At 37.5% G+C, this 274,663-nt stretch overlaps 1 long non-coding RNA gene across 1 annotated transcript; it reads left to right on the forward strand.

The window, feature by feature from the left end:
* Nucleotides 1-87,657: 87,657 nt before the first annotated feature.
* On the forward strand, nt 87,658-225,800 carry LOC150047329 (uncharacterized). Its single transcript, XR_016539389.1, has 3 exons — nt 87,658-87,973; nt 181,007-181,227; nt 225,654-225,800. It is a non-coding gene; the product is annotated as an uncharacterized LOC150047329 (long non-coding RNA).
* Nucleotides 225,801-274,663: the final 48,863 nt, after the last annotated feature.

The raw sequence follows: 274,663 nt of genomic DNA on the forward strand, positions 1-274,663 counted from the left end.
AGAGTACATTTTTTTTTCTGTTTCTCATCATTGCTGCTAGTAATGGCAAGGAGATAGATAGTGTACAAGTTACACTATGTGGCAATGTAGGGATTGGATCTAGAAGTCCCAGGTTTGGATAAGCCTTGCTATTCCTTAGTCATGTAACTCTGAGGAATTCCCATGAGTCAAATGAGAAGGAAGTGATTTGACAGGCTGGTTGTGGGCCTTCTGGGAAAGAATGTGTCTGAATGTTTTTATTTTCCTCATCCTCACTTCTGTGTTCAGTCAGAGCAACTCCCTCATGAACGTCCACTGTGGCTTATGAAGTTTGCTTGGAAGGTAGCTACTTAACTCTTAACTACTGGTGGTAACTCATTGTTGGGTGATTTCATTGTTTCACTACCTTATTTGTGGATTTTTTTTTTACATGCAGGTTTGACCAAACATGGTAAAAATATAGTAAAATCTAAACAAACTACAGAAACAAAACTTCCCTTATTTTCTGAAAGTTGGAGAAGCATTTCAGATGTTTATTGGTCATTTAGAATTTTTTTCTTCAAGGGTCTTTTACAGCCCACCTTTCTATTGAGTTTTCTGCCTTTTTTTTTTACCTAGTTTTTTTTTTTCGATAGTTGTTCTCTATATTCAGTGTGTAATTCTTTTTATTTTCCAGCCAAATAACCAGATTTATTTACTAGGCACTGAAGTGCCCTAGGAGATAAACTGCCAATCAAACAATATTTGCAGCCAGGCCCCGTGGCTCACGCCCATAATCCTAACTGCTCAGGAGGCTGAGATCTGAGGATCAAGGTTCAAAGCCAGTTTAGGTACAAAAGGACCTGAGACTCTTATCTCCAATTAGCCTGAACAACAATAAGAATGAGATGCATTTGGAATGCCGTCTGTTCTTTTGTACACCTCTGTCACTATCATGCTTCCAGTGTTGATTTAAGTAACTCATGAAATATATTTAACTCATTAAAAATCCAATAATCTTTTGATTTTTTTTTTTTTTTTGCCATTCCTGGGGCTTAAACTCAAGGCCTGAGTACTGTCAATGGGCTTTCCTCAAGGCTTACACTCTGTCACTTGAGTCACAGCCCTACTTCCAACTTTTTCTGTGTATGAGGAACAGAGGAATTGAAGCCAGGGCTTTGCTCATGCTCGGCAAACACTCTACCACTAGGCCACACTCCTGGTCCCCCCAAATCCAATAATCTTTAACCCATTATGGCAGATACTAGGGGATATAAATACAACGATTTATAGTATTTTGGAAAAAATTACTTTCAAGAGAAGTTCCAGAAAGGAAATTTCTCCTGAAAGCCGAACTAGGTAAATTTCTACTTAATGAATGTGGGAATACATGAAAAAGCAGCATAGATTTATGGTGAAGTTATTTTGATCTTGTCCGATATGGGTATAGATATTGAATGTTTTTGCAAATTGGCTGAAGTTTTCGTGTTTTTGAAGTTTATTTTCTTTTTTGTTGTTAATTTTAATTGTCCTGCAATAATTTCTGTATTTTTACGTGCAATGTAACAACTGCTGCCATAATTTTATGAAAGCTATGTACAGTGCATACTGAGGGAGTGGAGACTTGAAAGAACTGTGTTCAGAAAAGAGAGGGAGGTCATTATGTTTTGTTTCTATCCCACTAGATTATTTTCCTGGAGAAAAGGATTAAAAATGTGATTCATTAAGATAGTTAGCCAGGAGGTAGAGACCCAATATTTACTCCATATCTAGAAGCAAAATTGTGTAACTATTGATAAGACAACTTTAATCTACAGAAATCATGGCTTAAGGCATAAATAGATTAAAAAGATGTATAAAAAGTTGTGACATTGTAATTTAAAAACATCTGTTGATAACTGACTTTACTGACCATCTAAAGGCATTATTTTTTCAGTATTTATTATTTATAGGAGGAATTCTTTATAACAGGAATTTTATGACTGAGGGGCTAGTGAAAACAGCATAGGTCAAAATGCCTACTTTTGGAGCAGTCATATGAAGACAAATCTATGTGAATAATGGCTCCAGAAAACTTCTGCAGCTCACTCTAAAAAAGAACATCTGCTGAGTGCGGTGGCTCACGCCTGTAATCCCAACTATTCAGGAGGCTGAGATCTGAGGATTGTGGTTCAAAGCCAGCCTGGGCACTAAAGACCCTGAGACTCTTATCTCCAATTAACCACTAGAAAACCAGATGTGGTGCTGTGGCTCAAGGGGTAGGGCAGTAGCCTTGAGGTGAAGGACATCACCCAGGCCCAGAGTTCAAGCCCCAACATTGACAAAAGAAAAAAAAAAGTACATCTGTGTTTCCTATATAATACTCTTATTTTTCTATACTGAAAAGGTTTTGGTGATACTTCCCTCTAAGAAGCTACCATCTTATCTGGAGGTGACTATTTAGTCACTTATTTAGGCTACTTCTGTGTTGGACAACGTCAAATTCCTTATGAAGGATGTTGAGCTGGGAAATTATAAGTATAGTAAGAGTGTGTGTGTGTGTGTGTGTGTGTGTGTGTGTGTCTTTGTGTGTGTGTGTCTTTGTGTTTACATGTTTGCTTGCTTGCACATTTGCCAGTACTGGGGCTGGAAATCAGGGCCTCACACTCTTGATTAGTACTTTTGGTGACACTCTACCACTAGAATCATACCTTTATTTCCATCTTTGCTAGTTAATTGGAGATAAGAATGTCTTAGATTTGTATTTCCAGGCTGGATTAGAGTCCTGATTCTCATATCTCATATCTTATATTCTTAACTAGCTAGGCTTATAAGTGTGAATGAGTGTGAGCCACCAATATCTGTCAGCAAGGATTTTTTCAAACCCTATTTGTGTTCAAGTACAAAAATACAAACTCTCCCAAGAAACAGGGTTTACCATGTGGAGTGGAAGGCAGGAAGTGCCTTTTATAATTATAGAGTTCTGCTCCTTGGTATTTGCTTACTATTTACAGCAAAGGAGAAATGCTTTGCTTACAGATGGAGTCTTCGATTAGGATTTTATAATATACTAGAAGATTCTGATGAACTTTCAAACCCTCAGTAATGAATGGGAACTGAATACAGAACAAAAATACCATCAGTTATGAGATTCTTGAAGTTGTTTGTCATGTCGTGTTCCAACATACTTTAAGCTTGTATGCCTGCAGATATCTTCCAAAACACAAAGCTATCTATAAATGAGCCCCTCCACTCTGGATGACCGATCATGGGAACAATGCATGCCATTTCTATCTTCGCACATGTCTAATTGGGCTGGACTGAAATGATGTTTCTTTTTTTGTGATGTGATCCTAACATGTGGAGACAACCAAACATTTAAGGAGAGGCATTCTTAGCTTCCTGAAGAGTAGAATGCTTTAATTTTGGGGGTGAGTGAGTTATAAAATTGATTTACAGGAAAACAAACATCAGATATAGTTCCATCTCAATTATTATCTGATAGGTAATAAGTTTAAGGTGATTAAAAAGACTGTGTGTGTGCGTGTGTGTGTGTGTGTGTGTGTGTGTGTATTTGTTTATTTAGTTTGGGCTGGTGGCTTATTTAGCTGGTCTTGGTATTTTCTTATCTAAAACAGTCAAGTCCTCTTCATTTGATTTAAGTTCTTTTTCCTTAGTCTTTCCAAAATGCGCTAGTATTTTCTTTGCGTCAACATGCCATCTTTTTAAAGCACATTCAACAAGACAGTCTTGTTTTGAATCTAATCCAAGCCCTGAAGGGAAAATATTTGGTCATTTATGTGGATAATTACAGGTATCCCTCCTATAAGTTATTAAATTATAAATTTTTCTTAGTTATGAGTTTTGGTCAAGGTAGAAAGTTGTCTGTCTAGTTCTGTGCTCTTCTTTAAGAGTTTAGGACAGTGAATTGATGCTAATATTATTCCATTCCCATAATGTGTTTGTGGACTGGAAAAGTTTAAATTTGAGAAAGTAATAGAGATCCTTCCAGTGATGCTTTTAGTCTCATAGAAATTTGTGTTATTTTTCAGACCAGTTTACTTCAGTCTTCAAAATATTTATTATGACAAGAGCTAGCAATGTAGCTCAGTTGTAGAATGCTTGCCTCAAATATGTGAGGCCCTGGCTTTGACCCAGGACCCCACTGAAAATATGAAAATAATGACTAGGCCTTTGCTCCATGTTCCCACTCCTCTCCTCCCCCCCTCCCTGCTCTGGCCAATATGTTAGTTCATAAAAAAAAGTTCTACAGAAACATATTTAAAATAATTAGAAGTGAGCCGTGGTTTATTTAAATCATTCTTTGTTTCAGAAATCAGACTTTTCTTTGATGATACTAACACTGCTTTCCTTCTCTTGATTTCTTAATGAATCCACCCATTTTGTTACTGTTCATACATTTTGTTGTTCTGCATAAAAGAGGTTGTAATAGCCTGGCATGGTAGCTCACTCAGGAGGCTAAGATCTGAGGATCCTGGTTCAAAGCCAGCCCAGGCACTAAAGAATGAGAGACTCTTATCTCCATTTAACCTAGAAAACTGTAAGTGGGGCTGTGGCTCAAGGGATAGGGTGGTAGCCTTGAGCTGAACAGCTCAGGGATAACGCTCAGGCCTAGAGTTCAAGCCCCATGACCGACCAAAAAAAGAAAAGCAGTTGTAATAAATAATTGGATGGTTTTAGAGGAGCAGTGTAAAAATTGTGTTGTTTGAAAGATAGTCTAAATGCACACTTGGTGTGTATGTATGTATTTAAAGGTACAATCAATGTTTATATATCTTGCATATATTTATGCATATATGTATGTAGATATGTATGTATCTGGCTCTTAAATACCACTTAAATGCATCCTTTTGGTTATATGTATCATGTCTACATATGTGTGTCTCTATATATGAGTATATACACACATATATTTATATATTATAGATTAATGCTTGTGGCTACTCAAATTTGTATGTTAAAAATGCTGATCTGAAGGAATTTGGAGATAGGACCTTGGGCCTCATGAAAATGGGACATTCTAGAGTGGTATTAGCGCTCTTATAAAAGAGACAGTAGAGATTTCCATTTTCTCACTCGTTTTCTCATCTCTCTTCTTTTGCTCCCTTCCTCCCATTTCTCTTTGCTCTTTACCATGTGAAGATACAAGAGGGCTATGAAAGTCAAGAGTGAACCTTTACCAAAATCTGATCACATTGCCCTCTTAAATCTGAACTTTCAAAACTTCTAGAACTGTGCTGAATATATCTGTTGATGCTGAAGACATTTAGTCTGTATTACGATTATTATTAACATGGAAGTACAAATTAACAAAATAGAAATTTTTAACAGTATTTTTATGTAAGTGCTCTGGGCTCAGGCATAATCAAACAGAAGCAATTCCATGAGACAATTTCATAGGGCAACTAAGAATGTACTTTAAGATGTTGTTGCAAAATGACATGGCCTGTATCTTAACCTGGGGAAAGAGACACCAGTTTCCTACTCCTATCTATCTATAAATAGTATACAGAATTAACTTGAGGGTATTTCTCGAAGTTATTAGGAGGCTTCCAGAATTGTGAGTTTGATTGACTCTATATTAGTACATCCTATGTATGTGAGGAGTATATATTTTAAGTTATTCAATAGGCAGCAAATGAGAACCACCCCCATAAGATCTAGCTGCAAATGTTAACTTTAGGGCTTGAAATTAATATACTAGATTATAGACCTGGACTCAGAGAGGTATGTTCTAATGCTGGATCTTCTCTTTCTGGCTATGTGATTTACTCAACTTATTTAGACTTTCAAGTTCTTCAAATTATTTAAAATTTTAGAGCCTCAATTTCATCAATGATAATCATGTCTGATTCCCAGGATTCCTTTGAGGATTAAATAAGACAGTGAGTCTGAAGAAATCTAAGGAATTGGCTAGCAACATGAGGTAGCCATTGTCATGATTTCTAGGCAGGCAAATTAATTCTTCCATTTCCCCTGTCAGTGAGGTTTTTAAATTATACTACCAATGCTACAGAGAAATAAAGCTCAAGGTCTTTTTAAAGAATTATTTTTAAAGGAGAAAGAAACAATCTCCTCTTGTTATATCCTTTTTCAATTGTTGATTGACAAAAACAACTTTGTAGAAATACAGAACAAATTAATCCTGAGAGCTAGTTCATCTCATGGAGAATTCTTGTTTTGTATGCAAGATTTTGTTTGTTTGCTTGCTTATTTGCTTGAAGAAAACCAGAGAACTTAGAATTTAAATCACCGAATAGTAAGTATTTATGGCAATAAACTATTATTTGTTTCAATATTTCACTTAATTCATTAAAAAACATTATAAGAGTAATCGGTCTTCCTGGTAGAAAGTTTGGAAACCATAGATAAAATAGAAAGAAGAAAATGAAATTATATATAATCTTACCAGAGATAATAATTCTTTTATGAAATGTATTTATACAATAGATACATATATTTAAAACACAAATTCAATCATGCATTGGTAATTTGCATTTTAAACAAGCAATTCATTTTAAACATTTACTTGTGTTCCATATTGTTAATTCATTTTATTTTTAATATCTACAAACTCCCATTATATGAACCAGAATTTATTCAGCCAATCTACAATCACGAATCTTTTGCTTTTAAGCATTTTTATAACTGAATCTTTGTGTCTGTCTATAATTTTTAAAATTTCAAATGAAATTGTGGACCAACTGTGATAAACAAAAAGTGTGGAAGTGTTTAATACCATTGTAAATTGTCCTCCAAAAGGAAGTCACAACAGGAGGGGTGGGAGCATAGCCTAGTGGTAGAGTTCTCGCCCAGCATGCAGGAAGCCCTGGGTTCGATTCCTCGGTATCATATACCCAGAAAAAGCTGAATGTGGCACTGTGGCTTAGGTTAGGTGGCAGAGCTCTAACCTTGAGCAAAAAGTGTTCAAGGACAGTGCTCAGGGCCCAAGTTCAAGCCCTAGGACTAGCAAAAACAAAAACAAAAATGCACAACATGGTATTTCTTGTAGTGATGCAATGCATATTTTTTCCAATTTCTCAGAACGGATAACTTTTATGTCCTTTCTTTCTCCTCCTTCCTTCCTATTTTTCTTTCTTTCCTATTTTTCTTTCCTTCCTTCCTTTCTGACTCTTTGAGACAGGGTCTTACTCTATAGCTCAAGCTGACCTGGAATTCCTAATCATGCTCTTAAACATGTTTACACTGGGGGGTTCACTACACTTAGTCCATTCCTTTCCAGTCCTGCACTGGGGCACTTCCGTAGCTAACTGGACAGACAGGGCCAGAGTTCTTATCCCCTGATATTTTATTATATCCTGGTTCCCTTCTCATTACATAGGAGGCTAATATCTGGAAGACTGCAGTTTGAAGCTAACCTGGGCAGAAAGTCTCATGATTCCACCTCCAATTAACCAGCAAAAAGTGAGCCTGGAGGCAGGGCTCAAATACCAAGAAAGTTGAGCAAGTTCAAGACTCTGAGTTCTAATGCTGGTACCTGGAAAAACATAACACAAGACAAAACAGAATTTTTTTAAAAAAAAAAAACAGCTATTGTATGGTAAAAATAAAGTGAGGCTGAAACAAAAATTGGGTAAGGAATGGGAGTTATCTGTATAGTCCAGGATATGGAAATATTTGGTATTTTTATAGTAAGATGATGGCAGTCTTGTCAACATCTCATTCATCATGGTTACTGGGTTGGAAATATATTTATGGCCAAGAGAGGGTCCTCAAAGCTTATTTGTAAATACTGTGCTAGTTCTTTGTGTGGGTCAGCTTTCCATCACTGAGACAAAGCACCTGAGAAAATCAACTTAAAGGAGGAACCATTTATTTAGGCTTGTGGTTTTAGAGATTCCAGTCCATAGCTGCATGGCCCTGTTGCAATGAGCCTGTGGTAGCACAGTAGAACATGGTGGGAGAACGTGGGAGAGGAGCCATTCACCTCTTGTTGGCCAGCAAGCAGGAGAACAAGGAAAGGACTAGGGACCTTGAAGGGCAAAACTCAGTAACCAAACTTTCTTATATTATCTCCATTTCCTGAAGGTTCTACTGCTTCTTAACAGCATCTACGTCTTTTGACCAAGCCTTTTGGATGACCTTGAAGATTGTAACTATAATACTCTTCAAAATGTCAAGGCTTAGCTATGGGATCTGGCCAGTGACTGAATGTCAGAAATGACTTCTCTTTTCCTCTTTGTATTTCTCAGCAAGAGTAATGGTAGGGAAAAAATACATTAAGAATTTTTTTTGAGGGGAGAGCTTCTGGATAAAATTTTTATTTATTTTAGATATTAACACCTCTACTGCCTGCTGAATACTCCGACTTCCTTTTTTTTGGGGGGGGGCTCTAATGCTAGAAGCTGCACATGCCTTTTGTCACTGCGAGGACAAATTCAAAGAAATCTCAGTCTCTGGCAGCACTGATTTGCTGAGTTGTTATTGTTAACTCTGAATTTCTCAGTATGTGAGAAAGATACTCTGGAATTATTTTTTAAGTCACTTTAGTTGGTGTTTTCTATTTTCTACCTGTACCTGAAAGCATTCCTAGAACATTAGGCATTCATATTCATTATTTACTAAGCTAAGCACTTTTTTTTGGCAGCTAAATTTTTATGATGGCTCAGAGCATATTCTGTTTGGAGGTAGAGCTTGGTAATTATTCCTCCCCCCCCTTTTTTTTTAAATTAGACTTATGTGAGGTGAATGAATTTCTCTCCTTTCTGCCTCATAAGTTTTGTGATTACTATTTCATTTCCGTGCACTTGCTTCCTTGGATGCAGAAACCTGCATGAAAAAAAGAGAAAGCTTTAGAAGCCTTCTAGATTAAGTTTAGCAGAAAGAAATATGTGTGCAGCTGCTAACCTGATTATTGAAAGGGTGGATGCATCTATACACATAATTTCTGGATAATTGTCATTGTGATGGTTCCTTTCCCCACTGTGATTTGTTAAGCTTCACCATGTATTGATTGGTTTTAATGACGTAAAAAGACATAAAAAACAACTCCTGTCTTCCCGAGGGGATAATTCTCTGCTTACTCATTGCCTCTGTGGTTAGAAGGGCAGATTCTCTAGTACAGAATCAGTGCCCCTCAGAAACTGAGAATGCACTGAGAATGAAGACAATAGATGATTACTCCTTATATTTAGTAATGAAAGCACAGGAACAATAGAAATACAACTCAGAGTCTCAGGCTTGCTAGGCAGGAGTTTTACTGCTGAATAATACCCAAACCTCTTTTGAACATTGATTATTTTTATTATTATTTTAAAAGTATTCCTTAAACTTCTGCATTGATTATTTTTACGATGAGACCCTGCCTCCTCCCTAGGTGCATATATGGACTGTGAGGCTCTTGTTTTGGCTTTCTATCATATAGCAAGAAATAATTTTATAAAGAAGTACTGAAATTCAGCATTGTAGAATGGCTTAATCTGTGCATTAGCATCAGTAAAAATTTATCCCAATATTTCTGTAAACAACAAATTGTTTAGTAGTCCATATACAACATTTATTAACTGTCCACAGTAGTTAATTCGATCTCCAAATTCATAGGCATTTAATAATGAATTTGTAATATGGTATATTCCTCTCTACTTACTATGTTCCAGGACAAGAAATGGACAAGTGTCTCCCATTTGTCAAGAAAAAAATAAATAAAGACCATTTCACAATGTAAATGTAATGTTCCTAAAGTTGAAATGTTCATTTAAAGACAGCTTTTCTTTTTCCCTCCAGTTCCTGGAGGCTGATGAAGTAAGCATATCCAAATGAAGTGATCCATATAAACTTTACCCACTGGTGAGTGGAAATTATGGATATTATATTCCTTCACAGTTTAGTAAATTGCAGTTTTGCTTAATGAGGAACATGCAGAATCCTGATTATGTAGCCATATTAAGAGTAGTTATTGCTATGCAGTCATCTCAGAATTCTTCCACATTCTGTTTTCTCTAGGTGACGTGCTTTTTGAATTGGACTGAGAATCTGTTCTGGCAGTGATTGTAAAAGGGAGCTAGAAGTTTGTTCATTGTTCTTCTTTTGTGACTTCATGTAGTAATACCTGTGTACACAGCTGAGTTTTGGAGAAGCATTTGTTTTGATGAACTCTTTTGAGGATGTGAACAAAATAAAAAGAACTCCTGGGGCTGGGAATGTGGCTTAGCAGTAGAGTGCTTGCCTACCATGCACAAAGGCCTGAGTTCAATTCCTCAACACCACATAAACAGAAAAAGTTGGAAGTGGCACTGTAACTTAAGTAGTAGAGTGCAACTCTTGAGCAAAAAGAAGCTCAGGGATAGTGCTCAGGTCCTGAGTTCAAGAGCCATGACTGACACACACACACACACACACACACACACACACACACACACACACACACACACACACGCACACCAAAGAACTCTTAGCTGGTCACTGCAGGTGGCTCATGCCTGTAATCTTAGCTACTTAGAAGATTGAGATCTGGAGAAGGTAATTGGACACCAGCCCATGAGTCTCTTATCTCCAGTAAACTACTCAGAAAACCTGGAAGTGGACTTATGGTTGAATTGGTAGAGAGCTAGCCTTGAGCAAAAGCAGCTCAGGGATAGTGCCCAGGCCTTGAATTCAAGCCCTAAGATTTGAGAAAAGAGCTCTGAACTTTCCTTTAAAGGAAGTCTTCTAAGGTTTTCTTTCTAAGTCTGTTAAGAACCATAATATATAACAAGGATTAGGAGGCAGAAATTTGCAATTCAGCAAAATAAATATGGATATCTGAGACTGTATAAAGAGAAATAAGGGAGGGAAGGAGATGACAGTTTCTGGGCTGATGTTTGTGGGTTCTCTTAAGAAAGAAGTAGAAATTTCCCAGGTGGAAAAGCACAAGGGAGAATACATATCATGCTATGGTTCTAGCCATGAAATACCATGTACTATCATATATTTACTAAGCATATTATATTAGGAGTCTGACAGCTCTGTGTCTGACAGACATGTGAAGGAATGTTATGGAGGTTGTTTGGAGTTAGATCAGGCAAACATTGCACGATGTATTTAAAGATTTCAAGTGGTGTCTTGTAGTCTCTTTTCCTCTGCTCATTCCTCCATTAAGCCATGCCAGCCTCATTCTGTTTGGAACTCCTGCTGGCTAAGAGAGTGTCTAACACACTGTACCTGCTTTAATGTGCATTTATTAAGTGGATAAATAAGTGACTGTTTTTAATTTTATATTTTTATTTTTATTACTATATTACTTTTTTATAAAAAATAATAACCAATTAAGAGTTAAATTTTGGGACCTTATTGACAGCAATGAGAACAGAGATGAGAAGAGTGCATTAGTTTTGTATTGGTGCTGTAACAAATCACCACAAACGTCATGGCTGAGCACCACAGAAATTTATTGTCTGAAAGGTCAGACATAGGAACACATAGGCATCAATAAATTAAAATCAAAATGTGCTCCTTTCTACAGCCATAGTCATATCTTGGCAATCTTAATTCTGTCTGCAAAAATCCCTCGTCTCTTTCATAGTATTCAATGCAGTGAGTTTGCAGGTTTGGGGAACAGTGTAAGGACAACTCTGGGATGTGAAGGAAGAGGATGAGATATGAATAAAGCTAGTGCATTCCTTCCTCTTGGTTTCCTGTTGGCAGACAGGTGTCTACATTTTGCACTTGCTTTGGGGATTCACTTCTGGACAGTGAGACTTCTGCAGGCCCTATGCAGGATTTGCCCATAAAATACCAATCACATCATTCTCTCTGCTCTTTTCATTCTCTCATCTGCTGGCTGGATATAGGGGTTTGTAGCGTGGTATCTCAAGTCTCTGAGGGATGGTAGCCTTTCCTGCTGGCATCAGCAACATACTGTATGGAACAGAAATGACCACTAGAGCAAGTGGATTATGTAGTTTGCATAGAAACCAGCATGTGTGTGTGTGTGTGTGTGTGTGTGTGTGTGTGTGTGTGTGTGTGTATTTCAAGCCATTGAACTTGGAAAGCATTTGCTATTGCAGAAGTCCTATTTTGATTAATGTAAAATTGCTTTTACCTACAATGGAGTACTAATATTGCAAATAAAAATCAATATTTTTGTTTAAATTCTGGGGACTGAACCCAGTGTATTCAACATATCCTACCACAGAGTAGAGCCCTCGAATCCCTCCTTCCTGCCTGCCTTCCTTCCTTCCTTTCTTCCTTCCTTCCTTCCTTCCTTCTTGCTTGCCTGCTTGTTTTTTTTTTGTTTTGTTTTGTTTTGTTTTTTGACAGTCAGGGGGCATGAACTCTGGGCTTGGGTGCTGTCCCTGAGCTCTTCAGCTCAAGGCTAGCACTCCACCACATTGAGCCACAGATCCACTTCCAGTTTTCTGGTGGTTAACTGGAGATTAGAGTCTCATGGACTTTTGTGCCCGGCCTGGCTGTGATTCGCAATCCTCAGATCTCAGGCTCCCGAAAAGCTAGTCTTACAGGCATGAGGGCTGGGAGTTTGGCCTAGTGGGAGTTTGCCTAGCATACGCAAAGACCAGGGTTCGATTCCTTGGTACCACTTGCATAGAAAAAAAAAAGCTGGAACTGGTGCTGAGGCTCAAGTGGTAGAGCTCTAGCCTTGAGAAAGTCCAAGGAGAGTGCTCAGACCCTGAGCCAAAGCCCAGGACTGGCAAAAAAAAAAAAAAGAAAAGAAAAGAAAAGAAAAGGCTATACAGACAGGCACGAGCCCCTGGCCCTCTGCCATTTAAAAAAATTTTTTTTTTGTTAGTCCTGGGGCTTGAACTCAGGGCTTGAGTACTGTCACTCAAGGTTAACACTCTGCCACTTGAGCCACCGCACCACTACTGGGGCTCCTGGCCCCTATATAATGACTTTTTCTTTTTTGTCAGACGGGCTTGAAATCTGAGCTTAGGCTCAGAGTTGCTCTGAAGCTCTTTGGCTCAAGGCTACTACCCTACCTCTTCAGCCACAGCACCACTCCAGTCATTTGGTTTTGTTTTTGTTACCTTTTGTTTTTGTTTTTGCCAGTCTTAGGACTTGAACTCAGGGCCTAGGCACTGTCCTTGGGCTTTCTCAAGGCTAGAGCTCTACCATTTGAGCCACAGCACCGCTTTCAGCTTTTTTCTGTGTCTGTGGTACCAAGGAATCAAACCTGGAACTTCGTGCATGCTAGGCAAGTACTCTACCACTAGGCCACACTCTTAGCCGTTTATTTCTTAGTATTGCAACATGGAATCTGAAACACAATCTAGGAACATTTGTTGACATCTGCAGTATTCCATTAAAACTAATCAACACATTTACATTTCAATGGATCTTTTACCTATGCATCGTTTTGTGATATCTTGTATTAATTTCTTGTAAAATATTTTTCTACTGAGTTGCCACTACACATTTTATTATATAACATTTTGAAAATTCCTGTTAATATCATCAGTGGTCTTATGAAAAAAAAAGTCTTGCATACTCAGAAGCTGTCAAGCTCAGGGTGGTAGATAGAAGTTCTCCAAAATTTTAATTTTCACTTGAAAGCTCAAATTTTATCATTGGCAACAAATATTGTCAGGTTGTTTGCCTTCAAGTGATGGGCTCAGTTCATTTTATTTTCAAGAAAATGACTGCCAAATACCAAAGTCTGAAAACCATATTTTGTTTATCCTTTCTTCTTTCAAGTAAAAAATGGTGTTCAATGAAAAGGAGTTGAATTCAGTTTGCAACGGAAACAACCATATATTGCTTCTCTTCAAGACAGCTTTTGTATTTGTGGAAGCATCCCAGTGCTTCCTGTGTTATTTGTGTTTGATCCCAGAGACTCCTCAAAAGATCCTCACTCAAGCATTGGGATGAAATGAAACAGAGTGCTTTTTGTTCTCTTATCAGGGATTTCTCCTGTGAAAATAGTGTATAAAACTGTGAGAAGGTGAGGACGAAAGTGATCACGTGCCCAAGGACATAGTTTAATGATGGGACTCACTGACAATAACTTGATGATTGTGCTTCGATTTGTTTTAAACACCAGCAGGTTCCCATACCCCTGTATTTGCACGAGCAGTGTGAATGTGAATATATCCACAAAAGAACCTCTTAGTACTATTATATAATACTAATCTGACCTCATAAACACACCAAAGGGGTTTTTAGAACTCATAAGGGTTTAGCAAACTACATTTGAGAGCCATTATATGAGGAAGTGCTCGTTTCAAACTATACACCACACACACACACACACACACACACACACATATACCACACACACACACACACACACACACACACGTGTATATATGTATATAATTGAGCCAGGGTGTAAACATTCTAGGTTAATCTGGAACTCTGTAATCCAAGCTGTCTCATACTTTGGAAATTTCTTATCTCAACTTCTCAAGTATTGGAATTACAGCTCTGAATCACACACTGAGTTTAGGGGATAGTTTGCTTTGTGTGTGCTTTTTAAAAAAATTTTTATTGTAAAGGTGAGGTTCAGAGGGGTTAGAGTTACATAAGTCAGGCAATGAATCTATTTCTTTTTGAACAATGTCACTCTCTTCCTTATTTTCTCCCACTTTTCACCTTTTTCCCCTCCTGAAGATCCTCCATACCAAGTTGTGTTGTTCTTTTCTAACGTGGTGTTGCGTGGGTATACTTCTGAATTGGTTTACCTTTTGTCCCACTGTTCCTGTGCTAGGAATAGGTTTTTTTTAAAAAAAGAATGAGGATATTGGGGCCGGGAGTTTGGCCTAGTGGTAGAGTGCTTGCCTAGCATGCACGAAGACCCGGGTTCGATTCCTCGGTACCACATACATAGAAAAAAGCCGGAAATGGTGCTGAGGCTCAAGTGGTAGAGCTCTAGCCTTGAGAAAAATCCAAGGACAGTGCTCAGACCCTGAGTTCAAGCCCAGGACTGGCAAAAAAAAAAAAAAAAGAATGAGCATATTATTGTGTGGCCACTGTTGTTGGCTTCCTTGTTTTCTTTTTATTTTATTTTGTTGTTGTTGATATTGTTCTTTTTGAGCCAGAATCTCACTATATAATCTAGGCTAGCCTAGAACTCATGGTCCTTCTCTTTCTGCCTTCCAAGTGCTGGGATTACAGGTATGAGCCAAATACCTGGCATGTGAAGTTCTTTGGGAAAGGTGCTTCAAGGCAAGGAATAAGCTCAGAAATAATTATCTAGTTTTCAAAGAACATAAGAAATAGTGAAGAATCCATAAACTTGTAATAACAAATGGTTGGAAGTACAATAGCTTCTAGATCAATGTGGAGCTCTACAGAATTCTAGGACAATGTTTTAGTTGAAAAAAATTGACTCAATTCTATGGCAAAAATCAGAGGAAGGGGTTGAGAGATAAAGGTAGAAAGAATGAAAGAAGAGAGCAGAAGATCTGAGAATTGTACATACAAGAAAATATAGCACAAGCATGTTATGTTTTTGAGGAACTTGGAAGGCTAATTTAGCAATCCAAAATGATTTGAAATGAACTACATTTATCATATGTATGTATGCAGATAGACAGACAGATAGATAGATAGATAGATAGATAGATAGATAGATAAAAAGAGCATAATAAAACCTAATAAATAAAAAAAAACTATTTGGAAAGAGGATAGGAGAAAAGGGTATGTGAATACATTGGAGGTTTATCCATGAATTGCTGGCTGTTTGACTTTTGGATTTGTGGCTTGGCAGCACAGTGTGGAAGAAGTAAATAATAGATCAAACCACTCCCCTCATGGTTAGGAAGCTAAGTAGAAGAGAGGAATGGGCAGAGGGTCCTACACTCTTTTGGGAGATAGCTTTGTAAAGGCTCCAACTCCATATCCTAGGGAGCTTGTTTTGTGTGTGGTGTGTGTGTGTGTGTGTGTGTGTGTGTGTGTGTGTGTATGTGTGTGTGTGTGTGTGTGTGTGTGTGAGAGAGAGAGAGAGAGAGAGAGAGAGAGAGAGAGAGAGAGAGAGAGAGAGAGAGAGAGAGAGAGAGAATATGAATACAGGGTTTGAACTCAGGGCCAAGGTGCTAGCTTTTAGCATTTTCACTCATGGCTAAAACTCTGTGACCTGAGTCACAGTTCCACTTCTGCTTTTTGGTAGTTCATTGGCGAGAAAACCCTCACAGGCTTTCCTGTCTGAGCTGGCATTGAATGTTGACCCTCAGATCTCTGCCTCCTGATTAGGTAGGATTACAGGCATGAACCAGAGGCATCTGACAGAAGACATTTAAGATCCAAATTATAATTCTTGCTTTCTCTGTTTTTATTCTCTAAAACCAATTTTGTTTATAATACCATCAGCCAGGAGTTAAGTTTTGTAATATAAATGGATCTTTCGGTGTCATACTCTTAAAAACAAGGTTATGTTAGTTTTAGAAGACTGGATGTATCAATCTTGTAAAAATAGCTTTTCTCTAAGACTATAGTCTTTAAGCTGGCTGATAGAATTTTTTTCTCCCTTATAAAACTTAATTGGCAAGATCAAAGTCAACAAGAGTTTAATAATCACCTTTACATTTACCAGATGCCTTTTTAGCAATTCAGCAATTCAAGTGTGATGCCAAACAGCCAGCCTAGAGCCAAATGTTTTAAAGAGATTTTTTATGCAGTGATTTTTCCCCCTTTCATACACAGAGAGGTTTATGTTACCTTAAATGCTGTCATAAAGCAGTATTTCAAAATAAGCTCCTTAGCAAATTATATGTAAGACATGTAGAAGCCTGAAGAAGCAGTTGCTCTTGTGAGTCAATCTAGGTAAGGAATATCTAGGTAAGGAAGTTTAACTTTCTTTCATTTCTTATGATTGATCTATGTCTGTAATCAAGGAAAGTAATTGACATGGTTTATCCATTCTCTGTTATTTTTGTATAAAAGAATATTTTTTGATGCATACATTTTATTAGCATCTTCTAGTTGTACAAGGGGGTTCTATTTCAGCATGACCGTGTGGGCATGCAATGGAACAAGATTAGACTGACTTCATTCCTCTTCCCTCTCCCACATTGATCTCCAGAAGCTTCACGGTTCCATTTCCATTTCCAAATGCACATGAAGCATTTTGACTATGTTCACTACCCTTCCCATCTCTGTTTGTAATCTATTCTTCCACCTCTACTCACAGGCAATCTTTCATGATGTGTACTGACTCTCTGGAATGCCTGGTAACATGCTTGCTTCTGTATGTGTTATTTTTGGTAGTAAAGGATTACTCAATTGGGGACATAGTATCTTCAATTTAGAGAATGAACAGAAGTCATGAATGTATACAGTCAGCTTTATTAAACATGGACCTTGATGCTGCCCCTCTTCCATTGCAATTTCCGTAGCACCCTCAGTGTTGTTGGCCCCCTTTGCATTTCCATAGCAACCGCAGAAGATACATATTCAGTTGTTGAAGTTCTCTAGTAGAATAACAACAAAAAAAGAGAACCATTTGTAATTTTCATTTGGAGACTTGCAGTGATGAATTGAAAATGACTTGTATGTAAAACAATTCTTAAAAAGTTCTATATCCTACTTATATGCACATACATGCTTGCATGTTTAATTTTGTGGATATTCAGTGCCATCCAATTACTTAAAGTAGCTTAAGACTATGCAGCACAATACAACAATGTCCTCTTGAGGTTAATATAGCTCTTACATGCCAGTTATATTTTACAGAAAGGTAGGATAACAGGATAACATGCTGTTTCTCATTTTGAGAGATACTATTTTGCAATAATACTATCATATGAGAAAATTTAAATTAAAAATAAACCACAATTTACATACACAGAAACATAAATAAGCTATCTGCTTTTTTAATCTTTTTTTTTTTTTGCTTGTTCTGTGCTTGAACTCAGCCCAGAGTGGTTGTCTTTAACCTCCTTTTGTTTAAGGATAGCACTCTACCACATTAGCTATAGCACCACTTCTGTTTTTTTCTGTGATTAACTGGAAATGATAGTCTCATGGACTCATGGACTTCCCTGCCTGGCTGGCTTCAAACTGCAAACTCCAATCTTAGTCTCCTAAGTAGCTGGGAATACAGATATAAGCCACCAGGGATGATTTATTTTTGCTTTTAAACCGAGGTTATTTCTTTAGCAATTTGAAAACATTTTGTTTAGCTGTTCTCATCAGGGCTTAACATTTATTTTATTCTCACAAGTCACCTTCAAGATTCCAAAGCTTTCTGTTTACAAAATTTCGTATCTGAAGAAACAGAGATTTCTAATGAATTTTTTTTAGGATCTTTTATGTATTAGCAGTACAGTGTCATCACTTTTGACAATATCTTCTTTAATGTCAAGTCTGTTTAGCATGTTTTACAAAGACAAATAGGAAACATACATATTAAATTGAAGTTATGCATTTCTGAATAGTTTACACAAAACACACATGACAGGTCAAATAACATCTATACACCAAGGTTGTGTTTACATTTCAAGGGAGCAATGTATAAGAGTTTCAAAAATCTTTATGAGACTTGAAAATCTCACTAACATGTAGGCAAATGAAATAAGGTTAAATCTTTGGTTATTAAATATAGAATTATTAATCAATAATAAGCATTATTTTGACCAATTAATTAAAAACAGGAAACTTTAGTCATTCATTGATCAAGCACAATTCATTTTTAGTATTCCCATGAAGGAAGAAAACCATTTTGTGCACATGCTAAGTAAAAGGAAAAACCAAGCAAACAAAGGAAAACTCCAGAAGCCGATGAATTACCAAAGCCACTATTTAACTGAGTCTGCATCAAAGGTTGTTAGAGCTATTGGCCACACATTGCCCCAAATGTCAAACTGACCTCTTAATGTTAATGAGGTGAATACCAAGGTTCAGTGGTTTGCTCTTGATGTACATCCAAACCTGTAGGGAATGGTCCAATATTTGTTGCCGGCGCTCCTTTTGTTTCTTCTTCTATTAATGCAGTTCAGGAGACTACACGCTACAGAAATTCATGGTTTTGTGTTGTTCATCATCTTTAACAAAATGAAGAGTCCATATTTAGAATGCATTTTGTATAGTGGATAAAAGGTTATTATTTATTAATAGTTGCTGAAAAAGCAAGAACTCTGTATGCTCAATTTAGGAATGAAGAGAGAAAAAGAAATATGATTATTATGAGCTGTGAAGCCTTTTGTGAAAGAAAAGCATGGGTGATGTGAATGAGAGTTTCTGGGCCTGGAGGAGTGGAGGGGGGAGGAAAGAGGCCAGGCAAGATAGCAGGAAGTAGCACAAAACATGAAGTCTGAAGGGCCAGACATCAATGGAAGTACCAGGAAAAAGTCTTCTAGATAAAGATAACGGAAAGTATAGATATGTGAGGTGAAAGGAACTTGGTTAGAAAAAAGGAAGGAGGTCATATAAGCCTTTCTTGAAAGGAAATTTTCTGACCTGGACTATTGCATTTCTAATAGAAAACTCTACAATCAATCAGGGTTTTGCTTTGTTCCCTTCCCTCCTGCTGGTTGCCCCCACCCCCACAAGCCTCAGCCCCTGGAAACAAGTGGGCTTGTTTCTAACTCTTCCCATGCAGTTCAGGTTTGGTGTTCTGTTCTATCCAAGACCCGAACAGTTTTGGTAACAGCACAAAAAGGAGAAAACATGACAACTTGCCTACAGGCCCTTAAAATGTGCACACACTTCTGCTCACACAGTTCACTGGCTAAAGCAGTGACTTATTTCAAGTCAACAAGACGTGTCATCCTCGTTGTGTATGTGGAGTGGAACTGGAAACATCGGCCAGTGGTAGTAACAGGGGGTCTGTGAGCAATCTGCAATGGTGGGCCCAAGTCATGCATGCAGGCATAGGTGTGTTGTTCTGTGCATGTCTCCAGAGAGAAGGTCTCAGATTCGCTCAAGGGGTTTGTGACACGACAATGAAAACTGCTGGGGACCAGTTAAAAACTGTTAGGTAAAGAGATAATTACTAAACAGCCTGAGTTGGAAGCTGAAATGAGTAAATAATTGTGTGTGTGTGTGTGTGTGTGTGTGTGTGTGTGTGTGTGTGTAAATGTGTTGGTAAGGTAAAAGATTTTGAGCAAGTATGTAGACCAAAGGGTAGAAGCCAGAACAGAGGATTAAAGACACTGAAGTGTGAGGGGGGAAATGACTGCTGTAATGAGTTTCCAGAAGGTGCTTGAGGAGATGGTGTCTGGTACTCTGTAGAGATGTTAACTTTGAGAATTGGAAGAGATCACTCTTCTCTGCCTTAGGAACCAAGGCGCAAGCAGGCAGGTGTTCTCATGTGTCAGTCTACTGATGGAGGAGAAGGAGGATAGCTCTCCTTGGTGATATATGAGCAAGATCATCTGCTTAGAACAAGGGACTAGATAACACTAATAGTTTTCACCAGTGGTAAGGGGATTCTGAAAAGGACCCCACTGGGGACAAATGAAAGGATGTACTAGTACCTAGGAGAGCTCAGCTGATGGCAGAGCACATAGATTTGTCAGAGAGCTGTAATCAGAGTCAGGTAATATTTCTCTGTCCATGCTAAACTGCTTGCAAAAAGGCCATGGTACAGGACAGGAAAGGTGCAGCAGTGTGTCTTACTGGTAATGGGAAGTTCTAAAGTCCCAGAATGGATCAGACAATTAAATCCCTGAAAAAAAAGTTGGGGATTGAGGGTGTAGCACTTCACTAGTGTATACAGGCTCTGACTCTGATCCCGTGTGCCACAAAACCAACCGGCTAACCAACCAAAATCACAAAAAGTTACTCAGTAAAGGTGAAGAGAAGTTGTAGATGGTGGCAATCCTATAAATACCTTTTTGGGAGTTGTTTGTACATGTTGTCTCTGTTTTGAGCCCATAACCAATATAACCCAATATAATAACTATGGTTTGAGATAAGAGGTTATATCTCCCTTTTTATTACTTAAAGTAAAATTACTCATGCTTTAGTCATGTGAGACTTTATCTGTTATGAATATTCCTTTCTTCCACAAGTGAATCCTAGCAGAAGAAAGGTAAGAGGAAAAAAATTAAAACACTTAAAAATATAATTACATACACAGATATAGAATTGCTTAGCTCGGCCACTTGCTATTAATAAGTACATTGTAAATTTTGCTGTCTTGGCTGATACTAAGATATTTAAAGAGAGCATTAAATAGAGACAAGAGGAAAACATCTCTAGTTTCTCAGCTCCAGTATAGACCCCAGGCTGAAGTAGTATTGTATGGCATTTCTCATTTCTTAATTGCTTGCCCAATTCCTGATTTTTGTTCTTATTTTGGTGAGATTACATTATAAACACTTGATAAAACATGGCATTCTTCCTAAGGGCTGCAGATGCATTCTGAAGGCATCATGATTCTGGTGGGAATTCTGCTGGATCCAATGACAGCTGGATCCCTGAAATCTGTTACTTTTTTTGTTGTTCATTGTGAGGCTTGAACTCTGGGCCTAGGCACTGTCCCTAAGTGCTTCAGCTTAAGGCTAGCACTCTGCCACTTTGAGCCACAGTGCCACTTCTAGTTTTCTGGTGCTTAATTGGAGAGGGGTCCCATGGTCTTTTCTGCTCAGGCTGGCTTTGAACCCCAATCCTCAGATCTCAGCCTCCAGTAGTTAGGATTACAGGCCTGAGGCACCAACACTCACATTTATTTTCTATTTCTTCAGAATAGAGGTTTCCTTTCTCCAGGGCCCACTGCTGTCTAAGTGAGATTTGTACACCACACCTGATCATTTAGAATCACAGCTGAAGCTGAAGCTAAATGTAACTCTTCAAGTCTTTCTTCAACAGAAAGAATCTAGCAGCTAGGGGCTAGTGGCTCATGCCTATAATACTAGTGACTTGAGAGGCTGGGATCTGAGGATCACTATTCTATACTAGTTCAAGCAAAAAAAAAATTCATGAGTCTTTTAGCTCCAATTATCCAGCACAAAGCTGGTAGTCTATCTGTGCTCAAGTGGTAGACAGAGTAGTAGCCTTGAGTGAAAAAGCTAAGGAGACAGCATCCAAGCCCTGAGTTCAAGCCTCAGTACACATACACACAAATTTAGCAGCAGGCAAGCAAGCTCAATTTCATAAGAGATGGCTGTAGCAAATGGTTTTTCCTTAGAAGGCTCCCTTTACAAAATTTCAGTTGATAACTGGCAGGTTTTATCTCCAGGAACTAAGATAAATTTTTTTTTTCTTCGCTTCTGGCCTGCCAACATGTAGACTGACTTCACATGAGGCAGTGCTGCCAGATTGAGTAACTGGAGATTCTACTCAACTCTATTTATTTTAGAGTATGATAATTTGAGGGAAAATTAAAACTGTCAGTTTTCTATTACACCCTAAAGCTCTCAGGGCTGGCTATCTTATCAGATCTAAAAAAATTCTCTGCAGAAAATTATGTAAACAGATAGAGAAGCCAAAAAAAAAAAGGAGGGGGCCGACTCATGGCTCACTAGGGGACACAGAGTATGTTCAGGACAGGCTAATACCTAAGCATCCTGAGTATTTTAATCCTGTGACTTCCAGCTGTAGACACAGGAGAAGGCCATGTGTGGATAGTGAGACAGTGTAGAAAATGTGGAGCAGAAATCCTGGGGTTTTTTTTGCTGCTTAATTGGAGGCAAGAATCTCATTGACTTTCCTACCCCGGCTGGTTTGGAACCATAATTCTCAGCTCTCAGTTTCCTGAGAGGTGTGAGCCAACAGCCCTTGGCAAGGCCCATAGGTTTTAGTGGTCCCTTTGAATAGTTCTACAGGCCCAGAGACCTACTAGTTCGAGGGCAAGGTCTCTGTTCAGTTCATCCTCGCAGACTTGGCCTCAAACTCAGTGTCTGGTACATTACAGAAGCGCTGATCCATGATTAGGATGCTAGGGATAAATTCAGTCCCTTTAAAAGTGCTGCCAGGAAATCTCATTTATCTGCTCCACATGCTTCCATAGTCTCTCATTTCACTTTGAGTTAAAGTCAAAATCTTGAATGATTGGTCCTTTCTAGCTCTCTGCTGGCACTTTTTCTTCCTCCTTCCCTACTCTTTTTCCAGCTTCACACTCATTCCTTTGCCTCATTTGTTTTCCACAGGAGAGTCTTCTCAGCACTGGTAGTTCTCCATACCTGGACTCTCCCTTCCTCCAAGACTTAAATGTCACTGTTCACAAAGTCAAATCCCCATTAGCTCTTTTAATATTCTACTTGTCTGTTCTGCCCATCCATACTCATCCTCTTTGACCATTCCTTTCCTTCCTTCCTTCCTTCCTTCCTTCCTTCCTTCCTTCCTTCCTTCCTTCCTTCCCTCCTCTCTTTTCTTTTTTTTCTCTCTCTCTGCTTTGTGCTCTTATTTAGCTTTTTTTTTTTTTTTTTTTTTTTTTTTTGCTCAAGGCTGGCACTCTGCCACTTGAGCCATACTATCTTAACTTCTGACTTTTTGCTGGGTAGTTAGATATAAAGATCTTTGTGATTTTTCTATCTGGGCTGTCTTCAATCTGTGATCATCACATCACCGCCTCTTGAGAAACTGGGATTACCAATGCCCAACTTAGATTGTTATATTTCTTATATACTGTATCACCTTTCCAATTCTGACTTCATCTATAATGTACTTTGTTGTCTGTCTTCCTTTGGTGGTATGTAAGCCTACAACAATGAGGATTTTTGTTTCTTTACTCATTGATATTTCTAGTGTTTCATCCAGGGAAAGGATGTTATATAAATAACATATAGAAATATGTATCTGCTGAATAAATAAATGAATAAAGGTAGATTAGTGAGTTAAATGAGTGGATGGGTCTGAGCGGCGAAGGGCTGTACCTTTAAACCTGAGAGCAAAGGGGAATGGATCATCAGCTGTGGTAAATTCATGGAAATAAACATATTTCCATATCCCAAAAGCCTTTGTAAATCTTGATGGATTTGGATAACTTCCAGAGGCAAGACTACAGACTTCCAACCTTTTAGCCATCAAGCTTTCTTGTTAACATCATGTAGTTCAAAGCCTGATGAATTTAGACAAAAAGCACGTGTGTGGGTTGGATATCCTCCAACTGGGCTCTGAGCCCCCTGCAGTAGGAGTGTTCATTAAGCATTCTGGTTGCTGAGTACCGTCCAGTTTACTGAGTACTCACACGGATTAGATCCTCAGGCGATTTGAATACATGTTAGAACTGGAGCATTACCAGCAGAAAATGATGGGACTAATGTCAAAAAGATTTTCCTCACAGTACTAGAAATACATGGTAGGGAATTGCTAAGATTGCAATTACAATTATTTGTTTTTAAATTAAAATGGGTGCTGGTAGCTTATGTTTGTAAGCCTAGCTCCTCAGGAGAGATCTGAGGACTGCAGTTCAAAGTTATACCAGACAGAAAAGTCTATAAGACTCTTTCTCTTCCATTAACTAGTTAAAAGCCGGAACTCAAACTGTGGATCAAATGGCAGAGTGTTGTCTTGAATGAAAAAGCCAGGCAAGAGTCCATACCCTGATGCAAGCCCCAAGCATGGCACACACACACACACACACACACACGCACACACACACTAAGGTAATACTGAATTAAATGCATGTTTTTTGGTAATGACAGTTCTCAAAACCTTTCAAAGGCTCACAGCATTGTGAATTCCCTATAGATGTATGTAGTAGGTAATATCTCAATTATTCTGTATTTTCTCAGAGAACTTGAGCTAATATCGAAGGGAGAAGTTTTCTTTTTATCTAAAGAAAAAAAGTCCACACTAGCGAATCCTGATTTTATTACTTGATGATTCTCTATAACTGTGTCTTCTCTTCCTTTAGTTTGCAATCTAACTGAGCTTTTTACACTTCTGAGAAAAAGTATGATATACTGTTCCTGTACTTCATGGCATCTATGAAAGTCTTTTGTATTTGTGTGTGTGTGTGTGATAGAGAGAGAAAGAGCGAGAGACAGATAGACAGACAGACATTGAGACAAATCTAGGAGATTGCCAAAGAAGCCTACATAGAATGTACTTAAATAAGGCTGCTGTAGAACTCCACCATTTTTGGCTAAGGATGGCTATGTGGGAAGCCTGGTAAGCCACTGGGAAACGAAAGTGTAACTATCTCATGGGGTGGACATACACACACACACACACACACACACACACACACACACACACACACACACACACACACACACACATGCAGTGCCTGGTTCTCCCCTATTGACTGCCACTCATCTATTTCTGATGTCACTTTCCATTCCCTGGCATGGCCCCTGGAAATAAGATAAGTATGTGCCTGGAATAAAGAACCTGCTTCCCTGTGAAAGCTGCCTGAGATCTGGAGCACATGACATCCTTCCCAGTAATGGAAGAATCCACGCGTGGGTGATCACTGTCTGTGGACGTAATGAGCCAAGTGGGAGGTAATGAGAAGTGACTGCCACACCATTTCTCGGACCCCGTTTTGCCTACCACACAATTACACTGTGACCCCGGAGAGACATGGAAGAGTGTGATTCTCTTTTTCCAATGTTCTTAAAGTTGGCCTTAACTTGCAGGGGATGCCAAGACACAGAAGTATTCATTGGGCAGTCCGAAGGATGTCTGAGGAAATATATGATTATGCTATACAGTCTTCCCACACAAACATACAGTTCCCTTAGAACTCACTCAGTCCCTGGCTGGGAAGATATTATCAGACTATTCCTTCCTTCTTGCTTCTGCCTACTTCCTTCTTCCCCTCTCTTCTGAGGAGAGTCTAGTGCACAGATCCCTATTTTTTTTTCCTTTTCCTTTCTCTTGGTGACAACACTGGGACTTGAATTTCAGTCCTAAGCACTGTTGCTAAGCATTTGCACTCCAGGCTAGTGCTCTACCACTCTGATCCACAGTGCCTCTTCTCCATCCACATTTCTCCCGAAGGAATACATGCTGAAGCTTTAAACTTTTCTTTTTTTAATGATAATACATCTGGAGAATTATTTCTGAGTTTCACTTCTGGAGAGGCATAGATTATGGGCACTATTTCTATGGACAGTGAGAGGGAGATGCTGGGTGAAGGGAAGGGAGGAGAGAGTGGACTGCCAGAAAGACTTGTGACAGGAACCATGCAGAATGTGGGAAGAAGGTGCAAGGCTTTAAGATTCCTCCTGCGGTCTTGGTTTCGCTCCTGTAGCTAACACTTGCCCATGCTCAGGGGGAAATCTGCCAACTGCTCACTGAATGGTGAATGAGAACAAGCTGGGCTCCTGGGATATTTGGCAAAGGCAAGCATCACAGCGGTAGACTGGCTGCTGGCTGGAGGACACCATTTTCTACTGTCTGCTATCTGTGCCAGCAGGAAGCCCCCAGGTGGCATTAGGGAGAATGAGCGTGCAAATTACAGGGTTTGCTAATTTCTTACCACTTCATTAGTTGACAGTTCAATGAAAGAGTCTAAGGCCATCCACCTCCCATCGGGATGCCGACACCTCCCATCAGGCATATTGTGCTGACATGATTGTGATTGTCTGGCTCCCCTCCCCCTCCCTTCCCAACACGTGCTAACTCATTCTCTGACATTGTTACTGGCAATTACTTCCTTGGGTGTCTTGGTAGCCTCTCCCCACAAATCTTTTGGTTCAGGCTTGCTTTTGCATATTACCAGGAAATGGAGAAATTGCTCCTGACCATGACCACATGGTTTTAGAAACTTGGCTCAAAGCTTTTCTCTGAAGATGGAGAAAAGAAGACAGCATGTTTAAATGGAGTGTCTTCTTACCGCCTATCTCATACTTAATTTTTTGCTGAGAGCTTGTTGTGTGCCCAATCATGTTCAAAACCTCCAGTAATTCATGAAACCCTACGATTTCTATTCTAGAAGGAAGGAAATGGAGAGAGAGAAAAAAGTCAACTTTATGGCCAGGGATATATTGCATTTTCACTCAGGAGGTGGAGTGTAAGTCTACATTCTCAACATTTTATGTTAATAACAGTTAATTCTTGGATTCATTTGGTAAATACTCCTGAATCACCAACTTTGTGACACTTTCCATGCCAGAGGCTTTTTTTTGTTTTTTTGTTTTTTTTTTCTGCCAGTCCTGGGCTTGAGCTCAGGACCTGAGCACTGTCCTTGGACTTTCTCAAGGCTAGAGCTCTACCACCTGAGTCTCAGCACCACTTCTGGCTTTTTTCTATCTATGTGGTACCAAGGAATTGAACCCGGGTCTTCGTGCATGCTAGGCAAGCACTCTACCACTAGGCCAAACTCCCGGCCCTGAGGCATTTATTTGTTCGTTTATTTATTTATTTTTGCTAGTCCTGGGGCTTGAACTCAGAGTCTGAGCACTGTCCTTGGGCTTTCTCAAGGCTATTACTCTACCACTTGTGCCACAGTACCACTTCCAGCCTTTTCTGTGTATGAGTACCAAGGAAACGAACCCAGGGCTTTGTGCATGCTAGGCAAGCACCTTACTACACCCCCAGCCCCTTTTTCAATTCTTTCCTCAGAGCGGGTTTCAGATCAGCTCTCAGCTCTCTAGATCTATGCTTTAGATATATGCAACAGAAATGCAGGGTAGAGCTGTCCTATCAGGAAATTTAAATATATGTGGATTAGGTGTTGACAAAGTTTTCTCTATAAAGGATCAAATAGATAATACTTTTGGTTTTGAGATTCCACAGTCTCTTTTCCAAGAAGCCCTAAAGGAGATATAAAAATACATAAATGAGTGACCATGTCTATGTTTTCTTAAAACTACAAATTTGTTTTTTAAAGGCAGCAAATTGTATTTGGCCCATGAGCTGCTTGTGAGACTATAAATGAAGCACACACACACACACACACACACACACACACACACACACACACACACACAACCAAATGAACAAACAAAAAAACATGCAAGACAGAAAAGACAGTGTGATGAAACTGGCTGTGTGTCTTTGCCCCGCCACCCCTCTGAGGTGTTTTATTGAACCCAAATTTCATGAGATTTCTGTGCACTTAAGATTAGGTGAAGTTTCAGCTGAACAACCTCCTTCCTTCCTTCCTTCCTTCCTTCCTTCCTTCCTTCCTTCCTTCTTTCCTTCCTTCCTTCCTTCCTTTATTCAGTCATTGAAGAATGTGATTATGTGCCTCTTAAGTGGTAGTAGCTATTGTGCATACTAGAGAATAAGGAAGAAGGAAGATTGGAAGATTTCTTCTTATCTGTTTTAACTCTCTTTCCCTTGGAGCTGCTAACTCCTAGCTGTTCTGCAATGCCCAATATAAATGCTGTTTTCTTCACAAAACCAAAAGTCACACTCTTTGAACTATTTACACACTTCTTTGCGTTTCCACATCCTTATTCTTCCTCTCTCTTCTTAGTTATTTTCCCATTTGATGGCATATTATATTTTCTAGACTGTGGTTTATTCTGAAAGCATACTGTGTCATTTGAATCTTTCATTTGTCTTGAGCTGCCTTGAGCTCTGTCTTATTTCTTTATCCATACTACTTATCTGGACTGTGGATCATCCCTCTCAGAGGCCAGCGCTGCTGCTTGTGTTTAGTCTTCTTTTTCTGTGTCTCCTTCAGTTGTGCTTCTTTCTTGTCTTCTTTAGGCCTTCTTAACATAATTCATGGGAGTACTCAGATCTTGGAGAAGAACCTGAGGATGTGCAAAATTTTACCCTTAGCAAAACTCAAATGATTTTCTTGACAAATGATGACTGTTCAGAGGAAACCTGGATTGGGAAACTTAGTCTTTTTATAGTAAGTGTAGAGTAAAGTAAAAAGTGATTTTATTGGCTATCGATAACACTTAATGAAATGTGAGAAGGCACACAGACCTTGGCTTGGAAATGCTGCCATAGCATGTGACGCTATGCTAGCTTCTCTAGGGCCTTCTGCCCTTCTGAATCTCTATTCCTGTGGCATCTGCAGCCGACTTTCAATCCAGTAAGACTAGGAAAGAAACACCTCTTTGGACTCAAGTTAGATCAGGAAGTTGTGGCAGTTTCTGGAATGTAAAAAAAATTTTAAGGAAGAATTAATCCTGCTAGCCCTAAATGAGAAGCTGTCACCACCAAAGCTGTAACTCTAAATGAATTATAACACCTCTGAAAACTCTCACCACTGTGCCAAGTATTTACATGTACTCTCTGAACGTGGCATCTACAGCAAGTGGTTTGGTGGTGATGCTTGCCATCTGCCATCTGCGTGCTTACCCAGCCTCGCCTGGGTTCTCTGAACTCAGCAGTTGTACGGCAGATGCATTTCGTTCAACAGCATTCTTGCTCTCAGAGTTCAGAACGGGTGTTAGAAATGGAGGGAAAACAACCAGCTTCCGTGGAGACTGGCAACTCCATCTGACATCTTTCCAGACACCTTTTGACACCGTATTATGTGCAATTCTGAAAGATAACATTATCATAGTAGATTTACAGCTAGCAGAACAGGTTGGCTTGACCCAGCACATGGGAGCTGCCATTAACATCATTAATGAACCAAGTCCATCTGGAAGGTGAAACGAAATCACTCTGGTTTTCATTCAACTGGAGGCCTCTGTAACCATGGGGATGGGTGTATGTGTGGGGGAAATTGATCTACAACAGTCAGAGGATAAGTATTCCATGTAGAGGATTCAGAGTGGCTTCACTATACCTCAGCCATCCTGTATTAGCAGACATGTCTTTTTTTTTGAGGAGGGGGGGAAGGAATCGCATTAAACTCATGTTTCTGATGAAATTATAAAATCAAGAATGAAAGATTCAATTCTGTCCCCACCCTTTAGATTTTAGTTATTTAAATCTTCCACATGCATCCATAGCAAGGATATTTCTTTGGGGATTAGTTTAGTCTAATTGGTAGAATGAGATATTAAGTTACATAATTTATTTGAGTCTGCCTGCTAGTGTAGGTGGCTAAGTGTTTCTGAATCACAGCCTCTCTGGCCTCCAGTTGATGTGATGACATTGAGTTTTCAACCTCCTGTAAACTACACTTGGAGAAGGGATGGTCCTTTCTTTTAGAAACAGGACAGCTTTTTGTCATTGAGTTTCCAGGTCCCTTTCTGGCTTTTTGCTAGAGATAAGAGTCTCCCAGATTTGTCTGCTTAGGCTGGCTCAAAGCAGTGATCCTCAGATCTCAGCCTCCTAAGTAGTTAGGATTAAAAGCATGAACCATCAGCATCTGTTGGGTCTTTTCTTGCTTAATACATTTTTTTTTTTTTGCCAGTCCTGGGCTTGAGCTCAGGGCCTGAGCACTGTCCTTGGACTTTCTCAAGGCTAGCACTCTACCACTTGAGCCTCAGCACCACTTCCAGCTTTTTGCTATGTATGTGGGGTACCGAGGAATCGAACCCGGGTCTTCATGCATGCTAGGCAAGCACTCTACCACTAGGCCAAACTCCCGGCCCCTGCTTAATACATTTTAAATCAACTAGTATCTGTAGATGGGAGTTCTCCAATAGAATAAAATAAAATAGTTGGCCAGGATTCCCATGAATGAGTGCTGGCCCTCATATAAGAGCCAAACTAAGGATGTTGAACTATTTGGTATTTAATCAATAAATTCTAAAGGAATAGCTAGCATAATGAATGTGGTAAAATGTCATCTCAGAACTATAATTTGCAAATAGCGTGTAAGATGCTTTACTGGATGTAAAAAGAATAGCTAGGAGACTACTGTCCTGTCTTCAGGGCTGTCCAAGGGCACAGGAAGAAACTGAGAGTTCAGACCTGGAGGCAAGGGGGAAGACTTACAGTGAGCCTAACCGTGACATCTGAAAAACAGGAAGGAAAAGACATTGGCAATGTTATGCTTTGGAATGTTTGTTATTTAATTTCAACTTTAAGAATCATGATGCTGGTGGAATGTTTATATTCTGGTTGCAATGCAATCCGAAGGTCCTTTCATTGAAATTGCTCAGAAACCTTATTCAAATCTTGGATTACAGTTTATTTAGACATTTAGCAGATTTTTTTCCCTCCCTCAACATTCAGCCTTTTCAAATCAGTTAAATCAATTTCCTAAAACAAGCAGGAAAGAAATGTTTTAGTTTTCTTCCATGTAGAGCAGCTACCTCTGTCTTTGGGTATACACAGCATAATTTGGGGAACCAACAAGAGATTGGGAAAAATACTCCAAGCAAATTTGATTCTTCTGAGTTGTTTCTGCTGAGGCAAAATATGATTTGGATATTATTTGGACAGCATGGAATGGTATACTTTATTCTCCTACTTTTGGAAAGAAAGCAGGTCTAATTAAATTTACAAAGAAGGTATAGAACAGAACATTGGGGGTGTGTGGATGTGTGTGTGTGTGTGAGTGAGGGAGAAAAAGAGAGACATGGAGAGAGAGAGAGAGAGAGAGAGAGAGAGAGAGAGAGAGAGAGAGAGAGAGAGAGAGAGAAAGCTAGAGAGAGAGAGAAAGCTAGAGAGAGAGCGAGAGAGAAAGCGAGAGAGAGAGAAAGCGAGAGAGAGAGAGAAAGCGAGAGAGAGAGAAAGCGAGAGAGAGAGAGAAAGCGAGAGAGAGAGAAAGCGAGAGAGAGAGAAAGCGAGAGAGAGAGAGAAAGCGAGAGAGAGAAAGCGAGAGAGAGAGAGAAAGCTAGAGAGAGAGCGAGAGAGAAAGCGAGAGAGAGAGAGAAAGCGAGAGAGAGAGAAAGCGAGAGAGAGAAAGCGAGAGAGAGAGAAAGCGAGAGAGAGAGAAAGCGAGAGAGAGAGAAAGCGAGAGAGAGAGAAAGCGAGAGAGAGAGAAAGCGAGAGAGAGAAAGAGAGAGAGAGAGAGAGAGAGAGAGAGAGAGAGAGAGAGAGAGAGAGAGAGAGAGAGAGAGAGAGAGAGAGAGAGTTAGGACAAGGCCTTAGGCATTCCACAAATGCAAAGTGCTCAGGTGGCAAACATATTAATATGAAGTAAAGGCATGAAAGATAAACTAATTATTAGTGGTTTTGAAAATTTCACTAATAGCTGTGCTATTGTCAAAAAGATCTGAGTCAGTCTGGTGACTACAATTTGCATGGAATGCTTGTTTTCTTTCTGTGATGTGGGTTGCCACGTGGGATTTCTGCTTTGGCAGAATTCTGGGAAGCAGTACATGTTGATTAATGTGGCTAAGAGGAAAGAAGTAAAATGATTCAACCCAAGGTGAAAGTGTCATACATAAACTGGTGAGTTATTTGGAGGGGTATCTGTTTGTAAATTTAGTAAGAGCATGCTTTTGTAATGAAATTAAACTGGAAAGTGTTATTTGGGGGAAGAATTGACAATGCTAACAGACTATCTGGGATTTTTTTCTGAAAATCATAAAAATTTTTCTCCAATATGTTCCTTAGTACCCAAGACATGATTAATACATGTAATAGTCTTTTTATGATGAGAAAAATTGAAAGGAGATTTAAAGAAAGTTTCCTAAGTTTAAATTAAATGTAGAAACAAAAATAATCAGGCTCACAGGACTGGGTGGCTCACACCTGTAATCCTAGCAACTCAGGAGGCTGAGATCTGAGGATCAAGGTTCAAAGCCAGCCTGGCACCAAAGGACCTGAGACTCTTATCTCCAATTAACCTCTAGAAAATGAGAAGTAGAGCTTGGCTCAAGGGTAGGATGGTAGCCTTAAGCAGCAGAGCATCTGGACAATAGCCAGGCACAGGGGTAGGGCGGTAGCCTTGAGCTGAGAGCCCAGGGACTGCGCCCAGACAGAGTTCAAGCCCATGACCCTACAATAAATAAATAAATAAATATAAAGAAAGAAAGAAAGAAAGAAAGAAATAACCAAGCTCATTCTACTAGAACCTGTTTCCTAAAATTTCTTATTTGTTCTCAATTCAATTTAAAAATGTATTTGTAGGAAGTTTATTTACCAGAAAAAAACAAAATCAGTTTGGTCTAAATAATAGAAAAATAGATTTAATCATCCCATAGTGTAAATTTTGCAGTTAAGAAGAAAGATTTTTTTATGTTTATATTATTCCCTTTTTGTCCAGAAGGAAACATTCTTTGAGTAGGTTAAATTAAGAACAAACAAATAATTTGAAACTAAACTTGCTATGCTAATGAGTGATAGTTAACTATGTTGTGCTGTGGGAAGATGTGCTCATAAGATATCAGAATTAGATCTAAGTTGTTTTCTTTTCTCATTATTTAGTTAAGGGTTCTTTCGTTATCCTCTCTCTTCCTCTCATTCCATCCTTTCCTTTCATTCCCCCCCCCATCCTCTCCTTTCTTAAGAACCCCACTTTTCTCATCTGAGGAGTGATTGGGGATTGGTAAGGCTTACCTTATCTGGGCACGGGTGGCTTATGCCTGTAATCCTAGCTACTCAGGAAGCTGAGATCTGAGGATCAGGGTTCCAATGAAGCTCAGGCAGGAAAGTCTGTGAGACTCTTACCTCCAATTAACAATCAAAAAACCGGAAGTGGCATTGTAGCTCAAAGTAGTAGAGCACTAACCTACAAAGAAACTCGGGACAGAGTCCAAGATCAAGTCCCACAACTGACAAAAGTAGACTAATGTAAATAAGGTTTGCCACATAGCTACTTCCCCGAGTGAATGATTGAGATGATTGTTTGAGATGTGAATATTTTTTTTTTTTTTGCCAGTCCTGGGCTTGAGCTCAGGGCCTGAGCACTGTCCTTGGACTTTCTCAAGGCTAGAACTCTACCACTTGAGCCTCAGCACCACTTCCGGCTTTTTTTTTCCTATATGTGGTACCGAGGAATCGAACCCGGGTCTTCATGCATGCTAGGCAAGCACTTTAACCACTAGGCCAAACTCCCGGCCGAGATGTGAATAATTTTAACTGTTTCCTTGTCTTAGTGAATACTAACACCTTCCAGTCAGTAAAGTCTTGAACTTACCTTGATTTGCTTTTTTTCCAAATCTCCAGTACTGCTGGGTGTTGGTGGCTCACACTACTGTGATCCTAGCAACACTCTGGAGTCTGAGATCTGAGAACCACGGTTTTGAAGACAGTCTGGGCAGGGGAGTCAGCACTCTAATCTCCAATTAACTAGCAAAAAATCCAAAAGTGGAGCCACGCTTTACTTTGCATGTTAACATCTAATGACCACTTTAGGAGAAAACTAATCTATAATACTTAGGCTACTTACCAGAAGAAGTAACAGAGTGAACAAATTTGTAGGAAGAGGGAGTTAAGAGATGAACATTTGATTTAACTGCGTTTCAATAAATTCATTGGTGTGGTAAGTTATGAGATTGTCAGCAATACCATGTATATTATTATTGTACATATTTTAATATAGTGAGCTAGAGAGAGTCACTGCTTAGCAAGGAACTGAAATGTTAAAATGGAAATCCAGGCTCTGAAATTCCTAGAATCTCAGAAACCATCTTGCCTCTTTTTCTCCATCTGCCTGTCAACTTGACTTTCTGAAATAAGTAATCTCTAAGGAATACTTTAGGGGGAGAAAAAAAATCATGTGGATGTGTTCTATCCCTCTAATAAATGCCAATCTTAGGCAGTGTTTTTGTCAGGAGTCTCTGTTCCAGCTTTAAAAGCCAAAAGAAAGATGAAAATGAATACACCAAAATGTGATTTAAAATGCAAATGCAGATTCTTTAGGAAAGCAGCAAAATCTAATTGTAATTTTCCTTTATGCTTGGCTGTGTAGACAAAGTCTGTTGTTGTTACTTTCCAGCTGGGATTGCCCAGCTTGCAGTTTCAGGGCACTCTCTGACCTCTCTGATGAAATACATTTGCCCTTTCTCTTCCCCTCAGTCCGAGAAATCAATAGGTATTTAACCCACTGTACTGGTAGGCAGAAAGGCCACTGAGTGTGACAGTTGTGTCTGCTAACTCCTGAGAAATCCCCAGAACAGATACAGTAGTTGCATATTGTAAAGAAAGAGCATCTAGTATATATTCTCTGAGAGCTCATAGTAGAGACTTAGATATGTTCAAGGACACCCTCTTTATTTCAACAGAACCAAAGCTACACAAATACTTTGTATTTACTTGGGGACAATTCTAAAATGTGACATGATAGCTTCTTTTTATTTTCATCAGAGTTCCACAATGATGGAGACCATGAGGCTACTATTTTTATGGTAAACTTGAGTAAGTGCGTTTAAGTAATTAATACAGGAGAAGCCTGTTCACTCTAAATCTTAGGACTTACTCATGAAAAAAAAATATATAAAAGTTCCCAGATCCAAATCGTTACTGTGTCCCCTCCCTACCTTTTCTTAAGTGCATTTGTGTTATAAATCCAAAGCCTTTACCACAAATGCTTTTATTTTACCCAAAGGTATGATTGAGTCCCAGAGAAAGAATAGGACTTAGTTAACAAAATAATTGTTAAGGAAAACTTGGGTCAAAAAATTTTAAACGTTGGGTATTTTAAAGTGAGATTCAAGTGGGGGATCCATTTCCCAGAATGTCTATTAGCTAGGACCATAGATTCCATGGACAGAAGAAATTCACATTAATCTTTGACCTACACTATTAAAACCTTATGAACCCCTTTAGCAGAGTCAAACAGATTCTTCACGTGATGTCGCTGTGCTATAAAATAGAAGCAAAGAGGCAATAGAACAAAAGAGTGGGTCACTGCATTAGCCAACTCAGGATATAATATGGTCCAAGATGCATGTTGCCACATTAAGCCCTTGTGGCTACTGGAACCCTCAGTGAGGGAGTGGGGTTAAGTTTTGAATAAATTTGGCATACAGGACTGTCCTGGCATGTGCTGGCTGCAGGGATTGGTTGTTGGGAGAGACTACTCTGGCTATTTTTGTGTTTCCATTCTGAGCAATATAATGGCAATGTATTTTGGGAAAACATTGGTTGGGCTGCCCTCTAATTCTAAAACAATGACAACACAGCAATGGTAGACTCCTGGCAAATTTGGACCTGGCTGCCCTCTAGTGATAAAATGGTGAAAATGACTATAGGCCTGGAGAAAACAAGTAACCTTCCTTTAGGATTTCTGTAAATAGGCATAAATGAAGCCAGATAAGCATATGAAAATAGCTACTGAGCTACTGAGTTCCTTTTCTAGGACTATCATAGACATATAGTAATTATTACAAGTGAGAGAAACCAAGGAGCCTATGTTCCTTTGGATATGGCTTCACTTAATATGACTTTCCATTTCCTTATGAATTTGATAATGTCATTCTTTCTGATGGAAGCATAGAATTCCATTGTGACTATATATCACATTTTCTTGATCCATTCATCTACAGAGGTACATCTGAGTTGGTTCCATATCTTAGCTATGGTAAATAATGCTGCAATGAACATGGTTGTGCTAGTGGCTTTAGTATGGCCTCGTTAGTAGTCATTTGGGTAAATGCCAAGAAGTGAATGGCTGGGTCATAGGAGAGCTCTATGTTTAGTCCTTTGAGGAATCTCCATACTACTTTCCAGAGTGGTTAAACAAATCTACACTCCTACCAACAGTGTAGTAGCATTCTCTTGTGCCATATGTGCGCTAAGTGAAATGAATTCCAAGATATGGAAACAAGGAATTTTTCTTTATTGTTGCTGTTTTTAATGTACTGTGTGAAGTTATTCTTTTTTATTCTTTTTTTTCCTCTGGTTTATCCTCTGTTATCACTGTATTTGATTTGGGGACCTTGTGACATGTATATATGTTTATTGGAATTGGCGAAGGGAAAGAGAACAACAAAATGGTGAGTCAAAAGACAAAGGATGAAGCAGTTCAACAATGATACAAGACAACAGGTTATAAATGATCTTTACAACTTGGGAAGTGGGGGGAGGGAAAGTGGGAGAAAAATGAGGAGGTATGCAGCAATGTTCAACAAGAAAGATGCTCATTATCTTACACATGTAACTGTTAACCCTCTGTACATAACCTTGACAATAAAATCAAACAAAAATGATTATATCTAGAAAAATAAAGTAAAAAGGAGATGGGGGACATGATTCAATTATTAGAGCACCTGTCTAACAAATGGAAGGCTCTCTGAACTCAAACTCCAGTTTTGCCAAATAAACAAAGGACAGAACAAAAACAAAGCCAGATTAGGAAGACTGGAATAAATACTTGATCTTTCAATGCTCAGATGATAAGATACGCAAACAATCTCCAAGACTTTTCAAGAAGCCATGACATCAGCTAGTACTCAAAGCAGTTCAAACTGACCAGGTAGGGGAGAAATCTCAGATAGACACTTATAATTAGTAATTTTAAGGAACCTCATTAAGCTTTGGAAAAAAGAAGCCCGCAGAGACATATTTTAATACTCTCAGACAATGACAAGGGGTACAAACGATTAAAAGATAAAGCAGAAAATGTCGACATAAAAAACACACTCAGGGGCTGGGAGTTTGGCCTAGTGGTACAGTGATTGCCTAGCATGCACAAAGACCCGGGTTCAGTTCCTCGGTACCACATACATAGAAAAAAGCCAGAAGTGGTGCTGAGGCTCAAGTGGTAGAGCTCTAGCCTTGAGAAAGTCCAAGGACAGTGCTTAGGCCCTGAGCACAAGCCAGGACTGGGAAAAAAATACACTCAGTGAGATTAAAACTGCTATATAAGACATTAAAAGTAGGATAGACTAAACAGGAGCAAGACACATTTAGTTGAAGACGGGCCATTTGAAAATATACAATCAGAGGAGAGAAAAGAGAAAGGAATGAAGAATGCTCTGGGAACAAGGGAACAGCATTAATGAAAATATTTGGATTATTGGGGTTCAACAAGGTCTTGAGAATTTTAAAGGATTAGAAAACTTATTGAAAAAATAGCAATAGAAAACTTCTTATCTAAAAGAATGATACAAATATCCAAGGACAAGAAGGCCTAATATCTTTAATGAAATTTAATTCAACCAAATATGACCAAATTTAATTCAGCCAAGATCTGTTATCATGCAAGTCTCCAAGTGAAAGATAGGGAAGAGATTTCTAAAGCTGCAAGAGGAAAGAAATAAAGGACATAGAAAGATGTCTCGGTTCACCTGACAGTGAATTTTTTTTTCGAAAGAAACATTCCAGATTGGAAGAGAATAACATGACATTTCCACCGTACTGGAGGAAGAAAAGTAACTTAACTGAGAACACTGTAGCATAGAAATGCAGGGAAAAAGACACTCCCAGTGGGCAGAATAGAAGCTTTCTCCATGTGACTCCCCGAAGAAGAAGAGTTAGAATCATGAAGAACTGACTATATTTCAAAGAAAGAGAGGAAGACCATCAGGAATCACAAAAGAAATTGCAGGATGTCTCAAAAAGCCACCGTGAAACAAATGACAAGACCGAGAAAAGGAAGAGTGCGTAACTCCACCATGGTTCCGAAGGTGATAAGGAAAGCTGGAGTTACAATCATAGGTAAACCAGGTGAAAACAGGCCAGAGATCTCACAAGCCTTAAGTCTGATGTGGTAGTGAGTTCTCTGCATGGCAGATTAGCATTCAAGAGAACCATTTGTCAATACCCATACCAAGGAGTGCTGTAGCCAAGTACCAGCTTGGGAGAGGAAGTATTGTTTGGCTCCTTAGCTATGTTGGGCATCTTCACAGGGCACAGGAGACAGCCAATTGGCAAACAACCCCTTCCTTTTTTCATATAATTTTTATTGTAATTAATAGAAGGGTTACATTATATTCACCAGATAGAAGGTGCATTACTTCACAAACATTGATACCCTTTCTCATGTCTTGGTTCCCATTTCCCTCCCCTCACCCCTGCCCCTCATCTTGTTTTCCCCCCATTCCCTATCCTATTTCAAATAACCAGATAAACATATATACAATATATCAGATAACAAGGTGAAATACTGTAACAATATGAGATAACCAAGAGATGGCAAAAGAGATAACATAGTATATTAAAGACAACAATCACTCATTATATGGCTTTTGTTTCTATACCCTAGAGGTCCTTTCATTTAGTGTCATACTGTATGGCCTTATGTATCTAGGTTTTGCTCTATTGTAAATCTCTGCTAGGAGAGCCTAGGGTTTCTACTGATTATGACAAATGAGGGAAACCATTGAGCCTAAGTTCCTTTGAGTCTGGCTTACTTCACTTAATATGATTTTTTCTAAGTCAGAGAGCGAGAGAGAGCGAGAGAGAGCGAGAGAGCGAGAGAGAGAGAGAGAGAGAGAGAGAGAGAGAGACAGAGACAGAGAGAGAGACAGAGAGAGAGACAGAGAGAGAGAGACAGAGAGACAGAGAGACAGAGAGAGAGACAGAGAGAGAGACAGAGAGAGACAGACACAGAGACAGAGACAAAGAGAAGGAGAGAGAGAGGAGTTGGACTTCACTGTGCAAGGAGGATGTTAAAATGAATATCTTTAAAAACTATGCTGACTTTATCAGAGATTGCAAAGATGTCTAAAGCATCATCATCATCATCAATGCAGAAGGTAGAATTAAATAGTGCCCTGAAGACTGTGCCTCCTGGAATGAAATCACTATGACCTAGCACGTACACTGCTTGAACATCTTGTAAGCAGGTTCAATGCCAAGGAAATGTATATCCATGAGTACCGAAGTAGAAATAGGACAGAATTGCTGCATCTGCTTCATCTCAGGGCCACAATAATCCATAACTATTACTTCAGAGGACAAGCCCAACATTTTTGTGTATCTGTCCCCTTAGTGAGGTTTGGAAAAATAAACACTTTCTATTGAGTCAGTATACTTTATCAGCCATTTGTTCAGAGAGGAGAGGCAGTGGAAAGTAATTTGAATATCTAGTTAGGCATCGGACATTGATTGCTATTTTTCTGGACAAGTAGGGGGTTTGGCTAATTGTTGGGCTGTCATTTGTGTGTATATATACATATATATGTATTTTATCTATGAAGTCTATGTACCTGCACTGATAATTCTTAAATTGGCTGCTATTATGAAGAGAAAATGGAAATTCTGGGATAAGTCAACTTTATTTCCTATACTCCTTATACTCCTATAAGGTATCCTAACATTGTCTCTAAGGATGTTTTCCTTTAACTTCCTTTTCCTTTTTCAAATGCAGCTTTCTTGAGGTTTCTAAAACATACATTAATACACACATACAGAGAGGATGCAATTGTTAAGTTAATAAATATATATATCTGTGAAATGATCCTTAGAATAAGATGATTAATATGTTTATCACCCTTAAGAGTGTTCTTGAGTGGCTAAATACACGATATTCAGTTCCTTCTCCCCTTCCCAAACAAATCCTGTGCTGTTACTACTACCACTACTATTGGTGCTGGTACTGGGGCTTGAACTCAGGGCCTGAATACTGTCCCTTGGCAATTTTACTCAAGGCCGATGCTTCAACCCTTGAGCCACAGCTTAAGTCTTGGCCCTTTTAAAATGGTTAATTGGAAGTAAAATATAATGGACATTCTTGCTCAGGCTGGCTTTAAGTGTTCAAGTTCAATATCCTGAGAAGCTATGATTATAGGCCTGAACCACCAGTGCTTGTCAACTTGAGCTATGTAAAAAACAAATTATATTTTACTTTGTATTTTGTAGAATTTTATATGATGGGGTTCTAATGTATCTCTCTCTCTCTCTCTCTCTCTCTCTCTCTCTCTCTCTCTCTCTCTCTCTCTCTCTTTCTGTGTGTGTGGTTTCTTTCATTTATTATACTTATTCAGGGATTTGCCTGTATTATCATGGGTTTGTAGTTCATTCTTTCATTTTTCTCTCATGTAGATGATCATTCTAAGAAATGGATAAAGAACCACTTGATTATCTGTATACATATTGATGGCATTGGAGTTTTATTCTAGTTTAAAGAAGTTTAATTGAAAGAAGTATCTGTGAACTCTCATGCAGAAGTCTGTGTGGACAGATTCTTTTATTTCTCTTGAAGTGAGAGTGGAATGGCTGAATCCTACCACAGGTGTATAATTATTAAGAAAAAAAAACCTATCAGGCAGGCACCAGTGGCTCACACCTTTAATCCTAGCTGATCAGGAGGCTGAGATCTGAGATTGTGGTTTGAAGTCAGCCTGGGCAGAAAAGTCCCTGTAAGATTCTTTTTTAAATATATATATATTATTGTAATTAATAAAAGGGTTACATGATATTTGCCAGATAGACAGTGCATTAATTCACATACATTGATACCCTTTCACATGTCTTGGTACCCTCCTCCCCACCGCCCCCCCATCTTGGTTTTCCCCCCTTCCCTATCAAATTTCAAATAACCAAATACAAATAAATTCAATATATCAGATAACAAAGTGAGGTACTGTAACAATATGAGATACCCATGGGACAGCAAAGGAGATGAGAGATAACATAGTACATTAAGGACAACAATCATTCGTTATATGGCTTTTGTTTCAATATCCTGGAGGTCTTTTCAATTAGCTTCATACTATATGGCCTTATATATCAAGGTTTTGCTCTATTGCAGATCTCTGCTAGTAGAGCCCAAGGTTTCTACTGATTATGACAAATGAGGGAAACCATTGAGCCTAAGTTCCTTTGAGTCTGGCTTACTTCACTTAATATGATTTTTTCTAAGTCTTTCCATTTCCTAACAAATGGGGCAATGTCATTTTTTTCTGACAGCAGCATAGAATTCCATTGTGTACAAATACCACAACTTGTTGATTCACTCATCAACTGAGGGACATCTAGGTTGGTTCCATATCTTTGCTATGGTGAATAGTGCTGCAATGAACATTGTTGTGCTAGTGGATTTAGTATGTCTTTGTTTCTGGATGGTTGGGTAAATGCCAAGTAGTGGAATTGCTGGGTCATAGGGGAGCTCTATGTTTAGCCTTTTGAGGCACTGCCACACTGCTTTCCATAGTGGTTGAATGAGTTTACACTCCCACCAACAGTGTAGTAGTGATCCCTCCTGGCCACATCCTGTAAGACTCTTATCTCCAATTAACCACTCAAAATGGGAAGTAGCACTGTGGCTCAAGTGGTGGAGCGCTAGCCTAGAGCACAGAGGCTCAGAGTTATCGCCCAGGCTATGCATTCAAGCCCCACAACAGACCAAAAACAGAAACAAAAGCTATCCAACTGGTTTCCAAGATAGTTACATCATTTTGCATTCTCATTACTAGTCTACCAGCCTTCCAGTTCTTCCACATTTTTACAGATGTTGATATTCTGAGTCTTAAATTTTCCTTTATTTCAATAGATATTCTGTGGTATCTCTTTGTGTTTTAATTTGTGCTGACTTAATGACTAATCTTTCTTTTCCCCCTTCATTATATCTTCTTTGGGTAAAGTATTCCTTTTACCTATTATTATTATTTGTACTCAGTTTTGAGAATTCTTTATGTAGTCTTTAGGTAGTTCATTTGACATTGACATCTTCACTTACATGATAGCATTCTTTCAAGAATGGCAAGATAGCAGCCTTTGTGTAACCGAAGTTCAGAAAATGTTCCTCCTCTCCTCTTTCTTTCTCTCTTCCCATTCTTGGTGCCAGCAATATAAGCTGCAGAGCAGGTTCTTGGGCAGGAAGCAACTTCTCTTTTCTGTATTTAATAGCTCTGTGAAAGCTGGCTACTTGCCATTTAGATGTGTAGCATTAGAAAGACACAAGAATGGGGGACTTAAAACCTTTCTACGAACCTCACATTCAAAGCAAACAGGGAGCGCCACTAATTGCTTTTGGAGAACTTGTCAAGGTTTCAGATGTTCTCCAAGACAAAGCAAAAGCTGCTTTATATAGTATTTTGAAATGTTAACCGGTAACATTTGATATTTAACAAAACTGGGAAATGGGAAGAATTTTTCTTGACATTTGAATCGTAAAGTGTAATTAAAATCATCTTTTTTTTTTCTCGTTTTGTGCTGTTCTCTGAAATTTAGATTGAATATTTCTCGAACATAGTTCAGCTAATGATTTAACCCATCAAGATAGGTCTTGAATGGACAGTTCTAAGGATTTCAAAGTCTTCAATGTTCCATTTGGATCTATTTTGAAAAATATTGCCTTGAATTGTAATTGTGCTATGCACTCTAGCTTTATTTCAAGACAGATTCTATGGTGATCTAGATACTAACATTTTATGTCACCAAATATATAAATGGAGCCTCTCCCTTACGCTGTCTACTTTGAAAGGAAACCCCAAACCTGTGAGAAGAAAAGGATTTGAAAAGGTTTAATGTAATTCAATCAAATTCTTAAGCAGCAGATATTTCAAATCGCAGTTTAGTTGACACTACGATTATGTTCATGCCTATGAGAATAATACTCATTCTCATTTTTTTGCCAGTCCTAGGCTTGAGCTCAGGTCCTGAGCACTGTCCTTGGACTTTCTCAAGGCTAGAGCTCTACCACTTGAGCCTCAGCACCACTTCTGGCTTTTTTCCTATATATGTGGTACCGAGGAATCGAACCCAGGTCTTAGTGCATGATAGGAAAGCACTCTATCACTAGGCCAAACTCCCGGCCCCTCATTCTCATTTATTTATTTTTGAGATATGTATTTTGATTTGTATCCTAGGATAGCTTTGAACTAATGATTCTTCTTCCCCATTTCTCCTGAATTTTAGAGGGCTCCCTCCTTTTCTTGTGGGCCAGTACAAGGGCTTGATCTTGTACCTAGGTGCTCTTCTTTAGCTTTTTGGCTCAAGGCTGGGGTTCTACCCACTGAGCCATGGTTTCACTTCTGGCTCCCTCCCTCCCCAGTCCCCACCTCTTGGTAGTTAAGAGGAGATAAGAGTCTCATGGACTTTCCTACTCTGACTGGCTTTGAAACTTGATCCTCAGATCTCAGCCTCCTCAGTAGCTAGGACTACAGGCATGAGTCACACTCATTTAGCAAGTAAAAGATATAGATGGAACATCTAAGCAAGCTCCTGAAATATGGTTTCCCCCCAACGATAAGCGTTTAAAGCTTATTTGGATTGCTCTGTACTTTGAAGCTTAGATTTACAAAATTATGACAGTGCACTGAGGAGTTTGTTTCCTGTGGCTTAAAATACTTATATATACTCAGAAAGATGTTTTTCATCAGTAGTATAAAAGCTAGGAGAAAGCTCTGGAAAAGTTTATATTAGAGGCAGGGAGAGGAGGGGGAGTTTCTTGCAATTGTCTACCACAAGAACAACTGTTAAAAAATTTGTTTAAAGTAAAATTGTGCAAGTGGGGTTGCTTTATTTTCTTGAGACAGGCAAGGGACATGGCTGAGCTCGTACACTTTAGCAGCTGGCATGTTAATAAGAACATTTTCATTGAAATGAGCTAAATTTCTATTACCCTTTGTGGACTCCCAACTACTTTCCCTGAATTTCCCACAAAAGAATCAATTGAAAATAAAAGTTTAGATTCAACATGCAAATAACCTATGAACACTCAACATTTACAGTTATTGGGGTTGGCTTATACTGTCAGCCAATTTTCTGTAGTTGATGTCTTGATGGCTAAACCATAATAGATATGGAAGTTTTTTTGAAGGAAAAACAACAACCAGACACTGACTGGCCAAGACGCCATTCTTCATTAGGTGTTACCAGGTAGCATGCAAAGCCAAGTGGAATAATGTGTTTGATAACACTGAAAAAATAAAACTTCACACAAATAGGAGGAGGAACAGAACACTCCTCTGGATACTGAGTTTAAGAATAGCATTAGGATTAGCTGATGATTCTATTTTCGGAGTGAAATAGTGAAGATCTGTCAAAGCAGTCTCCTATTTTACATTTGGTTTAAATAGCTTATGTGTACCCTCTTCGGGTCCATGTCACTGTTATGTAATTGGTTGAGTTCTCATAACTGAGCATATTTAAATTCTTTACTCAAGCTATCATAGTTATGAAGCAGAGGAACCACTATAAAACCACTCTCTTTTTGTAAGTTTAATTAAAATTAATTGTAAGTTTAGTTAATAAAAATTAATTTTTGTGAGACTGGGTACTGTCCATGAGCTTCTTTTGTGCAAAGCTTGCACATTCTATCACTGGAGCCACAGATTCATAAGGGCTATTGCTATTGTTGTTTTGAGTAGTTCATTGAAGATAACAGTATTATGGACTTTTCATGCCTTAACTGGCTTGGAATTCAATATCCTCAGATCTCAGACTCTCGATTAGCTAGGATTACAGGTGTGAGCCACTGGCCCCTGGATAACTTCTCTCTCTCTGAAGCAAATTATCACTTTTTTTTTCTTTTTTCACACTAACTGTGAACTACAGAAGTTTCAAACAAAGAAGTAGGGGATGACTGAATGTAATAGAAGGAGGAATTTTTCTCTTTATGGAAAAGATTCAATCATTAGCTTCAGATAATTACACCACATACTTTGTCTTTCTAAACTAAATTGTGGTGAGCTTTCCATTAACCACCAATCAAAGAGGCCACCTAAGTAGTAGCTAGGTTATTATCATGTATTGTAGCTAAAGTAACAATAGAAGAGATTTTTGATGCATTTGAAACTTTTGTTTCTGATTTATATAATAGTTTAAAAAGCCTAAATTATATTTAAAATTTTACATTTTCATACCTTCTCATCATAACTTTGACTCTGTTAGTAGCTGAGTGAGTCCTCTGTCATTATGACTCTAATCCTCTCATCATTGGTCTGTATGGTGTCTTCTAAAGGATATTTTCTCTTATAAACTAACTTTGCAAAATATCTAAAGAATATTTTATGAGAAAAATTTCATAATGGTTTCTTATTGAACAACTAGGGGCAGATTATATCTATAGGGGATAGCAAATGTGAATGAACATGAACATGTAGACCTTCTGCGTAAGATTAGACATAAATTAAAATTTCTTTTGCCAGTCGGAAGCATGTATTTTAAAAGGGCAGGCTAGACTCACACAAATCACTGAACTATATTAGATGTTGTAGAATGACTTAAGTCAGGTAGCATGTTTAGTCAGCTAAGAGTTTTGGACATTTTGATGTGCTATGCATTCTCAACTCTAAATACAATCAGAGTACTGAGTATTCTTATTACCTTAATATACTCAGGGCAAGAAGAAGATTTAAAAGCTCACTGTAGCTGGACTACTTGAGTCACAGAACCACATCTGGCTTTTTCTGTGTATGAAATGAAACCCAGGTCTCTGTGCATGCTAAGCAAGTATTCTATCACTAGGCCATGCTCTAGGCCCTAAGTCTTTTTTTTCCCCTTCACTTTATGTCTATGTTTGAAAGTGAAAGACAGAAAAGTTTAGGACAATATTTAGCTTTGACTTAAAGCTTATTTTCCTAATAATAAGAGCAGTCATTTTCAATTGATGCTTGCTATCATAAATGACTAATTTTGGTGAAAAATTCTTCTAATTATTCTTTTTTAAATGAATGTGAAATGCAATGTCATAGGCAAGAGAATTTTCAAAGCACAGTCTCTGTAACCCATGGTTATCTTAACCTAGACTTCATATTCATATGATCTTTTTGACAAAGAGATTATTTTCTGTCTTTCTGATGTCATTATTTCTAGGAAATCAGGCTATTTTCTATTCTTCTTTTATTAATAAAAGGAATTGCTGCTCATTTTCCAAGTATATCCTTGTCTGTGATTAGCAAAATCTGTAACAATTATCCCTGTACTACTTTTAAAAATTAAGACCACCTTTTTTCCCTCTCACTTAACTCCACATATGATTTTTTTTTTTGGTTCAGATTCAACTATCTTTATAAGTCTTTTTTTTGGGTAATAGGTTCTCTGCCTTGGGATATTTCTTGACTTAAGAAGGTAGTTTTACTTGAGACTTGATATTTATACAATATTCCTTAAAATTCAATCCATGCTATTTGAAAAATCTTTTAGTAAAGTAGTTGTAGACTTAGCCTTGTCCAATCTTTTTATGGCAATATGTGTAGCTATGCTGAGAAAGTGGGTTTAGAGAAATTAGGTAATTTGACTATGGTATTAATTTTGGAACAATGTCAGTAAGGATATAAATTAGGCAAATTAGCATTTTGTCTGTGCCAGTACTGTTCCACAGAGCATCCTGTTCTCACTTGGCTTTCTCACTCAAGGCTGGTGTTCTAACACTTGGGCCACACCTCCACTTGTGGCTTTTTGCTGGTTCATTGGCAAGTCTCAGAGGCTTTTGTGTCCCAGCAGTCTTCAATCTACCACCTACTGGAAATGAGGTAGCTTTTCAGTAGGTAGGAGTGGAGGCGTGAGCCATCAGTGCCCGTCACAGTAAATTACTGTGAGACATATGGCTCATAAATTGCAAGTATTTAATGTGTCACTGTTGTAGGTAAAGCACAGTATTGAGGCAAGGATGAAAAATGAAGTAGTGTTTTCATTAAGCTCACATTCAACCACTGGTGTTTTGACTTATTTTTTTTTCAATACATAAATAAAAACCCATCTTTTGTCTAATCAGCTTCTAAGACTTGCTTATTTTCTCAAAATATGGTGATCCTTTTTAAAAATAAAAAGTAGCTCCTGAACTAGTATAAATACAAAATACTTTTCAAATTTTATATAGAGAGGGTGAAGATGCAGCATGTAACTTGTGCATTTGACTGATAGCGTGTGTGTTCAGAACAGTTGGTTCAGCTGAGGAGTGCCGGGATAGCTATGAATTGTAGCTGGGGTAAATGATCTATGCATAGAGGCCTTCTGGTCTTGGCCCAGTGCTGAATCTCTGGAGAGAACCAGCTAACAGAGTATGCCAAGGGCCACAGCCTACATGTAGCTACAAAGCCTATGCTGATTTTCTGACAGGGATAGAACTGTTCTGTGAGCTTAAATCAAGAAATCCTTCCTCTCTGATCACTGACACAGAGCAAGGATTCCAGTAAGGCCTATATAACTTTTTAATACCTGCCACAAGTCATGTGTGCAATGAGTGAAGTAATTCCTTGTCCTTTAGCAAGCTAGAAACAGGCGGACACACTAAGATATGAGGAAAGATACTTTGCTTGATCATTTTTCTAAGAATTCTTAGAGGGAGAGTAATATTCTCATTAACATTCTAGTATAAGACTATTTAGAATTCTCACTCATATAGAAAGTACATTTAGGACTCTGGGATGATATTCAGATGAAGCAATATGTTTTAAAATATTTAGAGTTTTTCCCAGATTGCAAGTTTCTTTAAAAATAAACTATTTTGGGGTTATTGTGCTTAAGGGAGCCTGTGGAATAATAAAAAGGTCTAAATTTAATGTTAGATGAAAGCTGCCTACAGTTTAAACCAAGATAGCAATTAAAAGACTGTTCAAAGCATTTAAGATTGACCTGTCATTCATTAAATATTTTAAGAAATCTTGGTAATTTGTGAACTATCTCATGATTATCATTCTCTCTCTCTCTGTCTCTCTGTCTCTGTCTCTGCGATACACACACACACACAGACACAGACACAGACACACACACAGACACACACACAGACACACACACACACACACCCCATAGGCTCAGTACATGTAGGGATGTCTTCTCTAGGCAAGTTTTGGATGAGAGGTAAAAAGGCTGCAGTTCGACAAACTTCCAGCAGGGGTCAGTATGTTTTCATCATTCCAGACAATGCAGCGAGCTGGCTAGAGCAGTGTTGATCCTAATTGGAGCAGACGCAAGGATCTTCTATAATCCTCTGACATCCTTTTCAAATAATAATTCTTAGGTGGGCTGGTGGGCTGGTGGCTGCAATGCCAGTGCAGGATTCTCTACAATGAAGCCTAACCATTGTCAATTATTTTTGATGTATGCTAGCTTAACTTAAGTCTCCTTCTTACTGGCATTTCCAGCCCACAGTAGGGTATTCCTCCTCCTAATTATGGAGACTCAGTGCCCAGGATGGTCAGAACAGGCATGCTATTGGGGCGTAATGTGCTCTCCAAAACCTATTCGCTTCCTTTGCGGTCACCTTGTGCTTTCCCCACTCAACACACAGGAAGCATGCACAACCTTGCCCACTCTCTGGTGTGTTTTACCCATCACCTTAATTGCTGAGGTCATGTGATTTTAACTTATTAAATGCCAGTCCCTGGAAATAAGCGAAAGCGTATTGAATCTGTGTAGCTACAGTTGAATGCACATAGCTTCACACAGGACAATAATTGCAACTAGATCTTCGTCTGTCTACATGCTTTCTGATAATTTGTTTAGGGGTCTTCTGGCTTAGTGGTATTCAGGGAACAAATTGCCTGAGTCTCAAACTGTCAAGCAGTAGGAGTTCTAGGAGGAATCAAAGGAAAAAAATATATATGCTGGCTTCACATTTGTAAGCTCATTTTTTTAACTCTCTTTGGCCCTGATGACAGCCCTTTCTGCAGAGCAAGGGAGAGAATGTCTCCATGTAGAGACATTTTCAGAAATCTGATTCTAGAGAGCTGAGGAATTGTTGGGGCAGGAATTGCTACCATGACACTCAGAAGGCATTCACGGCTTCTGGGTAGCTCTCTGTATTGCAGAAGAAAGGAAGGAAGAGTTCGCCTAACAGAGCGCTTGCTCCCCAAAGCTTGGTGGTTTAAATTGATCCACATGTGTATTTCTCTGTGTGGGGGGATGGGGAGGGGAAATATCTCTCGTAAAGGCAAAGCCAAAGAGTGAGAATGGCAAAAGCAAGGAATATTTGGATTTTAAACACTAGGTTTATAGGGCTGGGGAAACATTTCCACTCATATTAAGTGTGTGATTCCTAAAAGTAAATAATTTGATCTCATACCAAAGCTGCATATGACTTTTTTTGATGCATGATACCTCCTCTTCAAAATATGGAGGCCTCTTTTACTTTCAAAGCTTATCAGTACTTTTCAATGAGTCAATATTAAAAGCAAATCGAGTTCTATTATTCTAGGCAAATTTTGTTTTAAAATTCACATCTGCATATTGTAGCAAAGCAGGTGATAGACTTTGATGAAAGAGTGAACTAATTCAGCAGCGATACTCACCAGACACTGTGTTGGAAATGAACCTATACAACTTGGAGGAGGAATGGTCAGGGGGAAAATAACTGGGAGAAAATGAAGAGGGTATGACAGTGTTCAAAAAAACAATGTACTCATGCTGGGTACAGTGGCTCACACCTGTAATCCTAGCTACTCAGGAGGCTGAGATCTGAGTATCTTGGTTCAAAGCCAGCCCAGGCACTAAAGACCACGATACTCTCATCTCCAATTAATCACCAGAAAACTGGAAGTGGGGCTGTGGCTCAAAGGGTAGGGTGGTAGCCTCGAGCTGAAGAGCTCAGGGACAGAGACTAGGCTCAGAGTTCAGGTCCCATGACCGATAAAAAAGAAATATACTCATTGCCTGATTTATGTAACTCTAACACCTCTGCACATCACCTTTACAATAACAATTTCAAGGGCCAGGAGTTTAGCCTAGTGGTACAGTGCTTGCCTAGCATGGATGAAGACCCTGGTTTAATTCCTTGGTACTGCCTACATAGAAAAAAACAGCTGAAAGTCGTGCTGTGGCTCAAGTGGTAGAGCACTAGTCTTGAGGAAAAAACCCAAGGACAGTGCTCAGGCCCTAAGTTCAAGCTCTGGACTGGCAAAAATATAACAATTTGAAAAAGAAAACGAGTCTTTGATGAGAATACTCTTTAGCTCCTTTACTTTAATTCCATGTTAACTCTTAGAAAACTAAGTACTTTCCTGAAATTCAGCATAAGGTAGAAGGCATGAATGCTGTGCATTGAAGAGGATTTCAGTAATTTCCATTTGGGTCTGACAGACATCTGACAGGTGATATTTCTATGATGACAGGTAGCTAGAGGAACTGGGACAAATGCAGAGTGAGTCCTCAGCTACTGCAGCAGATAAATCTAGATCCTTCCTTTCTCCCTTCCCTCCCTCCCTCCCTCCCTCCCTCCCTCCCTTCCTTCCTTCCTCTTTTGATGTTTATTCAAGTTGGCTTAAACTCACATTCCTGCCTCAGCTTCCGATATTCTGGGATTACACCACCACAACTGATCATAATTCTGTGTGTGTGTGTGTTTGTGTGTGTGTGTGTGTGTGTGTGTGTGTGTACCAGGATGGGGACTTGAACTCAAGAGCTTGGGAATTGTCTTTTACTTTATTTGCTTAAGACTGACATGGTACCACATGAACCAAAGCTCCATTTTTAATGTAGGCTTTTTTTTTTTTTTTTTTTTTTTTTTTTGGTGGTGGTGAATTGGAGATAAGAGTCTCAAAGACTTTTCTGTTCAGGCTAGCTTCAAATTGTGATCTCAGCCCCCAGAATAGTTAGGATTATAAGTGTGAGCCACTGGCACCTAAAAGATTATACTTCATTTTTTTCCCCTTGAGATTACAGTTGATGGGATTGTAAAATGGTTTGAGGGCATAACAATACACCTCTTAAAAGATGTACCCTACCCTCTTTCTTCCACTTGTGTACTAATAGAAATAAAAGCTATCTATCCATCTCTACTTATCTAGTTCATACTATAATGCTAGGCACTGATATGTGTTGGGACTATTAATAAATATCGAAGTCAAGGACTTTATTCTCATGAAGGTTACATATTGCTTGTTAAAATGTACATGGTTTAAAAGTATATATGCTCTAAAAAAAATCCTGCTCAGTGTATTTTTGTTTTAGCACTTCACACATTTGCTTCTTCCTATTTAAAATGTAGGTGGAATCATTCCTTATATTCTTTGAAGATTGGAAAAAAAATATATAACCGCAGGGTGAACTACAGAATTTCAATGACTGCAGAATTGCTTAAAAAACTGAATTGGGAAGAGAGTGGAAGTAAAATGTTTTTGTTTTTGCTTTTTTTTTTTTTTTTTTTACAAATAGTTGACAGATTGGGATGCTTTTGAGATAGTGCATTCCTGTTGCATTCATTCACAAAACAGAGCACCGAGCACCGTGTGTGGCAAAGCTGACACTGGAGTTCAGAGTTGTCTATCTCCTCTGCAGGAGGCTGTGATAGCTACACATGACCAGCTCTTGTTCTCACAGCAAGGCTTCGGGAAAGAGGAGCAGTCTCTGCTCTCCACGTCCTGATCTCTTGAATTAGGAGAAGCCAGAGGAGAGAGCTTCCGGGTGGTGTGTGAAGACTTGCCTAGAGTTCATAGCTTCTGTGAAACATGGAAACAATGACACGAAAGAACAATATATTCAGATACGACCATGATGCTTTACAAAGGATCCCTTACATTTGATGAGTTAACAAAAAGTCATAAGTTTGAAATCACAGTCAGAAGGGAGGCTCGATCTTTGCATATTATGAAGGTGGTTCTGTTTTTAAGATGTCTTGGAAACAGGACCTTGAGCCTCTGTCCTTAAATCTGGGTAATGGGCAGTTAGATGCTTTACAATCTCTACTTCAAACTCCTATTCTCCACACAGCTGAACTGAAGGAAAAACCTAGTCCTTTCCCTTCCCCGATGCTTTGACTCGAACCCTCTCTTCCCTCGGCTTTTCTCTAAAGACATGATGTCTAACACGCTTTTGTTCATTTCCACCTGGCATGAACCAATGACCATGAAATAGACTGTCAACAGACTTTCTGAAATAAAGAAATCCCCTCCCCCATTACAATTAAATGAATCTCTTCTGAGCATTCTAAACTCTTTCATTAAAAAAACAAATAGGAAAAAAACAGTTGTTCTGTTTCTAGACTTAGAATTGAGACAGGGTCCCTTCCCCGACCCAGTGTCCAACAGATTGCCTCTGTGTTTGGGAAGTTTTTACACATGAGTCTTTCTCTCTTTCTCTTACATGACTGTTGATTTTCGTAAAGACTGAAAGAGTATTCAAACTGATAGATTTTGAGGCCAAAGGAGTTGGTTATGTTAAGAGTTTTTCAGAAAGCGCTTGGGTTGTAATTTTTCTTAGATGCCAAGAGAAATGTTCAAGGAAATAATCCTTGTAGGAAAAGACAACACTGTTTTCTTGTTTGTTTTTTGTTGTTTTGTTTTTTCTCAGTAGCTATTTCTTTTTTTAAAAAAAATGTTTTATTGTTGGGGTGATGTACAGAGGGGTTACAGTTCCATTTGTCAGATAGTGGGTACATTACTTCTTGAACATTGTTACTCTTTCCCATGTTTTTCTCCCATTTTTCCTCCCCCTCACCCCATCCCACTGGTCTCATTTTTCCCTTATCTTCCCATTTTCAAATACACAAATAAACGTATGTACAATATTGTGGTAGACAACTTTTAAGATGGTGATGTTTGTTTCATTATAAAACAAAAAATCTTACTGGAACAAAAGTGGGATAGGAAATCTGGGGACCCTCTATCAACACCTGTGAACCTCAGCCATGAGTGAGAATTCAGACACTAGACTATATCATGCGAATTAACAATTTTGGTGTCTTTAGTCCTCTCTCATTTTGTTTCTTGATCTTAAAGAATATATCTGTTTATAATTTTGGTTAATATCAGTTGATTTATTTCCTTTTCTCCTTTTATCCACTGCAAAACTCAAGTCAAGCTGGAGACCTTTCCATAACAACTCTATGCACTTTAGGATGTGTTTTATGACTTTAGTAAATCTATCTTACTTTTTTTATAATGTTATGTATGATCTTGTTTTTTTGAAACAAGGTTTTCCTATTTAGTTGTGGGTCTTTACTAAGGATTCCACATTCCCGACCACTGAGATTATAGTCATATACTCTCAGACTTAGTTTTTATTTTATTTTATTTTATTTTATTTTTTTTACCAGTCCTGGGTTTGAGCTCAGGGCCTGAGCACTGTCCTTGGACTTTCTCAAGGCTAGAGCTCTACCACTTGAGCCTCAGCACCACTTCTGGCTTTTTTCTATGTATGTGGTACCTAGGAATCGAATCCGGGTCTTCATGCATGCTAGGCAAGCACTTTAACCACTAGGCCAAATTCCCAGCCCCTCTATTTTATTTTTTAAGCTTTCATGTATTTTTAAAAATTATGACTATATTTCCTTTTGGGACTTTTGAATATTCACAGAAGCCATTGAATATACTTTTAGATGGAAAATATATTGTAAATAAGTAAGAAAAATAAATATATTGATTATATAGGAGTTATTTTATCTAAAAGAGGTTATGTGTCATAGTTCAGGCTCATTAGAAGACATGACTAAGACATTATAGACTATATTTCCTTCCCAACATCTTATGTACATGGATTTAGAAAATAGCAAGGGATTGCAGTTGGAAAACATGCAAGATATAATTTCTATGAGGGAAAGTACATAAAGAAGACTGAAATCAACAGAATATATAACTTGTTGATAGTAATTCCTGGAAAGACCTTGATCATCAGGCTTTTCCTTTATGTTATCTTCCAGTAGTTTTAGTTTTGGGTCTTACATTTAAGATCTGAGGATCACAGTTTGAAGACAGCCTGGGCTGATAAATCCACAGGACTTTTACCTCTAATTAAAAATGCCCCAACTGGATGGGTACTGGTAGCTCATGTCTATAAACCTAGCTAGTCAGGAAGCTGAAATCTGAGGATCATAGTTCAAAGCCAGCACGGACTGGAAAATCCATGAGAATCTTATCTCCAGTTAAGCACTGGAAAACTGGAAGTGGAGCTGTGGCTCAAAGGTAGATCTTTAGCCTTGTGTGAAAGGAGCTCGGGGACAGCCCCAAGACTGGAAAAAAAAAAAAAAGAAGTAAAGAAAAAGCCTGAGCTGAAGGCATGACTCTTACCATTTTCACTGTTTTTCCTTGGGAAGGAAGAAAGCCCTTTACTGTAGTCAGGGCAGCCTATGCCTATTCCATTGTAAAACTATCGCCTTCTTTGTACCATTAACAAGATTAAACAGGTTCTTACTGGCCCATACGTTAAATCCAATGCTTGTGTGTGTTATGTATGTGTATTTACATTGGATAGAATGTAGGGGTAAAATGAGGATATGTAAAGATAAATAAAATATAATTGTTGCCTGAGTCACAAGTGCTTGAGCTTCTGGTAATAGAGTCAAAGAGAGGCAATTGCAGAACGATAACAAAAGATATAACTTATTTACTTCAAGAGAGAAGAAATGATTTTGATAGGTAAAGAAGAAAATTAATTCATGCACATTACTTTCACCTTTGAACAGTATCCATATGTCTGTGAGTCAGGAGCTGGGGGTAGGCATGTGAAAAGGCAGAATGCTCACTGGGGCTGGGGCCTGTACCTTCCCATAATGGGAATGTGATGATAAACGCATGAAGACACAGTAAACAAGGCATTTGTTACATAGTGGTAAGGGCTAGGAACATACAGAAGCACAGAATGCTGGGGGACCATGGAAAGAACACCCTGCAGAGAAGGTACTGGGAGGATGAGATTGTGCTGGCCTCTCCAAGCAAGTTCACCCCATTCGCCTGCCTTTCAGAGATCCTCTTCCAAGAACACGAGGCTCTGTCCATTCAGAGTTGCATCTCTCTCTCTTAACATTCCTCCATTGTCAAGTTTCAACCAAGAATTGCCTCATTAGTCCTAGTGTGGGCCATGTACGCAGCTGCTTGCTAGCCCAGGACCCATTCCTGAACCGTAACAGGAAACACCAGCTGGAATTGTGTCCTTGGTCATCCCCAAAGGGAAATTTAATGTCACATGGTGCAACACACCTCTCACCTTGTGTGTACATCATGTAGTTTTGATTCTTTAAGCCCTATCGCATTGAGTGTCTGGGTAAGGATTCAATTCTGCCTGACTTCTTTCCACTATATTCCACAATCAGTTGTGCAGACACTTGTCTTACATCTTCTAGAGTTGGCCAAAGACTTTGGACTGGTTTTTGCATCCCAAACTTACTCCAGACTGTCTTTGTATCTATATGGAGGCAAAAAAATATTATGTAAGTATTAGTTTTTTACTTTGGAATTCTTAAGTACAGATCCATTCTGCTTAAAATGCTTGATGCAGTGGGTCTTTACCTATGAGAGTCCAACTTCTCAGAGTGGTCTTTGATGAATTGAATGCTCTAACCCTTGTATCTCTTTCCAACTCATTTCTTTTTTCTTTCCTTTTCTCTAGTCCTGAACTTTATGCAGTGCGAATTATAAAAGAACACCCTTCTCTTAGGTCTTGATTTGATTTACACAAGAAAGCAAGTTTTGTTTTTCATGTCTTTTTCTTTGGTCATGGAACTTGAACTCAATGCCTAGGCACTATCCCTGAGCTTTTTCGCTGAAGAGCTGTACCACTTTGAGCCACAGCACCACTTCTGTTTGTTTGTTTGTTTGTTTGTTTTGTGGTTAATTGGGGATAAAAGTCTCATGGATTTTCTTTTCCAGGCTGGCTTTGAACTGTGATCCTCAGATCTCAGCCTCCTGAGTAGCTAGGATTGCAGGTGTGAGCCACTGACACCTGGCTCATTTCTTCCTATCTAGTATGCATATACATAATGAAAGTATACAAGTATAATTTTCCATATATTTTTATTGTAATTAATAGAAGGGTTACATTATATTCACCAGATAGAAGGTGCATTACTTCACAAACATTGATACCCTTTCTCATGTCTTGGTTCCCATTTCCCTCCCCCCACCCCACCTATAAACTTTTAATTTTAAGCTATGATTATTTTGACCCCATATATTGTGATGTGATAGTCATAAAGTAAAATCGTTATACTTTCGAGATTAAAGGAAATTTTAATTATTGGGAAGTCTCATTGTCACTGGGTACATCGAGATGTACAGATAGAATTCTCTCAGTTTGGAAAGTAGATTCCATTGTTTTTATTGGTAAATTTCTACCTGCTTCTATTCTAGTTTGGATATTGTTATGATAAATTTAAATATTTGTAGGACTCACTTCATTTAATCTGCAGGGTGTATTGGATCATACCTTAGTTGGTAGTAATTTTGTCCTATGACTTTTTAAAGACCAAGGTCTCAGGGAGTGTGAATTGTAAGTATGCACACAGTCTCTACTCACAACTTATACATGCATTGATCTTGACTCACTGGCTTTAATTATGTTCTAGTTAAATAATTTACAATGTGTCAAATATTTTCAAGTCATGTTATAAACAAAGACCTCAAGATATAAGAGTTTATAGAAATTGATGAAAAGAAACCAAATGTAATGCTCAAAAAATGAACAAAGCTCTGTGACTGTTATTCTTTATGTATTATGTTTTTCTCTCTTTTCTTGTGTTGCCCTTTGGTTAATCACATATTGTTACAGTATCCCACTTTGTTACCTGGTATATTATATAGATGTTTACTTGTTTATTTGAAATAGGAGGGAAAAAGTGAGAGAAGGGGGTAGGGGGAGGGAAATAAGACTAAAACATAAGAAGGGATACCAATGTGTAAAAAGTAATGCACCCTCTGTCTGGTGAATATAACTGTAACCCCTCTATACATTGAAATAAAAAAATTATAATAAAAATGAACAAAGGAGGGTGAATTTGGTCACAGTATTTCATGTCCTTGTGTACAGATGAAACAATGAAGCTTATATACATACATGGACCTGTCAAAATGCACCCCTTTTTGCAACTTATTAATGTTAATAAAATGTAGGGAAAATGGACAAAGGGCATAAAAATCTATTTATAGATAATTAAGTACAGATGGCTAGATATACATTAAGTCTTGCATGAATCAAAGTACATGGCAGCATTATGCAATTCTTGAACTAAATTTGTAAAATTTCAACTGCTCAGTAACACATTCTGTTGTTGATATTGTGGAACATGGCATTGTTTTGAATTCTCACTTGCATATGACCACATCATTAAGTTATTATCATGTGTAAAATTTACCAGTCTTCTTTGCCATTTTTCTTACTGTCTTTAAGTAGTTGTACAAAAGCTTTTCAATTTAATGTGTTAATTTGGCTACCATTCATTTGTTGCTTTGTTGTTGTGGTGGTTCATGGGATGTAAGTTCAGGACCTGCGTGCTGTTCCTGAGCTTTTTTTTTCATATATTTTTTATTGTAATTAATAGAAGGGTTACATTATATTCACCAGATAGAAAGTGCATTAATTCACATACATTGATACCCTTTCTCATGTCTTGGTCTCCATTTCCCTCCCCCCCACCCCTCAACTTATTTTTCCCCCCTTCCCTATCCAATTTCAATTAACCAAATACAAATATATCCAATATATCAGATCACAAAGTGAGATACTGTAACAATTATGTTCAAGGCTAGCACTCTATCACTTTGAGCCATGGCTCCACTTGTGATTTTTGGATAGTTTATTGGAGATAAGAGTCTCATGGACTTTCCTTTTTGGCCCAACGTTGAACCCCTATACTCAGATCTCAGCCTCCTGAGTAGCCACCAATGCCTAGCTCTAGTGTCAAATTCTTTAACCTTAAAGTCATTCCCGTACGAAATCTTCAGTGGATACTATTTGAAAGTAGGGAAGTCCTGTTGAGCCTTAAACTTTGCCCATTAATTTCATGATCTATTGGTGGATCTTGTCTATAACAATTGTTACTCTAAGACAAACTTTTTTTTTATATTTTTTATTGTAATTAATAAAAGGGTTACATGATATTTGTCAGATAGAAGGTGCATTACTTCACATACATTGATACCCTTTCATAAGACAAACTGTTATTTGTCTAAATTGATACTCAATTTTCTTCTTTTTACTAATTAAGTAGAATTCTATTACAAGAGCCATTTCTTCTCAATTTACTGACTCAATCAGATATATTAATATGTATTTGTTAATACTTTGTTTTATAGGTTAAAATCTAATACCATCACTCACTATGCATTACTTAAATTGATTTTGCTTTGGTCATAAGGACCATTTGGCTATTAGGTCATAGGTCCTATTAGTTTCTATGTTCTTATTAAGAGAGTTCCTCTTTTTTAGAACATTTTCTTATCTTCCTATACCACCCAATTCTACAAAGTTACCTTGTGTTTTCCTTGTAACTATGAAACCAATCATATCATCTGAGATCATATCTTGAAGCATTGTATTTTTTCTATGTTCAGTTTAAATCTGAGAAAATATTAGAAAAAGCTATATCAAGCTGGGGTAGGGGTAGGAGAATCCTGTGTTGCACTTCAAAATCAGGACATTGAATATCAAAGTCTTACAAAATAAGAAAAAATTGAGGAATTGTTAAGGCTAAATGTCTCTATTAATTTTCCATCTTAAACACCGAGACAAAGAACTTGTAAATAGAACAGGGTTGTTTTTACTTCAAAGTTTTAGATACTAAAGTTCTGGTTACTTATCATATGCGAATCACCTGATAGGTAGAACCTGTCATCTCATAGTCTTGGCGAGAGACAGACAGACAGACAGACAGATAGAGATAGAGGTACACAGAAGCACACCACCCCATCCTTTCTGGGTTGCACACCTTCTACTCCAGGCTGAGGATTCAACCTCCCACATAGGAATATGGAGGAACATTTAAGAGCCAACCTAGCAAAGACAGAGAAATAACAACTAAATGCAATATGTAAACCTGTGCTGGCTGCTTGGACAGAGAAAAGATGTGAAAGGAAAATAAGAATGTGTTAACATTAAAATGACATTTTAGTATTGTGGTCATGTTTGTTTTGCTGTTTATGAAAATTATACTAGTTTTGTAAGAGGTTAGCATTATGGAAAATGTGTTAGGAAACAGAAACTCTTATAGTAATTGTACACGTTTTCTCTAAAATGTCTCTAAAAATTCTCTGAAATTTTAAAAAAATTCTAACTTCTCTAAAATTTTCTCTATAATTAATTTAAGTTAAAATTAAAAGATGGTTGTTTCATGTGAATTTCTGGATTGCTTTCCCTAGCTCATTGAAGAATAATGTTGGGATTTAATGGGTAGCTTACTTTGGGTAATATGGCCATTTTCTTGATGTTAATTTTTTGATGTTAGTCCAAGAGCACCTAAGGTCTTTCCATTTCCTTAAGTCTTCATTTTTCTTCTTTAACTTCTAAAAGTTTTTTATTATAAGGTTCCTTCACATCTTTGGTTAAGCTAGGTTAAGTGAAGCAAGTCTGGCCCAGAAATACAAAGGATCCATTTTTTCTCTTCTGTGTGGAAACTAGATGTAGCTCCTGAGTAAATATGTTGAGTAGTGCCCAAGTGTATATGGACATATTAACTGAAACATGGTAATTCTGAGGAGAACTCAATAGGACTCAAATTCCCTAGGAAGGCGAATGCAACGTTCACCAAAATAAAACACCAGGAATCAGGAGTGAAGTGCAGTCAAAGGGAAAGGAATAGATGAGTGAAAAGAAGAGGAGGAAAATGTAGACAAGAATCCAATGTACATACTGCAAAAAACTAAGAAGAGGGAGGGAATGGGTGAAGGGAGAGGGATAGTTAAGCATGTCAAAAGGAGTGACATTCATTCAGATATATTGTATTCATAAACTGTTTTGTTAAATGGAAACTCCTTTGTAGAACTACTTAAAATAATACAAAAATTAAAAAACTAAAATATTGAATTAAATAAACAAAACAATGAAATAATCTAAAAATCTCTGCAAACTATTTTTGAAACTGGGAAAGCAAAGTTCTCCAGTTGTATGTTTTTGAGGAAATGTTTGTGCTTGTGAAGTTGTAAAGAATACTATGAATGTTTGTGATCTCTGTTGTGCTATTGGGAGATAGAGAACAAAATAAAATTCTTATTATCATGAATATATATTACTTATACAAAAAGTTAAAATAGGAAAAATAAACTTGTGATATATTGCTGAAAAATACAATGATTGATAGTGCTAATTCAAAATATTTAGATTATTATTATTTTCTTTTGGTTGGTTGTGGGGCTTGGACTCTTGTCCTGGGCACTGTCCCTGAGCCCTTCAGCTCAAGGGACAGCCTTATGCCTGGGCCTGGACGTTGTCTCTGAGCTCTTCAACTCAAAGTACTACCCTACCCCTTGAGTCACAGCCCCACTTCCCATTTTCTAGTGATTAATGGAGAATAAGAGTCTCACATTCTTTAATGCCTGGGCTGGCTTTGAACCACGGTCCTCAGATCTCAGCCTCCTATGTAGTCAGGATTACTGGCATGAGCCACCTCTCTTGGCTATAGATTAGTGTTTAAATGTATGAGTATATGTACTGATATTTTAGCTTGCTTATTTAATGTGTGTGTGTGTGTGTGTGTGTGTGTGTGTGTGTGTGTGTGTGTGTGTATTCCTGACTAACTTATGAAATGGATGCCTTTGGATCAGGCACATTGTCTGTGTATATATTCTCAATTACAAATGGCACAGAGGTTGGCTGGGGGCCTACTTTGTTTAGAGCCCAGCTTCCTAAAAGTTCTTCTTCAGTATTCTGAAAAAGCAACCAGAAAATGCAGTGGGCAAAATGAAGATTTCTGTTTTTTAGGCATTATTGGTCTAGCAAACACATTGATTGGAAATAAAGATCCAAATATGACAGAAGGCGTTGAAAGCCAGTTGACATAGATGTTGCACTCGTTTATCCATAGGAAAATGAAAATCCTGGGGACTGAGCACTGCTGAGTCTGTGTTAAGTTTAACACCTTATACACTGTGGGCTCCCATCAACACAGAACAAGTGTGGTAACAGCTGGAGATATTTCACAGATGCATTCTAAAATCTTATCATCTTGGTGTTCTGAAGCATTGCTTTGAGTATTTGGGTGAATGTTTTACCCAAAATTTTGAGAACTTGCCAACCATGGACACATTCTGATATTTAAACTTGTGAGCCTAATTATAAATAGTTTTGAACATTCATTACATTTTCTTTTCTGTGAAATAATTTATTATTTTTCAAAGTTATTTGAAGAGTCACATCTAAGTCATAGGAGGAAAGCAAGACATTGGTATTTTCTCTTTGTAATACATATTTCTTTCTATAATTACTTAGTGGATATGATAAATCACTCCTTATACTCCTTTCTTTTTAAATATATTTTTATTGTAATTAATAGAAGGGTTACATTATATTCGCCAGATAGAAGGTGCATTACTTAACACCCCAGTCTTCCCTTTCCTTTTTCTTTTCTCTGTATCAGGGACACAATTCTTTTATAAGGGACAACTAGTTTTATGGCTTTTCTCATTCTCTAATCTTCATTTGGCATAAGAAGTAGAGTATTTTGTTTGGGTTCATGTCCTTAACACAGTACACATAAGATATTACAGAAAAAATTCCATATGGGTAGAATTTGAATATAGGACTTAAAGGTTATGATTTCTTCCATAAATAGAGATATAAAAATGTGTCATTAGTGACTGTACATATAACTAAAAGTATCCATTTAAATTGGTTATTGTTTCAGGTTCCATTTATATGGAATTGATTACCAATCACTATTTTCTATGTATTTTATTTTCCTAAACTTCAGGCCCATATATTGAAATATGTTCTGGAATTTTCATCTGGATATTCTACAAAGAGATTTTCAAAAATGGACCAACAGGGCTGGGAGTGTGGCCTACTGCTAGAGTGCTTGCCTAACATGCATGAAACCCTGATTCCTTGGTACCAAATATACAGAAAAAGCTGGAAGTAGTGCTGTGGCTCAAGTGGTAGAACACTAGCTTTAAGAAAGCTCAAAAACAGTGTCCAGTCCCTAGGCTCAAGCCCCAGGACTGGCAAAAAAAATTGTACCAAATGTACTTATTATTTTGTATATCAATTCACAAGCCGCTTTCAACTGTGTTCCTATTTAATTGATTTATAACAAAACTTACCTAGCCATTCAAGGAAGAACTATACTAATTTTAATTTTTCATAATTATACTGAATATCTTCCTGCTATCAGGAGTATCATACGTATGAACTAAATTTTTTTTCCAAAAGAGGTTTTATTCCTAAGGGAACAGAAAATAACAAAAGGACTATTTATTTTGGTAAAAACACTATCAGTTTCACCTTAACTTACATGTTTTTAACTTAAATTCAGAGGACTCTTCCAATCTTTTTTTAAAATTTTTTATTTATTTATTTTATTCTTTTTTATTGTAATTAATAGAAAGGTTACATTATATTCACCAGATAGTAGGTGCATTACTTCACAAACATTGATACCCATATCCTTTTAGGAAAATCACCAATTTCTTTTTTTGTTTTTGTTTTTGATCATGGGGCTTGAAGTCTGGGCATGGGCGCTGTCCTTGAGCTCTTCAGCTCAAGGCCAGAGCTCTACCACTTTGAGCCATAGCACCACTTCTGTGTTGGGAGCCAGAGTGGAATCAAACTGTACCTTGACTTGCATCAGACGATGGCTATATTGTCTTATTGCTTTCTGGCCCTATTCTATGTAAATGACCTGAGAATTACCATATGAATGTAACACCTGGAGGTTCCCTGGGAGAGGAGGAGGGAAGAAGGGGGAGGGGAAAATAAACGCGGCAGTCTAGTCAGTCTTTGCCTGGACTGCGGACATCCCGGACCTAGTGTGTCTGTCTCTCTTCTTTTTCTTCCTAGTCCTTGTCCCCTATTTCAGGAACCCCAATCTGCGAACCCTGGTTTGCTGCCGGTTGGCCCCGGCACTTCTGGTTTTCTGGTGGTTAATTGGAGATGAGTCTCATGGACTTTCATGCCAGGAAAGCCTCCAGTTTCTTCACTCAAAATATTGTGATTTTATTTTCCCTCCCTCCCTTCCTCCATCCCTTTCTTCCTTTCAACAGTACTGGGATTTGAACTCAGGACCTTGCGTTGGCTATGCAGATCCTGTACCTCTTGGCTGACTATGAGATCAATGAGTAAATAAGAGAAGAGTGAAGAAAATGAAACAATAAAGGCAGTAGATCAGGATGGAAAGCAGTATGGCAGTTCCTCAAAAGACTAAACATAGAACTCCCCTATGACCCAGCAATTCCACTACTTGGCATTTACCCAATCATCCAGAAACAAGGACATACTAAATCCACTAGCACAATGATGTTCATTGCAGCACTATTTACCATAGCAAAGATATGGAACCAACCCAGATGTCCCTCAGTTGATGAGTGGATCAACAAGATGTGGTATTTATACACAATGGAATTCTATGCTGCTATTAGAAAGAACGACATCGCCCCATTTGTAAGGAAACGGAAAGACTTAGAAAAAATCATATTAAGTGAAGTAAGCCAGACTCAAAGGAACATAGGCTCAATGGTTTCCCTCATTTGTCATAATCATTAGAAACCTTGAGCTCTCCTACCACAGATTTACAATAGAACAAAACCTAGATAATATGGCCATACTGAATGACGCTAAATGAAAGGACCTCTAGGATATAGAAACAAAAGCCATATAGTGAGTGATTGTTGTCCTTAATGTACTATGTTATCTCTCAGCTCTTTTGCTGTCCCTTGATTATCTCATATTGTTACAGTATTTCACCTTGTTATCTTATATATTGTATATAGGTGTATTTGGTTATTTGAAATCGGATAGGGAATGGGGAAAAACAAGATGAGGGGCAGGATGGGGGAGGGAAATGGGGACCGAGACATAAGAAAGGGTATTAATGTATGTGAAGTAATGCACTTTTTATCTGGTGAATATAATGTAACCCTTCTATTAATTACAATAAAATATATGAAAAAATAAAGCACTGTATGGAGATGACATATGTAGATAGCACTATTTTCTATGTACTTTGTTATGTTAACATATATTATCTATTATGTTAACATATATGTATCTACCTATCTATATATGCATATATATATATGGAGAAAGAGATAATATAATGAAACCTAGTGAATGTTTTTGAAAACTTTGAAAAGGAAGGATGGGAAGGAACTAAGAGAACATTATATAAAAAGTGAGCTTTTTCGAACTATACTGTATGCATTTGTGAAAATGTCACAGTGAACACTTTCCACCATCTAACTAATGTTGGCTAATAAAAAATAAAAGAGTGAAATATTGCAGCTGTTTTTATTTATACACTGCAGGTAATATCCCTAACTTCACTTCACATGATTCTCTTTCCTTTCTGAGGCAAAACGATTTTTGTAAAATATGAATGTTTTTTTGGTGTGTAGTTGAATGAAGGCTACATATATTTTAGTGGTTGAATGAAGGTCACATACATTTCATTTTTGTGCCCTGTGGTTATTAAGGGAACTGGTCTATAGTTTTCTTCCTCTGTGTTGTATCCTTATCTAGTTCTGATATCAAGCTGTTACAAGTTTTGGAAAATGAGTTTGGAAGTGGTCAAGCATTCTTTCTCATTCTGCATTATGTGTGGGTTTAAAGTACACGGGTGTTAGGTGTGTTTCTGTTGTTGTTTTTGTGTGTCACTAGTTAGGTGTGAATGTAGGACCAGCACTTTTTCCAGCTCAAGGGATGGTCTGCCATTTGAGCCACACTTCTATTTTTGGCTTTTGGCTGGTTAATTGCAGATGAGAATCTCTGGGGATTTTCTGCTCAGGCTGTGCTCATGATCTTCAAATCTCAGCCTTCTGAGTAGCTAGGATTACAGCTGTGAACCACTGGCTGGTATTAGTTTTTGATGTCTGGCAGAATCCAGCAGTGAACCTATCTCGTCATGGACTTCTTCTTTGGGAAACCTCTTATTTTTCACTGTTTTAAGCTCATTTTGTGTTACTGATCTATTTTTTTGCCAGTCTGGAGCTTGAACTCAGAGCCTGAGCACTGTCCTTGGGCTTTTTCCTCAAGGCTCTACCACTTGAGCCACAGCACCACTTCTGGCTTTTCTATGTATGTGTTACCATGGAATCGAACTCAGCTCTTCATACATGCTAGGCTAGCACTCTACCACAAGGCCAAACTCCCGGACCCTCTTTTGTATTGCTTTTTGGGTCTGTACATGATTTCAGAGTATGAATTTTGCTATGTGGTTAAATTTATGATATAGATCTTCCTATTAGAAGGTCTATGATGGTCTAGTTCTAAGCCTGCATATATAGTAGTGTCTGTTGAAATCTGAGTTCACATTTAGGAAACCTGCTTTGCAAGGCAGATTGTTCAATATTAAAGAAATATTTGTACCAAGTCTTGAATTTATTTCCCCTCTCCTTCTTAAAAATGATCCCAGGTGGCAGGGGTGTGGTCTAGTAGAGTGCCTGCCTAGCATGCACAAAGATCTGGGTTTGATTTCTCAGTATCACATACATAGAAAAAGCCAGAAGTGGTAGAATGGTAGCCTTGAGAAAGCTCAAGGACAGTGCTCAGGCCCTGAGTTCAAGCTCCAGGACAGACAAAAAAATGATCCAGGAACAAAATAAACAATAGAAGACTATTTTTACTGGCTTTCATGGGATTTTAACATTGTCACTGCTAAGTTGTAGTATTGTAGACTATTTTTTTCTATCCATTCATTTACCAGTTTAGTTAGCAAATATGTATTAGATATCTACTATCTGAAAGGGAATCTAGGAAAACCATTTCATTTTTTTTTTTTTGTGCTAGTCCTGGAGCTTAAACTCCTGGGTGCTATCCCGAGTTTCTTTTGCCTGAGAAGAACACTCCATCATTTCACTACTTCTGGCTAGTTTTGTTAGATTTAAGAGTCTCAATACGCCTTTCTGCCCATGCTGGCTTTTCACTATAATCATCAATTCTCAGCCCCCTAAATAGGTAGGATTGATTATAAGCATGAGCCAACTGTGTCCAGCTTATTTAATCCATTTTTTTTACCTTTTTGTTTTTGGCTTTCTCAAGGCCAGAGATCTACCACTTGAGACACAGCACCACTTCCAGCTTTTTCTATGTATGTGGTATGGAGGACTTAAATCCCAGTCTTCGTGCATGCTAGGCAAGCACTCTACAACTAGGCCAAACTCCTGGCACTTTAATTCATTTTTAAAAAATACTGAACATCAATGAGTCTGTATCTTCTGGTTGAAGTTCAGTTTGCTAGAATTTGAGATGATATGATTTTAAATGCATTTCAAAGAAGAACAGTTTGGTTTGAATATATTATAGATATATTATTTCTTTTAATAGATGATAGTCTTCATTTTACTATCATTCTCCTTAATTCCTCTATGTAAATAGACATAATTGATCTAATAGTTACATCATATCCCTGCAGTTGATTAGATATTTTGTATTTAAAGAATATCTGAAGAACATTTAAGCAAAAATAGTTTCTATGGTAACATCATAGACTTTCTAAATTCAGGCTATGATGTAATCAACCAAAATGATGATTTATTCCAATTCTTGTTTATTTCTTTTTTTACTGTTAGGATAATGTATAGAGGGGTTACAGTCACATTTGTCAGGTAGTAGGTGCATTTCTTCTCACATAATTCTTGTTTATTTCATCTGTGGAAGTCCTTCTTTAAGCCTATTGAATGATACATTTTCCACATCTGCACTTATCTTTGAGCTGTAAAGCCATTATTTCTACTTTAGAGATTTATGTTTGAATTCACAGTGTTATATATCACAATATGTATCAATTACAGTATAAATTACAAATATATATTATATAACATGTTATATATATTTATTATATACCATGCAATACATAACTATATGTTATATATATACTTTATATATGATATATTATTATTAAATTTTATTTAATGTTTTCCTTTGAGGATAAATTGTGTATTACTATTCTGTACCATGTATACTATTCAAGTTATTCTCTAAAGTACTCTATTTGTGGAAAATATTAAGATCTTTTCCTTTAGGAATAGATAAAACATTCACTTCAGTAAGTAGAACCTTCTAAGCCTATAAATGCAAGTCAGAGAATTTCATAACTTTTCCTTACTTATAAAAAATTGTTTATTGCCTGGTACCGGTGGCTCATGCCTGTAATCCTCGCTACTTAGGAGGCTGAGATCTGGGGCTCACAGTTCAAAGCCAGCCCAGGCACTAAAGTCCATGAGACTCTTACCAGAAAACTGGAAATGGTGCTGTGGCTCAAGGAGTAGAGTGCTAGCCTTGACCTGAATCACTCAGAGACAATATTTAGGCCCAGAGTTCAAAGCCCCATGACTGACAAAAACAAAAACAAAAGAAAAATCAAAAGAAAAAAGATAATTTACCCATTTTCCTTTAGTCCTTATTTATGGCCTCAGTCAGAAGTATAAAGACATGGAGGACAGAGAACCCAGAACATCTGTTTGTGGAAATAGTTATTTCTCAGAGGATAAAGCAAAAATGGTAATGCCAGGTGCGGTGGCTCATCATGCCTGTAATCCTAGCTAATCAGGAGGCTGAGATCTGAGGATCAAGGTTCAAAGCCAGCCTGGGCACAAAAGGACCTGAGACACTTATCTCCAATTAACCTCTAGAAAATGAGAAGTAGAGCTTGGCTCAAGGGTAGGGTAATAGCCTTGAGCTGAAGAGCTCAGGGATAAGGCTTAGGCCAAGTTCAAGCCCCATGACCCACAAAAAAAAAATGGTAATAAGTGCTCGGGGGTTTGGCCTGGTGGTAGAGTGCTTGCCTAGCATGCACGAAGACCCGGGTTCGATTCCTTGGTATCACATACTTAGAAAAAGCCGGAAATGCTGCTGAGGCTCAAGCAGTAAAGCTCTAGCCTTGAGAAATCCAAGGAAAGTGCTCAGGCCCTGAGCTCAAGCCCAGGACTGACAAAAAAAAGTAAAAAAAATGGTAATAAGAAGAGAAAAATACAGAAACTGAAAAAGGGGGACAACCATTATAATTTAATACTGTCCACAATTCTCCATGTACTTCTCGAAGGGTCTGGAGGAATCTAGTGTGGTTAGAGAATTTATGGTTCTGTGATTTAGATGCAATCCTTTATAGTAAATTATCATAAGAGATCCTTTCTGTAGTTTTGGAAGTGTATTCCCTCTCACAGCCTACACCATGACATGCAATTATATTTGTAATTGTCTTTTCTACTATAGTCAAAGTTCCAGAAGGATAAGAAGAGTCAGGGAAACATTTCCAAGAGTTTTACTAGAGATATCACATAGGAATGAGAATGTAGTGAATTTGATGAATTTAGAAATTATTGGCAATATTTGCTAGAATAGACTCTGGTGGGTGTTGAGTATATTTTCTTAGTACCCACTCAGGATAAAGTTGCCTTCTCTCATGTATTAAAAGTTTAGATTACAATTAAAACTTTACAGAACTTTTTGGAAAATTGAACAACTGCCCTCAAGAACAAAGGACATGATTACTGATAGATTAAAGCAATTGACCTAGAAAATCAGTCTAAAGTCCTAAGTGAAACCTTCGTTAGAAGACATAGAATGTATAGAATGTATACATGTATGGAATCTGTCATATGTTACACTAATCTTTGGGAAGCAACTGCCTCTGTCTAGAGGAAAGGTAGAGAAGGTTTCAAAAATGTCTTAAAAGCCACAGTCACGTTCACATTTATGTCTGTCTGTCGCTTCTAGAGAATGTAGATTCTCTTCTGCTCATTCTCACATGACTGTCTCGTATTGAAAACCTTAACCTAGACTGAAGTGAAGAAGGAATACATTTTGTAGACTTAAATGTTGAGCTAAAAACACAATAGGATAAAGTGTTAATAAGTGTATTAGAGGCAGACAACTAATTTGGATTTTTTTTCCTTTTTAAGAGTATTTAGAGGGTATTGCATTGCTATATTTTATACATGAAAGAAGTAGTTAATGGAGAAATACAAATTGTAGTATGAGCAAACAAGATGATTGCTAATGAAAAAAGGCCTCAAATGGAGATAGATGTTGAGAGCAAAGTATGCTTAGAGAGTTTAATTTTGACTATGAGAAAAGATAAGATTTTCTATGAAACTTGAGATTCATGTATAGAGTTCGGAATGATGAATTGAAGGACTGAATGAAGTGATGACCTCACTTTTCTCTGTGAAGTAGAATGTCTAGAAGAGACTGGTTTTTGAGAACAATGGAAAGATTTGGAGCAATGTGGAAGTGAATGGGAATAGTTTTTCATGAAGATGTAGAAAGCTTAGGAAAGGCCAGAGTTCACACAGTCTACCAAATTCATTTTTGATGGATTTTTCTCAATGGTACATATCATCTTTAATGAAAGTATAGCTATTTTGAGATCTTTTTTGTAACCTTGTTGACTATACTTTGCATAATTTTTCTTGGTGTATTCACTGGACACAGCAAAAATCATTTGTTCGTCTCTGGTACTGATTAGGCATTAATAGAATGAAAACAAACTGAGCATCAAACAGGAAGGGCAGGATCCAGGTTTAGTGGATTGTGAAGTTTATGATATGCAAATATAAATCAGCAAGAAATGACAGTGGTTCTAAGTAATAGGAATTTAGACTAGATAGGGAAACTGTTAGATCTAGAGGGAGATAAAGAGAAGGAGACGAGAGAGAATAAAGTCTTGTGAGATTTAAGAACAATTTAATGGGAATAAAATATGAGAAAACTAGTTAAACAACAATAGTTATTGTAGTTAAAAAACCAATCATGGAGATATTTTCAAGGGTTTAGTAATTCTACATAGCAGAAAAATTTACTTCAATAATATTCATGGAGTGAGTGAAGAGAAGAGACACTCAGAATGTGAAATAACTCAAGAATATGGTCCTTGAAAAAAAAAAAGAATGTGGTCCTTGGCAAGGCCTCAATATAGAGCTGTATGCCATACCCTTCCTGCAATTTATATTGTATCTTGTATGTATGGCATTCTCCAGAACTCTAAGTTGTACAGTGACGCCATCTGTGTCATTCATATGAACTATGGTATTTCCAAAGAGTCCTTATAGATAAATGAGTGGAAAGGTGTGTATCTTTTGAGTGGTCAAAGGCTCTTAGGAAAGAGTAGAAAGAGATATGACCTTTCCCTGAGACAGGTTTTTACAATGTATTGGCACGGTAGCTTCAGATGCAAGGAAGCTTTTACTTCATGGAAAGGAGTAAATGCTTTCAAAGTGGAAAGACCTAGCAAGAACAAAAGCCTGAAAACAACAGAGTGCTCTGGTTGCATAAGCAATATATTTTGTGCTTTTCTCACAAAGATGGACTTTATTATGAGAGATGTCTCATAAGATGGCAACATAGATCTGCATCATGAGAGTCTGCTGACCCTTGGAGAGAATATTTTCATGACAGGAAACCAACTTTTGACCAAGAAGTCAAGATCAAAACAGTAAGTGATGTACTTTCCATGGATTGGAAGGAGTGTAAGTGGAGCCAAGAAGTTTCTGCTGCTTTTGTAAGTCAAACAGATTGAATTTTATAAAAAGAAGAAGAAAAAGATTCATTTTCTTTGTGACCAATCATTACAGTATTCTAAGCATTTTAGCTTCATAACTATAAAAGTGAAAGAGAACAAAATGGATAGATGGTTCCAAGTGTTTTCTTAATTTGTTCCATAAAATTATTCTGATATATGCATAATGTTTACTTCAGAGGAACAATCATTTTTTCAGACTGCTATTTTGTATTATGTAGTATTATTCATTAAAATTATGATCAATAATAAAATTAGTATCATTATTTTGGTTTTCGTGAAGCCATTTCCCCAAGGACCCTTGGGAGATTTATAAAAATATTTCAGTAATTCCCTTAGCATTCGGTGTGAAAAGTAAATTCTATTTAAAATATTGTTGATAGTGATTCTTGGAAACAATGAACTAGTCACCCATATAACAATATTAGTAAACCAAAGATAGATGGCAGTTGAGCCAAAAGGCTTTTTATTTTTCTACGATTGTAGGAGCTATGATTAGCTGCTATAATAAGTAAACCCTGATAACTCTGCAGTGACTAAAACAATAGACACTTATTTTGGCTTCAGTTAAATCTCCTTAATGGTGAGAGGTAACATGTAAAGCAGGATTGAGGGGAAATTACCCAGGTATAGAAATTTCAGGAAATACTTTGATTTTCATTATATAGCTTCCAAGACTTAGTTAAACATCATTACTTTTTGTAGACTTGATAGAAAGCTGTGTACCAGTCCTGGGGCTTGAATTCGGGTCCTGTTCCTAAGCTGATTTTTGCTTAAGGCTAGTGCTCTACTACTTGAGCCCTAGGTCTTTTTCCTTTGCTGCGGAATCAGACTCTTGAGTAACTAGGATTATAGGCACGAAACACCAGAGCACATCTAATCCATCAATTTGGGGGAGAAAGGTACTTTTATTTCTTTTGATATATGGTTAACATGTTTTTTGTCAGTTAGGAAATTTTATAGCTTCAGAATAATCCCAGAAATATTTTCAAGTACTTTCTATTGGTACACATTTTACTTGTGAATTGCATATTTTTCTTTCCAGTAGAGAGGACAAATACCCTAGAGCTGATGCTTTTTTTTTTTTAAATCTCTGTGTGACTTTGATTACTAAGGCAAGGGTATATTATTTTATTTTATTTTATTTATTTTTTCATATATATTTTTTCATATATTTTTTATTGTAATTAATAGAAGGGTTACATTATATTCACCAGATAGAAGGTGCATTACTTCATATACATTGATACCCTTTCTCATGTCGTGGTCCCCCTTTCCTTCCCACCACCCCTATCCCTCATCTTGTTTTCCCCCCTTCCCTATCCAATTTCAAATAACCAAATATGCATTTATCCAATATATCAGATAACAAAGTGAAATACTGTAACAATATAAGATAACCAAGGGACAGCAAAAGAGATGAGAGATAACATAGTACATTAAGGATAACAATCACTCATTATATGGCTTTTACTTTTATATCCTAGAGGTCCTTTCTTGTAGTGCCATACTATTTGGCCTAATGTCTCTAGATTTTGTTCTACTGTAAATCTCTGCTAGGAGAGCCCAAGGTTTCTACTGATTATGACAAATGAGGGAGACTATTGGGCCTATGTTCCTTTGAGTTTGGCTTACTTCACTTAATATGATTTTTTTCTAAGTCTTTCCGTTTCCTTACAAATAGGGTGATGACGTTCTTTCTGACAGCAGCATAGAATTCCATTGTGTATAAATACCACATCTTGTTGATCCACTCATCAACTGAGGGGCATCTGGGTTGGTTCCATATCTTTGCTATGGTAAACAGTGCTGCAATGAACATCCTTGTGCTAGTGGATTTAGTATGTCCTTGTTTCTGGACAGTTGGGTAAATGCCAAGTAGTGGAATTGCTGGGTCATAGGGGAGCTCTATGTTTAGTCTTTTGAGGAACTGCCATACTGCTTTCCATAGTGGTTGAATGAGTTTGCACTCCCACCAACAGTGTAGTAGTGATCCCTCCTGGCCACATCACTGCCAGCATCTGTTGTTATTAGATTTCTCGATCGTGACCATTCTGACTGGAGTGAGGTGGAATCTTAGAGTTGTTTTGATTTGCATTTCTTTTATGACCAGAGATGTGGAGCATTTCTTCATGTGTCTATAGTTTTTGTTTCTTTTTCAGAGAAAATGCTCTTTAAGTCTTTGGCCCATCTTTTAATGGGATGGTTGTTACTTTGGAGATTAGTTTTGGAGTGATTCAATGTTTTGAGTTGTTGACATATTTTAGATATGAGGCCTTTGTGCATTGTATGGTTGGTGAAGATCTTCTCCCATTCTGTAGGCTTCCTATTTAATTTACTAGCCATGTCCTTTGCCCTACAGAAGCTCTGCAGTTTAATGCAGTCCCACTTATCCAACCTTTCTCTGATTTGTTGTGTTTCTTGAAGGGTATGTTATTTTAGTGTATAACAAGAACTCTATTTTAAAACAAAGAATGTGTTAGTAATTTCTTTTGTGTTTATATGCGTGTTATTCATGCTATTCTAATAAGGACAGAATATACTGTGGAGGAGAAATAAAATACTGATCTAGTTCAAACCCCAAACAAGTCATTGCAAGTGAAAACCACTATAACTAACCCAGAAGAGGATAGCCATGGATATTAAATAGAAGCTTATACTTTGCTGCTGATAAACATGTTAACTCTACCATTCTTATCTAATGATAGGAGGCACTGGATTATCATATCCTTCAGCCATGCATTAAGTAAAATAATGTACATAACTTTAACTCATATTATCTTATAGATAGAGTGCTGTTCTGGTGCTTTATTTTTGGTGAAGATTTTTAATTTTTTTTACATTCTTTTTTCCCATGTATTTTTTATTGTAATTAATACAAGGATTACATTATATTCACCAGATAGAAGGTGCATTACTTTACAAACACTGACACTCTTTCTCATGTCTTGGTACCCATTTCCCTGCACCCACCTCGGCCCCTCATCTTGTTTTCTCCCCTTCCCTATTCGATTTCAAATAACCAAATAAGCATAGGTACAATATATCAGAAAACAAGATAAAATACTGTAACAATGTGAGATAAACAAGGGACAGCAAAAGAAATGAGAGATAACAGTACATTAAGGACAGCAATAACTCACTGTATGACTTTTGTTTCTATATCCTGGAAGTCCTTTCATTTGGCGTCATACTATATGGCCTTATGTATCTAGGTTTTGTTCTATTGTAAATCTCTGGTCAGAGAGCCCAAGGTTTCTACTGATTATGACAAATGAGGGAAACCATTGAGATTATGTTCCTTTGAGTCTGGCTTACAAAGGACATAGCTAACAAATTAACTAGAAAGCTTACAGAGAAGATCTTTACTAACCATACAATGGACAAAGGCCTCATATCTAAAATATATCAACAGCTCAAAAAATTGAATTACTCCAAAACTAATCTTCAAAGAAACAACCATTCTTTTAAAAGATGGGCCAAAGACTTAAAGAGCATTTTCTCTGAAGAAGAAATAAAAATGGCCTATATACACATGAAGAAATGCTCCACATCTCTGGTCATAAAAGAAATGCAAATCAAAACAACTCTAAGATTCCACCTCACTCCAGTCAGAATGGTCACGATCGAGAAATCTAATAACAACAGATGCTGGAGGGGATGTGGCCAGGAGGGATCACTACTATACTGTTGGTGGGAGTGCAAACTCATTCAACCACTATGGAAAGCAGTATGGTAGTTCCTCAAAAGACTAAACATAGAGCTCCCCTATGACCCAGCAATTCCACTACTTGGCATTTACCCAACTGTCCAGAAACAAGGACATACTAAATCCACTAGCACAATGATGTTCATTGCAGCACTATTTACCATAGCAAAGATATGGAACCAACCCAGATGTCCCTCAGTTGATGAGTGGATCAACAAGATGTGGTATTTATACACAATGGAATTCTATGCTGCTGTCAGAAGGAACAACCTCACCCCGTTTGTAAGGAAATGGAAGACTTAGGAAAAAAATCATATTAAGTAGAGTTTTAATTTTTACTTTGCAAGCCTAAGAACTTGTGATCTTCTTTAGACTTGTATTGTGGTCTAATTGTACCTAAACTATATTAAATTTGTGCATATGATTAGATAAGTTTATTCTAAAATTTGTATTATATTGAGAGGTAAATGATCTGTAGTAACCAAGATAATTTTGGAAAATAGTATGTATGATTATGGTCTCTGATTTCAATATTTATAAAAATATGATATCAGTATTTGGATATATAGTCATATAAATCAATGTGATATAATAGAATTTGTATGTCAACTGACTTTAAACAAAGTCAGCAGCATAACTCTATTGGTTAAGGACAGATTTTCAGACAAGAATGCTGCAACAATTGGCTATCCATATGGGAGAATGATTAACCTTGATATCAAGTGAAACCACATAAAATTAACTAAAAATGGATAATGTATCTAAATGTAAAAGCTAAAATAGAAAACTTTTAGGAAAAATATAAGAAAAATTCAGCACTAGAGTAAGGAAATTTAAATGTCCTTATTTCCCTCCCCCTCACCCCTCCTTTTCTCCCTCCCTCCCTCCTTCTCTCCCTCCCTCCCTCCCTCCCTCCCTCTTTCCTTCCTTCCTTTCTTCCTTCCTTCCTTCCTTCCTTCCTTCTTTCCCCTTCCTTTCCCTTTTCCCTTTTACTCTCTCTCTCTCTCTCTTTCTTTGTTTTCAGTACTAGGGATAAAACCTTAGGGTCTGCTGAATGCTTGGCAAGCAGTCAACCACTGGGAAATGAAAAAATCCTTAGGGATAAAATAGAAGAATGAATCATACATAAAAAGAATATAAGAAATACGACTTCATGAAAATTAAATCATTCTGAAAATGTATATGCATGTATATAACTATAATTCTACTATTTATACTATTTGGCTATACTATTTCTACTATTAATACATTTTATCTCTAAAAGAGACATGAACTATTATAATACTCAAATCATAGATGAAACAAAAGTATTTTTCAAAATCATAAATCCAGTTATAATTTTATTTTAGAAAATAAAAAGATAAATATAGCCTATTAAGAAAGGCATAGGCTAGCATTTATGTGAGGATAGGACTGAGTTGGTGGTTGTTTTATAGAGTAAGTATGGCTGGTGGTATAGGGAAGATGGACAATTAATTGTAAGGGACTAGTACTAGAGAATTATTTGGGACATTAGTAACAAGTTACATCATTTTTTTGGTTAGTTCAGTATATGAAAAACATTATATACTCTTAAAGTAGTTTCATTTTATTTTAAATATATCAGAATAAAGTTTTTTAAAAAAAATATAAACTATCAATCTAAAATAAAAGAGTCAAATAACAATGTCTGACGAAGGGAAGTTTACAGAAGAATTACTTCATTCGCAAAGCAGTGGAATCAGTGTTGAGGGCCAGTTGATGATTGTATAATGGTACTGTGGTAAGTACATTCACACATACACACAGTATAGTTTTTAAAAAGAAATGAACTTAATCATTTGTAGGAAAACACATGTAACTGGTGACCACTACATTGTAAGTGACAGAAGCTAGGTTCAGAAAAACAAACACTGCATGATTTTGCTCACCTGGAATTTAGATAAACAGAAATATATAAAAACAAGCAATGGGCTGGGAATGTGGCTTAGTGATCCAGTGTTTGCCTAGCATGCACGAAGCCCTAGGTTTAAGTCCTCTATAACACATAAACAGAAAAAACACCAAAGTAACCAGAAATGGTTCTGTGTCCCTTGAGTACAGAGAAGCTCAAGGACACAGCCCAGACCCTGAATTCAAGCCCCAGGACAGGCAAAAAAAAAAAAAAAGAAAAGAAAAAAGAGAAATAAAAAGGTAATAATATTTGTTTGACATGCTTATAAAAAGGACTATTTGGGAGGAATTGATAGAAGGAAGCAGGGGAAAGGACTGAATGATAGGACTGTATATGATAAAAGTATATATATTAAAATGTAAATATATAATATATATACATACATTACATAACACACACAAGTGTACACACATGCCTCACACACATAAACAGCATGCATATATGCAAATACATTTATCACATATGTACCATTATGTACACAAAATATGAAACACATGTATATATGTGTATCTATACATAAAATGTATATATAATGTGTTTATGTAAGTCATTATGAAAATGGTTGAAGAAGGGTAAAGGAAGAGAGCAGGCTAAGAAAGAACACCATAGATGATGAGTTTGATGAAAGGCCATTATATGCATTTATTTAAACATTGCAATGAAAGCTTTTGTGTAATCAATTGATGTGAATTAAAAAATAACTGAATAAAAAAGTGGTCAGGACTGTTCTCTGATTTTATCCTGGGTACTCAGAGGTATTTTCTCATAATCATTGAACAGACCTTGAACATCAAAGTTATGTTTAATTCCTTTACAACGCCAAACCTTTTTTGCCTTTATATACATATATACATATGCATATGTAATGTATATATGCATATACATCTAAGTTATGAGTCCAAGTGTCAACATGCATCACAGGAGAAGTTCAATTTCTTTAAATGAGTGTGAAACCAAGTGATTCCTTTGAAATCACATGACATCAGAGGAGAAGTTGGGAGGCTGGTGGGCACAGTGTGGGGGGAGGTGTCAGGGCGTGGCCCAGGGGTCTGTGTTGGCCAGGTGACAATCTCTGGGATGCTGAGTGGCATCTAGATAATGGCACTCTCAAGTCTCACTGGGGAGCTGGTTTGAACCAGCTGGTGAACCATTGCGGGCTCAGCTGTTAAGCTATTTGCACCTTCCTGAAATCTCTCTGCCATTTCCCTTTGTTCTTCCTCTCTTCATCTCCTCTGTTTCAGGGTTTATGTCACCTTCTCTGATGCTGACTACTGTAGGACATGTTTTGCCTAATTAAAAAAAAAAAAAAGCCAGGCGACGTGGCTTGTGCCTGTAATCCTAGCTACTCAAGAAGCTGAAATCTGAGGATCAAGGTTCAAAGCCAGCCTAGGCACTAAACAGTCTGAGACTCTTACCTGTCTCTAATTAACCATCAGAAAACTGGAAGTGGCACTGTGGCACCAGGGGTAAGGAGGTAGCCTTGAGCTGAAGAGCTCAGGGATAGCGCCCAGGCCCAGAGTTCAAGTCCCATAATCCCTCTCCCACCACACAAAAATAGATCTCGCCTTTTCTAAATGTAGTTTCTCAATGTCCAAAACATAACTCAAGGAAGAGAATCTCCAGGGTAATACAAGGTATTTTCAGAGACCAGCCTCCGGGTCTTTTCTATAAGCCCAATGGTTTCCTAGTACTCATTTTAATTCACCTAACAAGCTTAATTCATAGGCCCATACTAAGCAGACAGAGAATGGAGAATAAAACACACACACACACACACACACACAGTTTAAGAACCACTTCACCCCTCTTGCCTCCTCTTTCATGGGTCCCTCCTCCCAGCCACCATTTTGTACCTTCTGTTCTCTTGAAACTGTTCAGTAGACGTCATTGATATTTCTTGTTCTTTAATACTCTTTGTCCTCAACCTTACATCACTGCTCTTGCAAATTCTCTGACACTGACCCAAGTAATCTTGGTTTCCTAGGAAACAGCCTTGCTTATTTTCCAAAGCTTCAGTTCCTCATAGTAACACAATGACTACTATCCTTGCTACTTTGTAGCAGACTCCATGCATTTATTGGCTTTAAATAAGCAAATAACTGTTGAGTCAAAGTAACCAATTCTTAGGAACTTAGTCCACTAATATCTAATATTAAGGGTAGTTAGGGTCAACTGTGTTATTAATTTCTCCTTTTATTACTAATTCTATAACAAAATCAGAAATATAGTACATTATCAATTCTTTTCAGAAATATGGATTTTCTTTGTGCTTTTGCTTCCTGAAGAAATTTTATTTTGTTAGATTCTCATTATTTTGGTTCATTTGTGCTGTTATTAAAATCCCCTAGAACAAGATGATTTATAAAGAACAGAAATGTATGTCTACTAGGTCAGGAAGCGGAGTCCCAGTCCCAGGTGCTAGGAGGTTTTGTGTTGGGTGCTGAGTGAGGTGGAAGGTAACAGGGCAAAGGGGCATTTGCTAGATGAAGTGCTTTCTCCCTCTCCCTCTTCCTCTCCCTCTCCCCCTTCCCCCTCTCCTCCCACCTCTCTCTCCTGGTCCTGGGGGTTGAACTCAGGGCCTGGGCATTATCATTGAGTACTTTTAGTCAATGCTGGCACTCTACCACTTGAGCCAAAGTTTCGCCTATGGTGTTTTCATGGTTAACTGTAGATAAGAGTCTTCCATGGATTTTCCTGATTGAGCTGGCTTCGAACTGTGATGCTCAGATCTCAGTATCTGGAGTAGCTACCAGTGCCCAGCTTGAAGCTTCTCTTAAAGTTATCGATCACATTCGCTTTCCTTTTCTTGTCATTCCCTTACTACCATCATTTTGGTGATTATATTTTTAACAAATCTTGTAGCAGAGTACAAACAGCATAGCATGTATCTATAACATATAACATCTAACTATAACATCTATTCTTTATGCATTTGTGTTCATTAGAATTCTTTCTTATGTGCATTCTTGTAGTTTCATCCTTGTAGGAGGTCTGAGGACTTTCCCAGTTAATGATCTCTTTAAAAGATGTTTGGGGTTTTGCCCTCATACTCAATTGTATTTGATTCCTCCTAGTCCTATTATAAAAGGACTTTATCCCACCTACGAATAATAATGGAGGGGAAGTTTTAAGATTGGTTAGTTAGCATCTTTTTTAATTAAATATTTTAAAATTGTTATTATAAAGGGGATATGTTACCATTTCATAAGTCAGGCAATAGTACATTTCTTTTTGCTCTCTCCCTTATTGGCATCTTTGTTTTACACAAATTTCTCAGTCTGTATTTTGTAGATAGTTACAATAGTATATTTTAGATATTCTTGGAGTTCTATAATATATGTTAATAGGTTTTTCTGGTTTTGGATTTTTTAAATTGTATTTTATTGTTGGGGTAAGCTTTGGATTTGTTTTAGTGGTGGGTCATGAGGTATGTTTACAAGGCTCAATAGGTTATCTTTATCAAATAGAATTAGAGATGTCCCATATCTAATTTGAGGAAAATTCAAATGGAAACTTGGAGGGATTTTCTACTGCCTATCTCTGGTCACAAAAGCTAAGAGAGGGCCTAGAGCATGGCCTAGTGGTAGAGTGCTAGCCTTGAGCAAAATGGGTTCAAGGACAGGGCTCAGGCTCTGAGTCCAAGTCCTGGGACTTGCAAAAAAAGGAAAAAGCCACTAAGAAATTCCTTTAATTACTTGCAGAGCCAAAACAATCCCTCATGTGTTACCATTCTGTAAAAAGGCAATGCACAGAGTGGAAGTAAATCTAAAAGGAATAATTCAGAGGAGGAGGGAGAAGCAAAGTGGTTCCATGGTATTGGGGTAATGCATCCTAAAATACTACACCCTAAAATGCCTGTAGCTGAGTTTTGGGTTCTGGCAGGGAAAGAAGAAAGCAGAAATAAGGTATCCACTTATATCCACATATACTTTCAGTCTTCCAGATTGTACATGAGAGGCCCAGGAAGCAGGCAGATTCCCGAGGTGTCAGCAGCATGTCAGTGCGATCATGGGAACCAGGGGTTCGTGGAAGGATGAAGGCTGATGCACCAGACTCGTGTCAGCGTTTGTTTGGACAGAACACACTGGAAGTGGGAACAAGAATAGCAAAAGAGTCTGAAGAGAATGACTTGTGGAGCATTGTGCTGGATATAAAAGGGCTATAAAAAAGTTTCCTACAAGTACAAAATGTTACCTAATCATATCCTATTGCTTTGCAGGTCACACTGTCAGCCCTGAAAGCGTGTCTTCCTTCTTTTTTTCATATATTTTTTATTGTAATTAATAGAAGGGTTACATTATATTCACCAGATAGAATGTGCATTAATTCACATACATTGATACCCTTTTTCATGTCTTGGTCCCCATTTCCCTCCCCCCAACTCCACCCCTCATCTTGTTTTCCCCCTTCCCTATCCAATTTCAAATAACCAAATACAAATATATCCAGTATATCAGATAACAAAGTGAGATACTGTAACAATATAAGATAACCAAGGGACAACAAAAGAGATGAGAGATAACATAGTATATTAAGGATAACAATCACTCATTATATGGCTTTTGTTTCTAGATCCTAGAGATCCTTTCATTTAGCATCATACTGTATGGCCTTTTGTATCAAGGTTTTGCTCTATTGCAAATCTCTGCTAGGAGAGCCCAAGGTTTCTAATGATTATGACAAATGAGGGAAACCATTGAGCCTAAGTTCCTTTGAGTCTGGCTTACTTCACTTAATATGATTTTTTCTAAGTCTTTCCATTTCCTGACAAATGGGGCGATGTCGTTTCTGACGGCAGCATTGAATTCCATTGTGTATAAATACCACATCTTGTTGAGGGACATCTTAGTTGGTTCCATATCTTTCCTATGGTTAATAGTGCTGCAATGAACATTGTTTTGCTAGTGGATTTAGTATGCCCTTGTTTCTGGATGGTTGGGTAAATGCCAAGTAGTGGAATTGCTGTGTCATAGGGCAACTCAATGTTTAGTCTTTTGAGGAACTGCCATACTGCTTTTCATAGTGGTTGAACGACTGCACTCCCACCAACAGTGTAGTAATGATCCCTCCTGGCCACATCCCCTCCAGCATCTGTTATTAGTTTTCTTGATCCTGGCCATTCTAACTGGAGTGAGATGGAATCTTAGAGTTGTTTTGATTTGTGTCTCTTTTATGACCAGAGATGTGGAGCATTTCTTCATGTGTCTATAGGTTATTTTTGTTTCTTCTTCAGAGAAGACTCTCTTTAAGACTTTGACCTATCTTTTAATGGGATGGTTGTTATTTTGGAGATTGCTTTTGGAGTGATTCAATTTTTTGAGCTGTTGATGTATTTTAGATATGAGGCCTTGTCCACTCTATGGTTGGTGAAGATCTTCTCCCACTCTGTTGGCTTCCTATTTAATTTACTAGCTATGTCCTTTGCTATACAAAAGCTCTGCAGTCCCACTTATTCAGCCTTTCTCTGATTTGTTGTGATTCTTGGTCCTTATTAAGAAATTTTCGACCTGTGCCAAGGAGGCCTAATGTATCTCCTATTCCTTCTTGTAAAGTTTTCAGTGTGTCAGCTTTTACCTCCAGGTCTTTGATCCATTTGGAGTTAATTCTAGTGCAGGGTGACAAAGAAGGATCTAACTTTAGTTTTTGCAGGTGCTTAACCAGTTCTGCCAGCACCACTTGTTGAAGAGGCTGTCTTTCTTCCATTCTATTTTGTTGGCTCCCTTGTCAAAGATTAGGTGCCCATAGGTCTGTGGTTTAATGTCTGGGTCCTCAGTTCTATTCCATTGGTCTTCAGGCCAGTACGAAGCTGTTTTGATAATTATAGCTCTGTAATAGAGTCTAAAGTTTGGTATTGAAATTCCTCCGCTAATTCCTCTGCTTTTGAATTCTTTCTGTTAAGAAGTGTTTTTGCTATATGGGGTCTTTTATCATTCCATATGAAATTTTGGATTGCCTCTTCTATTTCTTTAAAGAATGACATTGGGATATTGATGGTATTGTGTTGAATTTGTAGATAGCCTTTGGCAAGATTGCCATTTTCACGATGTTGATTCTTCCAATTCAGGAGCCTGGGAGGTTTTTCCATTTCCTCAGTTCTGCTTTAATTTCCTTTTTTCAGGGTTTTAAAGTTTTCATCAAAAAGGTCCTTTACATTCTTAGTTAAGATAATTCCTAGGTACTTTATTTTCTTTGAGGCTATTGCAAAAGGAGTTGCTTTCTTGATGGTTGCCTAATTCCTCTCACTGTTGGCATAGAGGAAGGCAGTTGATTTTTGAGGGTTAATTTTATACCCTTCCAAAGTTTTGAATCAGCTCAAGGAGCTTGGGAGTGGAGTCTATAGGGTTCTTTAAATACAGAATCATATCATCTACAAAGAAGGAAAGTTTTACTTCCTCTTTCCCTATTTGGATCCCCTTTATGCTTGCTTCTTGCCTTATTGCACTGGCTAGGAATTCTAATACTATGTTAAAGAGGAGTGGAGAGAGTGGGCATCCTTGTCTTGTTCCTGATTTTAGAGGGAATGGCTTTAGCTTTTTGCCATTAAGTATAATATTAGCTACGGGTTTGTCATACACAACCTTTATTATACTGAGGAATGTTCCATGGATTCCTTCTTTCTCCAGAGCTTTTAACATAAAGGGGTATTGGATCTTGTCAAATGCCTTTTCTGCATCTATTGAGGCAATCGTGATTTTTGTCCTTGCTCCTGTTGATATGTTGAATTATATTAATTGATATGCGTATGTTGAACCAGCTTTGCCTCCCCGTGATGAATCCTGTTTGATCATAGTGTATAATTTTTTGATGAGTTGTTGTAGACGTTTGGCCAGTATTTTGTTGAGAAGTTTTGCTTTGATGTTCATCAAAGAAATGGGTCTATAGTACTCTTTCTTGGATGAATCTCTGTCTGGTTTGGGGATGAGGGTTATACTGGCTTTGTAGAATGAGTTTGGCAAAGAGCCTTTGTTTTCAATTTCGTTGAAGAGCTTGAGGAGTATTGGTGTGAGCTCTGCTTTGAAGACCTTAAAGAATTCAGCTGTGAATCCATCTGGCCCTGGACTTTTCTTAGGTGGAAGGTCTCTTATTGCCATTTCTATTTCAGTGCTTGAAATAGGCCTGTTTAGTTGGGTTAGTTCTTCTTGGTTTAGTGTGGGTATGTTAATATTGGCTAGGAATTCATCCATTCCTTCTAGATTCTCAAACTTGTTGGCGTAAAAATTTGAGAGGTATTTCCTCATGATGCTCTGGATCTTGGTAATTTCTGTCGTGATATTACCATTTTCGTCTGTGATTTCTTTTTTGGTAAGATTTGCTAAGGGTCTGTCAATTTTGTTAATTTTTTCAAAGAACCAACTCTTTGTTTTGTTGATTCTTTCTATAGTTTTTTTGAACTCCAATTCATTTAATTCTGCTTTGATTTTAATAATTTGCTTCCTTCCACTTGGACTAGGGTTGGTTTGTTGCTCTTTTTCCAGGAGCTTAAGGTAACACATTAAATTGTTCGTTTGAGATTTTTCCGATTTGTTATTGTAGGCACTCAGAGCTATAAATTTTTTTCTGAGTACTGCCTTTGCTGTGTCCCAAAGGAGCTGGTATTTTGTGTGCTCCTTTTTGTTAAATTTCATAAACTGTTGGATTTCTTTTCTGATCTCTTTGATGACCCATTGGTGATTCACCAATGTGTTGTTCAATCTCCATGAGTTACAGGGTTTTCGTTGGTCGTGATGGGTGTTCAGTTCCAACTTGATGCCCTTGTGGTCTGAGAGAATGCAGGGAATAATTTCAGTGTTTCTGAATCTGCCTGGGTTTGTTTTATGCCCTAAAATGTGGTCTATTTTGGAAAATGTTCCATGTGATGCTGAAAAAAAACGTATATTGTGTTGTTGCTCGGTAGAATAGTCTGCAGATGTCTGTTAGATCTAGTTAGTCTATACAGTTGTTCAATTCTAAGGTTTCTCTGTTGAGTTTTTGCCTTGTTGATCTGTCCATAGGTGAGAGTGGTGTGTTAAAGTCACCAACAATCACTGTATTTCGATCTATGTATGGTTTCAGTGTAAGTAAAGTTTGCTTGATGAAGTTCAGAGCTCCGGGATTGGGTGTGTAGATATTTAGGATCGTTATGTCTTCCTGGAGGAAAGATCCCTTTAGTAGTATGTAGTAACCTTCTTTGTCTTTTCTCATTAATTTTAGTTTGAAGTCTATTTTATCTGATATGAGGATGGCAATTCCACCCTGTTTATGGGGGCCATTGGCTTGATAAACTTTAGTCCAACCTCTCACTTTCAAAAAAATGTTTGTTTTTTGGGGGTAAGATGTGTCTCTTGAAGACAGCAGAATGATGGATCTTGCTTTTTGATCCAACTAGATGGAGAGTTAAGTACATTGATATTGAGAGTCAGGATTGAGAAATACTTATTAGTTCCTGCCATTTTTAAAAGCTTTTATTAGGGCCTGTGCCTTGACAGTTCTTGTGGTACTTAGATGGTATGAGTATTAGGTGCCATTTCTTTCTCTGTATTACATTTGTGTCGGTTTTCTATGTGTAGAACATCTTTGAGAATTTTCTGTAATGTTGGTTTGGTTGCTACATAACATTGAAGCTTTTCCTTGGAATGGAATGTTTTTATTGTTTCCTCAGTTATGAATGAGAGCTTAGCTTGGTACAGTATTCTTGGTTGGTAGTTATTTGACTTCAGGGCATGGTATATATCGTTCCAATCTCTTCTTGCTTGCATGGTCTCTGATGAGAAATCTGTGGTTATTCTGATTGTTTTGCCTTTATAGGTGATTGTTCTCTTCTCCCTGACTGCTTTTAGGATCCTATCTTTGGCCTCTATTGATCCAGTTTGGATTATAATGTGGCGGTGGGATGTCCTTTTCTGGTCAGGTCTGTTTGGGGTTCTAAAAGCTTCTTGTATCTGGATAGGCCTGCCCTTCTGGATGTTTGGGAAATTCTCTGAGATGATTCCCTGAAGTATATTTCCAATACCATTGACCTCTTTCTCCAGACCCTCCTCAAAACCAATTAGCCTTAAATTAGGCTTCCTAATTGTATCTTGGACCTCCTGAAGCATTCTCTCATATTTCCTAGGTTTGGACTGACTCATTTTCTATTCTTCAACCCCAGAAATTCTCTCTTCTGCATTGTCTAACCTGCTATCAAAGCTTTCTACTTTATTCTTCATCTCCCTTGCTTCTAATTGTTCATTTTTGATGCCTTGCATCTCTTGTTTTAGATCATGTATTGATTTCTTTACTCCTTGATTTCCATTTGAGTGGTTAGCTTAGCAGCTTTATTCTCTTTGGACATCTGTTGGAGTTTGGTCACCTTTTTGTTTGTGGATTCTATGAATTTGTCCATTTTTTTTTTGCCAGTTCTGGGCTTGACCTCAGGTCCTGAGCACTGTCCTTGGACTTTCTCAAGGCTAGAGCTCTACCACTTGAGCCTCAGCACCACTTCCGGCTTTTTTCTATGTATGTGGTACCAAGGAGTTGAACCCGGGTCTTTGTGCATGCTAGGCAGGCACTCTACCACTAGGCCAAACTCCCTGCTGAATTTGTCCGTTTTTCTTTGAAAAACCTTCATTATGGCCTCCTTTATGGCTTCCCCTTTTTCACATATCACCTTGTTTATGGTTTCCTCTTGTTTAGCTATGGCTTCCTCCCTTATCTCTTACTTTATGTTTTCACACTTTTCATTAATGATGTTTATCAATTGCATTTGTATAGCACTTGGAAGACTGTCCTCTAGATTTGCCACTGACTGCTCCATTGCCTGTTTATATTGGGTGGGTGATGCTATTCCTTGATTTGACATTTTTCTTGAGTTTCTTGTTCTGCCCATTTGAAAATGGGAGCAAGATTAATACTAAACAAGATTATAATTTTTCAGATATAACCAACCTAGACCTCTAGCTGGCTGACAAGAGATGTGCACAATTTTAGATTGGTATTATCACTCTCTTTTTGTGCACTTACATACAAATCTAATACAACCACAGATTACCGATTTATGACCAAAACAATAAGCCCCTCCATCCAATCTCTATTGTATTTAAGTTTCTCTGGACCTAGAGTATAATTGAACACCTAGATACACAGCATTGCTCAACAACCATCAAATGTAGACCCATGCATTATAAGAGTTGAAGGATGAACAGAGGACCAGAGATAGAAAAATAATATGAAAGACAACAAGGGAGGTAGGAAAAGAATACTGCAGGAGTGTAAGATTATTATAGTAATGAAGAAAAGGTATCATGTAAGGATAACTGACCTAAGGTGATAGGTAAAATATTTGAGTAGAAAGTTTAGAAGAACTTAGATAAAACTTATGAAAATAAGAAGAGTAATATGAAGAATATATAGAGAAAAAAGGGAAGTAGATATAGAAGATTTCAATGATACAAATTTTAAAAAGAAAAAAGAAATAAAACAACAACAAAATAAAAGGAAACAGAACACACACAGATACAGACACACAAAAAGAAAAAGTGGGGGGAGATTCCTCACTATTGTGAGTTCTTACCCAAGAGATACTAGGGTTCAGAACCAGGAGTTTAAAAAGAAGGTGACTGTATCGATATAGGTATCATTTTTATTCAGACTGTACCCAGAGCTGTCACTGTGTTTCTAGGAACAACCACAGTGACAGAAGGAATGCGGGGAAAGAGAGGAGAAAAAATAAAAAAAAGAGGAATGAATCATAACATTAGAGAAAAAGATGTAAGTAAAATGGCAAAGAGAAAATAAGAACACCTAAAAATGCAAATAGAAGGGGTAGAGAACCAAAAAAAAAAGAAAAAGAAAAAGGGTATTCTTCAGTTTTTTTTTTGGGGGGGGGGCAGGATAGGAAACTTGTGTCTCCACTAAATTCGGGATCCAAATACTCTCCAAAGTCTTTTTCTCTTGTGATTTGGCTTTGAGGGTTTTCAGATGAGGTTGCTTGTTTAGTAAAACAAAGCTGAACGATCTGCAGGCGGCTTTGTTTACCAGGTCTGTGGGCGGCGCAGGGGGATGGACTTCAGCAGCGCTGGGGCCGGATTTCCGGCTAAGGGATCTCTGGGATATCCTTTGCCAGTTAGAATGATGACGTTTCCAGCATCACCTCTCAGGCTCCAATTGCTTTGGCCGGGTCTTTGCCAGCAGTCAAGATGGCGCTGCTCTCAGCTGGAGGGGGAGGGGCTCCCTCCCAATGCCGTTCAGGGAACAGAAGTGGAAACTTCTCCTCGGAGGTACTCACACATTGCTAGGTTCTCCGGTTCCGTGAAGCTGGCAGCTCTGTGCATGGCCGGATGTCGGCTCTGGGCTCGCGCAGGCTCTGTGTGGCTCTGTCTGCAGCCAGCGGGTCTGAGCTGCAGTGAAGCGATGTCTGCTCAGCGGCTGGCGGGGCTCCATGCTGTCTTCTCCTGCCGGTTTTCTGCCTTTTTCCTCTCTGACTGAGATCTCTCTGGCGCTAAAGCTTACTTAGGATCAATTTTTGGTAAAGAACTGTCCCCTACGCTGCCAGAACTTGAATCTTGGCGGGAGCTCAGAACGACTCACACTGAACCACCGCCATCCTCCACCGATCTCTGCGCGTCTTCTTTCTTAACGGGAGTTATTTCCTGATTGGCTATTGCAGGGATGTCTGCTACCAGAGGATGCCACATGGAGGATATTCCAGGGTGGATGGAAAACCTGCACTGTGCCGGTAAGTTCAACTTCTTTTCCCTTCTTGCTGCTTTCTTACGAGTCATCTTTATTTATTTTATTTTTATCATTTTAGTTTTTTGGCAGTACCAGGGTTAGAACTCAGGGCTTGGTGCTTGCTAAGCCAGCATACCACTTGAGCATACCCTCAGTCTGTCTTCACGCTAGGTGTATTTTAGATAGGAGGTCTCATTTTTGCCTGAGCCCAGTGTCAGGCAATGATTCTCAGACCTACACCTTCCACATAGCTGGAATTACAGATCTGTATCCACATACTTAGCTTGGTTTGCTGACCGAGTGCCTTGCTAAGGTGTTGTCCAATCTGACCTGCAACCAGAATCCTCCAGATCTTTGTTTACAGGGAAACTGGGATTATAGGCATATAATACCATGCCTGGCCAGAAGTTGACTCTACTGAGGAATTTCTCCCTGGTTGTGAGAAGGTCTGGTACACATGAAGTTTGTACATTACACGAGAGGGGCTTCCGACTTTGTAACTGACAGAGCGAGGAACTAGAATTGACTCCCAGGAGGACAGTCAGGTTCCCTGAGAAGAAAATAAATATATTGAAAACAATCCCAAGAATAAAACTCCATTCCAATTTCTTCTGTAATCATTGAGTTTCATTCCAAGTGTTTATTTACTTAATCAAACCACCGGATATACAGTATTATCCTATTTTCAAAAAGAAAAATGGAGTAGTAGAAAAAAATAAACTGTAATGCTAATTTTCCACTATTTGATTTTATTTCCTGACTAGAATACAGGTACTTGTTTTGTTTCCTTTTAAAGAGATAAAATGCTCTATCATGAAAGAAAGCAACAAATGTTTTGTTCCAGAAAAAATGCACGTTGCTCCATGTTTGTGTATCTATGCCAAAGTGCATGTAAAAGGTTTTGCTCAATTGACACACCCTTGAAATTTACTTAAAATAAAAAATATACTTTCATGTGTTTTTTCTAATGTGAGAATAAGAATAAACTGCAGGCAGATCTATTTCCTGTGTACAATTTAGTCCTTCGGTTCTAACAAATTGACTAAGTTACATATAGAATTATTTTTCTCATTATTGAATTTTGAATGAAATTTTTCTCTTTAATGGACAAATTGATGTACATTCAGAGGAAACCCAGTCAACTCTGAGGACTTTAGGGAAGAGGGGGATGTATGATGAAAGGTTAGTAGAGAAGGAAACTTCCCAGTATGGGAAAAAGAAGACAAAGGGGAAAGATAATAGCAGCTGGGTCTGTTCACAGACATTACCTTAGGACAGGGACCAATTCTCATTAGTCAATAAGAGCAGAACAAAAAGTAATGAGCTTAAGTTGCAATAGGGAAATTTAAATGAAATGTAAGAAAAAAAATTTGACCATGAGAACGATTAAGCAAAAGTGCAGATTGTCAAGGGAAATAATGAATTCGTCTTTCCTAATCATATTCAAGGTAGTGCTTGACACCCATCCATCAGGGACAAGTTAGGAATAATTAAAACCAACTTAACCAACATCCTGGGGATAAAATTAAATGATCGAAGAGGGAATACTGCTCAAACTCCCCACCATGTACTAGAAGGTAAACTCAATGGTAAAGTATAGCTTTTAAAAACATGTTACAGTAACAAAAATATTAAGTCAACCAATAGTCATTGGTTTTCTGTTCTGTAAAAATTCCCCAACTAATTTCTATGGAGGAATAGGTAAACCCTATGTGGAATGACCTCAGGTCACCTAGTAATTAGCAAGCTGGTACCCCCAATCTTATTACATATCCTAATTAAGAAAAATATTTTGCACATTCAGCCCTGATGAATGTATACAGACTGATTTACAGAACAAATCGGATGTATATTTATATGAATGTATTTGTGGTTTTGGAGATCTAACCCAGGATATTACACATATTTCATAAGCACTCTTCATCGGGACTATGTGTCCAGCCCTAAAACACCCCCCCCCCCACACACACACATATGTTACGAGTTGAAAAAAATAAATGATGTATTAATTAGAAAGCAATAACCAAGATAAAATTAATCTTATCTTTTATAGTATTTTGCCAATTATACTACCCACATTTATCATTAACTTATTATTTAAGGCCACTAATAATCAATGAAGCCAAGTTTTCTATTTAATAGTGGTAATTGTTGCTCTTGATAAGAAATTATGCTCTTGATAATTTTAAGGTTCTGGGTTGAGTTCTTGCCAGGTCTGATTAAACTGCACTTTTTTTTGCCAGTCCTGTGCTTGAACTCAGGGCCTGAGCACTGTCCTTGGATTTTCTCAAGGCTAGATCTCTGTCACTTGAGCCTCAGCACCACTTCAGGCTTTTTTCTATGTATGTGGTACCAAGGATTCGAATTGGGGTCTTCATGCATGCTAGGCAAGTACTCTACCACTAGGCCAAACTCCTGGCCCCTCCAATTTTTTTCTTTGTGCAGAGTCCAAAAAGTTTTAGCAGACTAGAATGGTCATCCTTAGAACATTTGTCTTCCGTGATAGTTTCCTTGTGCTATTTTCAGTCTGTAATTTATGTAAAGCCCTATTTCTAAGGATATGGATTTTTTATTTGGGGCCAAGGTTTATTTCATTACAACTAGATAATACTACACATACAGCTTCTTTGCTGACTAAATATGTTAAATATATTAAACACCAAATAAATATAGAGAGATGTTTCCTTCTTATACCTATGTGAGTTGGGCAGGCATTTCTCATTCCTTAGAACTTTCATGCTCATAAACAACCTTAGAATCCATGAAATAAATGGTGAAATCTATGTATCATATATATATGCAATGATAAGCTTAATTATGCCTATTAGCAAGTAATAGAAACAGACAACTGTTTACAGGATTATTTATAGCAGACTAGATTCGTGTAAAAAGCCTTCCACTACAAAGCAGATTGTAAATGAACATGGTTTTAAAATGCATAGATGAACTTTTAGAAAAATAAATTTCCAAGGATTTTTCCCCTGGAAAAAGTTACATTTCAAAGTATTTAATGAAAGTGGTACTGTGGCTCAAAGTGGCAGAGCACTAGTCTTGAATGAAAGAGCTCAGCTTCATTGCCCAGGTCCCAAGTTCAAGCCTCACAACTGAAAAAACAAAAAACAAAAACCAAAAAATTAACTAGAATGTGCCTATAAATCTCTAAGTAAACACACTGGATAGTTAAAAAATACACAGCAGCATGATAAATTATATAGTACTTAGGCATTTACACAGAGTGAAAGCAGAGGAGTGTAATCTTAGGAGAGGATCACAAAGACACAATGGTTATGTGCATATGATCACATAAAATAATATTTATTGTAATGAACTTCAGGTAATGGAAATAAGACTTTTTTCCCCTTTGTTGCTGTTTTTGTTTTCTTTCTCTCTCTCTTTATTCCTTCCTTCCTTTCTTTCTTTTACAGTCCTGGGCTTGAACTCAGGGCCTGCAGCACTGTCCTTGGACATTCTCAAGGCTAGAGCTCTACCACTTGAGCCTCAGCACCACTTCCGTTTTTTTTTTTAATGTATGTGGTAAGGAGGATTCGAACCTGGGTCTTCATACATGCTAGGCAAGCACTTACCACTAGGCCAAACTCCCAGCCCCTGTTTTCTTTTTATTTTGTCTTGTTAGTTTATCTGTCTTTGGGAAGGTAGAGCAAGGCACAGAAATGGAGGGACAAAGGGTGAACAAATAGAGCCGTGATGGTTAGTAGACACTAACTATGTTGCACATGAACTTGTGGGCGGGGATGGGGAGAGAGGGAAAAACACACATATGCACATATCTATTATCTTAGTAGACCTGAATATAAGAAATAATGGAAAGCAAATATATTCGACAACACATAAAAATATAGACACACATTGCACAAAAATGTAAGAATCATGTTCAACATGTAAAGTTAAAATTAATTGGAAGGAAGTACAATATTAAGCAAAAATGCAGTTTCTTATATTGGAGACAATTAAGAGTTAAGTATTAAAGTATTCAAGGTCTTTACATTATTTGACAGAAGAGATAATGTTTTTTGCTGTTTTTGTTTTTGCTTTCTGGTCGTGGGTCTTGAACTCTGGACCTGGATGTTGTCCCTAAGTTGTTCAGATCAAAGCTACTGGCCTACCCCTTGAACCACAGCCCCACTTCCCATCTTCTAGTGGTTAATTGGAGATAAAAGTCTCATGGACTTTAGTGGCTGGGCTGGCTTTGAACCTCGATCCTCAGACCTCAGCCTCCTGAATAGCTAGGATTACAGGTGTGAGCCACTGGGCCCAGGTGAGTTTTAAAAATACAGTTACTTGTAAGGTGATTTTTTTCTCTCTGACACAATGTTTTCCTTCCCAAGTACAATGATTTTATTTTATTTTGTTTTTGTTAGTCATGGGGCTTGAACTCTGGGCCTGGTTGCTGTCTCTGGGCTCTTCAACTTAAGACTATTGCTCTACCATTGAGCCATACCACCACTTCCTGTTTTCTGGTGATTCATTGGAGATAAAAGTCTCATGGAGTTTAGTACCCAGGCTGACTTTGAACCATGATCCTCAGATCTCAGCCTGCTCAATAGCTAGGATTACAGGAGTGAGTCACTGGTGCCCGGCTATCGATTTTATTTTTTAATGCCATTACTACTGAGGCTTGAACTTCAGTCCTGGATCCTGACTCTATCTATCTATCTCTCTGTCTATCTCTCTGTCTGTCTGTCTATCTATCTATCTATCTATCTATCTATCTATCTATCTATCTATCTATCTATCTATCTATCTATCTATCGGAGAGATGTAGAAATAGGCAGAAACCAAAACTACCAAATAACCTCATTCCATTGTTTTTCTGTTAGAGCACTGATAGATTTTATATCCATCACATCCTTTTCCTTCTGCTCTTGTCCACATCTGCAGAAGCTAATGAGAAGGTCCAGGTGTTCCTTCTTTAGTGGCAGCCAGTGCAAGGTTCAGCCCACACTACCCTGGCCCAGCATGAAGAGGATTCTTTCATTCCAGCCCCATCCACTATCAGTAATAAAAGTCAAGCCAATCTCTTTCTGAACTCTCAGGCCACCTTTGTACTTGCTTGGGAGTCTTTTTCTCGGAAAGCCTCACTATGTGATCAAGAACATGAATGAATCCTAATTAGTGTAACCATGCAATCAATAGTCTTGGTTATTTGGAGTAAGTTGTGTGTGGGGACTGGGAAGTTATCCAGGGTTGGAAAGAAAATTATAACCAAATTTAAAAAATATTACATTATTTTCAAGTAAGCAGAGAACATTTGAAGAAATTAATTACATACTTAGCTACCAGAGTCTCAGGGAATTAAAAATTCTGTAGTATGCAAGTAAAATTGACTTATTATCATTCACTATAATTAGAAAATAATAATAAATGGATATTTTTTCCTTTTATATAGATGCTAATAAACATACTATTAAATAACCATTGAGGTTTAGCAGTATTGAAAGGGAAAATACTTAGACCTAAACATACTTGGTCACATTCACTGTTGCACCAGAAGTGTTTAGTGCGACTGCAGTGGCTTTAAGTGTGCTAATGAGACTGTGAACAGATGAAACAAAGACTGATGTGGAAACTTAAGAGAGCCATATAATGGGCTCAAGGAATATATGGAAACCAATAATGGAATAAGGATAGATCATGACAAAAGAAGAAAAAAACCCCAAAAGATTGACGTATTTAAATTTGTTCTATGAAAAAGTTAAGGAATATCAACTTCTGGCAGAAAATTGGCCTAGATGAAAAGAATTTAAAAATAGTAAAAGAGGAAACAAATCATTGTAATTGAGCAAAAACTAACAGGAACCAATGGATGGCTACCACTGTTGCTATTTTAAAGCCTAAGTGACTTGAAAATTTTTCTAGAAAACAAAACAAAAGCCTGTGGTGTATGTTTTGGTTGACACATAAAGGGAAAATGTCAATATCTCTATTGAATTGAAATGAATCAATCTTCTCTCCTATGAGATAAAGGCCTCAGGAAGTTCTGTCAGTCAGTCCTTCCAAACTGTCAAGAGCCCATTGCTCTAAGTTTTCAGTTGTTCTGTGAATCCAAGAAGAGGTTTGTATCAAGAGGCAAATATAAACTTCATCCACTGATTACCAAATGTGAAAAGGGGAAATCACAATGGAATTCAATTGTGAACATCAACACAAAATATAAATACACTATTCACTAACTTCATTAAAACAGGTATTTTAAAATATGATTAAGATGAAGCTGAGTGCCAGGAGATCACAGTTGTAATCCTAGCTACTCAGGAGGCTGAGATCTGAGGATCATGGTTTGAAGCCCGCCTGGGCAGAAAAGTCTATGAGACTCTTATCCCTGACAAACCATTGAGAAAACCACGAAAATGATAGAGCACTAGCCTTGAGCACAAAGAGGCTCAGGGACAGATCCCAGGCCCTGAGTTCAAGCCCCAGGACCAACAAAAAAAAGAAAAAACAAATGAGATACCAGTGATTTCCGTGAAATGGAAACAAAGGTTTCCCACTAAACAAATTCATCTCTGAGAAAGACAGTGTCTTCCAAATTATTCTACATGTTGTTAACTAGTGAGTTGAGAAATTCAGTTGCATCTTCAGTGAAAGCTTTCTGCTCAAGCAAAGATAAATAGAGACAGTTAACCAGAATATGACAAATAGAAGACATTTCCAACAGAAAATACAGCCACAAGTCAGTATTTGAAATATTCAAGAAATAGCAATAGAAACAAGACAGGAAAACCAATAAAGCAGTGCTCAGGCTGAGTGAGTGTAATCCCAGATACTTAAGAGGCAGAGACTGGGATGATTAGAGTTCAAGAGCAGGCAAGACAAAATGTGAGCAAAATTTTGTTTGGTTGGTTTATGTTTGTAATTCTGGCTATGGTGGGGTCATAGGTAGAAGGTCATACTGCCTGGCCCAAAGTGGCAAAATTATCTGTAAAATGACTAAAGCAAAAGAGGCCTTAAAGTTGTCACCCAAGAAGTAGAATTCCTGCCTAGGAAATGCAAGGTTATTGGTTCAAACCTCAGAAGGCTCACACCAAAACCAAAACCAAGGTGATTAATATATTAAGAGAAATAGTGCGAGTATGTTAAAAATATGATATTCTATTGCAAAGTAGTTTTTGTTAGGCATAAAACAACTTGAAATCTCTCCCTTTCTTCCACAAGTATAAAATGTAGTTGAGAATTAGGGTCTTTTGTTTTTTTTTCAGATACAGTAAAAGTACAAAAAAAAGGCTAATCCTTTGCCTGGATATTCAACTGTTATTTTCAGCAAATATGCAGTAAGCATCTACTACTAGCAAATTCTGGGCTTTATATTTACATTTGGTTTAGAGAAGTACTCTCAACTTCAAACTTTTTTTTTGTTGTTGGGGAAAAGAGGTATTAAACCTTGAACTCAGGGCCTCATACTTGTGAGGCAGGTACTCTACAATTTTAGTTACAGTCTCAGTCTTTTATCATTTTTTTGCATGATTATTTATCAAGATTCTTTTTTTGTTGTTCTTGGGAGAAGTCTGAACATTAATCCTCCTACTTCTGCTTTTCACATAGCTGAGATTATAAACATCACATACCAGGTTATTTATCGAGATGTGAATTTGTTAATTTATTTTCCCCTAGGCTGATCATGAATCATCATTCTGTACATCTTTCTGCTTTAAATAGCTGGAAGTACAGGCATTCACCACTATTCCCTGCCACATGAGTTTTGTCTTTTTTGTTATTATATCTCTAATACCTAAAGCTGCACTTTGCACACAGCAAACATTAAAGGTAGCTTTACACGATAGAATAGCAGGTTATGATACATTCCTTCATACTAGAATGTAAATTTTAGTGACCTCAGTTGAATTAGATTCCTTAGAAACCCAGGCAGGTTAGCAAACATTCTTCTGTTCCCATCTCCACACTTGCTAGGCTTTAGCTCAATGTCCAAATTCCCAGAAATGCTTCCTATATGGTGCAATGATTCAGTTTAAAATTCCTACTCTTTCACTGTGTGTGCTTTGTCAAGTTGAATTCTGGGATGCCCTCACATCTTGCCTAAGTAAAGGAAAGATAATGACACTTACTTGAGAAAGTAGCCTTGAGTTTGAGAGTGAACACACACACACACACACACACACACACACACACACACACACACAAACACACACTCCGCTGTTCAGCATGGTTCCTGGCATGCAAAGAGCACTCTATAAATGGTAACTATTATCAGCAATTATGTTTTATTAAATGACATTACTAATGACTACATTACAATGGAGAAAACGGTGGAGTAAGAACTCTACATACACTGGCTCTCCTTCAAATCTGTGAGCGTATTTCCTATGCAAAATCTCTTGGTTAAGGTGTAAGCTATAGGTAGGAGTCGATGGTGTTTTAGATTTCATGTCCTTTCTTCTGGTGACACATGAGGTCAAATAGCTTACATCCTGTGAGCCTCTCACCCCAGTTGTATGAAAGGGTCAAATATCTGTAGCAAGTCTGCTCATCAGCATACCCTAAGCTCACCCCAAGATTAAAGATAGGTGGCATAACAACTGGTAGCTCCATTATGCCTGTGGTGAGTTCACACCTTCTCAAATGTCCAAATCCCAGAGCCAGGTCTGTGCTTCCTAGCATTCTTAACTCTTTGGTGTTTGTTAGCTTTGTTTTCTGGTCAGGAAATAAATCTCAGAGCAGGGATTACAGGCTGGTAGCTGTAGTGATTGCAAAGTGATTTTTTTTTTAAACAATAGAACTGGTGATTTACAATAGAGCAAAACCTAGATACATAAGTCCATATAGGATGATGCTAAATGAAAGGACCTCCAGGATATAGAAACAAAAGCCATATAATGAGTGATTGTTGTCCTTAATGTACTGTGTGATCTCTCATCTCTTTTGCTGTTCTTTGGTTATCCCATATTGTTACAGTATTTTATTTACCTTGTTATCTGATATATTGTATATATGCTTATTTGGTTATTTCAAATAAGATAGGGAAGGGGGGGAATAAGATGAGGGACAGGAGTCAGGGGAGGGAAATGGGGACCAAAACATAAGAAAGGGTATTAATGTATGTGAAGTAATACACCTTCTATCTGGTGAATATAATGTAACCCTTCTATTAATTACAATTAAAATATATGAAAAAAAGAACTGGTGATGTAATTTCTTATACTTCTAAGCTGTGCTTATATTAATTGCTTTTTCTAATGATATGAGTATTTTATTTACAGGATCCTTATTTTTGAATGTCTTTATTTTTGAAATACATTTTATTATCATCAAGTCATTGTATAAAGCAGTTGCCATTAATCAAAGCCGTTTATGAATACAGTGTAACTTGACTACTGTTATCCCTTCCAACATCCTCACTCCCCCTGCCACCTTACCACTTTCCATACTTATTGTTATTTTTATTTTAGTTGTCTAAGGGCATTTTCTAAATTGTTACTCTAGAGTTGCTACACAGAGAGGTTATAGTTACATGAATCAGGTAACAAGTACAACTCTTTGTGAACAATGGCTCAGCTTCCATTGCTCTCCTGTTTTTTCCTACCATCCCCTCCCACAAGATACCAATGATACTCTTAATTATCTTAATTTTATGTTATATATTTATTTTTTGTCTTTAAGCTATCAGTTTATGTGTGCATTGCATCTTGATCTGTGTAATCACTTCAGCATTTTCATCCCCTCTTGCCCCACCCTTTCCTTTATATTTCTCAATTCTGTGATATATGCAATGAATTCTTGCCTTGGGTTTTCCTTTTTCCCCCTTCATTGTACCCCTCTCCCCCAGCTCCATCCTGTCTTCTTGCATGTACCCATTTCCTGGTATTTATCTTGCTGGGCTTTGACTTCATTTTTGTTTTTAAAGAATTACACTTTTTGCACTCCCCATAGAGTACATTGTACTTCAGTGAATCCATTTGTAACTACTTCCATGCCATGCCATCCAATGTGTTTACTTGTAGATTTATAGGCACATTCTAGTTACCACAAACAAGGGAAAACATGCAACTTGGGTTTCTTTGGGTCTGGCTTACTTTGCTTAATATAATTTTTTCCAAGTCTTTCCATTTCCTTATGAATAGTACAATGCCATTCTTTCTGATGGATGAGTAGAATTCCATTATGCGTGTATATATGTATATATACACACATACATATATGCCATCTTTTTCTTTCATTGCAGCATTAATTACCATAGCTAAGATAAAATCAGCCTAGATACCCTTAACATTAATTTTTTTTGCCAGTCCTGTGGCTTGAACTCAGGGCCTGTGCACTGTCCTTGGATGCTTTTTGCTCAAGGCCAGCACTCTACCACTTGAGCCACAGCACCACATCTGGCTTTTTCTGTGTATAGGGTACCAAGAAATCAAACCCAGAGTTTTGTACATGCTAGGCAAGCACTCTACTACTATGCCACACTCCTAGCCCCTAACATTAATTCTTAGTGAGTCCCTTAAACTCTGCTTTGGAGGTCTTTTGATTTTCACAGTATGATTAGAGTTGATAATTGTCTATCCTAATGTCACCATTTTGGGGGTTAAGATTCTTAAGAAGCAAGCAGAAGGGTTTGGAATTGAACATTATCTCTCTGCCACTCCAGCAGGCCCTTGGTTTCTCTAAGGGTCCTGCTCTAGAAAATCAGAACAACCCTGGCACATAATCAGAATGATATTGGCTGTAGCTGGGACAAGGCTGTGTTGGAATGCCTCTTTGTGTGGCTAGTATGGCAGCAAGAACTAGAGTAAAAGATAGGTCAATGGAAGGGGAGAGAAATCTAATACGTGGTTCTTGCTAGGGATTCATAAATAGAGTGTTCCAGTATATCTGTTCTGTCCTTGACCCTTTGAACATCAGAGGGGAATGATCTGTGGAGTATCCCTCTTCTTCAAAGATTATCTCCTATTGAGGTGTCAGAATATTATCAAAATAGGTCACCTTGAGCTATCAGAATACTATCAGAATTATCTCACATTGAGCTATAACAATATTATCAGTGATTACCTCATGGCGATAATTCATTGATGAATCAATTCCACTCAGTTTTCTATTCTGCCATTTGGGTTAGACAACATGGAATGTTGGCCTCTGGGGTTAGCAGAGAGTACACATTGGGATAAAATCAACAGGCAAACGTTCATAGAGTTTCTGCCCATGCTCTGACTAAATGCAATGTAGACATTGAACCATTCGCTCAAGCTATGGCTTAATGATGTGAATAATAACTCAGAATTGGCAGCTTTTATGGCAGATTCCCCTGGGTCCCATAATTATTTTACATCTAGGGGTTAGTGGAAGTCAAGAATGGATTTGCAAGTGCTATGGGCCCTAACTCTCCTATTGATAGCGGTCAGATTCCCAAGCCTCAGCATTGTCACACATACCTTAACCACCATTAGGTGCCATGACTTAGGGCCCAGCTGTTGCGTGACCTTGCTAGGAACTACCCTTATGTCTTTTACTCTGAACTCCATTCAAAAAAGACAAAGCCACGTCATTGGGTAAATGAGTTTGAGGGGAATTCTTCAGGCACAGGATAGATACACTGATTCTGAAATCTAGGCACGTCTTGTGCATTTATTTTAGTAGTAAAGATGACAATGATACCACTTAGCTTTTATATGGGGGGTGAGGTTAGGGTTTGGGAATGTCTAGACTAGTTCCAGACATTTGACCTTTACATTTGACTGAAGTGACAGGCTCTGAGGTAGCAGATGATTTGATCTTATATAGAAAATTTTCTTTTTATTTCTGCTTCCTGAGACTCTGACTCCTTCAATCCTCTGTGAAAATACTTCTGACATCTCTCTATTATTTATTGGAGACCAAGCTTCAAGCTGCCACCCTGGCTGCACATTAAGTTGAGTTCTAGGTTCTTTGCTAAAATATTAAATCTTAGAAGGTGAATGCTTTGATATCGCTAGGCTTTTTTTTTCTTCCCTATGCAGCTCGATAGTTTGAAATTGTGCTACAAAATGCTTCCCTCTCAGTTCTTGGAATGCCATTGATTTTTCTATCATATCTTTGACATTGACATATAAAAGTTATTTAATGCATGCATTAGACCACTTATGTATGTCCACCCTTACAATTAAAATGCAGGGCTTAACTTTTAACACACCCTGCCCTAAAGATGAGAATACAGAAAACAAGCCCTCTCTAAATGTTTCTCTAAGTTGCTGATGACTCTTTTCACTAAGTCCAATGATAGCCCCATAATTGTGATAGTTTAGCATCCCCAAGGCTGTCAGCACCTCATACAAAAGCCTCCTTTCTGTGTTTTTGGTCTGAAATACTATCCTGATGCTTTGCCTTTACAACGCCCTAACAAAATATAGCTCCTGGTAAAAGTTAATATTCACATAGTTTATACTTGGAAGTGGCACCAAGGGTCCAGAATAGGGATTAGGAAGACTATACAATAAGAAATACACTCAACCAGTGGTCCTCACTGTTGCCAACTGGGCTTGATATTAAACCCAATGTGTTCTCAGAAGTTCTGTAGGCCTGCCTCACATACGTTCTCTGGAAGGATAGGAGAATTTTGTCCATTTGACTATGTCTTCATCCACTGGTGAAAGTTTTCCTGGCTGGGAATTACCTTCTTTGCACTTTCGGGTTGAGCATCATGCTAGATTGTGATGGAGGAAAACTGCATGCTGCCAGAATGGCCATCCTGTGGACTCAGAGAGAAGCCTGTAAGCTTTAGATAAGACATGTACTTTCTTCTTTTTCATAAAAAACAACCCTCCCCCAATTCATCTTGCTTTTTTTCATTCTGCTCTGAGTACCATGAACTCAGGACCTTGTGGGCTTTTTTCTCTCAAGGCAGGTACTCTAGACTACTTGAGTCTCAGTCCCACTTTCTTTTTTCTTTTGCTGGTTAGTGGTACATATGAGTCTGTTGGATTTAGCTGCTTAGGATGACTGCAAATCAGAATCCTCAGCACTCAGCCCCTCAGATATGAGCCACCAGCATCCAGCTTACTTTTATTCTTTTCTTTACATGAAACTATAATGCATTAGAGCAGAAAGAAACCTTGGGGACTTAAAAGGGCCGTTTGTGGAGATGTTAGTGAGGCAAAAAGAGGCACATGAACTCTGGCAAGTCACACAGTAAATCACTGATAATATTAGACATGGGACATGGAACTCTCAGTTTACCACATCTAATGTCTTGAAATTTTAGGTCATATGATAGCTAAAAAGTCCTGTGATCACAAATGTGCAAGCCATCTTACACATACCTGTGGCCTTTGCTCTTTGAGGAGAACTTTGCTAATGCAAATTGTATATATCCAGTGCTTTGCTTTCTGTCAAGGTTTCATTTATACCTGCCCATTATATCATCTGATAAACCTTATGAGACATGTGATATTGTCACTTCATAGATTAAACAATAGAAGTTTAAGAGGAACATGGGAATGAGAGAGGAAGGATGGGCAAATACAGTCGTTTTAGCCCACATACATTATGTAAAAATTGAACTTCATAACTTGGGGGCAGGGATGAAATGGAGAAAGTTGGAGGAGATAGATGGAGGAGGTAATGTTGATCAAGATGTGTTATGCCCATAGCCTGACTTACAGAACTAGAATCCCATTTGTATAATTACTTAATAAAAATAAATTAAAAATGAATAAAAAATAAAATTTAAAAAAGCAATAGAACTTTAGACTTCTGTCTTCTGAAAATAGTTGAAATTCTGTCTGTTGCATTCATTTAATGCTAAAGGCCTATAGGCACAAAATCATATCAGTATTGAGAAATATTTTATGTAAATATGCAGAGCCCATATATACTCATATACATATATGAAAGTTAAGTTATTAATTTAAACCACACAAAGCTGTAACCAACATTTACAATCTGGTGACTGTTGACTATATTCATTCATCTAAAAACTATTGAATATTGTCATTCTTAGTACTACAGGTTATATTCAGAACTGATAAAGACTTGCTTTCAGACAGCTTATTATTTATAATAAAAATCCATGCAATTTATTTTATGTGTCAGGGTTGGAACACAAATTGACCTCACGTGTAGCCTGGTATTTTCCATGAAACAAACAATGACAAAGAAATGACTGGGTCCTAGAGCAGGTGAGTGAGCTAGGACACAAATCTTTCCTTCCGGGTAAACTCTCAAAAGAAGGTGAAACAACTTTTGCTTCAAACACATATTCCCCTACTCATTGGTACAATTTTTCTTTCAGTAAATTTATCTTACCCTCCATTCCTCTTCTACCAAGTTCCCTCTCTGTTCAGCCACCAATAAAAGCATCGTCCTCATTTCTAACTTTCGACACTTGCCTGCTACTTCTGCCAGCTTGTGGTTACCTATGAAGGCATTTTATGGCCTGAAAATGCCTGGCTTAAGCAGCTTCCCCCTCCCCAAATATGCATAGCAAAACTGATGGTAACATATGGCCCTATATTTCTTCCCTTCTTGCCAGTTCACTAAAATAAATTTACTTTCAATTTACATATTCTTGTCTACATTTCAGAGATTTAAATATATTTGTAAGGTCTGTCCTGTCTATCTTTTTCAGAGATTATGCAACAGCTTTGCATGCTGTTTAGGAAAAACAGGAACTTGTATGATTTTTTTTAAAAGAATCTTTCATTTCCTAAAAAATTTAGAAAAGAATCTCATGAGATCAGAAGGAGAAAGGCCAGAATGTCCTAGTAATGTAAAATCATATAAAATATGAATTATTATTTCCATAAACTAGAGAGTAATGTATCCATCAAATCTGAAAACAAAACTACTGCCTATAAAAACACAGGCGGGAAGAATTGAGAGAGAGTGATGGAAGGGGTGAAACTGTCCAAAAAGAAATATACTTTTTACTGGACATATAACTGTAACCCCTCTGTATATTACCTTTATAATAGCAATAAAAAACAAAATCTACAGTGGCTTCATATGGGGGCAATTTAACCATTAGCCATTTAGTAATATTTGGAGAATTTTTGGTTTCAGTTATGGGTGTTATGAAGTACTTACAATGTAGAGGACAGTCTTTGATAAAAAAGAAATCATGGATTATAGATGAAGCTCTTCTTTTTTGGACAGTGTATTAATTGCCAAGCACCATTGTGAAAGCCCACAGCTTATTGTAGTGATAAAATCCGTCCATGGTCTCATGATGTTCACCTCATTTCTTTCTTCCTTGCCAAGCCTTAGTTCATTTTCTATTTTACCCTTTCTTCTCTCACATTCTGTACCCTGACTCTAACTCATTCCTGACTCCATCCTTGAGATTATCGTATACCTGAATATCACATGATAACTAGATTCTAACAGATTACAGTAAAAAGAAACTCTGGTGTGGTCCTTTAGGTTGCAACATGATGTCATACAATATGACATGTCCAAACTATTAAGGTTGAAGCAGGAGGGTAGCTTGGTGAATTCTGCCTATAATCTCAAAATCGCATCTAATTCCTTTATGTCCCAGTATTTAGCATTGGGGTAGCCATTCTCTGGTACAGGATGTACATTGTGCTCAGATTTGCTACAAACTATGATATTGAGGCAGGTAATAAATCAGAGACTTCATTTTGTTTTGGTCATCGTGGGAACTGAACTCAAAGCCTAACACTTGCTAGGCAAGTACTTTACCAGTTGAGCCATACCCCTACTTCTTTGTGTCTATTTTGTTTTTAAGATTGAGTCTTGCTAACTTTGCCCAGGCTGGCTTTGATCTCACAATTTGCCTGCCTCTGTCCTCTCAGTTGCTGAGTTTATATGGGAGAAAGCTGCACTCCCAGCCTGTTAGTTCTTTAATCAGTGAGAACTACTGGAGAGTTACAGTCAAGCAAGGTAGCATGCATATGAAGTAGAAGGAAAAAGAGTTGGCTGTAGGGTGATTTGAAATTGTAAAATTTTTTACATTTAAATTGTATTCAGAGACATGCAAAGAGAAAATTAAAGTCAAATTGAGGGAACGATGTTGCTGCATGTGTGTTCAATCATGGAGATTTAAGAACAGTATAATTAGGCTGGAGATCTCAAAGACAGTAGTGTGTCTGATTGTCTGGAAGGATGTCATTGTGAGAGAGCAGATGTTCTACTGGTGAGACACAGAGGCAGGAGTGTCTGGTTTTGAGAGATCAATATTTTATGATGGTGTTGCTTGACACTCCCAATCTGATAATGGGAAAAAAATCCTTCCCATACTATAGCATTCTCTGCTCCTTAAAAAAAATAGGTATTATTCTCTTCCAGAAAGGGAAACGTTAAATGACCATTATACCATGACATTTTCTTTCAAGATATTTTTGTCTAGAATGAATCGTAAGGAAAATGTAGAGAAAAAAGAAAAAGAAATCATGAGTGATAAGAGGCTGATGTTTCTTTGGAATTGTGGTTTCACCTTCTCTGGAACAAATCACACTATGTTTTCTGTCCATTCCCAATTAGATTGTATCACCTGTGCCCTTTTGATTGCCTCTTTTTTCACTCCCAATACAGTCATAACAGCAAGGCATTATAGGCTGTGCAATAATCTGGCTTTTAATTTTACTTTAAAATTTCTGTAAGCTACTTTTTATAATTGCTTACTTCAAACAAATGAGTCCAACCAATTTGCCAGAGGAGACAAGAAATGCTTCACGTCCTGAAGACTTTCTTTCATCCATAGAGAGTTAAAATTTGGCATCACACAACCCCATCCTGGCCAAGAAATTAAAGGATTTTCTATCCCAGTAACTATCTACATTCAGAGATGTGAGTCTAATAGGAATGTGTGTTTGCAATCAATAGTAGCTGGGATGGATAGCCAATCAGGGTGCTAGAAATCTCTCAAAAATTGTTGTCACTCTGTGTTTCTACTAGAAAATAAATAACAAATATACTGAACATGTGTTTTTCTTAGATGACCAGTTATCTTGATTGATGTCACAGATGCTGTTGATATTCAGTCTAAGTCATATATATGGTCCAAGTTGATGCCATATACACAGATGTCCTTGTTTGTCTAATTTATGATGGGTGAATTCAGTTTTGCCAGGTTGAATTTTCTAGATATTTGGATCTGACACTAATATTCTATGCCATAGGCAGTGATGGTGTGTACTGTTCATGTTCTTTCCCAGCACTGCTGTTCCCTCACTGGAAACAGAAGAATCTGCATAGGGGAGGGGCACAACTCCCCTGCCCTTTCTCTCTGTCTCTCTTCCTCTAAACTGGCAATGAAAACATTTTTGCATAAACAAATTTCCAATCATCACTAATCATATGAAAGCTGACAAAAAGTATGTTATCCCACTCTGTGAAAATACTAATCAAAGCAGCTTGTCAATTGTTAAAGTTAATGATTTAGATATGCAACACTCTGACTAAATTTTAGTAGGTAATTACATAATTATGCACAGGTTAACACAATCAAAAAAAAAATGGCAGTTGCTTCCTCAGCCTGTACACTGTCAGAGTGTAGCAGTCTCATTCTGGAAATGAGGGAATGTTCAATGCTGTTTGGGATCGCCCATATTGTTTACTCTTTCATTTAGGATGGATTTCCAAGATTCTGGATTATACTTTCTTTAAGTACAAAACCAGAAAGGGATTGGTTGTAATGCAACCAAACTTGTGCTCATAAACAGTATTAATAAGCTTCTATTTCTTCTTTAGAATTAACAAGCTTACTATTATTCATAAGATGACCCCTTCTAAAGTCTCTGATAATCTCCATATCTCAGACGTTAGCAAATGTAATATCTGTTATTGATTTAAAGATGCCCTGAATAATTTCCCTCTAGCAACAATTTTTGGCAAAGCAACATTTTTTTCTTTATTGATTTATATCATTCTATTGAAATCATGTTTCAATCAGAAAAGAAAAGAGAAATTCTCAAACTTGACTTCAAAGAGTTTGTGGTATAGTTACAGCATTGAAATATGGGAATGTTTTCTAGGACTTCCAAAAATATCAATCATGATTTTTTTAACTTGAAATTCTCTGTGTCAAACCTGAACTATGGAAAAGAATAAAAAGATATCATGGATATTCTTATGTCCTTTTTTTCTCTCTTCTCCTCTAATACTTATTTTCCATTGTTCTTTCTTCGGTCATGTCCTTAGCCTATCTCATGAGCCATAAGGCAAATGGGAATACAAAAAGCAATAACATCTGAAAAGTGAATTCCCAATGTTGCTAGGAAAGACATAGTTAAAGGAGAGAGAGAGATGTGAGACAAAGCATACTTTTTGTGGGGTAGAGGTAGTGGATAGACTTGGATAGCTTTTGCAAAGCAACACAAATAAGCCTGAGTCTTATGTTGTGTTGGAGAATTGTTGCTACGTACAGAATTTATGTGTATACAATGAAGAAGACCTTTGGAAAAATCTATTAAGTATCCTACTGGTTCTGGGACTTTGATATAAGGATTTCCCCCCATTTCACATGAATATCTGGGGTTAATAAGCAATGACTGCTTTTCCCCCTAAATAATGTTGACATTTTCTTGTTGCCTCTAAAAGACAGTCATTGTTCCATCTGTAACTGCTCCAATACCTTGTCCTTCATATGTCGTTTGTTTTTATATCTATAAAAAAGTAAAGTGACCTATGTGGTTGAGTGGTTATTTTCTTAGAGCAGTAGATAGCAGTTTAACCAAAATACTGACATTGATCAGACATGCTCATTTAAGCCTTGGAAAATGAGCTGAGACAAAATTTATACACTCATGCTTTATTCTAATGTGTGATTCACAAATAGAAGGAAAGGGAAAGAAGACAGGAAGGGACAGAGGAAATAGGACATAATGTGACATGTTATTGCTTCAAAAGCAAACAAAGAGACATCTGTTCATTTGGTCTTTGGGGATGTCTCTCGTGAATCATATGGAATCACCTTCCTTTATACAATCTCTAAAAGGGAGGGAGAAAGAGGAATTTTTTTTTTCCTCCAGGATCCTTACATTTGCTGTTCAAAGTGTGCCCCATGGAACATTAATTCCCTCACCCTTCCAGGTTATGCTATGAACATGTGCATTATGAAACCATACTATAGCCTTTGATTCCAGGAGGGGCATATCAGGTATCATAAAACCAATGCATGCTGGGAAGAAAGTCTTCTGAGAGAGAAGAAATGGCCTGTGGAGTTTTTGAGGTTACTCTGTTAGTCACAAATATATTCTACTGAGAGATTTAACAGACAGGAAGTCCCATGTACCCTAAACGACCTCCTAGTTCACTACTCGTATGGATTCCAAAAGTCTGGAGGTTAAATGTGTCCCTATACTACAATTATAGATTTAGACAGTCTGGAGGGAAAGTGATCTCTTTAAACGTGAAACATTAGGAAGGTCTAAAGGCTGGCTCGCATGTCTCTGGCTGCATGTTATGTGGACATGCATTTAGAGTGTTTCTCCCCTTGTTTCCAGAGATTCTTTTTGACATGTCCTAATAATAAATTTCTGTGCACAAGTGTTAAAATGTTAGCAAAATGATGGTCATTTAGTGATATTAAAAACTGAGGTGGATTTTCGGCATAGGTGGGTCAGCTATTTCTAGGTAAAATTCCATAGCCAAGCCCAAGTATACAAGTTGAGCTGCAGGTTGATGAGAAATTCTCTTCTTAGTTATTTAAGATAAACAAAACAAATTATTCTTTCATACTGAAATAGGATTATACACACATGCATACATCATGTCACATATTTATATAAAATATAACATACTATTTCCTATACATATAATATATGCTACATCTATGTGTCCTTGGATTCCATTTTTCACTGACATTTAATTTTGACTCACAAAACAAGAACACGATATCTACTTTGCAAATTCTATTAGGAGTTTACTTTGTAGATTCAGAAGGAAAGATTGGATAGCAATAAGCCACTCATAAGCACACATGTGTTTTTAATCTATTTTTAATTTCTGTTCCAGTCAAACCTGAAATGTTGATCTATTGTCCTTCTTCGCTTGGTGTTGAACCCATTTGCTGCTCTGCTCATAAATGCTAATATTCCTGTGACATGCAGAGCCTGGCTCCTGCAGCTTCTGCTCCAAGCATCACCTCGTTATTCTTTTCAGCTCCTTATTAGAGAAAAGACACTGACCTCTTACTTGGGTCTCTTATCCATTTAATCCCATGAAAGGGCAACTCATCTTAAGGTTTCAGTATGCCTGCTGTGTTTCTAAACCATCTTATATTCTTAGCTTTCCCATTTCTATCACAGAACAGAAACATATAGACAAAGTACCATCCTTCAATTCTCTTCCCTTGTCATCAAAGAGTTATGATGCATAACTCCCTTTAAAAGGTATCTACCCTCATAGTGTTATTGCTAATGAAGAGAAGTCTTCCTCATATTTGTCTTCTTTCACTGCTACTTAGTATTATTCAGAAAACCTCATTCCAATGTTGTATGTATGTTTTTCTTTTTTGAATCCTGATTGATTCACCCCATTCTAGCCTTTAAATCTCAGTTCTTAGGGTGCTCAAACTTTTTTCTTCTTACACTTGGACATGTTTTGAACAGAACATGTCAGAACTGTTTTTAAATGGAGTGTTCGGTCACAGTGACAAATCCTGAAATCTTTTTATTAATGAAAATCTTTTCCAGGGCCCACACCTTCTGATTCTTTAAAGCTGATGGAAACAAAACATCATACTATAGAGCCCGAATTTAAGACATTTCCATAGAAATTCAAACCAAACAGACAGTTTTCACAGATGATACCATTCTTCACAGTTTCTTTCTTTTCTTTCATTTTTTTCCCTCTCTCTTTGGGTGAGATTGATTTATATAAGAATTCTATTTTGATGAATGCTCCTGAATTACAATCTCTCCTCTACTTCACAACTATGCTTTTACAAGGTTTGAAGACAGGGTCAAAAATCTGTGTAACTTGTGAAGTAACAACACCGACATAGGCAAGGAGAGTTAGTGTAATTATTTCACAAAGGTGTGACAGTAAGAAAACAGGTAGAGACAATTTCAGGGAACATTTTGTTTTTGGTGGGTCATGGGGCTTGAACTTGGCCTGGGCACTGTCCCTGAGCTTGTTAGCTCAAGACTACCGCCCTACCCTTGAGCCACAGCCCCACTTCGAGTTTTCTAGAGGTTAATTGGAGATAAGAGTCTCAGCTCAGGCTGGCTTTGAACCTTGATCCTTAGATCTGAGCCTCCAGGCATGAGCCACTGGTATAGGGAGCTTTGTAACTGTAGGAAACGAAGACTATTTATTAAATGTGACTTCAAGCCAGTTCTTTTGAGATAGCAAATTTTTGTTGTTGTTGTTGTTTTTGTTTTTGCCAGTTCTGGGGTTTGAGCTTAGGCCTGGGTACTGTCCTTGGACACTTTTTGACGAAGACTAGCTCTCTACCATTTGAGCCACAGTACCACTTCTGGCTTTTTCTGTGGAATCAAACCTAGGGCTTCGTGCATGCTAGGTGAGCATTCTACCAGTAGGTTACATTCTTAGCCCTAAAATAGTGACTTTTTTTTTTTTTTTTTTTTTTGCCAGTCCTGGGCTTGAGCTCAGGGCCTGAGCACCACTTCTGGCTTTTTTCTATGTATGTGGTACTGAGGAATCGAACCCAGGTCTTCATGCACGCTAAGCAAGCACTTTAACCACTAGGCCAAACTCCTGGCAAATAGTGACTTCTTAAATGAACAAGATAAACAATTGTACCAATAAAAAATAGGGCAAAGGTGAGACCTAAAATGAGGCCAGGTAAAGCCTAATGTTTGCATGGACAGAAAGGAGTCACAGTGGGAAGTTGTACTTTTGGCTGCCAGATGTTGGGGATACTCATTTGTCTTCAGACTTTAGAAGGATGTGTTTAGTGGAAGGGAAGCACAAAGAATTCACAAACAAGACTGTAGAAAACATGTCATTTTCAAACATTTAGAATGCTTAACATTTCATTAAACGATGTCCATTTTGAATTCAAAGAAGAATCCAGAAAAATGAAACACATTAATGAAATGCTGAGCAGAGAATTCTTTTCCCCGGTGGCACTGATACCATTCCTGCTTTTGAGTTTGTAGCAAGCACCATCACCATTTGGTCACCCAATGATTTCTCCAGCAAATAGAGTCATAGAAGGAAGACAGCCAGGCCTTTGTCTAGCAGAAATGAAATAAAATATGATAGAAATAAAAAAAAGTGCTTAGAAGAAATGGACTTGGATTATTAATCTAGGCTCTGAAGGTAGACATAACAATAATCCAGCAGGGAGTTGTGGCATTATCTAATAAAAGTGTGAGGGGTGCATACTTTTGAAGGCTTGGGCTTGGAGGTATCAGGGAGATTTCTGACCTACTGAGTTTCCATCCATTTAGGAAAAAAAATGAGAAAAGTAGAGAAATTATCCTAGATTGTTTTGTCTCTTTCACAATAGGAAAAAATCCCCAGACCACATCAAATCTATTCATCATCCATCCACCACACTGGCACCAACCCAATCTTGTCATGTCACTTGCCTACTTAAAATTCTTTAATAGACCATGAGCTATAATCCAAAGTACAAATTCTTGAACAGTTTGTGTCATTAGATTCTTGTGGAAACGAATGTTCAGTTTGTCCAGTGAATCCTCGGCTGCACCAGGCCTTACAACTACCTGTCTAGGTAATGTATAATATCTGTTCTTCATTTTCTTTTTGAGGTGTAATGGGGTTTGAAGTAAGGGCTTTGGACTTGGTACACAGGGTATTCTGCTACTTGAGTCATGCCCACAATCTTATTTGCTTTAGTAATCTTTTAAATAAGGCGTTCTTTTTTGTTGTTTTGCTTGGGTCCAACCTGGGCTTCAATCCTGATTTTCTTCTTTATGTGTTCCTAGATAGCTGAGATTGCAGCACAGCTTGTTTGCTGAGATAGAGCCAGATTCAAACCACAATCCTCCTCATCTCTGCCTCTCCAGTAGCCAGGATTTCATTAATATGCTATCACATCAGGCTGAATGTATGCTTATGACTTAGTAGTGAAAACATACAGAAAGCTCTACATGTGTAATATGTGTGCATTTACCTCTTACTATCTGTGCATGATTTTGCTGTTTAGCCCTTTGCGCTCCTTCATCCTTTACTTGCCTTTTTCTCTCCCTTTCAGCACACAGAGGGCACAGACCATGCCTTGTTCATGTTGCACTGTATTTAGCTTTTATCTGTTGTTTAGGAGTTACAAGTCAGATTTGTTTCTTGAAAATCAATGTAGGAAGTGTAATGGTTACAATTAGTTTTTGGGCACTCTTAAGGCCCATATTTAATTTGGAAAATTAGTGCCAATCCAAAGGCCAGGGTTGTCTCTAGGGACAATTCCAAAATGGTTTTGCTGTCCTTCTTTTAGAACAGAAAGCAGTCTTTACTCAAATCTGAACTACTTTAGTTATCAGTGAGCGGGACAGTGAAGCTGGCATTGCTGAGCCTTTCTCCCAAACCGAGTGTTTATGGGAGAAATCAATGAATATACATTCCTTCATTTTGAGTTGGTTAGAAATGTTAACAACTTAAGAAAGAAAGCTAATACTTCAAGGTAGTGGCTAGCAAGCATTAAACTAATTTGCAAAATTGATACCTGGAATCAGGTGTTTGTAAGTAGGAGCGATGGAGTACCTAGAAAATGAAGACAGAGTTCATCATAAAGAGAGGAGCATTAGGAGATAGTTTATCTTGTATTTTTGATAACTAGAGGAGGAAGATGCTCGATGTAGTTTTGTTGAATAATTGAATGAGTGAATGAACAAGCCAGATGGACAGAGGGAAGGAGCTATAAAGAGAGACAATATTTGAGTCCATTTTCAGTTAAAGAAGATCACAAAATGAAAAAAAAATCCACGCTTGATTATGAAAATAAGCAAAGAAATATATCATTGTTTTTGTTGTTGGTTGTGGGGCTTGAACTCAGGACCTGAGCACTGTCCTTGGACTTTTCTCCAGGCTAGAGCTCTATCACTTGAGCCACAGCACCACTTCCAGCTTTTTTTTTCTATGTATGTGGTGTTGAGGAATTGAACACAGGCCTTCATGCATGTGAGGCAAGCACTCTACCACTAGGCCAAACTCTGGCCCTGTTTTTTTCTTTGTTTTTTTTTTTGTTTTTGTTTTTTGAGTGGTTAATTGTAAATAAGAGTCTCATGCGAGCTTCCTACATAGACTGGCTTTGAACCATGATCCTTAGATTTCCTGGGTAGTTAAGATTACAGGCATGAGCCACTGGCACTGGCTAAATTTTATTTTATGAATAAAAGTCATTGCTATTAATACATATAACCAAGTACTAAAGTGTAACAGTATTGCAAGTAATAGTTAATAGAAGAAGCTTAAAATAATATTTAATAATTTTATCATTCTTATTTTAAAAGTCTTTCAGATGATGGGTGCTGAGATCTAAGGATGGTGGTTCGAAGCCAGCTTGAGCAGAAAAGTTTGTGAGACTCTTATCTCCAATTAATCACCAAAAAGACTAAAGTGGAGCTGTGGATCAAAGGGGCTGACTACTCACCTTGAGCAAAACAGCTCCTAGGTAGCATCCAGACCCTGAGTTCTTTAGGACCAGCATAAAAAAAGAAAAAGAAAAAGAAAAGCCACTTTCATCCCTAATGTAAAAGTTTGGCCAGACTTTGCAACAAGATGAAAATGGTCAACTTGAAATTGCCATATCTCTTTGCAATTGTTTAGATGGGCAAAATAGCTCACTGTGAGCACTGGAAACATTTGGGCATCCATCTGAGGAAGAGCCATTCATGCTTTTCAGCTCTGGAAATGATAGGCAGGTAATAGTATTGTCAAACCCAGGCATGCCAAAAAGCTTTCTGAATAAATAAAATGGCTGCTCTTGGTTTGAGAATTTTTTTCTCTAAACGGATCTAATTTGAGAGGACTTGTACTTTATTTCTTGCAGTATATAAACAAGAAGATCAGAGGATAAAAAAGATCAGGGGAATGAAACAAAAGAAAAAATAGAAAACAACAGCTTAGTTCTGATCTTAGACCCATTTCATAGGAACAATGTATTTCAATATCTTTCACCCTTCATCATTCTCTCTCCCTCTTTGTTTCTCCCTTATCTCCCTAACAGTTCCGTAATTACAATCATGTGCCGTATATATTTTGTTGCCAGTACTGCGGCTTCAATTCAAAGCCCCATGATCTTACTTTGCTTACTTGTTCAACTGTTGCTTTTCCATTTAAACCATGCCTCCAGCCCAACACTTTTTTTTGCTGGTCATGGGGCTTAAGCTCAGGGCCTGAGCACTGTTCTTGTAATCTCAAGTCTAGAGACTAGACTTCTCTAGAGCTCTACCACTTGAGCCACAGCACCACTTTCAGATTTTTCTACAAATGTGAATAGCTAGGAATTAAACCCAGGTTTTCATGCACACTAGGCAAGCTCTCTACCAGCAGGCCAAACTTCTGGGCCCAAGCCCGACGTTTTACTGGCTAGTTGGAGGTGGAGTCCAGAGAACGTTTTTCTGGCCAAGTTATCTTTAAACCTTAATCTTCTGGTCTCAGTGTCTTAAGATTACAGGTGAAAGTCACTGGCACTTACCCTGTAAAATATCATTTAAATTCCACATATGAAATTCTTCAATAGTTCAGATGAATTGAGCATTATTTGTACTACATTTTTTTCTCCTTTAACATACTCATCAAGATCTGGAGAAAGACTAAACATAGTCAAAAGACTAAACATAGAGCTCCCCTATGACCCAGCAATTCCACTACTTGGCATTTACTCAGTCGTCCAGAAACAAGGACAAACTAAACCCATTAGCACAACGATGTTCATTGCAGCACTATTTATCATAGCAAAGATATGGAACCAACCCAGATGTCCCTCAGGTAATGAGTGGATCAACAAGATGTGGTATTTATACACAATGGAATTCAATGCTGCTGTCAGAAAGAACAACATTGACCCATTTGTAAGGAAATGGAAAGACTTAGAAAAAATCATATTAAGTGAAGTAAGCCAGACTCAAAGGAACATAGGCTCAATGGTTTCCCTCATTTGTCATAATCAGTAGAAACCTTGGGCTCTCCTAGCAGAGATTTATAATAGAGCAAAACCTAGATACATAAGGCCATATAATATGATGCTAAATGAAAGGACCTCCAGGATATAGAAACAAAAGCCATATAATGAGTGATTGTTGGCCTTAATGTCCTATGTTATCTCCCATCTCTTTTGCTGTCCCTTGGTTATCTCATATTTTTACAGTATTTCACCTTGTTATCTGATATATTGTATATATGCATATTTGGTTATTTGAAGTTGGATAGGGAAGGGAGGAAAACAAGATGAGGGGTGGGAGTTGGGGGAGGGAAATGGGAACTAAGACATGAGAAAGGGTATCAAAGTATGTGAAGTAATGCACCTTCTATCTGGTGAATATAATGTAATCCTTCTATTAATTACAATAAAAATATATGGGAAAAATAAATATGGTTTCTGATGATGGATGGGTGGCATTTCTATGGGCTGTTCACTTCCTTAGTACCCTCTGTCTTCTGTCTTTTGAGTACTTTGAGAGTAGTCTGCACAAACAGGCTTTCAGTGTAACCTTATATCGATTTTGCTTAATTTGTCAAAGTAAAGAATTAAAAGAAAAATCAGCAGTGCTAATTTTACTTTTGAAATATTGTATTGTTATTATTAAGGTGTGATACAGAGGGCCTACATTTTGGCAATTCCAATCTTTTTCAAAATTGAATTTTTAGTATCTTTAAATAGTTGTAAAAGGAGATAACATTCAACAAATCAGTTTATAAGTACAATACATCTTGCTCACCATCACCCCTCTTCTTATCCCTCCCAATCTAATGCTTCCCTTCTATTTTCCTAGTCGGCAATTTCACTTTTAACCAGACATAAAATTCTTTGTTTTGTAATTCTTAACCCTACTAGTATGTTTTTGTTTTTGTTGTTGTTTTGTTTTGTTTTTTTTGTGGGTCATGGGTGCTCTCCCTGAGCTCTTCAGCACAAGGCTACTACCTTACCCTTGAGCCAAGCCCCACTGCCCATTTTCTAGAGATTAATTGGAGATAAGAGTCTCCGGTCCTTTTGTGCCTGGGCTGGCTTTGAACTTTGATCCTCAGATCTCAGCCTCCTGAGTAGCTAGGATTACAGGCATGAGCCACTGCATCCAGCTACTAGTGTGGTTTGTATTTTTTAAAATTTTTTAAATTGTAATTAATAGAAGGGTTATATTATGTTCACCAGATAGAAGGTGAATTATTTCACAAACATTGCTACCCTTTCTCATGTCTTGGTCCCCATTTCCTTCCACTCACCCCTTTCTCTCATCTTGTTTTCCTCCTTCCCTATCCTATTTCAAGTAAACAAATTAAATTTTTTTTTCTAAATAAAAGTTAAATAGTAAAGCTACATTTTCCATATTTGTGTTTTTAAAAACATGTAATTTACCCTTCACATCCTAACTTCAAAATATCTCCATCTTTTTTCTTTATTCATAAAAATTATAGATAAATTCTCTTTGTTAACCAGATATGTTTGGAAGCAACTGTCAACTACCACTAGATATGATGACATTGCTTCATGGGAACATAAGAGTCACTGGCTAGGGTCATGTGGAATTCCTGCCTTACTTTGTCTTTGAATCTTGGTTTCTTCATCAGTATAGTAAGGTAAACAGTTAAGATATACTTCCCACAGAGCCACACTAAGTACAGCTAAGGACTAAACTAATTTATCAGCAGGTAAAGCTATGGATTGACTGACATTTTACCACAGGGGTATGTTTATTTGTTTTAGTCTCTCAAGGCGAAAATTTTTTTGTAACAAAAACATTGCTTCAATTTTATTTTTCTGGTTGTTTCTACATTAGAAATCTAGGCATAAAGAATACTTTTGCTGACTTTGTCCAAACACTGTGACCCTACAAATTACTTAAGAGTCGTGTATCATAGTTGTTCCTAAAAACCTCAGCTAAAAAAAAAATCTCAGCTCAGTTTCCTACTGAGAAAAGTCTATATGACACTTTTCAGTTAAAAACAGGTGGTACATTTTATTAAAAATCTGAAGTTGTCAGAGAAGAGGATATTGTCCCATTTTACAGATAAGGAAAATGAACTGGCAGACAGGGTATTGTGTAATATTTAATAACAGTGTTAGGATTAGAACCCTGTGCCTCTGATTTTTCAGTTCCTTTCTATTTGCTGTCTGTTGTTGGAGTGCCTGAAAGGTTATTGCTACAGAGAGAAAGTTGATTCAGCTACAGATCAATTAACCTAAAGGGGAATCCAATCAATGCTGGTAGGGTGCCAAGAAAAGCACTTTGCTTTCTACACTGATGGTTTTACTAAGATATGGCATTGTATCTCCCATCAGATCAGAATTCCAAATGCCAGAACCAGCCAAATTACTCTTTCCTTTCTGCGCTTGTATCTGTCTTTTGGGGGTGGTTAGCTATGTTGTTAAAATTTCTAGCTGGCTGCTTGAACTAACTCTCTTTATTACACTGATTTGTTTTGTGATCAGCTCCAATACCTTTCTGGATTTCTGATTGGAGGTGATGAATTTAATAAAAGAGTAACTACTTCACATGCATCAGAAAGAAAGACAGCTTAGAATTTCTGCAGGTCGATTACCACTCTGGTGGACTTGTGAGCTCAGACTTCCTCTGAGTGGAATGTGGCTTACATTCAGGAAATGGAATTTTAAGTGTGGTCTCACTGCCCTGAACTAAGAGCTTGTTTAGCTTAACCTGAGGGAGTCAAGATATCGGCAGAAGCAGAAAGGTGAGATTTTATGACTACTATAGGAATAGGAAATAGCTGCGCTTATTTCATTTTCATGACAAAGAGTCATAACTTAAGCTAGATGGATGTTGCTTTGTTTTTACTGTTGTGCCTTTTTTCCAGTCAGATTTTCTTCATGTAAGTTGGAATATTCATGCTGCTTTTAGCAGAGGTATCAATATTTTCATTTGCTGTAATAGTTTTTGTCAATGAATCTGAAAACTGCACCATCTAATTCTTCTATATTTTCTTTATTGCTATTAATTAGTTGTACATTATTTCGGACATGTCCATAGATGCATAGAATGTACCTTGATCAGATTCACTCCACTCTATCATTTTCTGTCATCCTTCCCCTTCCCAAAAGGATTTCAACAAGCTTCATTGCTCCATTTTCACATGTATCCTGGAGTGTTTTAGCCTTACTCACTTTCCCTCATCCTCTCTGTTCACTCCTTTCCTTTCCAATAGTGCCCACTCTTCACTCAGGACTGGTTTCACTCTCCTGCCACTCACTTTTTTAAGTGTATATGAATTGCACATTAATGGGATTTTACCGTGGAATTTAACACACCCATATAAGATTTTAAAATCACCTCACTGCATTTGTGCATTAATTGCTCATTTGGTTCTTTTTTAATTGTATTTTATTGCCAGGATAACGTATACAGGGGTTACAGTTATATTCTTCAGGTAATTGGTGCATTACTTTTTTGAACCTTCATACCCCTTCTCATGTTTTTGTCCTCCTTTCCCTCCCTCACCCCCTCCCACTCATTTGATTCTTACAACATTGTATGAAGTACAGCTTATCAGAAATATCTTTTGCTATTGGGAACCCATATTTGAGATGATCACTTGGTTTTTGAGGGAAACTTACTTTTGATTTTATTGTTATATAATTTGCTAATCTAAAAAGAACTGGGCTCATCTTTTCATTATTTTTTCCTTTATTGTCGGGATAATGTATAGAGGGGTTACAGTTACATTCGCACGTAGTAGATGCATTACTTCTTGCACTTTGATACCCCCCTTCTTATGCTTTTGTCCCTGTTTCCCTCCCCTCCCCTCTCCCAATCATCTTGTTTCCCCCCCTTCCCTTCCCTATTTCAAATAAACATATATACAATGCACCTGGTAAAAAAGTCAGATACAGTAACAACATGAGATTAACTATACAGGCAAAAAATAAAAATGAGAAACAAAATAACATAGTACATTAAGAACAACAATCACGCAAGATAAATCTCTTGTTTGAGTTTTTTTTAATTCTAAGTTTAGATAAATTCTTATTTTAAAATAATCTATTAAAGGATTTGGAATAATGCCTATCAAAATTCCAACAATATCCTTTAAGGATATAACAGGAGCAAATAAAAAATTCATATGGATTAATAGAAGACCCTGAATAGCAAAAACAGTCCTCAGCAGGAAGAACAATGCTAGAGAAATATCAATACCAAACTTCAAACTACATTACAAACCAGTAGTAGTAGTAATAATAATAATAGGTATTGGCACAAAAATAGGCTTGAGGACCACTGGAATAGTATAGAAGACCCAGAAATTAACCCACACATGTATAGCCATCTAATCTTTGATAAGGTTGCCAAAAACCCAGGATGGAAGAAAGACAGCCCGTTTAACAAGTGGTGCTGAAAGAATTGGCTATCCACACAGAAAACTGAAGGTAGATCTTTATATATCACCCTGCACCAGAATCAATCCCAAATGGATCAAATACCTCAGTGTAAGGCCAGATACCATGAAAATATTACAGGATGGATAGGGAAAACATTAGAGTCTCCTAAGCATAGGTTGAAACTTCCTAAGTAAAGGTTCAGAATCACAACAAATGAAAGAAAGACTGGATAAATGGGATTACCATCAAACTGGAGAGTTTCTGCATGGTAAAGGGCCTGGCTTGCAAGGTAAATAGAAAGTGCATAGAACAAGAGGAGATCTTCACTAGTTATGCATCAGACAAGGACTTCATATCTAAAATACACTTAAAATCCAAAATATTAACCCCCCCAAAACAAATCCTCAAAGAAACAACAGCCCAATTAATAAATGGACTAAGACTTAGAAGAAATGTTCAACATCTCTGGCTGTAAAAGAAATGCAAATCAAAGCAACATTGAAATTCTACCTCACAACAGCTGGAATGGATATTATCAAGAAAACTAAGAACAATGGATGCTGGCAGGGATGCAGCAGAAAGTAAACATTACTATACTGTTGGTGGTATGTAAACTTGTTTAACCACTCTGGAAAGCAGTAAGAAGGGTCCTCAAAATCTAAACATAGAGTTTCTCTATGACCCAGCAATTCCACTCCTGGGCATTTATCCAATGGACCAGGCCACACTGAGTTTACCAGCACAACCATTTTCATTGCAGCTTTGTTTACCATTGCCAAGATATAGAATCAACTCAGATGCCCCTCAGTAGACAAATGGATAAAAAAATGTGGTATACATACACAATGGAATTCTATGCATCCATCAGAAAGAATAACTTTGCTCCATTTGTAAAGAAATGGAAAGACTTGGAACAAATTATATTAAGCAAAGTAAGCCAGACCTAAAAGAAGCATAGATTGCATTCTTCCCTCATTTACAGTATTTAGAATGTACCTATAAACTTACAAGTGAACACAATGAATGATAAGAAAAAAATAATTATATTTTTACATGATAAAATTAAACAGGACTCCAAACATTCACACAGTGAGATCAAAGGAGGATATTCTTAGGAGAGGATCACAAAGGCTCAATAGCTGTATGCATATGATCATATCAAGTGCTATTTATTGAAATGAACTCCAAAATGGAAACAAGAAGTTTTTTATTTTACCTTCTGTATTTTTTCTCTTTTTGTAGCTATTTTTCTCTGTTATTTCTATCTTCTATGTAAGTTTATCAGGTTGGGAGAAGGTAAGAAGAAGCACAGGAATGGTGGCTGTGAGGGTGAATAAATGCAGTAGTGAGATTCACTAGACACTATGTGGAAAAGAACAAATCAGCTTCTAGTGTCAGGAGGGGAAAAATGGGAGAAAATGAGAAAAGAGCTGACACTGTTCAAAAAGAAAAAGAAACGTACTCATTACCAGACCTATGTAACTGTGACCCCGCTGTAAATCACCTTTACAATGAAAATTTTAAAAAAGAATTAAAAAAGAATTTGGTTGAAGGGAAAGTAAATGGGACAGTTTCTTTTTTTTAATCAGAGAATTTTGAGATGATTTTCATTCAAAAATTTTTATTTATAAAAGATAGATTCTAGGTCAATTACATTTAGAAACTGTTCAACAACTGTTGATGTATCTGTTTGGGGGAATAATAATTTTAGGTAAATATTTAAAAAAATGGAATAACTATAATCTTTAACCTATCTCTTTAAGGTGTGCAGCAAGGGTTAGGAAGCAAAGAACCTGCAATATTCTTTATAATTTCATGGAGTCTTCTGAGGAAATGTGCCAATTTTATGGAGACTCGTAGGGAAAAATTTTGATTTCATGTGGATTTCAGTGAAAAGGTAAATTTCATGGAATTTCTAAAAATGGCTGGATTGTTCAGGATCCATGAAATCTATGACAGCCATGGAGAAAATGGACTGCTCTTGTCCTGGAGTACATTTCAGTGCAGTTTGGCCAAACTTTACTTCTTCAACACCTGCTATGACATACGTTGCACATCTGGTGTCACTTTTGACCATTGTCTGTTGATGCCTATCACTATGACTTAATAGTATGACTTAGTATATATGACAACAAATAGGAATGTGTCATTGCTTTGTGAGTCAGTTAGCACACCTATGGTGTGATCACTCACACACATGAATCATCCACCCACTTAGATTAGAGACCAAGGCAGTATATCAGTACCCAGAATTTTGGTGGTGCTAATTCAAAAATGGAGTGATATGTCTCACATAACTAATAGTCTTCCTAGTGTCATAAGTTGCTAGGTTTTGAGAGTGACTTAGACAGTTTTGTGGTTCTCAAGAGTATTTCAAGGTTGAAACACCTGCAACAGAGTTCCCTGGAATAGTTGTTAAATATTCAGTCCTTTGGTTTCACTCCGAAAATCTCCCTTTGTAATATAAATTCCTGAATAATTCCAGTCCTGATAGAACCTCCCATTTGAGAGCCATAGTTCCAATCCATTTTTTTTTTCTTATTGACTCATATGCGTTCTACACCATCCCTGGGTAAGGCCTTTCCTTACAGAAATCGAGTGTCGTGCTGATAGCTCACCTTGTGGATGAAAGCTGAGGCTGTGTTGTACGGAATGCTGTTGAGAAAGAAAAGAAGAATCAGCCATGTTATAAGAATTTGTGCCCAAGGGAGCACTGAGAATATAATAGCTACCTACTCGAGCTGACCAATACAAATATACTATGGATGACAAGCAACGTTTTCTTCATTTTCCTCAAATGTGAACTCTTACCTCTATTTATACTATACTATGTCTTAATTCATAAAAGTGTTAGATTCTAATGCCAATAATTAAATTTTTTTGCCACATCCTTGGACCCTGTCCAATCACTGCTTAAAATGTCTCTTTCTTATTGTATCGACAAAAGCTTTTCCATATTTTTTTTCAAAATGACTCTTGACCTGGAACTCTTTACCCTTTCACAGAACCACTTTCATTGGTTTGCTAAGCCATATCACATGCATCCAAAAGAGAAATGTGCACAGATAATTCTTTTTTGCTTTGAGTTTTGCCATGTGTACGCACTTTTCTCAGGGGAAAAATCCAGCCATTTAGTTCAGTTCTCAGGAACTATGACAGTGTGGCCACCTTGATTCCTATAGCTTTGCCTTGATTCCTATAGCTTTGAGCATATTGATCTGTTTAAACATGGAACTACTTCACACTACCCATCTCCCATAGTGCATTTCACTTTTCCTAGAATATGATTTCTCTTTACTTTGCTCACTTTGGGGAGTTTGAGTATGCTGCATCTCTTCTGTAATAACCTAGGCAGATACTAGCACAGAACTTTCAGTTTAGCTTATGCAAGAATATTGGCATTTCTCTAAAAAAACACTTAGATTTCTCATCATGGGCTACAAAATCTTGAAGATAGGATCCTATATATCTTTCTTGCTCCGTGGTTCATGGTCATCTACCACCATTTGGGACAGCTACCTCTGAAGCTTGCTTGTAATTCCCAAAAAATTAACAGAATAGAATCACTCAGAATTACTGAATAATTCTACCAAGCCATTGTGGGGCATGCCTTTAAAGCCATTTTCTAATCACATCACATACATGACTTCGGTTCATTCTATAAGACTCAGCTTGATTGTTAACAAGTTCATGGAGAATTTGTTAGGGGTCACAGTGCTTGATAGTAAAATTATGGAAGTAATGGAGACTGGTCTTTGTTTAGATAGAGCTGGTAATCTAGTTATAAATCTTCCCTTTCCCCTGAGGCTAGATTAAGAAGTCTTCCTCTGCCAAATCTCTATTACAGTACTTATCTCCCAATATTGCATTATGGGCTCTCAGCTTCTTGAAGAAAGGCAATGGCTATCTTGCTTTTTGTGTGTTCAGCATCTGGCATAGTGCTTGCATCATAGTAGGTACTTAAATAGTGAATGAAAAATCTAGAGTGTTCACCAACTATCAAGGCAGCCAATAACAGTAATTTTGCGAAGATTCTTGAGTGTCAGACTTGAGGATACATTTCCCTATGCATTCAATTCTGATCCCTAGCGAGACCATATTTTAAATTGGTCTACATGTATTTTTCTAGATATTTCCTTTTTTCTTCCTCATTGCTCTTAGTGTAACTCTGGTAACAGATCCTGAGTTCTGATTTTCTCCCTTGCTCTCATCTAATTTCTGAAAAAAGGAAGCTAGGAGAGAAGAGGTTAACATTTGTACAAATCACCTTGTATTGAAGTGTGTAGGCTTCCCTACATATCCTGCCAAATTAAGCAGAAGACAAGGAAAGCCACAAAGCCACATCTTCCAATTCCCCATTGTAAACTGAAGGTTCAATGAAAAGTAGAATGTCAGGCCTGGACCTGCTAGCTGCACTCTCTAAATTCTTAATGGACTATATAGTTATTCACTCAAACAATGTATAATTTTATTTTTCTATATGTAAATAAGCTTTTGAATAAATATGACATAAACCTATAAATCCTGAAAATATATCCCACGTACATAATTTGGACTTTCAAAGCCCTAGATTACTTTTTACAGGCAGATGTTTCTTCTCTAAATGAGATAATCTGTATAAAGGAACTTCTGGTATTTTATTCTTCTGCTCATTTAGAATAAAAGAATTATTAGAATTCTTTCTAATCAGAAAGTGATATCAGGAAGAACTATAAAAATTATCTTTGTATGGGGCCGGGAGTTTGGCCTAGTGGTTAAAGTGCTTGCCTAGCATGCATGAAGACCCAGTTTTGATTCCTTGGTACCACATTCATAGAAAAAAGCCAGAAGTGGTGCTGAGGCTCATGTGGTAGTGCTCTAACCTTGAGAAAGCCCAAGGACAGTGCTCAGGCCCTGAGCTCAAGCCCAGGACTGGCAAAAAAAAAATTATCTTTGTCAGTTTACTTTCAAAAATTATCTTTGTCAGTGCTGTGTCAGAAACACAAGCACTTCCCAGAAATTTACTGCATACATATTTTAAAATATTGCCTGAAGTAGTTATTTATAAAAGTCCGACACAACTAAAAACAAATTGTAAGCTATGAGATACAAATTGTAAGCTGCATGCTTAATGATTTGAAAAGTCTTATCAAACTCCCTTGCTGTAAACTTTTCTTTCCTTCTTTCTTTCTTTCTTTCTTTCTTTCTTTCTTTCTTTCTTTCTTTCTTTCTTCCTCTCTTTCTTTTTTTTATACTTTGGTCCTTGCATCATAAAATCAGAAATTTGAGAAGTATGTCAGTTTTTGAATATACAAAATGAAAGATAAATACTCAACAAATTCATAGGCCTAAGTTTCAAATAGCTTCAAAAATTGATATAATTGAACTTGAGTGTTGGGATCATTTTTACTGCCCACTGGGACATAACGTAAATCAAATCGCCAGAACTGACTTCCAGTCTTCATTTTACTTCCTTTGAACTATATTCCATTTACATAATCTGTTAAAAATGACAATTTTTCTTTGTAGGGCTATTGTTATATAGCTATGGGAAAGAAAAATATGTGTGAAAAATATATGTGCTGTAAGATATCATATGATGGCAAAATATTTTAAAGCATTGTGCATTTCTCATTCTTGATGTAACTTTCAATCCTTTGTAAAGGCAGAAATTGCACTGATGTGCTGGATACGTGAACACACACTTAGCTTTTTAGAAATCCTTCAGTATGCGCTAGCATTCATTCTCTTAGATAAATTCTCAGGATTCTCCATGATGCCATTAAGCCTGTGGGTGCTGGTACAGCAAACAATTTTCCTTTTTTTCCCCTCACACATCCAGCTCTTATATTTCAATAGGTAAGCAATGCAAGGGAAATGAAGATTCAAAATACAGAATTCAAACTGAATTTTTTTTTTACATGAGAGTTTGGAAATCACGTTAATGTCCTTAGACGTATTTTAACAGAAATTGAACACGTGCTACCACTACCTAGTCCTATTTCACTTCTGAAAGACCATGCTTTGCTTGATTTTTAAGAAGATATTTATTTCATACAGCTTCGTAGTTCCATAGTTGTTGTTTTTCTTATGCCTGGTATAACTGCATTCATTTCACTCGTTTCCTCTTAGGCTGGCACTTTCTATTTCAGCGAGTTCCTGCTGCACATTTCCTCCACTGAACGTTGAGAATCTCAACGCTGACTACCAAAGGCGCTCATTCAAGGGCTTGCATTTCCTTGAGAAATGAACAGGACCCCAGCTACATTTCGGGGTTCCAAGTCCTACCCCTCAAAGGGTGGCAGGCAGAAGCCACATTTAGGCTTCATGAAGGATTCATGATAATCCAGGCCTGGCTTGGCGCTGACACTGTATTAGAAATGTGTAGATGCAAGTTGTTCTCTATATAACTAAGGGCAGAAAAGGAATTGCTTTGTAGGCAGACTGGCTGTTTTTAAAGTTTTCTTTTAACCCAGTGACTTTGAAATTTCTGTGTGTGTGTGTGTGTGTGTGTGTGTGTGTGTGTGTGTGTGTGTGCGTGCGCGCGTGCATGTGTGTGTGAGTGACAGAGAGAGAGAGAGAGAGAGAGAGAGAGAGAGACAGAGAGAGAGAGAGACAGAGACAGAGACAGAGAGACAGAGAGAGAGACAGAGAGAGACAGAGAGAGAGACAGAGAGAGAGACAGAGAGACAGAGAGAGACAAAGAGAGACAGAGAGAGAGACAGAGAGAGAGAGAGACAGACAGAGAGAGAGAGAGAGAGAGAGAGACAGAGAGACAGAGAGACAGAGAGACAGAGAGACAGAGAGGACTCAGACAGAAGAAAGATGATATTCCCTATGGGCAAATCATGGGTTTTTTTGTTTTGTTTTTAGCTTTTTTCTTCTCTTTACACCAAAGATTTTCTTGTATTTTTATCTTATGTCTCCTCCTACAAGCTAAAGATTTGAAGAGCTCTTCTTTTTTCACCAAATGGTTGTTGCAGGGGCATGTACTCTAGACTGGATCTTAAATTCCTTAGTCAATGCATGGAAGGTTAATGCAGGGACTTTTCCTCAACCCCTTATATTATTTCACATGAGACATTTTCTGTATCTCCAAGTCCTTAAATATTTCTGAAGATATATTTGAAAAAATATCAAACAAAATAATATTTTTGAAAATCATTATAACCTTTGTCATGAATGAACTGGAAGTACCTTCTTATCTACTAGTGGGAAGGAAAACAAAAAAGGAGACATTCTTTTATATCCAAAGATCATTTGTATGCATTGCTGCATAATCGAATTGTATTCTCACCAAAATCCTAAGGCCAAACCTTTCCAACAGAGCTTAGATCAGCAGAGGACAGAATCAGGGAGGTTAGGTGACAGATTAAAATCACACAGCTAATAGGTAATAGATCCAAATTTTAAGATCAGTTTTGTCTGATTTTAATGCTTCCCCACTTTACCCCTTTAGCTTCCCTTCTGAAAAGTGAAGAAATTGAGGTACCTGACCTAGCCAAGGAATAGTGGAGATTTATGTCTTGGCTCTCTGCTTTCTGAACAATATTTTCATGACAAGACCACCATAATTCATTTTAGAGTTGTCAGATGCACTAGATTCTGGTACATGTTTAACTAGGACTAAGTCAATGCTCAGACTTTTCACCTCCTGTCTACTCCCAGATCTTCTGAGTTACCCTTGGCCCAAAACACTCCTTCTCAATGGATTGTTCCTGTGTGCTGCAATGAGTTAATATTTCCTTGTTGGTGCATTGCCTCTCCCTTGTATACCACACAGTGCTGAATGCTCTTAGAGAAGAGGGCGGGGGGAAATCCCATGGTAGATCAGTCAGGGCCTCCCTTCTCGTGGATTTCAAAGGACATATGGAGCAATTTAGTAATATGGGTGCATTATAATTTGTAATTAAGCAAAATATCCTCATGAAATAGATAAGAAATAAAAGAATCACGCCCTGCCCCTGTGTTAAATTTTAATTCTTTGTTCAAAATCAATGTGAATCAGATGAATTTTGCATTCTTATTTTCTGCCAGTAATAAACTTAGCCATTATTTGGTTGGAAGCAGAGATAGTGACTTACTTTCATAGGAGGGTGCTATAGTTATATGTTTAGCTATGGTGTGGTCATATTTGCTTGACATTTTTGTAAAGAGAACTGTATTCAGGGATCACGAAGGGTTCTACAAAAATGGAGTCACAAAGACACATTCTGAGGTTTTTATTTTTGACTGTCAGCTCTTCCTAAGGGAACTTTAATAACACGTCTTGGCTTTCTACCTGATTTTAAAATTTGCAAAGGCACATAAACATTTAATCAGAGAAGTTGCCAGTTTTGAGGCTTTTATGCTTTATCAGGCACTGTTTGAGGTTTGGAGGTAGCAATAGCAATAAAAAGAATAGAAGTTTTGGTTTAAGTAGCTAGTTTTCATATGCTTACATGCCTGTATGCAGATGTGTATGTGTGAGTGTGTGTGTGTGTGTGTGTGTGTGTGTGTGTGTGAGAGAGAGAGAGAGAGAGAGAGAGAGAGAGAGAGAGAGAGAGAGAGAGAGAGAGAGAGACAGACAGACAGACAGACAGACAGACACAGACAGACAGACAGAGTATTTTTGTGTCTGGTCAGAGGAAAACAAGTAACATGTATAAAATGTACTGAGTGATATATGTAAGTACGGAAGGTATGATTTGAAGGTGGAAAAGGGATGAGGAGTGTGATAGTGGTTTCTGTTTTATACTGAACAGTGGAAGAAGGATCTTGGGTAGGTTCTTCTCTGATAGAGATATGAATTAGCTGAATAAGATTCTGAGTAGAGGAAACAGTTGAAGAGAAGATCTGAGGTAAAAGTACACCTGATATGGGGCCGGGAGTTTGGCCTAGTGGTAGAGTGCTTGCCTAGCATGCACGAAGACCCGGATTCGATTCCTCGGTACCACATACATAGAAAAAAAGCCAGAAATGGTGCTGAGGCTCAAGTGGTACCGGGGCCTACCGGCAGCAAATTGGGCTTCCTGAAATAGGGGGCAGGGACTGGAAAAAATAGAAGAGAGACAAACACATGGGGTCCGGGAGGTCTGCAGCCTAGGTAAAGACTGCCACCCCCTTTATTTTCAACTCAAGGCTTATATCCCTTCTTGAAACCAGGGAACTTCCAGGTGTTACATTCATATGGTAAATCTCAGGTCATTTAAACAGAATAAGGCCAGAAAACAATGAGACAATAAAGCAATTGTCTGATGCAAATCAAGGTACAGTTTGATTCCACTCTGGCTCCCAACATATCCCCCATTTTTATTTTAAAAGAAACACAAGTGCAATTTCTACTCTTTCCAATACCTCTAATTTATCCTGTCTCACTTTCCAAAAATGACTCTGGTCCCTTCATCTAAAGGGGATTGATGGGCGGAGATTCAGCTTCGGTGACTTCTTCAAGCTGAGTCAGGGGCATTGTCTCTGTGCTTGACCAGGGACCTTAAGAAGCCTAGCCTGTTTTATCAAGGAGTAGCAAGGATTAGATATCAGGAAAAATAATTTGCTCCAAACTAGAGATCATATTTAACATTTAACAGCAGCACAAATCATCTTTGGCTACAATAGTGTAGCTTACTTAGCACCCATTTGCAAAGGCATTTTCTTGATTGTCTGGGGAACTAAATCTCTGCAACCTTAACAATGCTTCAGTTGTCAGATCTAAACAGATTAATAGAGACACAAGCCCCATATCCACAAACTTTCCTGAGTTTGTGGCTGGTGTCAAATAAAAAATTCACTCAATTAGGACTTTAAACTACCCACTATCACAGAAGATTGACAAGTTCCTGCCCAGTTATGAAAGGCACGGGCATTAGTAAGGCACGCTTACAAACTATTCTATGACCTTCTGGCTCTGATTAATACAAGTGACTCTAGGATCTGACACCATCTCTGCCATTCAAGCAGAGGCTTTCTGGATGCTTTATTACTTTCGTCCCAATAGTGTCTCTTCACATCGGGATAAACATCCCATTGGCATTTCACTTTGTTGGTTGCTGGATTTGAACTCAGGGTCTGGGCGCTGTCTCTCAGCTCTCCAGCTCAAGGCTAGCACCCTGCCACTGTGAGTCCCGAGCTTGGTGCTTGAGTGCTGCCCCCCAGCTTTTCAGCCTAGAGCTAACACTCTGCCACTTCGAGCTCCAAAGCAACTCTGTCCCAGCATCCTGCTGGCAGATTAGACACCACAGTCTCATAGGGACTTTGCTTTGCCCAGGCAGGCTCAAAACTGCAGCTTTCAGATCAATGAGTCCTACAAAAGGCCACTTTACTCCAATTAGAAGCAACAGAGTGGTCAACTCAGAAATAGCCTCTAAGCATGATCTTACCTGGAACTTGGTGAGGGCCAAACTTACATCTGAATGAGGATCTGCTGTCCTTCTCCATGGGCCTGCTGGAGATTGCTATAAAGTAACTTACAAGAGTAAACTGAAATAGCAATTAAGCAACCATTTTGATAGTCCTAATTTTCCTTGTTTCTTTTTTTTGAAACAAAACTTTAGGACAACTTTACTTTTAAATTTCATTCAGAAACCATTTCTAATTTTCTTTAAAACTTTTAACTTAAACTCTTCACACTTTAGTCTTTATTTGCATTTGAAAAACCTTTAAGGCTCAAGGAACTCCCTTTGCCTCCAGGCCCCCTAGGGCCCAAGGCACTCCCTTTGCCTTTAGAAGAGGCTTTTTGTTTTATTCTGCAGTTTAGATTATTACTGCCTAGAACTCCATCAACAGTTTAAACTCAAATGACAGTTTTTCCCTAATGCAAGAATTACAAAAACATCAGTGCACCAAAAGTCTAAGTCTGGACTTAGTTTCCTTCCTTTTTTTTTTTTTATCCACATTTTATCATCAGATTTCCAGTGTCAGTCTGCAAGAAAAGACAGGCAAAGTTTCTGACATTAATGAACAATTTTACATTTAAATCTCTAATACATGTCTCCAAACTTTAAAGGTAATAAATCCCAAATTCCCTAATACCTCTGGGCTAAACAGGATACAATGTTTACAATGTAAACAGCTCTATGCATTACAAAGCCAGATTTTTAAAATGCAGATTTCAGGATCTTTAGAAAAATACTTTTGCCAATTTCTCTTTAACACAATGTAATAATCCTTTGAGACATTGTAAAACATTCAAACCTAATACTTTTCTTGAAGTTTTAAGCTTAGATTTACCCAGTTGCCTTTGTGTTTAAGTATAAATTTATCCATTGTTTTATACAGCATGCTGACAATTTAACCTTGAACATGTTCACTCACTCATTCACACACATTCATACTCAAAGATCTTAAAGCACACAAAATTAATATTGGCCGTTCATTTTCCGGAAATTTGTGTCAAGAGAGCTTTGCCAATTTTACTCTTGCAGGTGAGAACCAGGTTCAAAACAAAACTTTTTGCAAGGCAACTTAGCTGGAATTTATTTTTCCAGCTTGTTACAACTGCAGACACGCGGGAGCGGCCATACTAGGCCCAGAAATGTTCAAATAAATAACAAGGATGTGTGCTTGAGTACGCACAGAAAAAGCATAAGGATCCATATTTAGAACTGGTACCAATTTTAAAGACAAACCTGGACAAGGAAAAATATGTAACACAAACAAGACAGAGAAGTGGAGACTTTTAAATAACTTCTAATGGCATGCCCTGTTAGCGACAAGAAACTCAAAAGGGTGGTCAAGGCATCCCTTGACCACCCAGGCCTCTGTTTTAGGCCCACAGTGCACCTTTTTTAAAAAATAAAAAAGCAAAACAAAACACAGACATATAGGGGGTCGGCCGATTTCTACTTACCTCCAGAGGCCTTTGCTTTTCACCTGGGCATCTTTTACAAAAAAGGTTGTTAAGAAGAGACTTAGAAAAAATCATAGGAAGTGAAGTAAGCCAGACTCAAAAGAACTTAGGCTCAATGGTTTCCTTCATTCGTCATAATCAGTAGAAACCTTGGGCTCTACTAGCAGAGATTTGCAATAGAGCAAAATCTTGATACATAAGGACATATAATGTGAAGCTAATTGAAAGGACCTCCAGGATAGTGAAACAAAAGCCATATAATGAATGATTGTTGTCCTTAATGTACTATGCTGTCTCTCATCTCCTTTCCTGTCCCTTGGTTATCTCATATTGGTATAGTATCTCACTTTGTTATCTGATATATTGAATTTATTTGTATTTGGATATTTGAAATTTGATAGGGAAGGGGGGAAAACCAAGACGGGTGGGGGGCGTGGGGGGGGAGGGATACGGGTACCAAGACATGTGAAAGGGTATCAATGTATGTGAATTAATGCACCTTCTATCTGGCAAATATCATGTAACCCTTTTACTAATTACAATAAAAAAAAGAAAAAAAAAGAAGAAGAGGGATGGTAAAGACAAACTAACAAGAACAATCCTTTATCTCAATAGCATACAATTTATAAAAGAACAATTGTCACATATTAAATTGTGTAGTCAATGAATATGTTAAAAGGTCCCTACATAATAGCAAAAGGAGGAGAAACACAGCTCATATGAATATGTTGAACAAGTGGATCAGGAGCAGTCCCATTGACATGCACAAATAACTCAGGTCCTTCCCACGTTGCAGGATGCACCACTGGAGGGTTGGGGTGTAGGCCCAGTGAGTCGTTGCTTGGATGGCCACTGTCAATCTCCACAATCCGAACGCAGTGTTCAGGCAGCCAGCGGATGTCATTTTCTCCTTGTGAAAAAAACACATACATGCCCTTGACCCCAGGTTAGAACAGGATGGGGTCCGTGCCAAGCACCAGTTAGGGGATCCTTCCACTTTACTAAGGCAAAAGCACGCTGCTCTCTTTTTTTATGATTTGTACCCAATAGATATCAGAGGATCTAAATCCTCTCTGTCCACATGGGGCAAAGGAATTGGCAGTCTCCCCGGGAGGTAAAGGCACAAGCACTAGCTGTGCTATTTTTTGTCCTGTTGGGATCGATAATACATGTCTCGGGGCAGAGGCCATAACCTTGATTTCTCCAGTAAAATCCTGGTCAATTATGCCAGGTGTAATTTCTATCCCTTTAAGGGCTGAGCTACTTCGCCCTAACAGCAATCCAGCCACTCCTGGGGGAAGGGGGCTGAAGACCCCCGTGGGGAGAGCTTGTGTCCCCATCTCTGGGGTCAATACTGAGCAGGTGGAGGAACAGAGGTCCAATCTTGCGCTGCCAGGGTGGCACGGAAGAGGCCGGAGACTGATTTTGGGGGGTTGTTAGAAGATGTACTTGTGGCTGAGAAGAGGGAGGGATTGCCCCATAGTTTTGTGGGGCCAGGGGCTGGTCCCTTCTCCAGTTTCCCAAAAACAGGCAGCCATTGCGATTGTTGCTGACTTGCAATCTTTAGCCCAGTGGTTTCCTTTACCACAGCGTGGACATGTGCCAGGTGATGTTTCTTTCTCTAACTTGGCCTGGTGTGGGCATTGCACCATCCAATGTCCTACTTGTCCACAAGAGAAGCAACTCCCTTGGGGTCTAGCAGCCCGAGAATGCCGCTGGCCTCTATGTTTTATAAATTCAGTAACAGTCTTTCCTTGAGGAGCGGCGGCTAAAGTGAGGCTTTGTACATGGGAGGGTCCTATATCAGCACACAGTGTAATATAGTCTGTAATTCCTCCCTTATTCCTATGAGGTCTGATAGCCGCCCGACAGGAGGCATTGGCATTTTCATTTGTCTAACTATAGCCTTCCTTGCATTCTCATCTTGTACTAGGCGGTCTGCAGTCTCCATTAATCGAGACAAAAATTCTTGATAAGGTTCATCAGGTCTCTGTCTAATTTCAACTAGATTTTTAGTACGGTTAGAATTTGGTAATTTTTTTCCAATCCTCTTTTGCCGCTGCATTTTATTTGTATATAGGCTTCCATTGCATAGCCCAACTGATCTTTGGTGTTTTTATAGGTTCCCTCTCCTAGCAACTGATCAAAAGTGTAAGGCAGGTTCTAAGCCCTGTTTGCTTCAATTTTAGCTCGACACTGCAGTGAACTCTGTTTCCCATAATAAGTACTCTCCCCCACTAAGGCATGCTCTGGCAAGCTGCTTCCAGTCATTTGGGCATAAAATGTCAGCACACGTGGCCTCCAATGCTACTTGAGTAAAAGGGGCAGTTGGTCCATATTGGGAGCAGGCACTCTTTAAGTCCCGTAATAGTTTAAAAGGAACAGGTTGATGGTATACTTGTTCATCATGATCAATTAAAATGGGGAAGCATGGAGGCCCTGAAATATCTTCCCTCCTTTTAGCAGCCTGAGCCAAGTGTAGTTGCGATGCACTGTGCCTGGTTGTAGTGCCTGTTAGGAGGCATTTGTTGCTAGGACCTTTAGACATGCATAAAGGTTGAGAAGGGAGTTGGGGCTGCAAGGCTGCAGCCGGAAGCAGTGGGAATAGGGGGTAAGGATTAGATTCGGCCAAGATTGTGGCCAGGGGTTCATATCTATTTCCTACTTCTGGGGGGGAACTCTGCTCTACCCCCATCTTAGATAGTAGATGGAGGATTTTTTCTAACTTCTCCACCATAGCCAGCGGGTCCTCATCATATCTTTCCTTCCTGTTATCCAAACCTGAACTCTTATACTCAATATCTGCTGGCTGTTCCCTTCTCAAAATCTCACTTAGATTCTCTCGGGCTGCGGCATACGGCTCAGCCTCAGGTTTCTCAGAAGGGTTCTTTAATTCAAGATTAAGTTCAACATTCTCATGTTGAAGATCTGAGCATTCATTTACTAAATTCCATAAAGTAATAGCCTCTGCTGGGGTCTTTTCAGGGCCATATACACTATAATAATCTTGAATTCCTTTCCCTATCCTCGGCCAGGTTTCTAAATTTAGGGATTCCTCCTCTGGAAACCACGGGCATGCCTCCTTGACAAACTGTAGGAAGCTCTCAAGCTGCCCTTGTCCCACCCGGGTTCCGTGGGCTTCAAGTATGCCTCTTAGGACCGGTACATATAGCCTGTGGCCATTAACTTGACCCATAATTTTTACTCCCGACAATACAGCCTCCTGCTCTCTCACTCTCTTAAAATCCTCTCCTAATAGCCCTATGATGCGTCACTCACCACAGCGGGGTACTCCACCTTCGTCCCAGATTTTCAGGGTCCCTGTTCGGGCGCCACTTGCAGGGGCCTACCGGCAGCAAATTGGGCTTCCTGAAACAAAGGGCAGGGACTGGAAAAAATAGAAGAGAGACAAACACATGGGGTCTGTCGGGGAGGTCTGCAGCCCAGGTAAAGACTGCCACCCCCTTTATTTTCAACTCAAGGCTTATATCCCTTCTTGAAACCAGGGAACTTCCAGGTGTTACATTCATATGGTAAATCTCAGGTCATTTAAACAGAATAAGGCCAGAAAACAATAAGACAATAAAGCAATTGTCTGATGCAAATCAAGGTACAGTTTGATTCCACTCTGGCTTCCAACAAAGTGGTAGAGCTCTAACCTTGAGAAAGTCCAAGAACAATGTTCAAGCCCAGGACTGGCCAAAAAAAAAAAAGGACACCTGATATTTTTTAGAAACAGCAAGGAACTTGATATGGCTTGGGGAGAGGAATGAGGTAACCAGCTGGGTAAGAAGCAGAGGCCTAGACTGCACAGGGCCTTTGCTGTGCCTTGAATCATAACTATCCCCCAAAAGTTCATATGGCAAAGGCTTGGTTGTCATTCTTGAGAGCTGGTGGCTTGTGATGATTCTTGCAGATAGGCCTTTGAAGGGATATTGGGCCTATGCTTATGCCTTCCTCTCTCACTTTTCTTTTTCTTTTGTGTGGTTTGGGACTTGAACCCAAGACTTCACACTTGTCATGCAGGATCTCTACTGCTGAGACACAGTGTTAGCCTTATTTTCCATAGATTATTTTTGAGGTAGGGTTCTGCTTTCTACTTGCAATTCCAACTGGACCACAATCTCCTATTTTAGCTTTACTGTGGTCGCTTGGGTGACAAGCTGTACCAGCACATCTAATTTCCTATGTGGAGATGGTGTTTCATGGATGTTCTGTCTAGGCTGGTCTGCAATCACCATCCTTACAACATTAGCCTCCCCAGTAGCTTAGAATGACTAAGGTGCACACCCGGCATCAAGCTATGCCTTTGGAATGAGTTTCTCAAACTGATGTGCCTGGCTGGCTTTGGCCTGAGATCCTCTCATCTGAAGCTAGGATTACAGGTGTTATCTACCCAGCAGTCCTCTCTTACCCCTTTTCCCTATCTTCCAGGACATGAGCAGCTTCCTCTTCCATTGTTGTTTCTACTACAACATTCTGCTCCCCACAAACCCAAAAAGCAAGGGTTTAGTCAACCATAATATGAAATCCTGAAATCCTGAAACAAAATTTCGTGTTATTCCTTAGAAGTTGCCTTATCTCAGGCGTATGTCACAGTGATGGGAAGTGGATTCCCACAGCCTCTAGGCTATGGCAAAGATATTAGGTTCTACTTTGAATTGAATGTCAAGAAGCCATCACTGGATTTTGATTGAAGAAGCCATGTCTAAGCTCTGTGTTCTGACAGAAGAAAGGAGCTAGCATGGAACTTACTTGTCTTCCTTAACAGCATCAAAAGAAACTGAGAGAGCTGTGTGGGCCCAGTGAGATAGTGCACATGTTATAATACTCAGTCGATATAGCCTAAGATCCCAAAATAGTCAGCATACTAGCTTGGGAGTGAGCATCATAAAGTAATTTGAGAAAAGGCTTAGGCATTGTGCTTTCTGGCTCCTCTCTCCCTCTCTCTCTCTCTCTCTCTCTCTCTCTCTCTCTCTCTCTCTCTCTCTCTCTCTCTCTCTCTCTCTCTCTCCCTCTCTCTCTCCCTCCCTCTCTCTCTCTCTCTGTCTCCCCCCTTTCTATCTCTCCTCCTCACCCTTTCTCTTTCTCATATGTATTTTTTGGAAGAGTTATTAAATAAACTTCATTTTTGAAGTTTTCATCTGTTAAGTATGAATGAAAATGGCATGATCCACACAAGGCCATTGTGAGGATTCAAGCGTTAAATATCCATAGCACAACCTTCTGTGATTTCCTGGATCATCACATACCATTCAGATTTTTACAAAGTGGCTTTATGTGTTTCATCTCATAGCACCTTACCAAGTTAATTATGATAGTATTGTCATTTCCACTTAGTAAAAAGGGGATTATGTTTCAGAGGAGTAAAACAACTTCCCTTAGATGATTTACCAGTGGGGCTGGTGCCAACCTCTTCCCACTTTAGATTTTTTTTTAAATATTAATTTTGCTGCTTGTGAATATTTGCACAGGTCTAAGAGGAACTCAAAACCATATCTGTCGACCCTAAGTTGGCTATTTTTTCCTATTTTATCAAGAAATTCTCTGTATAATCAATGAATACATGTCCTAAAAATGAAAGAAATGTAAGAAGAAAGGAAAAACCCTTTAGAAAGCAGACAACAAATTTAGGTTGCTAGAGCAGAGAGCATGGATTCCGGAGACTGGGTTCCACTCAGTTGTTGACACATTGTATAATTCTGAGAAAACTGCCTAACATCTTGAATCTTTGGTTTCTTCATCTGCTAAATGAAATCTCAGTATATTCTCATATCTGCTGGCTAGATTTTAAAAGCTACATGCCAAGATAAAGATGGAAACACTTAGGGAAAAATGCTACATATACCACATGTGTTGCTACTATTAAACTTCTCAAAGAAAATTCAGATCTAGACACCTCTAAAATACCTTCTGGGGTTGGTTAGTAAGCATTTGTTCAAAGACTTGAATTCTTTTTACTTTTCCTGGTGGTGAGGCGGGGGAAAGGGTGGGTATAGATGAAAAACTTTTCTAATGATTTATAGTCATAGGAATTTCCCCAACTACCTTGGAGAAAGTTGTCCAAATCCACCTTTCATTCTGACGCATCACAGTCAAAGAGATCCCCTGATATCTTTAAGACTTCAGCAGCTGGAACTAAGTCCTGGGGATCGAGATATTAGACATACCCAAAACTTATTTCTCATAGTTGTATGGGTTTGGAAGCCTTAGATCCAGATGTTAAAAGATTAGTGTCTGCTGAGGACCCCTTCCTGGTTCTCAAACTTTGTCCTATAGTTGTGTTCTCATATGACAGAAAGAGCCAGGAGTCTCTTTTATGCCTCTTCCAGACACTCCATAATTACCCTTTCAAAGGCTTCATCTCCACGAATCTCCCAAATGGAGATAAAATTTCAACATAACAATTTAGGAATGAGATCTTATCATCCAGCTTTCCTTGTGTTCAACAGTCATTGGCATAGGAACACAGTTAACAAACATTTATTGGTGTCTAGTCATCCTTCTAGGGAGAATAAAAATATAAGCTATTATCCTTAACCTCATAGAAACCAGAATCTAACAGCACTGAGACTACACACAATATAAAGCTATGGCAGAGACCTTTATGAAACATTTGGGAGCAGAGTTCAAAATATATACCTAACTCTGACTGGCATTGGATGAAGGGACATGCCAACAAAGTATAGCAGAGATGATACTTCAGCTGAACTGAGTAGTACAAGCAAATGTTTTCCAGATACATCCTTGGAGTATGAGGAGAATTATTGTCGTAGAGGACATTTGCAGTTTGACTTCAGCATAAGACAGTCACTGTGATCAAGGACATATAAAGACCCGGGAAAAGTCCAAGGATGGTATTCAGGCCCTGAGTTCCAGCCCAAGACTGGCAAAAAAATGCAGTTCATGAAAACAATGCATGTTTACCTATGTCACCCCCTTCAGTGTTCTCACCTTTCCTTTCACCCAACCCACCATTTCTCCTTTGCTTAATTTTTTGTAAGGTATACATTGAATTTTTTTTATTGCATTCCCCCTCCTCACTTGATGCACCAACTTTTTTTTCTGTCCGAATAATGTGTAGAGGGGTTACAGTTACATTCATCAGGTAATGGGTACATAACTTCTTGAAACTTGATACCCCTTCTCATGTTTTTATTCCCCTTTTCCTCCCCCACCATCTCCCAACCATCTTGTTTTCCCTCTTCCCTTCTCTATTTCAAATAAACAAATAAATGGGTATACAATATACCAGATATCAAAGTCAGTTACAGTAACCACATGAGATTAACCATAAGTGTAGAAAAAGAGAAAAGAAATAACTTCACATAGTACATTAAGAGCAACAATCACAAGGGCAAACATCTTGTTTCCATAACCTAGAGTTCATTTTGTATAGTCTCATCATGTATGACCATATGTACATAGCTTTTGAGCTATGGTGATCCTCTGTTAGGAGAGTCTTAAATGGAACCACCAATTTTTAAAGTATCACAGGAACATAAAGAATACATGAGAAAGACAAAGAAAGAACAGAGAGGAAAAATGACAGGAAGAGCAACTATTGTCTTTGAAAGCAATACTTCAAGGCACAGTGTATAAATGATGTAAGAGTGTCCTACATTGAAAACTGCAGGACACTTAGGAGGTTATTTTGTTGTACATTCTCCAGAGACATTGGAAGGAAATGGTGAGACCCATGTCTAGTATTAGGAGCAGGAGGAAACGGACAGATCTCATGACTTGTACCTTTTATTTTCTTCATTTTTTTCATCAATTTTTCTTAAATAAAAACATGGAGTGTGTGTGTATGTGTGTGTGTGTAACCACAGAATTAAAACAATGTTTCTGAAAGTGATCTGAGTGCTTATTTTGGTGCTTTGGAACAATAATAGCCCAAATTATGGTAAAGAATAATAGTCCAAATTATTGTGATGAACCTCTTGAGTTTCCATCCTTTCCTCAGAGTGGCTAGTCTAGTGGCTGGAGGAGGGTTCCAGGCTCTGTGAGACTGGCCCAGTCTAATTAAGCAGTCAATATTTTCTGATATTTATAAGACCAAATCTGAACTCCAAGCTTGGAACTTCACCCAGTCCCACCTCCTATCTGGTTCATGCTTTTTTTTTCCTAATGGAGAAGTAAAGTCATGATCAAGATGGATGGCAGATACCTGGCCATATGCACATGTATAATATTGTAGATGTGCCATCAAGCTGACTAAGTCAAATCAAGCATCTAAGAAGTGGAAAGTTTTTTTTCATATTTTTTATTGTAATTAATAGAAGGGTTACATGATATTTGCCAGATAGATGGTGCATTAATTCCCATACATTGATACCCTTTCACATGTCTTGGTCCCCATTTCCTCCCCCCCACCCCCAACCCTCATCTTGTTTTCCCCCCTTCTCTATCCAATTTCAAATAACCAAATACAAATATATCCAATATATCAGGTAACAAAGTGAGATACTGTAACAATATGAGATAACCAAGGGACAGCAAAAGAGATGAGAGATAACATTGTACCTTAAGAACAACAATCATTCATTATATGGCTTATGTTTCTATATCCTAGAGATCCTTTCATTTAGCATCCTACTATATGGGCTTTTGTATCAAGGTTTTGCTCTATTGCAAATCTCTGCTAAGAGAGCCCAAGGTTTCTACTGATTATGACAAATGAGGGAAACCATTGAGCCTAAGTTCCTTTGAGTCTGGCTTACTTCAGAGAAGTGGAAAGTTTTGATGGGAGTTTTCAGGATTGTAGGATGGAGTTCTGCCAGATAAGGGTGTGAACTTAAAGAGGGGGAGCAGCTTGCTTTTCAGGAAGGAAAGCAGCCATGTTGTTCTAATGAATGCAGCCATCCTTCTAGTCTGGATGTACTCCCTTCCCACAAAAAAAATGCCCTCTTCTGATTCATTGTAAAAACAAACAACAATAATACACTCAAAGTTTAGATATTGCCTTTCTGATATCAGGGGCTATTCCTGCAAACCACACTAACTGGTCTCTGTAAACCTGTTGCTTCTGAATTTTCCCAAATGGTTTTTCCTTTGTCCTTTCCCCTCATGTCCTTCTTTGCTTTTGAACCATTTCCTGTCACTTCTCTCCCTCTTAGTCCTCATCAAGTTTAGACACTTCAATTATGATCACTTCTAACATGTTACTTACTAATGAACAAAAATCCTCATTTTTTCTACCTGCTCTTCACAGTTAAACAATGATACCATTTCTTATTGTGTGACTATTTTCTGCATGTTTCTGAGTCTTTGGAATTTTTCCTGTAATAAGATGTTAGAAAAACCTTGCATGATATTTCAACAGACTCTTCTGTTTTGATTATTGTCTTTTGCCCATTTTTTTTCAGATCTTTAGTTCTATGCAATTTGTGTCTTGAATTTGTAATGGCTTTGAAATAATAGTTTTTTTTTTAAATTTCCTTATCCTTTAGTGTTTCCCTTGGTAACTATCTTTTGGTTATTGACATGTATTGAATTGTATATAGTAAAGGATTTCATCATGATATTTCCATTATTGCTGTGAGTATTGTAGCATTGCTGGTCATGGGGCTTTAACTCGGGGCCTGAGTTCTGTTCCTGAGCCTATTTGTGCTTAGGGGTAGCATTCTACCACTTGAGCCATAGCTCTACTTCCATTTTGTGCTGTGGACTTTTTTTGCCTAGGCTAGCCTTGAACTGCAGATCCTCAGATCTCAGCTGCTTGAGTAGCTAGGATTATAGGCCTGAGCCACTGGTGCCCCAGCTCATAAACATTACTTTTTATGGTGTTAAATATATTTATTTCTCTAGCTATTCTAACATGTTCTTAGGCTGGACTTATAACTATGTCTCTCTGTCTCTCTATCTGTCTCTGTCTCTCTCTTACTCTTCATCTCTCATTTTTAGAATGCTTTATTATTCAGTTATACCATACTATTGTAGGTTGGAATATCTCTCAAGGTTCATGTGTTAAATACTTGCTCACCATCTTGAATCTTTTAGAATGTGGCAGGAGACTTTACAATGTGGGCCCTGGAGGAGTGTTTCAGACATTTTGAAGGTGTGTGCTCAAAGGGAAATGGGAGATGCTGGCCTTGCTCTCTGATCACTAACATAGTGAGGTAAATGGCTTGCTGTACCACACTCACCTCCATAATATGTGGATATGCTGTCCCCAAAAGAATGAGGACAACTGACCATGGATGATGAGCCAAATGAATATTTTCTTTTCTTTTCAAGCCCAGTCTTGGGTCTTGAACTCAGGGCCTGGGCATTATCCCTGTGCTGCTTTTGCTCAAGGCTAGACTCTATTACCTGAGCCACAGCTCCAATTCTGGCTTTTTGGTAGGTTATTGGTGATAAAAGTCTTGTGAACTTCTTTGCCTGGACATATTTTGAACCATGATCCTCAAATCTCAAACTCCTGAGTAGCTAGGATTGCAGGTATGAACCATTCCCGCTTGGCTTATTTCCTTTCTTTTTCCTTTTGTAAAAGTTGGTTTCTCAAGTATCAAGGGCATTTGAAAGCTGACTGACACATATACTCAGTGAAAAGCCTGTATCACATATATTCCATTTGGTTGTTGCTCTTAAATAGATATACCTCTATCTTAGGTCCTAGGCTACAAAGGGAATTAATCATTGGAGTCTATTATACTAAGTGTTTTCAAGGGTTAGTGCCATCTTCCTCTTTGCAATACCTAGTTACAAAACAGACAAAGTCAGGGATCACTGGGCAATTCTCTCATTTGATTTCAGGGTTACCCTTTACCAAGAGACTTCAACTTGGTAAAAAAATAATAAATGTACTTTTGTTGTTGTTGCTAGTAACAAGATATAGTAGCTTATGAAATTTTGATTCTTTTTTTTCAACTTGTAATGCGAGTTCAAGAAACTAGAACAACAGGCATCTGGGTCATTTGATGAAAGATCTCTTGGTTGCCTAATTCTGTTCAGGGTCTTATCACAGAATCACTTTTGAGACATCTCATTGACCCATCACTCATGAACCCATTAATTATATGAATCAATTCCATCTATTCATGAGGGCAGAGACCTAAACACCTTTTTCCAGGTCCAGTGTGGTCATATCTTTCAATATCATGCAACAGACTTTAAACCTCAACAGAAAATTTGTAAAGGGCCAAACCATTTGGAAATCATGACACTGAAAAAGAATCCTGACTTGTTCAGAGCATCCATCACCCCATTGCCTGCACACAGCATTTAGCCTCCAAACAAACTCACTCCCTGTGAACAGTGCTGTGTAGCTTGCATGGTGCTTTCCCTTCCTTCTGGGAAAGGACAGTTTATATGGGGCTTTCCACTTGCACAGTTGGTAAAAATCAAGCTCCCTGGGAAATGGTAGCATTTTGTCTTTGTCTCATTTGAGTGAGACAGGGAAGGAAAGAGGTCCAACAAAGGAATATTCTGGGAAGGAAATCTATTCCCTAATAGTTCCAGTTTATATATAGAATCCCAAGAAGTTCATGAATTTTAAAAAGGATTTAATTTGGAAGTACGTACATATTTTATCTTCCAAAGCTATGGTGGCGTCATTATGCAAAACCCAAATAAAAGGATACTTTTAGGGCAGTAGCTGCAGCCCATGAACTGAAACGGAATCTTTTCTACTAAAGAACAAGCTTCCACAGCAGAGAGGAGGAATTCTGAGGGTGTAAGCAATCTGACCATTTAGCCTAGGAGTGACAAAGGGTTGTTAGCATTGACTTTTGAGGCAGGAAGAGATTGTAGGGGTTGATGGAAATCGACAAAGTCCACTGTTGCACTAAGGAAGGAGGGAGTATGTGCTTTATATTAATCAGACTCCAGGAAGGGGTGTGAGGAGGCAGAATCTGGACAACTAACTATGAAATGCTCAAGAATGCCAGTTATAGTATTGGGAGAAAGTTTCTCTTGTTTCAAAGTCCAGTGTGTGGTCAACTCAGGTCCATGTGTGGTGGTCAAGGTAAGTCATGGCCACATGAGTGAAAGTGAACAGCTAAGGGGTTCTCCCAAGCTCCTTCCTATAAACTTTTCCTAAATAGATACCCAGGGGAGTAATATTATATGTAGTTCTGCCTCGAAACCATATCTAATTCATGCCAATGAAACAAATCCTTATTTTGCTCTTTCTCCAGTAATACTTTGTTGGCTGCTGGAAATCCAGACAAGAAACCCATGGTTTCTACCTTTAAGTTGTGTATAGAATGTGAAATGACATGGGTAGGTTTTTTTTTTTGATTTTTACTTTTCTGGGTTTTTTTTTGTTGTTGTTTAGCAATGTGTAAATCTTCTTGTGAAATGGTCTTCTCTGACTAATTAAGATGACAATTTTTATGCAAGACTCCAATCAAGTGACATGTGTTCTATATCTTGTCAAATATCACAGATGGCCATTATGTATAATAGAATATATTTGACCTGGTCAAGCCCTTAGAGAAACTCAGCAGCACAGGGCACGTGGACTAGAGTTTCTGCACTAGTCATTGCTGAAGAACATGTAACCCAACACCTTTACATATGCATGGCCAAAAAGGCTGTCAAATGACTTGTGTCCAGGGTACATTAGAATGGCAAGGAGACAAAACAATTACCATTGCAGCAGCAGAAGTACAGTATTGCTTGTGATAGAAATGGATAGAAACACAACAGTTATAGGTAAGGTGAAAAATCTCCCTTTAAATTACACTGAAGTGTTTGCGAGGCCTCCAAACACTGTCCCTTCTTTCTGAACAAAGAAATCCTCTTCCCCCACAACCTCCCTCCATACTTCTTTTCCTCCAAATGAAAGGAACAAAGTCAAGGACATCAAACCCTAAATTGAAGCCAAGGTTGGAGCTTGGATATTTTTGGTTCCTAATTCATTGCCATTGTCCATTAGAATATATTTCCTTTACAGTACTATTATTTGGTTTCCTGTTCCCTGTATGTTTACATACTCAACGTGATAAAATACACTTCTATTCTTATGTTACAAATGCAATGGAGGGTTTATTTTGAATTTTGCCCATCTACAACACTCTAAACATGGCCAATAACTGCTTTCAACTAAATGTTTTCAAGGCATGCCTTCAAATAGGAGTTAAAAATAGAAATGCAAATGCTAATAACAGTATTAATAAAAGAAACTCCAGCTTCAAAAGTGAGAAATTCAATTATCAAAAAAGTGAAAGAAATTGAGGAAAATATAGTGTATGAGAGTCCTAATGGAAAATTTAGTTCTGTAGCATTATTACATTTAGATAGAATTTTCCTCAACATAGGTCAGCTAAGATGAGAAGGGAATGGTTCTACAACTGTCATTTCTCAGAATTAAGTACTCTGTTGGTGACAATTCTGTTATGTCTGGCTTTGGACATTTGAAAACAACAACACAAATGAATGCAGATGACCTATTTCATGATTTCTTGGTTTCACTGCTTAATGTCTGTACAAGGTAAAACCACTGATCTCATGACCCAGGATCAAAGAGAAAAATTGAAGAGACACTCCCACCATCTCTCCTCTTCGAGGATATGCCATAACGACCTCAGCCCTTTCACTTGGGCCCCATATTGAGGGGCCCAAACATTTAACAATTACATCCTTGGGTGATATCTTCAAATTCAAAATGGAAATGATGAGATATGGCCTTTGAAGTAGTAATGAAATAAAAATGAGGTCATTACCAGGGGCTCATAATTATATGTACTTGCACCTTCCTAAGGAAGGGAAATTTGGACACAGACACGTGTCACGTATAGAAGTAGGAAGCTTCTGGGGAACAGGAGAGAGGCCTTTAAAGAAACAAACCTTGCTGACTTACTGATATCTTATATCTAAATACACAAAATAATGAATATAGTGGGAAGGATACTATAGAATATAATACATTAAATCTCTCTCCATTGATAACTATGTCTTTATAGTAACTATATCCTCCAGCACTGTGAGAAGATAACTTTTTGTTAAGTTTATTGTATTTTGTTACAGCAACCCTAAAAATCTAAAGTAGCCCCCCCCCAAATCTCCTCTAATCTCAAGTGCCAGTAACTTTGCTGAAAAATCACTGACCAGGCTATGTCCTCAGAATAACCAAATTCATTATAGAGATATAATTCTGAATTCATTTGGTGAGTTCCAAGGAATCACACAAGCCACAAAAGGTACAGAGATGTGAAGTCCTATGAATTAGAAGCACAAAGAATCCATGAACTGTTGCTGGTTTAGAGAGGATGATCAGGTGAGAAGGGATGTAGATGACCCTTTCAGAGCTATAAGAAAGGCCTCTGAATGATAGAAGAAATGGTGCCTCAGTTTCACCACCTCAGGTAACCAAATCCCACCAACTTGAGTGAGCTTAGAAGAAGGTTCTTCCACAGATCTTTCATCATAGGCTACCCAAGCTCAAAAACTTGGTTTTAGCTTTAGAAGGAAAGTTATTTGAGCCCATCTGGACTTGTGGCCTTAACAATTATAGCATAATAATGAATGAGTGTCATTTTTATTTGCTGAGTTTGTGATCATTTATTATGTAGCAATAGAAGTTATGATGATATCGTTTGTGGTCTAGCCCAGGGGTTGTACAGCCCAAACCCTTCTTTTCCCACTTTCAGTTTTATCCTTAACTATGAAGTCTAAGCTCACTGGGTATCTACTTGCCTTGTGATTGATTACCAGGAGGAAGGATTCAGGAAAGAGCTCAACAAAGTCCATTACAAATAGACTCTAGGATGTTTGGAAGGAAAATTTTTAGAGTTGTAGCCTGTAGGGCCACAGGTGAGATTAGGGAATGAAGAATTCTCTTGGGGATAGCATTCCTAGAGTATTGAATTCTTGCTGGAGTCTGGAGATCGTAAACTGGGAGAAAGCTATTGTCAAGTAAAATCCAACTAGATTAGCAAATGCAGGACCATGGATATGGAAATCTCTTAGCTAAGTCTAATGGTTGGCTATGTCTAGTTAAAGTTTTTATAATCTTAACACCCCCCACCCCCAGAGTTCCCACATGAAGCAGGTTAAGAAACTCCATTGAGGTGCAAGAGATTGAATGAGGCATCTTAATTCAGGCAAGGAGGACTTACCTATATTAAGAAGTTTTTGAATTAATATTTTTAAGAACTTAAATTTCCAATTTTGTGTAATTAAAAACAATCAAAGTCCATTCACAAGAATACTGGGGAAATAATTTTTAATACTGTTGAATTGGACACATAGCAGTATATCTAAGTAGAAACTGTTTGTATTGAATTAATGACAGGGAGTAAGATATCTTCTAAAGATCCACATGGGCTGGATCATGGTAATTTCTCAAAAGTGGTACTGTGTGTGTATCTTGAAGTACAAGAATACAAAAAATTTGAGCGAAAGATACAGAGGATGGGAATGGAACCTCTGAGGACTATACCAGGTCAGAAATGGAATAAAGAAAATACAGAGAGAAAAATGGGGTGCTCAGAATAAAAGATATTTGGAAAGTCCTTGCTGGTATGGAGAAAGGAAGAGTGAGGGCTCACTGGAAGCATTCTTCTATCCCTTCCATGATCAGGTTCTTTCACACTTGATGTAAGGGCACTCATTTGTGATTTTCTCTGGGGTGTGCTCACATGAATTAATGCCTTTTTCTAGATTTTCTGTATCTCTGAGTTTGTTCCTATTTGCTGACTTTTCCCTCCCAGACAGTTTTTTTTGTCAGTCCTGGGGCTTGAACTCTGGGCTTGGGCACTGTCCCTGAGCTCTTCAGCTTAATGCCACTTTGAGCCACAGCAGCACTTCCAGTGTTCTGGTGGTTTATTGGAGATAAGAGTCTCATGGACTAGCTGGTCACAGTGACTTATGCCTGTAATTCTAGCTACTCGGGAGGCTGAGATCTGAGGATCTCAGTTCAAAGCCAGCCCAGGCAATAAAGAACATGAGACTCTTACCCCCAATTAATCACTAGAAAACTGGAAGTGGTTCTGTGGCTCAAGAGGTAGGGCAGTAGCCTTTAGCTGAAGAGCTCAGGAACAGTGCCCAGGCCCAGAGTTCAAGCCCCATGACTGACCAAAAATAAAAAAGAGTCTCAGAGACTTTAGTACCCAGGCTGGCTTTGAACCAAGATCCTCAGACCTCAGCCTTCTGAGTAGCTAGGATTACAGGTGCGAGCCACTGCCACCCAGCCCAGACAGCTTCTTAATACACTGTTTTTTTTTTTTAATTCTTCTTTACCTTTAGTTTTACCCTGTGAGAAGAGACTGAGATGGAAGGTTTGAAATATTTTTCTGGCCAGACAGAGTGGTCCTCAAAATAGACTAAAGATTAGAAGAGGTGCCAGGTGCCAATGGCTCATGCCTGTAATCCTAGCTACTCAGAAGTCTAAGGTCTGAGGATTACAATTTCAACTCACTGAGGCAGGAACATTGTGGGACTCCTATCTCCAATTAACTATCAAAATAGCTGGAAATGGAGCTGTGGCTAAAGTGGTCAAGCACCAACCTTGAGCACAAAAGCTCAGGGAGAGCTCCCAGCCCTATAGTTCAAGCCCCATTACTGGTACAGAATAAAAGAAAAAAATTAGAAGAGTATCTAGAGATTAGGGCATTCTAATTGAATTTGAAGATTCCTTTCGTTTCCAGAGAAATTATAAGATAATCCATTGATGAATCAATACTCCAGCCCAAGTCTTATCAGTTGGTGTTATTTATTTTTTAAGGGAATTTGAAGAATGTTCAATACGAAGACTGATTTGGCATGCATGATGTGAAAAACGTAGAGCCAGAGTTCAGGGAGTTTTGCCATCACATTTCTTAATTCTGTCTGCTTAGAATGTCAGAAATGAGTCCAATTTCATTCATCTGACAGGACAGGGAACAAAAATACCACATGAATGCTTGGCTGAAGATGCTGCATAAATTTACAAGGATTCCTAGAATCAGGACCTTAGTAATGCACAATGGACAATCATCTGATCCATATAAATTTATTGAGTTCTTACTTTAGGGATTATATTTGTTCTGGGTTTCTGGAGGTAAAAAGAGTACAAAACTCTTGCCCCGTTGTAGGGGCATAAAGGACAAAACTAACCATGAACATTTTAGTAAAAGATTTTAAATATGGAGGTCACTAACAGTACAAGGTCCATTGCAAAGTGCCTTTTCTTTTGGTCTCCACATTTATTCCAGTAGTACCATTTAAAGTTTTTACTACTTCAAAACTTTTCCATGAGTTTTAAACTAGACTGATATTTGGATCTTAATTATTAGCTCTTCTTTATTTGCTTGGTAGTGAATATCTAGTTAATTTTTACTGTGTCTTTTATTTGGATAGAAACCAAATTAGAAACCTGGGAATGATACTAGATTTCTTTCTTGGCAAGGAACTCTATTCATCCCTTTTTACGTTATTATTATTTTTTTTACTCCTTTGATATATCTCTATTTGGAACAGTTTTATTAACTTATGCCAATTGCCTAGCTACTTTAACCAAAAGGCATTATTATTAGGGTTAAATAGTCTACTAACAAGTCTCTTTACCTCCTAATTTGAATGAGCTTCTTGAATTTATCCTTGATTAGGATAACCTTTAAGGTTAAATATGAAAATGTCACCTATAACTCACTGTCTTTCAAAGGATTCTCATCAAGGGTATAGAATAAACATGCTAGTAAGAGTGGCCCAGACTTTTGTGAACTGACCTCTGTTCACCTCCTCAGGTTTAATTTCGCCCATCCTGATCCCAATGTACTCGTCATACTAAGAATTTTAAAAGGGCATTGGAAGTTTTGGACTTGATGATTTAGATCCATTTTTCTTAAGATTGGTGCAGTATCACCACTGCTAGACTGTTGTGAGGATCAAATAAGGTAATGTTTGTTAATTTAATAGTTAAGAACCTTGCATATTAATTTGCAACAGAACAAATGCTCTAAATGACAGCTATTATTATAATTATCCACCTTCAGCTTAAAATGTTATTTCTCTTATATTTACCTAGGTGTTCATAAAGCCGAATTTCTTGAAAATTCAACACACAGGAATAACCTTCTCTGAATCTCTCATTGAACTTAGACAAATTAACTTCTGGTCTTATTAGAACTGGGTTCAATTTTAGTTCCACTATATTCTCTGGTGGATAGATACGGGCAAGTAACATTTCTTAAATTCCTCAGCTTTTTCCTTCATGCAATGAGGAGAAAAGCATCTGTCTTGTGGGTTTCTGTATTACTTTTACTTTTTTTTTCTTGTCAGTTCTGGGGCTTGAACTCAGGGCCTGAACACTGTCTGTCCTTGAACTTTCTCAAGGCTAGAGCTCTACCATTTGAGCCACAGCACCATTTCCAGCTTTTTTCTACGTATGTGGTACCAAGGAATCAAACCCGGGTCTTTGCGCATGCTCGGCAAGCACTCTACCACTAGGCCAAACTCCTGGCCCCTGTATTACATTCTTTAAAGGACAAACAAACCCTTTCTTTCCCAATACATAGCAACTTTCATTTCCATCTCTTCTGCAACTTCTTTAGTGGTTTTATATTTTTGTTTTAGTTGCGAGACATGGTGCCATTATGTTTTATAGAAGCTGAAAGCCCAAACAGCATTTTGCTATTTTTTTGTGTGTGACAACTCTCCCACCAACTACGTCACCTGATGGTAGATACAATAGTTAGAAGACAGGTGAGAGGACAAAATCAAATCCATACCACCTATCAGGAGCAAGAGAAAGACTGGATTCCCACAGTTTCTTCCAATCATACAACCTCAATTGCCCTAAGCTCATAAAATGCAATCCCTACTAGCATAAAAATCACGGCAGGCACTGGTATTTGTGTGTGTGTGTGTGTGTGTGTGTGTGTGTGTGTGTGTGTGTGATTATAGATTTATCATTTGTTCATTTAAATTTTTTTGGAAACCTTGCCATGAACTTAAATTATTTAGCCATTCCTTTTTTTCTTATGATATTCTTTTTTTGTAATGTATAAAGGGGTTATAGTTAGATTTGCCGGATAGTAGGTACATTACTTCTCACACATTGATACCCTGTCTCATATTTTTGTCCCCATTTTAGTTGTTCCTTTCTAAACTGCTTTCAGAAACAGAAAGGCCTTTATTTCACATATGGTAGACTCCAGACATAAAGCAAGGTGTACATTTTATATTTATCAAATATAAATGTATGATGCTACATAAAACCTGTGCTTACTAGAGTTTTCCACGTGTGGACATATCTATATACAGCTGATAGACTTGATTAAGGCAGGTAATCTGATTGATGCTAACATTGGCAAATGACATCCAAGCCCAGTTTGGACTTCGGAAGCAGTGTGTATGGTAGAAGAGTTCTTCTTAGTGAAAACTGGGCAGTTCCAAACTGACATATTGTCATGAGTAGAAGAAATTTTAAATAAAAATTATTACATTTACTTCTGTAATTGTGCAAAAACTATGTACAGATGATACTTTTAGATAAAATAAACACCCCGACATAATGTATATTTTTCCATCACTGGTGTTTCTATATTCAATTTTTGCTTTCTATATAATCCTTCAATATTGAAAATATATCTCTTTACAAAACTATCCTGACATAAACTCTAAAATCTTGTGCAAACTTGTTGTTTTGATAATAACATTTCAGTGGTTATATCAGTTCTGCTGACCAGAACTGATAGGAATGGCTTGGCCAACTTCTTTTTCTTGTGGGGAGGAGGGGTTCGGTCGTGGAGCTTGAACTGTGGGCCCGGGTTCTTCAACTTAAGGCTAGTGGTCCCTGAGCTTTTCAGCTCAGTGCCACTTCTGGCTTTCTATGGTTAGTTGGAGATAAGAGTTTCACAGAGTTTTGTCCCTGGGCTGGCTTTGAACTGTGATCCTCTCAGCCTCCTGGGTAGTACCAGCATCCATCTTGGCTATACTTCTTATACTTACAAAGTGGTCACTCAATGAAATCTACAATGAGAAACCACAGCTACTTTTCCATTGCCCTTCTCTTCGTAAAACGAACTGCCTTCAATAAGCTCTTGCCCTCTTAGTTCTTCAAATGACACAATACTTCTCCCTTGATCGACACAATATGAGATATTAAGGCTTAGTCTCGAGATTGAGGTGTGTGTGATAATTTTTCAGATCTGTAGGTGCTATCCCAGTCACTATTTTCAAAAGAAAAAGAAAAAGTTATTACTACTTGGCTTATAGCTCTATAGTCTTTAACTTTCTCTTAGTAAGTTTTGTATACCATTTGAGCCATGTCGATTGGTTCTCTGAATGAGTTGATGTATTATTTTGTGGTTCATATCCACTTCTGAGAAAGATGAGTCAATTCTCAAGAGACCATGTGAACCTGGTGCCCTGACTGTTGCTGGGCCAATGTCAGTACCAAATGGAACACCTCAGTGCTTGCTTTGGTTAAGTTGCCTGTAGGCTAAGTAAGAATGGACTGCCCATATACCTCCAGTCTCCCTGAGCAGACAGTAGATGAAGTTCCAGGATTAGGTAGATCCTGACAGCCAATCAAATCATTCAGGATTGAAAAAGTTCAGAAAAGCTGGGAGAGAGAAAAATGTCATAAAAATGCATCAAGTTAATTTCACGCCTTTCCACCTTCAACTTTTTGCACAAATTAAATTTAATGCTCTTCAGCCTGAGTGGTCTGCATGCAAAATGGTACCACGTGATTGGGACTGATAGAGATAAAAAAAGTTTCAATGCTATTTACAAAATAGCAGTTTTTTTTTTCTGAGACCATGAGTAATTTCATAGCAATTAAAAGATCTTCTCTTCTCCTTAAATGAGCTACATTACAACTAAGCCATGTATAGTTCCTTCATGTTAAACACTGGGTGAAAGTGACTACACAAGTCAACTTCTTTTGGCTTTCATTTCCCTATAAAAATGAGTTTTTTTCTCATTAGATAATCTCTAGAGCACCTTCTGGTTCTAATAATTTAGAATCTAAATAGGACCCTCTTTGGAGACTGTCTTGATGTGAATGCTAGAATAAAACTCTACAGGATGGTAACATGTGTGTACTGTATCCACAAAACAGACATTTTAATAGTCAGAGTTGCTGACACTACTTTTCTTACCAAGATGGAACAAACTAAAGTTAACTGCAGCAACAGGTGACATCTCTGAGCAATAACTAAGAATTTATTAGACCTGTAAATATTGGTGAGAAAGTCACATACACATATATCTTGCCTTTTCTCTCTTATTTTCCTGGCTTGGAATATACCATTAGACCTACCAGGGAGCCTTGAAGAGGTTTTGAAAGTAGAAAATAATCGACATTCTAGATAAAACTCTTCCCTTGGGAATGAAGAAATTATAAAAATCCACAAAACCTATAAGGTACTAGGACGGGGGAGAATGTAAGGACAAGATATGAACCTGGCAACATTGTCAAGAGTGAATTTGTTTAGTCATTTTTCAACACTCTTCACAATTCCTCCTGCTTTTTAATAATCCTAGAACAGTTTTCCTTCTATTTGATTCTATCTTGTGGTTATATATTGGAGCATGGCAGCTCCTGCTAATAACTCTTACAGGGATTCCCCACCCCAATCAGTTGTTGTATGATCCATGAATCTTGTGATGGTGGTGACTTTAAACCAGAGGCTGTACTTTTGTTACCTGCTTTCATTGAACATTATATACATATATATGTATATTAATGTAGCAAAAGAGGTAAGAGATTATCTCCCCTTCGTTCTTGAAGTAGAAGAGCACAAAAAAATTGAGAGTACAAATGGAGACATGCTTGCTTTCCTAAGAGAAGTTCACTTAGTGCCTCACAAGAAGGTTGAAGAGGAGTAAGAGAAAGTATGTTTAAATCTTTTCCCCTAGATAGTGCCTACAGGTGCAGTGTTCTTCTCGGCATGCCTGTAAAGTATGACATGTACCTCAAAGATTTCATCTTTATAGGAGGAATTACAGTTAACACAGATGTTCTTGCCTTGGGCAACCTTAGGCATTGAGAGAAGAAAGTCCTTTTCCTCCCTCCAGTTCAAGCAAAGTACCTCTGAGAAATATTCTTTTATTTTCCCCTGAATATCATTATTTTTTTCTCTTTTCTCTCCCACTAATATTCCTTTCAAATCCTGACGTGAATCTAAAGCCCATACCTTTCTCTATTGCAATATATTTACTCTCTACCCAGACTCTACGTCCTTCCCCTTCTGTCTCCTTTTTTTCCCCCTATCTTTACCTTCAGTTCCCCCTTTAATATCTTACTTAATATCTTTGGGAAAGTCGCTTAGTGTCCACTGTGAAGCCTTCTCTTCCTTCTCCAGAAGTGTTTAATTCTTTCAAAGTACCATGGCAACTTCCCACCTGAACATACCTATTGAACCTTGGAAATCTGCTCTCATCTGTGTCTCTCCCTGACCTGTGAGCCTTCAGGGCAAAGCTGTGTTTGTGTCAACATTGTCCATCTAGTGTCTAGATAAATACCTCAGCGTTCCAATGTTGGATGAATCAGTGAATCAAGAGCAGGATAAAGGGGCAGGGGTAGAGTGCAACCTAAAAGAATGAGAGCAAGCATGTAACAGTCAGCACAAAAGGCTGTCAACTCTGTCTCTACCATGTCCTGTCAAGGAGAGAAGGGAATCGACTTTGAAGCAAAGTTGCAAATGGTCAACAGGTTTCAGTAAAGAGAGTGAAAGCCCAGATCTGGTCGAGAAAGTTGGTATTTTTCATGTGCTTGTGGGTGACAGTGCTAGTTATCTGAAAGCATTTAGATTTCTTTGAGCCATGATAATCTACAAGAAGAAATGGTTCTGATAATCAGGAGTTACAATGTGTGACCTATGTACTGTGGCAGATGCGTTCTATGCTAAGCACTTGTCTACGTTATCGACAATCATCATGACAACCCTGTACCACTTCCACAGTTTTATATATGAGGTGTAAGAAAAAGCTAAGAAAGTTTAAATATTGCAAACGAGGCTATGCAACTGTTAAGTGTTGAAATGATCCAAACTGGCTCCAGCAAGGGAGGCCAGAATCTATTCTTGCCAAAGATTCACTTCCAGGAAATTTTCCTGGAAATCCAATAAAATCTTTCTTTCAGACAGGAGTAGATTTCTTCTGCTCTGTGACCAAATTCGGCCTCAGTTGATTCATAGAGTCACTGGTGTCCTATGGTGTCTTGCTTTTTTTACTAGAAGGACTTCAGAAAGACCTCAGTGGTTTGCTTCACAGTTTGTTGGAACTTTGCAAAGATTACATTTTGCCAGACTCAGCAGGCTTCCAATACTTCAGAAATTTGGCTTGCTTGAGTATTAAGTCATTCTTCCTCTAGAGTTTGGTTTAGGACATGAGGGTCATAAAATTTCTCATTCCTCATGTTCTCTTTTCTTAGCCAAAATCCATATGCGATTCTTGGATGGCTGTTTGTCTCTTCTATATTCATTTGTGCACAATCCTGTGGTTCTTCACACATTCCATCATTTATTTCCTTCTTCTGAAACTTCTGTATGTGATAAACAAAGTTCCTCACACCCTTAGATCCTCTACAAAAATCGATCTTCACTTATTGTGCCTAAAAATCCATATCTCACTTAAGAGCATGTTTTGTTGTTAAGATTTTTTTATTTTTGCTGGTTCCTAGGGCTCAAACTCAGGGCCTGAGCACTGACTTTAGGCTTTCTCAAGTCTAGAGCTCTACCACTTGAGCCACAGTACCACTTCTGACATTTTTCTATGTTTGTGGTACCAAGGAATTGAACGAACCTGGATTTTAGTGCACGCTAGGCAAGCACTTTACCACTTTACCACTAGGCCAAACTCCTGGCTCTTGCCAGGAGTAGCTTTTAGAGCAGCTTTTTTATTTCTTTTTTGCTATTCATCTACAGTTTTATGCATGAAGAACATCTCAGTGAAAACTTTCCCTCTTAGATCAAATTGCAGTTTCTCAAAATTTCTCTATAAAATGTTTTTTTACTGTTTAGTCTATAATTCTAACATTGGTTCTTTCTTTGTTTTTTTTCCAGTGTGGCATTTTAGAAGGTTTAAGAGCTTTTAATGTGTCTTGAATACAACATATTTTTTACAATAATTTCATTGTGTTATAATGTCACAGAGTTTATATTCTGAATTATATTACAGATTTTTTGGGGGGTAGATCATTGCCTGTCATTCAGACCCAATTTCCCTTTTATGAATATATCCCTGGCATTCATACAGATCCTCTCAGCCAAGTTTGTATTTCATGAATTTTATTTATTATTTATTATTTAATCAAGGTGCCATATTCTTTCTTCTTTTCATAGGCCTTGTCTTCTAAAGTTTTAGCAAATCCTAATACATCACAGGCTGCCAGCAAGACCTGAAACACATAGGCTTTCTGGAGCTACTCTACATTCAAATTAGAGCCATTAATTTTGTCTTCCAAAAACTGTCTCCTTTCAACCATCTTTTGAACTTACAAATATGATACTGTTTCTTATATCTTCATATTTCTGATGTTCTTTTGTTATATATAATTAATTTCTATTCTCTTTCTTTTTCTAAAGTTTTATAAATATTGATATTTTAATGTACTTTTTGGTTTTTATTGATTTTTTTGTGTTCAATTTCATTGATAACTGTTGTCTATTATTTATTTCCTTTTCATTAATTTACATTTGTCATGTTCTACTGTTTTTTTTGGTTTCTTAATGTGGAAACTTAGATTATTAATTTCAGTCTCTCTGTGTATCCACATAAGTAATGCTTTAGCTACAACATAGCAAATTTTACCATTTGCAGTTAGTTCAAAATATTTTCAAATTTCTCTGGAGATTTCATTTTTGACCCTCAATTATAGAGTTGCATATTGTTTAATTCCAGATAACCTGAAAATTTTCTCAATACCTGCTTGTAGTTGAGTGTTTCCTTAATTCTATTGTGGTCCAAAAACAAACTTTCTGAATAGCCAGGTAAAATAATGTACAAGTTTACATTTGTAGCTAAACTATCATTGCTATTCATCATTCCCAAGTTTATACCATGAGAGCATTCTTTTTCTCCTCCCCCACTCCCACCGTGTCTATTTGGGTGTGCTAGTACTGAAGCTTGAACTAAAGACCTAATTTGCCTCAGTGTTTTGCTAAATGCTAGTGTTCAACCACTTGACTCAGTTTCACTCCTGGCATTTGGTAGGTTATTCATGGAGTGGTTAGAATTATAAGAATGAGTTACTGGCATTTCTCACTTTTCAGTCTTACTCATTTCACCTATCCATTTTGAAAAGTCTAAATCTTTGCACCATAGATGTCTATTTTTATACTTCAAACTTTTGTATGCACCACATAACATACTACACAGTATTTTGGGATCACAGAACTTTCAAATTAATAGGTGGCCAATATGAACACGAAGACATTTTTCCTATTTTCTCAAGCATTATTATTATTATTATTATTAATTATTATTATTATTGGTTTTTTTGCCAGCCCTTGGGCTTTAACTTAGGGCCTGAACACTGTCCTTGAGCTTTCTCAAGGCTAGAGTTCTACCACTTGAGCCACAGCATCACTTTCGGCTTTTTTCTATATATGTGGTACTGAGGAATCGAACCCAGGTCTTCATGCATGCTGGGCATGCACTCTTACACTAGGCCAAACTCCCGGCCCTTAAGTATTATTTTTATAATCTACCTTATTGCTTAATCCCAAATGTAAAGCTCATCCTTGATTCTTTTCTCAATGTGTTTAGTAAATCCTTCCTTCCTTCCTTCCTTCCTTCCTTCCTTCCTTCCTTCCTTCCTTCCTTCCTTCCTTCCTTTCTCCCTCTCTTCCTCCCTCCCTCCCTCCCTCCATTCCTTCCTTTCTTCCTCCCTTCCTTCCTTGCTTCCTTCCCTTCCTTTTGTAGTGGGATTTGATTCAGGACTTGCCATCGTGGGTGTTCCACTGCTTGGACCACATTTAGGCTTTTTGATCTGGTTATTTTTGAGAGGGAATCTTGCTTTTTGCACAGGCCAGGCTGAGCTGCTTCCCATTTTAGCTAAGCTAACACATGCATGATACCATGCCTAGATTTTTCTGTTGAGATGAGAGTCTTACAATTTTTTTTGCTTGGAAAGATGATCTTCCTGATTTCAGCTTCCCATGATGTGACTGTATTTCAAAGGGTTCTCTCTCTCTCTCTCTCTCTCTCTCTCTCTCTCTCTCTCTCTCTCTCTCTCTCTCTCTCTCTCTCTGTCTCACACACACACACACGCACACACGCACACACACACACACACACACACATTTGTGTGTGGCCTTCTTTGGCTATTCATCTATTGATGGATATCTAGGCTGATTCCATGATTTAACTATCGTGAATAGTGCTGCAGTAAATAGGGAAATGCAAATTTGTAAATTGACTTTGAGTTCTTCAGGACTGGGATAGTTGGATCATATGGTAGCTTTACTTTTTCTTTTTTCTTTTTTGGTTGTATTTTAGTAATCTCTATACTGCTCTCCATAGTGGCTGCTATAATTTACATTCTCAGCAACATTGTTTCCTATGCAGGATTCCTTTCCCTCTATATCTTCACCAGAATTTGTTGTTTGTTCCCCATGCTACAGAAACAGAGTCTCACTAGAGTTTTGAATTGTGTTACCTTTTTATTAAGATATTTGATTTTTACTAATTTTGGCTCCTGGTCTACATTTTATGTTCTATACTGTGCATATTTTCCCCCACAAAGGATAGTTTTGGAATCCCCATTTGTATGCTTAACAGGATATTCAGCATAAATTATAAGAAATGTGAAAGTTAAATATTAAATATTATTATTTTCTTTTTTCTGTTACTGAGAACTACATGATGTTCCTTTTCTGAATGAAGATGATAAATGGAATGATATATTTTCATCCATTGAATATGACACATTTCCTCTTTGAGATTAAGTTAATTTCCTCTTCCTTCTCCACTATTTCATGCTTTCCCTCTCATTTCAGATGCTTATTCATAGAATAGGGCAATATTCTGCATGGAGTAATAAAAATGGAATATAACGAAGATGGAGAATCAGATTTGGCATTTGGGAGACAATTTTAATATGCACAAATTCTCACATTCTTGGACTGCTGTGAAGTGAATAGACTTATTGTATGTCCTGTAAATCCATGAAAGAGAAATAATTGATAAGGAAACAAATGAACTAAAATACAGTTAAGACATCTCCTTTGTAGTGATTGATTAAAATTTGGTTCATGGAGCAATATTTGTGACAGACAGCAAACAAGGAGTCCACACAACTTTAACTCCAAAAATGATGTTTCCCATTGCTTTCTACTTGAAATGATTCTTGTTTACCTGAATTTTCCATTTCACTCACCCCATTCCTGAAATAGAATGCTTCTCATTATTATTAACCTTGTCTTGCCCTCCTTCTTTTCCTTTCCTGTTTTCCTATCTGCTCTTCTTGCCTCAACTCCAACCCATAGCCTATCTTTTCATCTTAGTACCTCCTCTTAAGCTGTCTATTAAGAAAAGTGCCCCCCATAGGCTCTGCTTTCCTTTACATAAGGACATTACTTTCATAAACATTCTGCAGCAATAGACAGTTAATCATCTTGTTTTTGACCCTTCCACCCATATCCTCCCATCTCATTTTTTTTTTCATTTAGCATTTCATTCAAGTACATTAGGCTGTATTAAAAGAACTGGAAGGAGGAAATAATTCCCTGAGAGGCAATAATCTCACTGCCTTTTAGAGTATAGTTGTCAGGGATACCTGAAGAGCTTCCTTCAGTTCTGGGCACTACTGTTAGAGGATTTCCCAAGAAGGTGGAATCAGTGTATTCAGGAATATTAGAAGCCACTAGAGGATAGCTGGGGGAAATCACCTGTGCAGCTTTTCAGTACCTAAAGGAATTACATCAGTTCTGTTTTGCTTTGAAGGACCAGACAGGGCACTGGATAGAGATTATGTGGAGAACATTTTAAGCCAATATGAGGAAGTAAACCTATACTGGCATTATATTCTGATCTTTCCACTTCCCTTTGCATAGGCTCATGCTAACTCCTCCAGCAGCCCAATCTCTTGCTCTACATTATGCCTCTCTAACTCATGCTTTACAGAGCAACGTCAGCCATATTCTGTGCATTCCCTACCTAAACCACTTATATCATTCTCTTACATGATATAAAAGAATAAAAATCAAAATTCTGTTCAGTGCTGACAAGGCCCAAATAATCCTCTTTCTGATCTCTTTAGCGCCATGTATTCTCTTCTTAACAAACCCAAGTATCTCCTCTTTTCCCTGACACATTTGCCTTTTATACTTGCCTGCTTCCAATTTCTTCTTACCACTCACCACTGGCCCCAAAACTACCTTCTTAGAGAAGACACATGGCTGTAATATCTCTTCATTTCACGGTTTTCCTCATACCTCTTCACCACCTTCAGAAAATATTCATTGTATATTTTTTGTTTTCTAAGTAGAATGTTAAATTCATGAGAACAAACTGAATCATCACTGTATTCAAAATGCCTTGGACAATATCTGCCCATGGTAGGAGATTATACAATTTGGTAGATTTATATGCCTACATAGCCCATTGTATTGTAAGAGCAAAAGCTTACTATTCCTTCTTTACTTCCCTCCCTTCTTCCTTCCCTTTTTTACTCCCTCCCTCCCTCTCTTCCTTTCCCTCTTTCTTCCTCTCCCCCCCCTTTTTTTTCATGAGGTCCTGAGGCTTGAACATAGAGTCTGAGCACTGTCTCTGAGCTTTTCTTTTTCCCTCAAGATTCATGCTCTACTACTTAAGCCACAGCTACATCTCCAGATTTTGGGGTAATTTATTGGAGATAAGAGTTCTGCCAGGCTGGCTTTGAACTCAGATCCTCAGATCTCAGCCTCCTGAGTAGCTTGGATTATAGTTATGAGCCACCGGCACCTGGCTTGATTGTCTTGTTTTAACAGTCACTGATATAAAAATTTAAAATACCACGAAAAATAATTTCAAACTGATGGCAAGCAGCTAAGCAAGTGTATATGCATATTCCAACATGTGTACATGTATCAATACCTCCCCCCATATACATGTATTGGGACAAGTAAGTTACACTGATATTTGGTATTATATTTTATATATAAATTTATATTATATTTTAATTTATATTTTAAAATTACCATGAATAATGTAGCCAGCCATGATAAATTATTCAGGTCTCTCATACACACAGAGTGAGAACATAGGAGGACATTTTTAGGAGAGGATCACAAAGGCACCACAGCTATGTGCATCTGAGCACATAAAATATTTATGAAAATAAATTCTGGGAAATAGAAATGAGAGTTTTTTTCTTTCTGTGTTGCTGGGTTTTTTTTTTCATTTAATTTTTTATTCTCAAGGTGATGTATAGGGGGTTACAGTTATATTTGCCAGGTAGTAGGTGCATTATTTCTCACACATTGATACCCCTTCTTACATTTTTGTCCTTGTTTCCCTCCCCCCACCCACTATTTTGTTTTTTGTTTTTTTTTTTGCTTTTGTCTGCATTTATCTGTCTTTGAGACGGTAAGAGGGGGCACAGAAATTGAGGGCCAAAGGGTGAAGAATGCTGCGGTGGAGCTCACTAGATACTATTTTGAAAATGAATTGTACAACTTGTGAGTAGGAATGGGAGAGAAAATCTGGGAGTGAGGGAAAGAGTAACATTGTTCAAGAAATTTGACTAGCTTATTTAACTGTAACTTCACTGTATATCACCTTTACAACAACAGTAAATAATTTTAAAAAAAAAACAGCATTATTTAACCAAAGAAACACACTCTACATGTCCTATTTGTATTCATAAGGGAATAAAGAAGTCAATGCGATAGACACATAATTATGCATATCTACTGAACATTAATATGCACCTGAAGTATTAATTCTTCTTTATCCACATGAATAATTAAAATTAGCTTTATTTAAGTTCTTGGAAGTATTTTTGAGAACTAGCCTGTTTCTAAGGACCAAATACCCTTGATAGATAGTTTTTGATCCTCTGTATAGCATATAAAATAAGCAACTCATAGTTTGTACTTCATTACTAACCCTCCCTCTATTTAAGAACAGACAAATCATACTCGTCAAAGCTTAGTAACTTTGAACATCTTTGACCACTTTTAGCTTTTATGAATATTCAATAATCTTAATAATTATAAGCAAAACACTGTCAAAAAGTTCATTGCTCTGACTCTTATTTAGAAAAATCTAATTTTTAAGAAGAGGAAATTACCACATATATTATCTTTCCTGGACATAGTAGTCTGATATTAGCTGATAAATCTTTAACATGTGATAAAAACAATTTGAAAATGGACCAAGTTATTTTTTTCTATGAGAAATGTGCTTGTAGAAATTTCAACAAGTATCATATTAGTTAAAAATAAAATGATTTGGGGAAAAAGTAAAGAAAAAAAGAAAGAAAATGATTTGGGCTGGGTGCAGATGCTTGGGAGACAAAAAAAAACGCTCAAGATTCTAAGCTAGCCTGGACAAGATATTAGTGAGACCACTCCATCTCACCCAGTAAAGCTGTGTGTGGTGATACATGCCTGCCATCATAACTAGTCAGAAATTATAGACAGAATTGTGGTCCAGGCCTGCTCTCCCCACCCCCCACTCAACACACACACACACACACACACATAGCTAGACCTATTAGAAAATCAACTAAAAGTAGAAAAGGCTGAGGGTAGCACAAGTGAGATCCTGAGTTTAAACCTTAGTACTGCAAGAAAATTTAAAATAGAAATTCTTCCAGGTTGAGTTCTTGCTAAGCTTCTAATTTCTTTACCCATTTTTATTATCAATTATGCTGTGAATGAGCTTGGTGATTATCCTATTGGCATACATGGGTTCCTATTGGAAAGCCACCAGCTATTTCTCTACGCATGCTCTGTTAGCACAAAGTGAATGTTATGTCTCCCTTTGTCATTGAGCATTTCAGCAGTTAATGCTTAAGTCCAGTACGTGTTTTCCAACGTTTAATGAAACCTCTATCAATATGGAATGTCAAAGAGCCAGCTGTCTCCTGACTGGGCTTCTGGAGACTTATCTGTTGATGAAGTGGCTTGTATCTCTACAAGGTCACCATTCTAGTTCTGAAGCTTTGACTGCAGATAATTCAATTTTTGGACGGGTAACTTTCAACAGGGAGTGACTATTTGAATGTCATGTACTAAAAGTCCAATTGTCTGAGATAAGCCACAATAAATCCTCAGATACATACTTAACCCTCCCAGAACTCAGCCTTGAAGAGTTCTTTTTCAGACTCAAGTCATAACAACACCTAAGAATGGCAAGCAGCAGGTTGCAGAATCTGCCCATGTAGGTGTTGAGGTGTTATGTCAGAGGCAGTCATTTCATAGTTTGGGTATGTAGTGTCTCCCAAAAAGTTCATGCTGGAAGCTTGAGACCCACCTTTGTGGAGGCAGTCAGTGAGCAGTAATGGAATCATGAGGGCTGACTCCTAATCTGATGACCACGTTGTTGGGAAGTGAAGGAAGTTAGGAAATGGAGGAGGCAGGTCCCTGAACTCACATCCTAGGAGGGTATATTTTGCCATTAGCCCTTTCTGCCTGACCCTTCCTCCTCCCCATCTTTCTCCCCTTCTCCCCTTCCCCTTTCCTCCTTCCCTTCTTTCCCCTCTTTCCTCCTTCCTCTGTCAGTCTGTCAGTGTGTCTGTCTGTCTTTTTCTGCTTCCTTAGCTACCACGATTGGGCTCCACCTGTCCTTCTTCAAGCTCAGAAGTGATGGAACCAGCTGATCATGAACAGTGACTTCTGGGCAAAAATCTGTCTTTCCTCCTAAGTTGTTCATTTCAGGTTGTTTGCACAGTAACCTAAATTCTAAAAACTACAATTCCCATACAAAATAGTTCCATTAACTCACACAGTGGCACCCTGAGAGGGAATTATTTTCTGGTGGGAGATGCTGCATTCAGTGTTCCCAGCACACTGAGCAACGTATTCTGTCTGTGAGTCTGTCTGGCAATGACACCGAAGCCTACAGGCAGGGAGTTGTGGACACTGTCTGCCACAAAGATTGAATGGGCAAGGCAGTCTTTCCTCCTTCATGGCTGCTGTGGTCTCATCTACCATAAAGTTTCCCCTGCTCTATAAAACCATTGATTTCTATGAATATTCATGGATGGAGCTGTGTATTATACTGATCTGTGAGTTGAATAATTTCATATCATTTCAGAAGAGTTAGACGTCAAAGAGCTGAACCAGAGAATGAACCAATATGCAGAGTTGACTATCTTTGATTGTGAAGTAGTTCAGTTTAATAACAGAGGAAGGACTCTTTTATTATTTTTGTGACTTCTTTAAATTTGATGCTAAGAATTATCAAATTTCTGAAGAGAACAATAAATGTAAAATTCAGTTCAAGCTATCAAACCCACACTTACCTAAAAACTAATATGATCAACAGAAAAAAGCCTTAACACTTCTTTATTATTTTGAGTAATGAATGCTACCTGATGGGAGGATGGAAACCCTCAAATCTTAGAAACTTAACAAGCTAAGTGTATATTTTCACATCACATCATCGTTTAGATATTGTAGTGAGTTCGTGGATGACTGAAGAATCCTGTTTTATTCCACCTCAGACACTGCTGTCTTCCACACCAAGTATCTTTACATTTGTATACACTTTTTGTTTGTTTGGGGCTTTTTACTTGTTGGGAAGAGAAAGATGAAAAAGGAACTCTTAGCCACTCCTGCTGTCCAGATGTGCACAGTGTGATTTTCACTGCCAAGATCATATCCTATCCTGATTCTTCCTTGACTGGTAAATATTGTTCCTTTGGGCTGGGAAGAAAAGGGAGAAATGTTAAAATTGCTGGAGACTTTGCCATAATGTGTGAAATGCGAAATGTGTACTGAATGAAAGGTTAAGGACTCACATCAGGAAAGTTTCTAATTTATGACAATACTAATCAAAAACTGTCAAAAAATCCTAAAATTACTTCTTAGAAGCCGAAAATAAATTTTGTATGCAAATACATTTTTACTAACATCATGTGGATCACTTTCATTAATCATGGAAAAATATCAATAGTTTGCATCAAAGATTATGTTTTCTTAATTTTTAATTTAAAAATTGTTTTTACTTTATTTTGTTTGGTCAGTCCTAGGGTTCGAACTCAGGGCCTCACACTTGAGCCATTCTTTCACTCCCAGCTTTTAGCTGGTTAACTGGAGATCAGAATCTCTCAGATTTTTCTGCCCAGACTGACTTTGAACCATGATCCTCACATCTTAATCTCCTTACTAACTAGGATTACACATTTGAACCACAAGTACCTGGCTTTCATGGAGTCAGTACAAATCAGGCAAATGAATTTGACAAATGGCTCGACAGGATATTCAGGATTTTGACAAGCCACAAATTTGAACATAGATGCCAATTACCTTTAAAAATATTATTTTGTTTCACATTAAAAATAATTTAAAAACACTGTTTCTTTTATCTTTAAGCTTCATTGAAAGGACTATGTACAATGAGTTAGCCTCAAAACTGGCTTTTTCCCCTTTGCCTTTTTCCTTATCCTCTACTCCCTCTTCTCTACAAAATGAAATACTTTTCCTTGTTTGTGATTTCCTAATCTGCTTTTAAGAACTTTTTCCTTCAGGTTTCTTTTTTTTTCTTTTCTGGTTTTGCTTTTTTCTTTTGCCAATTCTGGGGCTTGAACTCAGAGCCTGGGCACTGTTCTTGGGCTTTCTCAAGGCTAGCACTCTACCATTTGAGCCATAGTACCACTTCTGGCTTTTTATGTTTTTATGTGGAACCAAGGAATCAAACCCAGGTCTTCATGCATGCTAGGTGAGCACTCTACCACTAGGCCATGCTTCTGGCCTCCTGAAAGTTTCTTAATGACTTTTTAGATCTCTATCTCTGGTTCTCATACTGTTATGACATAACTAGCAATTCAGAATATATTTTAAAGTGGAATTTTATTAGTGCTCATTACATGACCTGTACTAATCTTCCACCCACAGAAAAGTATTGTATTGAATACAAGAATAACTTCACAAAACATTCAATGCATTGTGCCATGTCATGTTCGCCAATGGAAGAATATATTATCCAAATTCTACTCCTGTTAAATGATATTTACTTATTTTTAGAGTTTGAATGATACATCCAACTTCATTTGGTTTGTGGATATATTTGTTGGGGGCCTGGAGGTAACATTATTTTTGCTTTAAATGCTTGACATATCCTTTTTCCTTGAAGGAGTACCATTAAAAAATAGCGTCAATTTTTTTTTAGATATAACCACCACCTTGGTAGAGAAAAGCCTAGATTATAAAGCTAGTTTATTTCTTAACTCTGTTAAGTCATTTATCAAAAGTCTTCTCTAAGTTATCTTTATTTTGTCACAAAACATCAACAATCCCACAAAATGTTGTAATTAAAGTATTTTTAAAGAATCATGATCACTATGGATACATACTCTACATTGTGTAATGTGTCATTTGAGATTAAACATCAATATTTATCAACCCTTAGCACTGCTAAGACCCTATTAGGGAAAAATATTTTGAAATTTGTCATTGGTATACATTCTGCAAAATATTTTGTACTGGTTGTTAATAGAATAATTTTAGTTGATCTCTGAGTTGAAAAAAAGCCAATCTGAAATTTATATTTTTGTATATTAAATTTGTGGTTTATATATTAAAATAAACCTACTGGTTTAATCCTTCTCAAGGAAAATAATTAATGTAATAATTTTATAATTGTCATGGACTAACTAATGACCTATGAGGCACAAAGCATTGCTTCTGTTGCCTACAAAAAGATCATATTCAACAATACAAATATTTCCACTCTATTTATATAATGTATATAAGCAATTATGGCCAGGCATATGAATGAATGCTAATTAATCATTAAATTATTTTACAGATTGATACTTGCTAATGTGGGAAATATAAACCATATGTTTTCTAAGTGTAAAAAAAAAGCACGCTTCAATTAATTTGTAGAATATAATTTTATAAAAATCTGTTTCAAAATATATTGTAAGGAGCCAGGAGTTTGGCCTAGTGGTTGAGTGCTTGCCTAGCATGCACGATTCCTCGGTACCACATACATAGAAAAAAGCCAGAAGTGGTACTGAGGCTCAAGTGATAGAGCTCTAGCCTTGAGAAAGTCCAAAGACAGTGCTCAGGCCCTGAGCTCGAGCCCAGGACTGGCAAAAAAAATATTGTAAGGACATATATTTGATGTTTGTACTAATTATCTTTAGATGATGCTGGTGAGGCAGTTATTTCTACTTTAAGTATGTAACATAGTTGAAAATGAGAGGAAATGATTCAGATACTTAGAAAACAGTCTCCACAATGGCATATAAATATTGTACTAGTCAGGCTCTGGTGACTCACACCTACAATCCTAGCTACTCAGGAGGATCTTGAGATAGTGGTTCAAATCCAACTCCGGCATGAAAGTCTGTGAGACTCTTATCTCCAATTAACCACCAGAAAACCAGAAGTGGCACAGTGGCTCAAGTGGTAGAGCACTAGCCTTGAGCTAAAGAGCTTAGGAACAGGGCCCAGGCCCAGAGTTTAAGCTCCACAACCGACAAAAATAAAATAAAATAATAAATATTGTACTTTAAAATGTTAAAGATCTGTTTACTTTTTTATTCAGAACATGTGTTCAGTACTGTTTCAGAAGTTAGGGCAGTGGGAGGAATGCAGTCAGTACCTGGAAGAAAAATTTAAATTTGTTGATAAAGTGTTAGAAAAATTCGAAGAAGTGCTAGATTATTTCGATTTAGTATCCTAGACACAAAGTTCTTTAATGCCAGAAAACTTTCGAGGTCACAATTCAAATGAAAGAGCTCATTTTCCTTTTAATGACATCAAAGAGACATCAGAAAAGCAACACAGCTAGGGGGAAAGACTCGATTTTGCAATTTAAAAAGTAATTAGACTAATAGAAAAAATTTCTTTTGTATCATGGATAAAATATTTAAGGAGGAAAAACAAGCTTGAAAAGTCACTATTTCAAGCACATGTTAGTAGTGGAAAATTATATTAGCTAATATTTTCTCCTTTACCATGGTGTGCCCTCTTGACTATAGACAGTTACACAGTTTCCATTTTTAGTAGAAGCTTGGAGGACTTACATGTTCTGAGGGCCTGGTCAGGCTGAGATAGGATAGAGAGCAGGTGGAGAGTGTTACTCCTCATAGCTCCTCTTTGTGGGGCCTTGGGCCACGGGGATATTTATTCTGGCCCCAGTAGGCCAGAATGTGAAAAGCTGCTATTGCCTGAATTCATTTAGTGCAATAGCAAACTACCACCTGAGTATCTTTAAACCCTATAAAAGGAAATTAGAGCTGGGAAAGTGGCTTGATGGTAGAATGCTTGCTATACATGCATGAAGCCCTGGGTTTGGTTCCTCAGTATGACATACACAGAAAAAGCCAGAGGAAACACTGTGGCTCAAGTGGTAGAGTGCTAGCCATGAGCAAAAGAAGCTCAGGGACAGTGCCCAGGCCCTGAGTTCAAGCCCCAGTACTGGGGCTGTTCCCAGAAGAACACCAAGATAGTTAGTGTGTCATCTGATCCCTGTTATTCCACTATAATTCATTTTCTAGGATGGGACTTTTTGTTTGAAAATTATAATTTTAAATATTTTCAAAACCAAATGTTCCATTAAATAAAGCAAACCCAGACTATAAACACATTCACTTGAGACTGCAGTTTACCTAAAGCCAAGGCCATGATTCAAATTATTTGGAAGTTTAGTAATTCACTAAAATGAGTTTCAGTAATTTGGTAATTTGAAAAATCATAATTTATGTTTGATCTAGATAGGGTTTTATTTTTTTAGGTTTTGTTTTTTTCATATATTTTTATTGTAATTAATAGAAGGGTTACATTACATTCGCCATATGGAAGGTGCATTACTTCACATACATTGATACCCTTTCTCATGTCTTGGTCCCCATTTCTCTCCCCCTACCCCCACCCAGATCTTGTTTTCCCCCCTTTCTTATCCAATTTCAAATAACCAAATACGCATATATCCAATATATCAGATAACAAAGTGAAATACTGTAACAATATGAGATAACCAAGGGACAGCAAAAGAGATGAGAGATAACAATTTGTTCAGAGACATGTGCTCAATTTATTCCTGATTTAGATGCGTGATTCACTTAGTTTCCAGGTACAAATAAATTGTCTTTTGGCTTTTCTGCCAAGCACATTTGTTGGCAAAATTTCTATCATAGTCTCAGGCTCAATACTACTTGCTAACTACTGCAATGTTTCTTGTAAACCTGGCTAAGTGTGTAGGGCTTATATTAAGACCTCTGTGATTGGACTTTCTTTCTCTCTCTCTTGTTAAAGTCTACAAAGAGCCAGCCAATAATAGTACAATAATAGGTTCTTCATATAGGTTATAGTCTTCAGAAGGATGGTGAATTGCAGATAGAAAAACCTTGTTGAATTAGAACACATTAGACCCACATGTTTTTGCAGCAAAAAATTTTATTACAAATAATAAATGGGTGAATCTGAAAGTTATTGGTAAAGCATTTAAAAGTGGTACAGTGCTAGTATGGGGAAATATTTATAGATAACTGGGTGGTAAGATTTTGTGATTCTATATGAGAACCACAAATGGGTAGCCATAAACCTCAACTTTTAGCATCTTCAGGATTGACTTAGAGTAGTTAGTTAGGTCTGATATTTTCAGTCTGCTCAAAATACTTCTTCAATCTTTCTGGCCTTCCTCCAGATCTCAAACATCTGTCTGAAGATCAAGGTAGAAAAACAACCTGATGAGACATTTTGCTTGAATAGCAGCCATTCAAGCTAATGATCTGAGCCAATCTGTTTCTGCATTATAGAATGATATATCTTATATATCCTTCTATGTACATTATCATTAGATATGTATCTAATTATTTATCATATAGAATCTAGCTTAGATGATGATGAGTCTATATTTATGTGAATATGTGTTAGCCTGTGACAAGATAAATTAATCACAGCATCTATAAAGCTTGATGGATAATTGGGTCTAGCTTCTGCAGTTATGAACAAGCAGAGAAACTGTACTATTTGGGTTGCTTCAAAGGTCTTTGGGCAAAAATTAAATATGTTAAAAATGATATTCCTAATATATCAGGTTCTGAAAGTTTATGTTTTATGGATTTATCCCTTAGATCTAAATTTTTGTCTTTTATCCAAGCAATATCACACAATTTACTCTTATTTTGCTTTTGCAAATTCAATTCTTGTGAAAAATTTCCCCTATTTCTACCTCCTACACCTAGTTTGAAAACTTTTTCTAGCCTGGTACTGGTGGCTCATGCTTGTAATCCTAGCTTACATGAGAGGCTAAGATCTGAGAATGGCGGTTTGAAGCTAGTTTCTTCAGGAAAAGCGGTGAGACTCTTGTCTCCAATAAACTACTCAGAAAAAGCCAGAAGTGGTGCTGTGGCTCAAATGGTAGAGCACTGACCTTGACACAGAGCAGCCAGGCCTTAAATTCAAGTCCTAAGATTGGCAATAAATAAAGAAATGATTTTTTAAGCCTTTTTCCAGTCCTGAATGTTTGCTCATTTGTCTTAGCAATGGTGTTCACTTTCACTGTGATCAAGCTCATGGAGTTTCTAATTATTTACTTTCATCACAGTGGTTTACATTATTCTGTGTCTTTCTCCTCATTAGAGTATGAGCTATGAAGCATGTACCTCTGCCTCGTGTCGTGATACCAATAGCATCTAGCAATCAAGTCTGATGTCATTTTAATTTTTATTGAATATCTCCTTTAGATTGATAGAGAAGGGAAACATTTCAAGCATAGAATGCTTGAGGGTGAGCCTAGCAGGAAAAGGCAAAAGATACATTTAGGTACACGGAGATTATTTTTCCTTATCTAACAATTGCCTTTAGGGCTGGCCCTTTTCTTTGTACCAGGCAATACTTGGGCTGAGCTCTGAGGACCTAAAGCCAAACCCTTAAACTGCAGTGGAACAAGGTTTGTGGCTGTTTTTAAAATCCAGGGTAAATTTTTTACTCTGACGTTTCTGATAGCCTTTTCTTGAGATCTTTCTGCTGCTTGTTGTAGCTGTTTGTTATAATGTAAGGGTTTTTTGACAATTTCTCAGAAACCTCCACTCAATTGTTTATTCAATTAATTCTATAAAACTTTCTTTTTCAATGGTCAAATAAATACATGGCTTCAAACATATGGCTATTGAAAAGCTAAAATGTATTGTTTCATAGAAGAAGGGGAAAAAGCCTCATTTTGAATATTTGAATGGGTGGATGAGCAAAAATAATCAACAATCTTTAAGTGATGATAGTGAGTAGTTGAAGAGATAACCAGTATCATAAGTTTGAAAGGGAAAAAATTAAAGAATTCAGCTGCTGAGTTAAAATAGGACATTATTAGATTACAAAAAAATTGAGAATTAGGTAGAGAATTCAGAAAAAAATGTTATCAGAAAGGATAATAGAAAAGGGGAGAAAACACAAGTTTGGAGACATAGAAGATAGATGTACAAGTACCAGCCTCTTCAGTCCACATTTTCAAGGAAATTATGGGGAAAATAAAGGTGGAATGGGGAAGACATTTGAAGAAACAGTCATATAGAATTTCTAAGAACCAAAGAAAGATAAGCACTAAAATAGTTCATGGTATCAAACTTCATAGAAAATATAAAAACAAATAGAGCTGGAAATGTAGTTCAATGGTAAAGCCCTTTTCTAGTACATATAGGTTCTGGCTTGAATCCGGCCAAGTTCTCTATCATGCCCTACCCCTACCCTCAAAAGATATTAGAGAAGATTTTAAAGTAGAGGTCATTCAAGAAAGAAGAAATGGATAACTAAACTTCAATGTTGATGTACAGGAGGACAATATTTTAAAGATTAGAATTAAAAGCATTTGTACCTGGGATAGTCTACTCAACTGAAAATTATACTTTAAGTGCCAAGGGAATCTACATATTCTCAACTAAATAAGAATTCAGGATTTTCATGAAGCAGAGGACTCTTTTGAAGACATTCTGCACAGACTGTCACCAATGGCTATCAGAGCCAGAGTGCTAGCTTAGCATGCTTGACTCGGAAAGTGATATAGCATTTACACCAAAATTTCCTTGTAGGTTCAAACTGCAGCTACCCTTCACAGGACTCTGAAATGCCTTGTTATTTTACTTTCTTCTTTTTATCCACCCCCCCACTGCCTTTTTCTCCAGTTGGAGCTTTCTGTTTGTTGGTTTGTTAGTTCATTTCCAAAATTACTTGTTCATGAATCTTTACCTCAGGGTCTGCTTCTGGAAAAACTGACTTAAAATATTATCTCCAATATTGTTGCTTCCTTATTCTTTCTACAGTTTACTTTCAGACTCATTGATACTCCAATTCAATGAGAATTAAAATTTTTCATGCTGTTCTCTGTGTCTTTGAACATCAATTTAATATATTTATACTCTTTTTGGTCTTGTGTTGTATTGAAGATGGTTGCTTTAGCTCTGTAATTGAGTTATTGAATCTATGAATGAAATAAATATTTCTTTTGCATTTGTTTATTTCTCTTGATTCTTATTTTCCTGTCAATAGAGCCTGGTCTTACCAATGCTTCTATGTATATAAAAATAATGTCAGTATTTTATCTATGTTTGGACTATCTTCAATAAATTTCCATAGATTTCTATATTCTTGCTTACACACACACACACACACACACACACACACATTCACAAAACTTCCATAGAAAAGGTACTATTACCAAAAAGAAGAATAGTTTGAAATTTGAAATGTCTTATTATATTTATCATCTTTAATGAACCCTAGTTATTGTCTTCTATGTCTTCTGTTCTGTGAGGTGAAAAAAAGTTTAGGATTCACTACGATTAATTGTATATACCAAGATCAAATAGCTTAATCCCTATTTAGCACTTGACCTTAAAATTATCTTTCTGATATATATATAATCCTAGAACATTAAAATATGTTTTTTATATTCCAGTGCCAAGGCTTGAATTTAAGGCCTCACAATCTTGCTCTACTTTTTGCTAATGGTTAGTGTTCTCCTACTTGAGCCACACTTCTGTGCAGATATTTTTGCTGGTTAATTGGAGATAGAGAGTCTCTCACACTTATTTGAGGGATCTGAGCTAGCTTCCAACTGCAATATCAGCCTCTTGAGTTTGCTAGCATAATAAGCATGAGACACTGATAGCTACCTAAATTATGTTTTGACTTGACACTTTAGTCGTCTTTATTTTTAATGAATTTGAGCTAGTAGTTTTTCAGTAACTAGCTCTTTTCTTAATAAAATATTGGAACATTATATATTTCTCCAAATGTCAATTAAAGGCCAGTGCTGATTGAGATATAATTTATTCATTTATTTATTTTAAAGGAGTTTTGCACATAGTCATTAAACTTGCTAGTGAGTCATAGTTACAGTAGTCAAGGTGTAACCTTATTCAGTCTAATCCTTTTAAATTTTATAAATGTTGCATTAATTAAACAATGAATTGATCATGAACATCAATGTGCAGATTTAACAATGGATTAGAGGCAAATGTCAGTTAATACTTTTGCTTCGTGAATAAGCAGTTGTAGAATTGATCCCAAATTCTATTCATGACTTTTTGGTGAAGGCTTCGTAATAGAGGGCACTACTTGAAAAACATTATTGGAGCTTGTTATCTACTCTGCTACAAAGAAAAAGTTCAGTTATTATGGAATCAGGAACATGTTCAGAGAAAACTGGGAAGAATTAGTACTAAGATTTTTCATATAGAGTTTCAAAAAACTATGAAGTCTCCTTTGTGACATGATGGGAAACACTTGCCCTAAATACAAAGGGATGAAACCCACCTCTAGACAAACCTGTTGTTCTAGAGGGAAGAATTATACATTATTCTTGGAACTGATCATTACGAATGGTTGAATTATTGACAAAAAGAGTGCTTTAAATGAAGTAAAACTTAAGCTTATAATGACATAACTAGGGACCATTTAAAGGATCATATCCCATACCAATGTACCAAAGAGACAACCATCCTGTGAAAAAGTTCAAGGTAATCTTTTTTCCTCTCTCCCTCTCTCTCTCCCTCCCTCTCTCTCTCTCTCTCCCCTCCCTCCCTCCCTCCCTCCCTCTCTCTCTCTCTCCCTCCCCTCCCTCCCTCCCTCTCCCTCCCTCCCTCTCCCTCCCTCCCTCCCTCCCTCCCTCCCTCCCTCCCTCCCTCCCTCCCTCTCTCTCTCTCTCTCTCTCTCTCTCTCTCTCTCTCTCTCTCTCTCCTCTCTCTCTCTCTCTCTCTCTCCCCCTCTCCCCCCTCTCTTTCCTTCCCTTCCTTACTTCTTTCCTTCCTTCCTTCCTTCCCTCCTCCCTTCCTTCCCTCCTTCCCTCCTTCCCTCCTTTCCTCCCTCTCCCCCTCCCTCCCTTCTTTCTTCTTTTCCTTCTTTCTTTCTGCTCAAGGCTGTACTGTACCATTTGAACCTGAGCTCCACTTCTGGCTTTTTTTTTTGGTTATTTAATTGGAAATAAAAGTTTCCCAAACTTTTGTTTCTATATCCTAGAGGTCCTTTCATTTAGCATCATACTATATGGTCTTACATATCAAGGTTTTGCTCTATTGCAAATCTCTGCTATGAGAGCCCAAGGTTTCTACTGATTATGACAAATGAGGGAAACCATTGAGCCTATGTTCCTTTGAGTCTGGCTTACTTCACTTAATATGATTTTTTCCAAGTCTTTCCATTTCCTAACAAATGGGACAATGTCATTCTTTCTGACAGCAGCATAGAATTCCATTGTGTATAAATACCACATCTTGTTCATCCAGTCATCAACTGAGGGGCATCTGGGTTGGTTCCATATCTTTGCTATGGTAAGTAGTGCTTCAATGAACATCGTTGTGCTTGTGGATTTAGTATGTCCTTGTTTCTGGATGATTGGGTAAATGCCAAGTAGTGGAATTGCTGGGTCATAGGGGAGCTCTATGTTTAGTCTTTTGAGGAAGTTATATAATGAGTGATTGTTGTCCTTAATGTACTATCTCTCATCTCTTTTGCTGTCCCTTGGTTATCTCATATTGTTACAGTATCTCACTTTGTTATCTGATATATTGGATATATTTGTATTTGGTTATTTGAAATTGGATAGGGAAGGGGAGAACACAAGATGAGGGGTGGGGGGGGAGGGAAATGGGGACCAAGACATGAGAAAGGGTATCAATGTATGTGAAGTAATACACCTTTTGTCAGGTGAATGTACTGTAACCCTTCTATTAATTACAATAAAAATATATGAAAAAAAGTTTCCCAGACTTTCTTGTGTGGGCTACAACCCTCAAAGCTCAGTCTCTTGAGAGGCTAGAATCACAAGCATGAGCTACTAGTACCAGGCTCATTTCAAGATTTCTTCATAATTGTAATAGAATCAATAAAAGCTATTCGTGATCACTAAAAATGATCAAGATATGGACTGTTTCTGCTTTTCCAATGTTTAATATTACAAACACTAAGAATCATTTTATGAGTAGCGATTTTATAAATATTAAAATTAGTAGACCCTTCAGATTGCATTCAAGAAGTAATCATCAATTCATTTTTAAATAGTTTAAACATATAGGTATGAGATGAGTAATAAATAATCACTGGACTGTAGAGTAGATGTAGTATAATAGAACAAAGTTACTAGTCTAATTTATATTTCTTCATTTTAAAAATTTAAGTAATTAGTCAATTATTGAACATATTTCAAATTATACTGACTGAGCTTTCTGACATATTTAAAAAGTAACTCAATAGTAGAGGGCTGCATCAGTCCTTTAGTTTGGTCCTCAGCTACTTTCTCCTCCAACAAAACCTCAAGGATCCCTAATGAAACCTTTATAAGTAATGCACCCACTACTTACTGAATGTAACTGTAACTCCTCTATACATTACCCAGATAATAAAATTTAAAAAAAAAAACTATATAAATTACAATCAGGAGGGAGTTAATTTTTTCTTTTTTTTTTTTTTTTTTTTTTTTTTTTTTTTGCCAGTCAGTCCTGGGCTTGAGCTCAGGGCCTGAGCACTGTCCTTGGACTTTCTCAAGGCTAGAGCTCTACCACTTGAGCCTCAGCACCATTTCCGGCTTTTTTCTATGATTGTGGTACCGAGGAATTGAACCCGGGTCTTCGTGCATGCTAAGCAAGCACTCTACCACTAGGCCAAATTCACGGCCAATTTTTTAATATAAAAGGATTTGAACCTAGAAATATGTTTTGCTTTACATTGAATAGATAGTTCCTGCTTGTCTTCACACTTATAATACATGTCTTTACTCAAATTAGGTAATAAATATCACAACTAACATTTAATTACTTAAAGATAATTATTGATACTGTGAGTAATCATATTTATTTTAATGCCTAAAATATAAAACAATAGTGTTACAATATTGTTGGTATAATATTATAATGCAGTAACTGTAATCCCTCTATGTATGACGTTGGCAATAAAAAATTTTAAAAAATGTTACAATACAGATGTTGTTTGCTCTTTGGGTGTCTATGTGCTAAATTAGTTACTATATATCAAAATACTTTTTTAAAAATTAAAAATGACTTATTTGTAAAGTTTTCTTTAGTAGAGTCTGTCATTGCACTTGTCTAACGAATGCTACAGAATCATTTTGACTATAACTATCAATTGTCCCAATCAGCAACAATTTTCTTTCTCTGTAAGCTCTCATCAGGAAAACTGAAATTTCTGGGTCTCATGCAATTGCAGTTGCTTGTAAATGGTCTTTGGCTGATTAGTTCAATTGAAAACTGGTTAAGCAAGTTGGTTCTGGGCCATGACAAAGTAGCCTGAAAGAGTTTAAAAAAAAAAAAAAAAAGCTGTTGGAGCAGCTACACATTGAATCTGTGGCAATGATCAAGACAATTAGTATAACCACTGCTGAAGAAAAAGAAAAACAAAACCAGCAAAACAGCATCTTCTGGCAATTTGTTGAAGAATCAGCCAGGATGATATCAAGTTAAAATTTAAAACTCGGGACTTCTCTTTGGGGCTGTTAGGGTCCGTGATCAAAGGAACGAGTCTGACACAAAAGTGGAATTTAGAAGTTAAGTTAAACAGAGTTTTATTCCGCGTCTAGCATCGAGAATCATACTGACCAGTCAGGGCCGCCTCTAAGATGTGAGTGAGAGAGCCACCCCGCCTGATCTTACAGGCTACTTTTATAGGCCCCAGTCATGTGGTTGGGCTGGCTGTATACAGGTGGCCAATGGATGGCTGGGCAACCACTGACACCTTTGCTGTTTGAACGGACCTATCATTTGCGTGGGCTTCTGGCACACTGCTCTGACGACAAAGGAAGGGGAGGGAATTCCCTGGCAGGCCAAAGGGGTGGGGTGGGGAGGAATTCTGGTAACTCCACCTGGTTTAGCTGCTCTTGTAATCTGAGCTGTTATCAGAGATTCTGCAGCCCCTGCCTCAGGTCAAGTCCTTTGTCATAAATATGGGAAATGCCTAGAGTGGATGGATTTTGGGAAGTCAAGAAAGGGGTCCCTTCATGGGCCTCTCTCCACTTAAAAGCTAGGGGCCTGGAGTTTGGCCTAGTGGTAGAGTGCTTGCCTAGCATGCACGACCACCCGGGTCAATTCCTCTGCACGGCATACATAGAAAAAAGCCAGAAGTGGTGCTGAGGCTCAAGTGGTAGAGCTCTAGCCTTGAGAAAATGAAAGGACAGTGCTCAAGCCCAGGACTGGCAAAAAAATAAAAAAAAAAAAAGCAAGGCCAGGAGTTTGACCTAGTGGTAAGAGTGTTTGCCTGTGTTCAATTCCTGGGCATCATGTACATAGAAAAAGCCAGAGGCTCAAGTGGTAGAACACTAGGCCTTGAGAAAGCCTAAGAACAGTGCTCAGTCCATGAGTTTAAGCTCCAGGACTGGCAAAAAAAAAAAAAAAAAAAAAAAAAGGTTTTGGGGCCTGGAGCATAGTAGAGTTGTTTGCCTAGCATGTACAAAGCCCTGAGTTTGATTCTTTGGTACCACATACACAGAAAAAAAGCCAGAAGTGGTGATGTGGTTCATGTGGTGAAGCACTAGCTTTGAGAAAGCCTAAGGACAGTACCCAAGACCTGAATTCAATTCCCAATACTGGCAAAAAACAAAACCAAAAACAAAAAACCCTTAAAATTGGTGCAAATCGGAATTACTCCATCTCTCTGTAGACAGAAAACTTAAGACTTTTTAGTAGCAGTTGGCTATATGTTCATTATTTATTCAGGTCAGGATGCACTTATAAATATGAAATCTCATTATTTGGGTTTGTTTAATTTTAAAGCTACCATTAATATTAAATTTTTATGAACTATTGAGCAGGTGACAAACTGAATAAGTTAAGTTGGTCTCTTATTGAAGAGAAGGGTATCAGTAGCTTCACCTTTGGTGAAGCAAGAAAACTAAAGATTGCATAAAATGTACTCAGTGCATTTGATTTAAAAATATATTTTTCAAGCTTTCACGATATGAAAATTGTCTTCATGATTTAACATTCCCAAGCCAAGAGATCCATTTGATTTTATCTTTAATAAACTTTGATTTCTGAGATTCTATTTGTGGCACTGTACTCTGTCTCGAAAGGAATTTATAATGAGCATGGCTTTCTGATCAAATACATATACATATGAGAGTATTTTCTCCTTTCTTTTTCTTTGTAGGAAACATTATAAATAAGCTTTCCTAAAAATGAGCATTCTCAGAGGCCCAAGTGGACCTGAACTAGAAAAGTGAAAAAAAAAATGATACTCTTGATGCTAAATGAAAGGACCTCCAGGATATAGAATCAAAAGCCATATAATGAGTGATTGTTGTCCTTAATGTACTATGTTATCTCTCATCTCTTTTGCTGTCCCTTGGTTATCTCATATTGTTACAGTATTTCACCTGGTTATCTGATATATTGTATATATGTTTATCTGGCTATTTGAAATCGGATACGGAAGGGGGAAAACAAGATGAGGGGCAGGGATGGGGAGAGGGAAATGGGGCCCAAGACATGAGAAAGCGTATCAATGTTTGTGAAGTAATGCACTTTCTATCTGGTGAATATAATGCAACGCTTCTATTAATTACAATTACAATAAAAATATATGAAAAAACGATACTCTACAGGTTTGATCACCAAGAAAACTTGTTTTGTGGTGTCATTGTCAGTTAAAAAATCTGGAGAGTAAAATCTAGAGATTGGGAAAATGTACAAGTAAAAAAACGGGGAGGGAACATTCTAGGCTGAAATCACTGAGCAATTTTCAATATTAATTAAGCACCCATTTGGTGCCAATCTCCATGAGTATCACTGCAGAAACAAGAATAAGAAAATATCTTTACCCTCTAGTCACTTGTAGTTAAACAGATATTCCCAGTAGAATATATTGAATTCATCCAAGGAATATGAAAAGGAATCAAAAGATAAAAGGAGAGTGACTAATTTAGGTTAGGAGTATGAATGGAAGATTCTCAGGGAGGCTATTTCCAAGATGATTGGTGACTAAATGGTAAATAGCAGAAAGGTTGAATATAGAAAAAAAGTGATTCCAATAGAGAGAGCATTTAGGACACTTAATTATCATGACATACATAGTGGACACATCCAGCATTTAGATAAAGCAAGTGGGAGGAGTGCTGACAAACCCAGGCAGGAAGCTACATGGCTCTTCTCCATCTGTCCTTGCCATTTCCTTGAAGTTCTCATCAAAATCAAATAGCTAGAATAACACCATTAAGAAATGAAATCCCAAGGGGGGGGAAATTAAACAAAATAAGCAAGAAAGCTTCTAAGAAACCACCTAGACATTTTAAACAAATTCAAGTTTGCAGCCATAGACAAATTGCATCCCAAGGTGTGGAAACGACTGAGAGACGCAATCACAGAATGATTGGCAGTAATTTACAGAAATCATGCAGAAGGAAGCTCCAGCAGGAGATGTGATTTGAGGTGAACAGCACCCCAATTCCTTTCACAGAGGAAAAAGGTAGATTCTGGAAACTATTAAACTTTTAATATCATTCTAGAATGGATTACTCTAATAAGAAATTGAGAGTACTTGGGAAAATAATGAGACTTCCCTCCAGGATCTAGTCTGAGTGAGCTAAAAACATCCGTCCTAAATTAGCCTGATTTAATTTTCTGTAGGTTGAGTAGCCCAGGAGATTTCAGGCAGTAGAGAGGCAATATTTGTGTGTAGGTAAGGACTTTTATGAAATCACTCACATGTCCTTGTGGACAAGGGTAGAGATATGACTGGAAGATAATGTACACAGGCAGGTGTGCAGCTGTTTATACAACTGCATACATTTATTACTTTTATACTCACTTACAGACATGTCTTTCACAGTATGGTTCACAGCTCTGGGCCCTAATTTTATTTATTTATTTATTTTCTCACCTCTTAAAATGTTGTTTAGGTGAATAAACAGTAGTCTCAAAAAAAAAACTTAAGCAAATGTTTTGATAAACAGAATTCAGAGATGGATGTCTTTGTGTCTATCTGTAATTCCAGCTACACAAGAGGCAGAGGTAGGAGGAGTAACACGGTTCCCAAACTGTAAATCTTATCTGAAAGAAAAAAAAAAAAAACTAGTTCAAAAGAGGCTTTGAATGTGGCTCAAGTGGTAGTTGCTTGCCTGCAATTTTAAGCCCGAGTTCAAATCCTAGTACAAGGAAGAAAGAAGAGGAAGGAAGGAACGAAGGAACGAAGGAAGGAAGGAAGGAAGGAAGGAAGGAAGGAAATTTTTTAACAATTTTAGTGGGTAGGAATTTGTGCATACAAATCAGGACTTAAGATTTGGTAGCAATTTTGACTTTTATAATCATTAAGAATATACTGGGGGAGAGATAAAAAGATTATCTCAAAGCGATAGAAAGCTAAATTGTAACACCCTTGGGGTACTTTTTCTAAACACAGTTTGATAGATATATCTGCTTGACAAAAAAAAGGTGAATTCAAGGCAAGATTGGCTAATGAAAATTTCCAAAAAGCAGGAATGGCAATAAGAATGATTTTTGTCATTGCACTTGGAGACCAGTGGACCCATACTGAGTAGTATCATATATATATATGATATAACTGTATATATAGTTATAAATGATTAGGAGACTGAGGGTAGACTCATTTTTCCTATATCCATAACCCGCTGTGTCCACACTAGGAATAAAGTTTGATTGGACCTTGCTTACATCTTTAGCTTCAACAGTAAATTATATTCAGATGATGCCAATCAGAAAAAATTCCATCTTCTTTGGCAGTCTAATTAGATTAATTAATCCAGGCCTAAGTTTATTTATGCTCAGCATTATCCTGGTTTTAGGGATGGGTTCAGGGGGTGGCCAATTGATGCAAATCTCAGTGTTTTCTTTTTTTCCCAGCAGTTAATGGGGAGAGACCTGCTTCTTCTGCGTAAGGAGGCATCAGGCCACACTAATTGCTGCTGGCAGGCAGCCAGTAACGATGAGGGAAGTCAGTCAGGGCACAGAGTTAACACAGAGATAAAGGCAGAGAAGAGCAAACCACAGGAAATGGACCCCAAGCTCTGATTGAACCATGCCTAAATTGCTCTGGGGCAAGAGATTTCAGTCCAACTTGCTGCTAACTTGAGATTGGTTTTCTGTCACTTTCAACTGGAAGCATCTTTAACAGATCCAAGGGCAAAATTCTAATAAGCTTATTGTGGAAACAAAGGGAAGTCATGCCATAGAGGGAAATTTGGGAGAAATGTGGAAGGAAAAACGAGAACATGTATTCCATGGGAAAGGGAGTGGATGGTTACTACTGTTTGATGATTCAAGGTTAGGTCTGTTGCTATAGAATTGCGGGAAGGAAAATTTTGATTCAACATCAAACACTGAGAGATAAAATTTCCAAGAACATTTCTGTCTTTCAGGGACCTTCCATTGCAATAGGGCTGTAGTCGATTAGCAAAAGTGCTAAAGCAAAGAGTAATTAACTCTACATGTAAATTATACTTAGATCCAGAATTTGAAGGTGCTTCCACTGCATTATTGAATTGCAGAAAAGGGGTTACTGTATTTTGACAACTTAGTTCTCGCCTTGCTTGCCTTGCATGATTTGATGGATGCTTTCTGTATCTCCATCTAAAGTGTGAATGGGTTCGGAATAAGTGGTTTCTGAAACTAGCTCTAGCTCTAAAATATCCTGCCACCCAAAGGAAGTTATTAGAAGTACAACAGGAGAGCTCTTGTCTGCTACTTCTCACAATAGTAAAGTCTAACAATGGGAAACCGGAATATCATTATCTCCTTCCTCCCAACATGCCTCAGAATGAGAATGTGAGATGCCTTTGAGAGTTATCCTCCGATCGAATTCTGGAGAGACTGTGTGTATACATCACGAATGCAATCTTCTGTTGAGTGAATTATCAAAACAGTCATTCAACAAGAATGTATCGAGTACATCTATTCCTAGACCTGTACCACTAGCCACTGTGACAGCAGAACCTCAGCTGCTTGGTTTTGTCTAAGACACAAAGTAAATTCTACATTTTTAGATCGACATTCTCTGTTACTCAAAGGCATCATAAAACCTTTCTTTGCTTTTCTTTTTAGTACCGACTCTAGGACATTCCTAACCTTCTTATTATAGAAAGAAAATGGAAGTGGGAATGAGCCCTTTAATAATAAGCCCATTTTAAGGGCTTATTAAATCTTCTTGCAAATTCTAGAAAGAGCCTTTAAATAAAGATGGTAAATCTATGTTGTACCACAGACAATACCATTAGATGGAAATTGTTTTAAAATGGGTATTTTTCCATTTTAACTTAATTATTTTTAAGAAAGAAGAAATTAACACAATAGTGTTTCCCATAGTTTTGGGTGTCTAATAAATTTCTCTCATGTATTTATTACTATACAGGTACTGTAAAATTTACTAGATGCAGTTCCTGCCTTTCTGGAGTGGATGATTGAGCAAAGAAGATAAATGGAAAGATTTAAAAAAATGTCTTGTTGTCAATTGCTGATCTCTGCAGTATCTGTCTGCGTTCACCAGGTAGAGACTAGAAGAGAAAATTCAGTCTTTGCGTTTAAAGATTGGCTACAATTTAAGAAGCAGAGGGAAGGAAGGGTATTGCTGAGGTAAGAAAAAGGACCTGGAAGTTTGGGAAGCAGCAGGTAATCAGAAGACTGTGAGATTGCTGATTTGTTGGATAAAGGAGTGAGTGTTTTATGGGAGGCAGAAAGAGGCATTGAGGATGTGAACAGATTCTGGAGTGTTTCAAGTATGCATGATGAAGTTTCTAGCAAGGAGCTTTACAGTGCTTTTGAGCAGGAAGAAACACAAGTAATGTTTCATGAAGCATGTATTGCATATATCAGTCATGAACTCGAGTACAAATCACAGGGTAATGAGACTTGTTGGAAAGCAGTGTAGTAGACTGGAGACTAAAAGATGATTTGTTAGCTCACTGGACTAGGTAATTCATCTAGATTTCTCTGTTTGGGATATATTGGTTTCTCATGTGGTATAAATGACCTTAGACCATCTCTAGGAGATCTGTGTATGATTTTGCATGCGTTCTATTTATATGTTCTTTCTCATTAAGTAGTTTATGTTTTATGCACCACTTCTGAAAGAAAGCACACCCTGTGTCAATAGAGGCTCAGTTCTGTTGAGATGAGCAGGGGAACACACAGGTAAGGTCAATAAGTTTTCCAACCTGGATAACTAACAGAGACCATCTCCAGAATGATACATTCACAGCATGGTACGATGGAGACTTTTGACAAATATTGAATTTGTATAGTGAGCGATCTGATAATAATGTTCATTAAAACAACCATTATTCTAAAAGAATTCAACTTGTTCTTTGGTTAAATATGGAAAGAGAAATTAAAATATTTGTTCTTTTGAAAATTGCATTTATTATCTCCACGTATTTGTAACAAGGGGATAACATGTTGGTTCATGAGTATAATGCATCTTTTTCACATTTGATCATTTTTATTATAATTAATAGAGTATTTTGAGGAACTGCCATACTGCTTTCCATAGTGGATGAAAGAGTTTGCACTCCCACCAACAGTGTAGTAGTGATCCCTCCTGGCCACATCCTCTCCAGCATCTATTGTTATTAGTTTTCTTGATCCTGGCCATTCTAACTGGAGTGATGTGAAATCTTAGAGTTGTTTTGATTTGCATGTCTTTCAGAGATGTTGAGCATTTCTTCCTGTGTCTATAGCCCATTCTGATTTTTTCTTCAGAGAAGACTCTCTTTAAGTCTTTGGCCTGTGTTTTAATGGGGTGGTTGTTTCTTTGAAGATTTCTTTTGGAGTGATTCAATTTTTTGAGTTGTTGATATATTTTAGATATGAGGCCTTTGTCTGTTGTATGGGTTAGTGAAGATCTTCTGTTTAGCGAGTATAATGCATCTTGATGCATAGCATTCTTTTGATCATTCTCCTATCCTTCCCACTTATGCTCTCATTAAAATAAATTATTTGTTATTGATTATATAAGAGTATCAAGGAGATCAGAGAATAAAAATTTGCTTAAGGCCCTTTTCAAGGCATGGAAGCTTGGATTCAGACACTCGTTCATTTATCTGGCTTTTTCTCACAAGGCTGATGCTCTGACACTTGAGCACAAGTCTACTTCTAGCTGTTCCCTAGGTTAATTGAAAATGAGAGTTTCCTGGACTTTTCATCCCGAGGAAGCTTTGAGCATCAGTCTTCACATCTCAGCCTCCAGAGTGGCTAGCATTACAGGCATGAACCACCAGGGCCTAGCCCGTTTTTCTTTTCTAAATATTATTTTTAGCTTTTCATCTTAGATGACATACAAAGTACAGCCTAAGCTCTCTTCTTCTGGTTTGGATGTCATTAGAAACACTAGGGTATACTTTCTTACCTGGAGGAAATATGCGTTATATGTTATGCATGTGTTCTCGGACTGTGTATGTGATTAATAACTTAAAAGCTCAATATACTGAGAAATGCTAAATTCAAATTGGGGATCCAATAAGAAAATGAGGATACTGCATCTATTACTTATGTCCATGATCAGTTGTGTTGATGAGTGCACAATTACTTTAGGGAAAAAGCAAAATAAAAAACTGGAATGAGATTTTAAGAAGGAAACAGTATAAAAACTGGAAGAGAAAACTCCAAAATCTTAGCTGGAGGTTCATGCAACTTTATTTTGTTAAAATTTATATAGAATGCAGTTTAATTTCTAAATAGCACTATAAGAAAATTATATTGTGATAAAAATGTTGGCTATGAGCAGGAGGCCCTGAGTATATGTACATGGAAGCAGATAGGGTGGTGGTTAAGGAGCTGAAGTTTGAGAACCATCTCTCCTCATGGTTTCTAGTTATATCATAAATAACAAAGTTATAACCTATTCATGAGTAGGTAAATGATGCTTCACATTTGTTGGGAGAGAAGAGTGATTAATTTTTTTAGAGCTAAAGAGAAGAAACAGGATTCATAGGACAGAAATGGCTTACATAAGTATCAGTGAATTGTCTTCAAGATTAGCTGCATCAGGATATATTAGTAAGAACTACATTCAACTTGGTCTCAAATTTCACCAAGTGAAAATAATGGAGGAAGAAAGGGGGAAGAGAATTCAGTGTAGGGGTGGGGTTGGCATGGATGGTATGGAGCACGATAATCAGTGAAGAGCAAGACCCAGCCAACATGCCCTCAGAGAAACAATAGAGCCACCACCTGAGACCACAGAAGAAGAAGCTGGGGCATTGGGCATCCAGTGTCACTGAGAACACAAAGGAAATGAGGATACACAGACTTGAGACTTAAAATATAAGCATTATCTGTTAACAGCCTTAGAGTTCCAGAAAGACCAAGGGAAGAATATAGGATGGTATGGAGGAGTGGAAAACTGAGCCATATGGGCAAATGTCCCCACCATGATGGACTGCTTAAGAGTGCTGAGTCAGGGCAACTAATGAAAATATACAACATAGAATTGAGTCCTGATTTTCTTTTCTCATGGGATTGCTCTCATGTAATTTTTTTTTCAGAGGAAGGAGTACAGATTCTCTGTAAAAGTTATTAGCACTCTCCTTTGCTTTCCCCAGGGTAGAGTCTAGAGGAGTCATTGCCTAACAAGAGGAACAGAAACTTTCCAAAGTTAATGTATTATGCCAAAGCTAAATCCTGGCAGGCAGTTCCGATAATGCAAATCTAGGTCTAAATCTTGCTATAAATTTCAAAGTTCCTGTATTTCATTTTGCAGAAATATCTCATTATAGTTTGTAATAGTAAATATTGAGTTAAATGGCACATTTATTTATTCAGTAACTAGTTTCCCTCACTCAAATCAGCAGGACATATGCCTCTATTATTTGCTCTGATTTTTACCTTTAGTAGTTGCTCTACCTGTATCCATGTCTCTAGGTATGCCATGTGCCTTTTAAGGGTTATGATAGGAGGAAAGTTGCAAGAATAGATTTACTGATAATGATCATATCTAATTTCATGGATTTGCTTCCCCAGCCAGCTGCCTTCAGGTCTGTTTATCCATGGTGAATCAAGGTAGTTTTTAGAAGAGCAGTTAAGTAACGGAGCTTGAATCTATAGGTTGTCCTAGCTGGAATGTCAGATGTCGTCTTTGGCTGTTTATCTCAACCATCTTTCTTATTAATATGGCCCTAAACTCTTTTCAAGTAATATATTTTGTGTGTGTGATTTTAAAAATATTTTTATTGTTAATATTAGTATGTTCTGCAGAGGGGCTACCTTTTCATAAATCAGGTAATGAATATATTCCTTTTATTTTTAAACCATTTCCTCTCTTTCTTACCAGTAATACCTTTGTAGAATTTCTTTACAGGGAACATAATAGAACCCTGGCCCAATGAGTGAAAATTTTAAGCTAATGATTTCTTAGGCTAAGAAATCATTGAGACATCCTTCTCATAATTTCCAGTCAGTGAGCAAAAAGATAATTTCTATGTTGCCTGGAAATTTTCAGTGATTATTTCATATAAGTACATTTTTGTTTCATTTTCTGTTAGATCCTAAATGCCAAGCAATAGAGATACTTAACAAAGCTTAGAAAGCTTAAAACAAAACAAAGTTTTAAAAGGCTGGGAGATGTTAGATAAGTGTTAGAGTTCTTGCCTAACACATGCAAGGACCTAGGTAAAAAAATAGAATAAGAAAATGATTGCCTAGTAATAACTATTAAAAAATAAAACCTTATGCAATGCAATTTTTTAAAATTTATACAAATAGACAACATACGCAACAAATTATTTTGTCTATGTATGTGCTTAATGAATGACCAAATGTCTTCACTAAGAAAATACATCCGAATCCAAGAAACTTTCCAGAGATCTATTAATCACGTGTAATTGAAATTTGTCATAAAATTTCCCGTGGGTAATGTTTCAGACATTTCTTATTCCTTCCTTCCTTTCTTTCTTTCTTCCTTTCTTTCTTTCTTTCTTTCTTTTTCCTTTTTTTTTTTGCCAGATATGGGGCTTGAATTTAGGGCCTGAGCACTGGCCTTGGGCTTTTTTTTAAGGCTAGAGCTCTACCACTTGAGCCACAGCACCACTTCTGGCTTTTTCTATGTAAGGGATACCAAGAAATTAAACGCCAGTCTTTGTGCATGTTAGGCAAGCACTCTACCAGTACGCCAAATTCCCAGGCCAAACATTTATTGTTCTGGGCATTTAGAAATAGTGTTTAGGCAGGTATGGTGATTAACAAGTATAATTCCAGCTACTGGGGAGGTAAAGGCAAAAGGATCATGAGTTTAAGGCCAGCCTCAGCAAAGGTAGCAAGACATTATATCAGAAGTAGAGTAAAACCAAAGGGCTCTTAGCACGAGTGGCAGATATTACCTAGACAACGCAGAGCTCTAGGTTCAATCCCCAGTGTGCAAAACAGGGGAAAGGAAAAAGGAAATGGAAAAGGAAAGGGAAAGAAACATTTGATCAAGAGTGCTGATATAATATCGGGTTCTATTTTTAATCAATCTCTGACATTAAGCACAAGTAGTTAATTTTCAGAAGACTGAAACTAAAAACAAACAAAACCTCCTAAGCCCATCGGTTTTTATTTCCAATCCAATCCTGGCCTCTTCCAAGCCGAGGGTGGGTCTTCAAAATCTTGAATATTGCAGTGTCTGCCTTCAATTTTCCTCAGGCTGCAGGGCAAGGGGGGAGGTCAGAGCTCAGCCTTCTGACTCTTGATTACAGGCACAGCCCAGGAAAAACAGTGGTGGAAAAAGACATGAATTCATTACTGAAAAACAGCAGGAGCAGGCACTTCCACATGAATTGGGAAGAAAATTTCTTAGAGGGTCTTAAGAATGCAGAGGAAAAGGAGCAGTGAATGTGAAATACAAAATTGAAAGGCATGGCAGATGTACGATTCTAGTTTTCCAGATAAGATTCCTTCTGGAATTCAAAAGCATTTGAAAGGAGCAAGACAAACTGGGCTCCATATGTAAACACAGTTTTGATTGACACAGTGAAGATGTTTATTACAAAAGTTAATGCAGTGTCAGGGTGGAAGATCAATATTTAACCTGATCTCATTGCAAGCTGTGGGTCTGCCTGGAAATGCAGAATGGAAAATTAACAAACCAGAAACAAGGAAATGTGGAAGACTTTCTCATAAACAAACTGTCACTGTATAGACACTGATATTTGTAATAAAAGCAAATAAGAATTACTTCTATTCTTAGGACATGCCCCTTCCATTGTACATTCACATATTTTTATTAATGTTAAATGTGCATTTATCTCAATATCTTGGTAATTGCAGGATTTAGTGCTCTACTCTGTCTGTTCTCCTAACAAGTTAGATTAAATACTAAGGAAGAATGGATAAGTGAGACTCATACTATAATTCCCACTTTACAGAGAAAGAAAGAGGCCCTTGGGTAATACGGCTGTCCATGCTATGAGTTCAATGCTATGCCCTGCCCAAAGAGACTGTGCTTTACATAATCAACATCTGGACTTTAAAAGGTCTTTAACTATATAAAATGTAAAATAATCTGTAAGCTTTAGGTAACTAGTTCTAAGCTATAGGAAAAAAAAGATAAAGACTTTCTCTGTCACAGAAATAAAACTATAATTCAGGAGGAAGAGAGATGGGAGCTTAAGACTACCCTTAGAAAAATGTTATTGTGGGCTAGGAGTTTGTCCTAGCATGCACGAAGACCCGGGTACGATTCCTCGGCACCACATACATAGAGAAAAGCCGGAAGTGGTGCTGAGGCTCAAGTGGTAGAGCTCTAGCCTTTAGAAAGTCCAAGGACAGTGCTCAGGCCCTGAGCTTAAGCCCAGGACTGGCACAAAAAAAAAAGAAAGAAAGATAGAAAGAAAGAAAGAAAGAAAGAAAGAAAGAAAGAAAGAAAGAAAAATGTTAGTGTTAATCACAAACACAGTGTTGGTGTGTTGTTTCACAATCTGTAATCCTGGCTGTAGAGGAAGGAGACAGGAAGATCACAGTCTCAGACTATTCCCAGCTCTCCACTCCTTCTCGCCAAAAGAGTTCTTATCTGAAAAATAAAGGAAGGAAAAAAGAGTTAGGACCATGTCTCAGGTGGTGGAGTATTTGTCTAGCATATATAAATAGTAGCAACGAAGTGCTTTTAGTTTATGGGATTTTTTTAATCTTTTTTTTTCTTTTTGGCCAATCCTGGGCCTGGAATTCAGGGCCTGAGCACTTGCATTTTCTGAAGGCTATTGGTCTGCTACTTGAGACACAGCAACACTTCTGGCTTTCTTCTATGCACGTGGTACTGAGGAATTGAACCCAGGTCTTAGTGCAGGTTAGGCAAATAGTCTACCACTAGGCCAAACTCCCAGCACTAAGTGCTTTTGATTTAAACCCCACTACTCTGTAGTGTGTGTGTGTGTGTGTGTGTGTGTGTGTGTGTGTGTGTGTGTCTGTGTATGTGTGTGTCTGTGTCTGTGTCTGTGTCTGTGTGTACGTAAGTACACATTATAGATGCACATATAATGTACATGTATGCACATAAACTTATATATATATATCATTCTTGACAGAGAGATGAGTTTTTGATGCTCCCTTTTAATTTGGTAAATCGTATTAAATGTGATTAAATGTGATAGTCTGGTCTATCTATCACTTAAGCAAGTGCCACGGGAAACTAAAAACTATTTTTCCCCATTGTATTATACTTAAAAAAACATTAGGAGAAAACTGCTGTGTGTTTGCCAAGAGTGAAGCACCTGCTCAAAGGACCCAGGGAGAGAGAGCAGAGGACTGGCCGCCCAGTCCTGAGAACATTCAGGGTTTATCAGTACATCTTTGCCCATTCACTGCTGCCCATTGCATGAATAAGAGACTTGGCAGTTAGATAATAGGCAGGAGCTCTGCCTCCTCTGTACCTCTGTCTTCATTAGGTTTTACTTGTTTCTGAGTAGTTAATGTTAAGAATGACTAAGGACACTGTAGGAGCCATATTTTGAAGTGATAAATAAACAGATCATTCATTCAATTTTATGTTTACTCATACCTTAATATATCTATATTTATTTATTTATTTATTTATTTATTTATTTATTTATTTATTTATTGTGCCAGTTCTGGGCTTGAGCTCAGGGCCTGAGCACTGTCCTTGGACTTTCTCAAGGCTAGAGCTCTACCACTTGAGCCTCAGCACCACTTCTGGCTTTTTTTCTATGTATGTGGTACTGAGGAATTGAACCCGGGTCTTCGTGCATGCTAGGCAAGCACTCTACCACTAGGCCAAACTCCCAGCCCCACTACCTTAATATTTATTAGTCCCTGTTTAGGACCAGTGAAGCATATGGTATAACAAGAATGGCATCTACCTCTATAGTAGAAATGGATGTCCATTGATATTCCAGGCTGGCGTATCTCTGTGTATTTTATGTCATAATCCTCTCTGAGACAAGTCTGTTATTATAATTTGCATAGGCAATTAAAATGGACAGGTTGCTCACTTCTTTTTCTGTTTACAGATTGCATTTTGCTACTTCTTCTTTGAACTGTGAGATTTGAAAATGTTTCTTTAAACATACAACTAATAGGAAAAGTTGACTTGCTCACTGGAATAGAGGTTTGTCATGTACCTGATTTATTGTTCCTTTAGCCAATGTTGGCAACTTGTTGGTTTGATAACTACACCTTTTCAAGTAGATTTCATGGAATTTGAAAAGGACATTGCTCCATTTCTGATCCTCAGAGTCAGTGCTTCAGAATTGGATGGACCTTCCTTCATCATGCCTAGAGGGGAAAATTTGGGGTATAGGATTTACACAGCTGCAAAACTTGAATCAACATTATCTGAGGTCCTCTTTTCTTTTTTCTTTGTATTCTGTCCTTTAAAAATTATTGCTCTATTTTTTTCATCTTCTATTTTAAACCCAGATTTAGACTTGTCATCTTCAATTCCAATCCAAAAATATGAAGCACAAACAAGTATTTCAAATGAATGATTACTTAAACTTCCTTGTTATTAGTTTTCAAAAGCAGATGAGCTAAATGCTCTATACTTGTCTCATGCTAGAAGCTTTTTAAAAAAGTAAACCAGTTTTTTCTAAAGTAAGCAAGAACAAAGAGATCTTGAAGAAAAGAATAGAAATTTCACTAAATTCACCTCAGTTCATTTGTTCTATTTTTGTCTCAAATGTTTTTTTTATTATTATGAGCCTACTAGACAAGAGAAAGAGAACACCCTGACATGTGATTTCAAATAAAATGCAGGTTTGGATGGAAAATGATTTTTGATGATGTTATCGTAACGGTTCTGTCTGTTAACATTCTCTGGGAAGCAAATACAAGTAATAAAAGTAATCATTTTCTTTCTCCCTTGCCTTCTCTTGCTCTCTTCCTTCCTCTTTCTTTCCTTCCATCCTTTCATCTTCCTCATTTCTTTCTCTCTTTGTTTTCATTTTATCCTTCATCTCTAAATACTTAGTATGTGCTTAGACTCTGCTAGGTGCTGCAGAAAAGCAGTGGTGGTCCATGTCTTTGAAAACCTTATGATAGTGGAAGAGTCGGCAAATCAAAAACAGTTTTGATTCCTTCTTTAAGTGTCTTTGAAGTTTGTTCCTGGAAGGTCTTTATAAGAGAGATGCATAGCCTGCACTTGAGAAATATGAGAATGCTTTTCCATGGACATGCAGAAATCTCAGGAATGGCAAACAAGAAACAGAAATTGCTCAGGAGTCATTGGTAATATCAAGAATAAAGTTACAGAGTGAAGAAAAAGCACAGGATTTTTTCTGTTACTTTTTGTATGTATCATTATTGAAAACCCTTGGCTAGATTATTGTGCTCTGCTGCGGTGTGTGTGTGTGAGTGTGTGTGTGAGTGTGTGTGGGGGGGTTATTTCCGGTTATCTAAATGATAAGAATTATCTGTATCCAGAAAAGGGTAGAATTGCTTGAGAATTTCATTTAGAATTTTCTAGAGAGAACAAAGGAACCATAAACATATAAATAATATAATTACAAAAACTCTACTTACTAATTTCTTCAATAATGTGGCTATGATTGTTTTAAATGACTTATTGAATGAGAAATGGTCATCCAGCACTGATGACCTTATAATATTAGGTAATCAAGAGGCTAATATCTGAGATTTTAAGATGAATTAAGTCTATCACAGAACTTGTTGCTAGATGTTGTTGAATAAATGAATACGCATCAATTAATTTCAAATTTGCAGATAACACAACAAGGATACAGTTTATTAGGCAGGGAGAGATGAGTGCAAAATGTTACTTAGAGTTGCAAGTTGTGTTATTGTTTGAGTCTCTTTGATTAATAAAATAAAAGCCATGTACCAGACTACTGCTATTTACTGTGCCTTGCTCCATAATCGAGACCTAAACTTAGGAAGAAAATGCCCTTCTTCCTTATCCCCAAAGCAATTGCTTACCAGGGAGAAAAGAAAAAAGAAAGAAAGAACTATTATCTGTAGAAATCCCTGACACCAAGGTAGTGAGCAATTCCATTCAGTTTTCACTGAGATTTTAGCTTCCTGAAAACTCCTTACCAGTTAAATACCAGTAGCTCATATCTATAATCCTAGCTACTCAAGAAGTTGAGATCTGAGGATGGAGGTTCTAAGCTGGGCAGGAAAGTCTGTGAAACTCTTACCTCCAGCTAAACACCAAAAAGCCAGAAGTGGAGTTGTGGCTTAAGTGGTAGAATGTTTGACTTGAACAAAAAAAGGACCAGGAACAGTGCTCAGACCCTGAATTCAAGTCCCAGGATCAACACACATACATACACAAAAGCAAAACGTTTCATTACCCTCTTCTCCACAAATTCTTACTGGCTTTAGTTAGCAAGAAATAATTCTTTGCTAAAGAAAAGCCTTTTGTATATCTTAAATAAATCCATGATTCCTTTTATTCTAAAATAGAGGGACGATATCAGATTAGTAAGTAAACTGAGTTGGGTGGAGAATAATCTCAGATGGAATGCATCTCTAAATGGCCAGGGAAGGCTTTAGTATTTTGCATGTTTATAGAAAGGTCATCAGAACCTTCCAAACCAAAACAACAAAAAAATGTCATGGAAACATGAGGGCTGCAGTGAAGTCTTATGTGAGCTGTGTAGAAAGCCAGTGTTCTGGGACAGAACAGAGAAGCAAAGAGATGGAAGGTTTTAGGAAGATTGAATCAGATTGAATGCAGCTTGCCAGGAAATCAGCTCCCAGAGCAGGCTCAAAATGCAAGGCAGAATTGTACAGCTAGATTGGAATAGAAAGCTCCTAAATGAATCTCCAGGCTCCACTCAGAAGCCCCAAAAAGGCCACCTGGTTTTTGTTGTGGTTGTGTTGGTGGTGGTTTGTTTGTTTTGTCAGTCATGGGGTTTGAACTCAGGTCCTGGCACTGTCCCTGAGCTTTCTCACTCAAGGCTAGTGCTCTAAGCACCACTTCTAGTTTTCTGGTGGTTAATTGGAGGGTAAGAATCTCAGAGACTTTCCAGCCCAGGCTGGCTTTGAACCACAATCATCAGATCTCACCCTCCTGAGTAGCTAGGATTATGGGTGTGAGGTACCAGCACCCAGCAAGAACAGTGTTTTTTGATGTGTGTGTGTGTGTGTATGTGTGTGTGTGTGTGTGTAGTTGTACAAAAAAGTTGCCATTTAACAAAGTAGTTTATAAATACAATGCAGTTTGACGAGTGTTATCCCTTTCAACATTCTCACCCACCCCTCCCAACGCACCCCTTCTCCTACTTTTCTTAATTTTGTAGTATATTTACTGAATTCTTGATTGCATTTTCCCCTACCTTCTCTTTTTCATTCATACACCCCTCACCCCTTGCCCCACCCCACTTTCTGGTACTTGTTTTTGATGGGCTTTGATTTTTGCCTTTTTAAGGAATTGTACTTTTTGAGTTTTCCTTTGAATCTACCATATTTCAGTTCATAAATTTGTAACCATTCACCTACCACCCAATGTGGTTACTTGTAGAAATATAGGCTCATTTTACCTTCCACATAGGAAGGGAACCATGCAACCTTTGTCTCTGGGCCTGACTTACTTCAGTGAACATAATTCCCCCCCTCCAAAACTTTCCACTTTGTCACAAATAGTACAATGCCATTCTCTATAATAGGTGAGTCAGATCCCACTGAAGAACACTACTTTTTGTCTAAATGTGTCTCCCTGAATCATATGTGTTGAAATGTGGTCACTGGTGCAGCTCCACTGGAAGGTGGCTGGATTCTGAGGACAGACTTTCTAGGAATAAGATAGGGGAAAGGCCCAGAGCAGACAGAATGCTAGCAGCTTGCGTCTGAATGCCCATCCTCCAGAGCTATAAATAGACATTGTATGGTTTTAATAAAATAACCTGTCTCAGGCATTCTGTTATGACAGTACAAGTGGACTATGGCTACACTCCCTCCCCCACCCCCAGAGTATAGAAGATTAGAGGACTTAATTTGAGGAATAGAAAGAGACTGGGTTTGCAGATACATTGTACCAGAAATCCTGCCTATAATTTAAGGGAAAGAACCCAGGAAGATGCTAAGGATTTGGTGAGCGACAATTAGCCCAGGAACCTTGAGTGCGATGGTAAATACATCAGTGGGTTTTTTTCTTCCTTTGTGCACAGTTCGCATAACTATATACCCTGATGTTTGGGAAAGCCATGAGCCACGTGGGGATGACAAAGCCACAGAGGAGAAAGTGAGGGAGACAGTGGGAACCTAAAGTATAATCGTGTGTCCCTTTTTTTCTAGTGTATTTCTTCATACTTGGCTTTTCCTTTTTTTTATGTTTAGATATAGGCGTTTTTTTTTTATTGTAATTAGTAAAAGGGTTACATGATATTTGCCAGATAGAAGGTGCATTAATTCACATACATTGATACCCTTTCACATGTCTTGGTACTCATTACCATCCCCCCCACACCCCCTACCCGTCTTGGTTTTCCCCCCTTCCCTATCAAATTTCAAATAACCAAATACAAATAAATTCAATATATCAGATAACAAAGTGAGATACTATAACAATATGAGATAACCAAGGGACAGCAAAGGAGATGAGAGACAACATAGTACATTAAGGACAACAATCATTCATTATATGGCTTTTGTTTCAATATCCTGGAGGTCCTTTCAATTAGCTTCATACTATATGGCCTTATGTATCAAGATTTGCTCTATTGCAGATCTCTGCTAGTAGAGCCCAAGGTTTCTACTGATTATGACAAATGAGGGAAACCATTGAGCCTAAGTTCCTTTGAGTCTGGCTTACTTCACTTAATATGATTTTTTCTAAGTCTTTCCATTTCCTAACAAATGGTGCGATGTCATTCTTTCTGACAGCAGCATAGAATTCCATTGTGTACAAATACCACAACTTGTTGATCCTCTCATCAACTGAGGGACATCTAGGTTGGTTCCATATCTTTGCTATGGTGAATAGTGCTGCAATGAACATTGTTGTGCTAGTGGATTTAGTATGCCCTTGTTTCTGGATGGTTGGGTAAATGCCAAGTAGTGGAATTGCTGGGTCATAGGGGAGTTCAATGTTTAGCCTTTTGAGGCACTGCCACACTGCTTTCCATAGTGGTTGAATGAGTTTGCACTCCCACCAACAGTGTAGTAGTGATCCCTCCTGGCCACATCCCCTCCAGCATCCGTTATTATTCGTTTTCCTGATCCTGGCCATTCTAACTGGAGTGAGGTGGAATCTTAGAGTTGTTTTGATTTGCATTTCTTTTATGACCAGAGATGTTGAGCATTTCTTCATGTGTCTATAGGCCATTTTTGTTTCTTCTTCAGAAAAGACTCTCTTTAAGTCTTTGGCCCATTTTTTAATGGGATGGTTGTTACTTTGGAGATTAGTTTTGGAGTGATTCAATTTTTTGAGTTGTTGATATATTTTAGATATGAGGCCTTTGTCTGTTGTTTGGTTGGTGAAGATGATCTCTTTTTTTTTAAAATAACAAAATACTTCTTCCTTTACCCTGGGGAGTTTGTGAAAAGCGATTTATAAATTATTGCAAAGCATTTGGAAAGGGGAAAGCACTTACTAACATTCTGAACCAGGCCATGCACAGAAAATTTGCTGAGAGTTGTGGGGGAATTTCTTTAGGTTTTTCAAGTCCCAATGAGACTGTGAAAAGATGGATTTTTTTCTTTTATGTGAACTTTAAGCTATGATGTACATAAACAAGTGACATAATGCTATTTGACTTCTTCCAGACCAAGGAATAGAAACTCCAAATGTTACCTTTGTGTATTTTTGCACCTTTTGTCTTTACATCACTCTCAGGCTCTATATTTAAGTATTTACTCACAGCCTCTAGTGAAATAACAAAAACAAATCCAATAATAGAACCAATTAGGAAGCAACACTTCCTAAACAACAAATTTATATATAAGATCTACTTATATTTGTATTTCTTTATTTAAAATAATCTCAAAAATAATGAGAGGAAGAATGAGTAAGACCCAAATGATCAATGAAGTTATGTGTTCTGGGTGAGTAAATCTGTCAAAACATTCTAGGTACACTGGAACAGAATTAAGTATAAGACAGGTGCTTTGAATTCACACAGCTTCCAACTCAGTAATGGAGAGAGAAGGGATATACAGATGATAAAATAAACAAATATAAGCAAGTATGATGTATCAATGTGATGTGTGTGTGTGCATGTGTGTGTGTGTGTGTGTGTCTGTGTGTAAGCAGCTTCCCCATAAAACAGAAGTTTTATCTGACAATTATGGCATTATAGATTTTGAGGAAGAAATTCCCTTATCTGAAAGTTCTTTTTAAAGCTCTTACAGCAACAGTATTTGAAGCAATAATGGCCTGGAAAGGTGTGTTTGTTAGGCAACACTGGAAATGAAGAAACCGTCTCAAAACAAAAATTGAGCTGGGTGACAATGGCTCACACCTGTGATTCTAGAAACTGGGCCAGCTGAGATCAGAGAACCAATTGCTTAGAATCAGTCAAGAACAGATAAGTCTGTGAGATTTAGTCCCCCAAAATAACGCAAAATACTATACGTGTGGCTGTCTCAAGTGATAGGTTACCTGCCATGAGCAATCAAGACAGGTAAAAATTCTAGCTAGAGTACAGGTACACATATACACACCAATAAAAATGATTTTTAAGTCATTTTTAACACCAGTCAAGCTTTAAGTATATGATACTTTTCTGCAAATATTAAAGTTCTTAGGAAAAATTTGTGTGTGCTTAGCTAGATTTCTTAAAATGTCAACTGATTAAGTACTGTTTGATTTAGATAATTTTAAACTGGGTATTATTCATTACCTAAATTTTGTCAGGTCTTTCAAAATGTGGAGACATAAAGTAAAAAAAAAGTGAAAATTGAAGCTTAATTTTGGACCAAATCTCCTGCCATTCCTGGCTTGTCTCCCCTTATTCCATCTGTCTTGTCCCACTTATTCTTTTTCCCACATAAACATCCTAGTTATTCAACATTTCAAACACAGTGTTTTATATCTATGCCATTGTTTTTCTTTTCTTTTTTATATTTTTCGCTTATGCTGATTTTTATACCAGGAATATTTTTTTTCTTCTAAGCACAACTGATGCTTATAGTATATCCTTCAAGAACCAACCCAGGCAAAATGCTCTTTAACTTTTGACTTTTTTTTTTTTTTGACCAGCTGTGGGACTTGAACTCTGGGCCTGGGCACTGTCCCTGAGCTCAAGGCTTCAAGGCTACCACCTGTCCTCTTGGCCACAGCGTCACTTCCAGTTTTCTAGTGGTTAATTGGCGATGAGTCTTATGGTCTTTAGTGCCCAGGCTGGCTTTGAACCACAATCCTCAGATCTCAGCCTCTTGAGTAGCTAGGATTACAGGTGTGAGCCACTGCACCCGGCTAGCTTTCTACTTTTTTATTTTTGCCAATCCTGGTCTTGGGCTCACGGCCTGAGCACTGTCCTTGGACTTTCTCAAAGATAGCACTCTACCACTTGAGCCTCAGCACCACGTCCGGCTTTTTTCTATGTGTGTGGTACTGAGGAATCGAACCCGGGTCTCTGTGCATGCTAGGCAAGCACTGTACCACTAGGCTATACTCCTGGCCCCATAGCTTTCTACTTTTAATGGGACTTTGTTACCCAATCGTCTTGGTTTCTATAAGCATTTTTTAGGTATATTTACTTTATATGACTGAACATTTGGCTTTACATCCATACAATTACCTTCTATACTTGATTACCTTCTATACTTTATATTTTGTTGAGTTTTATTTTCCCAAAATATAATACGATAGCTAAAAATTAACTGGAGTTCAGTAAACAAACAAAAAAACTGTAACAATTTGTTTTCAATGAAGCATGATAGTCTAGATATTTTAAAAGAGAGTGAGAAGGAGAGATAGGTCATTTCAGATTAGTATTCATACTAGCTTGGAAATTCACTTTCTATTTTAATCTCTCTTTCTTCTTTGAAACTTCTAGCTAAAAAAGCAAAATCTTTCTAGGTCATAGGATTGGCAGGCTGGCTGTGACTGCCTTGATGTTTTTTGGAAAATAGTTGGTAGACATGTGTCTGTGGAAAACACTAAAGAAAAGGCAGGAGAAGATAAATTTCAATTAAATGAATAACAAAATATATAAAACATGCACACACACACACACACACACACATATATATATTATATATCAATGCACATCTACATGTGAAAAAAAGAAAAGCACAAAAAATGCCCTCTTCGTTTCAACATTGAAGCTACCCATTTGTTTCCACTTACTGAGAAGCAATGGAGATTTTCATTCTCTATACTGGTTTTCTCCCTTTCTCTTGCTGTTCCCCTTGTTACCAACTCTTGCACTCAATGCCTCAAACACTTGCTCACTCATGTGGTAGAGTACCTGCTCTTCCACTTGAGCCACATACCTAGCCCAGCTCTTTGCTGGCTAAGGATACATAAAAGCCCTCAGACATTTCTGTCTAAGTTGCCCAATCGTATTCCTTAGATCTCAATGTCTTGAGTAGCTAGTATTATAGGCTGAGCCATCAATGCTTGACTGACTTCCTGTATTTTGATAGTTGTATCAGAAAGTAAGTAATGCTAGAGGGTGGAGGGGGGAATTAACAACATGAAAACTTGAAATTAGTCTACAACTTCAAGGATTTCATCTAGAACATTAGGGATTGAAAGGCATAAATTAACTTATGCTCATGGCTTTATAAGGTCTTGGATAATATATATTTACACATTATATATATATATAATATATATATATATGCCAGTCCTGGGGCTTGGACTCAGGACTTGAGCACTGGCCTTGAGCTTTCTCAAAGCTAGAGCTCTACCACTTGAGCCACAGCATTACTTCTGGCTTTTTTCTATGCATGTGGTACCAAGGAATCAAACCCAGGGCTTCATGCAAGCTAGGCAAGCACTCTACCACTAAGCCACACTCCCGGTCCAACAGTTATAATTTAAATGCTATTTACATCTATTTATTTTTTATATTCTTTAAGCTGAATATTTTTATTTGTCAACCCCCCCTCTACATATATGAAAAATAATGCATTTGTTCCTTTCTGAGATCTTTCAAAATTTTTTGGAAATCCTAGTTCCACTTGCCTGATCCACTTGATTTATATTAAAATTGGGACTTCACTAAGTTGATCTCAGACTTCAGGGTCATGCTTCAGTCTGGATAAGATGTAAAGGACAGCCTCTCAACCCATTATTCCTTTGCACAATTTTGTCACACAGACTTCTATTTTCTCTGCTGACACAGAGAAACCAGAATCCGGAATTCCCAATCCTAACCTGTTCCGACTTCTGTGCTATGATTCGGGAAGAGTCTTGGTACAGATTCCCAGAGACCCCTGTCTCCCTGCAAGGTGTACTCATGTAGGCCTTGCTGTTTACAGGGGCCACGGAGAGAGCATCTTCCAGACCCTGGCCGTTACAGGTTTCTAACCTGCCTTTTCCCTTTTCCTCCTAGCATAGGAAATCCCTTTTTAGTTTGAAAGAATTCTTCCTCTTTTAAGTTCTTAAAAACATTTGCCTTTACCCATGACCCCATTTTCCTCTTGGGCCTTAGCTTTTAAAAATAAAAGCCAAGAACTATTTTGCAGGAAGCTACTTTTGTGGCTTTTTTCCCTTGACCAGGTTAAAAAAAAAAAGGAAAAAAAAAGCAGACTGTCTCCCTATTTGAACTGAGTGAATTGAGAGAAAGAAAAAGTGAAAATAGAGGTAAAATGTATCTTAAAATGGAATCCCACTGTAATAAATACAGGAATTTCTAAGTGGAAGAATGAATTCATTTTGTACTCATGTTACTAACCAATTGCAGGCTTTCCACTGTAACCTGTGTTCGTCTGAGAATGTGACCACTGGGTCCCATGGAGAAATTAAGGAAGCAAGGAACTGACACTGTATCAATTTTAGTGCCTATATTGGTTAAAATACAACCAATGATGTGTGAAATTATAAAATTATTATATGAATTTAATTTGTTAATTAATATTTTCACTGAAACTTAATTGGAAAATTCTTGCTTGCTCAATTTCTTATTTCTTTTACTCCCTTGTGTAAGTAATATCTTTCACTCTTTAGCATATTTTTGGCCAAATTAAAGTGCTTGTCATGATAAATTGAGAATTATAAACCTAATGATAAGGTTTTATTTTGATTGCTTATCTTTACTAGAAACATTAGGCTTGAGAAGGAAGTTAATTAAAACAAAACATCAGAGTTTTGATAGCTACAAGAAAGATAATAAAAATATCTGACTGGAGATGAATTTAGCAGAAATGATGCCACTATCTAGCAAACTGGGGCTTGAACTTATGCCAGTACAAGGGCTTGATCTTAGGGTTAGTGCTATACCACTTGAGCCAAAGCTCCATTTCTGGCTTTTTACTGATTAAATAGAAACTCCCATAGACTTTCTTGCCTTGGCTGGCTTCAAACCGCAGTCCTCAGATCTGAACCTTCTGAATAGCTAAGAGCTGTCATGCTTGATGACAATAATGTCTTTAGTCACATAACCCATAGTGGTTCATTGTACCAACTTGACTGAGCCATTAGATGCTTGGTAAGGTGTTTCCAGAAGGCATGGACCTTGGAGTTTCTATGATTCAAGAAGATCCCCTGCTCCAGTGCAGATGAGTATGTTATGATCCAGTGATGAAAGGTTAGGGAAACAGGCGTGTCCATTCTCACCAGTACTCAGACACCAACACTGTTTCCTGTTTTGGCTTTGGAGTAGGATTTACACAATGGCTTCCTAGTTGTTTTCAGGATTAGACTTGGGAATTATACCACCAAATTTTCTAAGCCACCATCTTTCATCTGGCAGATCATAGGCGTTCTCAACTTCTATCATTGTGTGAGTGAATTCTTCAGAATGAGTTTCTTTCTATTTATCTGCTTATATTTCTATCTTTATCCTACACCATTCATGATCACATCCAAGCTCTGCTGTGTTACTTGTTTACTCACCATTCCTCCCTTCACGGAATAAAAGAAGAAATATTTCTAAGCATTCACTGTAGTGTTTCATAGTTCTTTATAAAGATCTTTCATGTAAATTATATATTCTGAGTCTTGAAACTAGCACTAAGAGCCAGGCATTAGTGGCTCATGCCTAAAATCCTAGTTACTCAAGGGCTAAGATCTGAAGATCACAGTTTGAAGGTAGCTCAAGAAGGCAAGTTGCAAGAGTCTTATCTCCAGTGGTAGAGTGCTAGCCTTGAGAAATAAACAGACATACATAAACCTTAGAGATAGTGCCTAGGCCCTGAGTTCAAGCCATAGGACCAGCACACACACACACACACACACACACACACACACACACACACACACACACACACACACACACCAAGAAACAACAACAACAAAAACCCTTGCACAAGCCAGGAAACTCATGGAAGGATTGTAATGTTTCTTTGGAATAGCTGATCTCAGGCATGGAATCATCCATTCATGATCTCTTTTCATGATATATTATATACTTCTGCTGGGTCAATATTTTCTGCCAGTCGAAACAAAAGTGTGGTTGTAGAGATACCCCAGTCGATCCCCAAATATCATCATGACTCAAACCTCTACTCCCCCATACTCAGTTCTGCTCTTTGATCTTTATACCACTTAAAATAATTCCACCCACTTTTCTTCTGAAATCAACACCTACTGTTATTCCTGGGTCTAACACCTGGATTGGCAGCAAAGGATTAAATTTTATATCAACAGCATTTCCTACTGTTAGTCTCAGTCTGCACAAGGCAGTGCTGCTGAAATCACAGTGTGCTTATGAACTCCTCACCAGCACAATATTTGTCACCTTGATAAAGTTTAGTGTGGCATGAAGTATTAGCTTTGGTGACTGATGTAAATAGGCTACTTGAGAAACTGAAATAGATTTATGCAGATTTTTTGTAGAGGAAGAGAAAGATTTTGTTTCATCCAGTTATTAGAAATGGTCTTTGTAATCGAATAGGGATAATTCGTTCTCATTTTTCCATGACTGGAGGGAAAGTTTCATAATCGTGTGTAATTCTATTTTCTATTATTCCAAGTTTAGAACACATCCTCCCGATTATTCATTTAGTTTCCAGATACCTGGATAAAGAAAGACAGTACTCGAAATAGCAGGCACGTGGTTCCATTTTTCTGAAACTCTCTGGGGAATGAATGAATTTAGATTTCTGGGCCTCCACACCTAGTGCCAGCAACCACAGGAAGCCATCATTCTGTGTAAGAAAGAACAGATTTCTCTGTTCCTGAGAGCCGTCGAACATGGTGAAGAATCATCTGTCATGGATGTTACAGAGAATATCTACTCTCCCCCCTGCCCCTGTCCCCTCTAGCGCTACCATGTTGCACTGGGTAAAAACGGCTGATACCTGAGTTATGTTTGCTTGACTCATGGGGTCTGTGACACTTGCTGGGGTTCATTTGAAAATAAATATATTTGCAACTAGTCTTTGCAACTTAGTGTGCTACTGCTACGAGGACTGTGTGCTAGTGCTAAACATTCCAGAACCCCCTAAAGTCTCCCTGGGTAGATTCCTGAGGCTCATTGTTGACACTGTGATGTTGCATGTGCACTGTCTTGAGGATATCTCTGAACATAACGGATAGCTGGCTATGAGGGTCTGGACCCAATCTGCTCCCTCTTCATTAAAGGGATGCATGTGTCATGCTTTGCTATTGGGAGAGATTTCTTCAAGAGGTAGATTAGAGCTGTAGAACAAAATAGTCACTGACTGGATGCAAGCAGCTGAACAGTGTAAGTGCACATCAAAACTAAGAGGGGTTATTTATTGGTGGCTGAAAATCAGTGGCAGAAAAGCTAGAACAAACTTCTCAGAGTTGAAAGGGTCAGGGAGGAGATGCAGTCACTAAGAATGAGGATGCCACAGCCCTGTAAGCCTTTGTTCTGTCCTGATTCTAACACTAGCCAGCTCTGCAAAGTTAGACCACATGTACAACAGCCTCAAGGTAAAGTGTAAGGATAACTAACACTGTGTTTCTACAATGAGCGAATCCAATGATACGTGTAAACACATCATCTAGTATTAAATAACTATAGCTCTATTATTAATAGCAAATTGTCTTTAATGGACATTTATGTCCTATTATATATCATTATCTATCACACCTTAAGTATATTATGTCATAATAGGTTATTTTACTAATTATTATTAATAATATAATTCAGAAGCACAAGCATTTATAAATGTTAGCAAATATTAGCTATGTACAAACCAGGAGTCTGATTGTACTTTTTTGTGACAGTGGGTGACATTTTAGCTTTATTTTTCATTTTAACTTAATTAATTTTAATTTAATTATTTTTGCCAGTCCTGGGGTTTGAACTCAGGGCCTAGGCACTGTCCTTAGACTTTTTCAAGGTTAGTACTTTACCACTTGAGCCACAGTACCATGTCCGGCTTTTTCTGTGCATGTGTACCTGGGAGTTGAACCAGAGCTTCGTGCAGGTTAGGCAAGCACTCTACCACTAGGCCACGCTCCTGGTCCAACTTATTGGCTTTATTTTCATTACTTATAGTCTATACTTTGTGCTTACAGACTTACTTCAGAAGTACTTTTATTTTTGAATTTTTTAAAGAAAGGATGATGAGCAGGGGATTACAGTTACATAAATAAAGCTTTTTCCTTTTTTATATAATTTAAAACATTATCACATAATTGTACAAAGGGGTTTTGATTCGACATGTAAGTCTATGAGTATAATATATCTTCATCAACATGGCACCTCCCCTCACTCATCCCTATCTCACCCCACCCCTTCCATCCCCTCAAGCTACCTGCTTTAACTTTGCAGATGTGTTCATTGATTATTATGACTGTTTCCATCCATCTCTTCCTTCTCCATTTGTCTTCCCTTCCTCCTTTTGTCTTCCCCTCATCTCAACAACACATGTTTCAGCTTCCTGGGATTCATTTTGTTAAGGGAAATAAATCAGATTCAGAAAGACCACAGGCACATTTCCCCCCCACATATGTGGCAGTTACATCTATGTCATAAACATATATGACAGTTATACATGTATATACACAAATATATTAACTAAAGAATGGTATACATGGGAGAATTGCAATGATGTAATTCCTTTGAACAACTAAAGTTTAACAAAAAAAAGAGCATTTTGAACAGTCATATCACATCATACATAGCATGTGCCAGATATATTAAGTATATTTTATATACTATATTTGCATATGGCAGATCATAGGGCAATAAAATATACATTGTTAGGTTCATAAAGATGATTAAGAATGTACTATGCTTATAAAAATGATTTACATTCTTACCATCAGTTTTCCAGTCATTTCTAAGGCCCTGCCAACACGAAGAATGCTCTGTTTAGCCAGACACCAGTGGCTCACACCTATAATCTTACCTACTCAGGAGGCTGAGATCTGACAATTGTGGTTTAAAGCCAATCCAAGCAGAAAAGTCCATGAGACATTTAATTTCAATAAACTACTTAGAACAAGCTGGAAATGAGCACAAAAAGGCTTAGGGACAGTGCCCAAGCCTGGAGTTCAAGCCCCACAACTAGTAAATGAAAAGAATTCTCTGCTTGCTAGGATCAGGTGGGATTCACTGGAATTCCCTGAGCTGACCAAGTATATCCAGCAAGGTAAAGCACTCTGGCTGCCCCAGGCCTCCGGAAATACTTACAACCTGACCAAAGTCTAAGATATAATGGAAACATCTAGGAAAATACAATTGGAAACAGAAGTCTAATTTCAACAGAAGAGTGAAATTAAATTTTTTAAGCCTTACATTATTTCCACAGTATCCCTTAGAAAAGAAAATTAGAAAATGACCAGATGGCATTCTCTGAAATTCCAGTAGCAGCAAAAACTTCTCTTTTGAAGCAATTATTTTATCCCTTTTAATTTTATTTTAAGGAAAGTTTCTTGCTATATTTGAATACAAATGCAAATCAAAGTAAAAATGCAAGAGATACTGAACTTTTCAGTGTCCTGTTTTCTGTGGTACCAGCTCATAATCACTGTATTCTCTTCTACTCATCCAGTGGATATTTGGCTGCCCAACATTTGAACCCTTTCTATGTTTAGAAAATTCACTGCTTTGTGAGTCTTGCAGAGGGTAGAAGGAGTGGAATAGGCAGAAAATGTTTATTCCCAGTCTTCCTTATTGGATGAATCTGATACAGAAGACTTGAACTGTAAACCTGGTACTAATGGGTGAGCTGAATCATATATAAGAGAACTGAGGCTGTATTTATAGGGACAGCATGCAACAGTAGTGTTCAGGGCTCAGAGCAGAGAAAAACAATGGCACAAGCTTTGAGCTTTTAGTTCAAATCTCCACTGGGGTGGGTATTTGTGTGTGTGTGTTCATCGGCCAGGATTTTGTGAGAAGGCTTGAGATGTGAAGACTTTTCCTGTTCCTGTCCATATTTCCTGTTCTTGTACATATTTCATGCCCAGTTGTAGAATCTTAATAGTAATTTTATACATTATGCAACCTTCTCCATCATCTGCCTTTCTGTTTAAATTCTTCTAAGTCAATTTCTCTTGCTTGCTACTAGCAATACTGTCTGACCCAGCACGGCATTCATCCAACTGGTTGGAGCTGGTGGTTTCTTTCTTAGTCCACTGCTCACTGTTCTCTGGAGATGCAGCCAGGGAACAGCTGTATCCTCCACATCAGACATTGTTTACATTCATGTCAAAATCCGGATGACTAACAGTATTTTAAAATAAATGCTATAAATTTGATGGTGTTAGCATCATTTGAAAGCTGGTTGTCTCTGCACATGAAAGAAGGGAATAATTAAACTTCTTAAGTGAGAGAGAGAGAGGGAGAGGGAGAGAGAGGGAGAGGGAGAGAGAGAGAGAGAGAGAGAGAGAGAGAGAGAGAGAGAGAGAGAGAGAGAGAGGGGGGGGGAGGCTATGATTTTGAATGCTATTTGTCTTTATAAAACTCAGATCGGAATTAAACCCCTTGTGCAATGGTGTGAGGATGGTGAACTGCCTGGGGGAGGGGGGTATTTGGGTTTCTATGAGCACAGCACTCATGAATGGTTTGATTCTATTGTAAGAAGTCTTTTCCATTCCATTCTTCTACCCTTAGAACAATAGGTTTACTATCCTCTGACATATGTATCCCTCAAGATGTCATGTTGAAAGTGAAGCCAGGACCTAACCAATTACCACCCCTGCCAACACCTTAATCTTCAGAACTTAAAAAAAGAAAATTCGGTTCTTTGAAATGATCAGGTCTGTAGCAAGTTTGTTTTAGCAGCAGAGAATAGCATAAGACACGGATTCCTCTCTGAACATTTCTGTTCTTGAAAAAGTGAAACATCATAGAAATTACCTCATATATATATATATGTATAACCACATATATATGTATAGTTATGAAACAAGATAAGGCTATAACCCATAATTCTAACAGTGAGAAATTGGATGAATATGAATATTAGAAAATTTATAGTCTACTCAGAGTTCCCTGAACTTAAAAAGGACAGTGTTCTTTGTATAAACCCTAATTTAAAAATAATCTATAGTTAGTTAAGCTCAAGTACCAAGGGAGTTTTTGTTTGTTTGTTTTTGTTTATGTTTTGGAAATTTGCTCATACCCTCGAGGCAAGCTTTCTGAGCAGAGCCCGGGTCCAGATTCATAAAATAGATCAGACCTACATGGACTCAGCTATCAGTCTACCTGGCTTTGGTCTCAATAGCAGAGCAATTTGTTTTTTGAGACTCCTCTGTACTGATTTTCATAGTGGCTGTGCTATTTTACATTCCCAGTAGCAGAGTGTAAAAGTTTCTTTCCCAGCACATCCTTGAGCATTTGTTGTTACTTGTTTTCTTGATGATAGCCATTCTGACTGGAATCTCAATGCAGTTGTCATCTGCATTTCCCTGTTTTGTTTTGTTTTTTATACCTGGGTGAGAGACCTGCTACATATATGGGAGGTTTATGTAGGAAGATCGTCATCTATGGCTAGTCCCTCACAAAAAGCTTATATAGAGGTACAGAACATTAACCTCAGTTTCTTTATGTAGACTTAATGAGTTAAGTCAATGCTCTCTTTTAGGCATAAATACATTTATGAACCTATAAATCTGTGCATGTAATTATAAAAACAACCAAGAACTATTAGTTTATCTATGACACCATTAGTGTTGTAAGTAGAAATATATATCACTAGTTTTAACACATAATAAAATAAAGAGTTTTGACCAAATATGTTATCATTGTATAATTACGTTTAAGGTCTAGGTTAGTTGATATAAACTTCAATCTGTTGTTAACTGCTATATGTATTTATTTATGTCCTCTGTAGGTCATATGTGAATATAGATAGGGCACAAAGGCAAATATTTGTATCAATATCAAAAGTGCAAATTCGAATAACTTCTCAAAAGAACAAACAAATGAATTTTTTAATTTTGAAGGTTAAAATATTATTTCTTTTCTGAAGAATAATACTTGGTTATACCAGAAATTACAGATAAAGCAAAATAAATTTTCTTAAACTACCACCCAGAGAATTACCATTCTTAATTCTTATTCCTTGCTTGCAGAAATGATGAACATTATTTTATAATTTCCTCTTCTTGTACATGTCTTCTAGTATGTGGTGGCATGCATTGTTTTGTCTTCACAATTCTGCTGCCCTTCTTGAGGCCCAGGCAATTCAGAGCTTGGATTTATTTAGAGGAAATCTGGATCTAGAGAAACCAAAGATGCCATCTTCCCTACAACTTACTTGTCACAATCTAATTGGTGTATCACCAGTCCCTGTGTTGCAGCCCTAACACCTTGAATGGTTGTAGTAGGATGTGAGACCTTGGAAAGTCATGCAGTCATGAGCCTTCTTGAATGGGATTTGTGCCTATTTTCATGAAGAAAGTCCCAGCAAACCCTTCCTATCATTGGAAGACAAAGCCAGAGAAGGATGTTATAGCTGTTTCCTAAAACTCAAATAAAATGGGGTCGTTTTGAAACGAAATAAATATGAAAATTTAGCTTTCCAGGTGGAAATATGTGTTTAATTATATATTATTTGAGCACATGAAAGCATACATAGCTTAGAAAAAAATTTAGTTTGTTATTATTTTCTTTAAATCGTTGCCATTTAACAAAACAGTTTATGAATATACTATATCTTGATCACCACCCCTTTCAATATTCTCATCCATCCCCTCCTACCCACCCCTTCCCTTACTTTTCTTAACTTTATAGGATATATATTAAATTCTTGTCTGCATTTTACCCCTCTTCTCCTCTTCATTCTCCCCTTTCCACTTGGGCCCATCCCATCCCACTTTTACTACCCACTTCCTGGGTGTTTCATTTTGCTCAACTTTCATTTTTAGCCTGGAAATTCTTATAAAACTTCTTGCATTTGAGATCTACAAATCCAGTACAATGTAGGCTTACCAAGTATTTATAGGTGCTATATTTATACACAATTGACTAAGTCAATGGTCTATATATTTTTGACAATACTATATTAGTAGCATATCTTTTATCTAACTTTATAAAGCTCTCCTTATAAGAAAACTACATAAAAATTAAAACCACATTGAAATAACATAGCATGCATTTACTTTAACTTTTATAAAGCTCTTCTTGTAACAACACAAATTAAAATCGATTTAAACCTGCAAAATGAGTGTGTGTACTTTAAATAACATCTAAAAAATTAAATACAATAGCAAGCACAGTTAATATTGGAAGAAAAGGGGAAAATAATCCAAACAGAGGAATATAATTTGGTGATGTGTTTTTGCAGTTCACAATATTGTCTTAATAAGCTCTATACTTCAGAGGTACTTTTCATATTTAAAATATCCCTGTTTGTGTTTCTCTTTGATTTGTCCATGGTTGTGGCATGTTCTTCCACAAATAGTTGAGATCCGAGGATTATAATTTGAAGCCAGCCCAAGACAAAAAGCCAAAAGTGGAATTGTGGCTCAAGTGTTACAGCAAAAAAACTTGAGTGGAAAAGCCAAACAAGAGCTCTAGACTTCTTTTTCTTTTCTTCTCTTTTTTCTTTTCTTTTCTTTTTTCTTTTTGCCAATCCTGGCACTCGAACTCTCCTTGGGCTTTCTCAAAGCTACTACTCTATCAGTTGAGTCACAACACCACTTGCAGGTTTTTCTGTGTACGTGGTACTGAGGAATTGAACCTAGGGCTTCGTGCATCTAGGCAAACACTCTACCATTAAGGCATACTCCTAGCAGTACAGACAAACTTTTTAAGCATCTCTACACAATAGCTCATAGATGCTTTATTTCTATGGGAATGTCAATTATGTTTTAACTCTTAATGCATTTCTGTAATACAAAAATGAGAGTCAGTACTATCTGATTTAGAACCATGATTCTGATTACTGGATAAGTAGATATCTAAAGATCCTAAGAATTTAGAAAATGTACATATCTAATGCTAGGACAGTAGAAGCTCTGATTTTTGTCTCCTGTGCATGCTAGCAAAGAACAAGAGATGCTGCTAAAGCCTTTTTCAGTTTCCTCTGCCCTGCCTTCAGATTTCTGTGACGTACTTAATCTGGGTCTTGTGCCCTGTCAACTTCTAATAGTTCTAATTGCCCAACTATCTGCTCTTGCATGATCATAAAATCCTTTTAACGTTTCTCGTTTCCCCTTAAGAAAATGTATCCCAGTTTCCAGGACGTGACCTTTAGCTGCTTTCAAAAATACACAGGCAGAGAGAGGATTCATCCAGGCTCTCAGCAATGCAGCTCATCCGTCATGGGCCGCCTACTCATCCCCTTAATGGCCTAGGCTGCTTTGCTGGCTTATTCGCTTTTCATGTCATAAATAAGTTTGCCCTCTAGTCTGGTCATTTCTTTGCTTCTCCCCCACTTCACCCCCCCCCCGCTCCCCCCCCTCCCCGCAACACACCCGACTTTCTCTTCTGGATCTTTTTAAGAGTTCCTTTCCAAGTGTAGAGGATTTGATGTTATATTTCTTCAAATTTTTCGGACCCTGAAAAAATGGAAGGAGAGCCTTTGCTTTGCTATATCATTCTAGATGCGTTACATGTCCATAGTGAATTGTACACAGTGCTACACACATTTACCTCTTGTTTGTGAGACTGGCATTCTGGGAGATGCTGTGTCTGTAAAAATTAAAAAAAAAAAAAAAAACAAAAACACTGCCCTCTATGTACCCTGACCTTAATTCACTGGTTAGTTTTGTTTGTTTGTTTCTCTAAATTAATGATTATATGCTGTCTATTGTTTTCTGTCTTCCTAAATTTCTGGGTTGTCTGAAAACCTTCTGTTTGAGATTAAATCATATAATGAGATTTAATCTCTGTTTCCTTTATATCTCTTTCCTTTGTGTCCTAAATATTACTGAATCTTAGCCTGGGCATTTTCCCCTTCCTTTTCAGGGGATGTACACATTAAATTTGAAATCAGCAGTGAAACAGATTCAGCCTCAATGTAATCCTGTCCTATATTGAGGTAATTAAAATTTTCCACTATTACTACTATGCCATTTCTTCTTTCTCTCTCCCTCCCTCCCTCTCTCCCTTCCTTTTTCCCTCCTTCCCTTTTCTTTCCCCCCCTCTCTTTTTCATCACAGTGCATTGCATAAACCTATCATTCAGCAATTTTGAAAATCTCCCCATCAACAAATAATCTTCCTTAAAAATAATAATAAAACTCTGTTGATTCTTACCAATAGGAATGCCTGCATAAACTTGTCATTAAAAAGCTCATCAAAGCCTCAGAATTCATGTACTAACATTTACAAGGTTTTGTTAAATAATAATGAACCACTTTAGGTAAGCAATTACATGTGGTGCCTCGAAAATAATTATGATCTATGCTCGTGTCATATTGCATGTGTTGCTTGACGACATTATTTTTTAAAAAATGGCTGCGTATGTGAAAAAAGAAGCAGAGCCCTGTGTCTAACAGGGATTTTGAAAAATCTAGGATGCGTCTTTGGGCTGTTTGCTGCCACTGCTTCTAGGCAACAGGCAAGAGATGTTTACAGTCGGAGCTCTCGCCTGCCCCCACCTCTGGAAGCATTTTATCTGCTGCTGCTGCTGCTGCTGCTGCTCCTGCTGCTATGGGATTGGTGGAATCACAAGACTCAAGGCCTGATAACGCTCCTCCTCCACCTCCCTTGTCTCCCAGCCCTAGCATTTAGGGCCTATCTAGCTAATCGCCCTCTTTACCACCCAGGCTCCTTTGTGGAAGTGAATGTCATGTTCAGAGAGGATAGTACTGTGGAGAGAGGAAAGGATTTGATTTTCCATTTTACCTGTGAGAACAAAAAAAAACCCAGCATCAGGGATCAGATGCCTCCTTGTCCTTGGGCCTTAACTTCCTCCATATGTACCTGCCACTGTTTTGGGGTGGCGCAGTCACCAAGGTTTTCCAGCTAACTATGAGCAGAACTTAGAATAGAAACTCTCGACCCTGGTTTCTGAAAAACAGGTTTTTGTTTCTCTGTTTCCTCAGAGGGATGTTCACATTTTCCCAGAATGCTAAGCAAATAGAAAGAAATCTGACTTTGATTTGACTTCCTAAAAGCTTGCAACCTTTATCAGTTTCCGAAACAGACCCGTATATCTAAGCGAACAATAACAGTATATCACAATCTAAAGGTAACTTGTGTCTGGCCTTGGGAAAGCAGGCCTTAGGTTTCTTTTATTTTGTGGAAAGCAGGAGGAGGATATCTCAAAAGGGAAAGAAAGACTTGCTTGAGAGGCTTGAGGGAAAGAAAAAATTGAGGACTGGAGTGTAAGGCCACATTACTGCTTCAGTTGCCAGACAACCTCTGCCACCTTGTTTTTGACAATACCCAGAGCTGGTTCAAGCTGACCAACAACAAGAGCTGGTAAATTGTTAACTTGGCAACTCATCAAAGGCTGGGGGAAAAGTCAGCAATTTTGTGGAGTGCCTCAGTTTCTTCACTTGAGGGAACATTGGACTAAAACATTTTTTAGTCTTTTCTCTGAAGCTTTATCTAATAGTGGGCTAGGTTCAGTGGAGAAGTCTTAGAGTTGTTAAAAATCAAGACTCTGGTTTCTGATGCCTGGTTCTAACCTCATCTGTGCGGTGTGTGTGTGTGTGTGTGTGTGTGTGTGTGTGTGTGTGTGTGTGTGTCTTTTCCTTCCTTCTTCTCTCTCTCCCCTTTTCTTTCCTCCTTCCCTTCTTTCTTTCCTCCCTTCCATTTCCTTCCTTCCTTTCTTCCCTCCTTCCTTTCTTCCCTCCTTCCTTCCTTCTTTCCTTCTTTTTTTTTTCTCATTCTATGAGTAGAGAGAATATCTCATTAGGTAACTATAATGATTTAATCAGATAATATGCATAAAGCACACAGACCTATCTTTGGAACAAGATAAGCACTTGAGAAATTTTAGTCATTATAATTAACTTTTTATGACTAAATGGAAGAAACTGGTAGCTAAAATCCATCTTCATGCTCTTTCCTAGCATAGTTATGGTCACTAGCTGCATTGGTTAGCATCTCATATTATTGGGCCAGGCACTTCCCAATTTAGACCTCAAAATGAGAGATGAAGTCAATCTAAAATTATATTTACAATTGAGCTTAAACACAGAGATCATTGTCTCTTCATGAAGTCAAGATGGCTTCTTTATTCTTCATTCGTCTGCAGTTTCTTATTTCCTTCAAGCTATCTATAGAATACCAGTGCCTGACTTTTTCAGGAAGAAGTATATTAGTGATATGATTACATTTGATTCCCAGCCAAACCCTTAGAAGAGTGTGGTTCTCTTCCCATTGTATAGAGTAGGAATTAAGCCAGCAGATATAAAATGATTTTTTTCTGATTTTCCTAGCTATTAAGTGACAGAGCTGAGGATGCCTATGCCTTCTGATTTTAAATCATATACTTTTCTTTCTATGTCCTTGGGCTTTTATCATGGGAGATGGGACACTGGATAAGTGTGACACTGGTAGACTGAAAAGGTAGAATAGGAACAAGGCTGTAAGCGGGGTAGGGGGGGGAGAAAGTAAATATGCAGAATAATAAATTATTTAGATGTGTATCCCATTGTGACTGCTGAAAGAAGCCCACAGACTCTAGCATCTATCAAATGACTAGTGTAAAAGCCTGGGTATTATTTAAAGAACCATTATGAAAAAGTGTGACCCTACCTCCAGCCCAAGTTCAAAACCCAAGACTTTCCCAGAAACCTCCTTGTCATTTCTGTTGGATTTCCATTATGTTTCAAACAGGTTCTCTGGCCATTTGAGGCAAAAGCTTGAGTAGGCCAAGCCACATGAGAGCCTGGCAGGAAATTTTGAATTATGATGCTCTAACTACAGCGTGTTTAGTTAAGGCTATTGGTCACAGGCAGAATGGAACACCTGTACTTGAAATCCAGTCTCGGATACCATTTCATTTTAATTGAGAAGTGTTGACTTCCATTTATAAGACTTTATTTGACTTGGGCCCTGGTTACCTGAGAGAGCCGCAGCCTTCTTTTATACCCACATAGTAACTGGGAGCTACTAAGAAGCATGTGGTCATAAATTTTCACTGCCACAGGCAGGTTTGGTGTGTGTGTGTGTGTGTGTGTGTGTGTGTGTGTGTGTGTGTAAGAGAAAAAGAGGGAGAGAGATGGTAAGAGAGAGAAATTGCTCTTCCCCTTTTCCTTCTATGTATTTTGAACTTCTTTCTTAAAGAATACCTTGAGAAGAAAAATAATGGCCCTTGCAGACAGTGAATTACTTCTTTTACTCTAACTGAATCAGAGATCCAGCTTAAGGGAAGGGGCTTCTGAAGGAGAGAAGGGAAATAGTTTTGTAACCCCTCTACTCAAAGACCTTCCACAGAATGGAGTGGGAAATACAGGTGATTATAAAACATACCTGACCTCTTCAGGAAAGACACCACGCAGGATCTAGATGGAGTGTGTCCTGTTTTAAAGCTAAGAGAGATTTTTATCCTCTGCCTCCAGGAGTATCAGTAAGTCTTTTCTTCTTCTTCCTTAAACATATTAAATGTAATATGAGCAGAGAACAAAGAAACATTTCCTCATTAAGATGGAAGTAATGAGAGACAGAGTTTGTGTTGCTTGGATTATTAAGAAAAAGCAATATCCCCCCAAAGAAAAAGCAATATCCAAGAGAACCGTCTAAGGACAGCAGGAAAGAACTTCTCACAAAGCTCTAAAACCAGCAAAGTTACAGTGAACAAATAGGTAAAACCGAGCCACAAAGACCACACATGCAGAACTAGATGGGGATGATGAAAGATTTAGGATCATTTTTCAAGAATATTGCATTTTTGTGACTCAGTCTCCACTGCAGTCCCAGTGTGTAGTCATAGAATCTGCTGGGTAGGGGTGGGGGGAGATGTTGTATGTTAATGTAGCAACTCTCTAGCATGTTGTGTGAAAGAACTTGCAAGTGGGCTATGTGGAGCTGTTCAGGGACATTATCTCCACAGTTGGTAGATTGAGTCAATTGTAATTCTTCTTAGAGCTACCTGGCTCCTGTGTGGATCGAGTGTTTCTGCCACCAGGCTAGAACACATTTTATGTTCCTATGTCTAGAGGCCAGCCCATGGAACATCGCTTAGACAGGTTGAAAGCAGATTAATCTGTGATAAGTCTACATTAAAGGAGCACAGATATGAAGGTGAAGAATACTAGGTTGCAAATTTGAGGATTAAGTAAAAAAAAAAGTCAGCATTCTGATTGGTAGCCACGCACTCTCTACCCATCTGAATCTAGGACAGTGGGATCCAAGGTTGAATCTCCCAGGAGAGCATTCTTTTTGAGAGGGAGTGTCTCAGAGATAGTGAGCATTTCTGATCCTCTCACAAAATGGCCTGATCACTTTACATAGTATAATAATTTTTAAAAAGAACCAGTAAATAAATCTAGCTTGTGAATATAAAGAACCAAGCAACATCTTAGCCCTTCATGTGAAATCTGAGTAAACAACAAATGATCCAGAAACATAAAGGAAAACAAAACAAAATAAAAAAAACAGAAAGAAAGAATTGTGACATGGAAAGTTAAACACATATAAACAAATGCTTAAAAGCACTTTGAAGAAGCATTAAAAAAAACCTTCAGGAAGCAGAAGGAGAAACCTTTTAGAAGAGCTTTTATAATTAATATCTTCAGATAAATAGTGAAAGCTTGTAACTTTTAAATGAAGAAGAGAATGTAAAGAGAAGGCAGAGTGCTTTGGAAACAATGGTGAGAATAAAATACGTCTGAACGACGAAATTATGAAGTTGATGAAATCTTCCCTAGCAAAATTAGGTAGAAGATAGGAATGTGATCTGCAAGAAGGTCAATTCTTAAAAATGGGAGATTCATCAGAAAGAATAGAAAAACATGAAGACAAGGAAATGATCAAATATATTATTTACAATCTGCTAGATCTTAAAAGGCTAGTTTGAAGATGAAGTGTCACTATCAAGAATGGCTCAGCCCATCACTGGACTTAAAAAGAGAATTCTAAGTCTTAGGAAAAACACAAATAAAGAAAGAATCAAAACAGCATCAGAGCTCTAAAAATCTAACCTTAAAAACTAAAGAAAAATAGAAATGCCTTCAAAAGTCTGAGGGAAATCAATTCAGAGAAAATATATAGAATTCTTACAGTCCCGTTGGAATCTAATAAAATGTAACTGTAAGAAAGACGATATGAGACATGTAATCTCACTAGAAATTTGCCTTTAATTCTTTTTTTTTTCATTTTGGGGAAATTACTGAAATCTGTATTTGCCAAAAGGAAAGGTCAAATCAAGTAGGAATCTTTAGCTGAAAAATAAAAATAATAGGAGATAAAAACCAAAAGAAGATAGAAAATGTGATCCTGGAACTAAACAGGATACTTACAAAGGGTTAATATTGTTAAAATTTAGTATACTTGGAGAAAAATTGTTTGTTGCTATTGAGAGATTTTCTTTTTGAGGGACTGGGGGGCGGGGAGAAGTTCACTTCTGAAGCCATGAATCTAGAACTCAAGGACGACTTTGAGCCACAGCTCCACTTCTGGTAGTTATTCTGGTAGTTAATTGAAGACAAAAGTCTCAGACTTTCCTTCCAGGGTTGGATTTGAATCGAGATCTTCAGACCTCAGCTTTTTGAGTAGCTAGGATTATTGTCATTAGCTATCAAGACCCAGATATCGAGAGACCTTTAATGAGGGAAGTATATGTACATAAATATTATAGAACGGAATGCATATGTAGATTTCAGAAGTGTATGGAGGCAATGTAAGAGAAGCTATTCTAGCTGGGAATGGAAGTACATACCCGTGGATGGGCTGGCTCATAAAGTTGAGTTTGTGGGGCTATTGGGGTAGGGGAGGGCACAGATGCTGGCTTACTTCACAGGATCTGGGTACTGGGATGCTCATGATTATTTCACTCACCCTGCACAACAGGCGTACAGTGGGCTGGGTGCTTTCTCTGGGTCAGTGCCATGACCCTGCAGGGCTCCTCAATGGGCTCACAACCTGTAAGAACCATAGAGCTCTTCAGTAGGTAAAAGCCTTGTATTTGTCCTCCTGCTTATTTATTTCTTTATTTGTTCATACCCTGGTAGCTGAGGTCTGGTGAGTAGGCTTCAAATGTCATCTACATGATCAACTGAGAAAATACCACCCCAAAATCAGAAGGTGATGCGGGGGAAAAAAAGAAAAACCAACAATGATAATCCAGAATCATGACTGAAACAAATGAGAGGAAAAGGATGTGTTTATTATTTCAAAGAATCTAAGTCATATAGATTTCTTTCCCCTTCATGGTGATCTCTTGAAAAGTCTCACCGCTATCAGATGTCCTTTCATATCAAGTTTAAGTTAGTGTTGAAGATCATTTTCTATTCATTCCATTTTAGATGTGGAAACCTGTCACAAAATATATCATAGGCAATCCTGGAGTCCTGGTAGGTTAAGGGGATGATATCTACTCAGAAAAATTTAAGTCACTCATGTGCTAAGATTTCTTACAAACTTCTTAGGGCTGGTGAGACGTCACTTGCAGAAGAAGAGTTTCAAAAGGACCTAAAAATAGCTAGAGGTTACACAGCTTTTGAGAATGGCAAACTCAAGTTTGGGGGAAGGGCATAACCGAAGCACCCTCTGATTTGCCTCGCTTATTTTTTAATTTAATTTTATCGTTATTGAAAAGGTGTAATGAGGATTTTTTAAATTAAATTCTGTTACCTCTTCCCTAATTTTCTACTGCTTACCCCTCCCTACTCCTCTCCCGTCATTTCCAACATAGTGTGAGGTGAGTATCATTGTTGCATTAGTTTATCCTTTGTCCTGCTGTTTCTGTGATTCTCTTTCCCTCCCACAGATTGAATAATCTTATATATAGAACACAAGGTACAGAGAACTAAGAGAAAAAAAACAAAATACTACGGACAGGACATAATAAGTACCTCTTATTTCCAATTTTTGGAGTTCATGTTGATATGCTTCAGTATATACGGACCTATGAATTTAGCAATCGGATTGAGATACCCCATTAACAATAAGGTAGACATATTCTAATTCTTACAAATAGGGAACCATGCAACCTATTTTTCTTTTCTGGCTTACTTCATTTAATATAATTTTTTCCAGGTATATATACACCACATCTGATTTGCCTTTCTGACTGGGCATGCCCAAATACTGCATGGCTTGTATAGCTTCTGTGTCCACAGATGGGAAATTGTGTGGTTGTATCTGCACTAAGAGAAGTCACCTTTTTCACCTATGTATGTTTGTGCCCTTCTGCAAATTACATAATCACAGCTTTTGTGACAGCCACGAAATCCCACAAAAGCCTTTTGTGCAAGAGTTCTTTCAACTAACTTTTGTCTTCTCTGGGTGGAATGTCTCTTTTCAGGAGTCGTTTTTAAGTCATCTAATCACAATGATTGCATTCACCTGGCATGAACATGTTCAAGCTGGAAGAAAATTCTTGAGATTTTTTTCCTTAACAGTTTCAACAAGGCTGTTCTCTGTGTTTTATTGTAATTGAGTTGGAAAAAACATCATCTTTGATGTTTTGAAGATTCAGGTTCAGATTTAAGTTTTGTCATGTACTCTTGGTTGACTGGAAATTATTATTATTTTTTTATTATTCTTTTTTTTTTTGCCAGTCCTGGGCTTGAGCTCAGGGTCTGAGCACTGTTCTTGGACTTTCTCAAGGCTAGAGCTCTACCACTTGAGCCTCAGCACCACTTCTGGCTTTTTTTTCTATGTATGTGGTACCAAGGAATCGAACCCAGGTCTTCATGCATGCTAGGCAAGCACTTTAACCACTAGGCAAAACTCCCGGCCCGAATGGAAATTATTTAACCACAGATTCTAATTTTTAAAATAAAAAGTAAGGCAAATTCGAGAAAAATGTATACAAGTGTAAGGATTATTAGGGTAACATGAAAGGTATCAATAAATGTATACGCATGTAATGAAAGTAAATTTGTCAGGGAGTAGAAGTTTCGTCTAGTGGTAGAGTACTTGCCTTAACATGCATGTAGATCTAGATTTGATTCCTCAGTACCACATACATAGAAAAAGCTGGAAGTGGTGCTGTGGCTCAGGTGGTAGAGCTCTAGCCCAAGGACAGTGCTCAGGCCTTGAATTCAAATCCCAGAACTGGCCCAAAAAAGTAGATTCGTCATTTATTTATTTATTTTGCAGTACTGGAATTTGAACTGAAGGCTTTGTGCTTGGTAGGCAAGTAGAGTAACATTGTTCAAGATACATGCATTTATAAACTGACATGTTGAAATTCCTTTATACACTGAATTAAAGATAATAATAATTTTTAGAAATCTCAATTCTTAACCAGTAATCTATCCTGTATCACATTTCAATTTCCTACTGTTTGGATTTAATGTGTCATTTTTTTCATAACTGTTCTTAAGTTTTAATTGGGATTGGATTGAATATATAGATCCATTTGGGGAAGAAAAATTAAAAATATTTGGCTTTGGGCTGGGAACATAGCTTAGTGGTGGAGTGTTTGCCTCATGTGCACAAAGTCCTGGGTTCGATTCCTTGGTATCACATTCACAGAAAAAGTCAGGAGGGGCACTGTGGCTCAAGTGGTAGAGTACTCTAGCCTTGAGCAAAAAGTGTCCAAGGGCAGTGCCCAGGCACTGAGTTCAAGCCCCAGGACTGGCAAAAGTAAAAATGAAAATAAAAATATTTGGCTTTGAATCTCATAAATGTAGTATTTTTCTCCATTTTTTTCAGTAATCATTAACTAATTTCAACAATTTTTTTCATTTCATGGGTAGAAGTCTTAGACTACTTTTGGTAAATTCATTCTTAATATTTGTTGCTGTTTGAATTAAGTATTTGAAGCCTACATTTAGGTAACTTGGATGGGGGGGCGAAGCAGACAGTAAGAACATTGAACCAGAAATTAATTGTTTCTTAATGGCATTTTTCTTCAAGATTGGTTGTTTTTTGTAAGACTGTTTTAGTATTATAAACTTATTGGTTAAAATGAGTTATTTATAAAGTGTATAATTAGATTAACTCTTGAATTATTTCTCAGCAAGGCACTGGATCTTGGTGCTGGATTAAGGGTAAACAGCAAATTCTAATGGTGATAATAAAAAAAAACTGGCTTTGTAACCTTTCTAACGTCCCCAGGTTGCTAACCCCTACCTGGATTATTGGATGAAGGACAAAAGAAGCTCCCAAAGCAACTGGAACACATTGTACATCATCTCCTCAGAATCTGGGACATTTTTGATAGCTGTGGACATGATACAGGATTCTGTTTAGGAGTTTGTGGGAGAGAAAGAATTGGTTTGGTTTTTTTTTGAGAATCTATAGGGAATGCCTACATCATGACAACAAGAAAAAAAGTGGGTGACATCTTTCCTCATGGACCTAAACAGTCTGTTCATTCAAGTTAAAGTTTCCACCATGTCCATAAGTAGCTAATGGAAGGTCCTTTTAAGATCACGCCAATCATTTGGAAATATATTAATCAATACTGTGAAAAAGCATCACCTCACTCCAATCGGAATGTCTGTTATTGAAAAAGTAAAGCAACAAGTAACATAGGCCAAAGACAAAGAACCCTGAATAAAGAGGAAGTTTTGGGTTTTTTTTTTCTGTTATTTAAAATCACTTAAAATGTGGTAGGATGTAGATCGAATGTATTTATTAGAAATCATGATGTATAGTGGATGAATGGATCAAGAAGATAGAATTACATAATGGAATTCTATGTTTCTATCAGAAAGAATGGCATTACGCTATTCATAAAGAAGTTGTAAGACTTGGGGAAAAAAATCACACTAAGTAAAGTAAGCCAGCCTAAAGAAACATCGGCTGCATGGTTTCCTTCATTCGTAATAATTAGAGTATGGCTACAAGTAAACCCAATGTATAGTAAAAGGCAAATAGTTACACATGGAGGCGATTAATTAAGCAGCAGTGCAAACATTCACACTGTGAGAAGAAAGGAGTATATTCTTAGGAGAGAATTGCAAGGGCTCAATAGCTATGTGCATATGATCATATAAAATGATGCTTAAAGAAATAAACTCCAAGAAGCAGAAGCAACAGGTTTGTTTTTTTTTTTTTACTGAATTGTTGGAAGTTTTTTTTTCTTTTCTTCTTTCTTTTTTACTTTGGTTCATTCCATTCTGTCACTGTTTTTTTTAATTTCTGTACCCTTTATCTCGCATATAAGTTTATCTGATTTGGGGAGGGGAAGAGGAAACACAGAAATGCTTGGACACAGGGTGAAGCAATTCCACAGCACTAGCCACTAAAAGCTATGTTAGAAATGAACTATACAACTTGGGGCCAGGGGAGTCAAGGGAAATCTGCAAAAAATGAGGGAGGGGTGACATTGTTTAAAATGAAATGTACTCATTACCTGGCTTATATAACTGTAACTCTCTGTGCATCACCTTTACAATAAAATTTTAAATATTCAAAAGGAAGCAGTAATACTTACAGAAAATATTTGTGACTTCTCAGCATTTATATGCATTGTCATGACATAAATATCAATTCGGAATACTTGCTGCTTCAACTAATAATTGATGATATTTAAAACTCTAATACTGACTAGTTGTGTACAAATTAGGCACTTTTCATTTCAACACATACTGTAAATAATTCAAAAGAAATCAAGATACATAGCTTAAACCATCTTCTATTTTAACTTAGATATAGCATACTCTTAATATTGATAAGTCTTTTTAAAATGGCAGATTAAATTTTAATACACATTTTCAGTTAGATCAAATAAATCAGGTTATGTATGTTTAAACAACTTGGACTTTAACTGTGATAGCACGCTTTGATTTTTTAAAATATTTTCTTTTTTTCATATTTTTATTGTAATTAATAGAAGGGTTACATGATATTTGCCAGATGGAAGGTGCATTAATTCACATATATTGATACCCTTTCACATGTCTTGGTCCTCATTTCCCTCCCCCCCACCCCCAACGCTTTGATTTATTTATTTATTTATTTATTTATTTATTTATTTATTTATTGCCAATCCTGGGCTTGGGTTCAGGGCCTGTCCTTGGACTTTCTCAAGGCTTAGCACTCTACCACTTGGTTCCGAGGAATCGAACCCGGGTCTTCGTGCATGCTGGGCAACCACTCTACCACTAGGCCAAACTCCCAGCCCAATGCTTTGATTTTTGACCTTTGGGGACAACATTAATTTTTTGTTTTGCTTTGTTTTTTTTTCATAGAACTGAAGTATTTCTTATGTAGAAAAGTTAGTCATAAGTATCTTTGGAATATGCATCAGTTGAGAAAGTATTAACTGTATTAAAGCATTAGCAGACCTCATCCATTTTGAGTTTGGACATTTGGGTTAATTAGTATTAATAATTTAAATCAGAGTTTTGAGTACCATTCTCAGCCAATAAAGAAAGTGCAGCGATATATTATCACCAGAAACCTGTGCTTTAGGGGGAAGCTGTAGCCCCTATAATGTCAGTGCATTGGCTGGACTTGAAAAAATGGTTCCACCTACATTTTAAGGGGCGAAAGTAAGTTCTCCTAAGGGTATTTTATGAATGGCAAATCCTCTGATGTGGAATCCATACTTTACATAATAGAATGTACACCTTTTCCTTTCCTAAAAGGAAGGACAAAGAAGGGTAAAACCAAACTGGTGATCTCCACTTTGGGAAAGGGAAAATAGAGATAGAAAATGTACTAATGCCTGAAACCATTACAAATTAAAGAAATTCTCTACTTTTCCCTTTGAGAAAAAAATATAAACATATGTTTTAAATCAAGTAGATAAACACGCGCGCGTGCACACACACACACACACACACACACACACACACGGCGGTTATGTTTTCCTAAAGCATAAATCATTCATTTTTGCTGTTGGTGTTGGTCTTGAGGCTTGAACTCTGGGCCTGGGCTCTGTTCACTGAATTCTTCAGCTCGAAGCTAGTGCTCTACCACTTTGAGCCACAATGCCACTTCCAAATCATTCTATTTTTTTTTTAATTTGAACTCTTGGTTAAATTTAGTTCAGAATCTGGGACTATATCTGCAACTCTGTAGCTATGCATGGTGTATTTGAGAACAAGTAGAACATGAAAGTCCAAAAGCTAAGACATAGCAGGATAATGGTGGTGAAAACCTGATATGCTCAGAGGGGGCAGAGGCTGCGTTTTCCTCCCTTTCTCACAGTTCCCGCATAGAGTCTGACTCAGGATTGTAACTGTTGGCAGAGTTCAATAGCAAAAGAAAAGTCTCAAATCTTGGGATCATGTCAGAATCTCATTTTGGAGAAGAGATTTGGATCCAGATTGCTGGAAGCAAGATCCTTCCTGAAATAAAGGCATCCCAAGATCCTGAAATGTGATTTAAAACATGGTAAATGAATTTTATGTAGGGTGTCACCTAATCCCAAGGCAAGCTCACCTAATCTGAACTGACTAGAAGTGCAGAGCAATTTTTTTCCAAAGACATGAGCTCCAAAACATACAGTTACTTCTGCCTCTTCCTCTTCATCATTATTTTCAATCAGTCATCTAAATGGCTTCAGCAGCCTGAATGCCTCATCAAACTAGCCCTTCTTTCTTATTCCATGACTACTACTTAGCCTTTTGATCAAGTACTTGAGTATCTAATGCAAAAAACACCAAAATGAATCCTCTAATTCTGGCATCTTCTCCTTTCAGTTTCCCATCTATAATTTGATCAATTCCTATCAAACCCCAGCTTTCAACCTGTAATGATTTTTTTAATAAATCTTTAAGGGTGCTTGAAAGTAAAACTCAAATTGTTTTATTAGGAATTTTAACATAGTAAAAACTAAACGTTCAAAACCTGACCCAAGCTAGGAATGAAAATAATATTATTGCAGCTATTAAAATTAAGATCCACTCAACACATTATAAATTGTGTTTCTGATGTACTGTTGGTAGGTCTATGACCTAGTGCATCCACCAGGGAAATCAGCATAGAGGCTTCTCAATAAATTTAAAATACAACTATTTTATGACCCTACTATACCATTCTTAGGTATATATCCCAAAGACAGTAAGTCAATATAGTAGAAAGATACCTGCATACTCATGTTTATTGTAGCTCAGTCCACAGTAGCAAAACCAGAGAATTTCCCAAACTACTTAACAACCAAAGAATGAATAAAAAAACTGCATTCCTGAACCATAAAGAACATGAAATTTGTCATTTGAAGGAAATAGATAGAACTGAACATCACCATGTTAGGCAAGAGAAGTCACGTTCAAAAAGCCAAATACCACATGTGTCATGTGGTCTATAAGATAAGGATGATTATAACAGTAATAAGTTATGAATTTAAATAGGGGACTGTCTAGGAGATATCGATGGGAGTGGGAATAGAAAAAGAGATACTAAGGGTTAAAGACAATTAAAGGACTTTACATCTATGTTTGCATACACACGTAATACATACATATATATATATCTTCACATGTAAGGATAGAACTTAAGATATATAGGTATAGATAGATATGAATATATATGATTAGGACCCATTATTATTTAAGATATATATGTTTATATAACAATAGAATTTAAGATATATATATATGTGAATATATGTAGCCATATGAATATGCAGATAGAACTTTATATATGAATATAAACTGAATAGAACTTAAGATATATACAAGTAAGAATATATGAGTGCATCCATATATATATGAATATATGTACATATATTGATATGTATGTGTATGAGTGCATGTATATATGAGTATATGTACATATGTTGATATGGATGGATAGAACTTAAGTATATATATGTGAATGGAACCTAATAGAATTGAATATATATATATATATGAGTATATATGGCTATAACTTAAGCTACATATGAAGATTATATTTACATTTATATATATTTATAAATAACTATGTATAAGTGTGTGTGTGCAAATTTAATGTAATGAATCTCATTAAATCCTTTGAAATAGGGGGGGAGAGTGAAGGGAAGAATGGGATTTTTATGGAGGGGTTAATTTGTTCAAAGTACACTGCATGCTTATATGGAGATACCACAAGGAATCCCCCTCTCCCCTTGCCATATGACAAACATCAATGACAAACAGCAAAAAGAAAAAAAAATCAAATTGTGGTTATGCATCAAGTTTCATTCAATTCTCTAAATGACCCGGTGGGATAGTGGTCTTCAGTATGAATGCAAGTATTGCCACATTTAGGGAGCCTGGTGTGGATGGATTTGTGATTTTCTACATTGATGTGGGGTGAAGGAGTGAAGTCAAATGGAAGGAAGCAAGGCAAAGCACGTGCACACACACACAGGAGAGAGGGGGAGAGAGAACTAGCAGAAAAATTGAAGCTAGACAAAACTAGAGAAAGGCTTGTCCTGTTTCTCTTCTATTCATCGGCCTTCTTCTTGTTGCTGCCTGTTTATTAAATGCCCGTCCCCATCCATAATCCAAATCCAGATACTGATCTTAGTTACTTCCCAGTATTAACCATGGATGGGGCCAGGCCAAGCCATGCCAAGCCTCTCCATGAGCCACTGACTAGACTGAAGAAGGAACAGCTTTGTCACAAGTGCCCCACCCTCTCAGATCTAAAAGTGTTCCTAAATAAGAGTTTGGGTTGAGACAATTATAACTGTAATGGAAAAATGACCGTGACAGCTACCATGAGTGACAGGTTCAGTAAATGGCTTCCTGTAATGCCTTCTGCTATTCTTCCTACTGATTCATATTTCACTGATCCTTCAAAGAATAGCTTTTATCTTTCTCTCCTTCCTAAAACTTGCCCAGCTATCCCCAGCCACAGCATGATTCAGTGGTAAGCAGAAGAATGGTGTTTTGTTTTTTTTTTTCATCACACAGACCACACTATCATCACAAGATTCATCCCTTACTAGGCGCTTCTGAAATTTAAGTGTGCATATGAATCATCTCAAGAGTTGATCAATATTAAAATTGCCCAGAGATTTGATTCAATAGGATTGATTGAGGTCTCTGGGGTTGCAGTTTGACTGGTTTCCAGGTGATGTTGATGTTGCCCCAGGAGAGAGTACATATTGCATACTATTTCCTTGTGACACAGGCATGGAAGGAAATCTCTGGGTAAATGGGGATGGCTAATTATTTATCTCATTGGACAGTTTCATGGGTTATAAGAAATCAAAATAGTATCTATCAAAACTGAGTTTACCTTCTCATGATCTCATCTGTCTTACTTCTTTCAATCAGCAAAGGAGTTCAATGTGTGAAATATGGAACTTACTTAAAAGTAATTAGCACTAATGTCAATTTAAATGGTGGTTAGGTTGTGGGTCTCTAGTGGGTTCAAAGCCATTCAGGAGAATTGTGACTTCATGCTACTATACTTTCCTTACAGTCAACAGTGACGGGCCTCTAGGGGCAGGAAGTAGGCAGAGTGAAGAGCCTGACGCCTTATGTCTGAACGACATGATCCCCAACCCTTTAAAACAATATTGCATGATAATCTTAGTAAGTCAGTGGTCTAGAATTGATCATACTCCTGCTTTAGCTGAGATTACAAGAGCCTTCTACCACACCTGAGTCACTAACCCAGTTTGCTTCATAGCTCTGATATTCCCAACCCAAGTGACCTCACACACGTGATTTGCATACTTCCTTCCTCAGTTTCTTCTTCTCCAAATAGGGACAGTGCATTAAATTAGTCACCATGCTAAAGCATTTGGAAGAGGGCTGTAGACATAAAGCTACATAGGTCTTAGTTATGACGAGTGAATTTGCCTTGTAATTTGGCCTAATAGAAAAACTAAACAATGTAAGGGGGAATAAAAATTGAATGTTGAGCTCACAGAAAGTGCTTTAGTAAGACAGAAGTTTTTTTTTCTTTCCATGTATTAGTATTTCAGAGTAAAGTTAACTTTCATTTATTTGCAGGTTCTTTATTCACACATAAAAACTTATATGCTAATTATTGTCACACATCCCAACAGAGTTATAAATGTTTACATCTACTCAAATGCATGTTAGTTCCAAGTGTCAAAGATGGTATCATTATTCTTCCTTTACCATGATTCACAGATACATCTTTAAAACTTACTTGTGTTTTACAGATGATAAGAAGTGGCTTTGTGGAATAACCAAGAAAGAAAACAGTTGTAAAGTTGTGAATTATTGAACCAACTACTATATAAATAGACTAAATGGACATTAAAATACACCCACTACTCACATTTTCCTACTTACTTTATCACTATCTTTTATCTCTCCTGTGTTTGATGAGAAGAATTTCATACATTTTTTGTAAGTCAGGAAGAAGACTGGGGGTAAAAGCAGAAGAAGCTTGAGTTTCAGTCAGAGGCAGACTGCTGTGGATTCATTGAGATCACCTTCAAACCAGCTCATGAGCATGAGAAAATTCTACAATGTCTTGGGGTCTCTCCTTCCAGTATAGAAATCAGGCAACACTTTGGAAGCATAATAGTAAAGCATACCTTTGTTGATGAATGCACTTGGCTCAAAGTAGATACTAAATGAATAGTAGCTATTATTCTTTCTTCTGATTTTCATATTTACCTTGGTGAGTAATGCAGCGTAGGCATTCACAAAGGATTCTTATAAGAATAGATGTGTGAATTCAGGAGCTAGGGTAGTGTTTCATTCTCAGGGTTGACTAATTCCAGACTACAAATCCAGGCAAATAACTCCAAACCATTAAATCTGACTTTTTGTAGAAAACTATGACAATTGTAGGGAATTTCATAGCTCATTAACTAAATATTTGACTGTTTTCTGGGTTAATTTGACTAAAAATATGTGTAAACATAAGAGCTAAATCTTTACAATACTTTTTACCTCTTCCCCAAATTTTTCACCTGTTCTACTTTGCCCCTCCCTGTGAATGCAATGCCATTTATTTTATTGCAATGGGATACATTTCCTCTAAAGCAACTCTGAGAGAATTCCAAAATAGCATGCATGTCCTGGAAAGAGAATACTTATTGATTGTGATGGTAGAGACAAGTTAGTTAAGATACTTCCAAGGTTTCAGATTGCACATTAATCTAATGGGAAAAATAAAACCCACAAAACTGTGCTGTAATGAGATTTCGATGTCTGCTTTGCCCTTTTTGTGGCCCTTTCTCTTTGTTAAATCATGTAATATTTCAATATGGATGACTTGATGACTGTCATTATTGCTTCTGTTTTGATAGTTAAAATGTGAATTTTCTCCCATGTGAGGTTGTCATTCTGATGAGCAAGTGGTGTGGAAGTAGTGGAGTTAGCTGATTTTGTAGGAAGCCTTCCTAGAACACGGTGTTGGGACTGGTAAACAAAACCAACCGATGGTAAGGTCCATCCAGGTATAGTCACGTGACTCATTCTTTCCCAAAGAATGGATTCCAAAATGGTTCAGTGGTGGGTATGGTTTTTTACACCTTCTGATCAATCATGTGGCTAAACAGAGAAATCACCACATTCTAAGATCATGACAGTGCTATAATCTTGGTTCCCTGTAGACATAAGAATCTTTGTCCAAAAGAGAGCAACTTCACTAAATTATTGCACCAATGTAAGAAAACTTCTATTGTGTCATTGCTAAAATATGGACCTTTTATTTGTTACAATGCTTACTACCACCCAAACTAGCATAAGAGAATAAATAATCTTTCTTAAAATAGCTACTGGGCCCTCTGCACACAAACTTGGCAGAGAATGATGCATGTTGACAGGAGTAACAAATGCTTCTCTGAGTATTAATAGCAAGTAGAAACAACAAATTTCTGACTTTTAAATTATAGGAAGCAAGCCAAAGAGGTGTTTAATCTGACCTGCAATATTAAAAACTCCAGAAGGCCAGTGGTTTGTAAATAACATCAGAAATCCAAGTATTCAGTATCTCTTGGAAACATGGAAGAGTTGACCACACCAAACTCAAATTCTTAGAAAACACCAATTGGCTACAGGCAAAGACCAAGTGACCAGAAGATTCCTACCACTTCCCTCAATCCTTACACTTGAAACAGTTCTGAAATCAGTATCTACACTTGCAGATTGCAACGACTAGAGTCTACTCAGAAATACAGAAAACTATTAAGGATAACACACAAAACCAGATGGAGGAAATGAAAGAATCACAAAGGACTGTGAATAACCCAGACTTGAGAAAGAAGCTACTGTTCAGATGGTGTGGTAAGAAACATGTTGCTTTCTTGAAGGTACTGGTAGCTCTAAGTAGGAAAGCTATTGCTGAAAAAACAATCAGATATATAAAGAGAGGAGGGATGAGGAGAATGGAAATATCTCAGTGTTCCTCTTCACACTTCTCTTTTATTTCAATCTTGTCAGCACCTGCCTTGACTTCATTCTACTGAAATCAACTGGCCCAGGGATGTGGGGAATGCATCTTACATAGATAAACCCCATCATTGACGCAAGGCACAGCCAAGGAGGTAGGAGATAGAGGATTTGGGAAGGCAAACATGCCTAGAACCTGGATGTTTAACTGCTTCAATCATATATGTTGTCTGTCTGATCCCTGACTATAGTTTCATTTACCCTTCCATTATAGATAGCAGAAGAAAGGAGAGCGTTTGGTCTCTTAAGAGGAGTGGCCACTGTTCCATTTCTATTTTCTCTTATTTCCCTGTGCTAGGATTGATGAAAACTCTTCATTTGCTTACTTTAAATATGCATTTTTGCATGGCATCAAAATGCTTTTCTTAACCTCGGGAGTTGTGTCAGGGTAAAATCAATCACACAAAATAATAATAGCTACCATTCACTAAATACCCACTATATGTTAGGCTCCTGCATTGTGTGGTTGGAGATAATAATCAATACTGCAAAGTCACTATAATTCTGTTCAGTTTATGAAAAGGAAATCTGAGTCCTAGATAGACTAAGGAAATTTCTAAGGCAGCATAGCTCACAAGTATCAGGAGAGAGAGCAACTGGTCAACTGCGCATCCTCAGACATTATTAGGTAATTTCTATTATTCATTCTACCTCTCAAGAGAAATCGCCTCATTTTGCTCTTGCTAGAGAATTCTGAGAATTCTGATTTCCTGGGATGTTTGATCTTTACCAGCCCTATTGTTTAGATTTCAGAGTGATATGGTGGCATAACAAAACTCCTTGGCCATGGTAAAATAGAAAATTAGCAAGAAACCAACCCTATTATGGCCAAAAACACTTCGATGTTTGTCTAGAATATTGTGTCAAGGGAAATTTTAATCCCAGTTCAGCTTCTACTGATAAATTTCTTGAAATATTTGAAGCCTTGTCACAAAGTCAGACAGAGAGATAGACAGACAGACAGACAGACAGACAGGACTGGGATGTAGCTCAGTGGCAAAATGCTTGCCTAGTGAGTGCAATGTCCTGGGTTCAATCCCCAGTACCAAAAAAAGAAAAGACAAAAAATACAGATAGATAGATAGATAGATAGATAGATAGATAGATAGATAGATAGATAGATAGATAGGCAAGCAGGCAGACAGACAGACCAATTGACAAGGCATACTGACTGACATAGGCCAATAAATAGATGTACTGACAGACATTTAGAGTCACGGCTAGAGATTTCAAGAGACATGTTTGAAGAACATATCCTAGAGACACAAGGATAATAAAGATTCCATGTTAAGATTGTAATGTAGATAAAATGACAATAGAATTTTAGTTATCTCCAATTAACCATGCAGTGTATTAACCTTTCCCTTCTCCTTATTTATTATTTAAATTTCAACCTAACACTAAGACCCCCGTGGGTATCAGAGTACCCTATGTTCAAAAGGCAGCAATAACATTGAAATCAAATAAAGTTTAATTTTTGATATTTTCTGTTCTCTTTTCTTTTCTGATGTGTTTCACATTGATGTGCACTTCCCTTTTATGAAACTCTGTGCTCCCATTTTTCTTGCACATTGCCATGTGACCGCATTGGTCGAAATCCCCAGGAAAAGCCTCGTAATTCTGCTGACAGGGTTAGGATTGTAGGCTTAGGATTGTTCTGATGTGTGCGTGACTCCTGACTTCTATTTACCAGTATCCTTGAGGGAGGGAGAAGAGTTTAAAAAAAAAAAACAATTTTTAAGGGACTGTTTTTCCTGGAGAATAGACATTAAGATTGAAAAGTTTCACATGTGACCTACATAATTTCTGAACCTAAACAAAAAAGCTTTCACTCTTGCTCATGTTTGCTAAGTGTACACTCTGTAATTAATGTGGGTGCCTTGGTACTGTGGCAGAAATTGTCTGACTTACATAGCAGTGGTTACTCACTGAACACTATGTGGAACATGAACTAGGTAACTTGTGAGTTGGAATGGGAGGGAAAAACTGGGAAAGAGCCAGGGAGGGGGTGACATTGACAAAAAAGTAATGTACTATTTACCTGACCTATGTAAGTGTAACTCCTCTGTGTATCACTTTATAATAACAATTTAAAAAAATAAAGAAATTGTCTTGCTTAGAGAGAAAAGGCATTAATATTTTTTTTTTATCACCGTGTCCAAAGAGATGCTTCAGGGTCTGTCTTAGCTTATTTCTTCTGTGAGCTCACAAAGACAGATTCTTTCTGTCTACTCAGATTCCTGCAGTCAGGTTTCATTCTTAAGTGGTTTTCTTCCTGACAGGTTTTCTCCTAGTGGCATGCTGGGCTGCGTGCTTACCCTAATGGTAGAGATGAAGGGGGTGGGCAGGAAGCACAGAGAGAGAAAGTCAATTCCCAAGAAGCCGTTCTTCTTCTAGAATGAGCAGCAAATGTTCCTACTTTTCCATTGGCCTATGTGGCCAAGCGCCTCTCCTTCCCCAAGGGCTCTCGTTGCTAACAAGGGATGGTTCTTTTGCATGATTAATTAGGAAATTACTTTAGCACTTCATTTTTTTGTTTCAGACATAGATTAGGGAAAGTTCCTGAATACTTTGTTCTTTTTTTCTTTTAAAAAGAAAAAAACCAAGACGGGGGGGCGGTGTGGAGGGGAGGGTAATGGGGACCAAGACATGTGAAAGGGTATCAATATATGTGAATTAATGCACCTTCTATCTGGCAAATATCATGTAACCCTTTTACTAATTACAATAAAAAAAAAAAGCTTCCTTGAGGTATTCCTGGATACCAGTGCAATACTAGACACTCAGGAGGCTGAGATCTGAGGGTCTTGGTTCAAAGTCAGCCTGAGCAGGAAAATCCTGTGAGACTCATATCTTCAATAAACTACCAATAAAGCTAAAAGTGGAGCTGTGCTTTACATGGTAAAACACTAGCCTTGAGCAAAAGAAGCTAAGGGACAATATCAACACCCTGAAATCGAGCACACACACACACACACACACACACACACACACACACACACACACACACACTGAGATAAAATTAGTACAAATTGATGAGCTGGGACATACATATACATGTGAAATCATCATCACAATCAAGGTCAAAGACACATTTAACATTGCCAAAGAGTCCATGTGGTATGGGTACAACTGAGATCTCTCAGCAAACAGTAGCAAACTATTTAGACACTATGTGGATCAGCAGGTGCCTAGAATCCTCTCATCTACCAAGCTGGCTTCTATCAGAGAGTGCTATTTCATTTCACCCCTTTAGGGGACAAGACCATAACTACCTAAGGCCTAGAAAGTAATGAAGTACCTGCTAGAGGTAGCCCATGACCAGCAAAACATTCTAGTACTATTAGGTCAGTAATATTGTCTGCTGTGGGGTAATAGAATAAATGATCTATCAAGGGAGTCAGAGAAAACTGATATTATACCCTGAATATAAATACATAGTGCTTCATTTGTAATGGTAAAAACTGTAGGAAATAAGAGGTTTGGGTTAAATAAGCATATATCCCATTATAATGGAGAATTATTTGATTCAACTTACCTATTGAGAACATCTTGGCAGCTGAAGAGGAGACATTCCCATTTGCATGGTAATTTTGACATGAATAGGTGGATCACAGTTGGAAGTGAGCCCTGGCAGGAAAGTCTCTGAGACTCCGTTCCTAAAAATAACCAGGTAGGAGATAGGAAAGTATTTGCCAGTTACCTACTTATAAGTGAGCAGTAAAAATGGAGGTCAATATTGAAAGCAAAACAGAGCTAAATATACTCTAAAGTAACTAATATCTATTCACTTTTTTCTATGCAAATTAGAATACTATGCACAATCATTTGAGTTAGAAGGTATGTAGAGTTAGAATGGAAAATAACCTGATAAATTCCCTGGAGATATGCTAATATTTAAAAAATACAGAATTAGTATTTACGAATGAAACCCAAATGGAGTTTCTCAGGCTAACGTTAAGAAGAGTAGCAGTATTATAAAGCCCTAGAAAAACTTTGTAAACCATTAAACCTTTCCATGATGATTGTGCCATGTTTTAAAGATAACTTGGATTTATAAATTAATTTTACAGGTCAATGAGGTTGTCCACAATTTTTTTACAGAATTATCATTAATGAATGTGAGAAATGCAGCAGGCAGAACGTATTTGATTTCAGTAATCTGAGATAGACTCTAAATGTTAAAATTAAATTGCATTGAACATTTTCATGTCATCAGAAAATTGATAGACTACAAATGAAGAGTAATGATGAAAATGCTATTTTATTTTGAAGAAATATCCAACCCAGTCATAGATGGATTGATGTTAGCTATAGTCGTGTTTAATATCTACATTAATCACCTGGAAATGAGAGTAAACAGTATGTTAATGGAATTTGCAGTGATGCTAAATTGAAGAGTGCTGTTAGCCTGAATAACGACAAGGTAGAAAAATAATTTTGATGTGGTATAAGGAAGCAAAACTGACCTTTTGCTTCAGAAATCAAGCTAATACAATGAGTATACTTTTTTCAGAAAGTTTTTTTTCAATATAAGAAAAAGCAAGGCATAAATTATGGGAGTCTACATATATTTGATACAGATTTGACATCAGTAATAGTTTGGTGGAATACTTAAAATGAATAAAATGCTTAGGTGTTAGTGAGATTAAAATTTCATTTTACAGGGGCGGGGAGTTTGGCCTAGTGGTAGAGTGCTTGCCTAGCATGCATGAAGACCTGGGTTCGATTCCTTGGTACCACATACATAGGAAAAAAAAAAAAAGCTGGAACTGGTGCTGAGGCTCAAGTGGTAGAGCTCTGGCCTTGAGAAAGTCCAAGGACAGTGCTCAGACCCTGAGCCTAAGCCCAAGACTGGCAAAAAAAAATTCATTTTACAATGAGAGGAAAAATTGTCTGTATAATTCCAACGGTCCTGATATATAAGTACTGAAAACAATTTATTAACCACTGTGCCCAAATATAAGAGAGTGGAACTAGATATCACTGACATGAGATGGGCAACAAAAATGATTAAGGAGTTGGCCTGATGAATTTCTAAGAAAAGATTAAAATAATTATTCCTGCAGTCTGCAAACTGAGGCAAGGGAATTACAAGTGGAAAATATGCAAAATTTGTTCAATATGGAATAGTTCAATAAAACTCTATTCCTTCAAAGCACAGAGCATTACTTTACATAATCCAGACTAAGATTATTTTGTAATTACCCTGAAAATAACGACAGTAATATTTCTGATAGAATGTTGAATGCATGGTTGTAAGAGAAAAATGATAAAATATCAATCAGGACAATGGCAATAGGGAATCATAACAATACACTTTGCCAATGACAAAAAGTAGAGAGAAGAGAAAAGGAGAAGAGAGAAAGGAAGAGGACTAGAGGGGAGGAGAGGGAAAGAAGGAAGGCAGAGAGAGAGAAAGAGAGGGAAAGCAGACAGAAGAGAGGAAAGGAGAGAAAAGGAGAGGAAGGGGATTGGAAAGTTTCCTATGGGGAGGGGAGAAGAAAGGGGACAAGAAGAGAGGAGAGGAGAGGAGAGGAGAGGAGGAGAAGAGGGAGAGAGGAGGGAAGTTTTTTGTTGGGTTTTAGGCAGGAGTACAAAACCATTATAACTTGAGTTGTCTCTGACAAATGTCAAAAAAAACACTCAGTGTTTCTTCTCCTTCATTCTTCGATGCGTGGCGTGTGTGTGTGTGTGTGTGTGTGTGTGTGTGTGTGTGTGTGTGAGATTCAGTGTACCCCAATGCCTCACAGCTGTAATCCTAGCTTCTCAAGAAGCTGAGGTTTGGAAGATCACAGTCAGAATTGTGAGTCCTGCAGAAGAGTCCCTGTGATTCCCTTCCTAAAATAACCAGAAAAAAAGCCAGACAAAGGGCACCAGACAAGGAATCAGGAGTCACTGAGTTCAAACTCCACTATGTGGGCAGGAGAAGTGGATTATGACATAAATTTGAGGCAAGGAGGTTTGGATATTCGATGCTTGTTTCAAAAATAGGGGTGTCAGTGAGCATACAATCCAGTAAGTGCTCTATGCGCCATGTGTGCCACAGTTGTTCATTATCATAGGTCTCTAAACGCTACTTGATTTGTTGATGAGCCAAAGACAGAGGGGAGTCCAGCTAAACTCTAGGGTACGTTGGGATTCCTGGTATGCCAAGCCCCAGTGTGTTTTCACAGGAAACTCTCCATTACAAGTCTAACCAAATAAGCCAGAAAACTGCTGAAATGAGTTACAGAATAAATAACTCTTAGGTTTTTGGTTTTTTTAATGTGGCTTCAGGGCTAAACCTAACAACTTAGGTGTCTCCTTATTTGTCTTCTCTGGTGTGTTATCTCACACCTCACAACATGATGGAGCTCCAATAATAAACCATACACTTCCCGAACATGTTGCGCTCGTGTTGTTTTCCTATTAGAAAACCTTTCCCTGAATTCTATTCATTCCCAGGTTTGGTTCTTCCATCTCTCTTCCTCTCCCCTCCCAAGTATTCGTTTCCTGGTTTTTATTTTGCTGGGTTTTTGTCTTTTGTCTTTGTAAAGAATTATACTATTGTGCTCTCAGTAAAGTCTTCAGTTAGTTCATTTGTAACCACTTGGGTACCACCTAGTGTGTTTATTTCTACATTTTATAGGCACAGTCTAGGCTCCCCTAGATGAAGGAAATCACGAAGCCTGTGTTTCTCTGTTGAGTCTGGCTTATTTCATTTAATATTTTTTTCCCAAGTCTTCCTATCCAGGTATTAAACAAGATGTACCATAAACATCTCTGCTGAATGGTAACTCCTTTGTATAACTACTTACAAAGATTTAAAAACTTAAGAAAGCCTTTTTTTCCATTCATCTCTTTTGATAATTTCTGATGGTAATTCAAAGGATGGTTCAAATTTGCCAAACCTCATAGACAAATGAGGGTATTTCCAATGCCCTTTCACTTTAGTATTTTTGATAACACATATGAATTGCAAACATGAGTAGGGCTCCCTGTGATATTTCCACACATGTACACACTATGTGTCAGTCATATCCATCACTCTTCTTCAAACCAGGAAACCTCTCCCCAGTAGCTTTTCCATTCTCTAAAAGTCCCTCTTAATTTCTTCTTGTCTGCCTTCTCCTTCTTCCTCATCTGTAGAGACCATTCTTTTACTTCATACTTCTACAAGTCTTATTAGTTTCTGTGAATGTGAGGACCAGTGGTGTTTATCTTTCTGCTTCTGACTAGTTTTACTCAATATGATGTTCTTTAGTCTCATCAATGTTACTACAAATGTGCCTGGGAAGTACTCCATTGTATGAATACACTGAACATTTGTATGCATTCATCCACTGAGGGCGAGTCCATACTGTGGCTATTCTTCACAATGCCACAGGAAACACAGAGAACTTGCATATTGATGATACAAAGATTTCATCTGTTGGTATAGAATAGAATCACTTGAGCCACTGTTCTATTTTTAGCTTCTTGAGGAACTCATACCTATTTTCTATATTGGCTGTACTAATTCCCATTCCCACAACACTATAAAAGTTTCCATTTCTTCTATTCACTGTCACATCTGTCACTCATTTTCTTTTGTATATCAGCCAGTGAGATGATATCCCATTGTATCTCTGATGGTTGTTGAGACAGTATTTTTTCACGTCTCTCTGTCTTCTCAGAATTGTCTGTTGATGTTTATCTTTTTGAGTTTTTAATATACTTTGCTATCAATCTCTTATCAGATGTATCATTTACAAATAATTTCTTCCATTGTGTAGGTGGCCTTGTCTTTATCTTGCTCATCGTTTGTTTTGCTTTGCAGAAGTTTCTTAGTCTGATGGGATTCCATTTGTCTGTTTTTCTTCTCTTGTTTGTACTGTTGGGGTTCAATTGTTGCCTTTACCTGGTACCTTGAAGTGTTCTCCAAAGGTAGTCACTTCATAGTTTCAAATCTCAAATTCTAAACCATCTTTACTATCCTTTCTGTTCACAGAAGCTCAGCCACTATTTTATGTTTCCACAACAATTAAATCAATAAGTTAGATAGCTAGATAGACCAAGTGATCTTTATACGGCACCCACCACAACTTCAATTACAAGTGTCATGTACAAACTACCCACTATGTGCCATGCATGGTAGGAGGTGTTTTATGTGCCATCTTTATCTTTACAATCACATCTGAGCATAGACATTGTTTTCTCTCTGAATAAGTTGAGATGTAGACAAAGTGAGAAATAGTCTCAATTTCATAGGACAACTGTCAGAACCCACTCTACTCACTTTAAATCTGTTTTTGTCTCACATGAGCATCTCTCCCTTCCATGTGTCACAAATCTATCTGAAAATTGCATTTATTAACTTATTTTTGTTCATGATAAGGCAATATTTCATCATCTTTAGATGATGAACATTCTGGGTCCATAGTGTTTGCGTTCAAATTCTAGAGACTTGTCTCATTAGTTGAATAACTTTAAGGAATGTATTTAGCCTTTCTCTGTGTCCATTCCTTTATCTATAAACTGAGAGTAATATTCCTACCTCCTAAAGTGGATTGGACAATTAGTTGAATTAATAAATAAAAGAATAGCCCTTTTTTATTACTAATATTCTATATATGTTCACTATGATGATTTTTTTATAAATCTCTAGACTGTGAACTCTTCAAAGGCAGGAATCATGTGTCTCATTGAGCTTTTCTCACTTCCAGCTAGTACAGTGTCCTGAAAATCCCAGTAGCATGCAATGTCGAATTACAGAAGTAGATTTATACCAATAGTCTGTGAGTGTATGGGAGGAGGGTAATTGAGAGTGAGGGAGGGGAAAGTCAAATATGTGACACCAATGTATGGCTGCTATGAGTCACATTTTCCTGACAGGGAGAAAAAAAAAAAAAAAAGAAAAGAAAGAAAGGAGCTGTCAGCCGTGGTGGACTCCAGCACTCCATAATTGCACTCTTCCAGCTGAGAAACTACGATACGTGCTGCAGAACCAATTTCCCCTCGCCAAAGGGACTGAACAGATAGTGAAAACTCTCAAGAGCTAAGAAGGCATGCTAAGGTGTCAGGAGCTGCTCCCCTAGAAGTGGCTATGATCCCCTGCCCCTGGAGCCTGGAGCTGCCAATTCTGCTTCTTCGTGCTGTGCCTAGGCCTGCAATCTGGAGTTGGCTCTTGTTATAGACAGTGGTTTAAAAAAAAATACCATGAGGAAGTGTCTGCTTCGGTGATTAAGGTTGACAGACACCACCATGCGTCTTGCTGTCCTGCTCGGTATTGTTCTGACCCGTTCTCCATTTCCTGGCTCCTGGCCACTGTACAGAATTTTAAACACCTCTCATTCTCCACACTGCCCCCATAGTCTTTTGGTTCTTTCTGCACGGTGGTTTGCTGTCCTTTTGCCTTGTGCCTGACTTATGAACACAGCACACAGGGTATTTGTCTTTGTCTTGTTTCATGCTTGGTGGAATTTCTTTATCCTACCCCTGTTTCTACCCTGGCAGCATGGTGATCAGTATAGCTGTGAAGAGGGAAATTTGTAAACCTTTACATTATGAACTTTCTCTTAGGAAAGGAGTTTGATAGAATAATAGATGACAGCCACAGGCCTGGGAGTTAGAATACAGCTGTATTCACCCCCATGTCCTGAGCTTGTTACTTGTCTGTATAAATCCCAACTTACTTGTCTGTGGTGTCAGTCACCTAATGAATCTTACATGGGGGGATGCTATTTTTTTTTTTGCCAGTCCTGGAGCTTGAACTCAGGGCTGGGCTTTCTCAAGGCTACCACTTGAGCCTCAGCACCACTTCCAGCTTTGTTCTATGTATGTGGTACCAAGGAATTGAACCTGGTTCTTCATGCATGCTGGGCCAGCACTCTACTAGTAAGCCAAATTCCCAGCCCCAGGGTGCTATTTTTTAATACTTAGCAAATTAACGAGTAAAATATGTTAGTATTAATACCATTATTTAAAACAAACCTTCCAATTACTAGTTTAAGATGAATGAGAGCACTAGAAAGAACCTTAAATATCTGGGTTGTGAACTAAAGATTTATAGTTTGTTACTGAATAATTAATGGGAAATGGGGCCAGAAGTTTAGCCTAGTGGCAGAGTGCTTGTCTAGCATGCATGAAGACCCAGGTTGATTCCTTGGTAATACATACATAGAAAAAGCCAGAAGTGGTACTATGGCTCAAGTGGTAGAGTACTAGCCTTGAGAAAAATCCAAGGACAGGGCTTAGGCCCTGAGTTCAAGCCCCAGGACTGACAAAAAAAATTAAAAATAAAAAAATAATCAGTGGAAAAGTCTCTATATTTCCACATCCCAAATGATGTTAGTGGGCCTTTATTTAGCAATTGCAATGCGTGTGTGTGTGTGTGTGTGTGTGTGTGTGTGTGTGTGTGTGTGTGTGTTACTGATGCTTGAACTCAAGTCCTAGACATTATTCCTTAGCTTTTAAAAAAAATGTTATTAAAAAGGTGATGTACAGAAGGGTTACAGTTATGTAAGTCAGGTAATGAGTATATTTCTTTTTGGACGGTGTAGCCACATTCCTTTCCCTCTCCCAGTTTTTTTTCCCTTTTGGACTTTACTACCTAGGCTGGGTTCGCACCATATGATCCTCAGATCTCAACCTCCTGAGTACCTAGGATTACAGGAGTGAGCCACTGGAGTCCAGGGTTAAAGATTTATCTTTCCCTATGTAGCCTTGGCTGGCCTGGAACTTAATATATTATATAGTCTGGCCTCCAACTCAATCCTCCTACCTCAGAATCTCAGTGGAAGGATGGCAGGTGTGTACCACCAGCCCTAGCAAACATTTTTTTAAACTTTTAAGCTTAATTTTATTGTCAAAGTGATGTACAGAGGGGTTACAATTATATACATAGATAATAAGTACATTTCTTGTCAAACATTGTTGCCCCTCCTTTGTTTTTCTCCTACTTTCATTCCCACCCAATAATCCCCAAGTTGTAAAGATCATTTCCAACATAAATATGTTAATTATTGTGGTATATCAATATTGCCACAAGTATTAGGTTTCCATGAGGAAATATCTGACTATGAATATTGACTAACAAACATTTTTAATCACCGAATATTTATTGGGGAATTGGTACATACCAGGCATCTGTGTATAAGTTTAAACATAAATGATATCTTTCATTCAAGTTATTCATACCTTCATCCAGACAGCTAGCTATCTGTGCATTCAGCAAATACGTATTATTAGTTGACTAGCTGTATGTCAACTTCCTTCCTGAGCCTTAAGGATTTCCAGAACCATCTAGTTCCTGCCTTCCTGATCTTTCAATCTATTTCCTTCTGTTGCTGTTCTTACCAGTCTAAGTCTCAAGTTTCTGAAATGAGAAATTTCATTTGTGTCCATTCTTCAGGTCAGAAGAACTCTTTTAGAGAGATACAAGCAGTAGCAACATTTGAGAAAAGAAAGTTCTCCCTAGGAGAATCGGACATTGTTGATAATCCATCTTTATTAAAATACCACTCGGAAGCTTTTACATAAATGTGCTTTTCTTGTCTACCTTGGGAACTTTCCTTTTCTTCTTTAGTTTGTTCTAATTTCCCTTGGTACATTTAGGTACACAGAAGAACTGGAACATATCTAGAAATCTGTATCAGTCCTCGGTCTTGAACTCAGAGCCTGGGCTCTGTCTCAGTTTTTTTTTTTTTTTACTCGAGGCTCTACCACTTGAGCCACAGCTCTACTTTCAGCTTTTTGGTGGTTAATTGGAGATAGGAGTCTCACAGACTTTCATACTTAGGGGCTGGCTTTGAACTATAATCTTCAGATCTAAGACTCTTGAATTGATAGGATTACAGGTGTTAGCCACCAGCACATGGCTAATATAGAAATCTGAAATATATAGATATACACATGCATGTACACATATATATAGAGAGAGATAAATATATAGTGTGTGTATAGCTATACTAGAGCAATCTTCTATTTTTTTGGAATCTCAGCAGTTGGAAGAAGCTATATATGTGTGTAAAATGATAATGAAAAGAAAGGATCAATGAGTAATTCAAAGTTCTCCGAAAAGTGGTTAATGTGAACAGGTGAAACTGTCATCCCTTTTGCATTTCACCCTTGCTTTTGTCTGGGATGAGTGAGCGTTGGGATTCGTTTGTGGAGTCGGTACTGCCTGAGTGGCAGCTGGTAGTAATCAAAGCAATTAAAGAGGGCTTGTCCCTTTCACACTGAAACCTCCCAGTGCCCCATTTATGACAATACCATGTGCATCCAGAAAGCTTTTTGACATCTTAAGAACTCTAGCTATTTGGAAGCTAAAAATACATAGGTTTGAAAAAAATAAAAGGATGAGAACTTGAACTGTGTGGAAGCCATTTCACAGGGGAGCTGATGGTGTCTTGGAAAGGGACAAGGCTCCTGAATCAATCAAAAGTCCTGCTAACTACTCCAAGTCCAGCTGCCTGATAGATTTCTTGATTCTTAAGAAAGAATACATTTTTACTAATTTAAGCCACTGAGATTTTTATGTTGGTGGGAGAGGAAGGGGACTTAGTGAGAGTTCTGTGGCACAGATATTTCTGTAAAGCAGTACTAGTTACAAGGGAAGAAAGAGCTCCCACATTTTGATGTCTGTTTATGTGCTGACAATAAATTCCATTGTTCCCAATCTTTTATTGTTAATGCTTCTAAGCTCAAAATATAAGAAAGTACTAAGAGGGACTATTTTCTCTAGGTTTCCTATGAATGGGATAACATAAACCAGTGTTCTTCTTCTCCATTTGGCTCTTCCCCTCTAATGCATGTGCCTTGACTGACTTTATAACAGTTCACTTCCTTCCTGTAGCATCGATTCCACCCGTACAATGACATGTGTCCTCCATGAATGTGCTCCCATACTCCGAGAAAAAAGAAGAGAAAAAAAAGAAAAACCTATAAAGAGCAGCTTTAAATTCTCATTTTTATCAAAGCCCAATTAAAATATGAGAAGATTATTTTTTAATTCTATATTTAGATGCAACAGTTTTCACAGTATGCTTAGAATCTGAGGAACCAGGTGAGCTTCTCTCTCCTCCTTTGGAAAAGTCACACACTAGAAATTAAAGGAAGTTTGTACTGTTGTGGGAGAGCCCGATACAGTGTCTAGAAACAAGAGGATCTCTGTCATTGAATGTTACGGTCGTCGAAATAACAGGAAGAAGAATGAAATGCATCATTTTTGCTTTCATTTGTCCCTTAGTCTCAGATTTGAATTTCCTTCTTTTCTCTATCATGACACAAAAACATCTGAATTATTATACCGTGTTGACAGGAAAAGAATTGGGAAAACACAGGCCAGAATGTGTCTATAAATCTATAGAACTAAGAGTCAGTGTTTAAAAATGTCTCCATAGCCACCTGACTGAGTTCTCTTGACTTTTGTACTTATATTCTATTAAAGATGTTCCCTGGAGCTGGCTTATCAAATGGAAACCACCAGAAACCAGGTCTCACCTAGTCAATTTTGAGTCTGTCTGTAACAGCGCTCTTAATTCCACTAACCTTATTTCCAAAGTTGGTTATTTTGTTGTTTCCTACTGAATTATTCTTATTTTTCCAAAGAATCCTGTGTGTGTGTGTGTGTGTGTGTGTGTGTGTGTGTGTGTGTGTGCTGGTCTTTGATTTGATTGAATACTGTTTCTGTGCTTCATTTTGCTCAAGGCTAGCACTCTACCACTTGAGCCGCAGTGGTACTTCTGTCAGTATTCTTAGTAGTTTGTTGAATTTTTCTCATGGATTGTACTGTCCAGGCCAGCTTCAAACCATGATCCTCAGATCTCAGCCTATTGAGTAGCTAGGATTATAAGTGTGAGGCACCTGCTCTCAGCCAAAGAAACCTTAATATTTTGTCTTATTTCCTACTGTATGATTGACAAAAAGTATGCACAGAGAGTCTGATCATGATTCATTAAAACATTTAGCTATTATTTTCTTACTTGCTTTGCTTCTAGACAATTAGAATTGCCAGTATTCGGCTGGCTTTCGTTTGCAGAACACTGATGTGATCCTGTTTTAAGAGAAGCCTCTTACAAATATAATTGTGTCTGAGTTAGCAGGGAAAGTTGTCTGTATTGACTGAAAGAAGGAACTTGAAAAAGGCTAAAGTTTGGAAAGACTTCTGAATAATTAAGAGGAATGAATGCCACGCCAAGTAACCATATTCCGAGTTGTAGAGTCTATAGAAATTGAGAGTGGGAAACAGATGGAAGTGGAGGTATAGACTCAATAGCTGGGAATGTCAGATCAGAAATTATTTTTGGAAGTGTAAAAAGGAGCTTTGTGTGTAGGAGGAGCTCAAGAGCTAGAATAAAATCCAGGGAGGTACCAGACAAAGAACGAGAATTCCAGCCTGGGGTGGTAAATAGTGCTTACCTACTTTGTGGAGGAGCGATTTGATATTTCTCTAAGTACTGATTACATATATTTTCAAATCCCCTTTCTTTTGAATTTAAAAAGTGGAGCACAAAATCTACATGATTTATAACTATTTTCTAGGTAGAACAGGAAGGAGGATTTTTTTTATGGTATTTTTTTTCATTTTTGGTTTAGTTATGTTTCCCTTCCACTCTGGTGTTCTAGAGGTATTGCTTTTATCTAGATAGAATTCTCATATGGATTTTTAGCTTCCGGAGATCACAAAGCAGATGGAAGAGTGAGATGGATGAAGCAAAAATAATGAAAGGATTTACCAGACTTAAGGATAGTGGAGACACTGAACGGAAGAGGAGCGGCTATGTGTGCTGGCTTGACAGGACCTGTAGTGCTCCTTCAATCCGAGGGTGGAACAAAGGGCTGGCATGTGAAGGGGACAGAAAAACACTGTCAGGCCAGGTGTTCCACAGTAAAACTGGGCTGTACTGGGGGTCCCAGATGGCTTGAAAGAGAGGTGCAAATGAAATGACCCAGAGAAGTCAGGGGACCTGGAGAGGAAAGCAACAAGTTACATTTATGATACGTACAATTAGAAGGATTTCAATTGCTTAGCAGATATTTGAATGATAATGAATATTTGATTCATTCTTGAATAGGGGATAAATCTATTTATTTTTGAAGAAATATTGTCCAGCTTTTCCTTCATCTCTGTCTCCAAGACATCCCACAACTGTCTTCATTTTAAAGGGGCCAGGATACATTTAAAGACTTTAAAAAGCAGAATGGAAATCAGAGATTTTTAATTGAACCTACGCTAGATAAAGCAGAGGTATGATCAAAACATTTGTAAGAAAATAATACAAAGTAGATAGTTCATATTGCAATATTATTATAGTTGATGTTCGCATTATATAAATATAATATATATAATATATATAATATAATATAAATATATATATTTATTAAATATACATAATGTATACTGTAATTGCTTCCTGGTGGAGTACTGATGAGACTTTTACCTCTTGGAAATATAAACATCTTCAATAACACAAGCTATTTTAGTGTTTAGTACTTATTTAGTATTTTTCTTCCATAGTCACTTTAATTTTCAATAGGAAATAATACTATCCAAGGTTGTTATAAGTGGCATAAAATAATTTTGTGTTAGTTCTTGTATAATGAAGAAAATAAAAGAATTTCAAATTGATTAGTTATTTCAATTGAGAGAGGTAATTGACAAATTTATCTATTGATTTATTCTTTAGAAACATTGACCAGACACAAGACAAAAGCAAAGGCATAGTTAATAATAGTTTTAAATTTGTTGCTTCACTTTATACCTGTTTACTTTGTGAATTTAAGAAGCATAATGGTTCGCCATAAGGAAACATTTAGAAGAAGTTTTATAAAAGTTTTCCAAGAGTAGGTTTTTTTAAAGCTTACACATGTCAATAAAGGTACGGTAGATATGTGGCATTTACTTCATATATTCAGAGATTAAAACAAACTGCAAGACCAAACATTTTACAAATGACTGATGGTTGATACTTCTCCATGCATGTTTTACATTTGTGTATTGTTCAGGATAAAACAGTAACTGGCTTTTTGGGCTAAATCTTTTGAAGATTCTTATATAGCAATACCTTTGGTAGAGAGTACCTTTCTACATAGCAATGAAAAAAATAGAGTATCTGCTTATTATTCAGGATTCCGGATCTCTTAAGTTTAAAGCTCAGTCAGAAAGCTCCTAGGTGTGAATTTGCCACCTGGCCTCTGCAGCATCACTTAGTGGAAAATAAAGCTTGAGGAACCAGCAACAGAAAATGCAGGTAGGGATGTAGGGAAACCTTTTATTACAAGAATACATAATCCTAATGTGTACCACACCAGATGGGACAATTTCATGTGGTACAAAATGTACATGTTGCAACCTAATAAATTGGAATTTTAAAATACTTTTTAAAGTTTTAAAGATTATCCATTCTATATAGAAAATGCTCTAATTTTATCATTGCTATAAACTTACCTGACAATCTGCTGCAATGTACATTTTAGAGATTTTTCCATTGTAACAGTTACCAAACTTAAAATATAGTTAGGTGATGGCCGACCTCTGTACCAGGGACAATTTAAAATGTGTGAATTTCAGGGTATTTAGAATGTTTTAGTGCCTTCATGTAGAAGGAATACTAAATTATTTAATGATGGATTCTGTTTTCCTGTTCCCAATTCAGTGAGTATTTCTTCCCTTGCATTTTAGTCAATGTTAATTTCTTTTTCTCTTTCTTTCTTTCTTTCTTTCTCTCTCTCTCTCTCTCTCTCTCTCTCTCTCTCTCTCTCTCTCTCTCTCTCTCTTTCTTTCTTTCTTTCTTTCTTTCTTTCTTTCTTCCTTTCTTTCTTTTTTGTAGGTTGTAGGACTTGGACTCTGGGCTTGGGTGCTGTCCTTGAGCTCTTCAGCTCAAGGCTACTGCCCTACCCCTTGAGCCACAGTGCCAGTTTGATTTTCTAGTGATTAATTGGAGATAAGAGTCTCATGGACTTCTTAGTTCCCTGGGCTGGCTTTAGATTTCAGCCTTCTGAGTAGCTAGGATTACAGGCATGAACCATCATACCCAGCTAATGTTAATTTCTTACATTAGTTTTCTTTCTTCTTCTTTTTAATTCTCTACTTACTAATATGCCCTTGGCACTTGGGGTTTTTCCTAAGGGAAAGCAAATTGTGATTTTTATGATGTTTAAGACTTGTTCAACCCATCCACGACAGTCTAATTCTTGAGGAGACTTTTCAGTATACATTGACGTGCTCACCTGATTCCATGGGAGCTGCTTCTCAGTTCTCAGGCTCAGAATTCCATAAATTATTTGCTTAATCAATATAATGGCTCTACAAATTATCATCTGGGTTCAGAGGCCCTACCTACAAATCTTGCTTCAAAAAGAGTTGCTTCAGAGAGTTAATGGATTGTTTTGGGACTGTTTTTCCTTTATTTATAAAACAGGGACACAATAACCAAACTTCCCCCTCAAATATGCAACAAGGAACAAATTAAGTGGTGGGTTAGAATGTACTTTGAAATCATTAAGTTATGTACAGATACACTGTAACTTGGAAACCTAAAATGAGCAAGTAACAAGAACCAGTTTCATACTAGATCTGTCTTCATTCTTTTACCAAAATGTCTTAAGTTTATATGCTTCATTAGTCTGAAGAATGCTTATCAGCATCTACACATTTAAAACTACTATTATTTGATAATAAGCCAGTTTTATAATAAGAAAATCCAGGGTTTATGACTTGAGGAAGACATGCCAATGCTTGATTCCATTCTCTACTGCTGGCCCTTGATGAATCTACCAGAGTTAACTCTGGACGGTCAGGCCTAGACACACACTAACGAATGTTGTGAACTTCACAGATGAAGAAAAACCTTTATGTTAGCAACCAGATGGGAAATAAACCACAAAATATGTCTATAAAAATTAAAACATGATGGCTTAATACTTTTACTTTATACTTAATCTCAGAACAGAATATAAAAAAGGAAGTCTTGCTATGGCAAATAATTCTATGCTGAGCCAAGAGTTAAGTATTTCTGAGGAAAATAGGGTAATTAATGTATAAAAATTTGGGGGAACAAATCTTTTACCCTTCTGAAGAAAACAGAAGGGATAATGATGACAACTAAAATGAAAGTATTAATTTACTGTTAAAATTAAAATTCTTAATTTGAGTTTTAAATACATATTTTATATATGAAATCAAGTTGAATATCAAATAATAAAAAGTTAGACTGCTTAAATTAGTAAATTCATATAATTTAATGCTATTCAAATATGATTATACATTTAATATCATTATAAATTTTATAAATTAGATCCAATTTAAAAATGGAAAAAATACATAACAAATCTAAATATGGACATCATTTTATTCCCAATAGATATATCAAGTATAAAAATCAGGAAAAAAATCAAGTCTGATGAGAGTACTAATTGCTACGTGGTATGATGATGCATAATTTTAAATTTTGTTACTTTTTAAGACATTTCTAATATTCCATAATGTCATTGCTTTTCTTTTAAAATCAGGGAAGTAAATTAAAGAAGGAGACACAGATCTGATAAATTCTACATAAAACAAGCATGTAAAAGCAGACCTACATTAAATTGGGGGAAGAGTTGGAGTTGTAGTTGATAAAGGAGGGTATCTGAGATGGGACCAGATAAAGGTCTCAACTACTGAGCTCAAATAAATGAACATGATTAGCAGCCTTTGGAAATCTAAGGGAAGGACTGATTTCTCAACTTCTCAACAGCAAGCAGTCCCAGATGCAGGCCCAGAGCAGCTGTAATAGTCCATTCTTTGGGGAAGTTTGCCTTTTTGAAAAGAAAAATAATGTTTCATTTTTGTCTGTAGGGAACATAAAAGTTTTTCTTTTGTCATTTTCCTAGTTTGTCTTAAGGTACAAAAGTAACTATAAATTTGTGACTACAAAAGACACAAAAAAGACCACAAATGAAGATTTAGAGTCTGATGTATCAGCTTTTAGTTTAGTTTTCAAGGAAGACCTTTGTACAGAGGAAAAATTCCATGGTATGTGATTCTGCTGTATGTTCTTCTGTTGATCTGTTTGTTTAAATTATAAAGTCCTACTTAGCGCTTCTTTGTCTTTTTCAAGTACATTTTATTTCCATCATTTATAAGTTCAATTGTGAGTTCTTTAAAATAGTTAAAATGTAAAGCACTTAGAACAAAAGCTTCCTCAGACTTTTACAGACTGTCTCTTTTATCCTGCACCAAGTTCTACTACTCTTTATGATTTAAATTTATCAAGACTTTTGAAAGCATTTAATTTAATTTCCATAGAAGCTTTTTTCTTGTTTGCTTTTTCATATCTAGTGTATCACATATTGGTTTGACAGACAAGGAAATTGAACAAAATCACTTTGAAAACAAACTCAGCTAAATCTTGCTAAGCCTACGACTCAAAAGATTGTCCCAAAGGAAGCCTAAGGCCACAGGAAACTGACCAGCTAGGAATGTTGGATCAGCCAAAAATTGTGGAGTTTTCCAGAGGAATGGAATGCTAAGAATATGGAGATGGGTTAAAATTGTACTGTTAAATTTACATTCTCACTAAGATAAATGAATAATAGAGCAAGATTTTAATAGTGAAAAACTACATCTCTAAGTTGAAAGACACATGGCAAGATAGTAGTAAAACATAACAAACTAATTCATATGCATTGTTAGATAATGTTAGAAAAAAGTTTAAAAAGAAAATATGAATTCAAAAAAGATAAAAATCAAAGAAAGAATAGCAAACACACAAAATACCTTAAAGCTGCTCTTAAAAATGACGTACTGAAATGTTGTTTTGGTAAATATCCACATGAAATTGAATTTTGAATGATTTCTTTGTTGGCTACCAGTTGAGGAATTAATTTTAATAGGAACTTTTAAAGATATGAAATAGGGATTAGCATCATCACAATAACCCCAGCAGTTTTTTGAGAAACTGCTGTAGAAATGTACCCTTTCCTATGTACAATTCTTTGTAAATTTTATAAAAGTCAAAGCAAAGAGTAGAGATCAATATTTTCTCCTTTAAGTGAAATTAAAATCAGCTTCTAAAAATTCATCTATTAATGTGTTCTTGGTATTTCTGTTTTGGTGAAGAAAGTGAGGGTGCATTCCATTATTCCTGTAAATTTATCCTCAGAACTGACTGCTGAGGCAGGTACATAAACCATATCTCCAAGCCAAGACAAAAAAAACTTCAGTTACTAGAAGGATTTTCCAAAGCAAGTGCTAGGCGAGAGGGGAAATTAAGTCATCATCTGGGAGATGGAGAGAAACAGTTCAGAGCCAGAGAAGCTGAACGGTTGGCTTGCCAAACTGAGAAATCTAGTACAGGCAACAGACTGCTGAGACAAAAAGAGATCAGGCTGAGACAGATGGAGGTACACATAGGAGCTCAAGGGCCGGTTTCCAGTCTCATGAACATTTAGCATCATTACAGTGTCCTAGCTTTCTCTAGCTTATACTTCCTTTTCAGGGATCGACCTGGAAGTAGTTTGTGCTTATTGTGGTCCACAGATTAGCCTTCCTGTCTCTTTCTCGAAGGCTTCCTGTCTTCACAGCAATCTTGTTGCCCTTGTTATTCTCAAATGCTCTTTCCCAGACATTCTTTCTCATATTTCTCTCTGAATCTATTGTTATTATATTTAGCAATATCCCCTTCTTATTTTAGAAGAAATCTATACTCATGCCTACAGCAGACCGAGGACTAGGTAAAACAAGTATTATAAAACCCAAGGAGGTGTTCACTTAATGTCTTGTCATTTCCAATAATTGCAGCCTCTGGGGTCACTTGCAGTGGTCCATCTTCAGGCCTGGTAGGCCTGTTCCTTTGATAATTCTTCAGCCCACTTAAGGATTATTCTCTCTAAGTTAGGTCTCCCTTTTTCTTTGATACCTTTGTATTCTTCATTATCATATTTAATTCCATGCATCCTATCATAATCATTTCCTTGTAAATACATCCTATACTTTACCCTTTTCTAGCTCGTTTTCTGAGAAAAGTGACACAAATCTGAGTAAACTGCCTTTCATGTTAATATCAATGAGGCTGAAAGGCATAGAAATTTGGTACCCAGGAAATTAATATGAATATTTAATTAAGTTGCATGAAAGGAGAACTATAAAACATTTTGGAAGGCATCATAGTACATTTCAGGTTTTTATAATTAAGTATATTCTCAATGATCAAAGTTTTGAAACATGTAGGTAAATAATAGTACACACATTATGATTTGGGGTCTGCCTGACAATATTCTAAACAGAAAATTTTTAAATTGAAAAAGCAAAATGGAGGAATCATCAGACATTTTCACATACACATTCTTCTGAATAGATTAAATCATACAAAATGTGAAACATCAACATTGTATGACATTACAGGTATGATTTACAAACAAGCCTAACTAAATATTTAATATTAATTTTATTAAATTTCTTAAATGAATGATAGAAATAAGACAATAAATTGAATATAATTGAATTTAAATTTTAAAATAAAAATACTTTAAAATCTCACTATCATGAATAGAATACTTATTGTTTCCTCAAAGCAATCTGAAAAATGTATGCCAAATTTTATAAAGCATTTGTATCCTTGATTCAGTAAAGTAACTGAAATACATAGTTCTATTATTATTCTATTATTTTATAGTAGAATTTCCCTGAAATCTGAAACTGATAAGAGAGAGATTCAATCTTACAAAAGCCAAAAAAATAGCCGGGCACTGGTGGCTCATGCCTATAATCCTACCTACTAGGAGGTTGAGATCTGAAGATCGAGGTTCAAAGCTAGCCCCAGCACAAAAATCTATGAAACTCTTATCTCCAGTTAACCACAGGTAAACCAGAACTGTCCCTGTGGCTCAAGTGGCAGCGTGCCAGCCTTGAGCTGAAGAGTTCAGGCCCAAAGTTCAAGCCCCAAGATTGACAAAAATAAATAAATAGATGGTTTTTGTATCCTTACAAGCTAGAGAATCATGTGTTCATTCAAAAATGCTATTTTTAAAAAGAAGCTTAAATAACAGGAAGAGGTGATTATATAATAATTTATTTTTGAGTTACTATCTAGCTGTATAGGCAAGCTGGCCTGGAACTAGAAATCTTCCCACCTCAAGACTCCTGATGCTGGGATTACAGGTGAGGGCTACTATGGCAAACTAAAATAATCTCTAATTTAAAAACATAAACATATAATCAGAATGCTTTCAACTACGAATAAAAGTATAGAAGACATCAAGAAATACAGTGAGATTAGTACAGGAGTTATGCCTGAGTGGTACCACGCGTTATATACAATTTTGATTTCTAAAGAGTGCTCATGTGTTTTCTAAAGTTTCTCCAATAAAAATATGCTGTTTTAATAATCACAAAGGTATTTTATTTTCTAATCCAGAATACACTATAACCACAATTAGAATGCTAGAAGCAAGTCACTATATCTTGTTCTGGGTTGTATCATACACAGACATACAGACACACACAAAGACTGGACATAGACAGAAGGTTTTGGGGAGGGTTTGTTTTTGGTTTCTTTGCTTATTCCTCTCTTAAGCTGGTTAATTTGAGTGTACCAGTTTTAACAAATAGACTCCAGACTCTCTTATTCTTTCATTTCTCTGTCTTCCAATTTTTTCTATTTCTAGATATACCCACCCACACAGCCTTTACAATAAGTGGTAAGGAAACATGGTTTGGTCAAGGGTCCTGACAACATCTTTCTACCTGCTTTTGAGTATCCTTTCTTTGTGAATTGGTTCTTTTGCCTATGGCTTATCTAGTTTCTGTGCTACACATAGCAGATCTCTGCCTCTGCGCAGTTTTCACATCATATTGGCTAGACTGGCAAGTCAGGGTAGACTTTCTCCACTTTTATTCTATCTATAAACTCAATGCTTCCCTATACTACCTATGTCTACAATGATCTATTTGTTTTCAACCACATAACAGCTGTGCCATTGCAATTTTTAAGGCTTTTCTGATTAAAAAATAAACTGGCTTCACTTATAAGGCTGAGCTTTTGTTTGTTTGTTTGTTGAGTAAACTTTTCAAGTGCAATCAACATCTCCTTCGGTATTAGGTCTCCTCCTGCATCCTTACTCTTCCTTTAGCCCTTGTCTTCTTTACTCACTAGGGGATCCATTTGCCATTTGTTAGTATCAGTCCCCCTGGACAACGTGGAGTTCACAATCCTCACACCATCTCTTCCTAGCTATTCCTTCATCTCTGGGAATTGTCCCTTCACACTAACATTTATGTGGATCACAAAACATTAGCACTTAATTACAGTTCAATTCCCCTGATTTTCCTCAAATCAGAGGATGACTGAAGGCTTTTGAGGAAAGGAAGAATTAGCTAGGTAGCACGTCTATATTGACACTGCATAGGCATGTGTACAAAAAAAAAACAACTGTATTACAATCAAGCATTTCAAGATCATTGGAGAATAGTGATGTTAAGAACATTTTTACATTTTAATACTAGACATATACTTGTCTTTTTTGTGTTTTTTTATTGTTAGGGTGATATAAAAAAGGATTGCAGTCACATTCATCAGGTAGTGGGATATGCTTGTCTTAATAGTTTTCTAAACAAGTAGTGTTCACCAGTCATATGAATATTATCAGGAATGTCTCATTTTCATGAACATAAATCAGTTTCTGAAAATATGTTTTAGCTATTGAAACTCTCATTTGACATGCAGGTAGAACTTAAGTACAAAGAGTATATATAGTTTTACTTTGTAATTCTGCCAGCCTCATAAACTTACATATATTCTGCACATATGTATATTCTGAAGATATTTCTGGTTAATGAAACTGAATTATCAATGTTATATCACTCTATAAGAGTAACAATATGACTTATCAAAATTCTGTCAATATAGCTTATAGCTGCTCTTTTTGTTATTCAAATTTTCACCTATAAAATATATATTTAAACATAATTTTATTATTAATATGCTATTCTATGTGAATATGTTATCATCAACAGAGGGACTACTATTTCACAAGTTAGGTAATGAGTGTAATTCTTTTTTTTTTCTTTTTTTTTTCTTTTTTTTGCCAGACCTGGGCTTGAACTCAGGGCCTGAGCACTGTCCTTGGACTTTCTCAAGGCTAGAATTCTACCACTTGAGCCTCAGCACCACTTCCAGCTTTTTTCTATGTATGTGGTACCGTGCATGCTAGGCAAGCACTCTACCACTAGGCCAAACTCCTGGCCCCAAGTATAATTCTTACTTTTTTTTTTTTTTTTTTTTTTTGCCAGTCCTGGGCTTGAGCTCAGGGCCTGAGCTCTACCACTTGAGCCTGAGCACCACTTCCGGCTTTTTTCTATGTATGTGGTACCGAGGAATCGAACCCGGGTCTTCATGCATGCTAGGCAAGCACTTTAACCACTAGGCCAAACTCCCGGCCCCTCCAAGTATAATTCTTTTTAGACATTATCACCCCTTCTTTCCCTTTCCCATATTTTCATATAAATTCTTAATGAGGAAACAAGCATGTAATCTCAGTAATATAAAAATAATCCACTAAAGTTTTATTTCTTGTACAACAAAAGCAAGTATTTATAGGATATATATATATATATATATATATATGTGTGGACTGACAGAATTACAGGAACTGAAAAGCCTAGAAAGCGATTTCTTGAGTTGAGGTACATATAGGCTTTGTTGCTGAATCAAAACCAGGGGAGTTGGCAAAGTAGTCTAACTATATTATCATCAGGATATGCAGCACCATATGAACTATTCTTGCATGTTATTTGTACAGTGGAGCTGGCCTTTAGATGGAGATTGCTATTCAAACAGCAGAAGTACTTTGATATGAGAGTTGTTGAAAAAAAGAGACTACTCAAGGTCCAAGGTTCAGGATGCTTAGTCTGTCAGCTGGTGTGAAAGGAAACCAGTATTTAACACAAAAGCTTCCCACAATATGCAGCTTCTTGGAATAGTCCTCCCTTATGCTCAAACTATACTGTTTCCCTGTTATACCTTGTCCCATTCTGGCTCTTGTACTTTGAAGGTCAAATCTGAGACTCACCTCTACCCTTCGCACTGTATCATGGGCCTCAGATCATCAACTTTTCCTCAAATCTCTACCTTGTCAGTCAAACTCATTGTATATCATTGTTTTCTGTATAGACCAAAATTGCAAGCTGTGAAGAATAGTATTCATTTATTTATCCCACAAAAAAAGGAATAATGTAGTTTCTTCATGAGTGGGAGTCAGGGTGAAATGGGATGAAGTGGCATCACCACACAGCTGCTTTGTAAGGTAAAGCTCTGATAGCTGTGTGGAGAAAAAATGCATTCAATAAGGGTGTAAAAAGGGTGAACAGAGAAAGACAGCATGAGAAAGAGAGAGAGAGAGAATGAATAGGGGAAATGAGAGAGGCTTTATAGTATAGAAATGATCGAAAATATTCAAAGTATAAATTCCATATACGGAGATTTTTCCACACACATGCACAAAAGTTTTTGTTCCTGTTTTCTTTGCACATTTCTTTTCACACCATTCATTTCAGTGTTCACTAATGTGATAACATTCCTGAACATTCTAAATAGTGTCAATTTGAAAAATTCCAAGAGAATTTTTGTTAAATTAGTATCAGTGGTATTCTTCCAGATATTTTTTTCTCAGGGTTCACTTGCCAGAAAGGATTTAGAATTTGTGTCTCAGTTAAGACTCAGATTCATCTAAGAAGCAGAATTTTGGCAAACAAACTCAATTACTTTGGACTCTAAAGTTATTCTTTCTCATCTATTATAAGTTTTGATTATTTCTCATCTGAGTAAAAATGTCTGTGGTTGAATAAATTTACAACAATAACTACTTATGACTTAAGATAAATAAAAAGGGAGTGTCCAGGATGCTAAAACTAAGGTTAAATGAGAAAGTTATATTGCTTTCTGTTCTTCATGGAGCATGATAATTGAGTATGTACATGCATAGCATAGTACTGACATGGACAAAACCACAGGACCAAATCAGCACTCATTTGCAAAACCAGTGATGAGGAGATGTTTGTCCTTGTGAACAGTTCATGGCTATCCCTACAGCCAGCAGCAAAGTTCCAGCCTATAAAGTTATAGGCACTGGCTGTGCTGAGTAATGTAAGTGATGGACTAAAACCATTTCTAAAACATGTTCTGAAGAATTAAGCCTGAAATTCCAGCTGTGCTAGAAATCCCTAATAATCAAACTCTTACTGCTAAGACTTTGGCAGAGACAATTCCACTATTTATAAAGCTTCCTGATACATCTTAACTGCCTCAACTCACTTCTCTGCGGTATCAAAAGGTCTACAGGTGATGCATACAGCATCTTTAAGAGAGAGAGCTTCAGTGTTGAGCATTGTGATAGTATCTGACCAAGAAAAACACAGAAGTAGACTGCAAAAACATTCATATGATTTCTCTGTCTATTTTAAACTACAGTCTAGCTCCAAAGGACTTTAAGGTGGTAGACAACATCTCCACTGAGAAAGAAAGTGATAAATCTGACCCATTGAAATGTGGCATCAGCTCCCTGCTCAAATGCTACTATGATGTCAGCCAGAATTATGCTCTGCTTTCTTCTCCACCAAACAGCAATTGAATGTTCCCCGAGGCTCATAGTCAATTGTATCAAAAGCTCTTCGTTTTTAAGTGTAGAAGAAATCCAGGAAGCAATGCCAAGATAGTAATGTGACTGTAACCACAGAACCATAAAGCCACTGGGTAGGAATTATACTGATGGCGATAGATATGTAGGAATTATACTGATGGAGATATGTAACATTTTTGCAACACTAAATAAAATAAGATAGCAATTGAAAAGTTTCTTTTTTTTTAAGGAATAAGTCTTTATCTTCCCATAGGAAGACTGAGAAACAGCATTGTCCTGAAAAGACTTGTATGTAAATTTACACGGCTGACATGTCCTTCTAAGTCCAATCCACAGATAACTGGGAGTATTTGATACACACTTTCTCAGACTTGGTTGTAAGTGTACTGACTCAAGATCTCTCAGCTGTCTCCTCCCCTTCCTCCACATCGCACACACATTTCATAGTTGGCGCCACACTTCCTCCTCAAATCTGTTCTCTCACCCACATTTCTGTTTTCATTGAGACACATCAATCCACTCAATCCACAGAATCCTGTCAGCTAGAAAACTGTGTGTATCACTCTTTTCCCATCCAACTGGCCAAGCCTTAGTGATTCTGCTTCTTAAGATCCCTCCATTACTTCTTTTCATTTCTAGGCTGTCTATGAAGTTTTTAGTTTGGCCTTGATTTCCAGAATAGTTTCCTCTATTTGCAGTTTCTGTTATGCCAATTCACTCTCTCTAATAACCCAAGTTGTTTTCATTCTTCTCGATTGCCTACAATTCTTTTTAATGTTTGAATAAGTGGAAGTATAGACTTGTGCCATATATATCTATGTTGGAAAGATGGATAAATCTAACACTAGTCTGTTTGGTTTTCCCTATTGCTTATAGGAAAGATCATATCCCCAAAGGAATAGATTCTTAATTAAATTGAAAAAAACACAGGATTGTGGGACTCACAGATATAAACAGACTTGTGCAATCACACTCAGGAAGAACTTCTCTAATCTTGTTCATCCTTGTGGATTGTGTAGCTGTTGGAGACTGTGTTTTTCTCTTCCGTTTGATGCTTTTTATTTTATTAATTTAGAATGACATCATGAGCATTTGTGTAGGTGACTTTGTATTCACTAGTTTAGACTTTGTGTTTGTATCAGGCACGGGTGTCGTGTGTTCCACCTTCCTTTCTCAGAGCTTCTATCTTCATCATCCAAAGCCTTTACTTTTTATATGGTGTATTCACCTGCACATCTGTGAGAGAGTGGGGGAAGGGCATGGAATCCAAGGGAAAGGGGTGAAAAAAAGTGCAGCAGTGGAGTGCACTGAACACAGATGAAAGTGAACTATGCGACTCATCTATGGAGAGGGGAGGGAGAGGACAGGAGAGAATGAGGGAACAGATGACACCATGTGAAAGAAAATACACATATAACCTGACCTAAGTCAATATAACCCCATTGTATATCACCTCTAAAACAACAATAAAGTAAATTAGGGAGAAAAACATTGAAAAGAAAAAAGAAAAAGAAAACCTTTCCCCTGGGAAACTGGTGCCCCTTCAAGCCTGAAAACCAGAATAAATCTGATTATGTAAACCTGATTAGGCAATCTTGCAACTGGACAGAAGACCAGAGTTCCAACCTGCTCACTATTTAATAAAAGAGATGACATATGGCGTGTGTGTGTGTGTGTGTGTGTGTGTGTGTGTGTGTGTGTGTGTGTGTGGTGGGGTGACAACAGGGGAGGTTGTTCTGGGTTTTGAACTCAGGGCTTGAGCACTGTTCCCAGGGCTTTTGTGCTCAAGGTTAGCATTCTACCACTTGAACCACAGACTTTGGTGGTTAATTGGACATAAGACTATTACAGACTTTCCTACCTGAGCTGGCTTCAAACCATGATGCTCAGATCAGTCTCCTAAGTAGCTTTAATCTTGAGCCACCAGCTCCTAGCTGACATGATAGCCATGCTAACATGTTATTAGTTATGTAGCTCAAAATGTAGTAGTGTCTTGTGCTACTCTGTTTCACAAATCACTACATCAGAAAGGAACTGAGCCCTTTCTCTGTGATGGATCCATCTTGAATTCACTCCCTATGACCACAAATTTTGGATAAAGATTTGGAAAGACCTTTTTTTTCTTCTTTTCATTTATAGGTTTCATATATCCTTTGCTCTCAGAGTGTGGTTTAAATACCTGAGCTGCTTCAGGTAGAAGAAAGTGGCTTGAGTTGAAGCAACTTTAATCTGCAGAAGGGATGAAAGAAAATGAGCAGGTTTTCATAGACCTAGACTACATTGACTTGCTAGACAAGATGGGAAATCATCCAAGAAGAAAGCTAGAGGGTTAAGAGAATCAAATTCAAGAGTAAAACGTTAAACAGAGAATATGTAATGAAAGAGAGGTAAGGGAGGAAAGTGAGAACTACCAGAACTGTGTTACACATCTGTGCATAACCAATAAGGTAAATCAAAACCATTTATCAAAAATAAGAAAACAATATGAAAAAGAAAACATGTTTTTTGGAAGAACCCTAGCGGCTAATAATGGGAACTTATGAGTTTCTTGAGTTATTTTCCTAATAAACTCAGGCCCAAGAAAATATAAGAAGTGACATCACTTGTCTTGGTATCATGTAACCCTTTTATTAATTACAATAAAAATATTTTAAAAAAAGAAGTGACATCAGTAAAGCTTCTGCATGGGCTCTAATGTAGATGTGAATTGGCTTTTAGAAGCTCTAGAGCTTTTGTTGTTAGGGTTTATTTTGGCTTTTATTCATTTACAGCTGAACCGCTGAGTTAATTAGTAGAGTCCATGAACTTGATCTCCAGACTTCTACTTTCCTCATATAAATAAAGAAGTATATTTTGATGATGGGAAACACAGGGAAAGTGAAATTTTATGGGGAGGTAAATGAATTTAACTGGGTGTCATGATGCCAGCATAAGGAAAAAGTTCTTTACTTTCATAGTGGTGTGGAAGTGATTTTATTTCCAACAATATAATTTTTAGAAAAAAGTATGACTGGCCCATGGAAACTACATATATTCACACACACACATCACACCTGTGTGGAAATATAAACACATGAAAAAATAATTATAATGACTTAAGGACCATCTTCTCTCTGCCCGGCAATGATTCTATAAAATCTTTACCTTTTATAAAATTCTTTTCATCTTATATTTCGCAGTGATAAAAGCTGAAATCCAGAGTCTGAGTAACTTGAACATATAATGTTTGTATAGCTAAGACTCAAAACTTGTCCTTATGATTTTAAATTTTACAACTGACACACTTGTACCTCATTCAATTACTCCACATGCATTGGAAAAACACTTATAATTTAAATGTTACTGTTACAAGAATTATTTCTCTCAGATAAAGAAGAATATTGATTTTTTCTGATAAATTTTCCATATTTCACAAAGGAAGAGAAATTGAAATGTGTAAAATCTGAGCTCAGCTTTAATTCTATATAGACCAGCCATGAGTTCCTTAAACTATTGACCTGTGTGGACCTATATTCTCAAAAGTACAAGAAGCAATATGTGGTCTTCTGAATACTTCATTAAAGATAAAGGAGAACTGATTAGTGGAAAAAGAAGTAATTGGAACCTTGAAAGTAATCATGTAATTTTGAGTTTAAATTGAACTAGATAGGAGAATTACTTTCAGAACTTTTGTATGGTCAAAAAAAATGAAAACTAGCGGAATGTTTTCTAGATTTGAAAACTACTCGAATGACGTCTAGTGTGGAAAGGTAAGCAAATTGTGGAACATGAAAACCATAATCTTTGAGAAAATGTCAAGATCTGTGCAAATTGGTTGGGGCACAGTGAGATTAGGATGTGGACTAAAGTAAGAGACAAAGAGGAATGTCTAATATGACCTTCTCTGCAGGTTGGATATCCTGGAAGCAGATTCTTGGATGGAATGGAGACTTGAGGATATTTGGGAATGTCTTGGAATGGATACCTACAAAGGAGAAGGGAAGTAAAAATGGCATGTGAAGCAGACCTGATGAGCTGTTTTGGTAATGCAGTATGGAGATTACTCACACATACCCCAAGTGGCTACTAATCATTTCCTGGCCTGCTCAGAGACCTTTGTTTCAGAAACAAAATATCCAAGCCCATAGGAAAAGGAAGGGGAGGGGGGAAACAAGATGATTGGGAGGGTAAGGGGGAAGGAAATAGGGACAAAAACATGAGAAGGGGTATCAATGTGTGAGAAGTAATGCACCTACTACCTGGTGAATGTAACTGTAACCCCTCTATACATTACCCCGCCAATAAAAAAGAAAATAAAAAATATATATCCAAGCCCAAAAGACAGGAATATATATACACATACACACATATGTATATTATTTTATTCATTGCTTGTTGGTCTTGAATATAACATTCATCTTATAATCAACATATTGATAAAGGGAACAGCTATTTCTGAAAATCATCTATATTTCTCTTTCTCAATTGCATCTAGTTCATGTAATTCTTTACATTTAAAGGTATATAATTTTGTGCAAATGTCTGTATCTGAATTCTTTTATCTGATATCAGAGATTAACATCTTTTATTTATTCAAAAATGTGATATACAAGTAATATATTAAAAGTCCTATATCATAATTAGTGGAAACTTAATTCAACTCAAAAACAACCCAAAACAATGCAAACATTGGTTGGATCTTATTTTTTGACCCAAGCTGCTGTTCTTTCTCATTCGATTGGAGAATTGAGTCCATTAATGTTTAGGGAGAGATATATCATGTGATCTGCCATTTTCCTGTATTTTGTTTCTTGCCTTTTCCTGTGTTTACTAAATTGATGTAGGGATTTTTGTCTACTGTTTCTTTGAGTTTGCTTTGTTCACATTGCATTCTTCCCTTCAGAATTCTTTGTTGCTGGTTTGGTGATCATGAGTTTCTTTCACATTTGCTAGGAAAGGTTTTGGTTTCACCATGTAATGTAAATGATAGCTTCATTGGATAGATCACTTTGGATTGGCAGTTGTTGTTCATCAGTGCTTGGGTTATAACATTCCTAGCTCTCTTGGGTTGAGGGTTTGTGTGGAAAGGTCTGCAGTGATTCTGATTTTCACTCCAGTGTGATATAGCTCTTTCTTTAGTTTTGTGGCATTTAAAATCAATTCCTTGCTATTCATGTCTAGTGTCTTCGCTGTGATGTGTCTAGAAGTGTTTTTTTCTTGAATCCAGAAATATATTTGTATGTTATTACAAATGCATAATGAAAAGTAAAATAAAACCTGCACTGTGGGGAGGGACTATAAGTAATCAAAACAAACAAAAGGCGAAATACTCAGTACTGAAAAGGTGGTGTGATATTGCAAGCAAAATTTAAAACAGGTAGAAGAATACTTGGACTGATTATCATAATCCAAAAATATTTCTTCACTGTCACTTGGCTTTCTCATTACACTTTATAAACTTTAAATAATAGGTGGATGTAGATTGCAAATAAATCTATATCTTATAAGGCTGTTTAAAAATTAATAGCAAGTGAGATATGAGACCTTCATTTTATAAAAAAATAGATTTCAGAATGTTTTAGACTACACAGCAAGCTGTTATAAAAGAAAAAAACATTTCTGATATGTAAAAGTATTGCAAAGCCCCTCATAAACCTCAGAAGCTAAGATTAATAAATTAAGCTTTCATATGTAACATACATTTATTCAAACATTATTTTCAGTAAGCCAAGATATGTTCTAGGATACTGACATATCTAGAAAGAAAACAAACAACAATTTCCCACTTTTATGGCTCTTATCATCCAAGGAGAAGAATGAAAACAAACCATGAGAAAATACTTTGGTAAACTAAACCTTGTTGAAGGGACAGTTGCCAACTAAACAGTATGTTAGACCCTATGATTTACATTCAAGATGATATTGGGAAAAACAACTAAGAAAGGGGGAGAAAATAGGTATACATCCATAGTTTAAAGATGAAGGGATTCTTACTTTGGCCCCTGCCGGTAATGCTCTCCCACAGAGACCTAAAGAACCAATAGGTAGGCTACCTTCACACTGTATCTTGATTCCGGACAGAAGAGTAGAGAAGTGTGGAGTCAAGACAATTCAAAGTGACTAGATCCCAGGTAAATGGCCTTATTAGCTGACTCTAGCCAAGGTACCATGTGTACCAAAACAAATATGGGTTAATAATCATGAATCTATTATATAGATAATAGATATAGATAATAGAGTTGATAATCACTTCTTACTGCACTCGGGTTCTAAAAGCAATGCCCACATGACCACTGTGGATGGTGAACGTGGACTTTGCCTTTGCCTTTCACACTAATAGCACTTAACTTACAAGGCAAAGAACTGAGTTGAGGGATTTTTTTAAATGGCTAATGCAGTCTATATTAATTGTGCATTCACAAGCCATGTCTCAAAAATCCAGTGACCCTAGTGAACATAGCATGGGTGTGGTATTTGACTCAATTTATTACGTGTCCTTCCCTCAACATGCAAAGGTCAAAATGCTTATTTGGAGATGTGTGCTGGTAGTTCTGCCCTGTAATCCTGGCAACTCAGGAAGCATTGCAGTTCAAAGCCAGCCCCGACAGGAAAGTCTTTGAGACTTTTCTTTCCAAATAAGCACTCAAAAAAAGCCAGAAGTAGATCTGTGGTTCATGGGCCAAAGCTCTAATCTTAAGCAAAAATAGCTCATGGACAGTGCCCAGGCCTGGAGTTCAAGACTCAGGTCAGTCACACATGCGCACACTCTCTCTCTCTCTCTCTCTCTCTCTCACACACACTATGATGCTTCGAACCTCTGGACTTCTATGTCAACTTGTACTCAGCATCTAACAAGTATAAAAATGGGTTTTCTTTCTTCCTCACTCCAGTGCATAACTATGCAAGTGAATGGCAAGGTCCCTTAGGCAGGGACTGAGTAAATAAACCATTACTGTGTTTTCTCCAGAGAGTGGCAGCTTTCTTCCTTGTGGAGTACCAGATTGAAACTTCTTATTGGAGTAACTGCCCTCAACTTCTCATCTTACCTTCCTTCTGTTGACTGCATCTATTAGAGCTATGTTGACTATGGGTACATTTCTCCCCCTAGATGCATTCTGTTCTGTCAGGATCCACTGTAACTCTCATTAATTCTCCTGGCTGTCACTCTAATGCTGCTGTTCATTATAATTACTCTAACTGGTGTGAGGATCCATTGCTCTCACTGAGCCCCATGATTGAAAGTGTCTGCTACCCTCATTCCTGGCTGGTAGAAGACAGCCACCACTGAGTTTCTCTGTAAGACTCAAACCTCTCTCACCAATATATCCTTTTCTCCTTTGAAAAATGGAACTTTCAATCATAGATCATAGTGGTCTTTATAGGTGTTCTTTGTGCATGCATTCTAACATACCTACATACATCTGTTCTTTGATCCTGTATATCTGTTATATGAACTGTTCTGGTACTCCTACCTTCCACAATTGGAGTCCATCATTTTCTTTAAGCTTCTAGAAGCCATCCTAACACCTTGTTTACTCTGCTTCTCAGAGACCTTGCATGGGTTTTAAATTTAACCTGGGAGACTGCTTTCCTATCAATAAACTCTTTTATAGCCAGCATCCTCAGGTTCTAACTCTCATGTTTACTCACCTGTACCCTGGAAGTCTATGTTCGATATTTTTATTTCAGGTTACAATTCTGTTGGTGCTTAGCAGACTTACTAGATGGGTTATTAGCTAAGTGTCAGGGTGGGGAAGAGTAGCAAGGGTCGGATATGGGGAACATTGGAGAGTGGTATCATGTTCTAAAGACAATACATTAATCCTACAAGGAAGACATCTCACGAAAAGATGGACTAGCATGATAATTACTCAGGAATAGGTCACTTTGATAGCCTCAAAGGGTTCAGGACTTGCTAAAAGTTCAAAGATTGGAAGGGCTTCAACCCAGATATCTATAGCATAGCTTTCAAATTTTTTCTACTCTTCAATCTGGGATCTGACGTTTGCATGTCAGACTTCCTAGGATTAGGGATTCTATTTATAAGGATTTCTGGTGTAAAGACCAGCTTTTGTTCTCCCCTGGCAAAAGAAACCCTCTTTACATCAGTGATTTATCACCCTCAGACTTCCTTCACCATTCTCCAATATATCAAGGGCTCTCAGAAATAGCTATCCCATTTCAAATCCTTTCAATTACGATTGTGGAAATTCTCAGACTCATGAGATAGTGAACATGCCAGTGAATTTGTTAATGTTTATTACTAGTTCTATACCACTGAAAAAATTAATCACACTGAAACTGTATGCCTATCTTTTGGAAGATGGGGACACCCACAGTTCTATTGGCAGTTTACACAAGGCACAGAAACTGGTGAAATCTGATGACCTTTGTATTAAAGCCAAGGAGGAAGAGGTTTTAAGAATCATACATTAGTCTAAAAGAGGTGATAGAGAACAAGGATTAAACCCTTCCCATTGTCACTTTACGAGGGCGGTGGGCCATACGTTGGTCCTGAAAGAACAAAAGCACTATATTTCAGCAAGTAGCAAAAGATGAAGGGAACTTTCAGAGAACTGTGGAGGACAAGGGAGACAATGATAATGATCAACAGCATCACTCAGATGACAGATAGCAGTCAGACAACTGGGAGATCACTTCCTGAAGGGTTATTCTATGGAGCTGTATAAGGGTATGGAGTATAGACAACAAAGTTCCAGGAACTCAAGGTTTCCAGTTGGGACTGACAAAAAATAGTGAAAAGGTGCACACAAAATATGAGTCTTAATGGTATTTGTCCTGTAGTATAGGATGTAATCTTGAGGAAACTGGAATGGGTGTCTTTCTTCATCATCTCAATGGATGACAGAGACCTGAAGAGATCAACCTGACTGCACCGTTACCCAGCAAGTGTGATGGTTTTTACATGAATGAGCTGAAATACGTAGCAAGAGCCTCTAGTGCGTGATCGTTATATCACTTAACCATGAAATAAATTCCAAAATAACCGCAGTGCAGGTATAGGAATGGGAGATGCCAGTTGTGGGGTTGGTTTTGAGATCAGTAAGAGTAATGAGAGCTGCCATTTCATTCCTTAATAATTAGTAGTGATGATAAAAACTGCCCTGAATACAAGCCCAGTATTATACCCTGGAAGGTTTTTTTCATTTAGCATCTCTAGACCGTATCAGTTCAGGAATACCTTTACTGTGGGGGGATTTTTCTGTCACCATCCCTCTTTCTGATCATCCTTTTTGTTTTTTCTTTTTCTTTTCTTTTTTTTGTCAGTCATGGGGCTTGAGCGCTGTCTCTGAGCGTATATATATATATATATATGCATACATGCATATATACTATTCTATTATTTACACACACATATATATTTACATAAACATATATATGTATATATGTACATATATATATATTGCCAGTCCTGGGCTTGACCTCAGGGCCTGAGCACTGTTCTTGGACTTTCTCAAGGCTAGAGCTCTACCACTTGAGCCACAGCACCACTTCTGGCTTTTTTTCTATGTGTGTGGTACCAAGGAACCAAACCGGGGTCTTCTTGCATGCTAGGCAAGCACTCTACCACTAGGCCAAACTACCAGCCCACCTCTGCTTTATTTTATATTTTTAATTCTACTTTTATCTGAAGAGCTCAGAGAGAGCACCCAGGCATGAAATTCAAGCTCCATGACCCACCAAAAAAAAAAAAGTCAGCCTGGACAGGAATATCTGAGACTCTTATCTCTACTTAACCACGAGAAAATGACATGGTGTTGTGGCTCTAGGTGGTAGTGCACTAGCCTTGAGCTAAAAAGCCCAGGAATAGCACTCAGGCCCTGAATTTACAACCAACAGGAAAAAAATAAAATAATAAAGAAAGGCTGACATCTAAGGATCACAGTCCAGTGCCAGGTTCAGTACCAGCTGAAGCAGAAAAGTCTTTAAGACTCTTTTACACACACACACACACACACACACACACACACACACACACACACAAAACAAAACACACAAGTATAGCTGTGATTGTACTTGTGGTAGAGTACTGGTCTTCAGCAAAATAGCACAAGGACAGTGCCAGGCTTGGTGTTCAAGCCTCAGGACCAGAACCAAAACATACTTAAAATAAAAATTTCAAAGTTCTACCAGAATAGGGATTTTAACTCATTTTTATCTGTTGGAAATATAGTAAAAATTATTGAATGAAGCAAGATGAATATGAAAACTTTAATACTTAAACTCTAATACCTAATTAAAAACAACATCCAGATTAAGTTATATGAGTGGTGAGATCTGTAACATTAAAATGCATTTCTTAGAAAAACAGTGGCTATTTCTCTCACAATCCTAAAAAAAATCTGAAACATTTTCCCAAGTGTAATAATCAAAAGAATAGGGATTCTTCCTTTAACTGCACTTTTAATTTTCAGAAAGTTTATGCTTCTTAATTCTATCTTTTTTCAAAATCAATCACTCTCGTGCTGAATATTTTAAGTGAATATGACACTTTGCATGGATCCCATAAATAAACAAAACGTGCACAGCTTTGTTTATGGTAGGAACCTTCTGTTAAGTGTTGCTTCTATTTATTTACTTTTAAATTATGCCAGATTTTTTGCAAATTTGAGTCAGTTTGGGGATCAACTTGAAATTTTCAAGACTGGCTATTTACTTTGTTTATGATACCTTGCAAATGTATTTAGGTAATAATTTTCAGGGCCAGCAGAAGACATAAAGAAAATGTTCAAAATGGACTGAAGTTTGGAAATAGATATGCTGGATTACAATTAGAAAATCATTCATCTTTCTAATTTCAAGAGAAATTATATATATATAATCTAGCATTCCATTTTTTCCCTTTCTCTACACATCTATAATTGTTGGCCCCTATCCTGAATATTTTACCTTAGGAACCCAGATATTCCTACTGTGCTAAATGTCTAAATATTTGTGATAACAACTATAGTTAGGACTCCACAAAGATAGGAAGATAGCAATGATGCTATAATCCCACTTAGAAATATTCATAATTAAAATTATAACTTGCTCATTACGCCGAATATGGTAGAAAGCAAGTGATGATAAAGTTGCACACAGTCGCAGACCTTGCTATTTCTCTTACCCACAAAAACCCAGTCCATATTTTCTTCCTGCTGAACCAACATATATGTTCCTATCCTCCCCTCCTCCGCAGGGTTGTGTTTGCGCAAGAGTAGGTCAGCTCTCATTCTTTGAGAATGCCATTGGACTGAATGTTCAACACTGGTGATGTTACAGGAAGTCAGCAACAATACAGCTTTCTAGGAAAGACTTTGGATCTGAAGGGAACATAAAGAGAAAGAGAGAGAGAGAGAGAGAAAGAGAGAGAGAGAGAGTCCCAAATGGAGAAAGGAAGGGTGGATAAATGCAATCATAATGCCCAATGCACATATGTGAAAAGAGAAGTAGGTAAATGGAAGAGCTGGGTTCGGACTAGGCGAGATAAAGGAGAATGATGGAAAGGGTGACACCGATAATCAAAATGCATTTTATTCACAAACTGACAGGTTGAATTGAAACCCTTTGTTCCCCATGAATACTTTCATGCCAGGTGTGATTACTTGCAACAGGTGCAGTAGTAACTCAAAGGGCCCTGCTGGAGGGATGAAAAGAGCGGATAGAAGCTGAGTGAGACGTGGGTAAAATCGAACCTTCCCACATCTTTGTGATCCTGCGTTATTCCTTGTTGTCCTATCTGGGCCTCATCTCTAAAGCCAGTCAAGTAATTTCTTAATTCTTTTACATAGAGTCAGTAGAATGTTGACAACTTTGTTCAAATCTATGGCTTTAGAACAAAAGAATTTTGTGTTTTGTCTTATAAAAAAGATGACTCTATCTGAATTTCTTTTACAAGTAGATTGATAAGTAAGAAAATATTTAGAAAGCTTGTCATTCTTGGGTGCTGTTCAGATTTTTTTTCTGGTCTCCAGAAACTTGGGAAAGAGAAGTGTGTACATCAATTAATGTTGTCATTGAATAACAGGGTTGTTTCTTTTGCATTAATCTGAGGTAGCCAAGAATTACAGGAATAGAATGTCTTTCAAAATAGAAACACTCCAGAAGAAATGCCATCACATCATCATGCATTTCAAATAAGCCAAGTTACAAGTAGGTAAAAACAACTGCTCTTTTGAGCAGAGATACCATGAAAAAAATTAATCAGTTAATAAGAAGAGAATGGGCTGTGAACAGTGGCCTTTCTTTCAGAGTAGTTGTTTCCAAAGAAAGAGACATATTTTATGGCCACTTAGTACGGTTCTATGTTTGGCAATTTTTAATTAAATATAGCTTCTTCTTCTGCATCAGTGAATTAATACAACGGGAATGACCATTCTATGTACATTTGATTTGAAAGTTCATGGAAGAATGTATTTTGTTGGGGAGGGGAGGAAGAGGATGAAATGGGCACACCGGAAGTGAGAAGATACAATTGAATGTGATTTTAAGCTTAACTGACATACAGGCTTATAGGATGTGATTTCAAAAGTAAAAAAGGGATGCTAAATTTTAATACTATAAGTGTGGCTCTGAGGTTCACTGTTCTATTGAATTGACTTATTGCTGGAATACTGACCAGGACACGTCTGGTTCAACAAGGACTCTGTCATTCTCTGATCCACAAGAACAAGGCTTAGCAAGCAGAGCCAGGGACTGGATTCCATCCCCTGTCTAAGGGGCCAAACACTGCTGTGTATTAGAAAGCTAGTGCATGTGTTCTCAAAAGTATGTGCTGCTAATTTAGTGGACAAGTAGATGTTGAGTAGCAAGAAACACTAATCTGCCAGCCACTTAGAGGCTCCATCATTGAAACAAACTCTCACTACCATTTCCTGAGTGGACTGAAGACACAATGTTTTCAGATTTTCTTTTCCTAATTTTTGAAATAGCTGTCCAATTCAGTTCCATGAACACAAAATTCAAATTGCTGAGTGTCAATTAATGATTCTGATTCAATTTGTCTACTTGTTAGCCTCTGGTCAACCCAATCTTGTGTGATTCTGGGAAATTTTCTTCCCAGGTAAATCCTAAGTATGGAAGACAATATAGTGAGATGAGAGAGAAAGATACTAAACAGGACTTGCATTCTGAAATAAAAAAAAGTACATGAAATAAAATAGTATATAGTGACTAGGGAGTTATGGGGATCTTTTTCAGGCAGTTTGCTTTCTATAATACTGTTCTATGTAGCTCTAACACTTGGCTAACATTAATTAAACCTCAGAAGCCCTGTGAGATAGGTAATTACTATAATTAATCCGATATTCCAGACTGGTAAAATGATACTAAAATGCCTAAGGTCAAAGCAATTGTGTATGGCCCAGTTTGGCAAATAAACTACAAATTCTTATATCAGATTGCTCTCTAAAAAGGATTTGACTCCCTTTCTGTCTTCCCCATGTCTGCAGATGCTTAGATGAAGCAGATATAATGACAAGATAAATAAACTTGATCATCGAGAAGTTAAATTGAAAGTTAACTAGGGAAGCTGCAAGACAATATGGAACAATATCACGAAATGAACAATTCCTATTCCATAAATAACATAGATAGTAGGCAAACTCTATTTCAATTAATTGCATATATTTAAAAATTTCCATTTAAATGGCTGATGTAGCTAAACGCATCCGTAAATCAAGAAATCAATGCACGTAAAGCATTCTCCATACTACACAACAGCATATAAAAGGCTGTCATTAGTTTGGAAAGAGAACACAGCAGACAGACAGAAGGAACTCTCCTTGTTGCTATAACTACAGCATAACAAAGGTCAGCATGGGAACGGAGGAGTGTGGATCTTTCTGAGCGTTAACAACTCAGGGATATTATCTTGAATTATTCTCAACAAAGAGGAAAGAAATGCTTTTTCTTTTCTTGTCTTTTTTTTTAAAGGGGCTAATTGAAGATACATTAAACCATGGAAACACTGTCAAAGACAGCATCAAGAATGGTTTTAATTTGAAAAAAAATATTGAGACTCATATCTATAAACCTGTAATGTTGCAACTGAAGATAACCGGGTTGCATCAGAAATGTAAAATCTCCAGCTAGTGAGGAAAGAGAAATGAAGATGTACACTCTCCAACATTTCTGTTGGGTTTAAAAATGGCAAATTGATTCTAATTAAAATTACTGAAGGGAGAAAAGGGTTCAAATATATTTAATTTCAAAGTTTCCCAGAACTTAGAAGGTACGACTTTTCTCAGTCTAATTTGACATCTTTAAAAATGTTAGAAGTGACTTCATTATTAAGAACATTTGTGTGTGTGTGTGTGTGTGTGTGTGTGTGTGATTGTTTTTAATAACCGAACAAATCTAGTTTGGTCATATGAAAATTCAGACCCATTTATAAAATGGCAAATGTCTACACAGAAACTTTACTTTAAACCAAAGCTTCACTTCTTCATCTCCAGCTAAGCAGAACCTTAACTAGAGACTGTTAGGAGTTAAGTTTGGGGTTTCCACTGAGGATGAGGATTCCATGAGGAGTCTCTGATCCTGGCATTCCAGAGTCCTACAAAACCTGTCATATAAAATGTGGGTAAAGACGTGGGAGATTGGCTTAGTGGTAGAGTGCTTGCTTAGCATGCATGAAGACCCGGGTTTGATTCCTCCATACCACATACATAGAAAAAAGCTGGAAGTGATTCTGTGGCTCAAGGGGTAGAACTCTAGCTTTGAGAAAGCCCAAGGTCAGTGATCAGGCCCTGAGCTCAAGCCAGGACTGGCAAAAAAAAAAATGTGGGTGCAGAAAAGAATGGCCAAGAACAGAGACTGAAACTGCTCCACCGACCTCCTGTCCTGGGGGCACAGGCCACTGAGTGCTTATACTTGTACTGAATACTTTCTGAATACTTACTGAATATTTTCTGGTTAGCTCATATTTCATACTGTTACGTACCACTATTTACCTTTCTGTAAGAGTACATTCTCCTGAAAGCCCAATGGCTAAGGCAAATTTTCCTGGGTAAAGGGTCTGCATAGAGCTTCTAAAAAGAGAAGAAGCTTCTAAAGAGAGAGAGATCCTAAGGACAGCTGTGACTCTGCAAATTTGTGTTTTGGCCAATTAGTGTCTTGAAGCTACTTACCATGACTTGGTGTTAGAAACCAAATTTGATGCATTATTTCCTTCATGAATAAATTGAAAATCTGCAATGTTCTGTGCTTGGATTTCTAAATATTTAGTGAGCACATTAGATCAAATATTGATGATAAGGTAAAAGGAAGAGTATCCCTAAACAAATCAAGTTATTTAAGAACCTATGAAAGCACTGCATTTCCAAAACGTTCCCTTTTTGAGATATGAGAGAAACTATCAAATTTCGTGTTTGTGGAAAACTTCTATATCAGTTATATTTTTATAGACAGGAAAATTCATAGGATACGATAAAATGACACATATAAGAATCGATCTAATAAAATTTGGTCATAATAAAACATATTCCTAAAAATTTATGCCCAGTATAGTATCTTGTATGTATGTTTAATGTCCAGTCTGTATTAAAATATTGGAATGCATGGTAGTTGATTAGTTGATTTGAATATGGTGCTAATAAGAATAGGATAACAGGTTTAACCCTATGAACTCATTATTTTCATTATCCTCAATTTTCATAGTTATTATCCTTAACAGTGACCAACCATTCCATAAATGCACATTATAGACAAAAGGTAAGAGTGAAGAGAGCTGGGAAAACAATGTCAGTACATATGACCTATTGTGTTCTCAGGTGAAAAGGACTCCGGAATATGAATATCAGCATTATGATAATGATGTATTGGTATTTAATTAGAAGTGAAAGAAAATAATAGGTGTGCAGAATAGTGATTTTTTTTTAAAAATGGATCTAATCTAATCCTAATTGTTTAGATGCCAAGGAAACCCCTATTAATGCCAATATAATGTTCTTTTGAAGCATTTAAAATATTACTTCATCATAATATAGTAATTCACAATATACAAAAGTCTCTTCCACAGAAATAATAGTTCTCTGACTACAGGGCTTTCTTGTTGTTAATTATTTTCTTACCTTTGGTCATGGGAAGATGACAGATTTCTGAAAGATATAGTTCTTCTGAAGTCAAGTTCCAGGAAGGAGAAACAGAAAATGTGCCTCTTGAGATAGGCTAATTCGAGAAGGACTTTGAGTACCATTGGATGAATTTGTACTTTTATCTGACTAGAAATGGAGAACTTGTAAGTATACATTATAGAGGTGCAGCTTTAGTTTCACTTGTGGGGCACGAGCTGTTAGGGAATCCTTCTTTGTGCCAGGAATGACTTATGAGATGGGACACATGATCACTAAGACACAACCCCTAAGGTCAAGAAGCTGAAACTCTGGTAAAGAAGTCAACCATGGTAGATAAGAGATAACACACTCATTTTTCTACTTATCTTCTTGCTTTGCTATTTACACTGTGAATGGCTGGGAAAAGGCTTCTGAGAGACTATGGGTATGAACTGGGATATGGGCTCTACTGTTTGGTGACTTGCTCCATTTTCCTATTCTGGGCTAGAAGTGGATACTTTTGCAATGAATAGGGAATTCTTCATTGAGGAGAGGGGCTAACTCTGGGTTTTGGAAACACTACTATAAAGGGCTGGCCTTCAAGATTTACCCGGAAGTCATTATCTTTTGGACTTAGGCACTTTCCTTTGCATGGCTTTTATGTTCTTCAATTTAATTTTTAGTAAATTGGAATTGGAATTTTCTAATTTTGCCTTTGCTGTGCTCTAGATATTTAAGGAGGCATAATTGGTCCATAATAGTCAAACTTTCCACAGCCACTAAGATATTGTTTTCAGTGGTAATCTCAAAGGAAGATAACCATGTTAAAAAGCTCCCAAGGGTAAAAAAAATATCAAGGGTCAATTTAGGGCTGTACGGTCATCCTAGTCTTTCTCAAAGGTTATTCTCTTTCTAGTATTCCCCTGATTGGGAGACTGTCAGCTTACCCCTGCTCCCCAAGTGCTTTTTTCATTTTTTTTTGTTTTTTTTCCAGTCCTGTGGCTTAAACTCAGGGCCTGGACACTGTCCTTGGACACTTTTTGCTCAAAGCAAGTGCTTGAGCCGCAGCACCACTTCCAGCTTTTTCTGTGTATGTGATTGTGGGGAATTGAACCCAGGTCTTTGTGCATGCTAGGCAAGCATTCTACCACTAGGCCAAACTCCCAGGCCCTGCCCAAGTGATTTCTGTTCTCCATGGTAATAGCCCAGCAATTTTTGCAGCGATGTGGGGCATGTACTTCATAATTGCCAAGTACATGGAAGCTGTCATGCTGTGTCCCACTTTAAGACCAAGGTCATAGTATTTATAATGGTAGTATATCTTTGTCTTTGCATTTTTTCTTTGAGACAAGGTTTTACTATGTAGTCCTGACTGGCCTAGAACTCACTATGTAGCCCAGGCTTAGCTCCTCCTCCTTCTTCAGTCTCCCAAATGGGATTGCAGGCATATCATTTGCCTATAAGAACAGTCTTTTTCTAACTATGCCTCCTCCATGTCCTTCTGCCAGCTTGAGCAGAAGTAGTTAATGACAAAGGCCCCAGGTAGCAGGAAACCTGAATCTTTAGTCTACCCTAAATGATTAGACCTACAAGCAATGCATTTTCAGGTCTATTTGACCTATTCTCTATCTTTTTAGAGATTCCAGAATAATGATATGAATCCCAGTCAATACGGACGTCAGCAGGACTTTAAGTGGAACGTACTGCAATACCACATCTATGCAGGATAGGGACGCTTTTTCAGGTGACACTCAGATGGGGATTTTCCTTTCTCCTCAAAGTATCCATAAAGATTAGCTGCATACAAAACAGAGTAAAGGTGCATGCAACTTCCAAGTAGTTGGGAGTTGTCGCAGGCTTCTTGAAGGAGTCACTGTGGCACATCTGTAGGATGTGGTAGACATATGAATGTCTGTACTCATATAAATCATAACAAAGTGTGAATATGAAAAGTGTAATCCCCTTTATCATATCTGGTTTGGAATACAACCAATTCCCTAGTGACAAGACAATGGATGCAAGCCAGGCTTGCACCTGCAATCATAGCTACTCAGGAGGCTGAGATCTGAGGATCATGGTTTGAAACCAGCCTGGGCAGAAAAGTTCCTGTGAGACTCTTATCTCCAATTCATCACTCAAAACCTGGAAGTGGTGCTGTGGCTCAAATGGCAGAATGCTAATCTTGAGTACAAACAGGCCCGGAGATAGCACCCTCCACTCACAAACAAAATAGAACAAAACAACAACAAAAGAATAGATGCTATATCAATGCTGTAAGACACAGAGTTTATAATTTATTTTACATTTTCACTTAATGTCCTATTAACAAGGGGATTCTAATCATAATTTACTCTAAAGTTCTAATATTCAGAGAGGATTTACTGTTTTAATTATCGATCATGAAACTAAGATTGAGGATATTACCACTCGGCTTTGGAATGAAATAAGATTGAGTACAAATTCTGGCCTTGTTACAATTAATTTCCTGAGTCAATTTAGACTGTACTACACCTCAATGTCCTTATTTGTAGAATGGAAGTAATAAATAATTACCTCCTAAGGTTATTGCAAGAATGAAATAAAAGTATCTGCAATGTGCTTTATACAGAATCTCACTCAATTGGATCTGAACAAACCGGGGTACTTATTATTGAGACTAAGTACTTTTGTGGTTTCACTAACTAGAAAATAAAATTCTTGGAATTTAGCTTATTTTTTCATTTAAGATTTCAAAGTGATATTGAGATTCCTCCCCTCCCCCAGCCTATGGAAAAATGATGTGAGAAGGAATTTTTAAATATTTTTTTATTAATTAATTAATTTATTTATTTATTGCCAGTCCTGGGCTTGAACTCAGTGCCTGAGCACTATACTTGGACTTTCTCAAGGCTAGAGCTCTACCACTTGAGCCTCAGCACCACTTCTGGCTTTTTTCTATGTATGTGGTGCCAAGGAATCGAACCGGAGTCTTTGCGCATGCTGGGCAAGCACTCTACTGCTAGGCCAAACTCCTGGCCCCGAGAAGGAATTTTTTAAATTGTATTTTATTCTCCAGGTAATGTATAGAGGGGTTATAGTTACATTCATCAGGTAGTGGGTACATTACTTCTCGAATATTGATACCTCTGTAAGAAGGAATTTCTAGCAAGGAAAGTTAGGCACAAAAGAACATGGTACCTTATTGGATGAAGAAAATATGCTTATTTACAAATGTCAAAACTTATAGCATCAGATCAATGTTTAAATATTTGAAAGGATGTATAAGAATCTGTCGTGTTGCTAGAATGCATTCACACTTTATGATGTGACTGCAACTTGGTAGACTCTCATGGATATTCAGATTAAAACAAAATAAAAACAAAATGTCTTTAATGGAAAATTTACTTTCTTGCTTCTAGAAAGCTTTAGCACAAGAATAAAATTTATTATGGTGGAATTATTAACAACCAATTATTTTGCCTGTAAATGGCAAATAATGTGTACAGCCAAACTTAGCCTCTGATTTTTTTTAAAAATGACACAGTATGAATATTAATCACTGAGTCACAAAACACAGCTGTCCTCTATTACAATCTTTGCTCACTGTTGAAAAAGCACCTTCGTTTCTTCCAACCTTCATTTTTTTCATCTTAGTCCTTCTATTCCCTATAATTGATGAACTCTTGGGAAATATATATGAATATCTATTTTATGGAAAGGGGAATACAAAAAGAATGCCTTGCTGGGTGAGGTGGCTCATGCCTGTAATCTTAGCTACTCAGGAGGCTGAGATTTGAGGATCGAGGTTCCAAGCCAGCCCTGGCACTCAAGTCCCTGAGACTCTTATCTCCAATTAACCACCAGAAATTCGGAAGTGGCACTGTAGCTTTAGGGGTAGGGTGGTAGCCTTGAATTGAAGAGCTCACTGACCTCACCAAGGGCCAGAGTTCAAGCCCCATGACCTACCAAAAAAAAAAGAAAAAAGCCTATCAGTATTTTGCTCTTACAAAAGAAATAGCTCATTATGACTTTCTCCCCCTTTTTCTGAAACTATTGTAGTACCCCTGGAATAGTTTTAATTTAATGTATAACTTTATTCTGCTCTAAAATTTTCTTTCCTCTAGTTTATACTTACCCATTCTATTTTCCTCTTAGAAAAAATAATTTAAAAG

This window comes from Megascapheus bottae, chromosome 23, assembly GCF_031878675.1.
Source record: "Megascapheus bottae isolate mThoBot1 chromosome 23, mThoBot2.hap1, whole genome shotgun sequence".
Taxonomy (NCBI): Eukaryota; Metazoa; Chordata; class Mammalia; order Rodentia; family Geomyidae; genus Megascapheus; species Megascapheus bottae.